At 40.4% G+C, this 288,358-nt stretch overlaps 4 protein-coding genes across 4 annotated transcripts; all 4 read left to right on the top strand.

Annotated features, from left to right (window-relative positions):
- Positions 1 to 49,897: 49,897 nt before the first annotated feature.
- Positions 49,898 to 206,090, top strand: RPS6KA2 (ribosomal protein S6 kinase A2). The gene is made up of 21 exons (XM_030946317.1): positions 49,898 to 50,394; positions 112,622 to 112,738; positions 116,787 to 116,868; positions 137,259 to 137,339; positions 138,136 to 138,215; positions 141,191 to 141,297; positions 149,010 to 149,047; positions 149,763 to 149,905; positions 156,431 to 156,501; positions 157,316 to 157,404; positions 164,288 to 164,352; positions 172,086 to 172,188; positions 176,829 to 176,959; positions 178,657 to 178,782; positions 193,149 to 193,238; positions 194,704 to 194,862; positions 196,028 to 196,189; positions 200,141 to 200,217; positions 202,663 to 202,780; positions 203,725 to 203,862; positions 204,239 to 206,090. Exons 1-21 carry the CDS (start codon positions 50,296 to 50,298, stop codon positions 204,362 to 204,364), a joined length of 2,202 nt encoding a protein of 733 aa, XP_030802177.1. The 5' UTR covers positions 49,898 to 50,295; the 3' UTR covers positions 204,365 to 206,090.
- An 18,307-nt stretch (positions 206,091 to 224,397) lies between these two features.
- Positions 224,398 to 235,251, top strand: MPC1 (mitochondrial pyruvate carrier 1). The gene is made up of 5 exons (XM_030945898.1): positions 224,398 to 224,581; positions 229,512 to 229,515; positions 231,712 to 231,808; positions 233,370 to 233,502; positions 234,246 to 235,251. Exons 1-5 carry the CDS (start codon positions 224,511 to 224,513, stop codon positions 234,262 to 234,264), a joined length of 324 nt encoding a protein of 107 aa, XP_030801758.1. The 5' UTR covers positions 224,398 to 224,510; the 3' UTR covers positions 234,265 to 235,251.
- Positions 235,252 to 243,515: 8,264 nt separating this feature from the next.
- On the top strand, positions 243,516 to 262,511 carry SFT2D1 (SFT2 domain containing 1). Its single transcript, XM_030946047.1, has 8 exons — positions 243,516 to 243,656; positions 249,735 to 249,821; positions 251,582 to 251,664; positions 255,060 to 255,141; positions 257,512 to 257,547; positions 258,303 to 258,361; positions 259,725 to 259,754; positions 261,904 to 262,511. Exons 1-8 carry the CDS (start codon positions 243,594 to 243,596, stop codon positions 261,941 to 261,943), a joined length of 480 nt encoding a protein of 159 aa, XP_030801907.1. The 5' UTR covers positions 243,516 to 243,593; the 3' UTR covers positions 261,944 to 262,511.
- Positions 262,512 to 264,545: 2,034 nt separating this feature from the next.
- PRR18 (proline rich 18) lies at positions 264,546 to 266,198 on the top strand. Its single transcript, XM_030945700.1, is given in 3 exon segments — positions 264,546 to 265,182; positions 265,185 to 265,278; positions 265,280 to 266,198. Coding segments are annotated over 3 exon segments (807 nt in total). The 5' UTR covers positions 264,546 to 264,980; the 3' UTR covers positions 265,791 to 266,198.
- The last annotated feature ends 22,160 nt before the right edge of the window (positions 266,199 to 288,358 follow it).

Genomic DNA, 288,358 nt, shown 5'->3' with positions numbered 1-288,358 from the left:
ACTCTGTGGAAAGCTGTTGATTTATTCCAGAATTATGCTAGTGTGACGGAGTAGAAGTTCCTTCATCAGTTTTGTCCAAAAGCAAAGGCTGAGTGCCCAGGTAACTGAGTTGTTGTACTTGAAGAAGTGAATGATTTTCTATATTGTATTCTCCTTCCAAGAAAACCTTTGTAAGGGGTTGTTTTGCTTGTTTAAGATTTGGAACGATTTGCATCCAGCCTCTCTGTGTCAGCTGTGTGCCCTGCTACTGGCTTATGCTGTGGAGCTGATGGCCGGGGGGGGTGATTTGGATGTCTGCACATTGGCCCAGTTCCATCTTTGTTCTTGCTGTCACTTTTTCCCTTTGCTTATGCCAGAATTATGCTGGGTATTGGCTCTCGTGTCTCAGGGAAGGGTCACCCTGAGGCCCCTCTTTGCAAGCTGGTACCAAGTGTGGTGTGTGAAATACTGGAACAAGGCACAGAGAGATTTGGGTGCGAGGAGTGAGGCAAGTCTGCAGCTCCTCTGCCCCTTTGCCCTTTCCTTTCTCTCTGATCACTTACAAGCTCAGAAGAGCTTGACTTTTGCATTTCATTTTATCCAAGGGAAGCGGATCCTTGCAGTACATTTGTATTACCTGTTTATAATATCTCATCTCTTGTTACCCAGGATTTTTGGAATGGTTTATCTGTATAAATGTGTTCAAGCATTGTAGGCAGTGATTTTCCTCCTAATTGTATAATAATATTTATTTGTTTAAACATTTTTGGTCCTTAGTGAAAACCCTTTAAATTAACCACTTTAATACTAATAATTGAAATAATGTCATTATGACTCAGTGTAAAGCACCTGTTATGCTCCTTTCTGGCACAATGGGAAATGAAGGAAGTGAACCTCAGCTTTTCCTTGGAAGGGTAAGAAAAATATTGCAAATAAAATCAAATTAATAAGATTTGAAAGTAAGCATTGACAACATTCCTGTAAGTGATGCCTGTAAACTAATGCAATTACCTCCCAAGTGCTACCTTTCATGCTATTTGTTTCCTTTCAAAGCAAGCAACAGGGAAGACAGATCTTCACTCCAGGAAATAAATTGCAGTTTAAATACGTGGCTTCTTACATTCATCATTTTCTTTTAAGGCCTGTCAGTGTACCTGAACTGTTTATGATACAGCATGAATTTGACAGCAGAAAGAGATGACAAGATTTAGAAAATATGTTATTTTCACCAAGCTATGAGGTTTTTATTACCTTCAGGAGGGTAACTTGTTTTCTTCAGCATAATTCTGTTTGTATCTTTGACACATCTGTTCCTCTTGGTGTTGAGGTGCTTTTACAAGATGATTTATATAATTGCAGAGGTTAGATGCTGCCACCAGCTGGGTGTAAATGGTGACAAGGACAAGCAATCTGTATGATTGGCTGCTGTCTTGCCTTTTAGCCTGGTGCACACATCCTGGGGAGTCAGAATGGAAAATGAGATCTCCCTGCCTGATAAATCTTTAATTCTCTTGGCATGGAAGGATTGGTGTTGCATCTTTCACTTTGTGATCAGTCCAGTAAAATTGTAGCTTAAACTAGAGATCATTAAATGAACCTCTTTGGCTGGGAGAGCAGTTCTGCCTAACAATCCTAACTAGTTCCTACTTACCAGGATAAGGAGGGGAGCTTCATTTTCACTAAAAGGAGTATTCATGAAATAGTATTTCCTTTTGTGAGAATTCAAGTTATTTTCTATCTGTATGCTCTTCTATGGCTGGTAAAAAAGCCCTTACTTGTAAAGACGTAGCAAATATATTTCAATAATCTTTTTCGCCTGCAGAAGAGAAAATGAGGGTAGCTACAGTGAGCAGAAAAATTGGTGTTGAGGAGTGTATAAGCTAGTTGTGCTTCCCATGAGTGAGAGCTAGGTAGTTGACTGAAGGACTTTTCAGGAAAAAATGTTTGAAATACAAAGATATCTTTTTTCCTCCTGTAAAGAAGAGAATAAAAGCAGCTCTTTAAAGATTTTTTTAAGCTTAAAGCTCCTGCTTTATATTGGAGGAATTTAGATGTAGATTACCTTAGTATATGCTCTTGTCACTGGAAGGACGTCAGTAGGAAAATATCAGCATTTTTAATTAAAAATTGTTTTACTAATGATGGTCATTTATCAATAAGCTGTACTGTAAATGAATAATTGAGGAACACAGAAATAAATGTATCTTGTTGAATGTATCTTGTTGATTTAAGTGAGGAGCTCTACAACATTGAGCGTGTTTTAGTTCATGTGATTTTATAAGCTGAAGCATAACTTAAGATATCTTACATTGGGAAAAGATACTCATCTGTTTCTTAGCTTGGACTGAAGGAAGTGCAGTTTTTCCAAAACCCTGACTAAACATCTGTCCTGAGTATGAAAGTATTTGATGAAGCAAAGCCACATAAGATGTGTATAACAATGCCTCATTAGCTATCATTTGTTTCAGTTGAATTTTGTCACTGCAGTCTGTTTCAGTTCACAAATTAGCATGCCAGTGGCCTTTTACTGCATTCATTTCAGTTTTTTCAGGGAGCAATAGCCAACTGATTGGGAGGTCTCAGACCAGATGGCAAGAAAGTTGGAACCAGATTCTGATTCTGCTTACATAAGTAGAAACAAGAAATAGTGTTTATACAAGTGAAACTTCATGTAGAATAAAATCATTTCACAGGCAGCAGTAGGAAAACCAAGTGTTTTCCCTACTCTCCAGAAAGTCTCACAAAGTCAGGCTTCCAAATATATTCAATTTGAAATACATTAACATGCATTTTAAATTTTGAAGTGAGCTCAATCCTTCAGTTAATGTTTTGAGACAAATCTTACCCTGGTGCAACTCCATTGAAATTGATAGACTTAAACTCAGAATTAAATTGGCTCCTAAATTTTAATTTGTTTTAGTCTTTCTAGCTCAGTGTAAAACAAGTCTCAACAGAACTCATATGTTACATGTATTTATATTTTCTTTTAAAATGAGCTTAAGTTGTAATGTAATCTGGATTTTAAGCGTACTGGTTTTGTTTTGTCTTCTGGTTTTTATTCTATTCCTTTTTCTAGTGATATTTGTCCTAATGATAGTTAGGTTTTATGTGATTTCTTGGAAGGCAAAACATTTCAAAAGCCATAATTAAGCTGTGCAACATTTTTTCTTCATAATGATGAAAGTGCTGTCAAAACCTTTGGGAGCGATCAATGTATCTGCTCAAAACAAAGATGGATTTTTTTTTCTGTATTTTAAGATCTGGGAAGTTCAAGCATTATCTCAAAGTAGTAGCTGCTAATCCAGATATTAATTAAAAGGAACCGCGCTTCAATACATGCATCAAAAATTGTTCTATGAAGTACTTTAGCAACATTGTAATTTGTATATTTTATACCTTTTAAGTGTGTAAACTGGTGAGAGATTAACCAGTTAATTGTGTTTCCAGCATCTTATGCTGATTCCTGTGAAGTGCAGAGCAGCTGAGATGAGGGCAGCTCCTGCAATATCCTGATATTGATTGAGATGCCCAACCATAGAGACAGGCAAAACTTGTGTACCCCACCTGAGTTACAGCCAGTGCACTGCATATGGGTGATATCAGGTTTTTGGGAATGCTCAGTAAATCCCTCTGTTTGTTGATAAGAGTACTGAGAAAAAAAAAAAAAAGACCTGAGATGTTTCATTCCACTGAGAGCTTTGCTATGATCCCTTCTCTTGAAGGGTTTTGTTGACCTGAACTTGCCTACCCAACGTGTGCTTTTGTCTTCCTTCTACTTTTAGTCTGTAAAATGAACTGCCTGGCCAATAATGTTGCTATTTAAGAGTGACTTGGAGGATCAGGGATGTGTTGTGTTGACACTGAGTCAGCAGTTGTCTCTCTGTACATATGTCAGAATGACTGAGGCGTCGGCAGGCAGCCAAAAGCCGTTTGTAACGTATTTCTTCACAGAACTCTGATGTGGTAGGAAAGAGTTGGTAGACTTTAATGGCCAGACTCCCAGTTTGTGAAATATGTCTTCAATGTCTTTTAACTCTGGCCTTTCATAGTAATTTTTGTTCAGCTTTGTCTACAAAATCCAATTATTGGTGATTTAATTAAATAATAAAGAGATAAACCAACACTGAGTAACTTAGTGAGAATGAAATCTTGAGTAGATTTGCCCTGAGCAGATATTTAAAGAGAGCTTGTGCATGCCATAGCCACCTCTCCATGAGGGCACCTGGCTGTGGGAGAACAGGCAGACAGGTCTCACCAGGAGACAAGTATTCTGCTCATGCAGGCACAGATAGGTTTTAGCAGCTTGTTTTGATCTGCACTGGAAGGCACAAATGTACAGAAATGTTTGTCAAAAGTACCTGGATGGAGAAGCACTTGATGCAGAGCAGACATCAAGTAAGAACCTGGCTCCTCCCATAGTCCAGGTAAGTAGGAGTCACAGGCTTCCATCTATTCTGGAAGAATTCACCTTAAAAAAATAATAGTTGGTAAAATTGTCCCAAATTTAAATGGTGCCAGAAAAACTGGAGATATTCTGGCCCTGCTCTCAAACTGCAGTGGGATTAACTTTGAATGAACTCATAGATAAAAAAAGACAAATTAAAATGTTGTCAAATTCCATTTGAATTACAAAAAGGCTCCAGAAGGAAGTAATTTTATTGTTCTAAGCCAAAACTTTCAAAAGGTTAGGGTTAAAAAGACAAACTTGTGATTTTTTGAATACTTGTGACTATGTGGTCTGATACTGCATTTAATTACACAGCCACTAAACACTTCTTTTGGAAGTGTGACATTGAATGGAATTTAGAGTGCTCAGTTAATTGGTGTATGTTGTTTTCTTCATCTTCTTCCAACATATTTGAGGGGTTGAACATACTACATGTTACTGTTATATGCTATGAAGACAATGTCCATTTCTTTCAGGTGCATTTACATATTGTGAAGTTAGAATCTGGAATGCTTTAGCAAAAACACAGTTATGAGATAAATGGGGCTGCTTTGCAGCTTGAAGAAAGGGAGACTATGGTATAGATATGAAAACAAAAGTATTCTAGGAAAAATAAATGAGCTGAAATGTTTCAATTAAAACATGTACAGAAATCCTGTGGCAGGAAAATGACTCTTTGGAGGGGATCATCACATGGCAGTGTTTGCTAGTTAAAATGGGCTGAAATAAACTCACGTAGAAGAAGCATCACTCCCAAATCTAGAAAATGCTGTAGCCCTACCTTATAACAGCAGCAGACCTGCTTGTTGATGCTTTTAGCATACACAGTTTTTCATTCAGCATTTCCTTCCCTTTTTTGTTTGTATATTTTGTCTAAGAAAAAGTTAGAGTAATATAGGAATTATATTTAAGGAAAAAAAAACCAAAACACCCAAATATCTGTGGGGGTATGGCACAGATGATTCAGAAATCATATGCCAGTTTATGCAGTACATACTGGAGACACTTTGAGGCCCTATTGAGTAGCGTATTTTTACAAGAGAATTCTAGTGAGTGACCAGTGTTGTAAGCTGTGTTGTACTAAGCTTTTAGCATGGAGCTGGGACACAAGTTGATAACATGGTTATGCTATGCTGTTTGCAGTACTGGTTGTATTTTGCCTTGAATCACAGCAGACCTGTTTCTGTGGTGCTTTTTATGCTTTTTCAGCTTTTAAGAGAAGGGATACCAAAAATGTATTGGTTCATTTGGCTGAATTAAAAATGTAATATGCACAAGACCTGAACTAGTCCTAGCAACTGCATCAAAACCTCTAATTTTTCTAGTCCTTTAAGCTGGTGAAGGGTCTAAGCAGTTACCATTTGGTCTGGGATCCTATTGGTTGAACTCTGACAAATCTGTTCACAAGAAATGCAAGAAGGCTGGTACTGAAAAAGATGTCTTAGTGTTGTTACATGTTCTAGAATACTTTTAGATGTTGATGGAGGTGTTACTCTCAAAGGTTTTTGTCATAGCAGAACTCAAGACAAAATGCTTCAGTTCTTCCCCCCTAGAACAGAGGCTGTTGACAGTGGTGCCACAGTTGAGCCCTCTTTGGGCAAACCATTAGGACTGAAGTTCATTTTCTTTTAATTAACAAAGACTTGCAGTGGTTTGTTTCCTTAAGATCTGTAGGAAGAAGGATGTTTGGATTGGCCCACCTAAGCATATGCAAGTATCTGTCGTGGTTCAGAGGGGAGACTGTGGTGGAGCAGCAAGTTGAATTTGGGCTTTCTGAGGAAGTCTAGAGTCCTTTCCATAGAAACAGCCTAGGTTTACTCAGAATCATCTGTAGAACTAGAGGAGACCTCCTCCTAAATGTTTTTTTTTTTTATTATCAGTAGTAGAAAAACGCTAAAACTTAGAGCACAGCCTTTAAAAGAATCTCTTGGCATCTCCATGGCACGTGTCGTTTCTGACTTACCAGTATCATTAAGAAAATTCATTATCACAAAGTAGCTAAGCCTTTTTCCTGAGCAGCTGAATAAACTGCTTTCTTGAGGCAAATATTGTTGTACCGTGAATGGAAATCTTTATCACAGTTTAGTCTGGGGCTTAAAGATTTCTTGCCTTCCTTTCCTCTTCCCCTCACCCAATCTGCTCCAATTCAGCCTCTTACCAAAAGGTTTTAGTGTAACAAAATATGTGAGATAAGCAGTCTTTGGAAGCTGGTGTGTGTATCATAGCAAAGGCAATGTTTTCAGTTGGTCAGCATAGAGCAGACCACTTCTGAAAATCTATAATGAAAGGGCAAGCGTGTTTCAAACACCCTGACACTCATTTTCCTGACAATAACCTATTTTTCCCCCTGTTTAGAAGAGATACTAGTTAATGGCCATTCTTCCTTTTTGGCACAAAAACTTATTGATTGTTTCTTCATGAAGCCCATCTGTGGATTTGATGAATGAAGAAAGGAGTGAGGGAGACCATAATTTACCAACTGTTAGTGTGAGAGAATACAGGGTTGCCAGAAAGGCTGGGGAATTACTAAGAGCAGGATCAAATACATTTGGCAGTCCTTGACACCCTGTGTGCTCTGATTATACCATTTAGCCTGTCTCCAGCCAGCTTATGTGTCTCAGCAACTTACCCTGACAACCAAAGCTGGTGCCTTGCACACATCATGATTCTGTGGAAGGGGACAGAGCAAGCACCCTACTAGATTTGGTGCTTTTACTCACAGTGAACTTTACTTTCACTGGTTCAGTTTGCTCCCTTGAAGTTGAAGATGGGTCTGGGTCTTCAGAGTTGGAAATAAATATCAACTTGCTTTACTGGAACAGTTGGAACATCATTCAATAGGCTGTCTCTTATTTTTTGAGAGACAATTAACCCACAACCCCTCTCTTTTTCAATTTCCTCTGATTGGTGAGAGGTGATTTTTTGGGGGGGGTATTTGCTAGCTTTTTTTTTGTTTTGTTGTCTTCCTTTCTTTGTAATTATCTGTATTCTTTGTTGAATTTGACTGTGTTAACTTGTTTGCAGGTATCTGGATAAGGTTGGAAGGTTGATTATTTTTAAATCATTGCAAATTAACTGTGTTCCAGTTCATTTGTTGACTGGGATTGTAATTGAGAGGAAAAAAGAAAAATCTAGAATGCAGTAGTATGAAAGTGGGGAAGACTCCCACACCTGCTTTTTTTAGCTACCACCAAAGTAACACCTATGAACACCTGGATCTCCTTTACTCAGAAAAGAGACAGTACAAAATTGTTAGTAAAAGAGGCTCTAGGCCTGGAACTGCTTAAAGAAAATCTCTTCTGCAAGGAAGATACTTTTGTCCCTTGGGTATCACATCTCAACAGCCTTCAATAGCACAATGTGGGTTTGTGTTCTTTCCACTCTTTTTATTGGGCTTTTCCTGGGCTTTTTGCAGAAAAATACTGATTTTTAAAATCCTATTTTTGTTTAGTCTTTCTTGTTTATTTTTAATTTAACAAGTTTTGATTAGATTTCTTTTTTCCTTGAGCATATAATTCTTTAGCTGAAAAACCCCAAAATGGCTACAGTGTGGAGTCCCTGCTCATCACTCACCCCAAACCAGGTTCTTCAAGGTGGGTGGCGTCTGCTCATTTTGCTCAAAAGCCAGTCTCATATGTCTCCTCTGTACTCACCCACTTGTCTGCGTTGGTGTGCCAGGGAGGAGATGTTTTATTTGGCAGGCTGTATTTGAGGGTTTTCCCTGCAGAGGTCTTTGCAGCTCCCTCCCCCAAAGAGTCTTTTGCAAAGGTGCTGCTGATGTTCCAGTAAAACTGTTTTCCTTGTGGTCCTTCACAGGGATGTAGGAGTGGGTGCCGAGGAGCTGAGCAGAACTAATTTGATTGCAAATGACAGCAAATCTGTGGTCACAGAGAAACTGAGACAGGAATGGGAATTGCTCTGTAACTGCTGAGAGGGCTTGACAGGAAGGAGGGACCTGATAAAAGTCTGAGAACTGTTTACCACAGTTCAATATTTCTGGAACCCAAATAATGATGGTTGTGTCTTTCTTTCTTACTCTGGGTTAAATACAGACATCTGTAGCTTCAACTGCAGAATGAGGAACTACTCAGGCAAATAATTAAAAATGCACACCAGATAAAACTAAATTCAAAACAGCTGTCTGAGGAACTTTGAATGAGTCTCACTTGTCCAGGATTACTTCCCATGAATAAGGGACAGGTAATGCAGAATAGCAAAAAATATTGATGAAGCTACTTGTTTGATGTGTTATTAGAAAAGAGAGGGTGAAGTGGAGAACCAGAAATGAAATCAAAAAGGAGGGCATCAAATTCTACATTAAATATTTTTTTATTTAATAAAATAGTATTTGGAAAATGCCATTAGAGGAATGTAAAACTTTGAGTTGTTGAAAGGATAAGACAAGTAGTTTCTGAATTTGTATTGTGGCTATCAATCCAACAAAGTCAAGACAACACCAGATAACTCAAAACTTCATGGACTAGGAGTAGGGGAAATGTTTCTTATTATGTCTACAGAGTTTCTGTAAAGATAAAGTATTAATAATCTCTATGTATCAAATCTGTGTTATTTGAATCCTTTTTACTTTCATTTCTTTATTTTGTTGTGAGACAAGATGAAAATATTAGTTTTATAGAGCAGGAGATGAGTTGAAGTGAAAGCAGGTTCCAGCCAGGTAGATCAGCCTTGGGATGGGAACACAGTGTGCTGAATTGCCCACACAGTGCTGCCAACGTATGTGAGTCATGAGCACCAATGCCACTTCCATTTATAGATTCCTTAGGAACAGAGGCAGCTATAAATGCCATGGAGTGGCAATTTTTTAAAAAAAGGTTTGGACTCAAAATGTTGAGCTCCACAGAACTAATTAAATCAACACAAGATGTCCAAAGTAATTCCCCTTTGAGAAATTACTGAAGTTGCCAAATACAGCTCCCATCCTCTAGGGAAGTGCCAAGGCTTCAATAAATGTTTTCATCCCCGGAACACTCAAGCCATCAGAAATGTTCACATAAAACATTAACAGTGAAATATGAAGTTCAGAATATCAATATTTTGGAGTACAAACTTGAAATAAAATGTTTGATTCTTATGTTTCTAAGGGAAAATTCCAAAATTTCAAAAGCAAGTTGTATCAGATTCACATTCTGAAAATTTTCAGCCTGAAAGGTTGCTCATTTAAAGCTATTTCACCTGTTAAGGTGGTCATAGATTGAAAGAGTAGGGTACCTTGAATTATAGGCATGTACTATATGTGGAGTATAAGCTTGAGTAACCATGTAGTGTAACACACTTCCACAGGCTGAGAACACAATATATAATGTGCATATGTTAACTTATTATTTATGCACATACTTCATATATATGCATATGTTTTGGGTAAATTAATTTACATTTCCACACACCAAGTATTTACTGAGAAACCAAGGAACTAATGAGGGTCCCAGATTCCTCTTCCATTACCTTATGAAAAAAATGGTCTTCATGGCCTGTATAATTTAAGCTGTGAAATATCCACTGTAGATGAGACATTTGTGCCTGAAATAATTGTCAGGCACTCCAATGGGATATTTGTTGTTTCTATTGTTTCCATTTAGATGAATATTCTTCTTTTTCCTTCCAGAATAAAAAAGAATTTAGGGCATGCTACTGTTCATACGCATATACATGTGTGTATATCCATATGTATATTTTTATAGTTATATCTGCATCTAGGATTGTTTCTCAACATCAAAATTTATCACTTCTCAACAGAGAAAGTTTCTGGCATCCACATGGGAACACCTGTCCTGGCAGAGCATACACACAATGTCACGTATTTGAGTCCTGTGGATGTAGTTCAGGTTGAGAACTTGAAATTGCCACTTGTGTCCTATAGGAATGTCTTAACCTTGAGGCAATTTTTGGGATGTTACAATTTCCGTCTCTCCTGTGAAAATAGCTCTGCTTTATGTAAGTAATTAAAATACTAATTGAATCTGGATCTTTCACAACTTGAGATAAGTCCCATAACCAGTGGGCTTGGAAAAACAGCCTAGTTAGCCCTGTGAATGTGTAATTAGTTACACAAGATGAGGTTACTCCAGTAGAATAATTGAGAGCAGCTCACTTGAGAGTAGGAGAGAAGCTGGTACTTAGTGCACTCACCTAGTCTATAGGAGAGCCACTCATTCCTGGTAGGACTTAGCCTGTGCTGGGATTTGAAGTATGGCATCTTGGATTTCCAGTGAGGCTGTAACTGGTGAAATTGTGGGAGAATGCTTGTCTAGATTTTGATAAGAATTTTCAAACGGTTTGGGGGTTTCTCTGGATGAAGTGAAAAAGAGATCCCTAAATTTTTTTGTAGCAGAAGAGTTTCTTCTTGCATAGCTCTATTAAGATTAACAGCACAAGAAATTCAAGAACTTTAAAAAAAGTATCAGTAATGACTCCTGAAATATTCATTTGTTAATATTATAATTTATGATGATGCAAAATGAAAATCATTCCTGTTGCTGATAGGAAAAGTAGACAATGGGAAGCATGATGTTTGCATTGGCCTGTATTTGTGTCTTGACTTCTCATATTGTTTACATGTTTTTCTTTCTCCTGAGCTATGGAAAAGCCTTAGCACTCTGTTTATAACAGATTCTGCATACAGCAGTTCCTTTGGGAAAACAAAACTCAAATACCTAGGAAATGTTTCAACCTATCTTGCCTTTCAAAGGATGTGACAAACTTCCTCTTCACGCAGTACATGGTGTCTGCCTGCAGTCCTGCTGGCAGCTCCCTGCAGTCAGGTCCCAGACTCTTCTGGTATGGGCTCTTCCCTTCCACATGTTCTTTACCCACCAGGATGGATCAGTGGGGAGTATTGGCAAAACATTGTGGAATAGCTTGTGCTGCCCAAATTCTTAACTGCATTTGTTCCTTGGAACGAAGGGAAAGCTCCTCTCCAAAACAGACTGGGGCTGTGTACAACATATGCAGTGACAACCTGAGTTCCAAAGTAGATTAGCTCCTTACAGTACTTTGACAGAACACAATCTCACAGAAAGTCTTTTGGCCCTCTCTAAAGGTGCACTATTTGCACAAAATCTATTCTGCCTTACAAAAAAAGAGGGTAAGTGCTCCTGCAGTTAATTGGTGGCTTGGGAATTTAGTTGATAATATAATCCTACTTATGCAAAATTGTGCTTTAGTAGTCCAATACTTTAAAATGCTGAATCCGTCTATAAAGCTGATCTGTTCTATTACCTGCTTTGCTTGTCTGAGAGTAGTTTGGCTCCATAATTTATTCAAAGGAATGGATTCATTGAGGCTGATTTAAATTTCTGTTATCATGTGTTGCATATTAAATCGACAAATGGTCCCTGTCCTTAACTGCAAAGTCTCTTGGGTCTGTAGTCTCATCTCTTTAATTTTTTTTAATTGAAAATTCCATTGTGTTGCCTGGTGCCCTGAATCATCCCAATATATGCTCTGTTTCTCTCACCTAAGCAAAATTCTGATGCTGTGCCAGACTTGACTGGAGCAACCTTCTGACTACGACAGAGAAATTGTAGATGGCTCCTTCTGCAACAGCACCTTAATACTATTTGGCAGTTCTTTTTGGCACTGAGAGGCAAACATTACTGAAGAATTCTTATTCTGCTCAACTGCTCTATCTTATGTTCAGTTATGGAAGCACTGAAGGGAAGGCTAGATCCACTACAGTGGGTAGGTAGATTGATGTTCAGTGGTAAGATAAACTATGATTTTTATTGTAACTCCAAGCTGTCTGATGCCTGTGTGTCAATATCCTCATTTGAGATATTTTGAAGATTTGGATACAAGTTGTTTCTACTTTTGCACCTGTGGGCCAGTCAGGAGACCAAACAGATTCTCCAATATCACAATTCCATAATTTTCTCTTTGTCAATTAACTGAAGAGGCACCTTTCATTCTGTTATTGTTCTAGCTCTCCTTTGCACTTGCATTCATACTTCAGGCTATTGCTTGACATTCTTAAAGCATGTACAAATGTCATCTGTCACTTCCTCCTTGTTAGGCTTTAACATTTTATGTTCATGTGCTCAGCCTATGATACCTGACACCTTTTCTATCCAAGGGACTCTGGACTTCTCCCATGAGGTTGTTAAGTTCATCTTTTATCAAATGTAGTTGTAGAGTTCCGTGACTTTGCATTGGCAGGGAGAACAGATCTAACAACATGACAAAAAATTTTTTATTTAGTATCAATTTTGATTTATGCTTCTACTTTTATCCCCCTCCCTAAATTTTTAAAAGTTTATCAAAGCCTCTTTCTGACCTTGGTTTGCATTGCTTGAATTGCAGGAGAGTTTATTCATCATCATATGGTCTGCTTCCTTAAAGATAAGATGATACAAATTTAAAAATATTTCTTTATCTGTTGTGGAGCTGATTTGAAAAAAATTAATAGGCATGGGTTTGGCTTCACTCTCAATAAAGTGACCAACATGTATTTCTCTGTCTGCTAAAAACTGATCTGTTTGTTCTACTTGGGAAATGAACTGAAAGTCACCCAAATGTGCCTTTTGTCTGTGAAACTTCTCAGTTGCTCACTGGGCTAATTTTGTTGCACCCCAATGATGACCAGTATTAATAATAACAGGGATATTACACATTCTGGTCTTGTTCCAGTTATGGTAGCAAACAACTGGACTGTTTGACAGCACAATTGCTGTCACAGGCTTTTGAAAATCTCTAATATTTTTCATGAATGTTGCTTGTCACTTTACATTAGCTGTATAAAATGAGAACAGCCACTTGACACTTGGCTTAAAATCTGCTTGGTTCTTTCTGGCCTGGAAACATACTTGCTTCTGAACAGGTTGTAGAAGGAAATTGCTCTTGATTTTTATTTTTCCCGTTCCCTGGTGTGGACAATAATACAGGGTTTTGTTAGATGTTGAGGCTGACAGTGCTGCCATCATCTGAAATGCCTTCTCTGTGTCTTTCTTCAGTTCCATTGGTGTCTTCTGTTTTTGCCATGTCTCATGCTTAAAAGCATGAGATGACTAAAGGTTTATTTGCCCCTTGTTTAGCAAATGCTCTCTATTTTTACTTTTTGTATTTGCTCAGTTTTATAATTTCTGACACTCTGAAGTTTTTTAATTTATCTGTCAGAAGATCTATATTACTGAATCTAGTCCATAATTTAGGCTTGATTAGTTTACAATAACATAAGCATATTCTGATTGTTAATTTTCATTTGAGCTTGTTATTTGTTGACAATTTTTCTGCTCATCTGTTGGACAGGCATGTTGATTTAAAAAGCACCCATTGGCTGTTTGGTCTCTTTTTGGAATCATTTGCCCTTTCAAGTTATATTTCTCTAGAGTTTTTGTCACTTGCTTTTGGCTTGGGGTTGTCTTTTTTATTTTTTCCTCCTATATTCTTGTTATCTAGACTTGGATGGTTTTTTTTCTTGCTGCTACTAAACAAACATTAGAAATGTATTCCTTCCTTTTTCATTTAATTCTCTTTGGAAAAATATTTTTACTTTTCTGCTTGTACTATGAATAATTGTGATTAGCACAATAGGCATAAATCTTCAAGGTAATTTTTACCTTTCAGGCTTACAGCTATGAACTGTAAACTTGAATTAGTTTTTTGAGATTATTGTCTTTGATTTTCACTTTAGCCATACAGTGATTATTGTTGCATACTGTATTTGCTTGTTTATGTGTGTAAATATTTGCTGAAGGATTGTGAAGTTTACTTTAAATAAAGTAATTTATATCTAAAGTTGTACATGAATTACAGCATTGCTTTCTATTTTCCTGCAAGAAAATAGAAATAGACTTGTGAAAGGACTTCCTCCTTTCCTTGAGGAAGCTACATATTTTTTTGTGAGAAAAATATTTTCATAACCAAATTATCCAGAAAGGTAATATAATTATCCAATACCAATAAAGACAGCTTGAACCAAGAATATCTGCACCACCTTGGAGATACCAGCTCTTTTGTCATGAGGGAAATAGACTTCAGTGTTGATGATGGATAAATGCATTTCAACTTTTTTGTAAAGTGAATTCTTTAAGTATTCCAGTGATAAGCGTTAGGAAACAAAATCTCTTTCTTCACTGGTGTGCTGGAAAGGTTTTGTTCCTGCTGTATAACTGAATGTTAGTTTAAGCTGTTGTGCCAGGGTGTGTTCATATTGATGTTCTCAAATGCCATTATAATATCCAGCAAGTTCCTTGCTTTTTCTGGCAATATTTCTAGTTATTTAAGATGCTTAATTTCACATTAAGGCAACTGACTTCTGTTCCTCCCTCATACCTGGTATTCAATTTCTCTGCAGAGAATTTGCAAGTATATGTGCGCCGGCAGTTTTATATACAGACACGAACAGGATGGGGTTGCTTGGAACGCGTCTTGAGCTGTTTATTCTCAGCATCAGTCTCATTACATGATTTTTTCCATGCAAGATGCGAGCAGCTCGCATGAGCTTAACCTTGCTTATAGAAACTTTTTGCAACTTAGAAAGCTATTCCAAATCGCTAATGCCTAGCTCTATTGTTCTATTCCTCACGTCTTCCCTACAGCTTACATACTTTTCTGCTGTTTCAGCACTATTCTCAAATCTGCTGCAACTGAGGCCTGTCTTTTTTCCCACCTTCCTAAAAACCCTCTATATAGATTCCCACAGTATAGACACTCCTGTTCTAACAAGGCAAGGTCAAAGATTTTTTGTGCTCCAGCACCAATTAAAGTTTATGCAAGGGTGCTTTGTTATTTTAGAGAGAGACCTATTTTGAAAATCAATTAACTGCTGTCACCTCAACTCACCAACCTACCAGTCCTCCCTTTAGTTCACTGCCTGAGAGAAAAATAGTAAAAAGGAGCATGATGTTTCTACTGGGAAATATAGTAGTTTCACCCTTTCACATGTGCCTCTTCATCGTGCCTGGGCCTTGCTGCATTATGATTTTTTAAATTTTTATTTTTTAAATATAAGAGGTGCGCCACTCTTACTAGGAATTCACCCACAGTGGCAGTGACAATGCACAGGCCTCCAGTTCTACAGCCGCTTGCAGTGAGAGATCACCTTAAGCCAGCTCAGAGCAATTCACTGGATTATGGGCACAGCTGCCAGAGCTAACAAGCCTCAAGTGCTCATTCTGACAGTCTGCATACATACAGTGCCGAGCTGCTGTTAGCTGTGGTGAGGATGCCTTTCTATGGATAATGCTAGATGTGGGTCAGTTGCAAATACTCAAAATCCAATTAAGACTGAGGGCTTTCAATTTGCCCTTCAGCTACCATGAGGGCAAAAGGTAATCTAATTTTTGCAAAGAAAACTGTCATTATAAATGTTTCTTGGCGTTGTCTGGGAAAGACATTTTTTATAGCAAACTGTACCTTCCTTATTCTGTGTATAAGCAAAGATGAATGTCAGTGCAACACTGGGGTTTGCGTACTTAGAGAAAACTTGGCACTTACTTGGCAAAATAATTTAAAAACACCAAAGACAAACAGAAAATTTGATAGTAAATGTTTTAGTGTGGATTTTATCTATCTAGAGTGCTCAGGTGATCACATACAAATTTAGTACACACATAGATGGGAACATGCAAATTCAATGTTTTGTTGTTGCTTTTATTATTGCAATCCCTAACCACATAATCCTTAGCCCACTCAGCTTTTGTGTTTTCCCATTAGGTATGCACCCACAATGTGGTGAAGGCAAATGCTGAGTGAATGGCTACAGTAATGCAGTGTACTCCAGCAGTAATGTCCTTTTTGGTCTCTTGAAAGCCTCTTGATGCAGTTGGTACTCATGTAACAAGAATTTCTCTATCAGAGACAAATTGAAGCATCCAAGCCACATGAAAGCTTTCCCCTTGTCTGTGGGTGAATATTGACACAATCCAGCAAGGTTAAGATCGAATTTGCTCACATAAAAAAAAAATCAACACATAAGAATTTCTCTAGCTATTAGAATAGCTCATAAATGGATTCAGAAACCTGATTTATCTAAAAAGTCAATATAGAAGAGAGGACTTATATTTCCATTTGTCTTTGTCTATAATAATTGTCTACTATGGCCAGTTGAAATGTTTTACATTCAATAAAATGAGTATGAGAGTGTCAGCATTTGCAGCACTTCCTACACTTCACATTAGGTGAATGGAACACCAACTGTTACAGTAATTTGGCCGAGTTGTCTGAAGTATTGACTGATCCATGGTTAGGACTTCCAGATGCTGTGTGATACAGTTAGTAATAAGCCAGTTTCAGGCAAGGTTAGATCCCAGCTGTACAGAAGACTTTCCATGCTGGATATTAATAGTAATCCAGTTCAATTTACGGTTATCTGACAACTAAAACAAGGGAAAAAACTCAGATGAAATAACACTGGAAACAACTGAAAAATTAGGCAGACTGTTGATTCATTAGTTAATTCTTTTTTTATGCAGTTGTCAGCATTATCTTGTTATCTCCTTTAATAGCATGAACTTAAGATATGAAGCTAATGCAGTTATGCCTTCAGGGATAAGTGATATGAAAATCTTGCAAGTGGCTCCTAATGCTTCAGACAATATGACTAGAGGTTTTCCCTTGGGGTAGTTATGGTTTAAAATGGTGCATTTGGTGCAAGTTCTGCAGTGAGAGACTCTTGTTTGAGCTAGTGTATGGATAACAGAAGAGCCATGGAGTTTTTAGAACTTGAAATTGATTGGTATTACTTGAAATCTGTGACTGTCTCTCAGAGGCTTCTTATAAAATTAATAGACAGAATAGGAGTAAGAGGATCCTTTCAATAAGGAAGAAATGTTTGGAAAATGAGGAAAAGCAGTGAATTAAATAGTAAACTTTCTCAGTATAGGGAACTCAGAGCTGAGACCTGTGCTATTTATAAATATACAAAAAAGAGAGACAAGGAAAAAAATTGTTGGTAATGAAGAAGTGGCAGGACCCTCATGTACAATAAAATGGCAGATGACGTTGAGTACAGATAAATGTAACCTGCTACATGTGTGAAAAAAATAATACCAGTTTTATTTGCACAGTGATTTGCCCTGTGATGACTATTGCCACTCAGGGAAGAAAAGGTGCTGGTGTTACTGCCTCAGTTCCATGAAAATGTCAGCACAGCACATGGTAGCTGTGCAAAACACCACACACTACTTGAAATTATCAGAGAAAAGCAGAGAACAAAATGTCTTTTTGCCATTGTAGGATTGTATGGTGCACCTGTGGATCAAATTATGTGTGGATCTCTGGTCCTCCTGCATTTCAGGAAAGAATGGTACAGAAATGCGAACAGCACACAGACAGGCCGTTAGCGTAATTAAAGATGTTCCCTGTGATAAACAACTAAATAACGCAAAACTCTTGGCTTAAAAAGGAGACAGCTGAGGGAAAGGAGAGAGAAACTACAAATTCATGGTACTGGACAAGATTAACAGAGGCTGGCCAACTTCTCTCCTACTGCAAGGGCAGGGGGCTGCTGGGCGAGGGTTTCCGTAGAGCAGTGAAATAAACCACTGATTTACTGTTTCGCGTAATTAAGCTGTGAAACTCCTTGCTACTAGAAACTAATAGTGCATATGGGTTCAAATGGGGCTGTACAAACTAAAGGCATAAGAAGTTGTAGCTAACTGTTGAATGTAGACTAATTTTGGCTCAGGAGTTCCCTGACCCATAGAAAAGTACAAGAAGGATATTGAGGAAATATCAGAACACTCGTGCCCTGTTCTTGCTTTTGTGACTACTGTTACAGCCTGCTGTTGGAGAAGAAATACTTGTCTCTGTGGGTCTTTGGTCTGAGCCAGTGTGTTTTGTTCCAAGGCTGAAAAATCCCTTGCTTCCATCTTCATTGACTCTTGCTCCAGATGTAGCAGGCATCTCAAGAGTCCTAACCCATTTCTATATCTATACATTTACCAGGGGCATTTAATACCTGTCATCATAGAACAGATTACCAAGGGCTCCTATTTTGACTGCAGAAAAAGCTTTGAAAACCTAAGATGTTTCTGAGAAAACATTAGGGGCTAAAAAAATGGGTGTCTCAGGATGCTCAGCTCTAGTCTCTAGCAGTTTTTAAAGCTCAGCAGCTTGTATCCTGATAAAGGGCAGAGAGGTAAGGTGGATGGTAACACTGCCACGTGTGCCTGTGGGCTGTGCTGGAGCTGAGGCAGGGCAGCAGTGCCATGTAGCCAGCAGTTCTGTTCTCTGCCCTGTGGGGTGAACACCTGCATCTCTGCTTCATCCTGTGAGTGAATGGTACTATATTTTAGGCAGTTTACTTTCATAACAATGCCCTTTAGTACAGCTGTTAAAAATCCCTGAAGCAGTAAACCTACCTGTTCTATATTGCTCAGAGTTACCTGGTGGTAACTGTTCCATCCACTGTTTCTTTTTACTGTGAAAATCTGGGCATAATGTTTAAAGCATAGACTAAGTGGAGGTCTAGTCAAAAGAGACTGTGGGGTTTACAGGTAAAGGAGAAAAAACCATTTTTCTACTTCACCAATTCTGGCCAGTCAAATTATTGGCACACAGTGTATCTGAACCTGAAAGCCCTGACTGGGAGTATGTGACTGGCTGCACAACTATTCAGGTTGCTCTCTCTGGAGACTGATGGCATATTCCTTGTGACCTGAAGCAGCTGTCTGCATCCAGTTACTATTACTACTGAAAATCCCTTGTTATTGATTAAAGCAATGGATTCATCTTGGTGTATCTTCTTGAGCAACTTTTACAGTGCTGTCTTTGGTAGAGTTACTCCTGATTTGCTGGAAGGAGAACCAAATCATGCCCAAAATACTTTTGTTTATGTGACAACATCACAGAACTGTTCCCTTGAAGACCTTTGCCTATCTTACGCATCTACAACCAGACTTGAAACTGTAAACACTGTACAACTCTTTTGTGGTGTAATTCTCTTCCATTTTTTTATCTCTTCCTTCATTTTTCTGTGAATGTCAGTTTTGCTCGGGGTATTTCGAAGCCTGATCAGACAGAACAGCTAGGGTGGAAAATTACTTCAAATAATGTGCTGGTATTTATTCTTTCCCCTGTCTGTTCTTTACTACTGAGGCATTGCATTGCTGCTGAATTCCCTACATTTTGTGTGCAAATACCAACCCAGCATCTGACCCATTTGTTTCTACAAAAGTAACTGTGTTAACTCAGTATCCTGGCCAGATTTCAACCTGGGTAATTACATACTTCTCTCTGTAAGTTACCTTCTGACTTTCATTTCAATAGATGACTAGGTTCAGCCTGTTGTATTTCAAGCCCTTGTAGATTCCATTTTTGGTATTCAGTTGTCCTCTGTGTCTTGAAAGTACCTTCATTTTGAATTCTGTGGCAATCCATTAAAATATTTTCTCTTGACACACAGTGCATATTGAAACCTTCAGGGAAGGAACATACTTCTATGTGTCACTTTATTATTATCTCAATTACAATTATATAAGAGAAAATATGAGCATATTTTCAAGTTAAAACCAAGGTGAAACAGCAGAGGGCAAACACCAAGAAAAGCTTTTGTAATAAAAAAAAACCAAGGCTATATTAATTGAATATTAAATATTTTTAGAATTTCATAATACACAGAGCAAAAGAATAGCACTTTCTTAAACAAAAAATTTAACTTGTATTCATTTTTTTATTTTTGTTTTTATACTATTCCACTCACATCCTTGTACTGTTGGCCCTGAGGGAAAGAGTAGATTCCAGGGAGATTTTTGCTAATTTCCAGTTAGATAATTTCCTTTTTTCAGGAAGTCATATCTTTCCTTTAGTTTGTGCAATTAGAGAAATAGGAAATGGTCTCTACTTCCAAAATCCTTGTCATTGTTCATCATTAAATTTGCAATTTGTCTGCTTCCAAAGTGGATACACTTCCTATCAGGCAATAGTCATCATGGAAAGTCTGATGTGTTCAAGGGCTGTTATCTGTTATTTGGAATTAATTACACTTATTCTCTCATATTTTTAGCAGATTTTGTTGTCTGTGTAGCAAAATATTGGTCTACGATAGGATGTGTATATATAAAAATAAACAACTGAAAAGATGAACAGGTAACAATGAGAAATCAGTATCTGTTTTTATCTCGTCTTTAATTACCAACCTAAGGTGCCCTAGGATATTGTGTACCTGCACTTTGTCTAAAGTGTATTGCTCCACTTCTTCATCTGCTGTTATGATTTCTTCTTCTTCAATTTGTTCTAGTCTTATGTTGATTCACTTATGCACCTCAGATGTTGATGGGCTAGACCTATTTGTTTTCTGGTGTATATAAGGACTAAGCTTTTGTTCTAGGCACAAACAGCTGGCATCAATCTCTTTTGGAGGAAACATCACCTGTCTGCAAAAATCTTTGAGTTATCTGCCTATATCTAAAAATCACCAGATAGCTGTTTCTTTCTCTACCAGGAGATCATAGAATGATTTGGGTTGGAAGGACCTTTATAGGTCATCTAGTTCCAGACCCCTGCAAAACACAGGGACATCTCCAACTAGATCATGTTGCTCAGAGCCACATTCAACTTGACCTTGGATGTTTCCAGGGATGGGGCATCCACCCTCTCTGGGTGTTTTACCACCCTCATTTTAAAAAAATCCTTTCTTATATGTAGTCTGAATCTACCCTCTTCTGGTTTAAAACAATTACCCCTTGTCCTATTGCAACCAGCCCAGATAGAAAGTTTGTCCCTTATTAGCCTCCTTGAGGTTTTGAAAGGGCAGAATGAGGTCTCAGAGCCTTCTATTTCCAGGCTGAACACCCCCAGATCTCTTAGCCTGTCTTCATAAGAAAGATGTTCCATCCATCGTTTTTCTGGCCTTCCTCTGGACCCACTCCGATGGGCCCATGTTGTTCCTATGCTGATGACTCCACAGCTGGTTGCAGTACTCCAGGTGGAGCCTCACAAAAGCCAAGTAGAGGGGGAGAATCAGTTCCCTCCTGCTGCTGGTTAAGCCTCTTTTTGATGCTGCCCAGGATGAGGCTTTCTGAGTCACAAGCTCACAATGCCAACTCAAGCTCAGCTTTTCATTCACCAGTACCCAAAAGTTCTACTCAGCAGGGCTGCTCTCAAACCATCCCTTCTTTCCCCAAGCTGTATTGATTCTGGAAGTTAACTTCACCCAGGTGCAGGATTCTGCACTTGGCCTTGCTGAACCTCAGGAGGTTCCCATGGGCCCTTGAGCTTGTCCAGATCCATCTGGATGGCATCTGATTCCCCAGACATGTCAACTCCACCGCTCAGCTTCATGTTATGCAAGCTTGCTGAGGGTGCTCTTGACGCCATTATTGATGATTGATGGAGATATCAAAACAGTCCCAGTATGGAACCCTGAGGGGACACCATTTGTCATCTGGATATGTAGTTATTGTCTACTACCTTCTGATCATCCAGCAAATTCCTCATCCACTTAACAGTCTGCCCATCAAATTTGTATCTCTCCAGTTTAGAGAGGAGGAAGGGGGACCATTTCAAAGAGCTTATAGAAGCTGGGATAGACAACATCCATAGCTTTTCCCTTACCCACTGATTTAGTCACTCCATCATAGATTGGTCAGTCAGGACTTGTCCTTGCTGATGCCATGCTGGCTGTCTTGTATCATCTCCTTGTCCTCCATGCACCTTAGCACAGCTTCTAAGGGGTTCTGTTCCATGACCTTCTCAGGCACAGAGGTTGGGTCAGTAGTTCCTGGGGTCCTTCTTTCTACCTTTTTTTTTTCCAAATAGGTGCAGTGATGCCCTTTGAAGTCTAGGTAAGATGGGTCAATATTCATTTGCGACTATTTTATGTCTCCTTAAAATACTATGCAGTGGTAGTATTGGGGCTGTTATTGCTAAGAGATATGATACTGAGAAGGAAATGTTGGCATCTGAGGCCTTGTAACCTGCAGAGGCAGATTTCATGATTTAGAGCAACAACCATTGAAAGTGCATGTGGAGCAACCAGTGCGTGATGGGAAGAGAGAACACATGAGGTCCTGTTGTGCTATGCAGAATTTGTAATCCCCTACATACTTCTCTACTTAGGAGCTGCTTTCAGTCCTGTTAATATGACCACTAAGCTTTAGCATTTCATGCCACTGTTCTCCAGGCTGTTCTTTAGTAGAACCAAGTGCATCAATACTGGCCCTCAACCACAGCTTTTTGCTGAGTGTTGTGCTGGGAGCATTCAGTCTGTCACCAAGCTTGGCGAGTATTTTATGGTTCCCCTGAGGAACTGTTGATTATGTAGAACAAAAGAGTAAGGCAATCATTCATGTTCCTTTTGGCAGATTAATTTACATTAAATGAACACTGGATGGTACCTGCTGGGCACATTTGATGTGACTTGGTGGTAGTTCAAATTCACTGCCTTAAGGCACCCATCATGACCTAGCATAAGCAAGGGTGTATGACTCAAGGAATGTGCTGGCTGCCATCTGTCCTGGCTGGTGCATGCTTTCAGATGTGTCCCCTAAGGCTAAGCAAAGGAATAAAGCATCTGGAAGGTTTTGCCCAGTTTTAAAAGCCCTCCTATTATCTAGGCATGACTTAATCTTTTGACCATTAATTTATTATGCCAAAACAGTAAAACATCTGTGGTTAAAATTCACTGGAATTCACATGTTGTCTATAAACTTGTTTGAAATAGTAGCGGTGTAGTTTGAAGCAGTTATTCTTAGTAATTTTCTGTGAAGAAGGAATTGACCAATCCACTTTGTTTACAGTTTCATGAATGTTAGGATATCTGTACAGTTTTACCACCACACTCTTTAAGCAAACCATCTGTCAGTGTGATTTACATGAGAAAACTGCTTCCCCTCTGAGCCACTTGTGTAAGGAGAGAGAGAGCAGCACCATTGCTGCAGTGAGCTTTGTACTGCGTCCCAGAGTCTGACAACAGCTCACAGAAACTCACTGTCATGTGTAGCTGGGCATGCCTGTCCCTCATCAGAGCATTCTTCCTAACTCCCAGCAATTTCCACTGCCTGTCTTCCCTTTCACTTACCTGTGATACCATGTACTCAGGCTGTAGAGAATGTGGATGCAAAAATAAAAGCAGTGTATGTGCTGAGTTGAGTGAAAACTGAGCTCCTTAGCCTTTCTGGGAAGACATATATTTAGAATTGTAGTCATTTGTCAGCTTTGACACTTAAGCAGCACTGGCAGTTACAGTCTGAGGTACCAAATTATAGAGTTACATTTACAGTTTTCCTGTTGCAGGTAATTTCCCTCAGTTTGTGAGGTGAAAGGGAGCCTGTTTGAGGATTTGTAAAAAGAGACTTCACTAGCCTTAGGGTACTGTGGACCTGGTTGTTTCTGTCCCTTTGTCTTTCCATGTGTGCTCTTCTACAAATTACTTTTCTGTTCAGGGAATAATTCATGTAGCAGTAGGTGTGATTAAAGGAGCTAAGCAGACCAAGCTTAGGGTGATCTTGTCTGGCCCTGAAAATGATTTAGGTGCTTTCAGGTGCTTGACGGAAATTCTGAACTGTCTCCAGAGTTATTCTTAAAATAGCTGCTCTTGTTGAATGGACATCTAGACATCAATGAGCACTGCTGCTATTTCAGTGCTCTTCCTCAGACAGATTTTTCTTACCACAGAGTATCTTTTTATTTTCTTCTTCTCTACATATGCATTTCATATGCTTCCACACATTGTGTTGCAGACTCCAAGGGCAGGAAAACTGTTTAGCAAGAGGCAAATTCAGCTGTTACTTGTTTTGTGCTGTAACAAGTATTGTAAAATATGTTTCTAGGTTTTACAAAAAGTCTTCAATTTACCAACCACTTGTATAAATATGGATTACTTTCCCAACATATCTTTCTTTTTTTAATTCTGATTTGAGTTTTGCTTTTCTGAATAGTGAAGACAGTGGAATGACAGAATTAATACCGGAAGAGCCATGAACAAATACTGCAGTCCATGAATATTGCATTGACTCTGAGATGCAAGTTTAAAGAGTCCCTGAAGATGTTATTTTGTAAACTGTGCTAGTGTAAACCAGGTTTAGGAAATGGCTACTGTTGCTTAATGGCTTTCCTGCAACATTAAGTGCTCTTTTACCCAGAAAAACAAATGCATAGCAACTGGAAATTTAAAGTGGCTTTAATTTATATGGTTTGTATCGTTGTCAAAGCAGAATTTTTTAAACATTTAATGATCCAAGCAGTTATAATTTGATGTAAAATATTCAAACCTCATGTTATTGACATAATTGGCAAAATATTTGAAAAAAGTCTTACTCTTGAAAAGTCTCTTCTTTTATGCCTAAGTACTCCCCATTAATTTAACTATATTTACCAGTTCTGATACACATGTTCTTCCCTAATATCTCCCTATTACCATACCAATGAGTTTTGCCTTGTTTTTGTACATCTTAATTCTCTGTCACCTATTTCTTAGTTGTTTACACATAAAGAGAAAAGTAAAATAGAATTGCTGTCATCTTATTTAATTCTTTGTGCTAACCTTTGCTTTTGGAATAGCAAATAAGGGCTGCCTGGCCCAGAGAAAAGGTGTGTTCAGGAGCTTGCTACCCTGTGCATTTCTCCAGGGCTTCTTGGGAGCTGCAGGGCTGTGGCAGTGTTGGTGGGTAACAGCCAGAGGATGGTCAGCAGTGAGTAGGTTTATAGCTTTGCCCTGAGAATTTAACCCATAGCAGCAGCAGCAGCAGCTTTTGTCAGAGATGCTTTTTCAAGGACTTGGGAGAGGGTGATATGTGCTCTCCTCAGATGCTGCCTAGAGGCTGCTTAGCTCTTTTTTCCAGTTAAAAGTTGGAGTTACTCTCCAAGAGATGGTACCCCAGCCCTCCTTAGATTGTATGATCTTACTATGTCACCAATGCATCGTAAAAAAATTGCAGAAAAAGTCCTGAACTAAATAATTCTGTCTCTTGGGCCTGGATTTTTTTTTTTTTTTAGTTCTCACCAGCATAGAATAATAATTGCAGTTATAGGAAAAGAAGTGTGCTACAGATGTGCCATGCTGAACCTGTATTGCAGACTCTGGTAGCTATGCCTGTGCCACCATCCCTGTGTGGGACTTCATCAGCCACCTTGCTTCTGAGGAAGCAATGATCAGGAGGTAGTTGGTTCTTTATATGGTATCTCTGATACCATCCTAACTGCAGAAACCTCCCTAATAGAAACACCCCTTACCTGCCAAAATAATTGAGAAATGCCTATAGCTCAGTATCTGGTAAATTGTGTGTGTCTAGGTACCTGGCATTTCTTTTGAAGAAATCAGCAATGGCAGAACCATTTTGTCTCTTTAACAGCTGAATTCCTTCTGCAGCTTGTGTGATAGCTGTGACTCTGCACACCAAAAGAAGCAATCTGCTGCTCCTTCTAATCCTTTCAGCCTCTCCTGAGTAATTCTGGAGCTACACAGCCTGAATTCATCAATGTTAACATGAAATCAAACATTTTTCAGAGAGTATTAAAAACGTTGTTTATAATAAAAGTCCCGTAATTCCCTTCTTAGTCTGGTTTGAATGTGCTAGCAGACGGAAAGCTCTCCATGCAGGCTGTGCTGGGAGAACACCATCTGCTTCACCAGGCCACCATCTCTGTGCCTCTCTTTCCAATCTGGTTCTGAAGTGTGGTCTGAAAACACATATCTTTTTGTCTCCTTTTTGTGGATCCTATTCCAGCTGTTATGTTTGGGTCTCTTCCTTCTGGATCTCTGTGATTCTACTTCTCCTGCATCTGCAGATCACAGCTCTCTGTGCTCTCTGTGTCATATGTCCTTAGCAGTGATGACAGTCTTGACTCTCTGGTAGTTTTCAGGATATCCTCTCCTAGGACACATAATACTCCTGGTAAAGCAAAGCAGTTTTGAGACTTCAAGCTAGTATAGCCTGCATGAAGTTGAAAAATTATGATAGTCCTACTTTGGCTATTTGGTTTTCTAACCTGGAAATGTGATGGAGGTAGAGAGTGTTAGCAGCAAAATCTGAAGTACAAATGCAAACAATTAGGTGTGTTAATTCTAAAATGTCAAACTATAAATTGAACTGGCATTATATTACCCTGCTGGTGGCACAAGAAAATATGATAATGGATGCCTGCTTAGAACAATTCCCTTAGAGGTCTTAGAGGTATCATGCTGTGTCTTAAGAAGATCTTTACTGATATGTTACTTTACTCATCACATCTACCAAATAGGGCATGAACATTAGTTTCCTTTTCCAAGACATTCATTCAACAGCATAAATATTAAAATGTATCAACAAACTGAGTCACTCAGTTACACCCATGGCATTGCATGTTTTCATTTCTCTGCTCTAGAGAAGAGCAGGGCAGAAGTAAAATTGCAGCAAACTGCTGAGATTCAGTTTCTGGCAAATGACCTTGCAGGGATGCATATTCATTAATTTTCTAGTATTATGACCTATATCCCTTCTTCTCCTGTGTTGATTGGGCTCACCTAATTACATCAGCTGTCACCCGATTCCTAGTGCCATCACAGGTTGATCTGACCTAAGCCCTGTTCTTGAAACAGGTAAGTAAAATGAGCAGAAAAGAGCAGCAACTTGAAAAAGACAAGCCGGCAGAGATCCTTCAGCTTCTGTCTCTTTTCAGGAGTGTAGTTTCAGAATGTTTTAAGGAAGAGGCACAGCTCAAGGAATAGCTCTGTGGGTTTTCTTCCCCTCTTTAAATGGTCTTGTATCTACATGGTCTTTGAGTATCTCCAGCCTCCTTCTTAGTGTGCCTGCCTAGCTTCCCTCAGTACCACCAGATGCAGTGCATATGACTTGGGCAGTGCTCTCTGGTGTAGCAGGGTGGCCTAGATAGCACCCTAAAGGCCTGGAGACTTCCATCATGTGTTCTTGATGCTTTGCCCCAGGTGTGTTGCACAGGGTCTGCTGGAAAGGCTGCATCCTCAGGAAAGCCTATACTTACTTTCTCAGGTGTAGTGTTCAACAAACATGTGCCAGTGGTTAAATTGAAAAATTCTCATTTTATTCAAGGGAAAAGGCAGCCTGCACCTTCAGAAGTAGTCAAGGGAGTAGTAATTTTGACCTGAATTCAAAGTGTACTATTTTATTTTCCACAGTGCAGATGGGCTCTCTGAAAGGTTTCTTCCTTTCTGTGAAAAGTATGGAAAAAATTATTCTACTGCTATTCAACCAGTCCTGGTTCCTTTCCTGCTCACGTATGCTGGGGCAGAATGGCAACACCCACTACCAGCTTCTCTCTACCTTGAATGGAACCAGCCTGTAAGAAGCACATGCCACATGCCAGAGTAAAGGGATACCTGGAAAGCTCTGGTTTGTTCTCTGTCTGCTTATGGGCAGAAGAAGCCAACAAGGTGGTTTTTGCAGTGTGTGAATTCCTATTTGTCACTCTTACAGTTTGTTTCCATGCTCAGAAACAAATAGGAATTTATAAATGAAGCTTAAAAATTCCTATTAGAATAAAACTTGTAGCCACAAATGCACATTTATATTCAAGCAAAATTCTACCTGAAAAATTATTGTCCATAATTTTATAGTCTTGCCTTTTTCTAGGTTATTGATTGGTTTTTAATTACATAACTTTATAGTTTGTATCTTTTAGTATAGTTGGTATCTTAAATGAATAGTCAAAGCTTTAGTTATTTGTACTGCTACACTTAGCTATTTTAATTGTTTCAGTGGAAAGATGCATAACTGAATAGCAAATATTCCAGTAGGAAAGCAAATCTTTTAATACAGAGATTCCAAGTAGCCAGAGATTTGCTGGTTCAGAATGGGATTTTTTTTATGCTATCTTTGTTTCTTTTGAAGAAACCTACTTTCTCCTGAAAATTGTCTAAATTTCTGCACCCCCACCCCACCAACTTTACAAACCTTACTCGGCTGGAGAATGGGGTCTTGACTGTCTTTTCAACTCCCCTTTTCTTTATGAATTTTGTGGTGTTTATTTCTGAAAATTGTTGCTCTTGTTCTCATCTGTCTATATTTAGAGTATAAATTCTTGAAAATTAGTTTTCTAACTAAAGTCAGGAAGAACTATTCAAAATTTATTCAATCTATACAGTGGATTTATAAGTTGATTTTGGGTACATAGAGTATAGAAGGAAGACAGTTAAATGTGTGTATGTATATGTTACTAGCTATGCAAAATCCATTTCGTGCTGCTTAAAATTGAAAAGTAAGTCTTGGAAACATTGATTTAATCTTTTCAGTCTGAAAAGAACATGACTGTTCTGTGTCCAAAAAATCCAACTGAAATTGCTAATATGTTCATAAATAATGCATATGTAGTAGAGTGTTTATTGCACGAGGGCCTGTCTTCATTTACAGTTTCACGAACAAACTAGTTGGCAGAGGGGAGAGGTCTGTAATGCAGGCACCACTTTTCCTTTTGTATTTAGCCACGAGAGTGTGCATTTCCTTCTAAGCTCCATAAATTGTGCTGGGACTCTGCCAGTGGATGGCAATTCCAGCGAGCCCAGCTGGGTCAGCCACTTCGAGCAGTGCCCGTTCCACGCACTGCGCTCTCATCTGCGCCTCACCACTGCTGGCCATGGCGTGACCCACATGGATAGTGATTCTTTCCACTTCCCAAGCAGGAAATCCTCTTTTTGGCTGCATCTTTTGGCTGCAATGCCACAATGTCGTTCATGACCTCCAGACTGAATTTTATGTTTTATAATTTGACTCTGAGTCAGTGAAGAAAAAACATGGTGTAATTGCTTCATGCCATGATGTGCAGTAGGGAAGTCACTTGAAGCTCTCTAGACAGATGATTTTTAAATGCCTTTTCAGTGTGTATTAAATAGTAATTCAGTATTTATTTAACTTAATTCCTTCATTGATTGTTTTACTTTTGACTAAGAGGTCAGAGTCCTTGAAGCAAATATTGGTTTAAGCTATTCTTTTCATCATGTAAGAAACAATAAGGAATGGTCAGGCCTAAAATTGTCAAATTGTAGCTTGTTCTCAAATTTCCTCCTGCTTTGGATTGGAGTTGATTTGATTATATATCAAAATAAAATTTAAAGATATTGCATGCTGTCTGCTAGTTCACACTTTTTTCCAGTTTGACCAGCTAAAAAGATCTTATTATAACTTCTGGCTGCACGTTAAGTGTTTTAGTGTGATACATCTACAGCATTTTACAACATCTTGGTTACTTGTTACACAGTCTACTCTTTGTAGTCTCTGACCCCTGGACTTCTTCATACAGATTGAAAATATTTCTAGTAATAGTGTAAGGTCAGCGTGTTACTACCGGGGCTGTGCTGGGTTTGCTGAACAAGCTGAATCCCACAGTGAGGAGAAATTGCACAAAACAAGTGATCACTGATTCCCTGTTACAAACTGTAGCTATTCCTGCCATGAACAAGGTTGTGGAGTCCTGAGGAGCCTGTAAAATATTCCTGTAGCTCTGCCAGATATGTAATAGGTGCTGTCTGGACTTTGACCATCTGCAGATTTTCTTTTTACAAGTTATTAGGTCATATATAGTGCCTGACCCAGCCATGTTCTGTAATAACTGTTTCTAGCAGTAGAAACTTTTATGTTTTGAAGTTGGGAGGATATTACTCTCTTTAAGCTGCGTTGAGAAGAAAAGGGGATAGTGAGCAAACTGAAGCAATATCTCCAGTTTCAGGTTCTGCCTCCTGATTTGCAGAGGGGGTTGCTGTTGTCACCCTCATGAGGTCATAAGTGTTTCCCAGCTGCTGGCGTTTGGGCAATTTATTTTCACTTCTGATCATTGTTTCTGTGGGGGTCATCACAAATTCCTTTCTCCCTCTCCTCATCCAGTGGCTCTGCAATGCTGCCACTGCCGATTGAATTCACTGCTCCATTTTTTTAATCTGACAAAATATGCAAACTGCTGTACTTTTTATTAACTGACTGGTACTAAAGGAACACGTCTGAGTTGGGGTACAAATGACAAATTTGAAGTTAGCATATTGTATACCACATGTTGATGGATGTTAATGAGCTCCCTGTTTTCCTAGCCTTGTCACCTCTGATTCATTCATTAAATGACAAGACTCCAAAAAATAAAATAAATCCAGAGTACCAGCAATTTGTTTTCTGCCATCAGAGAGGATTAATCCCTATCCATCTTTGGAAGAAAATCAACTCAAATTAAATTTAGTATTTGAATTATAGGGGATGAAATTATAGCAAGCCGGTGGTATTTTCAGGACAAGGAGGGCCATATCCTCTGGCCTGGAGCTGATGTCTGGGAATAGAGCTTGTGTGGGACCCAGTGCTCTCTGGGGGTCCATGGCCATTGTGGTACTTGCCCTTGTCCTGTGTATTTGCTGCCTCCTGCCTTTGTAGCCCTTCAGAGAGGGGGAGTAGGCTGTGTGGTTTGCTCTTTGAAGTTGAGGTGATACAGATAAGTCATGCTAAATGGCTGGAGTGATCCAAGCCTTTTTTCTTTGTCTCATGTGCTCTGGGTCTGTCTCGGCTTCAACACAGTTTGCTGAAGTTCCTTGTGCCCAGCCAGGACCTGGAAGCAGGAGGTGGCAGTGAGGAGCACGTCTGTCAGCAGCCTCAGCAGCTGTGAGCATGGTTTAAAAAGAGAGAAGCCCCTTCCATGCCCTGGTGCCCCTGTTGGGGACTGGCCTTTATATCTCATCATCTGCAACAACACAGGCAAGCATGTGCAGAGTCAAACACAGACAGAATCCCACTAAACTTTTTGTTTTCCAGTCACTGTTGACCTTGTACTACACTGAGGCCAAGGCTTTGTGTGCTTTGCCTTAGCCCAAAACTCAGTGTTTTCTGGAAAGCTTGAGCTCTGTCACACAGCTGGTCAAAAGTATTGTTTTTCTCTCTTTAGTTTGGTTTTGACTGTGAGTCTGTTTGAATAGAAGCTGCATTATTAGCAGCTCATATTGACACTATTTGGGACTAATCTATTATTTAAGATGAAGTTAAGAGTAAATGATCATGCATTCCCTATACAAATTAGCGTTCAAGTGTATTAGATTATTTCCTTGTTTTAGGAGTTTTGATTACTGTGAGATAATGACGTCTTAACACTATGAATAAAACCCTAAGTAATACACAAAATAAGTTATATTTATTTTATATCACTCCGATAGATACTTGGCATAATGTAGAACATAGCCCAAAGCAACAATTCTCATTCAGTGGTGGGAATTTAATTTCAAAAAATTTTTCAAGGTCACACTAGCTCTTTCACTTGGGATTTAAAAAAAAATAAATGAGGGTGAGATCATAAAATCCTATAGAATTCATATATACAGGTTTTATACATATGTTAGATGACTATATAAAGTAATTGTAGTGTTTTAGAGATGCTATCGTTCTTTACTAGTATTCATAAGCAAAACGGGGAGTATCTTCAAAATGTTGTGTTCAAATTCAAAATTCAGCCTTTATGGTGCGCCTGTTTTGGATTTGAATCTATTGATGCATAGTATCCACATATCTCTTTACTTTGTTGCATGTCTGCAACTAATCAATAACTTAAAATTTGGCTCTTGCATTTTTTATACTTCCTCTTTGATACAATGAAACTTTTGAGAAACACATTATACAGTCTCTCATACTCCTCAGAAAGGCTTTTCCACTAGATTTCTGAATAATTAGGGAAGATATTAAAATTAAGACACTTTGGTAAAAGACAAATTCTCTCTTAAAATTGTGAACCATTGCTGTTGATGTTGAGCAGCTTCTGCATTCAAAGTGGGGTGTGCTCATGTGCCCACATACGTGAGTGTCCCGAAAAAAGACACGGCTGTTTTCAAAGGCACAGATGGCAGCAAAGCTGTTCAGTCTTTCTTGGCCCAACCTAGGACCAAATGTTCTGTCACAGCTGTGGGAATCAATAACGTAGCAGGAAAACTGATCAAATGTTATAAATGAGTCAGTTTTCATTTCTAAGACTCAAATAGAAAAGAGAAATGTCTTTGTGAGTACTAGAACTTCATCTATTTGAATTGGCTTTTTACCTTCCTTCTGGTGATTTGGAGGAGGTATAGGTTGGTGCAAACTGTAGTTCCATTCACTTTTAGGTATCCTTTTGCTGATGGGGCAGGTCAAGGGAGGTTTTAGTTAAAGGGTAATGGTTCTATTAATTATAATGTTCTGCCCCGTGTTATTTTAATGGAGAGAAATTTCACATGGGAGTGCAAATTTGCTCAGCTGTAGGGGATGTCATCTCTATTGCCCTTTCTTGAAGAATAACCATGGCTAATGCATGTAAAGTGCTTTGATTAAGGAAGGGGCTAAACTTGGAAGGTGATAAAAAGCACTCTTTGATGGATGTGGCAAGTGAGTTTTATGAAGGCACTTACAGACCAACTTCCCTGAACATCGCACACCTCATTGCCTTTGCGTGCAAATTTTTTCTTCGTGAAAATTGAGGTGCAAGGGGGAGTAAGTGCAATTCAGGATCACTTCCTAAATCTGCAAGCAGGGAAGCACAGAAATGTGGAGATCTGGTGACAGGGGACTGAGTACTAACCCTGTTTTGATTCTGAACATCTCTGTAATTGTATAGCTGTCTTTTCAGATGATGTGTGTATAATTCTGCTATGTCATCTGCATAATGGTTCAGGGAATTAGAAATAGAGTACAGTATTACAGGACTCAGTCCAGCAAAGATTTATGTGGAACATCTTGCTCTCTTTCATTATGGGGTCATCTATGTCATTCCGTAGGAACAAAATTTACATTTGTTTTCTTTACTAGGAGTCTGTTGCAGGAACAATAGTGAAGAGTATCATAAGAAAGATACTTAGAAACTGGTCCTCAAGTTTTGTTTCCAAGACAAACAGGCTTAAGTGGCTTAAGTACTATATTCTGAAATGAAGTTTTATATTCTGATATTTTCTGTAAATGTGTTTGTACTCCTCAGTCTTTTTAAAATTTGTTTTAATTTTTTTTAATGAAAAGTAAAATCTGTAGTTTCATTCGGGAGCAGAAATCAGTAACCCAAAATTTTAATAACCTAGAAGTTATCCACACATCTCATCCAGTTAATTCTTCTCTGCAACCCTTTCTAATCTTCACTGTTCTGCCCCCTCTCTGAGGTGCCTGGAGAAAAACAAAAAGCAATACTTTCTCGGGGGCTAATAGGAAACCTGCTCTTCTCAACATTTCTCTAGCAGAAAGTCCAAATGAATTTGCTGCTGGGCACTCCTGAAAGCTGTGGCACTGAGAAGAAATCAGTCTGACCTCCTGAGTGGGTGCTAATACTTGTTGGGTTTAGCAATCTAGTAAAATGAAACTAATATTTGAAGGTGCCTGTATTGCTTATAATTACCTCACTGACAAGAAGTACATAAATCACATGGGAAATCTTTAAGCTATTTTCTCTCTGTGATCTGTTTTGATTGTTTTGGGTTTTTTTCCATGAAAATGCTTAAAACTGTAAGGAAGCCTCAACCTGTGCATAGAGACTTGCTGGTTGCATTGTCTTCCAGGAGGACTCTTAGCTTCTGAACCCAAGCATAATTTACCCTGCATGCCATACCTTTTCTGACCTTGCAAATTTATGCTATTTTCTGAGCTGGGAATATGCCTTCCCCCATGGTTATCTATCAATTAGGTGCAGTGATTAGCATATGTCAAACTTCTGTGACTTATAAGGGAGACAGAAAAATGCTCCAAATGGAAATTGTCATTCCAATGGAGGGAATTTTAGGGGACACTTTGGTACAGAATTGGTACAGAATTAAAGCATTGCTTTATCTGAAAGTCTCACTGAGCTTGAGAACAATGGAAACCTGAAGCAGAAGTGACATTACTTTCACTCACTTTCTGTCTGCAGCAGACCTTTGGGGATTGCAGGGGAAAGAGGAATATTTGTGCATAGCTTTCCATGAAGTGACAATAACGTGGAATTTAGATGTCTTGGTCACTCAGAAACAAAATTAGTAACATTACTGCTCCCCTGCTCCCCTTGCTGGTTTGTTGATTCATGTTCTGTGGACATGAACAATGCCCTCCACTGCGCTAGCTGACTTTGATTTCAAGCGGACTGTTCACAAAGTTATCTACTTAACATAACTCTGCCCAGCTGGCAGTGTACTCAGACTGAAGAATATAAAGCTAATTCTTCTTGTGTGTGCTTTTGAGTCATTTAGCCTGATAGATTCCAGTGAGCTCTTTATAGAGCCAATTAGTGTTAGTGAAAAGGGAAAGCTGCAAAACTTAGGAATTTGTCTTTGAAAAATTGTTGACATTATGTGAATGCTTAGCAGTATCACCCAAGTAGCAAGTGTGACAGCTGTACATTGGTCTAATTAAGTTCTTCAGGCCAGGTGTACAAAAACAAGCTACCAAAAGCTCATATATTTTAATGAGTAAATCATCTTCTAATTTTGTGTTTACCAGTCCTGTGGGCTGAAATTAAAGGGTTACCTTTCTTTATTCTGGACTCTCTCTGATCCCCTTCTTGTTTAATTTGGACATGTCTATTTTACACATTCAGCTGTTGCCATTGGACTACATGTGGCTGCACATACTCAGTGTCTGTCATATCTATATCACTGGGCAGAAATTCCTGTTAAAGGAAGATTCCCTAATTCATGGATCCTTCACAACAAAGCGGAGACTTCTGTGGGGACAGTAGCAGTAAAGTCTTTGATACGACAGAGAATGAGGACTCCACTCAAATCCAGCTTTCCCTTTGGAAAAACAGTTATACAAGGGGAAAGGGTGATGGTGATGATTTTGAAAAATTGTCCTTAGAGAAAAAGCAAGTAGTAACTGCTAAATGTGTGATGTCATGTGTTGTTTAATTATAGCTATGGAAAGACTCATTACAGAGTAAGTGTGCAGCATCTTACTTAGACCCAGGAAAGAGTCTGGAACAGATAATATGGACAAAAGTAAGACAGGGTTTCTCCAAAAGGAATTTTAAACAAAAGGCTAATCAAACTAAGCTTTAAAATTAAGTTTTACCATTCCATCTCATTCTCTAGGTATGAGAGATACTATTTATCACTTAGAGTATTTTGTCTTGCTTTTTCTGATTTTTTTCAAACCTAAATCCTTCTGAGCATTGAATCTTTAGTGCCTGGATTGTTAAGGAAGTCCCACAGGAGCTGTCATGAGCTGAATTCTGTGATGACATGAGTCGGGCATAGCAGCTATAGAGTGACCCTGCATCTACTCAAATGCCTTGGTGGAGGTCATATGTATGTATCTTGTTATATGAGGAGGGCATATGCTAAAAATACAAGAAAATACCAGTCCTGCAAAAGCGAATTCTTTCAGGAATTTATGTTAGGGTCTTTTTAGTGTGTCCTGACAAACCTCTGTTAGATGACATAAGCAGTGACGTAGGAAATCTTTACTACCATGTCAAATGCTAGAAGTACTAATGTATAATGATTTCTTGTGGTAGATTTAGTATTTTTTGGTGTGGTTTTTTTTTTTTTTTTTTTTTTTTTTTTTTTTTTTTTTTTTTTTTTTTTTGGTTTTTTTTTTTGTTTGTTTTTTTTTTTTTTGTTGTTGTTGTCATCTCATGAAGAGATTAGGAAACTAAAAATATTATTTTGGAACTCCATGTTTACTCAAAATTTTTATAGACTGAAATGTAAGGGTACTTACTACCGCTTTTCTCACATGCAAGCTTAATGCATCTGCAACAAATTTTGGAAAATGGTTTATAATGAAGATGAATCATCAGTTGCTTATACAAACCTTTTTTTAATATAAAATGCATCTATTGGAAAAATTTTTAGGTGGCAGCGCATAAAGACATAATGATTTTTGAGATTTGAGGAATTTTTCAGCCACTTAAAATTTTCACTGAAAAAGGGAAGTCTTCAGTTGAAGCTGTAACAAACTTCCAGTGATAAGTTAAAAATACAGTGATGATTATGCTGGTTATTGAGCATTAGGTGCGCTTGAGAGCTGAGTAGAGCTTACAGTCAAGCATGCTTTCATTATCCTAGACTTCCCTGAATTATATTCAGTTGGCTGTCAACCTAGGTTAAAGAGAGATTTTCTTTAGTTTGGGATCTGGTAAAACTCAGATCAATGAATAAGACAAAAAAACATTTGAAAGCATAATCAACCACTATTCTAGTGAGTGAAAAAAAGAGATAAGCTCATACTGTTATATATAACACGATATTATTAGATATACAGTGAAATCAGCTATATGAAATGAAAATTGTTGAAACATGCAGTTATTAAATAATCTGTAACTGTTTTCCCATATTTGAAATAATTAAAGGTTCTGATTTCCTTATCTGTGCTTTTCTGCATTAGTGGTAATCTTTGATTAGTTGCTTCTGTGTTTTATGAAATGTTATAGTTTCTCAAATTAGGTTGCAGTAATTATTGATTTTTGCACTGTTATTTGTGCATTACTTGAGCACCTAATATGTGCTTAATGCTGATGCAGAAAACATGTGTCCTCTCTGAAGAGCTGCCTGTAAAAAGGCCCTGGATCCTGGGAACACTGAATGATGTAGGTAGCTTTTGGCAGATGAGTAATCCCTTCCTGACCAAAGTTCTACTTGCTTATATTTCACTCTGTTGAATTAATTGAAAAAATGCAAATGTGTCTTGCTGTGAGTCCTAAATGAGAAGTAAAAAGGGTAAATATTTGCATTTATGTTATGTGTACTCTCTTTTCTGTCCACCTAATTTATTCCAAGATTTAAATCTGCATGTGTTTTGCGGGGAGGGGAGGTGGTGGTGTTTGATGTTGGTTGGTTTGGTTTGAGGTTTTCTTTTGTTTGGTTTGTTGGTTTGTTTGTTTGTTTGGCTTTTTCTGGATGCATTACTGGATGTGGAGACTGAGAGGGATTTGGCTTGGAGGTTTAATTGTTCAAGTTTTTAATCAATTAGTGCCTTACTTTTACCCCAGTAATTCACAATATTGAATCCTACAAATCTATATAATGGTAAGAAATCTTAGGGAATTTTGCAGTGAACTTTCAGAAGGCAAAATAGGAGTGCAGTTAAGCCCACCCCATGGGCAGCTGTTCTGGAAGGGCACAGACTTGGCCTTCTGCTCCTGCATGCTCCCAGGATCTCCTTTTGCTCAGGCGCTGAAGCTCATCCAGATCCTCGGGGGTCACTTCCGGGGAGCTAAAGCAGCAGAAAATATGTGTACGTAGAGTATCTCTGGTCCTTGGACCAATTTATTGTAAGGTCTCCAGCAAAAGGCAAGAAAAGGTGTTAAGGGAAAGGAAGAGGGAAGGTGACAGAGCATGGGAGTCCCTTTATCAGTAGCATTGGGTCATTATAGTGTCAAACTGTGCCACTGTAATGATCACAACTAAAGCAGCGAATGCCCATCAGTGTAGCAGATGGTGTTCTGTGATGAGGCATGGAGATGTAAGGCGATAATCCTGTATTTAAAATGAACTTGATTCTGTTCATAACTCTATCACAGACTTGCTGAGAGAGCAAGCAGCTTCTCTCCTCATTGTATGTTTCTCCAATTACAGAGACAATAGTATTGCCTTCTTATCGACAGCTGCTATTCAGGTGCTTAGCTGTCCTCTGGTAGAGAACACTGTGAAAGTAAAACTATAAAGTGCAGAGCTCTAAATATGGAATATCAGTAAAAGATGCTAATTTTCTGTACTTCAGTATTGCTTGGACCTACAGGCTTAAAAAAAAAAAAGCTTTCTTTTAATTAAAATTAAAGCTTCATTACTCCTGAGTACATAACAGCTCAATATGAAAATATCATTGCTATTCAGAACTACCATAATCTATTGCAAGTCATCTGTGAATCATCTCTAATTAACAAGGTGCTCTATTACAAGGCTTTCTGAATAATGGCAGGCTATTCTTTGCAACCCTCTAAGCTAAAGCCTATTAGCTTTTCATTATCTAAATTACTTATAATATTCTGGAAAAAATGTTTGTGGGGTTTGCCTGATGAAAAACTCCAAAAAGCAAAGTTGCCACTGGAAAATAAGGGCATGAAACTTGTCTCCCAACTCTCCAAGAAGGATATACATGTTCTCTTACATGCAGGTCCCCAAAGTTGATGTGAAGTTGACGTGAAGTTTTTGTGAAATCTTGATGTACGAGCTCAGACCCACTGTTTATTTTCAGATGGTATCATCAGAAGGTGGGCTTTGGTCACTGAAGGCTTAAGTCAGCTGCATACCCACTGTGACCCATTTGGTAGCTGTCAGATATACCTATCTATGTTGTTCTTGTACTTTCCAAACTATGTTTGCCCAATCCTCATGCTGTTGTTCACAGATGTTCTCAGAGTTTCTGAAACTTTACAGGAAATTTTGCAAACATCTCTTTTGACTGCCATGTTGTGCATTTTTTTAAGAAATACCATCTTAACCAGCTCTGACTCAGACTGTTCTACTGAGCCACTGGCTTTGAAACTTCAAAGTTTTAAGAGTGATTTAAGAATTGTGCATTTATCTAAGAAATATTAGATGGTATTATTTATACTGTAATTGCTTAACTTCATTCTATTTCAAATAAAAATCCCCAGGACGTATCCAAACAAAACTCAAATCAGGGTTAGGGGAAATTCAGATTATGCATTAGTGGTTGAGCGGGGGAGTTTTCTCACAGCTATGTTGGAGTTGTCACCAAAACAAGCACTGCTATGTTCCAAGTTAACAGTATGCTGAAAAGATCTGGTTATTTATCAAGGGAAGAGAATGGAATCATAGAATGGTTTGGGTTGGAAGGCACCTTAAAAATCACATAGTTCCAACCCTCTGCCATCTCTAGAAGTGCCACCCACTAGATCAGGTGCCCAGGGACCCATCCAACCCAGCATTGGACACTTGTAGGGATGAGGGAACCACAACTCTGGGCAAGCTCTTCCTGTGTCTCATCCCCCTCTGAGTAAAGTATTTCTTCCTAACATCTAACTTAAATAGTCCTTCTTTTAATTTAAAAGTGTTTTGCTTTCTCCTATCTCTATCTGCTTATGTAAGAAGTCACTCTCCATCTATTTTTATCAGCCCTCTTCAAGTACTAAAAGGCTGCTGTAAGGTCTCCCCAGAGCCTTCTATTGTCCAGGCTGAACAGCCCCAGCTCTCTCAGCCTTTGTAGGAGAGGTGCTTCAGACCTCTGATCCACTTAGTGGCCCTCCTCTGGACTTAGTCCAAGAAGTCCATTTCCTTCTAATGTTGGAGGATCCAGAGAGGGGATCAGAGAGCTTTCTGTCTTATTCCATTGAGTACACAACAGGTTTAGAAGTCCCAGTTAGCCAGTCTTCCTTGGTGATATACTCTAAGTTTCCTGATTATTTTGCAGGGCAACAGTGAACTACAATTTTGAAACAGTAATGGAAAAATTGAAGAAAATCCTGAAGTATTTCTTGTGTTGAAGAGTTACTAATTATTGTTACTACTGAGGCTCCAATAAAAATTCTTCTCTTCATGATGTCTACAAAGAAAAACATAGACATCATGAAGTCTAGGACAGGACTGTGTATCAATACCACATACCTACAGAAATTTGTAAGAGGCGCATACTTGTGTGTGCACACTTGTGTGTGCAGTTAAATGGTTCTGGGAGAACACGTTACCTGACAGAGAAGGTATTAGCACCCACAGGAGATTAAATCAGAGAAGTGCCAGAAAATACTATTCAGAAAATCAATTGAAGTGGTGCCAGTTAACACCACTGAAACTTGCAGTCTTAGTTCTAGGAGTGTCACGACACTCCCAGTGTAGTGAGACTTCAACACTAGTGGGCTGCAGCACTTAAGGGGAGCCCAGTCAGTTCTAGAAGGGTTCTTGGCTTTAGACACCCCTCTGAATTTCTGCAGTGCAGCTATAGGTTACTCTCTCACCCATTCTGGGATATTTTTCCTTTTAAACAATCCAAGAACCTTTTACAGATTCAACTTTTTGGAAAGCACATTATCTCAATGCATAATTCCAACTTTGCATGTTTTTAGCCAGTTCACTTTGGCTAGTTTTATAGTAATAATTAAAAAAAATACTTCAGGACATTTTAAAATGTCCTTTCTATACTAGAGCTGTTATTTTAACTTTGACTGTCATTGAAAGGATAGTTTGACGTGGCCTGCTCGGTGATTCCAGTTGTGCCAGGCCAGGCAGCTGTGCATGCCAGCTCTGTGTCTGGGAAGCCAGCAGTCAGTATCGGCATTGGCCATCCCTGCCAATGGAGGAGGCAGAGCCGCCTCACAAGCACACGCATTCCTGTTTCCTCCACTGGAAAAAATATTGAGTAGGCACAGATATTTGTTTAGTGATTCAGATCAGGGAACTGGACTGGTTTAAAATTAGCATTCTGGTGTGGTATTTGGACCAGTTGTCCAGTTTGGTTCCTTCTGTGGCTGTGGGAATACTTGTGCCAGTAGAGAAGATGTAGGAAATGATGGCCTGGAGATGGCAGAGTGAGGCCACAAGCGAGGGCTTATGCCAGGACTAATGATATTCCTTTAATGAGTCAAGATATTTTTTTCTAAAATACAACAAGCCTCTACACAGCCTCCAAACCCATGTTTATCTCTGTGAGTAGCAGGTGGCTTTAGCTCCACTCCTCTTCCCATGAAGAACTTGTTTCAATTCCTGTTTCCCAGCATCTCTTACAGCTGCACCTATCTTCCAACAGGTTAGCTGGGCCAGGGCTGTTGTATTTCCTTTTTCAGTGAATTCATAGAATCATTTAGGTTGGAAAAGACCTCTAAAATCATTGAGCCTAATCATTAACCTGGTACTGCCAAGCCCACAGCTAAACCATGTCCCTAAGTGCCACACGTATCTTCTAAATACTTTGAGGGATGGTGACTCAACCACGTCTCTTGGCAACTTGTTCCTGTGCTTGACAACAATTTTTTTGAGGAAATTTTTCCTAATAGACAATCTGAGTCTCCCCTGGCAGAGTTTGAGGCCATTTCCTATTGTCCTATTGCTAGTTGCCTGGGAGAAGAGACCATACAACCTCCGTTCTTCAGGTACTCGTAGCGAGCAGTGAAGTCTCCCCTGAAGCTCCTTTTCTCCAGGCTGAACATCTCCAGCTCCCTCAACCAATCCTCACAGGAGTTGTGTTCCTAGCCCTTTTCCAGCTCTGCTGCCCTTCTTTAGACTCACTGCAGCACCTCAATGTCCTTTTTGCCCAAAACCTGAACACAGGGTTTGAGGTGCAGCCTCGCCAGGGCTGAGTACAAAGCACTGCCCTCATCGTGCTGGTCACTCTGTTCTTGATATGAGCCTGGATGCCCTTGCCCTTCCTGCCCACCTGGGCACATGCTGGCTCATGTCCAGCTGGCTGCCCACCTGCACCCCCAGGTCCTTTTCCACCGAGCATCTTTCCAACAACTTGTCCCAAAGCCTTTAGCAGTGCAACAGGTCAACACTCCCCCCTGACTTGGTGTCATTTGATGCAAACTTGATGGGGGTGCACTCAGTTTCCTCATCCCGATCATCAATAAAGATATTAAACAGGATTAGCCCCAATACTGAGCCATAGGAGACACCACTGGTGACACAGCTGGATGTGTCAACTCTGATGTTTACCCTGTAACACTATGACTCCAGAAGCCAATAGATTTTAAACCTTTGTGTTCTCAAAGACACACAGTAATACTTCAAAATTCAGTCATGCTGCTAAAATGATTTCTTTCCATCTATTACCATTTTAAGTGTTACTACATAACAGGTACAGGCCCTTGAATAGCCGTTTCTGATTTGTTCTGTCTCATGTTTCTTCTTGCATGTTTTTGGATCTTCTGAAGTCCAGAGACATGCCATAATATAGTGCCTAAAATTCAAGTATCAGGAAGTAATCCTCTTTTCAAGCTCAAGTTTTGCTTTTAAATTTTTTTTAAATTGTTATTTTTATTATTTAAACTTTCTCGAGTTAAGAGGAGTGAGTCATGCATTTGAAGAGAAGATCTGGGGAGTAGGAAGTAAGAAGAGATGAGGAGAGGACTCTGGAATCAAGGAAGCGACTAAATATGTAAATATTAAGAACATAATAAAATCACGGTGGAAAAAAAGTGAAGCATTTTTCAGTCCCCAAGGCATACAATAGCAAGGTTCTGCTGTGCCTTTTTGAAATGCTCCTTGATGTCCTTGCTTGCAGTTCCTAGGCAGCCCAGCTAGACCAAGATGCCCTTGAAAAGCTTTTGGGAAGCTGTACAAATTCTCTTTTTTCTGTGATGATGGGAGGGAGAACCTTATTACAAGTCTGTGTAGTAGTTGCATTATTTGTTCCTTCTATCTGACATATACATCTACTTTCTCTTTTGGGAGTTGAAGCAAAAGAACAATCTCAGTCTCCTAATTGGTAGATCTTTTGCCCTACATCACAGTAAGATTTCAAGTGTTTCAGATGTTAAAGGAAGTATCAGAATATGAAATCAGATCCCAGTAGCATATTAGGGCAAAGGTGTCCCATTCCAGTGAATGTATATCATGTGAATCACACAGTATACACTGCAAACTTTATGCATTTGAGATGACTGCTTTGTGACATTAATAGAAGTTTATGGTTCAAAGGAAAGTGATTCTTACAGGATTTTTGACGGGTTAAAGAAAAAATCTTGGGGTCAAACATCAGCATTACTAGTGAAATAACGAATTCAATATTTTTGTTGTATGTCTAAAGATGTTTCATTTTGTTTGAAGAAGGTCGCTGTATTTAGGCAGACAATTTCACTTGGGAAGCGTTTTATATCATCTTGGCCACAACTGTACGTCTTCCCTGTATATTGAAGCGTATGAATAAGTATTTGAACCTTTGTCAAGTAGCATGGCTTACTTTAAATTTGCATGTTCCATTGGTTTATTCTTTTACATTACTCACAGTTAATCTCTTTCTGTAAATAAATCTAGCAAATGTGTGACAGCCTTCAACTAAAATTTCAGCTGTGAAACCCATAATATCAATCATTGTGTTTTCTCTGAAAGAGCTGTCATGCAGTGGCAAAATATTCCAGCCCCATTTTATGGAAGGAGATTTGAAGCAGGGCTTTTTTCTCTGTGTTGCAGTTCAGGTGCAAACCTTTAGGGTCCTGAGTTTACATACCCACTTGTCAGAGTGCAGTCTGTCTCTTTTCTGGCTGAAAATACCAGGAGGTATTTTCTTCACTGGGGACGGGAGATGCCAATTGGGAAGAATAAGAGGAAAATTCTGATAAAGCATCCAGGATGTGGCTGGATTTTGTATGAGCCCTGGAGCTAGGCATAGCTAGAGAGTTTAAGGTTCTTCAAGGTCATACAAATAGTTTCAGATATAAAAGAAGGACATTAATTCAGGTCACTCAGTTCAAGTAAACATGATGCTTTTATATACCTTGTTAACTTTTGTACCTTACATGTGTGGTTTTATTAAATAACTAAAGGGAAAAATTTTACCTAAAATTGGTACTTTGCTGAATAAAATTTGCAAGCCCCATTATACACTTTTCTGTTTTCTCAGAGTTTCAATGGCAAACAGTGGTCTGGTTTTTCTGCTCACTTTAGTGTAAGCTTGCTCTGTCAATGAGTATTAGAAGTAGAAATGGGTGCTCCAGTAAATGTTCCATGCACTATTTCTCCTGTTAGGTGTAGATATCTTTCAGAGTCTATTAAGGGAAAATTGCCTATTAGAAGATTTTTAACAAATGCCTGTCTTTTTAATATTGTTCACAGCTAGTCTGAATAAACAGTAAACATATGCTGTGCATAATGAAGTTCTTCCATCCAATTTTCTATTGTATAACGTTCGCTCAAAGTGATATTCATAAATATTCATGTGATAAGACCGTTCATACTTCAGTTATCATGCTTCCTTCCAGAAAACTTCCAGTCCTTTATAGAACAGTGTGGCTGTTTGATTGTCCAAAGAAAAGAAAGCAGAACTGTATCTTCAGCAATCTCCTTCATGTTGGAGTAGAAGCTTACGTAATATCAAGGAAATTAGATTTTAGGGTTCTTTGTCTTACATTTCTATCTAAGCCACCAGAATCCAGCAAGACCAGTATATATTATCAGCCAAGAAAGTAAAATGCTCAGTGACACCACTAAAAAGCAGAAAAAAGATAATTGAGGCTGATACTCTTCCATGCAGATTGCTAGACATCGTAATCTCCATCCTAAAAGCATCCCACAGCTGAGTGACGTGTGTGTGGCCAGTGAAGCTGCTGCACGTTCCCCTGAGTCTGTGAGAAGCCAAGCACATATGGGAGCAGTCAATACAGCAGCTGTGACACTTGCCAATCTGACGCTCCAGCACTAACACAAGATGCTTTTGTGACAGTTAAAATGTCTGTCATCTGGTGAAAACCCAATCAAATATTGTTTTCTTATTTCTGGAACTGTTATTTCTGCAGCACTCCTGGGTCTCCCTGCACGAATAAGAATGAGCCGCATGCCCTCACAGGGTAGCTCATTTGGTAGTCTGAAAGTAAGACTATAACCATGTGAGTGGTGGATGCTTAGGAGGGATTGAGGAAGATCTTTGGGCAACTGAACCAAGGAGACCTCAATGGTAGGAAGCTGTGTCAAGGGAGATTTAGCTTGTTTATTAGGAAAAGGTTTGTCACCCAGAGGGTGGCTGGGCGCTGGAACAGGCTCCTCAGAGAAGGGGTCACAGCACCAGCCTGACAGAATACATACAATAAGTGTTTGGACAATGCTCTCAGGCACATGGTGGAATTCTTGGGGCTGTCATATGCGAGACCAGGGGTTGGACTCAATAATCTTTTTGGGTCCCTTCCAACTCAAGATATTATAAGATTGTTCTGCTCCAGCATGGCACAAGGATGGTTCACCTTTTTAATGCCACTGTGAATTTTTTTCCTTAAATCTTGCTGTTGATGTAGTCTATTGAAAACTCTTCAGGACTTTTGTCTCCATCTAAGCTATTTGCATCTCTGCAAAATACTGATTTCAAATCTGTCAAGAACGTATTTTGATGCCCATTTTTAGGAGTGTTTAAAAATGTTGAGTGGAATCCACTAAGTGGAATATCACCATATCAAGAAAACAGGTCTTTTTAAAGTCCCTCTCCTGTGGTTGATGCACTTCTATTTATACTAGTTACTCTTCATACAATTGCCAGTGTGTTGGTGCTTTTAGCAACAAGGGAATTACATGGATGCAGGTATAAGAGATATTCTGCTTTTGCCTTGAGGTTACAAGTGCAAGATTAAACAGGCAGTGTAGGGCTGTTATGTTTCTCTTGGGATTAGAGAAGACTGTGTCCAGGGAGCCTGTGTCTTGCCGGTTTGTCAGACCCAATTAGACAAGGTGACTTTACTTTCTTCTTCCTTCTGAGCCATGACTTTAATTTGCAAGATGCCTGAAAGAGCCTGCCCCTCCACTGGAATAATGCGTATACAGAAAAGGATCAAAATTACTGAAGCTTGTGATACACAGCCAGGAGGTGAGAGAAAGGGGAAAAAGCACCTTCTTTCCTGCTTCTTCCCTTGTGTCCCCATCCAGACAACACGGTTGATCACTTGTCAGTGTTGGTGAGAGATGGTAAGTCACTGCCTGTGTTCTGCAGTGCTGGCAGGGCAGCATGCCTTTTTGAGAGAGAAAACTCCAGTGAAGTGTGTGCTAAGCAAGACCAGGTACTTAGCTATGTACAGCAGCTGGAAAGGCTGAACCCACATTGATGCAATGAGAGCAAAGCCCAAGCACTTCTTTGGGCAAAGCCCATCCATATTGTTGAAAGGAACATCAGTAAGAAAAATAGCCACCTTATGTATTCATGGAGGAAACAAAAGCCATATGGCAATTTGTCCAGCATTCAAGATGAGGAAACAGCAGTCACTGAAAGAGTCATGTACAATATAACCACCGGGGGGAAAGTCTTGTTCCTCATTCAGCTGATTGGTGTCCCTTGGAAACATCTGCTCTTGCTCCTGAGTTTCTTTGATGAGAGCATAAATGGTGCTGTGTAATTCACCTTTTCTGTAGCAGTGTCTCTTGGGCCTCTGTTGTGGGAGTCTCATTTTCCTTTTCTCTGCATGTTGTGTTCTGATAATCTTATTTGTTCTGTCTCTGGTGTCTCTGCTTCTGATGCTTTCTTATTTCTCTCTGGTTTTTTTTCTGGCTTTCTGATGGACTTATTGAGGAAGTATTGGTAATACTGATTGCATTTGCAAGGAAGATACTATCAATTCATAGCTTTTTACTTTTACAGTGATGGCTAAATTTACTCAAGTAGCAGAGTCATTCTGGGTTTGCTCATAAATTGTTGATTCACATAAAAAAATAGAAGGCCTAATTTCAACATGGGGCCTGATGTTCTGTGTAATACAGTAATACAAAATTTCTCTTGGTAATTATATCTTCCAGTTTGTGGTAGATATCTTGGACTTGCATGTTCTATCATTTAGAAATTGATGACTCATCTGGCATTGGCTACTGGCATCCTTCTCACTGGGTTGCTGTTCTGGCTGTTGTGCTGCCCCCTGTTAGTTTTCTAAGCCTGGGTCCTTCAGTCTGTTCCTGCTCTTGGTATGGTCTGTCTGTACACATGAGGAAAGGACCTTTGGCTTTCATTACATATTAATTGGGAATTCTCCATTTATCTTCTAAAAATCAAACCTGGGCTATGTAATATCTTATTTTGGTGATTCCTGTTGGAGAGTTTGTCTTGAATCCTGGCTATGAGCTTTTTGGTTTGGGTTTTTTTTAGCCTTTTTCCAGCTGAAGTAAACTTTATTTTGCTATAACCTCACTGGGAGAGGGGCAGCCATGATATTGTATTTATTTATTTAGTGTTGCAGCATATATTATTCTAGTTTTAAAAAGCATATTTCAGAATATAGATGAGTATTACTGGTTGATGCCAATGTGCTATATGTCCCCTCCACCATTTTTGTTGTTTATTGTTTTCTTAAATTGAGACATTTTGAGATTTTTTCCTCCATCAAGTTCCTCAGCAGTTAAAATTGCTCAAAGAAGATAAATAATTTAAAAACATGAATTTCTAAGTCCAGTTAATATTTCATGCTGTAGATTGATCTGACAGTAGTGTGTTTATAAATGTTATGTTGAATGTTCCAATTAATCAAACTTATCTTTTGGCTTGCATCTTTATCAGAATCTAGTTTATTAGAACTGTGAAAAGTGGTTATTGTCTGACTTACATGAAAGTTTCAGATAATGTTTTTGATGTCTCTTATTTGTTTTTCTGAGGAAAAGTTAAGTTCAATGTCTTGAAGCATGCCACATGGAACAGTAGTAGAATTTGCTTTTCACATATCTATCCGTATGCTTTAATTTTACACACATGTGTATTTTGTTTAGTTACTGGATTTGTATTTTTTATGTAAATTGTGCATCTCAGTTGCTTTTGCTTTTTTGTAAAAGTTGGAATATATTCTGCAATATCTCTGCTGCCCAGTAGAGTGAAGGTGGTTGGTTGTCCTTCTGCATTTAATCCCTGATTACCTGTCTGAAAGCAAAATAAGAAGAGTATGCCTATTTCCATGCCTGTATCATGTCAGGGATGTAAGAGAGTTACTTCCTATCCCTGGGCATGGTGTTCAGTGGTATAGTCTAACCTTTAGCATGCAAGGCTAGTTTCTGCTCTGATGTGGACAATAACTTGCCAATACATTGTGATGAATTAAAAAAAATATTTATTTTTGTGGCAAAGAACAAAATTCTGAATGTAATAAGTGTACCTGATAGTCAGGTATTAAGTCATGGCCTGTGTAATTTTACTGGAAGTTTATTAGAGTGCAGGCACATTTAATGGTGAATGCATGTCCCTGTATGTGAAATCACCACTGATGTAATGAGAAGGGAGGGTTGTGATAAATCTGACAGTGCAATAGTAACAGGCACTCCTATACTTCATGTTGCTACACACAGCCTGTGTATTCAAAGCTGGGAAATTATCACCTGCTCTGCATTACCAAAGATGTCAGTGACCAGGGATGTATCTGTGACAGGAAGGGTTCAGGGACCTCACCCTGGACTTGTCTGTTTGCTCTTTAAGGCTCAAGTGGCTTACACAGGTGGGAATGTGTGAGGCTGCCAAAAGCCATTGCCAGCACAAAGCCTGGTCCAGCTTGTGCCAGGACACCTCTTTGCCAGGGAAAAGGCAGCACAGAAGTAGCAGCAGCAGCTGTGTGGTGTGTCAGGACAGGTGAGGGGCAGGTCAAGCAATCAGCTGAGTGCCTGAGGCCTTTGTGACCCTGCAGATTTTACTGCAGCAAGGTTGTGAGGAGACACAAAACTTGACTAGAGAGGCTGCATCAGCAAATAATTTTGGCATTGACCAACTAAATTGCCTTTTAGCCTCTTTGTTGTTACTCCTGTGTATAGGGTTACCTATATGTTCCTGAGCTTTTCTTCTTGGACACTTGCCTCTGCTCCAGGATCTTTAGTAGGGTAAACAAGGGAACTGTAATGGCAAAAGGCTCCTAGTCCTGACATGGCACAGCACTCGGGCAGCACACTGATAGCATCCCCCAAAGGTGTTTTTGTTGCAAACCAAGAGAATCAGAGAAGCAATCAGAAGGTGTGCCGAGAAGGGATAAGGAAGAAGCAGCCTGTCCAGACTGTCACTGTGAAACAGTCACCTTAGGCTGGGGTAGCACCGGGGTCCAGGCATAGCAGAGTCAGGCTCTATCAGATTATAGAGCCCAGCACTAATGGCAGCCTTTCCAGTCTAGCCTCCTTTTTAATTAAACCATAAATGCCAAAATATTATTTTCTTTTTTCTTGTTAATACTTCTTTGGGTGCATATAGACTATGGTGAGCTTTAGGCAGAAGACCAGGACAGGGAACCTCAGAAAAAGCAGATATTGACTGGCATTGCTAGCCAAGATAGTTCACAGCCCAGATATGCAAGTAAAGCAAAATACACCTCTCTTTTAGAGCAGATGGACTTGAGAGGTGTTGTCATTTAACCTCCAAGTCTTCTCAGGCTGTAGTGATGTCTCAGGTTATGGGAGAAAGGCATGTCTAGGTGCTCCTTGGTAGCCAGAGAGGAAAGGCTGCCATGGGAAAAGAGCCTGAAGTGTGTGCAATAGGCAGAGAAATCTCTTTGGTCTCTGGAACACAGTGAGATTCATTTGTTTTTGAAGAGCAGCTGAAAAATGTGATTTTGTTGCGGGGAGGTGGGGTGCAGCTGTAAGTCTGCATGCTTGCCGTGCAGCTCAAAATTACAGCCCGTAAATAGATGTACATACTCAAGCTCCTAGAAGGGCTGTAGCTCCCTGTTGTAGTACAATAAGAATAGTAATACTTACCATTTAGATTGTGCTTTCTATTTCCAGAGCTGTGCCCGTGTTAGGTATTTCAATGTAAAGCGGGCGGGTGATTGTGAACAGGATATGGTGAGCTTTTCAATTTCGGGGGTGGAGGGGGGACAGTGCTATTTTGCATACTCCCTGGAATAAAAGGAGATTCAAACCCTTCTATTCTGGCACTGGGGGCACGACATCTTTCAGCTTTCTTCCAGGAGCGGCTCTCACAGGGGAGCCGATTTCTTCTCGGATCTGACCACCACAGCCCTCAGTAATTATAGCAGCGTCTGAATTCTGAGCTAAAAACAGAAGTGCAGCATGTGCCTATTCCCCATGTGATTCAGAAGGCAGGAAATTGAAAGAGCCTGACTGAGAGAGGAGAGGGAGCGCAAAGCAATAGACACATCCAATATTTGTCTGGAACCTGCTCCGCCCGGGACGCAGGAGCTGTCATCCGCCGGCGCTGATTCTGCGTGCAGCCTCAGCCCGGCCTCATTGGGCGTAGCGGGACCGAAGGCAGGCGGGAGCGGCGGCGGCGGGGACGGAGTTGGGCTCGCCGCACCGAAATGTAAACAGAGCGGAGCGGGAGGCTGCATGCTCCGAGGGGCTGGCTCCGGGCTGCCCCGGCTCCGGCAGGGACCGCGCTGAGTCCGGCTCCATGAACAGAACCAGGCACTTCGGAGGATCTGCTGCCTGTGGATATAAATAGGGGGCAATCGGGATGCGGTAGCTTTCCCCGGCGGCGCCGCAGCTGCTTCGTGCTCCGCGCCGCGGCTGGGACAGGGCGATGGACATGAACATGAAGAAGTTCACGGTGCGCCGCTTCTTCTCCGTCTATCTCCGCAAGAAGTCTCGGTCGAAGAGCTCGAGCCTGAGTAGATTTGAGGTAAAATTCCCCTTAACTTTGTTAAATGTAGCAAATACTGTTAGGTGCAGGTAGCGGAGGTGCAGGAGAGTGCTTGCATTTAGTGATGTGGTAAGTAGTTAAAGGTGTTCTTTCCCTGGAGGTGGTGATACTCGCACCTAATGTTCTTTGTTTCAGTGTAATTCAGTGCTTTTTCTCGGTAGTATTCAATACATTGCATAATATATTTAGTGTGTTGCCAAGAGCCTTTTTATCAGCCTTGCAGGGGAGGAGGAAGCTGGTTCAGGACATCATGAAGTTGTAGGAAATAATTACAGATCCACTTAAATTAGCACAAATGACACCATAGTTTGAAATAGCCTCGTGTTTTAGTCTTCCCCTGCACACGTAGCATTCTTTCTTAGTGCTAGGTTTCCACATAATAAATCAGTTTGATAGTGCCTTTCATATATATGTGGTATGTGAGACAGGGATTCTCTTGATTATTTCTCCATAGATTCTCATGTTTGCACATATTTTTTCCATTTATCTTCTCTCCCATACATCTCTCCTGGTATCTTTTCATTTACTTTGTTTTAGGAGAAGTTGTTCTTTAGGAGCTGGGGGGACAATGTCAAACCCTTCATGATTTAGCAGTGTGGGGAGATGAAGGCAGTTCAAGTAGGGGGTATTAGCAAATTGGAATGTGTGAATGGGTTAGAACCCGGATTTCTGCCTGCCTTCCTCAAACCATTGTTCTTCAGCCCTGTATTTGGAGCTGTGAATAGTCGGCAGGATGTGAGATCAATTGAATAGATGTCAGTGATATTTGTGTTGTTCACTTTACCATTGCAGATGATCTGCAACCTCTGCATTAATATAGAGGTAGATGGGGCCTGATTCCCTTCTGTCTCACGTTTATTTTGTGCTGGTGTACTTCAACTGACCTCTGAGGAGTTACTCTGATTTGCACTGGTACTCCCAGGAGGAGGATTTGTCTTATGCTGTGTGAATACATTTTGAAACGTTATTCCCTTAGTGTCCTATTTAAAGCACCAGGTAATTGTTTGAACATAAAGTTCTTCATGTGTCATTGCTTAAACAGGGCATGCTGAAAAGCCACGTTTTTCACCTGTGTGTTTTGTTGGTTGTTATTTTCTTAACTAACTATTTTAAATCAACTTTCTTGAAAAATGATCATGTAAATTTTTATTTTCACCATCAAACAGACATGCTATGCATTTAAAGTAAACTAATAACTCCCTCCTTAGAACAGTCGCATCCCACTAGGACTGAGGGGAGAGATGAGGATACCTTCCCTTTCCTGATTATGTAGTCAGAGAGTTTAAGCTAGAATAGATGTCCCTTGTAACACATTGTAAATTCTCTAAGTTCGTGCTCCAACAGACACAAGTAGACCTGGAGTTACTTGAAGGAGTTCTGAGACAAATGAGTGTCTTCACAGGCCACCAGTGTCAGGATGGGATGTTATGGGGGGAGTTGGTTTGGGAAGAACAGAGCCCCAGCAAACCTCATGGGGAGAAACAGATTCCACCATACTAATTATTTAACTTTCTGGATAATCCAGCCTGAATGACCAGTACGACTCAGCACTTGTATCAGGCTAGACTCTCGCTTCACTTACAAAAAAGAAAAAGTCTTTGCAATCCCTTTGACAACCAGTGTTAGATTTACTGGACTTTCTCAATAATTATGAAATAGTTTTCCTTTATGTGAGTTGTATTGTAATGATTTTTTCTGATTTTAAATAATTTGCTTCAGGAAGCAACTTGATACTTACCCGGTCGCACATGTAGCTTCAGAGCACTTCATCCACTTCCCTCCTTCTTCCCTGGCTCGTCAGTAATGACCAACTTGATGCAAAGTGACTCAGTATTATAATGGAGTGGAGAATAGGGGCTGTTCCAGCTATGAAGAAAAAAATATTCATAAAATCTGTTCTGCTATTTAAGTGTGAAAATCATCGAAATGTTACTTCTTTGGGCAGGGGGTGACGGCCCAACAGGAACATCAAATCTCCTCTGTGGTTCTCATCCCTGAGTACTTCTATGTATAAATTTGTAATTGCAGGCTAACAAGTGCTTATCAGACAAACAGAAAGTGTGAGGAAGCCTGTTAGATGGTTTTTTAGAAGTGAGAATTTTCTTCATCCTAGTCGGTAGATATTTTTAAAGATTCATTAAAATACAGGTTGTTGCATCATGGAATGAATGAGTAAAAGTAAAATAAAGAAATTTGGAAAAACACATGGGGCATTGCTTTGCTTAGTGTGCATTAGCTAATGTACCTGGCAGAAATTGTGTTGCACAATGTCATTTAAAATTTGGAAGGGAATTGATTTTACTAGGTTGTCTGGGATTTTTGTTATGTTGCTCTTTTGGCAAATTGTGAAGGAGGGTTGAAGGCTTTAAGATAGACGCTTGGAGGCTCAAGCATTTAATAGGCTTAAAATACAACTATTAGTGTAGATTAAAAAATAATACAGTATTAATATCAGGATTAATTACTTTTTCTACTATGGTATTCTTCAGATATACTTCAAATTCACTTGTAATGAGAGTGGTAGTTTACAGGGCCAGAATACAGCTGCAGAAAAGGACTAAGCAAATCACAGCTTGCAACCTGACCTTTACTTGATTGTTTCAGATGCCAATGTCATTGCTATACCTGAAACAACAAGATGACCACCTTGTGTAAACAGATGAGTTTCTCACTTTGTCCTCCTAAAGGAGGCAGAGTGCACTCTGGTAAATGAGATGGTATTAGGGTTTCATTTAATCTTGCCTAAAATTCACGCCCTTTTTATTATTCTGGAAAAATCTGGCTGAAATTTGAATTTATTTGGCTACAGCTTAGGGGTTTCAGTTTATATTATTTTTCAGTATGGCCTGCATTGCCCTTAATTTAAAAGGTATCTAGTGGTGTAGTTTTATTGAATGTGCAGAGCCAAGTTTTGCCCTTCTACATGCACAGAGTTCTGATTGAAGTCAGCTGAAAATCCAGCAAAGTCAATGGGAACTGCATGTGTGCATCTGAGAAAGGGCTTTGTTTATGGTTCTTGCTGAGTGTTGATGAACATGAATGTGAAACCATCAGGATAAAGTACACACAGTGGGGATCTGCTAAAGACTTTGAGACCCAGTGGAATGCATCTTATGGCAGTGAGCAATATCTCTTAATTTATAAATCAAAATTTAAATATGCCACTGGAATAAGCTAGGAAATACCTAAGCTTATAAAGAATTTGATAATATTTATTCCAATTATGCAGGACCATCTTTTTTTTTTTCTTTTGCAAAAACAATCAATTAAGACATTGCCTTTTATTCTTTTTGGAGATGCTTCTGACTTCTGTGTTCCTAATGTATTTTTAATTCATTATTCTTCCACTTTAATTCTTCTAATTCGTTTTTTGTCTTACTGGTAATGATGAATACAAATTATGTTTAATCTATGTATGGGGCTTAGAGCCTAGCAGAGTTCTTGGAAATTAATTCAGAATTAATTTGGAGCCTGGTGTGCCTTGGCATGGTCAGTTTTAGAGGCAGGATCTCCTGTGGATGATTCAAGCGTGGGTCTTCCTTTGGTTCCAGCACTGGAGGTGAGCCTATGCAGGCCTGTAAGTAGTAGTGCAGAAGGACTGGCACTGGCTTTGTAATACTTTGTTATGAGAGATTTTTGGTGGCTCTGATTCTGATTTCCTGCAAGCTAAAGTTACAGCAGCCTTAGGAAAGAGCCCACAAAATGCTGAACTAGACTGCTCCTTTTCCACAGTGGGCTGGAGCAACAGCGCTCCGCTTGCGAACGCTTGTGAATTCTTCTGCATTTGTATAAAGAGCAATTCTGTTCCTTATCAGCAGTATGTCCTTTATTCTTTTTTATTACTTTTATAGTTACTCACTTGGTAGAGGAATAGAGTCTTTCTGTCAAATGTTAGCCAGAATAAAGGCAAATTAAAGAAAGGAAATGGGGATTATCAGCCCAAGAACATCTCTGCAAGGTATAAGTCCTGAGGCAGCTTTAGTTTTCACTTTTTTTCCTGCTGGTAATGATCATCTTTTTGATGTGTGTTCTTGTTACAGCAGAAGGCACAGACACTGTTGTAGTGTCTGATTTCCCCAGCTGCAGGCAAGACTTTTACAAGAAAATGCTGCAGCTCTGGTAGTCTTGCACAGCTTGCTTGGGGGGAAGGGAGGCAGGGAGGGGAGAGAGAGCAAGAGCAGGAGGAGCATGTAGTCCCTCAGATAGGTCGCTTGAGGAGCCAGAAAATCCATTTTTCAGGCTCATTTTGGCAACTTGCTGTATCATTACAGACGGTTCATACCTTTGTACTTTGCATTTCCTGTTTGAAAAAAGGAAAATGATGATAAATATTCAAGTCCTTTGTTACTATTCTACCTATTTACCCTGAGTTTGGGGACAATACCCATATGTGTACATTTTCTTAATAAAGGAATTGCTTCCAATTCCCCAACTGCTTCTGACTTTATCCCAAATAAAGTCTCATGTGCCTCAGTCTTGATATGCGCTCCTTCCAACAAGCCTCAAATTAACTCCTGAGGTACAGAAAAGGAAAATTAAGCAGGTAGATGTAAGGATAACTTGTATACAGGAAAGTCACAGAAAACTGGGACTGGAAAGCATCTAAAAACCCTTGGTCTGGACTCCTCTTCCTCCTTAGGCAGCATCAACTATATCTAAACTCTTCCAACAAAGACATTTTTCTAACCTCTTATTGAAAGCCTCCAGTGGTAAATGCCCATGATGTCTGTATGTGGTATATTCTGCATCATTATCCTTAGCATCTAAGGGTTTTCCTAATATCTAACACAAGTTTCCTTAAAGCAGTTCAAGCCTGTGTCTTCTTGTTCTCGCCGCTGTAACTGTGAAAAGGAGTTTCCTTTTCTTTGCAGCATGATTTTTATGTGTTTGGAAACTGTTCAGGTCCCTTTTCTCAGTCTTTTCAGAAGGGTGGGAAAAATGTCTTTTCTCCTTTCTGAAAGTTAGGGATTTCCAGGAACAAGACCCTGGGCCAGTTACAGAGACATTGTTAGGGAGTATCTCTTCCTTTTTTGCATGCTAGTTGTCCTTTGTAAAAATCAATTATATCTCAAAGGCCCCTACCCTGCCAAAGACCCATCCAAATTGTCATTTTATGCTCCATTTCCACCATCTCAGTGTCTGCGTGATTCCTTGATCTGATGGTATTTGGCATCCAAGTCAGTGCTGGCAGAGCTGATCCATGGGCTCTGGTGTCAGATGAATTCTGACATGGATCACACAACTAAGCACAGGCTCTGGTCACATAGCCAGGGTACACCAATGTTTGGGCATACAGCAGGGGCATGGCATTGTCATATAACAGAAGAGGTCTTTATTTCTTCATCTGGTTGTGGGATGAGTCCTGATGATGTCTGATCCACAGATGGGACCCACACATGCCTACAAACCAGTGATGGAATGACTGAAAGGGCGAGGGCAGTGCCCTTCCATGCTCTGAGCCAGGTAGTGCCCTGGTTCCCTGTGCCTGGAGCATCTGTGTGTGGGTGTACAGGAGGTGAGGAACTGAACCTCAGGGACTGGCTGGAACCTGTGGGCAGCTGAGCACTTATTTGCAGTAATGTAACTTTATGCAAGTGTAATTTTATTTGAAGTTTTAGCTCATAGTGTGATGACCTGTCTGACCCTGTGGCACAAAAAGTCCATTCTCAGAGGGTTTAACTCTCCTACATCTATTTTTATTATTAGTAGCATTTGCTTCATGCATTTTTCTGCTAGTCTCAGGCGGAGACTCCTTTTGTCTGTGCTTTCTGCATTTCTAAAGTAAGACAGAAATCAGAACAAAAGCCCTCCTTATGTTGATTTACCAATTACTCAAGTGCAAATACTTTTCATCTAAATATTTTCCAGTCATTTCCTTTTGTTCACTTAACAAGATCTACTGTCCCAGTTCAGCAAGGATTCCATAAAAGTGTTTGCTGTTAATGAAGTCTCCAAGTACTGCAGAGAAGCAGCAGTTGGTTCTGCAGACAGGACACATTCTGTGCGTGTATGTTACTATCAGCTCTTACATGGAGCTTTCTGTTTTGCTTCCTGGAGAACAAAGTTTCAGGGAATGAAAAAGAGCGATGGGATTACTGAATCTGCCTTGAAAATAGCTTTCTGACTGAGGATTTGTAAGGAAGCAAGTGATCCATCCATTCAAGGCCCTTGCAGGACAACTACGATTCACATGTAGGGAAGTGCCTTCCGGGCAAACAGTTTGGGGTGCACATTTCCTCAGTGAGTACATGGATGGTGATGGGGTGGCCACAGCTTGGCTTTGGAAGGCTTGGAAGGGAGCAGTTGTCCTTTGCTGTTCAATGTCTCTCACTACTTTGAAGCGTACTGTATTTGAAATGTATCAGTATTTCAGCAGAGCTGCTTTTACTGTGAGATGTGGGAGAACTACAGCTCTCTTCTAGCTGAGAGCCAGGAGTTCAAGGGTGCTGGAAATGCAAAGCTTTTAGAGCACAGAAGACAAACCCTCAAAGTTTCTAATGAAAAGAACCTTTTCCTCAGATTGCAGTGCATTATTAGACATGGTGTAGCAGTGCACAGGCAAGAAGGCAAGATACAGTTTGCCAGTGTGCCTTCAGGTGGTAGGTAATGATATTAATTGGCAAAATGACAGTTGACTCATTAAACCTCAGCATGTGAATTCATATAAAGTCCAGATGTAATTCAAGAGTGTCACGCCTCTTTCCTGCAGGGCCAAATCTGATCCTGTGTATGACTGGCAGAAAGCAGTAAATAGTTTTACTTTAAAGAGTTGTTGTGAGTAAACTGGGGGGTGAGCCAGGTGTGTTGGTTTATCTGTAACATTCACCTTTCTTTTCTTTTCTTTTGGTAGAAATTTCTCTTCCTTTTTTCTAGTGAGTAACAAAGAAAACCTACATTCCATCGACTTTGTTTTCTCTACTTTCACATTGCCAGCCACTAGTGGACAGGTTCTGTGACTCTGAAAGATACCTTAGTCTGAAACTTCTGCATCAGTGGACCTCCATGGCAATCGTTCCTGTATTATGCAATCTCTGTGCCTAGAACATGTCTGGGACAGCAATTAAGCATTGTAATTGCGTTAACTGAAAAGCCATCTCTAAGTATCTGAAACCCTGCTGGATCGGCTGCTAGTCTGCACAGTCCCTACTTTATCCCTGTATGGTTATGCATTGCAATTATTACTAAAGAGTAATCAGACAGCAAGCCTTTATGTTAGATTATTTCTGTGCAATTCAAGACCAATTCATATCACTAGATTTGAGTTTTTTTAGTATTTAGTGTGTGCAGATGTTAAATAAAACATACTTCAGAAGTTTTTTTATACTTTCATTATGTCGTAAAAACTTGAAGCTCTTTTCTGGCAAGTAGAATCACTTATTTTTGTTCCAAAACAAACTCCTTAATAGTCAGTTAAATCAACACTATTAGGATAGCTAAACCAAGATGTTTTCAAAATGCAAATGATTTTCACGTGTTGGCATTGTATGGCTGGTTTCAAACACATTGCAGTGCCTAAATTTGAAAGAATAGAGAAGATGATGTATCTGTTCTTGTTTTCCAGATTCTTGTACCCTCGAGAGTTCCCTTCTTTGTATGTGGCAACCAGTGAAATAGGCATAAAAGGAGGGAAGGAAAGTGTGCTAGTTAATCTTAGATCTTACTTCTGCATTCTGTCAACTTCTCTTCAAATTCTACTTCCAAAGGAAGACCACATGGTTGGGCTTACTTAAGAAATGGGTGAAAGTGTGTTATATGAGTCCACACAGAAAAGTGCTGTATGTTGTAAAGGCAAGTCCCCATTGAAGTAGGCATAAATTAATCCCTCTCAGTCTCTTCAGCCCTGTGAACTTGTCCAGGTTTATGATGATAATGCTGTTCTATTTTTGTTATTTAATCCTCTTTTGTTCATGGTGAAGTTTTAGCAATTGTAAGGCAAAAAATGCATAAAGCTAATAAAGCAGGAGTTGGGTCAAACTAAACTGAGGGGGATTGAGGGGAGGCTTTGCCTTCTCTGTTAGAAAGTTTTAATGTGCATTATCCTTAGCTTTAGGGCTAAATCAAGCCATTATGTCATAAGGATAAGCGCTTTTTGGGCATTTTCTCTGGTCTGAAAAAAGATGGCTGTGTGTATCATGTTAACTACAAACCGATCCAAGACAAAAAATCACCCATGTTGGCAGAGCTGGAGACAAACCACTTTCCCAAAATCAGTTGTTGAGATTTGTTTTTTCCCCCATGATTTCAAGTTTTTATGCATTTGTGGAATTGAAGAATCCATACTAAAAACATACTTCAAGTGCACCTACTTTTTCTTTTCATAATTTTGCAGAAAACTTCATGTCACAGCATAATATACCAAGCAGCACAGAACTTACTCTGTCTGCAAAGTGGAAACTATTTATTCACCTGCTTTCCCCTGTTCCACCAGTACAATTATGGCAGCATCCAGATGCCTTCTTTTCTCTTTCCATGGCTGTTAATGCCATTGGTGCTAGAGCACCCCTTCTCACCTGCAGAGGAACTCCACCTGTATTTGCTTTTCTCTGAATGACCATGTGCTGAAAAAAAAAAGCCTAATAGCATCTTTTGCCTGATGGTGTGAAATTAATTTCTGAAAGTCTTCTCTGCAACAGGGTTTGTTTTTATTCTAGCAAACAAATTTTTCATTTTTCCCAGACAGGAAAACCCATATGGGCCATTAGAAGGAATACCGTTAATGATTCTGAGGATTGTCACTTCCAAAGCACAGACTACCTCTTGTGATTATCTGCCAAAAGATACATGTGTTATCCCAACTGCCTCTTTGAAAATCTTTCCCCACATCAGGATAAAGCTTACATACCAATTTGCTCTTGGAGATGGGTATTCTGCTGTGAAAGGGTGTAAGTTACCCATAACAAAGATAATTATGTGAATGGTGCCAGTTGTAGTTTTTTCCCTTGCTTGGTTTAAAAGCATTTTTTCTCTCTCTAACAGGTTGTAAAAGAAGCCATAAAATTAATTTGAGTAACATTTGTATTGAAAGAAATGCTATAGTAGGCAGATATTTGTGATGTTATGGGAGCAGTTGTTTCCCTGGAGTTGTAAGAAAAGTTTTAAGGTTTTCACGTAGTGTCATAACATGTGTAAAATGAGTGAATTAAAACTGTAATATTTTCCAATGCAGATGATCTGGGTCATTTCAAAAATATAACTTTTATGAAGAGTCTTATTTATGAAAAACAGATCAGTCCCTTGCTTCTGCTCTTGACCACTTTTTCTTCTATTGATCAGTTTAGGGTTTGTTTTTATCCTCCTTTTTTGTGTTCATCTCTTCCTCCTCCTTGTCATTAACCACAGGCACGACCAAGGTAAATATAACTTATCCTCAGGGAAGTGGGGACTTACAAAACATTTAACGGGCTGTATGCACCACAGCCAAGAGAAAGTTTGCCCCTTTACCCTGGCTTTTAAAATCCTTCTGCTGGTGTGAAATTCGTGGGACTGAGAGAAAAATAAGAGTAGAGCTCTCTCCATGGAGTACCACTATGGTCTGCAAGCTCTCATTTATCTTTCTGGTCGTCAGAGCTGTTGTTGTCTAGGATTTTGTATCGTCTCTTCAGGGAGGCACATCAACTCCCCGTTTTTCAGTTACTGAAGAGAAGAAATTAAGTTGTTTTGCCCTCCTGGGATATGAGTCTTTACTCTTGTCTGCAGGCTTTTCTTCCCTCTTGTAAATAAAGGTTGAAGATTTGAATGTGCTCTGCTCTGGTGTAGAATCGCATAGCTGAACTGCGGAAATGCTGAGCTCCATGCTCATGGAAACTGTACCCTTGAGACCAGGCTCTTGCCTCCTGGTGTCTACTGAAATTCACTTTGCCTTCTCAGATGTTTCTCTTATAAGGTAACAGTTCTGCTTTTCTGTCCTCCCTCACCCTATCATTCATCTGATTCAGCTTTTTTGTTTTATGCTTTTGACTCAAACAATGCAATCACGTGTTTTTGCTTTTCTGGTACTGCCTCTGTTTTTGTACTTTCCACCCTCACTTTACTGAGGTAACTGGGCAGTCATCAGTAAAAACAAAGCTTTGTTTGAGGAAGTGCTGATTCAGAGATGATACTCACCTCTGAGGCGGGGCAGTGGTCAGATGGCTCTAGAGCAAATCCCCGAAGCAGTGCTTAGTGCACATCTCAGAAATGTCCCCATCTCATATACTTCAGTCTTTGCCTGTTTCTCTTCAAATGTCTCTGCATTCTGGCTTTCTGTAGTTTAAATGTCTTGTGATCATTTCTCCTTCAGGGAGAGCAGCAGAAGAAACTCTTAGGGAGTCCCCTTGACTCGCAGCTCCTGAGTGTGTAGCTGAGGGTTTCATGCCTCTGACTCAGCTCTGCTCCCAGTTGGGCATGAGCGTCTGTCTGTCTGGGATTTTAGCTTTATATAGTACAACTTTCACAGCACTTCTACTCTGACTTTGAAGCATGGTTACTATGGCATCCTCAATATCTTAGAAAATAGTGAAAGATATCAATGTTAACATTTTGTGTTGCATGACAGCTTTTGTGCCTGTTTTGCCTCTATGTTTTTTACCCTCTGCGTTTTCTTTTTGATGAAAAAACTCATCGTGAAAATGAGATGATGATTTGATCCCTTCTCATTCTAGATATGCAAAGTCTCATGACTTTGAAATCATGCAAAGTCTCATGGTTTCTGCTCAGTCATCATCCATTTTAACTTCCTGAAAGGAGTAAACTTGTGTAGTTGTTCATCTTGGAATTTCTGTGAAGAAGTTAAAACTAGCATGCATTAATTTATTCATTTATGATAAAAAGATTTTTCATTGAAAGCACCTTACCCTTGCAGTTAAGGGCTACTTCTGTTAAATTTGCAGTGCCATAAAGCCTAAACCAGCACAAACCTACATGATTAAAAGGAAAAGCAAATCAAATTGCTCTTTTTCCCTCCCTGGAACTGTAATGAGATCTGAATCAGAAGAAAACTTATATTGCTTTTGTTGGGACACTTGACACCCCAGCAGATTGGCATTGTTGTTCATCGTACAGCATTCCTTCCTCACTTCCAAGACTTGAGATGTAGCAGAATGCTTTAACAACCTACTCTAGGTATTCTTCCTTGGCTTCTCTGTCTTCTGGCTGGTGGCTTCAAGTTGCCAACAAGGACTATAAAAAGGGGAAAAAAACCAAAAAAAAACAAAAAACAAAAACCAACCAAAAAACCCCATGTAGTTTAATGTTTAAGCGCATCTTGTATTATTACCAACTTTTGGGCTAGCACAAAATAAGTGTCCTCATAATTGAATGTGTAAGAGAGGGATATCCCCTGGCTAAGCCTGTGAACCTAGAAGGCTAAATTTGATAGTGTTGCAGGGTGAAGTGCCCATAGCAATACATCTGGATCTGAAATCACATTATTTTATCTGTGTGGCCTCTAAAATATATTGAGACTGTGAAATCAGGAATCTCTCATTTTCTCAGTCTAATTCAAACTCTTGTCTTGGATCTTGGAGAGTGTCTTTTTCTTTCCTCCTAAACTAAAAACTCTTCAAGGCATATTTATTAAATAAAACCAGCAAATGAATCTTGAACTGCTGATGTTCCCAGTTAGTAGTGGGTGAACACGTTATTCTGTTACTCCTGCAGGGATGCAAACCAAACTGTCAGAGTATTACCCTGATTTTCCTTTACTTTTCCGAAATGGTGATGTGTCAGTGTTTTGTGTGTCTGTCATGAAGTCATCTGTGTGAAAAAAGGAAATTGACTGAAAAACTGAATTGTTGATTTGGATTCATTTTTAGCCTAGGTTCCTAAAAATATGAGGCTTTATACATGCCCCCACACCCCTTTCTGGCCCTTTGCTTTGAAAGCACTGTCAAATTTAATAGAGAAAGGGAGAAAAAATAGTGTTCTTGAGGACATAATGTTCCTGTAAGATTGTTGAAAGTAGGGGCCTAGAGAAAGGACAACACTGCTATCCCAAAATGAAGGAACAGGGAGTGGGAGCAAATTTCTTTGCCACTAAAGAAACTAAACAGAGGGAGATGGTGGGAGAGAAGGGGACAGCTTGTTAAGAAATGGGGATTTCTTGCTATCCTCTTTTCAGAACGTTACTAGACTTTGATGCCAGGAAGCAAAGTAGGATTTTTTTCATGAGAAGTGTGTTTGGATTTGCTGCAGAAACAAGTGGATTTGTCTATTTACCTGTGTAAATATTTGGCCTTTGAAATACTATAGTCCCCAGCAATGATGTCATTTATTGTAATAGTGCATCTTTTACTGATGTTTTTCCCTTACAATGAAGTAAGCAAGCTCTTCTGTTTTAGTTATTCCTGCTTCTAATGTAATGGGTGAGGCAGAAGAAGTCACTAGGAGTGCTATTTTATCAAGGTTACTGAAATGCTTTTGCTATAAGGGGCAGACAATGTAGTATGATACTGAGGTTTCTGTTCCCTTTGGAATCCAGTGATCATCTTTGTGTGGAAATGTATTGAAGATATTTGTTTGAAGTCACTTAAAATGTGATGTACCAAGTGGGAAAAAGAGGCATTTGACTATAATTTATGGAGTAAAAAACTCACAGAACATTAAAAAAAAGACTAATTTATCAGTAGAATTATTTAAAAAATCCTATAGAAGTTAGTAGAAAGTATAGGCTGGCAATGAATTAATCAGCAAAAATATCATAGTATAATAACTTACAAGGTTTTAGAAACCTTGTTACATAATTATAGTAGAATATCAGTGTTTGCTTGAAATATCCTGTCTTGCTAGCTCATTGTTGTTTGATGACATGAATAATTAATTTCTTTAGATAAAAGTGGATATTTAGACTGGCAAGAGAGGCTTTGCAGGTGCAATGATGTGTCCTCAGGCAGGAATATTTGAAGTACGGGAGTCTGAAAAGAATATTGGTGTTTACTGATGCTGTAATTGAAATAGTACATTATAACAATTGCTTTTAAAATCTGCTGTATATAACTAACCAACTAACTAACTATCAAATTACTTAGTTTGGTGTCTCATATTTGCACACTGAACAGTCAGGTGGGTCAATCTACAAAATGTTGACATTTTCTGATGTTTGCAGGATGTGTAACTAGCAAAGCAAGATTTCTGCTTGGTGACACTTCACATGGTGAAGCTGCTAATTTTTTTAGCCAAGACCTGACTACATACCTGTATCCCACAAAGTGGAGTTAAAACTGATCACTTTTGCACAGCCTCCTTACAATTTGCCTCTGAATTGTAAATGAGACATCAATGCATACAGGAGAGAAGGGGACTTGTGTGGGCGCGTATAACAAATGTTTTAAACTAACCAGATTATGCACATCTTTTTAACAGACAGTCTGTTGTTGTTTGCTATAAAGGGAAGATAAGCAAATAATGTCTAGTGGTCTTTGCTCTTTTTCAGGACAGTTTCTGAACAGGATTCAGATGATACACTTTCTAAGGAATGTGTTGTAATTACAGCTGTATTTTGTATGTGTATATATATATGAATAATGCATTTAGTGGTGTAAATACATATAGTATGGCAGATTTTCCATGGAAAATGCTGCTAAGAGGATTAGAGTTTGATCTCATAATACCATACACAGCCTCTCATTGACTCAGAGCAGAGGATTGTTTAGTTCTGGTGGTCACCACACAGATCAGCAGCTCACACTCTTGCTACTGGCATTCTGTTTGAACTGAAATTGCTAAAAAGATAACTTCTTTTTTTTTAAAACTTGTGAAAATCACTCCCCAAAATGATATTGTACAACTTATTTTTAAAATGTTTTCTCCATTCAGGGTTTAAATTCCTCTGAAAATGATTTTTAGTGCATAAATGAACAATTTCTGACCTTTTTCCTTCCCTTTTGTTCTCAGGGTTGAGCCATTTTTCTATATTGTCTCCTGTCCCCACAGGTGTAGATTTTTCCCTTTTAGTCGGTAAGAGGCTCTTCCTGTCCCTGAAAAGCGCTGCTAATGAAATCATCTTTTTCCCAGCTACTTCAGATACATCTTCTGTTCCACTGCTGAGGCCCATCCTGTAGACTAAGCCACTTACCTCCCCTTGTTTAAATATCTTATAAACAACCATTCTTGCCACTAACTGAAGCAAACAAGCTCGGCAGATCATTTCATGCTGCAAGCATACTTTCTTTGAAACGTCTGAGGTTTTTCTGCTGCCCTCACTTCCACTCTGCAGCCCTTTCCTTTCTCACAGAATGTTAGAATGGCTTGGGTTGGAAGGGTCCTTAAACATCATCTTGTTCCAAGTTCCCTGCCATGGCCAGAACACTTTTCATTAGACCAGACTGCTCAGAGCTGTATCCAGTCTGATCTTCAACATGTCCAGGGATGGGGCATCCATAACTTCTCTGGGCAGGCTGTTCCAGCCTCAGCACCCTCACAATAAAGAATTTCTTCCTAATATCTTACCTAAATCTAGCCTCTTTCAGTTTAAAGTAATTATCCCTTGCTCTATCACCACATATTCTCCCTTCTGGTGTTGTACCAAAGGCTGAGGACCCCTTTTGGCCAGGATTGTCTGCAGGTCATGGAGGGCATGATCTCATTTCATCGTTCATATTTAAGTCCTAACCACTGAGAGATGTTTTTGCTTTTGCACTGAAATTTTCTAATACGCTCTGTGCACCATCTACTAGTGACACACATGGCTTAAATATGAAATCATCAGTTGCACACCTCTTTGGTTTTGCAAATATTTGGGCTGCTTTACAAAGCCTTCCAGCTTTTCCTTTCACAGTTCATCACTCTGGGGAAGTGAATGGCTTGCACCCAAAACTCTCTCTGGGTTGCCAGTGCATTTATTAGCATAATGTTAAGGACTATGAGTTTTTGATTCTGTATGATAATCAAAACTATCTGAATTATTATAATGGTAAAACTCCAAAACACAATTCAGACATTCTTTTGGTTCAAATAATAGATGTGTGTGTTCTCCACTGGGCTCCATTTCTTGCTGATAAATAGCTCTCACTTGAAGACAATACCCACACTATCAAGCTTCCCCAGTGTTAGTACACCAGTGTTTTATTTCACAACCGGTCCGTTCACAAGCTACTTATTTTTCTTAGAAGCTTGAAGATGGGAAACACTCCATTTATTTGTTGTGCAAGTGTGCCTCACACCAGACAGACACTCCCTGGTCACTGCACTGGAGTTCTTTACTGTGCCACCATGGTGAACTCTTGTGCTCTTCTCTGTCCTGATTCCAGTGGCACTGCAGCCACCTTCTAGAGAACCAGGCTTGTGCTTACTACTCCTACGCTAAAAGCCCTTTGGGTCTGGACCAACTGACGCTGAACTCCCCAGCAGTCTTTAAGTACACTTTCCTAGAGCTTACTTCATGTATGTGCTCTGGATTAATACTCAGGGGTTCCTGGTAGTTTGAGCAAAGAGGCACAAGTACTGTAAGGTTTCCCAACCCAAAGAATTTTGTCTTATGTAGAAAAAAAGGAAAAAGTGCAGTGTCAGAATAAATTCTGCATGTATTTCCTTGCCTTTGTTTCTTCCCCTGCCTCTAGGTATTGTTGGGTTTTGATCAGGGTGCTCTAAGGGGTCTTAGGGATTTATATACAGATCTCTGCATCTGATTAATCTTAAAAAGTTTTTTATCCTACCAAGGTCCTGCACAGCTTCCCATCCCAGATACTCCTCTGAAAGGATTTGTGCTCTGACCACATTGTTTCTCTTCCTGACTAGTCACATTCAACAATACCCCTCTCTGGAGGGGTGTATAAACAGGAAAACAACTAAATATAGATCACAGAGAGAGAAGGAATAGAATGCAACAGTGTGCATAAAGAAAAGGACTGCTTGCACAGATGGTGTAGGGCCTAGAGGAAATGTGGAGGGGGAGAGAGAGAGAGGCATGAGAATGAACAGAGATGGGGGAAAAAAAATACCAGTGGCATAAACTGTTTATGGGAGAAAGGAGGCAGGCAGAACATCCCTCTGTTGCCTGGAGCAATCTGTGATGAACTGGGTTAGCATGATCAGAGAACAGAGGCCAAACTAGACTTGAGATCTTGTTTCCTTCATGATTATCTGCTACTTTGATTAGAAGCTGGTCAGCAGAACAATCTTGAGTACTGCAGCCACCTCCTTGGAGGCAGCCTGCTTTGGTGGCGCAGAAGGCTGGGGAGGTCAGCCTTCCTATGAAACAGAACGTAAATATAATCTCATGGAGTGGCACACCGTGAGAAATTTAGGGAGGTACTATTTCAGGCAGCTTCCTGCCTTGGTCTGTTACATTTTTTAGTTTTATTCTCTTATGTATTAACACAAGTTGCTGACCCAGAGCAGTCTAGCAGCCTCTGATCAACAGACTGGCTTACAGGAGGAAGAGGAACCTTACATCTCTCCTTCTCCTTCCTGCAGCCCTTACCCAGCTCTTACCCTTCCTGTCCAAGCAGGGTGAGATGTGACTGTGGCACATTGCTGTGCCCTTACGCACGTGCAACAGGGCCCATCTGCATTCCCAGTTTCCACTTTCTCAGCAGGCATGCATTGCTTTGGGTGCCTCTGTAAATTGGGAGGATGAAGTGCTTCTGTGGTAAATTACCCACCGTGCAGCAGTGGCGGCAGGAGGGAATGGGTGGCCGTGCTTTGCAGACAGTGCCCTGGTGTCTCGGCTCAAACCATGGACAAAGCAGGGCTGACACTGATACCCCGGGCTGTGGACTAGGGCAGTGAGGGGCAGATCTCTGTCTCTACTGCCTCTGACACGGGAGCAGTAATTCTCAAGGGAGATGGAGGAACATATTTGATTGGGAAGCAGAAACGTATTAGATTGCCATTGCTAAGTCTGCAAAACCATGATGATTGGAGCCTTGGTTCATTTTTGGAAGGATACACAGAAATCTGTGTAAATTAAGGCTGGATTTAAAACCTTCTGCTGCTTCTTTCTGTGCACAAATAGCTTCTCTAGAAATAATATGTTGTCTGTCTTTCTCTTCCCCAGCATCCTTCCAACAGTTCTGCACAGGCTAGACTGTTAGTTGCTGATGACTTCTTTTTGGAATTGATGGTTATGTGGGGCTTTTTATATTGCCAAGCAATTTTATACTGTTTTGTTTTCTGGTCTATGTATAAGTCTGCAATTACCCATATTTTTTTGTTTAGAAATACATTTGGAAAAGAATTATAGTGACAAAAAGTAGCCATCCAAAAATCCCATTTCAATGTTAAGCCATTCTTCATTCTACCTTTTATTTGTGAAATGAGATACATGTTCATTTGAGGAAATTTGTTCTTGTTTGAGCAAGAATGAGGAAAAAGAAGACAGATGTAGAAAAAGTGTAAGAGGTCTATTTTTCTGGAGATTAAACAAACAGCACATTTTATAATGTTTCAAAATGGGGAATAAGTTATGGGGGTTTTTGTTTTTTGGTTGTTTTGTTTTTATTTAACCAACACATTTAGAAGAATATTATTTGACAAGTAATTTATTTTTACAAATCAAATATATGTGTATTAGTATTGTTGGATTTAAAGCACCAGAGAGCTAAGTCTGATATTAATCTGTTTGTGGAAAGATCATGTTTGAAGAGATTATACTGCTAGTATTTTGATGAGAAATACTACTTATTATTGAGAAAGAGCTAGTAATTGCATTTATATTACAACAGAAAATTATGGGGAATAAAATCAATATATACCAGCTGTTCAGTTGTCTTCAAAATACTGCAGACTGACCCCATTCTGCATTCTCCTGCATGATAAGATCTATTGTACAGTGTACCTGCAAGGTTTTGGTTTTATTTTGTTTCTTTTTCTGACTGTCAGGAAAGGTACCTTACTGTTTGAAAAGATTAGACTGATTATGGCACAGTAATGAAAGATGACACATCTCACCTCTTCTGTTCCCAGTAAGACCAAGGTGGCCCAGCAGTAGAAGCAGTGCAGAGAAGGCTGTACAGAGAGTGCTGTACCCATCCACTGTCCAATGAAATATCCTATTGGTTATTTAGACATGGAGGTCTGCTGCAGACTCCAAATTGTTCTGTGAATTTTGTTCTTTTTCCTCTAACAAGGAGGTTCTCTAAGGCAGAATTGGGATTGTTTTTTAACATGGTATTAACTGGCATTACTTCTCAGGTTGAAACTCTTTAACAGCAATACTTGCCACATAGGTCTAACCTAATGTTGGTTAGACAAGTAACTGTGAATTAACAATAAGATAAATGGTTAAGAATCTGTTTTGTATATGCCAAATAAAGGCTATTGTCAGTTATTGTTAATGGAAATCTGCATTTTCGTTGCTCTGTATATTATCTGTTATTCTAAAAGTATGTAATGTATTATGCAGCTTTGAATGTGGTACATTTATGAGAAATCCCAATTCAAACGGACAGTTGGATGGTGATGAGTTGAAGCCTTCAGTTTCTTTTTTTAGCACATACAGAGAGCTGTAGATTCTCCATGGCCCCTGCCTCCTTTCCCCAGTTCTGGCCCCTGATGCCGTCAGCAGTCCTGCTGCAGTCCCTGGATGTGCACAGGTGTGTGCACACAAATTAACACGCACATATACACACACGTGTGCCTGTCCTGCCTTGTCCGTGCTCCAGACAGCTCATTTCACAGATTTCAATCTTGTCCCCACCTCGGGATTACAGCCACCACAGCCTGAGCCCTTTGGTCCATACCCTGACCCTTGTGGGTGTCTGAGAAGAGGCTGTGATGCTTTTCTTTTTGGGATGTTTTGCCACACCAGAAATGCAAGAGTAGCGGTGGCCTTTCAGTTCATTTGAGGAACTATTTCTATAGCTGTGGCTGCTCTGTGTTGGTGCTCACCAACAGAACGTGGCTGTGCCACATGCCTTGATTGTGAAGATGGAAACTGCCTTGTGGACTTTGTAAGTCTTACAGATGTAGCACATGATGGCAGGGCTGGCAGTGAGGGGCTATAGCAGAAAGGGGGGAAGTTCAGCAAAACTCAGAGCAAAGATGCAGTGCTTCAGAAGGGAGGAAGGCTCCCTTTGAGCTCTTACTTAAAATGAGAGGAGAAGGGAGGAGAGAGGAATGTGGCAGAGGGAGGAAAGGAGGCACGCTGAAATAGAGGACAGAGCAAAAAGGGTGTGGAGATGATTGGAGTGAGCACTCAACACAAGGCTGAGAAGTTTGTCAGAAGCTTACAGAATGCTGGATGTCTGGAAAAGGCAAAAACCTGTTTTGACTGTTTCAGCAGCTGTTCCTGCCAGCTGGTTTTGTACTCTGCAAGTCTTGCCCCCCTCCCCCTACGCCTTCCCCAAAGCGCACTGTGGTGAATCACAGCTGGTAACTCCTCCAGCTGTAGATGCAGTTTGAACAGAGGAAAGCTAATATCCTCTGGTGTTCCCAGTCTTTGGCTGGAAATCCTGTGAATGATAGACAATCTACAGGCTCCTGGTTTTTCTAGCATAGCAAGGTCCAGCACAGAGCATGCAGATTGTGCCTGCAAGATTACAGGGGAATGCAGCAAAAATCTCCCTGGAAAAGGGAAGCAAACCCAACAGGAGGACTGTGGTTGGTCAAAGTTACATCTCTGTACCAGACAACATTTCTTTTTCATGTTCACAAATAACAAAGCTAGCCCAGCAAAAGCTTGGTGTTGCAGATGAGACTTAAATAATAGTGACATAAGCCCAGTAAACTCAATTTCCCCTTTTCAGTGATATCTTTTCCCAGTTAGATACTGCTGTTCTGTAACACTTCAGGAGAGCATCACAGGCAATCTGCCATTTGAAATTTTGTTTAAGGGCTTTGCTGGAAGAATAACCTGTCTTTTATAGCATTCACTGCATGTGCATGGGACTACAGTCACAATGTGGAAAATATCACTATCATGATGTTACTAGGTTACTGTCCACCTGTGTTTTTCTAGATTATGTTGTTATCCTTGTGTAATACAAAAATGCTAATAATACTTACAATCTCACTTGAGTTATTCTTTTTGCATGGTTCATGTACTTTGCATTCCTCAGAACTTGTATGATGAACCTAAATTGACAGATCTGGGGTTGGTTTTGGTTTGTTTTGGTTTTCTTCAGAGTCAAAAGTTAATTTTCTGGGGAAAAACTGAGCCCACAGACTGAAGGGCTCATTTGTCAGTATGTGGTCTATCCCAGTTTTTTAAAAGATGCTGGGTTAATTTCTGTAGAGTATATGGGACTAGAGAGAAAAAATATTTATGTACCTCCATTGCTATAAAGTGTTAAAGATATGCACACATACAGAAAAGGTCCCTTATTTAACTCTTCAATAATTATTTCATTTATTAAAATTACCACCAAAACTCTGAAAAGCAATGCTACTCTTTTCAAAGCCACTTCTACTAACTTTAAAAATCTATTTTAATATAACTTCAATTTATTATATGTTTAAGCGAGGCCTTCAACCTATAATTTTAAATTCAAGGTGTAAATTCTAACATGCATTTTCAATACCTAAGCCAAAATTACTTGATGAGACCAGGCTGCATTTAACATGGGATATAAAAGTAATATTTTAGAGCACAATGAAAGCTGAAGCTCAAGCTCAGCTATTACAAATTCACTGTGAGGCCCTGAATGAGGCTTGGACCAATATGATGGCCTTTGAGATCAAGTTTTCATCTGAAGGGAACTTTTTTCCTACTTTTGTGTAGCACTGCAAACTGTGTAAAACAGCAACAGTAAATTACAAATGCATGCTCCCAGTCCTGCATTTCCAGTGACATGCAAGGCAGTAAGCAGCTGATCACAAGTTGGAGTGTGTACTGAGTAATGTTTGCAATTTCAAGTGGGAAGAATGAGTTACTTTCAGTGTGCATGAGGTGTGTGCAAATGATCAGTTTTCTGCTGGTTTGGCAGGTTAAGGTGCAGTTGTTCACTCTGCTTCCCAGGGAAGAGATCTGGGGCTGCTGACATGTGAGTTCAATGCCGTAGGCAGCATGGGTTGGGTTTTTCTAAACCTTCCCCAGTACTTCAAGCAAAATATGATTCTCTTCCTTTAAGCTCTATGTCTGTAAGATCACGAGGTCTATAGTGTCATGTGAACTAAGAATTAATGTGGAAAAACAAATCAGTAACACACAGCACACTTGTGTAAGCAAACGACTGCCCAGTTCTTAGGCTGTCCTTTGCATTAGTTTTACCACCGGTTAATGTAGAAGCCTAATGCATCCTCTTCCTGGTAGTTTTCTCCCTTCATTGTTGACAGGATGTGCTAAAAATAGTCTCTAGTCTATAGATATCTAAACAATGAAACTACAAATACAATTTTGGGAGTGGGGATGTTGCCACAAACTATTTATTCACACTAAGCGGTAGCAGCAGGAGGCAAGACTAGTTTCTGTAGATGTAGCTTAGTAGTAATGTCTCCTGAGGTTAGAATATAATTTCTTCCTCATTTTGTTTTCAGAGAATAGTTGAGATAGGGTAGAAATATACTTTCCCCCTGAGGAGTAGAGCAATTTGTTTTAAATTTCCATGGTAATCTGTACACAACTCAGAAATTTATCTGGAAGACCTGATGGGCAACTCAGCTCCAGCATGCAGAAATTAACGGAGTTTTAAGTTATGCTTTGGACAACTATGGCTTTTCCAGTTATGGTGCCTGATTAAAAGGCTGTAAGTCTTAAGGGGTATGAATAAGTTTACCCTAGAATTAGGTGAGTTGTTCCTGGTTCATATTCATATTCTAAAATTAAATAAGGTAGGGATCAGTACCTGCACGCACCTCGAGACAGAGAGCGAGATTCTGCCTTCTTAAATATGTTTCCTGTACCAGTCTCTGTCGAAGTTCATATTCATTCCACTTGTATTCCTACTGCTTGCAGTGAGCGTGATTAAGGCTTGCAAGCTCTATGCCAATGCCCCAAAAATGGCTAAAACTGAAGTCTTTGGCCATTTCTTACCACTGCAGGTCAGTGCTGTGGTATGTCAAGCCATTATTATTCAAGGATGGGGGGGAGGACATGGGAATGGAAGCTGTTACCTGCTAACCCTCTGGAGTGATGCTTGGAGTCCAGACAGAATAGCGAAGTTACCAAGCTGTGGCCATAGGACAAATGCAACCCATATTGAACAGTTTATGAGAGAAGCAAATTGGTTTTTTCCCCATCATATTATAAAAGTGGATATTATGTATGTTGGAATGTATAATCTGAACTGTATTTATGATGGTGAATGGGAGATGGGAAAAATGTTTTACTAGGAAAAGCAGTCTGTGATCGTGTAGGGCTATTTTCATGCTTATTATTAATGACATCACCTGTTGCATACTAGGAAAAGAATGCAGATTTTACACCACTGCATTTGTCATACAAATCATAATCCCTAGACAAGTCCAGGCAAAGATTGCTAATATTTTTATGAATAATGCAGAACTATGTTTTATTTGTGTCTGTCTCTCTACAAAAATTTTTACTAGTTCAGGAAAGTGAATGAGCTTCCTCTTAAATAACACTTGCTGACTCTCAGAAGGAAAAGGATTTGTTGGTCTGCACATCCTGTAGCTCTTCTTGCTACCACCCACTACTCTGTCCAAGGGCTACTTTATTTTATTGTTGGTGGGGTTTTTTTTGGTTTTGGCCTTTTTTGGTTGGTTTTGTTTGGTTGGTTTTTCGTTGAACCCAGGCTGTCTTTTCTGCTCCGTTTTCTTCTTCTGTTACCTTCTGTTACCCTGTGCATTCAGCACTGATGATTTTTCTGTTTTTCCAGTAGGTCAAAAACATTTTTCCTCTTGCATGGAGGCACATGGTGTTAAAGCAATGAGACTGCCTCTGTGGCATCCAAGTTTCTTAATATCTGTACCTGTGAATACCAGTGCTAGGCATGAGAGGAAGAAGGATGCCTGAGCATTTGTTTTAGACACACAAGCAATTGCAAACCAGAAGCCTCCTGTCATCATTTATGTCATGAGGCTGAAGAGATGCAGTGTCACCCTGTGCCCCAAATCCTGTCTCTAGCCATGACTGTGCACAGCTTGATGCCATGTCCTGAGACAGAGGCAGGAAATTTCAGGAACCCTCCTTGCCCCGGTGCAGTGGGCATACAGACTGACCTTAAAAATTCTGAGCTTTTTTTCAGGCAAGATAATAGAAAACTAAAACCAAAGAGTTTATTTTAGCAATAAAACAGTAATCTGTATGTAAATGAGACTGAATTTTGGAAGCAGCCTAAAAAAGGGAATTTTACAAGAAGGGATTTACGTCTTGATGTTAGATCCCAGTGTTCTCTCTCTTTCTTCTCTAGTTGTTTAAGGGATTTCCTGCAGCATGTGTCAAAAATGTGCTTCTAAGTACTTGGCTGGTGAATTGTTCCTTCATGATGAAGTGTGCCTGGAGTGTTTTACTCTTCTGCTGTGCTTTGGTAGAATGGTGATTCTGGGGAGTGGGTACAAATTGTGACAAAAAGCCAACTTGAGAGTGTCTTTTAGTGTGTCTTAGAGTTGGTCTCATTTCATTTGACCTCATCCCCCCTGGCAATGGCTTTTACAGCTCAGGCTTTTCATTCAGGAATACTTTACCTCTGGTTCTCACATGCTTTGCTGTGCTCCCTGTATGGATTCTGTATGCTGTGGTGGAGTTCCCTTAGGGGATCATGAGGAAGGAATCCAAGTTATGGGCTACTTCACGCCTTCCACCCTGAGGCAAAGTACTCAATTCCTAGATCAAGTGACAAAAATCACAATGAAAAGAAGGACAGTAATTCCTATTGACAGGTTCCCAGGGTAGATGAAATGATTTGCCTCTTTATTATCTAAAGCTGTGTACAGGACTGCGACTGTTAAAAAAAATCACATGAACTAACTTTAAGAATATGTTTGGGGACATCTTAATTCTGAAATGGTCAGCTATTACTTGCAATCCTCATCTTTTTTCTGTATTACTGAAAACAGAACTTTCTTCAGTAATAATTGTCATGAATCATTGAATACAGGGCTTTGCCTGACAAATAAATATTTATAGTATTTTCATCAATAATAAGGCCCATTGTTTTCTACTGTGGTTTTTTTTCTTTTTTTCCTCTTGTCCCTTGTGAGAACTGCAAGCAAGAAGAAACATTTTAATTGAATTTTTTGAGTGCTGTGTCACATCTGACTGCCTTGCAGCATGTTGGTTCCAGTCGGCATATGAGTAGTAGCACAGTCCAAAACTGCCAAAACAGAATGACACATTTTAATACATCGTTTGGGAAGTGTGAAAAGGGCAGCAGTCTGTGGAGCAGACAATCCAAGAACTTGGGGTTTCAAAGAAAGAATGATCTTTAGGCAGCCATGCCTATTCTTCTTGGAACCAGTTGGAGCGGGGAATTCAAGTAAGTTGGAAAGTGCAGGGGATTTTTACTCTTGCAATTTCTTTTCCGTTCTTCGTCCCTTTCTTGGCATTTTTGCTCACCCCCATCTTTGTGATGCCTTTTACAATTGGAGTTACCATCTGTTTAGAAGAAACCCAAGCTAAAATGGTGACCTCAAACAAGCAATTGCTGTGTGCATAGATATTGGGTCCACAAAAGCAGCACCTTCAGTAAGTCCAGGGCGCAGGAGACCTAGCACAAATGTGCAAACTGACTTGCATGTTCCTGGATTAACAGACTGAATCTTGTGTACCGACCAAAAAATCAGCATGGCCGAGTGACAAATGGAGAGGAGGCACCTGTGTGTCACTGTTAAAGCTCACACATGTCAGTGCAAGTTGCCTGCACAGGGGCTCTTGTACTTCCTGAGTACACATGTGTCGTTTGTTTAGAAAGTAAGCTGGAGATGTTGGGGGCTTTTTCTCCACCTTATAAAATATGCAAAAGGCACCGAAGAACTTTGCCAGCTACATCAGTGAGGTGGAATTGCCACTCAAGCTGTCCTACATTTCTGGAAGTGATGGATGAACGTCAGGACGTTTTGAATTGATCTGAATGTCCAGCAGAACACAAGGAGGATGTTCTAAGGTGCTTTAAGTTGCCTCAGCTCACATCACTTCCCAGAGGTTTACCCAAGCCTTATGAACAGTGACTGTTTTCTTCTCTCCTTGTAGGACTTTAGTGTGGGAAGGAAAATTCATGGGTTCACAGCTTTAGAAACCAACAAATAATTTTCTTTACGAAGAGCTGAAAAAATCATGTCTTTGCTATGTTACTGTTGGCTTCTAATAGAAACAAGACAAGATAGTAATTCATTTTTTATACCCAGTCGTATACCTGCTGATCATATATGCCATGTGGTAGTAGTGTTTAACAGACACAAAAATTTACAAGGAATTCATTGCAGTCCATAAAAGTCATCTCCACAGATCAGTTTGTTTCTGATAACTATAATCTGTCAGCATTTTAATGAGTGATAAAATTATTATCATCAGTCAGTTTTGTAGACTTGGCCTCTTAAGGTAGCAGTCTTGCTTCATGTGTTATATTTCTATATTCAGTAAGGGGGAGCTGGTTCTGAGTCTCAAAAATAGTCAGCAGGTGCAGCAGAAAAAAATCGAAGTATTGAAACTGTTTCAGAGGATTTTATTCTCAATTGCTTTTTTTCTTCTGTTTCCCTGCATGTTATTACTGTCCTCCCTCACTATGGTCTAGGGAAAAAACAGCTGCTTATAGTAAGCTGCGTACAAACTACAAACAGGACCTGAGGCAGCTGCTCATAAACATCTGGGAGGGGTTATTTTTAAATTTTCCTTTTATTTTCCTTCCTTTTTTTTTCTTAATCTTCCTGGCAGCTTGAAGGTTCCACAATTTAATTTCAGAGGGTCCAGGATAGATAGCAGCTCATTAACAGTCTTCTTTTGAAGCAAGTCATATGCTGCTGGTGACCTCTGTCACAACACTTTCGTTCTTTGTGACTACTGTCTGGGCTTGCTAATGAAATAAGGCCTTTGAAGGTTCATACTGCGCTGCTAGCAGTGCTTCTAAGGTGGCAGCAATTACAATCAGAGCAACAGCAGCCAGGTGCCAAATTTGGGGTTTTTTTTAATCTTTTGTTAGTGCCTCTTTAATGAAGTAGTCAAGAGAGATTCACAATTATGAATAAGATTGTTGTATTTGGCATCAGGAGCCAAATTACCAAAAAAAAAAAAAAAAAAAAAAAAAAAAGAAACATGGAAATACAGATCTTTAATGTGGGCAAGGGCAGTATGAAGGAATAACAGAAGCCAATTGTGAGCCATTGGACGAGCACAGTCATAAAACTGGAGAGAGAAGGGCCCTCAGTTTCCTCTTGCGTCGCTGGAATTCTTTATCTGCTTCATGGCACTGAAAAATAGTGAAAGGTCATGGAAAAAATGTATCCCAGCTCTCTGTTTCTCTGTTCCATAGATGAGAAGGATGAATGGGAGGTGCCCCCTCGGAACTGATGACTGAATTTGACTCATTGTATTTACTTAATTTTTTCAAATGTTGGTTTAGTGGTGATTTTAACAGTTTACTTGAAGCATGCAGGAACTAGGGATATTCTGTCAGAATTGCTGAGCTGTGCCTCACCCTCTTGATTCCCATGAGATTTTGGTGTGCTGAACATTTCTGCCTCTCAAATATACCAAATTAGGCAGAATTGTGGTGCTGTTTCTCAGTACATTTTCTTTATGTAAATTTTACAATTCAAATTTATCAAATTTGTAATAAAATCTTGCTTCAACACTGTATCTGCCATTTCCTTTTATGGGACAATATTCCATCACACTCTTTCCCACCAATTGATTTGCAATTGATCGCTTTCTTTCCATGAGCTGGAAAATGAGCATACACATGAAAGTGACATTTAAAATATAATACATTTGTGCTTCAGTGGATGGGAAAAAGGCTTTTGTTGAAATTACATAGAGTATCCTCTGAACATATCTTTTAGTAAATGCAAGGCCTTTGTTTTGTTGCAACAAAGATGCAAATTTTACAAATGTTTTGCTCCCTTGTTAAGGCTACAGATGAGGAGGTGGAAGTTAGGCATTCTATTGCAAGACTGTGATAAATATTTCCAGGCATATATAGCAGAAAGCACAGTTTGTTACCATGTTCTTGTAGTGGCTAGAGTCTCAAGAACACTATAAATCATCAGCCTAGGCCTGCACAGTCTGGTGTAGAGACAGGATTAATGACTCTGGCAAAGCGTTGGCAATAATGTGATCTGTGCTTTTTGGGTCCCAAGCTGGAGTCTTTGGTTTAGCTCTGTGTTATGTGAGGTACTTGTGCCCCTAATTGTCATGTAATTGTTCATAGAGTGATTTGGCACTCTGGTGTACTGTGAGTGACCGGAGTTATTTATTTTTCTTCCAGAGTATGGATGTGAAATATGAGTGAATTGAAAGGAGACTGGGAATTAGGCCCATATCCTGCAGATATTTCTGCAGATGTAGCAGATGAGTAGGCATGCTTATATTTAATCATGTGCATAAATGTTTACATGAATAGTGCTTCAGTTTCTATTTTTAAAGAGAGGAGGAACTTCTAAATTGTTGCCTTTTCTTAATTCAATACACCTATTACAAAAATTTAATGTCTTTATAGCTTCTTGAAAAATCTGCTTGTTGCCATAAAAAGACAATTCAGTTTTATTACAATATCAAAGGAACTAGAATAGAGCAATGAACATTGTATAGTTCTAAATAAGTAGTGGAGATACCAGAATTATCCAATATAGTAATTTTGGTGAAATCAAAGTCAGAATTCAGATGCATTTCAATTAAGAAGAGTGTATAGCATATACTTACTGACTTTCTAAATGGAAGTCCTAAATACTTGCAAATGCAGTCATACAAGATGCAGGTAAGTTGCTCCCTTGAACTTCAAATTACTGTAAATTGCTTTGAAGGAGTCCATTTGGCACATCACAAATATGTGAATGTGGCGGACTGACCTGGCTGGGTGCCGGGGCCCCACCAAAGCCGCTCTATCACTCCCTCCTCTGCTGGGCAATTAAGAGAAAATACACTGAAAAAACCTTATGGGTCAAGATAGAACTAGTTTAATAAAAGCCACAGATGCTTGTTGAAGCAAAGGAAAACGGAAGCTGTAGTCTCTATTTCCCATCAGTAAGCAGTGTCCAACCACCTACTTTCCTGGAGGCAGCCCTGCAGTACATGTAGTGATTGGTCTGGAAGATAAATATCATGAAAGTGAATACCCTGGGACCAAAGTCTAGTGTCTTATCTTCTGTGGCTGCCTTTGCTTTGTAAGTAGGATTGCACAAACTAAGTAGCTAGTTCCATGCCTTCTTCCAACAAAAGTGATTCTAAACATCTCTCATTACTTGGGTGGAAGGGGTCAACAGGCAGGTTATTAAATAAACACATCAGTTTTTTCATCAGACTGCATAAACTCAGAAAGTTGTTGTCTAAGCCTTTATATCACAACTGGCCATGGGGATTCACTTACTCTGCTGGCTTAAATCAAATATATATGTATGAAACAGTCTCTAAAGTTCATTTGTGGGTTGGTGGGCAGGCAAATATTTGTAGAATTTACTTGGTTTTAAACATTAGGTTTTAAATAGAGGAAGTTGACAGCATGATTTATTTTCCTACAAATCATTTTTCAAAGATACGAAAGATAAGGGAAAGCAGCAGATTTGAAGCAGTAAAAGTATGAGTTATGATAAGTAGACACATTGCCTGGAATTTACAGAGGACCCCCAGGAATTAGTTAACTCCATTGAAAATCCTGGCCATTGTATTTATATAAGCTGCTGTACATTATATCAGCTTTTTTTTTTTCCAAATGTGTCTTCTATGACTCATCATTCTTAAAATAGCTCATCTTGTAATTCAGCCAAGACAATACATCACAGAGATTTTTTTTTCCTGCAGGTCTGCAGGACAATAATGACAATATAGGGTTTTTTGGGGAAAATTTGTGAATTTACTGATCTGTCTACAGAAGAGAGGAAAGCTGAGACTGGCTACAGGGAACAGTAAAAGATATGTGTCCTGGATAAAACTCACATAGAAAAAATTGTCTGTTTCAGTATTTAAAAGAAGAAAATGGAAGTATTTAGCTAATCAGGAGACTGCCAGACAAGTGAATCAATATTTACTTCTGGTATCAGTCCATCTAAAGGAAGAATATGTGGCCAGAAAAAAGAAAGAGGACTTGGGCTGTTTTGTGATTTTAATTATCAAAATACCACAGAAGAACAAGCCCAAATCCTGCTGTACTCTAGTGAACTGCAGAGGACAGCAGAAGCAGTAGGCGAGAGAAAGCAAACAAGGGCAGAGAAGCAAGTTACAGGAATGAAAACAATTTTCAGAATCACATACCCAGTGAATGAGTTCAACTCATACAGGGACAGGGGAAAACCAAAGGATAAAAAATCTCTGGTTTTTGTTGTTGATACTGTGCAGGATATTTAAATTTCTAGCTTGCAATAGGACCACAGTCTTGACATTTAAAGCATGCAATATAACACATGTCTATCAGCATGTATAACTTTTACATTCTGTTTTCATGTTCTGACTTTACTTGGAAGGACTTCTTTTTGATGAAATCTTTATGAGGAAGTAAAATCCGGATTAGAAATTACTGTCAGGCAAATGCAGGGAGTTAACCAGATGTCCAGCTACTGCAAGAGGCTTAGAGAAAACTACCTAGTGTGCCAACTTGGAGTTGAGGGGTTGGCCTTTTGTTTGTCTGCAAGTTTAAAAGCTCAGGAATTTATTGAAGTAACCTACTATAAATTAAAATAGTGAAGCTACTGTCAAATGTTATCTTTCCAATATCAAATTAAAATTACTACAGCCTGTAAATCATAAAATATATTAAATATCATAATTGCCACTCTTTTCCCCCTTTCCCTAAGATGTTGAATCTGTCAAAAAAAAGCTTTGCTTGGAACTCAGATGCATGGCTGTGTTTAAATTATGGTCTACAGTTTCCTATGTTTTGAGGGGTTTTTAAACAGTATTATTTCTGCTGGATTAAAGTGTGTAGAGTCTTCTGAAAATCTTCAGGGCAGCAGAAATCTAGGTAGTAGTCACAGTCAGTCAGTTTGAACATCACTTCTGAAGCCACAGTTTAAAAACCTATCCCCCCTCACTTTTTTTCTAGCTGCAGGTTTCCACCTGGCCACATTTTGAGATACAGTGAGTAACTTTAACGTAACAGAAGGCATATGTTATTTGAAGCAAATTGAACTGTGGAAGTTACGACATTCAAGGCTTGAACTGCCCTGGTCTACACTGTCTGTTGGACTTATTGAAAAGGGCTATGAGAATGTGCTTGTGTGTCATCCACGTTTTGCTATTCTCTGGAAAACAGTGTTGGTGCAGTGAGCAGGTGTTTTTAAGGACCAGCTTATAGTGGTGTGCTGTAACGGAGTGCAGTGCACCTGCTTCTAGTTCTTGTGAGCTTGAGCACTCCTAGCAGGAAATAATAGAGAGTCCTATGGACTTCAGCAAGCACTTGACTCAGAATCTAAATCCCTTTTTAGGCACATGTTTAAAGACAGATTTGACAGCAGCAGTAAGTTATCTCCATGTAGTTAGTTGTCAAATGTGTTTTATATTTGCTTGGCTACAAGTACAGTGTTGCACTGCATATTGCTTCCTCCTTCCCCACCTCCCCACACTCAAGAGAAGTGGCAAGCTAAGTTATCTGTCAGACTGTAAACAGTTATGACATTTTTGTGAAAAGATCTTGCTTAGAGGATGAAGCTGCTACTTCACAAAACAAAGTATTTGAGTTCTTTATCATCAAAATGCTGGATCATTTTGTGGATTGACTTGCCAAATGCATTTGCAAGTGTGTATCTCTCACTAATAATTCAAGATAGCCTGCTGTTGTTGCTCTATTCACCTGTGCTTCCAAATGTACAGGACAGGAAGTATATGCACATCTCTGCTGAGGAAGTGTTAGGTCTGAATCCTAACACACAAAAGACAACATGATTGTCTTTTCTTTGACTCTGTAGAAATTTGTTGGTGGACAGTATATGCATAAGTGGTTTATTCACTCTACATTAACAGTATATTTGCATATGCACAGGGTGTAAATGAAAGTTGCCTGACAACATTGTATGATTCTGTAGTTTCCCATTCCAAGGTAGAAACCTTGGAACAAAGTCGGAGCTGGAGCTTGTAAATTCAGGAGCTCTATATGACCCCCAATACAGATTAGGTTTTGTTTGAATACTGTGGGATTTCTTTATAACAGAGGACTAAAAGAGAATTTAAGAGGTCAGTAGCATGTGTCTTCCACGGAAGCCAAAAGAAGTACACAGTGGAGACTTCCAATGTATTATTATACATTGGAAGTCTCCACTGTTGGGAGGGTTTGGGGCTTTTTTTACCTCACTGTGGAATGCAGTGCTTTACTTGGGTGCTAGTACATACAAGTCATAGGGCTTGTTTGGCTTTTGGATCCAAGTACAATATTGCCACCTTTAAATATATGCAAAGTGGTTCATGTACTAACTTCTTTAGCATCATTCAGAAGTGCAAATAAAACTAATACTTTGTCAACTGATTGTACTCTCTCTAGGATTACCTTGAAGTAATGTAAAGCACCGAGATGTTACTATGTATGACTATTCTAAGTTTTTTTAATCACTGGAGAAAAAGAATCTTTAATGTTTTAGCCTCTGAGAGCTACTTTTAAAGAAAAGGAGAAAATCTCATTGATGTGGGTGCATAATGACTCTAGTTTTCTATTTAAATATTGATATTTTGTCCCCATTAAATCAAGACCAAGAGCCATGCTTGGATTGTGATTTAGATCTGTATGTGGTTTGGGAGAAAGCAAACAAAATAAAAGATATTTAAGTGACATAAAGTTTGATGATGGCCATTTGGGTTTTGGGCCATGAGATTTTTATTTAAGAAAGGAGATGCATAATATTGTGGGAGAAGGAATAAATAGTAGTTGACTCAGCAATGACTGAAAATAAGCTTCATGGTGTCAGGTTAACTAAGTATGTTAGTAACAGCTGCTTTTCGTGTATGCCAAAGAGGATCCCTGACTATCAGCTATCGACTTTTCTAACAGGCATCTGGACTTCCAAATGTGATATGCAGCATCCCATTACTATTTTGAACAAGACCTCATATTTCTTCTTCTGGTGATATATGAGAAACTGCAGTTCTGGTGACCTCTAGGAGACCTGTATGACTTAAGCACCCAGGATCTCATTTCTTCCTTGATAATTGTTTTTCTGCTCCATATCTCCCTTGAAAATTGAAGGTATTAGCTTGTTTCAATCATGTGTGACAGTGGTACTCTCTATGCTCTGCATTAGAAGTCAGTGATCTGAAGCCAGCCTGGCCTGTCACATAAGAGGAGGCTCTAGGGGATAGAAAGTGGAGGGGTCTTGGCTCAGAGTCCCTCCTTAGTAATCCCATTTTGTAACGAAGAACTTGCTGAAGTGGTATTTATGTATAAATTAGCTAAGTTTTTAGCATAGAGCATGTGCAGCAGAGCAATACCAGAATACTTCTAAAAAGTGCCTTACAGCAACTACTTGTATAAGTACCTTTCTTATTCTGTGCTGAAGTAATGAGAGAAGATGAGGGACTTGCAGCAAAACAGGGAAACATGAGTTGCTTTCTAATGGTTGACTCTCTTGAGGCAGCCAGTGAGCTCTGTTCTTGGGCCCAGACCCTACTCAGATAAAAACATTATGTTGATTCTGGCACAGATGTGTGTCTGTAGCTCTGGGAATAACCTGTCCTGACTGGCATAGAGGATTTGCATTCAATTTTTATGAACCCTCATAAGGCCACTGTTCTCCAATTTCTGATTGATTTTCTTTATGTAATAAGGACAACTATTATAGACTTGTCAGAGTGACTGAGGAAGGTCAGCTGTCACTGGTTCAGTTTAACAATATGTTTTGTTGCCTGCTGCAAAAAGCACATTATTTGTTGGGTTTTTTTTTACTGATGCCTGATTACTTGTGTTTTCTCCCTCTAAATCTTATTCTATCGTACAATAGTCCTAATCACAGTTTAATTTATGTTCATGGAAGTCCTCTGGCCACAGTCTCTCTGTCAGTTATGGAAAGCTGATGTGGAGTAAATGTTTTCAAAAGTCCCTGATCGGGGGTTGTCATGAGGAGGGTGTCAATTTTCAGAGCAGGTAATCAGTCACAGCTTTGAATGAACATGATCTGTAAGTATTCAGCATCTCAGAAAGCTGAGTCCAAGTTTTTTCTTGTGGACACCTGATATTATTTACTGTTTGTTCTGCCAGAGTGCAGGGGTGGGAAGGTTGAGAGACCATAGACTCTGCAGCAAAGTCATTGTAAGGCCAACAACTGGACTTTGTACAATCCCCAGTTCTGCTGCATTGTATTAATTAGAGGGTAATTCCAAAGGGTGTTTTGATGTGGGTGTGGCAGTGGTGTCTGAATCACCTGTCTGGACTTCTGCGATCAAAAAATTCCTCACCTCTGCCAGAGTGTCTTGGTCACAGACCCGGAGCCCATTGCATCAGTCCTCCACAAAACCTAAACACGAAATAAAAAGTTCTGCAGGAAGTAAAATAGTCTTGGGTGCACCCTTGTTCGCAGGCTGGAGTTGCAGAAGGAGGTACTAGCTGCAGTTTAGCTCTGACAAGATTCCCACGTGTCCTCTCATAGAGTCTTTTCTGTTCCTTCCGCTGCACAGATCAGTGAAGGCCCCCACACCAGCCCCAGAGCCTCCCAAAACTTCCACCTGTTCTGAGCTTCCCCACTGATCCTAACATAAACCTATTCATAGTCCTTGAGCCACCAACCTCAGCCACTGTAGGTCCCTCCCAGCTGTTTCTATCCACTATTTCCTCTTCCAGTCCCAAATCCTTGTCCACCTACACCATCTTCCCAGTGTCAGCCTTCCTGTTGCATTCCTCTCCATCCTCATCTCTAGGTCCCTGGGGTGCTACACCCATCTTACCCCTCTGCTTCTTTGCTTCTGCTGCTACTATACTTCTGGTGGCCCCTGCTGCACTGATGTGGCCACTGTGAACTCTCTCTTGGCCACCCCCATTCTGGGCTTCTCTGTCGGAAGAAAACCCTCTCTCCTGCTGTGAGGCTGTAGGAAGCCCAGCTGCACCCACCAAAATTATACAAGACAGAATGCAGATTACGTGGGGGTTTGCTTTTCTTTCCATTTGCTCTGCTTTCTGTTCATTATCTGCCTCAGAGAAGTTTGTTTGGTGGGCCTGTGACCAGTTGTGACTGTGGAACAGGTAATTCAATTATTGAGGCTCTACAGCCATCCCATAGGTCTCCCCAGTTGGTGAGTGTTCTTTATAGCCTGAGCCTTTCCACTTGGGCCTTAGTCTGCCTGTCCACTGAATAAAACTGCCCCTTGGACAGGATAAGAGCCACATGTCCTAATGTCTTAATGGTCCTAATGTCTTAAAGGGAAGGGACTCTTCCTCACTGGAACTCTTTTTCTTTCCCTTGAGAAAAGGACTCTTGAAGACAACTTTGCCTAGCTGTTCTTCACACCAGCAGTGAAAACAGCAGGTCTTCATGACTGGAGCACAGACAGAAAATTGTTTGGTTTTTTTTTTTTTCCTCTTCTGATTATGACTATAAATGTCATAGTTTTGTGGGCACCACTCAGCTGTTTTTAGCAGAAAATTACTCTTGATGTGGCAAAAAGTACTGCCCGTTGCAAGCAGTTCCTCTTTTTCAGGAGTGGCCAGATAATTTGCCTCTCACAGTGCATGGGAAGGATTGCATTAGAATTGGAATGGATTGTATTGCCTTCTCTGGCGATAGGCTGCTAGCCTTGCGTAAAGCAAAAAAACCTTTGTCTTTCCACACTTAAATATATAATTCTGAGGCTATTTTTGGTGATTTGATTGAGTTTCCAACCATCACAGTAGAGAAACTGGAAAACCTTTAATGGAAATCTTGTCAGGGAAGGAGGCTTTTTTACATGGATGAAGAGAGAGTTCCTTATGAAAGGCATGTTATTGTCTCATTTTTACAGCTGACTGAATCTTGATTCTGTTGTAATGCGAATTACTGTTATAATCTAAAATCTGCTATCAGAGATGGGTGCATATTTTGGGGTAAGGTAGCATTCAAGTTGGCTGTTCCTCTAGGTCTGTTGCAAGGAGGATTTGGATTTATTGCAGTGGTGGGTAGTGACTGGTATTCCAGGGTTTGGTGGAAAAAGGTTCAGGAACCTTCTTGGACCCTGCCTGTACAGCATGGCTGCATTTTTTTGACACCTAGTGACCACAACTATTCTGTCTGGACTACTTGTCTGTCGCTGTAGAAACCTTTGGTGGCAGACGTGTTCACACAGGTGAACAAGAAGCTTAATTGCATAAACATGAAGCATGAAATAGGTGTTGCCTATAAATGAAATCGCTGTTAAAACAGCAGCATTGATAAATCCATGGATTGCTGCTTGCAAATGAAGCTCTGAAAAAACTGCCTGGATTAAAGTACTGTTGCATAATCCATGGGTGTGTTGTGATAATTTTAGAATGAGGTGATGTGTTCTGTACTGTCCTCCTTTACTCTGTAAATAATGTATGAAATTGTGAAGATATATGTGAAGGGCAAAACATTTCTAGCAGTAAGGAAGAGGTTATTGTGTGGTTTAGATGGTGGATCTGGATTCCTGTGCTTGTTGTTGGGACCCATACTGAGAAAAAAAAATAAATATATATGTTCCTGCTACAAGGCCTTTTCACATTTCCATGTAAATGATGAGGAACATGATTAAACAGTGTATTACTATGAACTTTGAAGGAAAAGCTTTCTTGTAGAGATTAATTTTCATTTATATCCATAACCCCAGAGAAATAAAACCAAAAACAACATGCAATTGAATTTAGTAGAGTAGTTGAGAAGCTGAGACTGGGAAAGGGAGAATTTATTTTAAAAAATCCCTTTGCCTTACAACACTGCTGTCAGCATCATGTCCATTCCAGCCTGTGACCCTGTCTGGTCACAGAGACTGCTTCAGTGGAAACAACTGTACTTTCAGCAATATTTCACACCAGGTAGCCTTTTGTTTTCTGTTATTTTATATTTCTTCTGCCTAAAAGGAAATTTAGTTGTAATTCAGTTGATAAACTTATTTTTAAGTTTTCTTTGAAAATGAATGTTACTATTTGGTATTTTGCACTCTTCTGTTCTGCCATCTGTAGCTTTTCTATGCTGGCAGGATAGAGGCTGGCTAGAAAATCTGATTTAGGATTAGGGTCAGTTTCTAGCTAAATTTGACCTGGATGGCACTGAACACTTTAGGACTCATTGTTCATAAAAAAATTATCTATTTTCTTTGCAGAATCATGATGAATTGTCCATCAGAGGATTAATTAATTATTTTAGCCAAAGAAACTTGTAATAGAAACTTTGAAACAAAAATTCAAGTATATTTTATCCATCCTCTATTTTCTACAGAAATTTAAGTTTTTTTTAACCAGAAATTTTATCATTCAAAAAGAAAAGAAAATATTTTATATTGGCAAATTGCTATGAAGTGATTACTTTTACTGCTTAGCAAACCTAGCTATAAAAAATATTTAAAAGGTAAAAAACACTGTAAATGCAAGGTATATCAAGTACCCTCTCTAATATTGTGTTGTCTCCTTGAATAAAATCCATGCATTTCAGAAAAGTGTTTTGTCATTTGATGTGATTGTTGCTTTGTGGCCAGAAATGCAGTTTCTGCAGCATAGGACCTGTTCTGCCCATGTGACTGTGTAGTGTTTGTAGGTGTATGTACTGTTCTCAGTTTTATCTCTGATGGAGTTAAGTGCCTTTGAAGCACAAGAGGAGTTTTTCAATGGGACTTAATCTCATTATTTGCTTTTATCTGATCCTCTCATTGCCTGTTGCCTGCATAGTAGGAGAAGAAAAGCTCTCTGGAAATCTTGTTCTCAAGTGTAGAATTGGTGTGAAATCAGTCTTTCTTTTTAACAGGAGGCTGGCAGGGAGGGAAGGGAGTGGATAACAGATCAGAAGCAGAGTGCACCAACATTTGGCTTTGGTTTGGGGTTTGTTTGTTTACTTTGTTTGCTTTTCCCAAAGCTGCATGGGTAGAGGATTTCAGTTTTGTTGTAATTCTCGTTAATTGCGTTGTTAATCTCTCCACTGTAATTTAAAGCTCTGGTTCCCCTAAAGTTACAAACCAATTTTTGATGTATCCATCGTGCCTGCTAAGGATCTAACTATAGCAATTTTAGTGTGTTATTACTTGCTTTAGTTGTGCTGAAGCCTACAGTGGAACAGATATATTACTCAGCAAATGTCTGAGGCAACAGTGGGTTGTAACTTCTTAATTAGGCAAATGTACAGTAATTTAGCCAGTGAAATATTTTAGCCATCCTTGATTTAATTCTATGCTGTATGAGTTTGAATAGCACATGAAGAACTGGGGGGGGAAAGTGCATCACAAATTGATCAGAATGCTTCATTAAACTAAGTTTAGATTTTCCTGAGGATACAGCTGTAATAAACCAGTTCAAGTAGACTATTTCCTCTAGGATTCAAGCATAAGACACTGTCAAAAAATGTCATTAATTATTCACTGCAGGTCTCAGTCATTGCTGCACTTTGGTCCCTGTTTAACAGGGTACTCTCTTTCCATGTGTTTGCATTGCTAGAATTCCTGCATTTATTTTTCAGTAGGCAGGGAGCACTGCAGATTTGCTGAATTTATTTATTGTTATTTCCTCCTTTCCTGTATAACCTGTGAAATACCTATACTCTCTTTAAGTAGTGGGTGTATTCTTTTCTTCCAAAATAGAATTCTTTCTTCCATGGTGCGTGGGGGAACAGGAGGAGGAAGAGGTGAAAAATAGCATGATCCGTTTTAATTTAGCGACATTTTTGAATATAGTGAGCTGGGTACTCCAAGTTTCTTTGCATGACACAACATGGTGTGTCATGAATGTGGACGACAAGTGGAAATCCGCATAGAAAACTTCCTTATGAGGGGCATGTCCATCTATGTGGAGTCTCTTCTATGGCACATTTCCTTCCTTCCCCCTGTGGCAATAGACGAGGCAGACCACATGATACAAGGATATGGTTTCTGTAGTGGGGCTGCTCTCATATTTTGCCAAAAATGGTTTTTAGAGCTCAGGAACCTGCAAGCAAACCTTTCTGCTTCTGAGGCTGCTGCTTGCTGGGTTGGAGCACAGCTTGGGCAAAGCAGAATTGAGTGTGTTGTTAACTTCAAGGTATTTTAGAGGGTTTGAATGTTTTCTAGCCATGACGTGGCATGCAGAGATGATGGAGCTGCACCTGCCAACACAGCTGCATTAGGGCTTCTCACATCACAGCAAAGTCCTACTCTCCCACAGAATAGTATTGCTACTTGGATCTCGTGGATAAAGCTTTTATTTTTGTCACTTTTGCTGGGAAGCCAGAGCAGAACAGAGACAGCTCACTGTCTCACACTCAGTGCCCCACACTTCAGGTGCCCTTTAGGGAGATCCAAAGCACTGGGTTAAAGCATGGAGTCTGAACTCAGGGCAGGAAAGAGGAAATTGAGAACAGATTTTTGATCTTAAGTTTCCAGAAGGTAACAATATATCATGCTACTAGCTTTATGTTCCATGAAACATATGTCCTGTAAAAATTTGTTATAAATTATTTATTGCAGAAATCTGTTTTCCCAGAGTTGTATTCTCTTCCCCTTTCAGAGAGTATCCACCTTTCTCTGCCTGATCTTTCATTCTTATTCATGAGCTGCATTAATGAAGCAGGTGTATAATGTAATTTTGTTTGCACAAGAAATACCTGTCTGTAGTACTCATAGTTCATTCTAGTGAGGAAGAGGTAGAGGCATTGAGGTAGGCTGTTGAAAATGAAACCTGTTCTCTCTGCTTCTGGGAGGTGTAAATACGTTTAAGCATTAAACAGAAGAACCTGATTTCATCAGGTTCTAGCAGCAAATAGTGGCTCCAATCAACCATGAGAAGCAAATTTATTTATACAATAATTAGGAATCACTTTCCCTTATATGGAAATCAAAGGTTAACAGACTTTCTCAAACACTCAGTGATTTGAATCTTGGTTTGAAAGACAACTTCCATGTCCCAGCTTCAGCCAGCTAAAGTTTTCTGTAGCAGGTTTGCTACCAGACACTGAGGCTGAGTGACAGCTTCTTATTGGCAGCAGGGCTGCAGATCTGCGTTTTCTCTTTCTCAGTGTTTTCTTTTGTTTACTTTCTCAGTCATACTTTTGTTTATGCTTCAACTTTCTGCCATCTGTTTATTCCTGCCTGACAGCATTTGTTTGTCTTGCTGGCAGGTCACAGGTAGATGGCTAGGGATTACTTAAGTGCATTCAGCAGGCCATTTTAGTGGTACAATTTTAGGATTTTGAAAGGTGTTTCAGTACTTGGAGCTTGGTGTGGTATTTTTGGGGTCCTCCGTGTCAGGAAGAAAAGATGAATCTGACTCCATGTTCTTAGAAGGCTAATTTATTATTTTATGATATTATATTATAATAAGGAATGCTATATTAAAACTATACTAAAGAATAGAGAAAGGATACTTACAGAAGGTTTGACAAGATACTAATGAAAAACTCGTGACTGCTTCCCGAGTCCCAACACAGCTGGACTGTGATTGGTTATTAAGTAAAAACAATTCACATGTTGGATAAACAATCTCCAACCACATTCCAAAGCAGCAAAACACAGGAGAAGCAATCAGATAATTATTGTTTTCATTTCTCTCTGAGGCTTCTCAGCTTCCCAGGAGAAGAAGTCCTGGCGAAGGGATTTTTCCAGAAAATATGACAGTGGCAGCATGGGAACAGAACTTTTTCAAATATCGATGCACATCTGTGAAATATGACACATAAAATCCTGATTAATGATTTGTAATTGCCAGGAGGTTGTGACATTAAGATATAGACATCTATATATTGTTAAATGTGTGTAATTTTTCTAGGGAAAAAGCCCCAACTAGGTGCCTAGTAACAACGTTTCATTCAACCTGTACTGGATAAATTCAGGTCATATTTATTTTAGATTGACTTCCAGAATGATGTCTCTTGGAGTGTTTCCAAAAGATAATCGATACACATGATGTGATAGACTGTTTTTAAAATGTCCATGACCATTTTCCAGTTTTAGATTAGTCATGATAGGCAGATTATCAGCTCTCAGTGAACTCCTAAGCAAACTAAATAATGTAGCACAATAATGGGGGCAAATTCCTATGACTGGGGGCTGGCAAAACACAAAGGGGTTGCCCAGAATGTTTGATGGGAATAAGCAGAAGTTTTCCAACCTGCCAGGTTCCTTGTAGGGACCTTCTCCCTTCCTGCTCCTCTCAGCTGTACTCTGGATGGGAGTTTGGGCAGGATTTTGCCTGGGGACAGAAGGCAAATATAAACACAGAGGAGTAACAGTCACTGGCTCCACTGGATGGAGTGGAATTTTCCATCATTGTTATTGCTTGCTGCACGTACTGCCAGGATGAGCAGCATCCCTGGCCAGCAGCCATGGTCCTCCACTCTGGTGCTCCCAGGGGACATGAGATGACCCTACCCAGGGAACTTGTCAGGCACCCACAGCACAGTGGAAAACAAGGCAAGACAGACAGACAGACACTGCAGCAGACGGGAGCAGAAAGAAGCCATGAGAGAAAACTGAGCAAACTGAAAAACAGCCACTAGCCCTAATGATGGGCAGTTTTGATTTCCTTTCTTCTCCTTTTTTTACTTTTTTTTTTTTTTTTAACCATAAAGTAGGTGTTTGATAATGCTTCTTATTTTTCACTAGTGAAATGTCAATCCTGTCAGTAAATCTTCCTCTTTGTCAGTTCCTACTAAGTAAATTTTGACATTTTTCCAGAGCACAATGCCTGTGATGGAAAAATGAAAATATTAGTCCGGATGTGGGAAAAACTTGCATACTTGACATTAAGAAAATGAATAAGAAGATGAAAACCTCAGTAAAAGAAGGATATCTGGCATGTTTTGGTAGTTTTCTCAGGAAAGGGTGGATAGTCAAGAATAGGCAAACAAATGTTTTCACCCTCTGCATCTTAACATTTTCTCAGTGATTTGCTTGAATATTTCTCAACATGTGTCTGATGCTGTTAAGAGCTGCCACAGTTGCAGAAGAGCTTGAGGGCTGTTCTGTTTTGCAAATTATCTTTCAGTTTTGACAACTTTTGAAAGTCACACAGAATTTATGATGGCACGTAAGGAATGTCAATAGTAAATATTAAGAACAAATTTGGGGATATTTGAGGAATTTCCTCTGAGAAGGGTAGCTGCCTGCTGTGGAATGTTTTATGCCAACATTTGTGGGCAAAAAAATAAGTCCAAGGACAGTTAAATGGTTAAGAGGCATCATAAAGGTGTAAAAGGCAAAGATTTCCCATTCTCTTAATTTGATCCTTGATGAAAATTGCAGATTCAAATATTAAAATATTTATTCTTAACCATGGGGAGTGTCATAGATCCTTAAATTTCTTTAAGATGTTTCTGTAAGGTGCAGTAGAAATTTTCAATGGTGAATTTTTATTTCATGTTCAAAATGATAGTGACCTATGTGAATGATCCAAAAATGTAACATTGTGGATCTTTTCTGCCAGATTCTATTTCAGTTTCAATTAGAAATTCTTACTCAATATATATTTGAATATGCATTTATTATTAAATAAAGAGACTTTCCAAGATGCTAAGGGCACTTGATAGTGAGCTAATAGATTTTGTTAGAAAAAGCTCTAAAGTCTGAGGGAGTGATCTGAAAAGATTATCATTTTCTAAAAATGAGAAATAAAACTTGCTCATAGCTTTCAGCTTCTAACTCTGATGGGTACTCAGTGTGTAGGTGTGATTATCAGCATAATAAAAGTCCATTTTCTATGTAAAATGAAAAAGAAAGTTACTTTGCCCTTGATGATAATGCTGCTAGACATGAGTAATCTTTAGGGTTTTATTGAATTTATGAGCAATCATCTGAAGTAGCTGTACAGAGCTTTTAAAATTCAATAGAAGTTTTTAATTAGCTTTTTTTAAAAATTTTGGTCTTAAATTCAATTCCCTGTGGAGAAAGCTAATATGAAATTGGCATTTGTGTGTTATTGAAATGTTACTTTACTGAGAAGTTAACCAAATATTTAATTCTGCCAGAAGTTAAGACAGATCAGTTTGATACAGGTTGACCGGAACAGATAAAGCCAAAACATTACAGCATTGTGAACATTGTGCAACTACACTTCTAGTAAAATTTAGACAACGGTATTTTTCAGATGTGTGTTAGGCTTTGCTTTCTGCTTGTTTATTATTTTCTGCATACTGTATAACTCTTAGGAAAAATTGAAATTTTGATTGATTCTTCAGGAGCTCTACTGAGTAGAAACTAGTGTTGTGCCAGATTCTTTCCTATAACTCCAGTTCAGACGTTAATTCTCTGACAGTGCTGGACTTTCCTTGTTGTGGTGAGCCTCTGCTGTGAGCTGGCCATGGAGCACCTGCCTCTCTAGGTCTGCCTGGAGGGGATGGGGATGAGGATGGGGATGGGGACGGGAGGGCTGTGTGTATCTGACACAGCCTGGGGCTCCTGCAGCCGAGGCAGCCCCTGCTCGTCTCCCACTCATCCCAGTTTGCCATGGCAGTGGGGAGGAGCTCAGGGGCTGTGCCCAGCAACACAAGCTGGCCTGGTTCACGTTGCTGTCAAAGTGCATGTCCTGACTTTATTTACTTTGGGCCTAATGTGAGGCATTGCATAACTTTAATTTTGTTCTTTTTGCAGTGCTCGGCCAGTGGCACTTTAGGCTGGGCGAGACAGTGTCCTTAGCTGCCTTTATATGTAGGTTTTAGGGCACTGGTTTATGTAACCCACTTAAAGGTTTTTTTCCTTATATTGTTGCCAGATGGCACCCCTTGTACGTATTTGCCCTTTCCAGCTCATTTAGCTTTGCTAGACTGGGGCTCTGCCTCTCTGCTGTGCCAGCAGGGCTTGCCCCCACTTGACAGAGGGCAAACAGCTCAGAAAGGGAAAAGGGATGGTGTGCTGCACTAGAGAAAGGGCAGTGAGGCAGGGTCCCACCAGTCCTGGCAGTCATTCCACAGCTCTGGCCAATTTGTCCAGCTGGGAACGAGGAGGCTCTGAATCTCCTCCACACTGTGATGTTCAGACTTGAGGAGGAAAGAACTCCCGTGCTTTCCACAGTAGCTATTGACCCACATCAGTTCTGGGGGAAAACAAGCTCCTGCATATGAGTTTCTGAGTGCAATGACTCCTATAAAAAGTCTGTCAGTTGTGATCAGTGCATTTTGTTTATTTTAAACAGGTGTGTTGTCATGTCCAAGATGCTGTCACAAAATTTTCCAAGAATTTGAACTTGATGGAGGGCTTTAAGATTGTCCCTTTAGAAGTCCATGCCAGGTGCCTGTCTCCCTGTCCTCAGCTGGTAGGGTGGCTGTGTGCAGGGTTGCCAAGTGAACATCCACTTTCCTGGGAGAAGTGTTCAGTAACTGGCACAATTCAAGTGACTCCATCGGACCCCAGGTGTGTCCAGCAGCATGACCAGTCTGGTCTCCACCAGGGTGGCTTGGTCCAGTCTTATTTTTCTTATTTGGGAGTGAATTGGTACTGTGCTTGTATTGTGCTGTTTCCCATGTACAGAGAGGTGCTGTGAAATGATGTGATTTGAGGTAACAGGCCTGGCAGATTTGTTTATGTGTGGCTTCCATCTCAGCCATCCCCATGTCTCCTTATCTTTACTGATACGATACCAAATTTAAATTGCAACTACCCAACCAACATGATTTTCTGTTCAGACATGTTTTCATTTAACTAGGAGAGTCACCAAGTTAAAGTTTTTAAAGTCACCAAGTCAATGTATTTCTAACAGTTCAAAGTTATTTTAATTTTGCAAACACTTCCTCAGAATTTTTGCTTCAAAAATGCATCATGCTTTTTGTACATAATTCTTCAGTTTTTGTCTTAGGATGTTTTTGAAAAACAACATGATGAAAATAGAATTTGAAAACAGGAATGAAACAAGTTTTTACAGCATCTTTAAAAGATTTTTTATAAAGCTGCAGCTCAGAAACTGTTCTCAAAACATGCTTGATAACAAAAATCTAGTTCTAGTTTTATATATCTATATCAGTGTATCTCAAGCAACTTTTGTAATTAAATCCAAGACAGTTAAATAAAATTTCCATCAGATTCTTAGTTGAATACAACATTCTTTCCAATAAGTAGATGCTTCAAATTAAAAATGAAACAGGAATAAGTCTAGTAGCTGTGAAAGAGTGATCTAACATTAAAGTTGAGCTGGAGTTCCTCAAAAAGGAATGTCTTTATTTTGGCATTATCCAAGTAACTGGGATAACTGGATGCCTGTAGCTCCAGTATTAAACACATGCATGCTATTTGACATGCAGGTAGTCTGAGACATTCATGGAGAGGTGATTGTCATTAAAAGCATAAGCTGTTATTTTCTAGATGTCTTTTGGTTTTCTTTCACTCATCCTAAATGGTCTCTTATTCTGGTTGATCCCTAGAAGTATGACATAATTTACATTTAGTGGCATTGCAAGCACTAATTTCACTGTTTATTTCCTGAAATACTGGGCCTGACATTTTTGGACCTAGAGAAACCAGTTTCACTGTGTGTTCTACTTATAAGATTAAAGTACTTTTTCTAGGCAAATACTGCCTTCCTCTAGGATTACTGTAATTGATGGCTGTGTCCACTGGATTTGTGGAGATGGCTATTTTCAGAATGTTTGCAGGTAATGACTGTTCTCTGACTTGTTAATCTCTTCTCTTCTGATTATCTGAGCAGATGTTGCTTAACCCCCAAAATAGGTAGGACCACTAAAAGCAACAAACCATGCAAGTCAGGGAAAAAATCTGCATCAAAATGTGGGGAAGCTGCTGTCAGTTAGCAAGGGAAAGGAAGCCACAATGAAGACAGGGAAGGTAAAAAGAAATGTTGAAACTGTATTTTTTATGAAACTGTATTTTTTTTGGAATGGCAGACTTTGGTTTTGAGTGAATACTCAAAAGGTAGTTTGGTAGTACTCAAAAGGTAGGAGGCACTTTCTGGACACAGGAAGGGATTATCTACTTGTGTGGTGGTCTGAGGCATGTGCTTCTCCGTGCTTCTGCCAGTGGTGTAAATGATGAGTTTCCAAAGTGTGGGTACCTACAGCTTGTCTTAGCTCTCCACATCTGGGTGCTCTTGCATCCACCAGAAAGAAACAATTTGGAGTTCTTCCAGAGATGTGTTGAGCATACAATTGTGCCAGCAGAAATGGGACTGGAGAATTGAGGCAGCTGAGTCCTCTGACAGTTCTAATGAGCCACTGTTTGACCTATTGGAGCCAGAACATCCTATGCCTGCAGGTAGCTCCCTGCCAAACCCACTGGAGACCCTCCCACCTAGTTAGGGTATGCTGAATCTAGTGGGAATGACCTCTCTTGGTGGCATTTCAGGCTGAGCCAGCAAGGGTTGAGTCAAGATTAAACAGAGAGGAGCTGTGTGGAAATGTCCCAGGGCAAAGCTGGCCTGGGCATTGCATTGCCAGCTCTGATGATGGAACCCATCAGCATTCCCATACAGTTCTGTAAGCATCAGCAAGCTCTAAACAGCTCGGTGGTTAGAAATGGGCCAGTTCATTTCCATTAACCTAAAAACAGCTTTTAGTGTTTGTTGTACTTTTGAACCTGAAGTAAAGCATTAATACCTGCTGGTACAAGCTCTGGAGATTTAGAAACATAAATTGTACAGACCATTAAATTAAAATAAAGCAATTACATCAGTGTTGCCTTATGATAGGTATGGGAAATGAGGAAATTTGGCCTCTGTTTCTGGTCCTGTCAAATTGACTGTGTGACCATAGGCAAGCAGCTTAACCTCACAGCATCTGAGGTTAATACTTACCCAACTTGCAGGGTTTTCTGAGGCTAGATTAATGTTTCTGTTGTTTCTTTGGCATCCTGAAATGGATGGTGTTTGCAGTGCATATGCTGTTGATAATAGCATGAAACAAATGAATTGTAAATTACTTTTTCATTTGTTATAGGTGAGAAAGGCAGAACTCCTGGCCCGTGTTTTAACATTTTGAAGAACTCTGCAATGATTTGATAAAAATAATTGCAGACAGTCAAGCAAGTAAATTTATATAACAATTTTTTGTTTGTTTGTTTTTAGGCATGTGATTAATCCCAGGTTTTTGATGACCCAGATTAGGTCATCATTGCATTTACTTCAGCAATGCAGTAATACAGAAACTTTCCAATGGAAAATTATAGCAATGGATTCCCTGAGGAAAGAAATTTACAAAGCAGCCATTTCTATGGCAGTCAAAAGGAAACCATCAATTTTTCATTGCTTAATAGATGCAGCTCCAAATTGCAAAACTCATCTTCTTTCAGTGTAAGTGGTTTTGGGGCCTTTGGCATTAGTGGTCAGTGGAGTAAATCCTGTATGTGGATTGTTGAAATGTTTTTTCAGTGGCAACAGAAACTCTCAAGGGAATTTAATTTCTCTTTCACAAAGAGAGAAAGGAAGATGAGGGGACATTGCAGGACTAATGCACTGCTGGGCTGTTCCTCAGGCAGATACCTTATGCATTATAAACAAAGGTTTTATATTCACCCTCTATAGTCAAGCGGTTCTATTTGGCAAATCATTTTGCACTGAATTACTGAAGGTTCTGAGTCTGTCATAAACCAGGTGAACCATGCAGCTTCTCATTCAGCTTTCAGCTGAATTACTGGATTTTATAGAGCTCTATATTATTGAAAGATTTTTGTATAGTTTGCCATGTCTACTGGCATCTTTCACAAGGACTTTTCAAATCTGGATGAAAACCTAGATTTTCTTAGTCATTTCCTTTATAAATATAGTTTTTTTGTTGTTGTTTAAGTAATCATATGTTCAGACCTGTATCACTTAAAGGAAAGTTTCTTTAAATACCTAGGCCATTTTTAATCCAGTTTGTTTTGTTGTTTTGTTTTGTTTTCTTAATGGCCATTCTTTGCAAAGCATTCTATTCTATTACTGAGGTTTTTCACACTGAGGAGTGCCAAAATATAAATGGATATGGTTCTGGAGGTCTTCTGAGGGGGCTGGTGTATCAGGAGCTGTGGGAATTCTCCCTTGCAGATTTTCATGTCAGGGATACTTTGTCCAAGCAAGGTGACACCTTTTAAATACCAAAGAGTTAGCATTTAGTTCAGAGATGATTTGCATTCAGAAGGAAGATAAGCTGGTACAATTCTAGGTTTTCATTCTGCTCCTTTTTACAACAAGAGGTGAAATAACACAACATTATCTGGTTGTTTAGTCAAGCAACGAGTTAAGTAAAAACCTAGTTCCTCAAACTTTTATTTCTTCATCAATACAGTGAAGTCACACTGTTGAAAAGCCACAATTAGGATCTGATAATTTACTATTTCTCAAATAGCTTTTAAACACCAAGTGATGAATCTGCTCTTCATTCCTGACTTTTCTTCATGGAGTGATGCTATTTATGTGTTTTGATGATGCTCTGAAGTCTGTAGGAAGTCCTTTGATGGTCGAGCCAGTATTTTGTTAACAGGATGTTTCCATCTTCTTTTACTGCTTTAAACTTACCAAAAACAAATTTAGAAACTCTCCCTGTTTATAAAGGAGATGACAGTGCTAGCTGATTAAAAGGGGCATAATTTGTTGCCCCACTTATCTCGTGGTGTTGATTAACTGCAACAGATATTGATGCCAAATTCACTTTTTATATGAGTTAGTTTGGCACATATGCATGACAGTTCTTCCTCTTGTACCATCATTAGCAGACTCTAACTGGCATTTTGCCACTGGGGAAAAGGAGAATTGTTTTCACTTAGTGTGCATCTTGTGTTCACCATCTGTATCCTCTGTTTTTAGGGTCTGATCCTGCAAAAGTATTACAAGAACAGTTAGTTCTCCAACATTTCCTAATGTTGCTGGCAATTAATTATGCCTTTTTATAAAGAGAGGGGTTTTTAAGAGCTGGGGCTTATATTTGTAAGGTGGATTCTGAATATCTCTTAAAAATCTTGTAATGGTCACCATTTGTTAATAGGATTTGTTGTATTTACAGCCACGTGGAGATCATTGTGGGTTCTTGAAAAAAACACAACAAAAGAGTGTAATATCATATGGGACAGAATAAAAAAGAGGCAGCTGAAGGGTGCTAGGACACAGGTTAGTAACACATAAGTGGCATCTTTTCTGGTGTTTTTCTGCCCTTCCCAGGGAAGGATATTCCCCGTGTCTAACCTGAATTTTTCATGCTGTAGTTAGGTTTATTGCCCCTGTGTCCACAGTATAATTTAGGTTTGATACAGGTCTCCAGTCTTGCACAATGGACAAAATACTGCAGGTTGACATTATAACAGACTTGGTTTAGGGCTTGGGTTTCCATGCACACATTAGATGGTGGAAAACAGCTTTTGTTTAGGCCAGCAGTGTTATCCCCAAGTCCCAGGGTGGCCTGGGAGGGAGTTGCAAGACCAAGTCTGAGAGCCACCCAAGTACCTGTCTGCAATGTTCATGTGGGTTACTAACTTGTTTCTTACCTTTGCTCAGAATTTCTGTGGCCTTTACCCTGCAGTGTTGAGCAGTTGTGTGGCTGTGACAGGCTGGGAGATTGCCAGCTCTGCTCAGTGTGACTTGCCACAACCCAAACCCTTCTGCCCTCACTTTGGGGGCTCACTGCTGGAATGTGCCCTGAGTGTTTTGCCTTACCTGTCCCAGAGCTGGCCACAAGTATGAAACATCCTGGCTCCTTCCATTACATCTTGTGTGAGCTGCCGCCTCGCTCACCCATGGCTCACTTTCAAATTGGGATTTAAAAGACTCCGTATAATTTCCCAAGAGCAGAGCAGCTGGAGACCTTCCTGAGGCAATGCCTCTCTGGGTGTGAGGAGCTGAGGATGGGCTGAAGGGCAGCAGCTCTGCTCATGTCCCCATCATGCCCTTCGTGATGCTGGTGTGGATCCCAGGAATCTGCAGCTGCGTCCCCCCCCTGTTCCTGCCCAGCCCAACCCTGCGCTCCTCTTGGCACTCTCCCAGACTTAGCTTACCACCCAAAGATTTATGACTGGGTGACTGGAAGGCAGGCAGGAGGTTTCCATCTGGGGTGGGTAGTAACTTGGTTTGCTTCATGATGGAGAAGAAAATACTGAAAGGGATTATCCTTTCATGAGTGACTTCTGAGGGAGAGAGATTCAGTAGCTAACTTGGCTGATAGGTGCTGTTTAGTGTGCAATGGACTCCTTAGGTCTTCAGATGAACTTCTGCAAAAAAAAAAAAAAAGGGAAAAAAATTCTTCTGATTTTGCTCCAGATAAAGTCCAGCATATTCATATGGATATACATCATATACTTTTTTCCTTGTTAATAATGGGAATAATGTTGTGCACTTTCTATAATATTTATTTGTATTTGTTATACATTACCCTGGGTCAATTTGCAGCATGTGTGTTAAAGACTGTTAGATTCTTCTGCTCTCTGCAGTTCCAGGAATCTTAGTTATAGCTGCACCTAATCAACCTTCAGTGTCCTTAAAACATACAGTTACAGCTTGTTGGCATAGCAGTTGGTACAAAGATGAGAAGCTGATATGAATTTTTTGTTTCTCTTTACTCTTAACCTCCAGATGAAGGCTATTTACACAGCAGTGTTATATGTCACCCAGCTTCACTTGCTACTTCATAGACCTGGAAGTTCAGATATTGCAGCTATGCAGAACTATAATTCTAATGTTACTTGACTTTTTAGATGGTTTCAGTGACATAGTTTAGTTCAGACTCACTGATGACATTCATGTGTATCTCACAAGCATAAGGAGTTCTATGAAGACGAAAGATTTTGGTATTGACCTGTACAAAAAAGTTTCAGTTGTAAATTCTGGATAAAATTCAAAGACAGCAGATGACAATTTACTCAGCCTTTGTGGGTAAAGAAACATTCTGAACGTTGAAAACAAATCAGAAAAAGCACAGTCCAAAAATAATGTTTTTTGGACAACTGAGCTTTTAACAAAGTGAGCTGGAACTATGCTTTGGCATAGCTGGACCCTGCAGTGTAGTCAGCAAGAAAAAAAGATTGCTTTTAAATGCAAATAAATTTGAGAATACAGAGCAAAATTTATGGCAAATTCATAATCAGCTTTTCACTGTGTTTTACATTAAAGAGTTTTTTCCTTACCATATTGTCTTAAATTGCAGAAACTTTACCTCCCATGATGTCTTTGAAACACTTTGGAATTACTCTCCTTTTATGACAAAATGGAGAAAACAAATGAGGATTGGACTTGTGTGTTTGATTAAACACTTCTTTAAAGTAACACTTTTGTGTGGTTTCAGCTTTCCTCTTTGGCTTTCACTTGTCATCTTCTGGTTGTGTTCTCTATTTTTCCTTTGTCCATAATATTAATTTCAGCTTCCTGTCATTACTGGTTGATTGAATTACTTCACTTACCACTCAGTTGTCTTCTTGCTGTTGTTTATAAAACATCACTATGGTTACATGTGATACAGGTATGGTTGGCTGGCAAGGGTTGTAAGTCTCACTATAAAGGCTATAATATACTGTGGCCACAATTTTCTAGGACTCCCTGAGAAGCCTAATAAATGCCTTATCTGTAAAGGAACAGGAGTAGTTGTTGCTTGGTGTCCTGTGTTTCATACACAATTACTGAATTCAAGTGGTTTTCAAATTTTTTATGTAGCAAAAAAATTACTGGGGATTATAATGTGTCATCAGATTCTTCTTCAGAATTCTGTCTCCCAGCTTCATTAATGATTTTACTGATATTGCAGCCCAGTGGAGCCAGCTGGTGATTCTGAGTTTCAATGGGATAGCATCCACCATATGGAGCACCAAAAATAATTTTTATTTTATTAGCCTTATATTTAAAAAAAATGAGTAACACCTGTGTAAAGTGTGGCACTGTATTTTGATGTTCATTTTTCTTTTTTCAGGTTACTAATAGAAGCTGTATCCAAAATGAATGTTTTAAAGTCGAATAGGAAGAACTCATTTAACCTGTTCAGTTTTCTCTGAATGGCAGGTTAGTCTCTTCCAGGACTCCCAGACAGCTCTGTGGCTGCTCTGAGCATAGAAACCATCTCACAGTTTACTGTATAGTAACCTTTAACTTCTGCAGCTCGCTGGGGATAAACTTGTGAGAGAGGTCGTGATGTTGCACTGCAAAGATCTTTTTCTGTGCTCTGGACTTTTTGTAGGTACAGTTCTGTAATCACTTGAGAGCAAACATGTAATTTCAGTAAGACACCAGATATAAGTTTGTCTTCTCTTTCCACCTTCTCCCTTTACAGTGTGCAGCAAACTGATTATCAGTAAAGCCATTTGGATTATCTTTTATTAAAAAAAATCACAAAACAAAACAACAAAGCCTTTACCAGTTAAGATGCCATGTAAATTTGTTTTTACAGTTTTGAACGAGAACAGAAAAATATTGAAATAGCTGCAGATCAGTGAAAACTATCTAGCAGGAACTTGGTAATCTCCATTTGACCTTTTTCTTTCTTGTGTATATGTTAAAAAAAATACTTGTAGAATGGAGGCTAAAGCAATAAATTTGATATATTCAATATTTTAAAACCCCAGAAGCTTCTGCATAGAAATGGATTAAACAGAAAGAGCTCCTTTCCACTGCCTTCCTTCATCATCATCATCATCATATACCTTTGTTTTTAGTAGGGTTTGTGAATTAGGTGGCTGAAGATAAGAACCAGGACCACTTGATGTAAATGTCCCTTTACACAGCTGGGCGAGTAAAAGAGCTGCAGGGCAGGTGAAAGCCAAGCCTCATAGTCTGCAGGAACGTGGTGATGAGCACTGCAGCTGGGCTCAGCTTTCAGTTGGCTTGGCAGTTTTCTAAGTGATGCCAGGTGATCTAAAGGGTCAAATGGGACAAGGACTGAGCAAGTAAGTAAAATTTATTTTGAATTAAGAGAGTGAAGGCACTGGTTTTTCCCACACCTGTTGAAGTTTCTCCCTGTGTAAAAGTTTGGCATGATATCTGACACAGGATTATTGTAGGTTTGCTTCCAGTTTCATAGCCAAGAGCCCTGATTTCCCTGACTTGTGGTGGCAGATCATGACAGTAGCCACAGAGGGTAAGAATGTCTCTGCAGAAGGATATTGCAGTAGTTTGCACAAATATACATCAGGCCAGAAAAATGAAACTATGAGAGCATCATGCATTGCCTGCTGGAGACTGTAGAAAATCCATGGTTAAAATAATGGGTTGATCAAAAGCTGGCCTAGAAATATCCAGTATAATGCAGAGTATGTCTTTTGCAAAGTGCACATGCTCCATCTAATGCTAAAGTAGTCATTGAGGAATGAGGGAAGGAAGAATTAATATAAATCTGAGCTAATTAGCATAGACTTCCTTTACAGTCAGCAGAAAGAGGCAAGCTTAATAAAAGAAAAGCCTAAAAGCACCCATTCTTTTGTCAGCTGCACAGAAGTTTAGACAGCTAACTCAGAGTTTGGCTGTTGAACAGAGTTCAGATATATGTTCGGATTAATCCTGCTCTGGTAATCATTTTCAGTAGACTGTGGATCAGCTTTGACTAAAGTTTTGCTGCTGTGACACTGCCATGATAAGTTTGTCAAGATCCTGGTCAGCTGACAACCAACTAACTTACCCCCCCTTCCCCCCCGTTTTGTTATACAAAATCACCTTATCCATTGTCAATCTCTGCAAAACAGATTGGTGCAGCAGTTTGACCTCTTTGAAATAAGAGAGTCTTCTAAACAGTGCTACAAAGGTGTTCTTTGCATCCAGATGGATTTTTTGTGTTTTGTTTGTTCTTTTTCTCAAAATACATATCTTTTCAGTCAGTGTGTGTACATAATGTATGCTTCTGTTTAGTACAGTAATTGTAAACAATTATTCCCTTCACAGAAAAGAGGATGTGTGATAACTATTTAGCAGCTTCTTCCTTGGAGATTGACTGTGTGAATCTTTGAGGGGCATGACCTAAACTAGAGGTTTCTTAGTAGTTAAAAAAAACCCACGAAATGTTACGGGCCTTTTCCTAGGCCAAATTTTCAGTAGACTGCTGAAACTCTGTTTAAGAAGTGCTTGTGCATGGTAATAGTCCTTAGTCCCTGAAATATGAATGTCTGCAAATAATGACCTAACAGCTCTTAGCTGTGGTTATAATAAAAGTATACAGCTGAAGAGATAAGTTTTAGCATCCCTTGCTAAATATTTGTCCATGAAACTGGAGCCAGCATGAGATGAAGTATTTTCAGGTACTTTGTGTAACTTTTTTTTTTATTTTATCTGTGTGTTTTTGTATAACTTAAAAATTTGAAGCTGGAATCTACATAAATAAGCAGAGTCTGGATCGACTGCATTCATACTGTGTTTTGGAGGCCCACTTGAGTTACTGGAGGAGGCTGTATGGCCAAGGCCATTAACCAACTGTGCAGCAAAGCACCTCTGGTCCCCATCAAGTTCTCACCCTTTGGTTTGGGAGCAGTTTTGAGTGTGCCAGGACTGCTTACCAGCTTCCCCATCACATCACTCCAGTACATACATGCATGCCTGTACTTTCTCCTCATCCCAGGAAGACCGTTAGGTATTTAAATTGGATTAAGGGTAAAATTTGTATTTCTAGTCATTTAATATTGCAGCTCTTCTCTTGTTTTAATTCTCTGTTGGCATAGGCACAAGCCGATTGCCCTTGTCTAATGTCCTTTTTGATACCTCCTTTTCTCTCTGGCCTCCAAATCTTATTCCTCTGTCCATGTTGCTAAATTTGTCATATCATCTTGTAAAATTTCCTTTTTGCCATCTTCTCTCTGCCTCATTCAGCTGCTTCAGCCTCTCTCCTTCAATGCCTTCACTGATCCTCGATGTTGTGAACAGCAGCATTAAAACTAATTTGTATTTGCTTTGATTCCATAATGACCTCACATTAGTCCATTTCCCTGTTAATACTCTGCCTGCAAAATGCCACTGGGATAATGAACGTCATTACGACTCGTTTTTCCCTAACATAATGCCAGCAGGACTCCAGTTTGTGAAGAGCAAGCTGGTTGAACCCTTGGCGGATGCTTGATTTAATTAATGGGAGGACACAAAATGTGCAAGCAGGTCAATATTCCTCTTGGAGAAAAATGATAATTACCAAACCCTATGAGTGATTTGTAAACAGCAGATGGGTATATTTCCTAAACTGACTAATTCAACACTTCAGTAATGCGATTATCTCTTATTACAGCCTTTTGTCGACTCTGCCTCACATTTCAAGATGAAACCTGGTATTTTTCCTTTAGTATGCATATTAAAGATGATTCAGTTCTTTAAAATCACCATCCAAATGCCCAAGGGCTTTGTATTTTCTACTTACTGTGTTGTGGTGCCGTTTACACTGCTGTGGTGGGCAGTGTTTTATTTGGATAATGAAACAGTGAGGAAGTGGTTCAAAATATGTTTTGCTTAAGCAGTTTATCTTCCTAGTGCAGCTGGAGTTTTTATTTCACACTCAAATGCACTAGTAAAACATCAGGCACCTTTTTTTTTTTCTAGTCTGTGAAGCAGCTGAGTATAGCAATAAGAGAATTGGAGTAATTTAGCAAGTATTTATATTTCTTGAATAGTACACACCTTTTTACCATACAGACCTTTAACATACAGACCATTTTTTCTGTCTTCCTTCTTTTTCAAGCCCAGTATCATAGTACCTGAACATTTGGTGTCTTTCCAGTGCCTAAGCACACGAAAGAGGAAGATGGCCTTATCTGCATTTCACAGATGGGAAGGTGGGACACAGGGGTGTGGGGGCTACCTGTGTTCTGGAAGTGCACGGGGCAGAGGTTGCCATCACATGAGGACTGTCCCCTTAGGGCTTTCCTGTGAGTGCTGATGCACTGCAGCAGGGCCAGGAGCTCTGGTGAGTGGCTGCACTGGTTGTGGGTGGGGGCATCCGTGGGGGGGTCTCTGGCAGGAGTCACCCAAGCGACTCACTGTTTGTTCAGACCAGAGTGCACAGGGAACAACACTGACCTGGGAACCAGCCCTCAGCTATGTTATAACGTAATTATTTTTCAATGCAGTCGTGTATATTGGCCCCTACCACTGCATGTAGCCCTGTTCAGGTTCCTGTTCATAACCCTGTTCAGAGGGGACGTAGAATCATCATAAGGAAACCAGAATACTTACCCTTCTAAGAGGCATGTTTTCTGCATGGAAGAGTAGCAGTTCTTCTTTTGCCTATTCACCAGCAGAAACAATCAACAATGGACCTTACAGCTCTTTGGAGTTGTAGAGACTAATGGCGCACTTGGCAGCCATGCCAAGAGGGATGTTGGTGAAAATGTTCCTGCTCTTATTTACTGTAGAAAGAGCAATATTGCTGAGTTCTTTGTCCTTTAATGGTGTGACTCATTTTGAGATGGTTTTTGGTAAAGTTCACAGATGTATTTGAGTATTTGTAGAGAGCTGCCGTATGAGTAAGGCTGGCCAACTGTTTGTATTTTTTTTTGGGACCAGATGGTTCTGCTTTTTAACCCCTTGCTTTAACATTTTTTTAGGCACTCTTTCTACTCACCACTCCTCAAAAACTATTTCAGTTTGTGTAAGAAATAACATAATAATTAGAGTTACTCTGGCTAATGATTTGTGTCCAGGGTTAAAAGTTAGACCAAGAGTTGGTGTCTCCCTCCCTCCTCTACTCAGTGCATATCTGCACTTGGAATAGGCCACAAGTTACAGGAGTTCTCCTCATGTAACTTCACAGTCACAGTGTTCTATGTATTTGTCCTAGTCAGGGACTGGGTCTGTGAAGATGCTACAGTCATTAGATAAAGAGCACCAGACTTCAAAACGGTTCAATCTGAGCTGAAGAAGAATTCAATTGGAGGCTGCCTGGTATCTCGTGTATACTGGATACATTGGAGATAATTTGTCTGTCCATTACTGCAGTATGAGAATGCCAGTTTTTTTCTGTGTCAATTCTCATGGCGTTCTCACAAGACAGCAAAAAGCAACTATCCTTATTTTTCGAGTTAGAGAGGAAGTAGAAAAAGTGCCTAATTTCCTGAGCTGCAAAATCCTGATCAGTGGACTATTTCCAGCACTTTAGAGTATTTTTTAATTGTCTAGAAGTTTCAAGAGTATAAATTCTTTTGAAAAAGTCTTCCATTTCAATAGAAGTTTCATAGCATTTTTCAGCAAACATCTCTCTTGAAAAGGTACTAAAAATCTGGCCACAATACTTCTCTATTTAAGTGTGTTTCAAAATCAAATGATAAACAGGAATTCATCTCATGCAACTGCAGAAGCCCCCAACTCAGCAAGCTATCTTAGGCTTCCTTCATAGTCATCAGACAGAAGTGTGCACTTTTTAGGATGTGATTTCTTTTAAGGATGTGATCTCTTTTAATCATGGATTCCCAGCTTCTCTCTATTGACTGCAAAGTAAACCTAGTTCAAAATGTTGTCTCCTGTGCTATAAATGCTTGCATTTATTTAGCTGAATTCAGCCTTAAGTGATTCATCAAAGACACACAGGATGCTTTATAGCACAAAAGATTTTACCCAAATCTCCCGAATACTCAAGCCTCCACCTCATGGACTTCACTAATCTATCCAGGAGATTGTATTCACTGCCTTTGCTGTCTGTTAGTCATCTCTTTCCATTTAGTTTGTTGGACTTCAGCTGAACCCCAGCTGTACAGTCATGTAGTAGGGAGAAGAAACTAAAAATGTAGGATAAAAAAATTGAGCTGGAGAGTAGTGCTAAAGCATTTTAAAGACAGCTTAGTAGTTACCCCCTCTAGAAAAAGGTCTGCTGAATTTAACAGCTGATTTCCACAGAAATTTCTCTTAAAGTTTGTGTTTTCCACAGTAATGACATGCTTGTTGGAATTCCAAATTGAAGATAACACATTCTATTCCCCTTTATGAAAGATCTGGGAAAGAAATCCCAATCTCTCTTAAAATTTAAATGTATTATTTAACTCCATATTACCTTTTGAGAAGATAGGTAAGCATAAGCTGGAAAGCCAAATACAGACCTGGCACAATGTCCAGCGAATTCAGTGTGAGTTCCACATGCTTCTTTAAGGGCTCAGTAATTTCAATTCATTGTTGTTAAAGCAAATGTTTATTTGTCAGTAGAGAACAAAGCAATGAGGCCCATTTATGGCATTATTGCTGTTTACATCTTTCCAGGTGACAGTAGAGGCCAGAATTTGGATTATAACCCATTTAAAATAGACAGTTGCTTTTTCAATTTTTACTCCAGCTGCTGGGGCCTGGCTTGGGAAGAGGATAATGAAAATGCTCCTATACTTTTTTCTTTAATGTAGATACTTGTCCTCAAAGAACTAAATGCAGGCCAGCAATTCATTTCCTGCCCTGGGCAGCATTTGAATAGCCTATTATGTCTGTGACACAAATTACTCTCCTGTTGGCCGAGCTAGATTAGAAACTGTGAAACAGAGGTAGAAACCTGGCCTCATCTTTATCAGACACATCCTGTCCTAACTATTCTCATATCACGGTTTTAAAACATGCGTTCTTAATGAATCGTATTGTTTTGAGATGTTGTGTTGCCCCTGATACTTGGTAGTTAAATGATTGTGATTTGGGTTTATAGTAGGTGGTAACCTGCCAAACTGGAAGATTGGTAACAAAATAAAGTCTGTATCCTGAGCATATGGTGTAGACAAATAATGATTACCTTGAGCAACAGTAAAATGTTTTCTGAGTTATCATTATTTCTTATGTCCTCCTGCCGCATTTTTGTTGATTTCTTCATTGACCTCAGATCCTAAAGCACACAAGCCTAAAGGGTGTAAAACTTGCACATCAAAAGTGCACATATTTTTGTTGGAAAATGAAGCTTACACCAGCCTTGGTCCTCTGCAACTGAGGAGATCACCAGACAAGGAATAAAACTGGGACTCCTCTCTTGCTGATTTTTCAAAACAATAATCATATAAAATTAGCACCATTGCTTTTTTGCATATGATATGGTAGCATGCATTTTTCCGTTGGTAAAATTAGCTGATTCTTGGATAATCTCCCCCTCCTGATATTTCAGGAAGTTTTGGTGAGGAAAGTTTTTTTGTGTGTGGGTGAAATATATCTGGCAGTTAAGGTGGTCTCTTTGTTTGGTGACCTTAGCTCTGCTTGTTCAGAAACTAGTTGGGGAGTAGCCAGACAAGATTCCAGAAGCTGTTAAACCTGTCCATTTTCTAGGGGGTGTTTTTCCCATAATGTTTGCTGAGAGGCTGTGTAAGAAGCAAGATAGTAAATTGAAGAGTTGCTCTCCAGGAAGGCCTGCCATTTTGAGTGATGTTTTGTACTCCACTGCCAAATGCCAACCCCTACACTTCTTGATCCTATTCTGACATGAGACAACGGGTTGGGAAGTGTTGTTGCAGTTAGAAGAGTTTTCTGTGGTTGCTCTTAAGCAGCCACTGAGCATTAGTGCCTCTCTTTCTTCAAGGTTGCATGAAGAAGTCTTGGAGCTGAGACCAATGCTACAGGGACCTGTTGCCTTCCAGAAGCACCAAAGCAGATGTGTCTGTGCTATCCACAGTCACAGGGCAAGAAGAGAGACTCTCTTCTCCTATGTCCGAGAGAAAAAGAGATCAAAATTGTCTTTCCATTTTAATAGTGAGTTATTTTATGTCCAAACCTTGTGCCAGCTTTGGAGGAAGCCTTTAAGTGAGTAATGCAGTATAGAACCAGACACAGAATTAGGTCTTTCTTGTATTAACATAGAGAAGCACTCTCCATGCTTCCAGTTTATTGCCCTCCCTTCTCTAGTCTGTCCTGCCTAACCATGTGGTTTCTTCAAGCCACCAAGAACACCCATCTGACTTTTGTCACAGGATGATGTTTTTTGTGTGAACATAAATATTTAGAGAAGTTTACAAAAGATTGAGCTTCATCAAGTCAAGCATTCCTGCTAATGCAGTGTGGGACAAGTCAGCAGGGAGCAGGAGCCTGGGCTGGTGTGCACAGCTGTTGCAAGATCAGACTGTGGAACATTCCCTTTTGATTCTCCCGACTTCACTGATCAAAACCAGTTTTGAAGTTGGCTGGTTGTTTTTTTCCAGAGTGAAATCTTTTCCATCAAAACAGCTTCTTCAGTGTGCAGGCTTTATCTGTATTGTGATTCTCTTGTCTCAGTTTTATGGTTGGTATGCAAATTTCTGATGCAGATAAGGTGCACTTGCTGGATTAGTGAAAAATGAAACTGTATTAGAGAAGTTTCTAGCATGCAACCCAGACCAAAATAGTTGGGAGACCTGCCCAAATATACTTGTGCTTTGACAGTTTGGGTTTCACTCTGATCATCAATACCTGAGAAAAATTATGCCAGATCCTATATTAGCATAATACAGGAGGACTTCAAATGAGAAAATCCCATGTAAGTAAGAATGTTAATAGAGACTATAAGACTGTTTGGTTTGTGCTGAGTTTTTTAGCTGGAAAGGTAAAACAAACAAATAGAAGTTATTCTGTGATTTATGCAGCCAGTAGTTAATAAGATTATAGAAATACATTCAAGACAAATGGGTGCATTTGTGCAAACACACCAGCATGTATTTCCTTTAAAGATCTATGTCCGTCTTCACTCTCAAGCACTGCCAGTTTGGCTTTCTGCTCCAGGGGGAAGTGTATTTACCATACCAGCTAAAATACTATCTACCTCTTGGACAGCTCACAAGTGACACCACTGTGGTGGTGATGGGTGAAAAAACAGCTGTCTGGCATGCTTTTTCTTCAGTGCTGCCTGGCTGCCCCTTTCTAGCAAGGCAACCACAGGAAATCCGCAGGAAATCCTACCTTCCTAGAAAAATATCCTGCTTCCTCCGAAGGGCGCGTGCAACAGCCAGCTCAACTGGACTGTGGGCAAATTGAAGGAGAATAATCTTTGGTAGGAAGTGGCTCAAGCTTCAGCGTTTGAGACACTGAAAACCACAGTGGACAAAAACCAGCTGGTTGGTCTGATCAAGCGTCAGTGATATTTTGGGCAGGACTGTTGAACTAGATGACCCCTAGAAGCCCCTAATATAAAAACCAACGTTTTTATATTTTGATAATCACACAAAAAATCATCAAAAATCCAGCATTTTTCTTCTGTCTTTAAAATCTGTGCTTCTCTGATAAACGTTGCTAGGCCTTGTATTTGGTTCCGTTTTTGGTAAATACTCTTTTTTTCCCCTGAGCTTTTAATTAAAGATGCATATAATTAAAGTACTGTTTTTATTGCATGTTATAAATTATTTATGCTATTCTATGGGAGTGCAAGAAATTTTTAAGCATTCTCCCAGCAAGCTGATTTTTCATCATTGTAATACTTTCAATATATTCCTGTAAATGAACATGTTTCATGAACCTAAAGAGGTTATATTAAATTTAGTAATAGAATGAGAAATATGCTTGGGGTTGTAGGTCTTTGACTTTGATGAGTAGTAAGAATGGGCGAATTGAAACTCACTCATAATTTAAATTGCAAATGTAGCTGCAAGTGACTTCATGGTTCATGCTGGAGTACAAAATATTTGAAAAATTTTATATATAATATCAGAAAGTTATGCTATCTCACACAGCAATTAAAGTAAGAAAAATGCACAGAGAGATCTTGGCAGTTCTGTACTTGGAAATCCTTTAAATCTGCCTGTGAAAGCTGTTCATTGGTTTCACGCATTTCCTTTCAGGCAAACCTTAAACTGTAGGAATTAGGATCAGAAAAAGGAGTTGCTCTGAGATTTTCCATGATTGTTGGTAGCACGCATGAGCTACAGGAAACATTCCAAACCAAGAAGAGGATATAGTCCACTGTTCCAAAGTATGTGAGTGTTAAGAGGCAGGATAGGGAAGAGGAGGGTTGAAACTACAATATAGAAAGTAATCTGGGCAATGCAAACCATGTATCTGGCAAATTACAGCTAGTAGGAAGTGATAGCAATTTTTCTGGAGGAGAAGAAAATCAAAATTATTCTTATTTAGCACAGAATGTGTTTTGTCCAAATGTTTTGGAGGTTTTATGCATTTTTATTTTGAGGATGTTATTTCTGTTTTCTCAACATTAATTTTTGAGAGTGAGAAATAAATGTTATATTTCTAGGTCTTTTAAGGATTTTTTAGGGGGAGAAAGGAAAATTGTAGGAAAAGTCCACATAAAAATGTTTGTGAAATTGCAATTATTTTTGCTGGATGGAGAAATATTCAAACTTATTCCTAAATAAGTAAGTCCCTTCAAACTGGGAAATGATAAAAAAAAGGTTTGTACTGCAAATCCATATTTTTGTTGTGGAGAAGTTAGAACAAGTAGTTTGGGGGAAAAAAAAATATCCAAACAAACCAAAAAGCTCAAATGTAGGTGTACAAAACACTACAGAAATAAAAAGGTGTGTAAGTATTATCTTTCCTTATCTTTGTGTCCTTGAGGAGCAGGTTCTTTCTTCCAGGTTTCTTTTCAGATCAGTGACTTTCTGGGTTGCTGCAAACTCTGTGCAGCCCCCCTGGGTCTCGCGTGACCCAGCTGCTCTCTTTTTAGAGGAGCATGCCAAAATAACATGGAACAAAAACCTGAAGCTAATGCCATATGTCACAGCTTGCCGGATGAAAGTCCTAGTTCCACTGATGTCTTTGAGGAATGTGCATCTAGTGACAGAGGAAAGATTTTCACAAAAGAACCTGGACAAACCCAAAGCATAAAAAACTAATTCTTGAAAGCAACAAAGTGTGTGTCAGTCTTCTCCCACCACCACCTCATTTTATATCTAATCATTAATTTGTTTTCTGTTTAAATGGTTACCAGTAGTAACTTTCCAATTTTTGAGATAAATAGGATCTTTTAGCAATGTCTTTCCTTGTTGCCTACTCATTAGAAGAATTACTGCTTTAAGACTAAGGAAGCTTTTTAAGATTGACTTAAATGATGATTTGAGGGGAAGCTGAGAATGTATGTGGAGAGAAGTGTGATGGAGCCTCTCTAGTGCAGATTTGAGTACATGTCGCTCTGCTGTCAAGGTCTCTGATGGGCACACCAAGCTTTGCAGTATATTTTTGGTTTCAGCTTGTGTAATCTGTCTTTATCTAGTCATATCTTGAGGCTTAATAAACAGAAGTGCCAGGTCTGGATGTCCTGACAATTACCCTCCCCAGCTGGTAACAGGCGCATGGAATATTTAGACAAGCATTTGTTTCTATTTTCAAAATTTGCTACATGATTGTAGCATTACAGAAGACAAGATTTTAATAAACAATATGTTTCCTTAAGATAATGGCTCTGATTTGAGGGTTTTGTGTATTTGTTTATTTTTCCTTTGCAGGAAGAAGGTATTGTGAAGGAAATAGACATCAGTCATCATGTCAAGGAAGGTTTTGAAAAAGCAGATCCTTCTCAGTTTGAACTGCTGAAAGTATTAGGACAAGGTTCATATGGAAAGGTAATTTTTATTGTCATCTAATCACCCAGAGCAACACTGAAAATATTGTGTCCTTTCTCTGAGTTCATGTACACTGCTGACATTGTCCATATATAAATTATATTGTAAAGACAGATAAGGAAAGCCCTTTTCTCTTCATTTTAGTAATGCTTCAGCCTTTTAGCTGGGTTTCTGCATATGAACCAGTTTAGAAAATAGCAGCTATGGCTCTGGACCTGGACTAATGAGCACAATGATTAGTTAGTCAAGCATCAGTGTTTGCAAACAATGACAAATGATATTTATGGATTATCTATCCACCAGGGAGGTGAGTGTGCCACTGCTGCTTGGTTGGAGCGTGTAAATAGGAACATTCAAAGACTTGACAAAGTTAGCTGCACAGTTCCCACTGAGGGCAACCTCAAGAACATTTCTGAGTCCCAGACTTCAGTTTAGTTCACACTCAGAGGCCTTGAAAGGTCCTGGAGATAAACCCCAGTGCAGAATACAGTAATCATTATAGCAAGAGCATGGGGGAAAACCCTGCCTGTATGACCACAAGCTAATTAGTGGAGAAGTAACTTTTGCCACATATCTTAAGACTAATGATTTTCTTAATTCCAAAGACAGTTCTTTAGCAGAGCATGTTGATTGGAAATGAGAACAGGAAGGAAATATGGTAAGAAAGAAAGAAGGGTCAATTCAGCCTTAAAGTCTTTCTGTGGTTTAAATAAGACATTGAAACCTTTGGAACCGTGAACCTAGCTGAAACTAGGCATCAAAGTCCTTATAATATTCTGTGGAGTTTTAAGGACATATTTTCTAATCAGAACCTTTATTTTTATTCCTAAAGGAAGCTATATTAACAGTGTTTATCAACTTTCGTGTTATTCTGGTTATTATTAATTTATAATTAAATTGGTAATCAAACATATTAAAATTCCCTGAGATGGGAGATAACAAGAAAGTTAACATTCAATACCAAGTCCTGAATTCAATAATTTCTTCAGAGCGCAGTATATTTAAGTTTTAAATACTAACTGAATATGAAAAAGCAAACAGATCAAAATTAGGTTTACTGTAGGACTCAGTGTAAGAAGATGAAGAACAACAGAAAGAAACATCTTTGATAAAAGTAACAGAGTCAGAATAGTTGGTTTTCATACATAGGCAGTAAAGATTTTAGAAATGGTTTGCTGGTTATCTTAGATTGTATCGATGTATTTTCAGTACTGCTCGAGTTGGCCTTCTAGCCTTAGGCATTTTATAAGCAAAATGCCTGGTCTGTGCAACCACTTCCCAAAAGGAAGTCTGATTTCTTGGGCATCAGAGTGGGAGTGTGGACAATGTACCTGTCTGGAGCTGCATGTAATTACAAATCACTTTCCATACCTTATGTGAGAAACATTGATAAACTCCCTGGAGCAGCAAAGATGCGGGGAAGAGAGGTTTGCTCTGTGTTTCTGCATACAGTCCCCAACCACCTACATTTTCATCACCTTGGTATTTGAGCTAATGGTTCAAATCTATGTCTCTGAGGATGCAAACCATTAAGTTTTCAAATTATTCACTCAAGAACTAAATAATTGGAGAAGATGTCTTTGGTGTCAGAGGGAGCGCCCCAAACACTCTTGAGATGCAGAGCACTTGCTTAGCTTTTTATATCAGATTTTTGGTGATGTACCAATTGCACCAGCAAAGGGACTTTTGCTAGTTCAAGTTAACCTTACAAACATATCAAACTGGAAAACTGAAAGTCGTGCTCAGCCACATGCACATGCTATTCTGGCAAACTCACAGAGTTCAGTTAATATAATTTGTCAGTTTAGCACTTCAGGGTTACTTGGTGGTTTCAAGAACAATATGTAGCATTACATTTAAGAATAATCAGAAAGGTGACATCATTTTGCAATACAAAATATTTTCACTTATTCTGTTGCTTTCTGGTTTGGTGGTTATTTTGATGTCCTCTGAAATAGGACACAGTGTTCTTGACTCATCCCTTTTGGAGGGAATGCAGACAAGTGCTCTGTCCCATGCTACAGTGAACAGCTGACTAGTGACTGGTAATGGAAATTGATAATTTTGCTTATTACAGCAATGTGGGTATTACAAGCTTTGCAAGATCATAGGGCAGACAAGATATTTCTAGAACTGCAGCCTAATATTTCTGCAGATGCTGTGCTGTTTTATGTGCAGTGCTGATGAAAACCATTGTCTTAAGGGTTTGGTTTTTTGGGGTAAAGAGCCCATAAATGTTTTTAAAAAATAATAATACAGCTGAAAATCTAGTGTCTGGAAGAGCTTGCTTTTGACTCTCTCATCCTTTTCAATGTAATACAAAAATTAAATCTTTTACTTGACCTGGACAGAAAAACATCCCAACTTTCCTCTGTAAACTTCTAAATGAATTGACTTCCTGTTAATGCTGGAGCAGCTGAGCTTAATTTATCATTAATAACAACAAAAACCTCTTCAGAAAGTCTTATGTGTGCCTGTCGCATCCAGATTTCATCATTTTTCCCTACAGTTGTGAGCACTGGAGGTGTTTGTGTGTTCATCAGGAGCTGGGAGCGAGCAGCGTGTGCCCAGGCTGGGCTGGTCAGGGCAGCTGGGCTGAGGAGCTGTGCATATCTGCTGTGCACAGGAAACACCTTGACAAGGAGAGGCTCACCAAAACCCTATCAGATCATGTGGTAGAAGTGTTGCAGCTCTGGTGCTGTCAGATGTCAGAGTCCTGATGAAGTTGTTCAGAGAGAATTGAGAATTTACCTTCTTTTCTTTTTTTTTTTTTTTTTTTTTTTTTTTTTCCTTCCCAGCTTCTGTACCTAGTTGATAACAGTTGCTCTCCCTTCCCACAGACCTTTACTCAAATGGGTTTGAGAAAATCTAATCTGTTTACAGATTGAAGTTTTTTAGGAGGAAGAGTTTTTCAACATGCAAAACTTGTGCTAGAAACATACTCCTTCCTTATTTTTTGGCTTTTTATATTTTGGGTGGAGACAGTTAACAAAGCTTCATGGTTCCTGGATAGTCAATTAAAAAATAATTGGAATTTTTAATCCAAATAGACATTTATTAGTTAGATAATTTCAGCTAGCCTCTGTTAATTTGTATATTAATGAGTATATGGGGTATGGAGTATGTATGTGGGACTATGTTTTCATTTCTGCATTTGGCTTTACTTCAGCTTCTGTCCAGTAACACAAGTGCTGAAATTTAAAAAAAAAAAAAGAGACACTGTTGCCTGACTTCTGAAGATCTGAGAATTTCTAAGGTCACACTTCTGACCTCAGCAGACAGAGTGTGTCCTGAGAAGCAGCTAAAAGAGTTTTTTATTTCATTTCCAATTATTTTATTTTCCAATCATTAAAAAGTCTTATAAAGACCAAACTGAACCATTGATCCTATTGTTCACTACCCCTTCAGTGCTCAGATGCACTGAGGAGGAGATAAGAAATATTTGTCTGTAGCACAATAAAAAGAGTACAAGTTTAACTACAAATTGTAATTTATTTTAATTAAAATTTTACACTGTCAGAGGACAAAGCATAGGAGACTGAAACAGGAAGAACTGTCTTATTTTGTAATAACAACAGATTTTCAGCTGTATGAACTTTCTTCTTCATCTGCATCTTAGGCAAATTGTTATTCATGACTTAGGTCATGAATGGCACCAAATTGATTTTTTTCTTAAATTTAATTGATGGCAACAATTTTAAGACACTGCACATTCCTAGACACGAGCGAAACTTTTTTTCATGTAAAACTGGTCAGAATATGAAGAGATATGTGCTCACTGATTCTAACTTTTCACCCATCTTTAACTGAATACATGAGGTCAGTTAATAATTTTGAAAATGGCTTTTTTGTGAGGTGGTAAAGCCTTAAAAACTGAAAATTTCCAAAGCTAGCTCAAACAATTGCAGGTGAAATAGATATGAAATGCTTTCAGCTAGTAATTTTTATTAGATTTCCTGAACCATAGTATTTATTCTCCTGTCAAATGCAGTAAGTCTTGTAAGTAGAAATTCAGTACTCATCTATACAAAGCATTTGATTTTTACAGGTATTTCTCGTCAGGAAGATAAAAGGATCTGATGCAGGCCAGCTTTATGCCATGAAGGTACTTAAGAAGGCAACACTAAAAGGTAAGAATTGGGACAGTGGCTGCAATCTCTGTTTCTGTGCTATGTAGTAATTTATTTTTCTTGCTATTTTCTACATTGTTGCTGCCTTGCAGTATATAAATGGATAAATATGTCTGCCATCCTCCAAAATTCTGTCTCACTGTAGGTGAATATTCAAAAAAGAACTTAAAAATATGTTACCTATACAGTGTGAGAGGAGGAAAATGGAGGTTTGGAGCTTCCCAGCTGCATGCTTGCTTTATTTTCTTGGTGTTATTTTTAGGACTTCTATTTGGTATATATTCATTTGTATTTAAGTGTCACTATCTTTCTGTTGCTGAAGTAAATAAAGATATTGCTAAAGTAAAACCTGGCTCCTACTGGGCAGAATGGCCTTCCCAGCTGGTGCTTCTCTCTATGTGCCTGAAAAACCATGGGAACAGGTTCCCAAGTGTGAGGAGGCATTCTGAGACCATTTAGATCGTGCTGTTTCTTAGCTCATGGGCTGTAGGAGGCCAGGGCCAAATCACTCGTGTTTAAAGCTGGTTCTTCTCTTCTGGGGCCGCTACCTGCTACAGACAAAAAAAGAAATTGGTAGTCAAGCCCAGGACTGAAAAGCAAAGAGTAAGTTCAGTCTCAGCTGAAGTCCTTACTGGTTGTTCCTGCACAGACTGAGGAGGATGCAGTCATCTTTTTGTTTCCCTGACCTAGCACTGTTCTGATCTTTCCCTCAAAAGCCTGACACTTCTTGCAGGTAAAGAGGAGAGCATTCATTTTGTCTGGAGCAGATATTTTGCTTTGTCTTGGTGAGTGTGGTTTTGCGCAATGCAGTGTAGCGTCTAAATTTCTGTCTTAATCCAAAGAATAATCATTGTGTGACCAGATGGTTCCGATCACTTAAAAATCCAGATTTCTTTAGCATGCCTTGCTTTGGGGAACTAAAATACAGGTAAAGCCAGCAGTTAAGCAAGCTAGAGCTACTGCAGGTGGTGTCAGGCAGAGCCAGCCCCTTTTCTGAGTACTGGTTTAAAATGGGGAATGGGCACACCAGCCCTTTAGACAGTCCTTTCCTCTCAGAAAGCCTTTTCAGGGAAACACCAGTTTGAAGCAATGCTGGCGTGCTTATCTTGTTGTTTGGAATCCAGAGGGGAATGTTTATTCCAGCAGAACAGTCCAGGGTAAATAAACAAACAGTGCTGGACACAAGACATGCAAAGGAGTAGGTCAGGCCTGTGTACATCATGTGTATGGCAGAGTGGTTCTCTGACTTCTCCACCAAGAACAGGACCCTGAAATGCCCAAACTCAGCTGAACTCACCTGTCAAGAGTCTTCCCCACTGGGGAATGTCATCTTCTGATGGTGTCTGAGCAAGGTCTGTGTAACCCCTCAGACATCAGGATGTACCAGAAACTTATTCCTGTTTCTTTTGACAATACAGTTTTTTTTACCAAAAGGGAAAACTGTGTATTCACTCTTTTTCTGTATAACTCTAAGGAGTGTTTAGCAGGAAGAGCTTTGGCACTGGGGACGGGGTTTTTTTGCATCCCCAAACACTTTATTGTTACTTAATATTTGATGGTGAAATATGTAACATTAGATTCCACTGTAAAAGAAAAGACCTTTATTGTGGCAGTATTTCAGGAAATGCCAAAATTTAGGTTTTAAAGTACCCAGTGTGTTCCATCAAGTTTCTTTTCTGTCAAGAACAAGAACAAGAACCTCTTTGCAGTTCTGTGGTTCTTTATAGCACAGAAAGGCTATTTATTGTCTTCTCAAGTATGGATCACAAGATCCAAAAATTGAGGCTACTTTGTGATTTTGGTGGATTGCATTTCTCTCCCATTCAGACTACTTACCCCTCTGACTGTTAGCTCTGGATTTTCCATTAATCTCAAGATAACCAGCACAGGGCTAGGAACTAATTACTCCACACCAATTTCTACAAATAAGTTAAAACTGACAACTGTTTAACTCAAAGTGCAAAAATAAAGATAGAACCCCATTGGCAACCGGGTGAGTGAAATGAGCAACAATGAGGATTGCTGTCAGTAAGCTTCCATGTAAACTTTTAGCACAGAGATAATATTTCTGACAGCTTAATTGCATCTTTTAAGTGAGAGTGCTGTGTTATTGCTGACTACCTACACTCAAAAAGGCTGGAAGTCACTCCAATTTGAAGTATTTATTACCCTGTCTAGCAGTGGGAGCAAAGCTACAGGTGTGTTAGCACTGCATTCAGCATTTGCTGGCACAAGGCATACTGCCAGGCAAATTTCTGAATGATTTTGTTTCCTGATTTCTGAATGATTTTGCAATCTGCACAAGTACCACATGGAGCAGGAAATTCAGAGCTCTCCAAGCTAATTCCATTGGCAATGGCCAGACAGCCCTAAATGTTACAGCAGTTATTTTCTATCGTGAAACAAATTTGCAAAGCATGTAAATGGAGGAGTCGGAAAGAAAATAAAGAGGATGGGATAGCAAAGTTGATTTCTTTCCTGGATTAGTCTGAAGAAATAAAACCTGGATAAGTAAGAGACTTTCAGGAGTGATGGTACTTGCTCTGAAGAACAACCATAGTATGTCCTGTTGGGGGATTTCCTGCCCCAGGAGCCTGACTGTGGCCATGGCTGGCTGGTAATGTTTAGGAAGAAGCAGAAGTGCAAAATGTGCAAAGTGGTGCTTTCTCCAGTGAGCCTGTTGCCTCCTACCCCTTTCCAGGGTAGTTGCCCCTTGTTAGCATGAGCCCAACTTCAGCAACAGCAAAGGTTAGTATAAGAAGGGCACAGCAAGCAGCAGCAGAATTCTTCAAGCGTTTACAGTTCAAAAATGGCTTTTTATACAAAAGAGACTTTGTAGATCAATCACATGTGTAGATTTGAGCTTGAAAAAGATCTGGTAATCAGCAGGACCACTCCTGCTGTGAAGGGAAAATTAGGCTCCAGAATATTACAGTTTAGATTGTAAAAGTTTGCAGAGGCACATGCTGTACACATGAATATTTGTGAAAATTAAATTATTCTAAAATTAATGAAGGTTTATTTTAAACATAGGATATATCTGAATAAGCACCTGTAACAGCATGGATCCTTGAAAGAAAAAAAGGCACTGTTACTTTTTGTTGTAAATGAGAGCATCACACAATTTCCTTTCCTTTCTCCCTCATTTCCATTTTCAGGAGCTTGTGGATATCTGTTTTTAAAGCAGAAAGCTTTCTGAAGAAACTAGATAAGCGTTTCATTCTAATTATTATCTTTAGGAAAAGCTTGTTCAAAATGTTTGAGGATGTTATGTGTGTTAGGTGCCAGATATGGAATACATCAGATTTAGGGCTGCATGTATGTGTAACTCTAACTTGTCTCTCTGTCAAATACTGTGTATTACATTACATTACCTTAATAGCTTCCTTTGCAAATATAAGCCCTTTTGGAGGCATCTAGGTGCTCAAGGATATTTAGGCATTTAAATACCTTCCAGGAGTGAGACTTTTGCCCTTCAGCATGTCATTAAATAGTAATCTTAAAATACCATATTAAAATGTTGCTTTCAAGTCTTTTTATGCTCTGCTTTTTCATTAAAATCAGAGTTTTAGATAAAAAGTTGACAGAAAATAAAGTTGATCTATATGTTTAAATGCTTATAGAGATGTATCTGTGAGTCTCTATTGCCCATCCTGAATATCTTGTAAATCAGAGGGAACCAGAAATCAACCAGGGAGTGTTTATTCTGTGTATATGTGTGTCTGGTATTCACCAGCAAAGCTGGAACAGGGGGACAGGGCAAGCTGACTGTTCTGATTCATTCAGTATTTCTCTCAAGGTGTCTCAGGCTCCATCAGCTTTACTGAATGTGCTTCAGAATTCCATGATCAAGAGTTGTTTAGATTGGTTACTGTGTAAGCCTCATCAAACACCCATGAAATGCCCATAAATCCCCAGCAGGTTGCTGTGCTGGAATGTGAGGGAGCTTGAAAATCAAAGACCCATTCCTCCAGTAGACATGCAATCTAAGAGAAAGTGGCTTGAAACCATAATTCACTGACATAATGCTCATGAACTTTATGAATATTGCAGTGGTGATGTAGGGAAGGTTATGTGATGGATCATGAGGATGCACTTTGCACCTGCCCATCTGGTCGGCAATGGGGTGTGTAAGTCTTGGCACTGGAAGCTGTTTGACCCTGAGAATGCAGTCTACCTTTTTGTGATTGTAGGGTTTAGAAATGATAATCTCTTTTGTCAAAACCTCTAAAGTGCTTTGCAGCTTATGATACCCTGAGTTTAAGCCAGCAGGCTTAGGGGGTTGCTGGTGTGTGGTGGTTATAGGTGCAGTGAGCTGTGAGAGCAGCTTTAGTGGCTCACAGGGAGCTTGAGTGTTCTCAGGGATATAGAATGGAAAATATCACTTATACCCAAAATCCAACAACTAACTTAGATGTTACCAGGGAAAGTGGGATTTCTGTCTGAACCACTGGTAAAATTGTAGTGGTGATTTCCCTGGTTGGACACCAACCAAAGTGGCTTCTTCAGTTTTCCTCTGGATGTGACTTAGTTTCCCTGAACAGATGTGGTGATCAGATATCAGATACAGAATCTAGTGGTTTCCCTCTGGTTTGAAAGAAAGAAAACATCAAGAAAATGAGAAACTGTAGACAATTTTACCCTATAAAGCAGGACTCAGAAAGAGTCTTCACCTCAGGTAGAACATGATCCGTTGTGCTTAGGTTTTCAAAGTTATTTGTTCTATTTTTTTACAGTCCTTCTGTTTGGTGAGAGGCCCTGGTACTTACCCAGGTTCACTATTTAAATTTTGGTTTATTATTTTTTCTTAAAGTATTCTGCTATATTTTTTATATCTTCTTGGGCCTCTTATTACCTGCTTCTGAAAAATTCATCAGGGAAGTCATGTCCACTGGACAGTTCAGACGCCACAGCAGAGATACCCTTGCCCTGAAGTTTGGAGGAAAGTTTAAGTGCACTGCATCCTTGCAGCTGCTGCTTATGCATGGGTTCTTTAGTCTGAGAATTGTAACCCTCCAAATGACAGGGCTCTGAGCTCAGAAAAACGTAAACACTGCTGGACCTGGAAGTGCCCTTAAAGATCCAGCTGAGACATAGACTCGCCCCTCTCCACAAATAGCCATACACTGATTTTTCAGTCTTAGAAAGAAATAGCAACTTCTGTGCGCACAAACACAAAAATATTTGATTTCTCTGAATATTTCCCAGCAGCTCTAAAATGTAAAGATCAGCCTAGTGAGTATGTATCTTTTTGTGTGGGCTAGGAGTCAAAGAGTGCTGTGGAACATGCCAACCTTCCTCACAGTTTAGGAGTAAATTGGATTTAGTAGCTGTCATCTGAAAGCAGAGCTTTCTTTCCTCTCTGGGAGTTTTGAAAATAAAACCAAGAAGTTCTTCAACAGCCAGTGCTTAGGGGTCACTTTTGGGCTGTGTTTTTACAGTGCCTTTGCAAATTTACTTGCAGACCACCTATTCCTTCCTCCCCTAAAAAGTCAGCTGGGCTAGGGGTTGCTTTCTGAAGGGAGGGCTCACTTAGGCTGATCCTAATGGGCTGTGGAGAAGAACCTGTATTTGTGTATTATAAGGAAAATTAACTGTGGTTAGGCAACTCATTATGTGTCAGTACATATTATAGCAAGTCCTAGCCTGAATATACAGCAGACTGGACAGGTCAAAAGCCACAAAAAGCATTGCTGGAAGTTTGTTTTCATAGCATTTGCTGAAGTGTTCATTGAGCTTCTATCTTCTGGGTTAGGTACTTAATACTCTTTAATGCTCTGTACAGTGTTTGGATTCAGATTTGGATGAGAAGGGAAAACTTTTGCCTATAAATATAAACTGAACACGCATCACTTAAAGATTTTATTATCTGTTTTATTCAAACCATGTGGGAGTTTGCATTGTATGAAGTTCTGATTAAATTATAGTGTCTTCACAATGCCAAGTGCATTGTGAAGATCCTTTTCAGAGGCAAAAAAATTCCCACTGCTATGACATTAAAGAAATTAACACTGGATGTTAAAAATGCTCTCTATTTTGTAGGAAGGGAACATTTTGGCTCATTTGTTTTTACAAAAAACCTGTTGTTACTTTTGGGGTTTTCCAAAGAAAATTGAACTTTCTCCTTGTGAAAATACTGGCTCTTGAGTTCTGTATAGAATCCAGAGAAGGGCAGCAAAGCTGGTGAGGGGTCTGAAGCAGAAGTCCTAGGAGAAGCTTCTGAAGGAGCTGGGAATGTTTAGCCTGGAGAAAAGGAAGTCCAGGGGTGAACTTATCACTCTCTACAACCACTTTAAAGGTAGTGAGGGGTTGGCCTCTTCTTCCTGGCAGCTACTGATAGGATGAGAGGACATGGTCTTAATCTGCACTTGGGAAGGTTTAGGTTGGACATTAGGAAGCATTTCTTCACAGGAAAATGCTGGATGTGGCACTGAATGCCATGGTCTAATTGACAAAGGGGTGTTCAGTCATAGGCTGGACTCTGTGATCCCAGAGGTCTTTTCCAACCTACTTGGTTCTGTGATTCTTTTAAAACTGTTGCTCACATTGCTGAATAGCAGGTTCTTCCTGTTGTCTGAAGCCGGGCAGAATTATTAAGTCTTTGCCTAAATATTGGTAAAAAATTAAAATCAAACTCCCCTTCTCCCTGTCAATCAAACAGACTGATTCATATAGGAGCACACACTTCCGTGCTTGTGATTTCTGCTGTAGGTAGATGCAGCAATATTGCCCAGTCCTTTCCTGTTCACACTTCTCTTCCAGTGTAACTCTGCTGTTACAATAATATCAAATTATAGCTCCATGCACAGTTGTGTGTTCACTTGGAAAGCAGCTTCATCCGCTTGGTATGCTGCTGCCTGAAACAGCTTTGTTTTATTCTCCCCAAAGTGCACACAGGACAGGAGTCAGAAGCAAACTCCTGCTTTCTTCATGAGCAGTTCAGCAGCAGAAAGTGTGGTGTGGTGGGTGTCCTAGCATCCAACAGCATTGGTGCTTGGGTTTGAGCTTTTGAAGGAATTGTTCCAGTCATCTCCCTTTGCTGTGCCGTGGTTTGCCAAGCACAGCAGTTTGGGAGCACACAGACAGAATTCCCTCCAGATGAAACTCACCCAGGAGCCCCGCCAGTGCCCTCCTGCCTCTCCTGGCCATTGAGGTCATGGCCCCAAAGTGCCACAGAAAGGGTGGGGCAACCTCAGGTCCCACCACACACTGTTTTCCCTAGATTGGAATCACACTGCTTATTAGTGCACCCAGAGGTTTAAGTCAAAGTTTCAGACTTTGCTGTCAAGACATTGAGTGCAGCCGTGTTTGTGTTTTTCACAAGGTATAGCACAGAGCTGTCTTAAATTTTTCCATCTTTTTGCTAGGTTAAGGTGCCCATGCCCTTAACTTCTAATCCTTGAGCAGTTCCATGCCTTAGCAGTATCTGAGGGTTGCATTATTCAGGTTTTCCTGTGAAGATTCTCTAGAGAGGACAAAGGCGATTCAAGTCCGAAGTCGGAGGAAGAAAACACTGAAAAAACCTGCTGATTTCTCTGGCAGAAAATATATGTTCTTTACCTGTGATCACATTATAAAAGATTGTTCTAAATGTTTGTTGAGTCACTCTTCTGTCAGTGAAGTACAGAAAGAATGACATTTTTAAATATAAGAACCCGCAACCGCTCATGCAGGTTGCATTTGAATTTGCTCCCTGGCTACTTCGGACAGTAAAGGAATGGTTTTTTAGGTTTTTTTTCAGGAATGAGTAGTTCATCACACTTATGGCTTTTCTGATGGTAGAAAGCAGTTTTTCAAATCATCTTATAATTTTCAGTCAATTTGCCATCTGCCTCTTTCAAGTTTGAATTGATCTGTGTACTTGCCATGGTGAATAAGCAGCAGTGGAGACACTTGAAACTGCAGCTCTGGTAGGTACCACTGTTAAAAGGTTTTCAGACCCAAATTCATTCTTCAAACTCTCCACCACAGACTTGATCAAGAGTTTCACTCTGGCTTGTCTTCCATTGGATTACTCTTTTTATTGTATTCATTGCATTGTATATCTAATGACAGATATTTGCAGTTACTCCCAAATTAGTTATTGTTTTCCAGAAAAGATCACAATTGATTTTTTTTATTGTCGAGTAGCAAATTACTGTTAATTGCTTTTGCTGTGGATTCAGGAATGGAGAGACTACACAGGCAGTTGCTCTGAAGCCACAAGTGAAATGTTTATCTTGTTTGAAAATGAGATGCAATTCCATTTTATCTGTAGAAAAAATCCTTTTACCAGGAAAGGAGTGGGAGGTGCAATGGCCTTTGTGAGCCCTCACAACCCTCGTCAATACTAGCTGGAAAGCAGAAAGAGGAGAGAAACACTCAGCTTAGTTTAATTGGAACAAATCTATGAAGACTGACATGAAGCTTCAGCTAAAAGAATGAGCCTGTCACTGCTGGCCATGTACAGTGTTCTGCCTGAGCCAAGAACCTGGGAATGAGGACTAGATGACCTTCAGGACAATCATAGAGGCTCAGTGGTTCTGCTTTGGAAGCAGGCCTCATGTCCTTGCCTGGATCTGTGCCAGGTGACCCCACTGGTGTGGTACTCTGGGAGGGTACCCTGTGCGTCGCACGGCTACTGAGGCATCATCTGCAAGGCACCTGAAGAAGTCCCATGGCCCACCCCTGACCCAGGGTGATGCTTTTGTGTCATTCCTCACAAATGTTTGCCTAACTCATTCTTAGACTGTCTCTAGCACTATATTATTACAAAATGCTTCCTAGCACATCTGTCCAATGTCTGCCTTGCCACAGCTGAAGCTGTTAATTCATCTCCTCTCTCTCAAGAACAGTTTCCTCTGCAGTTTTCTTCTGCATCTTGAAGTTTGCTATGTTCAGCTTCCATCTTCTGTAGGCTGAGAATTTTTAATGTTCCTTTCCTTTCTTAGTGTTCGTTTTTCCTAGATGCTCATCTTAGAAGATTTAGTTATATACTAAGTAAGTCAGGGGTGACATTATCTTCTCTGGCTGCATGTCCTACCTTTCAGGTCCTCTGTGAGTGCTTTGTTATTTCAGAGGTGAGGTACTCCTGCTCTACCACAAAGATTATTGAAAATTCAGGGGGTGTAATTAAACTGGTAGAAATGTCTTGCTGCCAGGACAGCAGAGTGGTCAGATTGTCGAGATGTTTGTTCCTCTGGGGAGTCCTATTCAGAGAAAGTTCCTAGAAGAAGCCCTTGGGTGGATGGATTTGTAAAATGGTGTGATTCTTGGGGTGTCCTGTGCAAGGCCAGGAATTGGTCTCGATGATCCTGATGGGTTCCTTCTGACTCAGCATATTCCGTGTGTCCACGGTGCTGTGAGGATTTCTGGAGCATGGTTGCCTGCAGCTGTCAACCTCCACAATCCTTCTCCCATGTGTTTAGTTAAAGAATTAAGCACATTATCAGTGGACAGGGTGTTCCCAGGCCAGCTGGGCTTTACCAGTGACAACAAAACACTGGTCACTGTTTTACCTTCCCTGCTGCCCTTTTTCTTCTGCGTTTCTAGCTGGTGTTCTGTAAGCCAAATGGAAATCCTGTGAAAGTCTACTTTTCTGGTTTTCTTTTGTCTTGTCTTGAGGCTTGAAATTTTTTGCATCTTATTTGTCTTGCACTGTCTTAAAGGAGCTTTGTAAGCTTTGTGCTTGCTTGCAATGCTTCTAATTTTAAGAGACCCACTGCCAAAAGAGAGAAGCTATTGCTGGCAACCCATCATGTCAGCTGTGCAGCACGTGCATGAACCTCTGGAAGTCTTTTAATCCTGCCTGATGTCCAAGAGCTTGCTGTTGGTACCACAAGGCTGTAAATTACAGGAAGAGAAAAATTGCTCTTTTGGCAAATACAGACTCAGATGTCCTTAGTCTTCATCTCCTTTGAATTATGTCGTGTAGTCTGTTCTTTCATGGCAGGCTCTGTCTAGCATGGGAGCTAGTACCTCAGTTTAGGAATTACAAGACTTTGGCTGTGCTCACATTTCTGCTGCCAGCCTGCTTCATGAACACCACCCAGCTACCCTTACTGCTGCTCCTCTGCTCCATCTTCATATCTGTAATGCTAACTCAATTATGCCAGCCTGCTCTTCACAGTGCTCACTGCTCTTTGGAGGAGCAATACTTGGATATTAATGGATATGTTATTAACACCCCTCCTCACTGAAGTGCAGTCTGTTGCATTATGGAATTTAATGGCTAAAGATTCCAAACAAAGAAAGTGTTAGGAAATGTGTCTTGTGTGTAATGCATTGATTATTTGGAATAATCAGAACTATGAATCAGCTCTGCTTTTGAATAAATTTACAGCTGTAGCAGAAAGCTAAACTGAAAATACAATAGCTAAATATCCCTGGGATTTTTAACCTCCCTGATGGACTCTGCAAGTCTTTGGCTGCGGTACAAATCCATTATCTATATGACAAGCATTTGTTTGTTCTCTTCATTGAATAAGTTGCGCCATTTGTAACAGCCAGGAGAATTGCTATTTAACCAAGTTCAGCTGCCTGCAACTGCAGTGCATTTGTAGTTGGTTGGAAACCAAGTTTGTAAGCGTCATCTGGGAGTTGCATCCCACTGCTTTTATTGGTTCCCATAACACAGCAGAAAAACCTTATTTCCTTTCAAGCATGAGGGCAGATTAATAGTGAGGTCAACGCTGTCACTTGATGCCATTTTAAGACAGAGTGACAGCAGAGGAGGGGTCAGTTGCACTGGTGATGGTTTTCCTCACAGGGCTGCTGTTGGATCACTTGTAAACCGAACAGCTGGGCAGGCATTCTATTCACAACTGCTCCTGGAGGTGTGCTAGCACTTTGCTGGCTCTCCATGAAAGTTAGATGGCACAATGTGGGAGACTACCAGCTGGGATTTGTTTCTGCAGAAGCACAATTATTCTCTGTTTTCACATTCTCCATGTAGGTCACACATGTCAGTGTCAGCTTCCATGTGGCTGTGGCGTTTGCTCCAAGATGAAGGTTTTGATGGTTGAGGAGAGACCAGCAATCAGCATCAATGACAGCCTCTTCTTTCTGTTTTCTCTACAGCATTTTCTGTCTGCATGTGATAGTAATTGACACACTCAAAAGGTTTCATGGCACATTAATTTAACTGACATTTTCTCAGCAGCAGTAGATTAATTTTGTAAATTCAGGCAAAGCCTGAGTTGTTCAGACGATTGTAGTGTGTCCCTGGTCATCTTTCAGATCTTTATATGGGCTATGACATAGTTGCCTTTGAGAGGGAATTGTCTTCATCAACATGGTAAATTCAGAATTGACTTTTCTGCTGAAAGAGAGCCTACATTTCCTCTTTTTCTGTTTCACATCTCCTTCTATTTATATTCCTTTCTTTCCTTTTATTTTGATAAATAAGTCTTCATCCTACATTTTGATATCCTTTAAATATTTATCTTCTATATAGATTTTGTCAATGCTTATCTGTTCAAATTTGGTTTCATTATGGATATAATAAGCTCTGCAATGTAAAATGTCAATGTCATACAGCTAGGTACTATCCTGTAAGTTGTAATAAGAAAGAAATATTTGCAAGTGTACATTTAGAAGTACTGTTTTGTAGTTTTGTTTTCACATGGCGTTCCCGGCACACAGCAAGCAACTTCCAAAGCAAAGTTTTGAGGAAGCCTGGAAGTTTGCAGTGTGTGTGTGAGGGGTATGGTTTGCTAGCAGTCACTGGAAGGACTGGTGGTCGTAGGGCTGGGTGGCCCCAGAGGGACTGCATTACCCCTCTGCCTTACCCACAGCTATCACCCATGGGGTAACAGCCTTATAGATCAAAGATTCTTGATAAGGTTCTCTGAGACCTCAGAATTAAAAGCACTGTGTGGAAACTAAACTGCTTGTGGTTATTCAGAAGGTTTTCAAGTTCATTTCCAGTACGAATTTTTGGTTTCTGATATTTTTGTCACTTTGGTGGAATGTTCTGATGTAATACTATGGGCATTAATCCTGCTATAAATGCTGTGTTTCAGACAGTCTTCCAAACAGTTGTGCATAATAATGAAATCTAGATTGTTCTGTTTTTTTAAGATGTCCTTTATTGAGGTGGAGTCACTGCAGCACAGTAGCACATAGTGAAAAGTGCAGTCTCATTCCCCTGCAGTCATGGCAGGCTGGTTTCTTACTAAATAGTTACTTAACTTTTCCTGTTCAGTTTTGTTTTAAAATGTGTCAGTAAGGAGGTTCCAGTCCCAAGCCATTGCTCTGCTCTGTAGGGGTTCATGCAGTTACAGTTTGCCCAATATAGCCTATATTTCCTCTTTTTCTGTTTCCCTTACCTCCTCCTATTTATATTAATTTTTCATTTTATTTTGATAAATAAGTATTTTTTGTCCATGTTTATATCCTTTAAATATTTATCTGCTCTCCTCCTGTCTCCCTGTAGTCATTGCTCAGTACTGTTTATGTTTAGCTTTTGGCAGTTTCTCAGTAACATAGGAGAAAAAACCCAAGATTTCCTTTTCTGTTAGGTATTCTTTCAGAGCTCAAGCAGCTACATATATTTTTAGAGCTGTATATAGGGCCTGAGATGTAGCTGGTGAGATCCTATTAATGTCAACAGTGGTTTTACTATTGACTGTTTTAGGGCCATGATTTCACCCAGAAACTCTCTGAACTTGGTCATATCTTCCACAACAATCCCTATGCAGTAGTGCAGTCCAGGCTGAAAACCAAGTCACAATTGTTTGAGGACTGTGTTTCTCTTGTCAGAGGAGAAAACAACAAATCAGCCTTTTTTGTTGTTGTTGTCTGTGTGACCAAGGCGTGCTGATTGCAAAGCTTTAATGAGTATGTTGATAACAGCAGAAGAGCAGGCTTTTTCTTATGCTCTAATTTAGGAAATGACCTTGCCTTGACTTCACACCCTGCTTGCTAGTGGGACTGGAGGCTTCTTCAGTGATAGACAGCCGTCTCACAGATGCTTTTTCATTTTTATGAGGCAAACATATCAGCAGAGCTATATTAAGTATGTCTGCATCACATCAGGTCCTGGGCAAAGCAGAGGTTTGTTTTGTCTGAATGTTAACATTAAATGGCACAATTTAACAGAACTATTTAAATTCTAAATTCCTGTCTGTTTGTGCGCAGGTAGCATGGAGGGCTGGGTTATGAGTAACCTGGTAAACCTCATCCTGTGTGGTTTACAAATAGAATCTGTCTCAGGGCTTCATATCTCCTAAATGAAGTGTGCCTTCAGTGTTGGATGATAAGCCATTATCCCAGCTTCCTCAGTGATGCCTTAAATATAGTAATTATTTGTTTTGGAAACCAAAATTTCTGCAATTCAGTAACTGAAACACTCATCCAAAAAATTTTCTTAGAACAAGTCAGATTGGACTGGCTCTGTGTTTACCACATCCAAGAAGCCTAATGGAAGGAGTGTTTAGAGTGAGAAGTCAGCATAGTGCAGTTGTGGTCTGGACAGCTTAGGGAGAATGTTAATATTTGCCTCCTGTCCTTTGACCAAATCCCTCCAAACCCTCCCTTCTGAGACAGGAACCTCTCACTGTCCAGCCACTGCCTCATGTTACCCCTATTAGAGCTAAGCTGGTAAACAATTGCAAAAACCTCACTTCAAAACTTTGCATGTTTACCCTAAACCTGGAAGACATAGGGAATCTGTTTTAAAACTTCCTGGTGGGTTTTTTTATTAACTGTCTTCTGAATTTATGTTACAACTGATAAAGAAGAGATGAGTTTCTGACAGAATGTCTATCCATAGGAACAGGACAGTTGAGGGAAATTTTACTTGACCAAATATCTGTATTAAGCATTTCAGCAGAATTCTTTGGTTTGATTGTATACGTTTTCAAACAATATTTTATAGCTGTACATTACAATTAGAGTTAAGAAAGAGGAGATAAAAAGATAAAATAAAACCCTTAACAAAGAGTACTTTGATGCAGCCAAAACAATTTTTCTCAATTTAATTTTGGCAAAACTTGCCAAATTTAGGCTTTCTGTTCCAGTTAGAGAACAAAAACAGACAGCAAAATCATCTTCGAAAATATTAAAAATTACAAGTTTTAAACAGGCCTACAGAAAACATTTACTGGGATTACTTCAGCCTATGACTAAAACTGCCCTGGTGGCAAATGACAGCATCCCAGTACATACATTCTACACAGAAAGGAGGTATCACATTTCCTCTCCTTCCAGGAATTCTCACTTAATATTTTATAAAAGATTATTGGTCTCATCCTTAAACATCTGAAGTGGACCAGGCAGGTGGTTTCATACCATGCCATTGAACAAAGTAGTAGGGGGTCATATAACAAAAGAGAAGGAACTTGGGTGGGCTTTAAATCTCTCTCACACAGGGACACTTTGCCCTGAATTGGTGTGCCAAGAGTTTTTGGGGAGGTCCTGTGCCACCCTCACCCCCTTTCACCTCTGCCAGGCCTTGCAAGTGAATTAGTAGTTGTTCAAAGGTTCTGATGGAGAGGAAATGCCCCTTTCAATACAAATGGCTTTTTAGACCTGGTGGGACTGAATAAAGGGGACAATTTTTTTTCCTGTAGAAGGCTGGCGTAAGAAGGAATATCTTGGCATTTTCATCCCTGAGCCAGTGTTCCCTCCTCATACTTTTCAATCATAAAAGCTGTATTTTTGCCTTTGATGATTTGCTGCAGAAAGTATTTGTGGTGAATGCCAAAGCACAGACAGCTTTCACACTTCCAGACTAAGGTGATGCAGAGACTTTACTCAGCTCTCCCTGTAAAACCCACCAAACAGGTGTGTTTTCAGAGCAAAAAGCAGCAGGGCTTGATTAAACCATGCTGGGCTTCAAGCTTAAAAGGCAAGCAGCAGAACTCATTGCCCTGAGAGACCCTGCAGTTCCTGGACATCTGGATCATCTTCATCTCAAGATAAAAAACAACTTCTTCATTGCTTCTCTTGGCTTAGCAACTTCTCCATAGCAAAACACAAGGCATGCACTCATTTGATACTGGAATGTCCCATGGATAGGAAATACGAATCTTGGTGCTGCCTCTTCTTTGCAGCTGCATGTGAGTTAGCCAGCACTGCAGGGCAGGAGCTGCAAGGGACAAAGAGTCTCCCAGAAGATATGAGAGAAGTTCGATGGAAAAAAAAATTCATCCCTCTTTAGACTGTATTTAGGAGTAGGACTGAGGACTATATGTCCTGGTCATCTTGGTGTTACTGGTTTCTTGTATGCTGGAACTAAATCTGAAATACCTGTTATGTCTGGGGATAAAAGGCCAACTGTCTCATACATGTTTTAAACAAATTTTCTTTATTGCAAAACTATGTGAAACCAGTTTCTTCCTTCGGCTCATCGTAATTTCCAGAGCTGCTGATAAATAGTGTTTACTGGGACATGTGAAGGCCAGCCTTCCTATTAATTTGTCATTTTGAAATTATGCCTATTCTTAGAGTATAGGTAATTATTGCCTGTCAGTAAGACTTAGCACTGAAATTATTATTTCCTGCAATAGTAGTAATAATAATACAAAATAGTTCTAAGTCCCACTTCATACAACTGAAGCAAATGAAGCATAGGAGCATGTTACACTTAAATTCAAGAAACAAATACTTTATTGATGATTTCACAGGATATCGCATACACTAAGGTAAATAAATTTAAATCAAACATATGATTTCCATAAAAAGAAAAAAAGGTTCCTGGTGCAACTCTGCAGAGGTGTTGAAGATTTTCAGTTTTGCACAAGTTGTGAACAGATGTATTTCCAGCTGTAGGTTTTGGATCTTTAGAGGAAATTCCCTTGTAGCAGATGGCAGCTTTCTTTTCTCTTCATCAAGCTGCTTATTGAGTCTGGTTTTAATGAATTTAGTTAGAACTGGTTTATGCAGTTGTGAGGGGTGTAATTCTGACTTTACTGGTGATGTACATCACCACAGGATTTGACTTATTGGATACCATTTCACATCTGCTGCTCCCAGGCTCTGGTGAGAAACAGTTTCACCTGGGAGCTATGCATAAGCAAATCTGTGGATATTCAGTGGTCCACTTCTGATTAAAAAATACACAAATATTGAAGTTTCACCTCTGCATAAGGACATGAGATTTATGTGATTGTCTGACTGTCAGTCAGTATTTCTCTAATGATGGGGTTGAGCCCAACAGCTAATTTCAGCCAAAAATCTAAGACACACTTAATCTCCTGCAGCATCTGTGGATTTTTTTGGTCAAGAAGAAAGATCCAAGTTGGTGTCCCAGTGAGGAAACAGCAGGAGGTTGCAGCTGCCAGAGGCTCCATGGGATAGGAAGGAGGCAACGTGTGCTGCGCCCTCAGCTCACCAAGTCACTCCTTGCTGGTCAAGGCTATGAGGAAAACATGACAAAGGCTCAGGTTGCTGCTCTGAGGATTTATTTTCAGCAGAGTTTGTATGTCCCAGAAGCCGTGTTTGCTCCTGACAAGTCCCATGTGATTTTTTTTTTTTTTCCTGTAGCATCAAACTTCATCAATCTGTTCTTTAATTCTCTGTTGGAAAATTGAGCAGAGGTACTTCAGAGGGATAGTGAAAGATTTAATTAACTTTTACAAACAGAGAGGATAATGAATAGGTGATAAAGACTAGAAATGGAAGTTCAATACTAAAGTGTAGTATTGATTTAGAGACATCTGTCATTCCGAATCTCAACAGCAGAGCATCAAAGCTACTTTAAAATACAACAAACAGAGGCAACTCTTTGATTTCTTTAAAGCCAAATGCGTTGTTTCATGTAAAAGGAGGAAAAAAAAAAAAAAGGAAGAATGGAGGGGGGGAGAGAAAATGACCTCCCCCAGACTCTGGACTCCTAAAACACAGTCTGCATTCTTACTGATTTCTCAGTGCCCTTCTACAAAGGAGGGTCTCCTGCTCTGTAGATCTGTTTTTCTACCTTTGCTGCAGAAGCACAGGGCTGAGTGTAAAGCTGTGCTATAATGGCTCTTTCTCCAGCTCTAAAAGGTTCCATGTTTCGTGCCACAGAGGAACTTTTCTTCCAGAAAAATCACCTTCACAGAATGATACGCATTTCAAAAGAAAAGCACATGAAGTGCCTGGGTGACATTATTGGTATGCTTCTGCATCCAGTGTGTCAACAGGATGCTTTTCTGGTTTTTCTTTGTGTTGTAATAATGCTCCGCTGATGAAGGTGCAACATGAAAGGCTGCTCTTTGGAGGATTTCAGTTTAGTACTGGGTAGAACAAGAACACAGTAAAGCAAATAATATTTCCAAGCAGAAGCATTGAAGAGAGACTATGGTCACTTTTAGAAAGCTTCTATTTCTCCATATCTCCGGTAATTAGGCACCACATGTACTTTGTCTTGTGGACATAGGCAGTGTGGACTTGAATTTAGAATTTAGCTCTCTACTTTTGCCTACAACAGACAGTATTAAAAACATATTAAAATAACAGCAATAGAATTGAAAAGGATGTTGTAGAGAGTTTTATGTATATATTCTATTTGCATTATCTTTTTGGTGTTCCTGTGCTATGTGAAGAATTTGAAATTGAGTTGCAAGTTCCTAAGCCTAAGTCCTCTTTTGCTTTTGCTGCATTTGAGGCAAAGTGCTGAGGTTTAAAGAAGTGGGGAGGGTAATGGATGAAATTTAAGCCATCGTTTTGTTCACTGATTTATTTCTTCTGCTGCAATACTTTTTGATGCTGATTTAATTAACTTAGTTTGTAGCTCCCCTTATTCTTGCTTTATCAATTAATTAATTAATTCTTCACTCCTGGTTAAGCAGTGACATTTCTTACTGAAAGGTAGGGATGAGCAAATAATTTGTAACTAATAATCCTTTTTGCCAAACATCTCTGGGCAGATTGTGAAATTTTTTACCTTATTTGTGCATTTTCTGCATATATCTTCCTGCAGAAATAGCTTTCTGTAAGTGGCAGATGCTTTTGTCACACATGCAGGGGGATTTATCTCCCTGATATTTCAGGTCAGGGGATTCAGCAGCACTTTGGTTAAAATTGTCAAAAAGGACAAAAAACCATTGAGGAAAAAGTCACTAAGACAGCAGACCTATTATCTGACAACCCATTCCTAGTTAAAAAAAAAAATTAACTTTCAAACGGCAGTTCTAGCCTGGTGACATCAAGAAGACAGCTTCCAAAATTACTGGAGAGAGACTGACCTGCTCAGAGAGGCAACCAAATCACCAGGTGCTGTCCTGAGCCACCTCCAGAGGACTCTGGGGAGGGTCCAGGCTGCTGCACCTCAATGCAGTCAGCAGATATTCACACCGGCACTGTGCTGTTTGTCACATTTGCTTTGCAGCCCAGTGCCCGTGGCCAAGGCAGTCCAGTAAGATGTCTGTAATTTGCACTTTCTTGCTGGATCTTTCTCTACATAAGGTTTTAAAGAGGAAAATGGTATCTGCCGTGGGAGCACTAATTTGGAGCATCCATACCCTGGCAGGACCCGGCTGGCCCCGAGGGAATCAGAGTGGGGCACCAGGGGGGTCTCTCAGCCCAGGGAGCAGAGCAGAGCCCATCCCACTGCCCCACACCCTCACTAGTGCTCTTGCCACCAAATGGTGCCTGAGGGGTCCTGGGCTGGCCCAGGCTGGCAGTGCCCAGGTGGGGACAGTCTGGGCTGCTGCTGAGCCTCCAGCTTCACAAGCCTCATTTCTGCTCCCGAAAAACAGGTTTGCAAAGGGAAATGTAGCCCCATAATGCAGCAGCTTCTGGTTCAGAGTGGTTACAGGGCCATGACTGGAAACTGAGATGTGTGTTGTGGTGATATCACCTCCTTTTTAAGTCTGGCGTGCCTCTTGTGTGCACGTGGGGAGAAGGGTGCTCTGTGTGGTTACAGATCCACACCCAGTAACCACCACAGCAGAAAGCAGGGCACGGGGCTTTGGCAAAGCCTGGGCTGCACAGCTGGGCCTTTGCCTGTGGAGAGCTTAAAATGATGGGTGGAGGAGGGTGTGCTGCTGCTCTGACAGCCTGCTCTCAGCTGTACGCTGCAAATGCAGGGAGGCACTTCCTTAGGCTATCCAAAGAAGCTTAATGGAAAATGTACTATGTAGAGTGTCCAGCAATGCTCAACTATCCAATACAAATTCTCACCTGGGATCATCCCTGATGGACAGCACAAGAAACAGTCTCTCTTCACATCGGTTAAGCATTTTGTGAGTGTAGGATGTGTGATTTTTACTTGTGGGATGAGATTACAATTCCGCAATTCCCTCTGTTTTGAATTTATCTACAAGGTAGCTTGAATGAGCTAGTAAAGCTTGTGTCACTATTGGCGTAAGTAAAGCATCAAAATAGGAAGAAACCCAAGTATGTCACCTGTGCTATTTAAGGTTTTCAGATCAGCTATTTCTGAGCATCGATTTTTGAAGTAGAGCAATAGACAGGGGTTTTGTTATGTATGTTCCTTACTTGGGTGGTGAGACTACTCAGCTTTTGAGCAGCTCCACAACACATGCCTGCAATGACAGAGTCTGACAGATCTCAGGCTTTGCTACCTAAAATAGTTTTATAATATGTCTTGTAGATGCTTTCATCTGAAAAGCATATCGGCATTGTGAAGAGAACAAAGAAAATGTCAATATTTTTCAATAAAGTAGTGATTGACTGAAAAATGCAAATGCATCTTTAGGATCAAGATTTGGTAATGTGGGGACTTGAATCCTCCTCAGTGTCTGAATAGTCTGCTAAATGGCTTTGGTATGAAATCTTCAGCATTAGTTTTCTTTAGCTTGAACTCAGCTCACCTCTGAAATTATGATTTCCCTTACTCTATTCATCTCAACCACAAAAAGCATTTTTCTCTCTGCTATCGCCCGATAAAGTTATCTCTACACATAAAAATAATTAGTTACTGGTTTTATTTGGAATTTTTCTTTGTTACTGATTGTTTGGGTGGTGGTTTATTGGAAGTTTTGAATATTGTATATAGATCATTTGCAGAAAGTGCTATTCAGTGATACGTCATAAATGCTGCTAGCACTAGCAAAATACAATAACTTAATTTGAGCAAGATTAATCTGACTTGCTCTGGGACTGGTACATTCTGTTTCATCTTAAATGAAGTAAAGTAATTAATTTTGTGTAGTTTTCATTTTCACATTAACATTCTCTTCTGTGAAGTGTAATTGCCTTCTTGTTGTTTGCTATACTGTAGTCATTTTAGTTAGGGCAGCTCTCTGTAGGGAAAGACACCAGTTCTTCTTCCTGGAGAACTTGCTACACAGACCAGACAGTCAGAAATAGAGGACACTTGAGTGGTCTGATTGGCCTAAGGTCATACAAGCCATCAGCAGAGCAAGAATCACAATCCAGACTGCCAGAACCTTATTCCAGTATTGTATCCAGTGACCATGCTGCTTCTTAATGTCACTGTTCTTATTGTTCTTTCTTTATAGTTCGGGATCGGGTACGATCTAAAATGGAGAGAGATATTTTGGCAGAAGTGAACCATCCTTTCATAGTCAAGCTTCATTATGGTAACTATATTAAAATATAATTCATGTTTGTTCTTAAATTGGTTGGGGAGTTGTGACTAGATGCGATACACTTTTGTGCAGATGCCCCCTGCCTACTTATGACTCTGTTGCTAACAAAGTCATAGAGGCTACGTGTGTGAAATTCTTCATTTATGCTGAAGGAGACATCCAGTACTTGTAAGTTTCAGCCAGTCCTCCATTGAAATAAATTTGTCATAAAGTCTGACCTGGTAGGTAGTGCTGGTGGGGTAGCTGCTGAGTTTACATCTGCCAAACCCTCACCTGCTGTCAGGTATTGTTTAGAAAGAGAAATTAAATAAAAGTAGGGTATAATAATCAGTACCAGTCTAAATTTGTATAGGTGTGTACGTGAATGTGCTGTCTTGCTGGAGTTGCCTCCTGCCACGCCAGCCCCATTACTACTGTGACAGATATTCTGAGGGTGTTTGGGTATGTGGGCTCCTCTCTCACACAGACATGGAAACCTCTCTCTATGCCTCGCTCTCAGTGAGTCCTGATACCCTGTGGAGTGGGAAACACTGTTAATTCATAGGTGCTTAACACAGAAATGAATATATCAGTAATGCACTGTTGTCTCTCAACTGACACTATTTTTTCCCGTAGCCGAAGCTCAATTGCTAAGTTCTGTACAAAAATGGGGTTTTTTTGGTTCTCAAAGTTTTGAAGTGACAGTGAAGCAATGGCATGAATGATACACTGCTAGTCAATAGGACTTACTCTCTGGGGACTTTATCTTGGTTCAAACTTCCAACATCTTCATCCTTTTCTAATGCAGCATTTCAAACAGAGGGAAAGTTGTACCTAATACTAGATTTCCTGCGGGGAGGGGACCTTTTCACCAGACTCTCCAAAGAGGTAAGCTGATAGATCTTTAACTCAGAAATTAAAGACTGTCTTGGATTTTCAGAACTCAAATTGAGTTCATGGGAATGAAAAATGGCCTTGGGAATAGTCATCTATATATGTAATGGAGCTATCTCATCTTGCATGGTTAAGTGGGTTCTTAATAATTGTATTTGAATCATGCCAGAGGTAATGCAGCAGATACCATGTAGGCATCACTGCCAGAGAAAACTGCTCCACTGCTAAGCCATTCCCATAGCAAAATAGTCCCAGACTTGATGTTTTCAGAATAAGTCTTGGATGTGATGAGAAACCGCCTGAGAAATCAATCCCCAATACATTTTGCCCTAGGGATGAGCACAGAACCACTGGAAAAACACACACTGCCAGCAGAGGGAAGAGATGGCCGTGGGTCAGGGCCAGCCCTGCAGCTGCTGGGAGCAGGTTAAGGGCCACACGCCAGCCCAGACATGGGAGATTGACTCTCAGAGCCCTCACCTGCCCTCCTTCTGCCTACCATGAGCAGCTGCTGCTTCCATGCCCTCCCCAGGCTCTCGTCCCTCCCCTGTCCTCTGCATACCATGCTCCTGGAGAGGGACTGCTGCAGGCAGGGAATGTCCCAAACCCGAGTCTCGCTCGCACAGAGCAGTCACAGTAGGTTCTCTAGGTTCATTTAGCTCTTTCCTGAATCTCCAAACCTCTGTGAGCCAGCAGTCCCAGAAGGGTCCCTGCAGGAATGCAGGAGGCTCCAGTGAGGCAGGATGGCTGCCCTGCAGTTGTCTGTGCCCAAAATGATGTCCCCAGCCCTTGGTACTTCTAAGGGCATGGGGTCAGGGATGCAGGCAGCCACTTATCACAGTATTTAATGACAGGAACCTTTCAAATGCCATCTTGAGGGGAAGCTCTGTAGTTCTTCTTGGGTTTGGGGAGCTACTGATGGACTAAAAAAGCTGTGAAAACAGTCTTTCCAGTCAAAAGTTCCCCAGCTCTCCCCCACCCCCATTCAATTCCTGATTCAGTGACATGCTGCAGGATGCTGTGTGCACTGCAACTTGGGACCCCGAGCTTTTGCTGTTTAGGCTTGTTTGCTAATGCAAGAAGACATTGGTAACAAGTTAATTACGCTGCTGAGTAATGATCCTTATATAAATAATCAGTCCCTGGCAGCAGTTATTTTTAATATAAGGAAAAATATTTAAAAGATTTTAATTTCAAATGTCCTTCTGCAATTGTCATGAGACCAGGCTTTATTAGTGAGGCAGCGCTGCTGTCTCAGCAAGGGCCTCTCTGGTTTCATGGAAGAAGACAGAAAATGTGGCGCTTGCCTAAGAGGGCAGGTCCCTGTTCTGCACGGCCAGGGAACTCAAAAGTGGAAGATAACAGCTCAGGCTCTGTACTTCTCTAAAGCTTCATGTTTTCCCCAAAGCTTGTCCAGGGCAATTCACCAACTCCTGTGCTGTACACCAGCATTAATGACTCATTAAGCTGACAGTAAAAACATCTCTTTTTCCAGTGTTTGCAGCTCAACCTTGCCTGCCTATTGCAGCTGTTTAGGGGCAAGGTATTGCAAGGAAAGAAGTTCTGGGAAAGCTTGAAATGTTTGCAATTTGTAGTTACGGATTTGGTTGAAAGGTATTGATTTCAGTGGACTTCAAGTCAGATCCCATAGACATATATTGCATGCATGCATGCAGAGCTTGCCTATTTCTTGCTCTGTCTTTTTGAGACATCTGACTTTAACTAGGTGTATATGTATAGATTAGATTTTTCCCGGATTCTATTGATTTAATTTCTTGCCTACATTATTTATTTTAAATCTTATAAATAATTTAAATTTCTTTTTAAATTAATATCATTTTTACATTTAATCCAATTAAATTTGAGAGCTTTTACTTGTGTGTTTATTTATTATTTTCCTTGTGTTTTTGTTTCTAGCCGTGGCAGTAAAATTGTTAATTAAATTATGTGGCATCTGTACTCTGAATCATCGCTTTTTTCTCTCAGCTGTCTGGAACTTCTCAAAGCACTCAGATATTTTGGTTACCCCTTTTTGAAAGCAGAGACTTAATTTTAAAATAAAGCTCTACCACTTCTACAGTAGAATTTACATTTACATATGACAAGTAAATCTGTATTCAGCTGACTCATTTTACTTCTGTCATGCATAATCACACTTGTGTATCCAATATATCAGCTTCTTTTTCTGCATTATTATCTCTGTGCATATTGAAATTTAATTCAAGAGAACATCTCAGATATAATGGAAGTTGAACCAAAGGGGTTTCTTGCCATCTGAGTTTTTCAGAGCTTATTGGTTTTTTGATTACAGAACTTTCTTCTCACCTAAAACACAGCCTTCAGTGTTAGCAGTGTCCATGTCAGCTGCAGAAAACACTGTCTTCATTTGGCACCTCCTCAGGCCTTGGGTGTTAGAGGCCACATCATTGCTTAGGGCATCTGCACAGATATTCCTTGGACCTCCAAAGCATGAGGTTTTAAATCCACCTCTGATTCTCTTCATGCTGTGTATTCTGCTCAGGCTTGGAAGTATCCCACTTCCCCAAAAAGATTTCCCAGGATTTTTCATGGGAATTTGGTAACCAAATGCCAAGACTGTAGCAAGTTAAGGGCTATGAAAGCAATATGGGCTACGCTGAATGTGTTTAATTTTGCTGTTCATTTCCAAAGCCTAAGGAGTTATAATTTATTCCTAGTATTGTGGCATAATGTAATCTAAACAGATCAAACAGATGAATGAGAGCAGCATATTTTATGAATAGAGGTGCTTAACAGATCAAGTTTTGTTTTATAGGGAGAATCTGGTAAGAATTGTTAATGTCAGTTCAGACAAATTATGGAAAATTGAACCTGATATGATGTTCTTTCCAGCATTCCAGGTTAGACAATTCCTTCCCTGTGTCTGTTTAAGGCAAGCCAGCCTACCACCATCCAATAAATAGATGTGGTCTTCTCTTCCTTCTCTCTAGGTGATGTTTACAGAAGAGGATGTCAAGTTCTACTTAGCTGAGCTGGCCTTGGCATTAGACCACCTCCATGGTCTTGGAATTATTTACAGGGATCTAAAACCAGAAAAGTAAGTTAACAAGGAAAAGAGAACTGCAACATAAATACTTGAACTTTTAGGTTGCTTCTGCTCCTTGTCATGCTACTAAATGAGAAGGTGCCAGGGGCTCTGCCTTCCTTCTTGTTTGTGAGACTCTACACGAGACTGTCACTAGCAGCAGCAGGGTTTTCCTATCATACCATCTTAGCAGGAGGCCAAATCTTTTGACTGTGCTCCAGTATGATGGGACCTCTCTGTGCCTGGCCTTCAGTTTTGTGAATGATTTCAGTAAAGAATTCAGATCCCTGTGCCCTTTAACTCAGTGGCACTGTTCTCTGTTTGCAGCATTTGATCTGGCCTTCCCCCTGATGCAGTGAAACCTCTCAAAGCAACTCCACTTCCAGCTCACACAGAATATGGAGTGACACTGTTCAGTTTTATTGGAGCCATTCCTTAAAGTAAATGAGCATGTCTGAGAACCTGTGTGCCACACGTGGTTAGTGTGTTTATAACTCATGAGAGACGTGATAATCAGGACTTTTAAAACATTTGTATTAACTGTGCAAAATATTTTCAAAAATATTTGTTCTCGCTTGTATTTGCAGCTATTTTTCACTCATAATGTGGTCCTAATTTTCCTTTCTCTTTTTTATTTGTAACACATCAGTAGAGCAAATGACACCCTTAGTGCCATCACTGGGAGTGACGTGATACTGCTTTTATTCTATGCCCTTTGCTTGGTGCTTGGCTGGATTCTGCTGTGACAACTCAAATAAATCAGGCTGGAACATTCCAAAGTTCCTTTTTAATGGTCATCAGCATTTATAAAAGATAACCACTGAGAGCAGTCTTTTTGGTAATTGCTTACACTTTCAAAGTCTAACAGCACAGCAGCATTTTCCTTCTGTGCCATCAAACTGAAAAATATGCAGCTCTTTCTTTAAAATGGAGTGTTATTGCTCTCACTCTCATGGGCAAAACATAAGACCAAAAGTGATGGAAGGTGGACTTTGCAGGTGAGAAGTTGAAGGGAAGGAGACTGTTTATCTCTGTTGCAGTTCTCTGTGATTTAAATTTTAAATTCAGTTTTATGTTTTGGTTAGAAAAATAGTAGTAGCAGTAGTAGTACTATGAATTCAACAGATGTACATAGCAAGAGCTCTCAGGCTTTTGGGCTAGAGGACTTTTTGTAGTTGACTAAATTTTCTAGTCTTGCCCGTTACGCACCCAAAATTGGAAACCAGTCTTTGCCAAATATGGGAAGTCAGTCATCCTATAATTAAACAACTGGAGGGAGAAAAGTATCAGTTTGTTCCTGATATGAAATGCTGGTAGGCAGTGGTAACCCCCCAGCAGCCACAGGCTCTTGCATCGTCTGCCAGCAGCTCCTGGGTTTCATTTTCATTCTGAATTGCTCTTTTATCCATTCTGCATCAACAAACATGTACACAATAGAATAACTCCAGTGATATGTTTTCTGTTTTAAACTTTGATTCTACTGAGCATTGGTATGGATCATGCACGGCTTTTCTCTCTGATGTTAGGCAAGGCTGATTTTTGAGATAACACATGATGTGTGAATCTGCTGTTAGAAGGTATCCAGACATGAGCTTGTATATTCAGATGTGTCACAATGCCATTACAGTTTTAGGCATGTGCTATAATTTTTTCCTTTAGAAGAAGTTAGAAACTAAGGGGAAAATTAAGTATACGTCAAAACTGTTCATTGTATTTGAGATACTGAGACCTGGATTCTTCTGAGTTCTCAGCAGGAAGTGTCACTTAGCATCTCAAAAAGCATCTCTCAATGACTCCAGTTGCAAGTGAGAGCACTTTATATTACTGCAGAACAAGCTGAAGTGCTTCCAGTCAGGGATCAGTGAATTGAGAAATTGGAGCTCATCTAAGGAAGGAAGGTGTCACTGATTTGTCATTGTCACATAGAAGCATGTTGAAAAGGTACAGACGGAATCCAGTTTTTCTATATTTTTGTCTGAGCTGAGACCAGCCATCCCCTTCACTGTACTGCTCTGCTAAAATCCCTCCCTGAGTGTTACCAGTCTGCCAACTGAGACAAGATTTCTTTGGAAGGAAATAAAAAGTATCCTTGCATAACTGGAGACCTATACTCAGAGAGATCCCTGTGTAAAGTTAATTTGGCAGCCCTCACTCTTGCATTTTCTCGCTGTTATATATACAGTTTATGGCCTTTGATCTATAGTTAAATGGATTAACTGTGATACAGTTTAATTTGGATGCAATTGATGTAGTGCAAACTTAGCTTGCATGAATATAACTGTTGTATAGGAAAGGGAATGACCCAGGAATTCATATCTGGAGATAAATCAAGGCCTCTGATTGAAAACCATATCCTCTAAGAAAAGCTCTGTAAGTGCAAAGCCTGGGAGAGCAGAGCATGACAGCCTATGATTTCTCTGGAACTTTAGGTTTACATTAAAGAAACAGATACAGCAGAATAAAACAATTACTCTCCATGGGAAAAAATGCTAATTTTTTTTTTAGTTACATCTGGGACAGAATATCTTCCTAAATAAGATGATAAAATAAAATTAGGATCATCTCAGGATGTCCTCATCCTCCCCTTGCCCCCTGGCTGGATCAAGAGTATAACAGGTGTGTTGCTAACCCAGGCTTAAAGCAGCTGATGAAGACTCTGTGCTTTCCACAGGAAGCCTCTTGGCAGTGTTCCAGCAGTTGTTCATCTAAAATGTTGCTTTTAATACCTTGTTTGAAATTTCTCCACTGCCCCTGCAGGCCAGTGCTCCTTAGCCTGTCCTCCTGGAAGCCCCAGCCTGCTTGTTCTGCTCTCAGCAGCAGCCTCCGGGTGTTGTGAGAACATCTTTTTCCTTAGACCCTCTTCTGTACCCTAAACAATCCAGGTGCTGAACTCTTCTCCACTAGTCAGTCTTTTACAGGGGTTCAGTCCTTCTCATTACTCCCCTTTGATCTCCCTTGATTCCTCTCTCCTTTGAAGTGCAACGTGCAGAATCACACACACATCTGCAGCAGAGGCATTACCAGCATGATTACACCACAAGGTTTGCTCTGTCAGATTTCCAGAACTGGACATAAATTAATTAATCCATAATTACCCAATTCTCTCTCTCTCTTTCTTCCCCTCTCTCCCCTTTATTAAAGATAGGCACAGCATTAGACCTTCCATTGTTCAATGCTTTTGCTGTTCTTCAGATGCTCCCAAAATAGCTGCTGATAGGTTTGAGTTTGCTTGTCAGCTCTGTAAGTATGCTAAAATAAAGCTCATTGGAGTTTTTATGTTAAAACAAACAAGCAAACAAAAAACCCAGCACTGTTAAAACCACTTGGAACAACCCTCAGTACATTAAAATTTAAGGTTCAGCTTTTTTTTTTGTTAAGATTCCCTGAGCAAAAATCCATGTTAACAATTGAAAGCTATGAGTTAATTTCAAGTGCATCTGGGAGTTGTTCTCAAGTCAGCTGTACTTACTTCAAAAAGACAAGTAATTGAGCTTTCTGGTTAGAGTCTTGTTTAGAACAAGCAGATGCTTCTCTTGAATTGTTGCAGACAAATTCTTCTCCTTGAGTTGTCTTGGTGATTTCAGTGGCATCCCTTGTGGGACAAGATATTGTTCAGTCACACTGGAAGCCACTGAGTTCCTTAAATGGTGAGGCATGCTTTTATTTAAGAACTGCACAATCAAGCTATAAAGTATGGAATATGGTAAATACCAAGACAGAAAAATGGGAACTTATCATAAGGTAGTATATGATGCATATTTTATTTCTTATGCTGTGGTTTAAGGACATGGGTGACTTAGAAATAACTACCATCTGAAAATGGACAGACTACTATTAATCTTTATCATTTCTCTTTTCAGGAACCTAGATGCACTTTGGGTTCTGGAACAGGGGCTTAGGTTAACAAGGAGTGATGTACATTTTAAGGCCCTCGGTTGTTTACATAAGGGACAGTGTAGACTCTATACTCTAAAAAACCAACCACTTTTTAATGCAGTGTGTTGCCAACCATGACTACTGATTTATGAATGTAACTGCCCTGTGGAGAGAGGGGAGGTCTGAGAATTAGTAAGAGACAAAGGTGGTGGAAAGCCTCCATTCATGTAAGCTGTCCGTTTTTGGCTTCATGGTGTCAACAAAGCGACAACAGAGAGGAATTTGCATTCAGCAGGGTGAGATAGCATGGGGTCATGTGAACACTTAAATGTCACAAAACACAATTTGTGAGAATCTTCATGTCTTTAGTAGGTATTTGACTGCTTCATCTGGTACTTTCATAACAAAATGAAATAAAACACTCTTGATAGTATCAGGTTTTATCTCCCACCTGAAAATTTAGCTACAGTTTCTGATTAACATAAAGTGTGGGTTGAATCTTCTGCAAAACTGCTCTCACTTAGAAAGAAAATTATATCATCCAAAAAAATTCCAAAACCAAACCAAAAAAAAAAAAAAAAAAAGAAATGACAACCAAACAAAAAAAAAGAAAGGGGGGGAAACCAGAACCAAACCAACCCCAGAGTTCCAGCTTTATTAGGTTTGGCAGAACATCACATTGATCTGAGGATGTTGGAGCTCAAAGTAAAGCCTGGAAGACATGACTCAAAACCAAAAATAAAGAGAGCGAGAGAAAAATGGGAGAGAATTGTTCAGGCCTTGATTTAAGACATGATATAAAACAATGCCAACAGCCCATAACAAAAGCTTTTTTCCCCTGTGATAAAGCTGCAGCAGAGAAGTTGATAAGGTGTTTGCAGTCCTAGCTCTGCTATGGGACTTCTCCTGTAACTCGGGCTGTGTCATTCCTCTACTACAAATTTAGCTGCCCCAGCCTCTAGCATGGAGATTTCCAACCTTTATCTTCTCAAGGCATACTTTTAAACCAAGTTCAGTGAAAGTAGTTTGAATGTTTTTGGGATGGTCCTGGTGCTAAAATGTTCAATCGTAGAATAGAATATCCCCAGGACAATCCCAAGGATCACACCCCTCTGTCTGAGAGCATTGTCCAAACACTCCTTGAACTCTGTCATGCTGGTGCTGTGACCACTTCCCTGGGGAGCTGTTCCAGTGCCCAGCCACCCTCTGGGTGAGGAACCTTTCCTAATACCCAACCTAAACCTCCCTGACACAACTTCAGGCCATTCCCTCATGTCCTGTCTCTGGCCACCACAGAGATCAGTGCCTGCCCTTCCTCTTCCCATTTTGAGAAACCTGTGGACTGTGATGAGGTCTCCCCTCAGTCTCCTCCTGTCTAAGAGACACCCTTATTTTGTGGCATTTTTTGTTCCAAGCCTATGTGTGGTTCACTTATTTATGGTGTTGGCATATTTTTCACCTAATAACTGTTATTACTGCTTTGAAGAGAAGGTTTACAATGACAGCATCCGGTAAAAGCATTCAAATATTAGACTGAAAGAATAAAATGAAAAAAACCTCCTAGCTGAAGTTTATCATTCAGTATGATTGTAACCTAGCTTAGCATTTAAAAGTAGTCTATTTTTTTATGGTTTTTATAATTTCAAAATATTAATTTAGATGAAAGATAATTCTCAAGCCTGAATCGTATAAAGAACTTCTGGTTGTTTTTCCCCTTCCATAGAATAATACTATCTTATTTCAGATTAGTTTGTTCTGCAAACCATAGCTAAAGTAATTGTGATTGTCACAATAGAATGTCTGCTATTGTGGGATAATAAGGAATTGTAAGGTGACAAAGATAAAAAGAGTACAGAGTATGATCAGATAATTAGTTTGCTTCTACTGTCACAAGAAAACTATTTGTCTGTTGTTGCAATTTGCACTCTCAGAAGCAGGTACTTTGTTCTTTTCTTCTTAATTTCACTCTACGATAATTCAGTACAACAGTTGCCCTTTTTTTCCCTCACTATTAGCATATAGTTTTCTTTTTACATGAAATATAATCTTCGGCTAGTAGCTGTAGCATTATTTGTGCTGCCAGATGGCAAATGTGGAGGCACCCAGATGTCCAGAGGGTGCTGCCAGAGGCCACAGAGGAAGCTGCCAGCAGCCAAGGCCATGGTAGAAGAGTGATTAGGGAACATGAGATGGAGGAAGGAACTGTAGATCACATTTTAGGGGATATGGGATACACATCCATTGGAAGCCAGGATCTATTAGTTTTGATCTATTTGCATTTTGCATGCAAACAGTGTGAGAAAGAGTTGCTGTATGTCTCTCACTCAACCTCAGGCAGCATTATCAGTCTGAAAGCTCTGTTGGTGTTGCCTCTATCCCTTTAACGAGGGTAAGGCGTGAGCCATTTAACCAGGGCAAAGTATGGGGAACACCCATCGTGTGCATACTTAAAGCAGCGTGGATTTTCAATAGGAAATCATGAAATTTAAAACCCATTAAGTGTAAAATCAGTGCTTCTGGGGAAATTTCATTTGAATTGCATAGTTATTCACAAGGGCTTCCTGGGCATGGGGCAAAATTTTTGGTGATTTCTGTGAGCTCTATTCCCCCTGCTATTTTTCCAGATCCAGGTCTGGGGAGTTCACACATTCATGCTCACTTCCACACTGGCAGGTGTTTTATTCTGTTCTCTTACAAAGCACAAGTTTAGGGGTTGCAGTCACAAAAGTACATTTAAACATGCCCGGTATAGACTAGTACTTGAAAATTACGTGTTCAAGGAAAATGTGAAGAAAGAATAAAGGTAAGATGCTTTTATTGAGAAGAAAAGACTTTAATTATTGGACTCATGGTACTGACTTAGTTGCTGGCCTTTGATGTCTTGCACAACAGCTTTTTGTAAACACATGAATGACAGAAGAGCATCTTTTTTTCAATTATGTTTCAGTTCAGACACAACTTTTCACAAAAAGTATAGCCCATTATATTTCGTTCACTTCTATCATATTTTCTTCCTGAATAATTATATCAAAGTGATTCTCTAAGAGAAGAGGAATATAAAAATAGCTGGTACCATGGTAGATCAGTTTAAAAAGAGAAATATACTGAGTCTAACCAGGACTGGAGAAAGACCACCTTCATTAGTATATCAGTTTTTATTTACCAAAATCATTATTTTTCAAATTCTGTGTCCCTTCTTGTTTCCACAAAAACTGGCACTGCTTTTTGTGAACTACAGAAATGTTGGAGTGCCTTTGTTAAGAAAAAATATGTCGGCAGGTGGCAAATGTGAGAACACTTGAATTTGGCTTCCAGGCTGAATTTTCATCTGTGCTCTGGACTGAAAAGCAGAGGCTGAGATCCATGCAGTTAGGCTGTGACTAGTCACTGTGCTCTACGAAGACTTCTATTACTTCAGCATGAACCTTTGGACTTAGTTTTAGGTCCAGTGAGTCCAAGCCTTGATTATTGGTGTGATTGCCTTTTCCTGTGACAAGAACAGGAAATGTATAGCTCCTTCTCCTGCTGGAAGCATAAACCCTGCAGCTGCTGGCTTTGAGCACCCTGTTCTTCCTGAGCTCTGTCTGCATGCCCACCTTGAACAGCCTGTGGGGGACAGAGGCTCCTCATGGAACTGCCTCAGGCTGTACATGCTTCAGACATAAGATTAAAAAAACCTTTGAGGTTCATTTTTCTTTCTGGAGCCACAGAATCCACTAAGGTTTTGTGTACATAAGTATTTGAATCTTGCAATGTTTCCTTACCTGACTTAAACATCTTTTATTCATGTTTTTTAACTGCTCTTTGTGCCTGGCTAATGAATGAATGTTTCTTTTTTTGCTTTATAGCATTCTTCTTGATGAAGAGGGTCACATTAAGATAACAGGTATGTGAGAAATTCATGCCTATGAGCTGATTTTTTTTTTCCTGCAGTATATTGCATGCATCCTGATCTTTGGTTGGAAGGAGTTTGCTTACAAAAACTAGAAGCCAGAAGAGTTTGAGTGTTGAGCTTCTCTGTTGATTTGTCAGCCCCCCTGCTGCACAGCACACGGAGAACATAGCATTTTCTTGGTAAAATTGTGCTCTTGACTTATGTGAAGCAGGCAGGTTTGGCTGCTTGCCACTGTGGATGGAAGGATGCTTCCAATATGACTATTTGATCCAGGCAGAGGATGGCTGGAAAGAGATCCCTTTCCCACTCTAGAGGCACTGTCTAGCCAACCTTTTCACTGCTGTAATCTGGGATTAATTTTCCTAATACTTTGGAATATAGCTGCACAGGAATCCTTGCTAACATTGCCTTCACCAAACCTGATCTGTATATCTCTGCTTGTTTAAACTCCCTTCTGCCTTGAGCCAGAGCCTCATTCTGCACAGGGAAAATGATATGTGTGTTTTCAGGGTGTATTAACAAGTGCCAGGCACTCCACCTAGGCAGGGCTCCAGCACCCTTGTGCCTGTGGCCTCTTTCTGCACACGGACAGGAGGGCACTTCACCAGCTGGTTGGCGTGTTTTGTTCAAACAATTTAAGCCAGCAAAAGCATAAATAATAACTTTTAGAGAGCTGACGAGCCCTGTTCTGCTTCAATTTGTGTAGATTTTGGTCTGAGCAAAGAAGCCATTGACCACGACAAGAGAGCGTACTCGTTCTGCGGGACGATCGAGTACATGGCCCCCGAGGTGGTGAACCGGCGTGGGCACACGCAGAGTGCCGACTGGTGGTCCTTTGGCGTGCTCATGGTGAGGCACAAGCTCTGCTCATCTGCTGCAGGGGTGGCTGGGGGAGGCATCAGATCCCTCTGATAAAAATTGCGGTGTCAGGGAGGTTTTTCAGAGAGGTATTTGTGTCACTGTAGGACGCGAAACAGCATGATGTGGACTCGCTGCTCTTCCCAAGGTAACAAGGGACCTTTATTTTTCTGGCTCCAGCATTTATAGATTTCCAAAAGTGACAGGGGATTGGAAGGTGAAAGTGCCACCTCTCCAATGACACTGGACAGACCACCATTCTCTTCTATAAAAGAATGCAAAATAAGTTATTTACATAAAGTGTGTGAGAAAGTTCATTACAAGAATATAAACATCAGAAGGCTTAGAAAATGTTTAAAAATCAGGGTGGCAGTACTGCACTCTCATCAAACCAGCCTTTTAAAATGACGTGTTCCGATGCTAACCTCCCACCCTGCACCCCTCCAGCCTCTTCAGTCTGTGTGCTATTGTTGCAGAGGCAGATGAAAAGATCAAGAAGTTGGTTTGTGACATTGATTTTTTTTCAAAGCTGTACAGTATATGAACACTGTAAGTTTTTGGAAGGATTGTTTTATCAAGCATGGTGCTGTCCCTTGAGCCCAGACACCAGGCACCTGCTGCTCTCATAGGGCTATGTTTGGATAAAACAGAGCTGGTGCTGCTGTCTCCTGAGGCGTGCAGGCTGCAGATCCACCCTGTGCTCCGGGCATGGCCATCCCCAGGCAGCTGTGGCTCACAGGGCACCTCACCATGTTTGTCACAGCAGAACCAGAATCAGAAATTAGCATAGCAGTGTGCTCTTTCAATACAGCCCCATTTCCTGTGGTATGGGGGCTGGTTTTGGTAGCTATGTATTGCACTGCATGCCAAAATCCATAGAATATGTTAAAATTTTGTTCACCTGAAATGGACTACTGATGCCACCAGAGGAAGCGTAGTAAGCAGTGTGAAAAAATGTGAAAATTTGGATTGGTGAGGGCCTACATCACTGATCTAGCAGGTTGGCAGCAGTAAATCTACATAAATATTGTAATTTATTGCCTGCATTATAAGAGGAGTGGAATATCCTTATCTCCTATGGCCACAAATCCATTTGGGAATACTCAGCACTCTTAAACCATGTACATTTATTCACATAAATCAATAGGGTATGTCTCCCAGAATAAATCTATCCCTACCCTTTTACTTTTTTTATTATATATTTATTTTTGGTGAATAGCTGAGTCTTCTCACTCTTTGTCTCCCATTAAAAGATGGTTCATATGGTGTATAGATTGTTCTTCTTTCACCAGCTAATAAACTCTTAATAAACTGGACTATTCCTCCCTGGGTTTCGCTAGGCTTTCTTTTTTTTTTTTTTTTCCATTTCCATTCCTCTTTTCAACTCTCCCCTAAGGATTCAGCAGATTAGAATCTCTATAAAAGGAGATGAATTAAAGAAAGTAAAACCCTTTTAACTCCAAGCTAATGTTTTAAGCCTTTAAGTGTTACCAGACATCTTAGAGAAAAATATATCAATCAGTTCAACCTTTTTTCCTTTTCAACGTTTATCTGTTTGGGACCAAAAAATGTTTGTTTCCACACACTGAACCGCTGGGAGAATTTTCTGATGCTGTCTTTGCCTCTGCTCTTTTCTCCTTGTTTTCCTTGTTCTGTCAAGTGTATGTTCTATTATGGAAGCTTTTTTTTGGTCAGTCTGAAAAACAGAAGATAATTAAATTGTATTCAAATTATTTATTAGCATTTCTTCCTAAGTACTTTGGAGTAGGATGTAAAATAGATGAAGAAAATACCAGTTGATGAAATATGCATAGATTCAAAAGAAGTGTATGTGATTGTGTAATTTTCTTGTCTAAAATTCTTACCAAAAAAGGGAACATACTATGCCTATAGTTGTAGCATGGCCTGTATCTTCCTCATCATCAGAGCCACCAAACACTCTCTTTTCTGTTCTGCTCTGTGAAGAGGAATTCCTGCTTCTCTTGCCACCCCCCACTGACCAGGGCACAGACTAGAATCAAACTGAATGATCCTTGCACACTCCTTAAATGTGGCATGTAGTGGTTAGTAATAGCAAAACAAACTTGTCTGAAAATATCGAAGTTCTGGTCTTGTTTATTAATTTTGTTATTAATTATTTTGTGAATTACTATTCACCAGGATTTTTACCGTCACCACAGTACAACTTCATTTACTGCCAGCTGGGCCTTTGACACAGGCCACACAACTGAACCTGCTACCTGCTCTGTTTGTTTGCTGCTCAGTTTATTTGAATTGTTTTATGGTAGCTTACTGTATGTCAGCAGGTGCAGTTACACAAATCTTAAAATTTGCCCCTTCCAGCATTCCCAAGGACAGTCCCTGCTTCTCATTAAGTATGTGGTGATGACTGCTGAAACACTTCTGTAATTTTTGCTGATGAATTTATGTGATTTATCATGACCAAACAGTTTTTCTTTTTTGCCTTTCTGTGTCTTGCTCAGTGCATTGAAGGTTTTGGATAAGATATACTCTGCAAATGCTTTGCATCAAGGGATCTTCATGTACAAGGGTTTGGCCTACATTGTTAAAAAGTTGGATATGTAACTAATACCTTTTAAGCTCCACTGCAAGAGTCTTGATGCCCACACTGCCATCTCTGAAGCCCAGATAAACTGGTCAACCTGATCTTAGATGTTCAAACCTCTTGGAAAGCCTCACAAAGCAGTGCTTTTGTAGTTCATCTACCAGCTGATTTACAAGGTCACAGACCTTATGAAAGTTGTATCTCTTGTACTTCATGAAAAAAACCACTCTACACCTTTGAGAGTCATGTGGGCAGAGAGGGGAATATAATTAGGGAAATGGCTGTGATGACTTGGTAGCAGTCCCAAACCAGAAAAAAATGTGTTCATATGTATCAGCAAGTAATTAAGTCTTCACAAGAAAAGAAAATGTCCCTTTGGTATCCAAAGTATTCAGTTCTGTACTAATTTTGTAGTAACTATACAGTTACATTGGACAAATCAATGTAAGACATCAAAGAATTAATCTTCTTTTACAAAATCCCATTATTACACTTTTTTTATTTCCAGTGCAAGGGATGGTCTTCATGAACATTATTTTGAATGTTTATGCTTGTTGTTATGTTAAGGTGTTCAACCCTTTGTGAGCACTAATTCATTATGTTTCACACACACAGATAATGAAAAATACTCAATGCATTTTGCAAGTATTAAACTGTGTGCTTGAGCAGTTCTCAGATACCTGGAAAATGACTGGAAGTGTTGAGAGGACAACCTGACCATTCTGATGAGAGTGTCGCTCTCTGCTTGCCAAAACAGAATGGTTTCAAGTTTCTTTGTAACTCTGGGTTTTATCCTGTGCTCACAAACTTCAGAAGACTTGGGCTGAAGTAGTTTGCACAACCTGCTCTCTTTCCATCCATTAGGAAGATTCTTGTGGTCATTACCCAGGCTGAGGATTTTTTTCTCACACATTATCTTCTCCAGTAACCTTCCTGGGTCACTTCTTGAATCCTGAATTTCCTGAGGAAATGTGGCAGTCTTTTCCAGGGTCTTCCCACATGCATATCATCTGGGAGGTGCTCATGCTTTGCCTATTGAAATTGGAGACTGCCCTGAAAACTAGAGAAAGGGAGCACCGCATAGTGAGTATATTGAGGCCTCAGCAGGGATTATGTGACTCCAGAGGCCCATTAAGCCTAGTTCTGTGGTTCTCTAAATAGGCAGCTGAACTCGAACCAAGAATATTTGCCTTTCTTGCACTTGCTTTGGTACAAAAAGGAAGTCAAGGTTGGAGGGAGGTGCAGCCTTCAGAAGTCTAACAGAAGATGGCCCTCCAAAAACTGGGAAGTGAATTGGTGGGAAGGAAGGAGCAAACAGATGGTTTCTGCAGGTGGGGAAGTAGAGAAAATGAAAATTTAGTCCTCCAGCAAAACTATAGGGACTGCTTTAATAGACAGAAATACTGCAGAGTTCATTCACCCCTAGTCTCAGCTTCTTGTCAACCTTCTGTGACCCCCTCTGTATTTGTGTGCATGAGTGTGAGCAGCATGGTCTCACTTCTGTTTTCATTTTCAGGTTTAGCAAGATTTTTTACTTTTTGGAAAAATCATCAGGAAGACAGGTCACTGTGCAGTGAAATGATAGCTTTAACTGATGAAATGAACAATTTCAATTTTTTTCAGTCTCGTTCTTTCATTTTGTACCTTCAACAGATTTTGTCAGGACTGCAATTGAGAAACTAATGCTTTCTTCCAGATGCTGCTTAGCTAAGATCATTAAAGTAAAAAGCTCTGGTACACTTCACTTACGTGGCTGCCTTTCACTTTAAATATTGATGTTAACTGCATTTCTTCTGAGCCTGAATTAATCTGAGCATTAGGCCTGCACAACTGGAGATGTGGTAACAAAGTGCTTGCCATTACAGCAGCACAGTAAATGTTTCTTGCAGCCTCCAGAGCAGTCATTCCCCCTGCTCCCTCCTGCACCTTAAGTTTCTTCCAAATTCCTTCCTTCTTGTTTCCATCCCTTGCAGCCATGGTGCACTTGCAGGTATCCCTGGGATATTGGGGTGCTTGGGAACTACAGTCCTTTCCCACGTAGTCACTGACCAAGCAGTTGCTTATGTCTGTATCACCTGCATCAGCAGCATCAAGCTCATTTATGCCAGCATAAATGAGGCATAGCAGCCATTGTTGGTGCCACTGAATTAGATCTATTATAATGAGCAAGTGTAAGTGAGCATGAGGTACTTTCCGTGAGCATAAACGCTCTAGAAATCATGAGGAGGGTTTGGTACAATCTGTACCATTTCTGCTGCTGCCCTGGGAAGCAATGTTCTCTGCCCTTCATTCCCAGTCCCATTTTATCAGGACTAGGCTGTAATAGGTCAGAATTACTTTGAAAATGGTATTTAAGCTCCAGTGTCATCTAGGCAGGTTTAAACATTCTCCCCCATTATATTTCTTTGTAGAAAACGAGCTGCTTTCCTCCAGGTCTACCAGGAAGGTCTTTTCTTGCCTCTCGTAACCCAAACAGAAGTTAATGTATTTGTTTTTTCCAAGTCTTGTTTATATTTGGCAGCCATATAAATTTGTTTAAAGTGGTTTTATTTATGTTTCTACTATGCATTTTAGTGCCTTGAGGTAATTTGTTACTAATGAAGATTAATCCTTCAATTAACTATATTCAGTTAGTTATCTGGCTTCTAAATATCTCCTCTGCCCTTCTCCCAAAATTAACATAGCAGGTTCACCATTAGTTTTCTTCTTTTTTCTATATTTTTCTTCTGGTATAGCTGTATTTAATCTGGGCAGGAGGAAGGGTCAGGCTGTGGGGCAGTCTGACCCAAGTTTTTGGTAATGAAAGAATCTTTCTTAGCACAAATGTGCTTTCTGGGAGCACTGTGGTTTCTTGTAAGATAAGGTACAAAAAGTATGTAAAGCTTGAAGAATCTTTCCTGCCTTAGCAGGTATTTACTTATAGCAATGAGTATTAATTATTAGATTAATTAATTACACTAATTAATTAGCTTTCTATAGTAGAAGAGATCCAAAACCTGAATAACAGGCACAAACAAGTAACAGTTTACCTTACCCTCAATACAGTTTTCCTTTGTGTCCAAGCTGAATTATGTTCTTGGTGTCTTTGTGTTTGGTGATGCACAGCCTTCAGCCTCCCTTAGTCAGAGCAAGCAGCTGCCACTCCATAAAACACCATGGTGAGAGCTGTGTGAAAGACCTGGTGTTGAATCCAAGTTAGGCAAGCTTCTTCAGCTGGGGTTCATTCTTTTTTTTCTCTTTTTACACATGTGAAATTCCTGTCAAATTTACTGAAAGCACTAATGTGTCTCCAAGGAACCATAACTGATTGATGTTTCAACACTTGACTTAGGAAATTGATGATGATGACTGTTGATTTTTGCTTTGAGATTTGGGTTCAGTTAAATGTGACACTTTTGAGATTCATCACTGAGTACCGCCAGAGGAACCAAAGCAGGAGAGAAAAGTCACACTCAAAAGCCTTGAGAATGTGGGGTTTAGTCTTGTTTCTCCTGCAAAATATTGGAGAGGCATCTCTGAGTGTTGCAAATAGACAATCAAAGAGGTGGTTTGACTCAACCTAAAAAGGTGGGGAGTGGCATATCAAGTCCATTTTCTTTGCATGGTAGACCATGCCAAACACCTAAGAGCCATATCCATGCAGGATAAAGGTCCCTCCAAGCCAAATACCTCATTGGTCATAAAACAGATGCTGGAGGAAGCACCAAATGTGACACTTCTTCCCAAACATACCAAAACTTGACAACAGCTATCAGTGTAAACAGTTTGTAACACATCTCTGGAATGGAACAGTCCTCCACACTTGCTGTGCCATTTTTTGTGTGCGCAGGTCGTTGTATCATTTCTTTTCCTCTAGTTTTCAGTTGTGTTGGGAATAGAAGATGGATGTGGTCAGCTATGCAGACCATCCCCATGCACATTTGATTTACTGTTTTGTTGCTACTCCACAGTTTGAGATGCTGACGGGATCATTACCCTTCCAGGGAAAAGACAGAAAGGAGACAATGGCACTCATTCTCAAGTGAGTATCAAAACTGCTTTCATTCTTCTAACTGTGAGATAGCTCTACCCTCTGGAGACTCCATAGGGCCTAAGTATTTGATGAGTAGAGAATAATGATGGGTGTAATGAACTTTCCAAAGCCTTGCAAGGTGTGAATTTAGTAAGACACGCAAAGCTGATGCCTGTGTAAGTTGCCTTCAGAATAAACAGTAGGAAGTGAATTACTGAGAGGGCCTACAAAAGAAATTTATCTTACTTTTTGTGACAATCTCAGTATCCACGAAATGTGGCAAAGTCAGATTTCTGCAGGACATCTTATATTTTGATGTTGCCAAGTTTCAAGTCTTTTCCTTTGCGATGTCCTATTCATTTAATGTTAATTGCAGACAAAAGTATCTGAAGCTCAGCTTTGATCACTAGTGCATTTTTTCAATGTAGTGGTGAATGGCCAAGACAAAAGTTTTGTTCTCTTTAAACAGTACGCAGTTTAGTATACATTTTTTCATTAAGTTTGATTGTTTAAATTCCTCTTTATTCCTTAGTTTATTCTAGAAAACAAAAAAGTGAAAAAATTCTGTAGGAAAATTACCAATTTAGGTTGCAAAAGTTTTATGGGATTCATTAGAGCTGCTCTACCTCTAGTGAAATCAGTATTAAAACCTTCCTTAAGATCACCATCTCACTCTGCACTGCACTATTCTTAGGTAGCCTTTGGTCACAGATTTCATGTGTCTGCCCATCCTGACTGCTACAGTTCAGCTATTTCTGCCACAGTGGGATAGAAAAAAAAGCTTGAAAAATCTATTTTCTTTTCAAGTGTTGTGTTCTTTCAGAGCCAAGCTGGGAATGCCACAGTTTTTGAGCATAGAAGCCCAGAGCCTGCTGCGAGCCCTCTTCAAAAGGAACCCCTCCAACAGATTAGGTACGTGTGGTTTGGTCAGCACATTTGTTATATGCTCCCTGCCTTGTCTTGGGGTGAGCTGTACCTCTCAGCTCATCTTTTCCAGTGGTTGTCCTCTTCATTAGGTGGCATTTTGGCATTCCTTCCCAGAGCACAGGGAGCCTTCAGCATCACTAGAGAAATTTATAAGAAGTACAGGCAAAGCATTGAAATCTAAGACATGATATTAACTTGTGTTTCATTTTTTGGGTAAAAAGAGTGAGTGAACTGACAGCTTTTATGAATGATTTAAGATACCTGCTGTGTATGATAATATAGGGAACTGAGACATAAGTGTGGTTTAAAATCTGGATAATTTAGCTGCAAATCTCAGGTTTCATCTCTCCCATTCCCAAATGCATTTCAATCCTGTCTTGTTCTTTTAGCTCTTGCAGTAGACTTTATTCTTTGTTACCTAAATACATCATCTCCTTTTTACTGATGCTGATGCCTTGGAGTGGCTACCTAGAACAGAGGCTAGAGAGAGTTAAGAGAATAAAGTGGCTATTTATTAAAGGCCTTCAACAGATACACCTTGGGCATTGCAAAAGCCTCACAGAGGCTACACCCAAGATGGACAATGGTCACGAGTTTTTCAAACCATATAAGTTTGGTCTATTTGCATATCAGGGCTAATTCTCCAATTACAGATTCAGGTAATGAAGCCATATTCCCCCAGCTCACTCCCCACAATTCACTTTTGTTTATACTTTTTGGGGCGTGAGGTTGTGGTGTGTCCTTGGATCTCAGGCCTACGGGGGTCGTTTTGGTTAACAAAAAGTAAAGACAGTTAACAACACTTTATATGGAGTTTAGACCTATGCACTAATGCAGTATAGGATTTGAAAGCTATAAAAGCTAAACTCTTAAGGCATCAGTGTGTCTTCACCCTTTGTTAATAATCCTGTTTAGATTGTGATAAACTAAATGTATGTATTGGATAATGTATCTTATGTCATCTGTACTTGTTTATGGGTTTCATTAAGAAATTAATTGCATTTGATGAGGTCATGGACAATGCCTATGGCATGACTGCCTCTGCAGATTTTGTCCTTGTTCCCCACAGGCATGGGGAACAAGGGCTGGGTGGCAGTGGGGAGCCAGTCCTGCAGCGTGTCACTGTGGCCCCTCTCCTGCCAGGGGGATCCCATGTGGCCCAAGAGGGAATGCCTTCCCATTTGTTTTACCTCTTGATCTAAATGGTAGCCTTGCATTGTGATGTACTGCGAACACGAAAGTAGAAATACACGTTTTCTCAGCAGGTTTCAATTGCTCTCAAGAAATTGGTTTTACACTGAAAAATAAGAAAGAGTATTGGGATTTCTCTCTTCAGAAGAATTAGGTGCTGCACCAAATATGAACTTTTTCCCACTCCCTACCTCTGTTTCTTTCTGCTGTTTCCTTCCTGTCTCCATCTCTTGGTTTTATGCTGCTCTGCATGTTTTGTGGCTTCTTACAAGTTGCTATCCATCCAAATGGAGCTCCAGTGAAGTCAGTGGGAGTTTCTGGATACTAGTCCTTAAAAAACTGCTCACTAAAAATTAGTTTTAGCCAAAACAATTCTAGCCCTCATATGTTAATAATGGGGAATTGCTAGGGGTCAGGTTTTTAAAACCTGAGGTGTACTGAAATACTGGGAAGGCTTGGAGGAAAAAAAAGAGAGAAAGAAAGAGAGAGAACGAGAAAGAAAGAGAGAGAGAGAAAGAGAGAAAGAAAGTAAGAGAGAGAGAGAAAGAAAGAAAGAGAGAAAGAAAGAGAGAAAAGAAAGAAAAGAAAAGAAAAGAAAAATTGTAATACAAATGTCCAAGGAAATAAAATCTTAAAGGGTAACAGAAAAATAGATCTTAATATTTCAGGGATAACAGTGGAAAGCTCCTGAGGGCATTCTCTGTTTTAACTGATTGAGAATCTGCACAAAGGAAGATGGAAAGGAACCTGTTGATAACAAAAGAAGAAAAGCTTGAATAGTTGGCCTAAATACTGAACAGAAGTCAGTAGATAAAAGGACTGCTTCAACCTTGTGGATTTTAGCTTTTTCTGGGAAAGGAATAATAATATTTAAAGAAAAGTAGACCTAGACATCCTAGACAATTTGAAAAATCCTAGGAAAATTAATGAAGCATGCTAAAATAAATTATATTCTGGATCAAACACTTGATTTTAGACATTGTTTCATAAATTTGCAAATATGGAAAGTGCATTTAGTTCCAAAATCCAATTTTAAACATTTGCAAGATAAAAGATGCTCTTTTTGCCATTTGATTTTGATATCTTAACAAACAGAAGTAAAGATTGATGATTTATTCTGAAATTTTGCTTTGAAATTGTGTTTTGAAGCTTTGAATTATTAATGGAAGAAATATCAGGGTTGAAGTGAGTTAGACAAGACTGAAAGGAAACTTAGTAATCTGATTTACCTGCTTCTATTTTTAAGTCTGATACCCATATTAATATTTGTGAGAAATTTTTAAGAAATAGAAAATCTTCCTTTAGTATCCTTGGTTTTGGGCACTGTCTGTTGTTTTCTGAGCCTATTTGCTGTACAAATAGTCTGCATAGCACTGCTTTAGTAGAATTGCTCTAACACATTTCAGATTATGGATACGCATAATTTTAAATTCTTAAACTAACTGAATACCCAGACAGATAAGGAGTAAGCACTCAGAAATAAAACTTTAGCATGAATGTGTTAGTTTGTTACATTTCCAGGAACTAGGTAAGAGACTGGCTCTAAGGCCTGGATCTCTCAGGTGGGTGAATAAATTATTGATTATTTAGCAAATACAAATTAAAAATTTATTTTATATGAAAAACATATTATCTAACAAACTCCCTACACTGCTGAGCAGTATGAAAGTGTCCAGGGTCCTTATAATTGAGAAGCTCGGCCAAGAAAGTTTAAGATAAAAGCAAATGCCCATAGGCTCAGAGTAAAAGCCAAGAAAATCATTACTATTTTCTTAATCCCATGTTCTCAGGTAGGATGTATTCTGCTTTGGCAATAGAAAACTTCAGGCTTTAACTTTTTAAAATTATGAGTTCAAACAGAAAACAGCTTTCACCTTAGAGTGACTGTAAAGCTTTCTTGTAAACCTCAGAAAAATACCTCAAAAATTCTAGCTCACAAAAAAGATTCTGAAGCTGTAGAGACACTTAAATTTTATTATCTGAAACTAAAAAGCTAGAAACTCTTTCTGATGAATTTGAATATCCAAGTAGTCAACCTTTAGGTTTCTTAGGTCTTCTTTTTCCCCCTTAGTATTTCAAGGCTCGTGTTGGCCATAGTGATTCAATAATCAAAACCAATTAAAAATAAAACATTCTACTCTTACTGTTTGCAGGCACTTTTATTGCAGGCATAAAACTTAGATAATTAAGTTCTCACTTAGCAATGTGATGCTGCTTTTATATAAATGCACTCTATAATGTGTTTAAACTGGCAATTTGATCTGAAAGAATTATTTATCTTCTCAGACCCTCGTGGGACTGGATGGCACATAAGAATATTTGCAGGCAATAGTTTGATTGTGCTGATTATTCTTGACTGCTAGGTCTTATTACCAAACTGAAGTTAAAAAACCCAAATTCAGTGGAAACCTTGAGGAAGGTGAAAGGTCTGTGGTCATGCAGTGTGCTGGTGCATGCTGTGCTTCAGATGTTTGCTGAATGCCCATCTCTGTACCAGGAAATGTCCATCTCCATGCAGGAGGTCTTTCCAGTCATGACCTCTGCAGTGCTTTTCTTTTCTCCATGAAAGCACATCTCTTCTCAGTACCCCTGTAGATTTGCAGGTGGTAGATGAGTGGCTGAAACACACTGAGCAAATCCAGAGAGACTCCACTATAAGCACTGATGCCCAGTGTCTCCCAAGGACTTTTGCAGCGGGATCAGGCTGTCCTCCTGGCTCCCAGAGCTGTTCCTGAATGCACCCTTGGGCCACTTCCCTCCTTCAGCTGAGGAGAGGGCCAGGCCACATGCTGCTGCCAGCAGCCACAGCACACAATCCAGGAAGGGGCTGTGGGCTACAACAGCAATTCTCATGGCAGGGAACGTCAGGGAATAAAAACTGCAGGAAGTGCTGAACCTTCTCCATAGCATAAAATTGGTTGCTAAGAATTGGAAGTGAGCCACACCTTGCATAATGAGGCTATTACCATCCTAAATCTCTTTAATATATTAAGCCCTTGCACTTTACAACATATTCCTTCTGTGCCAGAGCTGAGGTGGCCCCAACTGGGAAATTAAACGTTTTCAAACAAATGCCTGCCTCAACTGCATGCTTGCATTTCTTACCAAACACTGCAGCCCCCACTAAAAGAAGTAGCTGAGGGTGGCCTTTTTTCTCTTAGTCCTTGTTTCTGTAGGTTTGTGGGAAAAGGAAGGACAACAGTAGCAAAAATTGTGTCTTGCAAATAGATGATCTGAAAAAAAGCATGTCATTCTCAACACACAATGACATTTCCATTAGGCTAAGCAAGAGAGAAAACAGAAGCAGTGGGGAAGGGGCAGAACAGAGAAAATGGAATGCACTAGCAATTATCCTCAGTCTAGTTTATGCTACGAGTGTCTCACAGTGTCTGAGCATTTATCCCAGCCCTGCAAAATCAGTCTGGCACTTGGGTTTCATCCTTATGTGGTAAAGGACATTTACTGCACGTTGCAGTTTCCAATTGCCACCGCTGAACTCAAAGCACTTTTCACAGATAATTCTTTTCTGAAGATCTGCTTAATGTAATTCTCTTCAGAGTAACTCTGTTGGTTTTGTCTTTCTGTTGGCATTGATAAAATCAAAATGAATCTGCCAAGGGAATCTTGCAGACTTCAGACTGTGCATTGAACAAAAATATGCTAGGGAAGTAACTGAACAAGTCCTATTCTAAGACGACTTCTTTTCTTGTTCAGTACCCATGGACCATAAACAGCTGCCTAGGGGCATGTATGACCAGGATAAACATATGTTGCTTCATCCAAATTTTCTTCTACCCGATTCCTGCTTTAAGGTCCAGCAAGGGGTTTTCTGAGCCTCTTGTGGTTTGTTGATGAAGTAATCTTCAACAGATTTCTTTTCAACAGACTTTACTGGCCTCCCCGTGAACCCATATAAGTATTTTGCACCACACCATCTTTTCCAAGTAATTCCACATCACATAACACTCTGTTTCCTGAGGAAACCTCATTCCTGTTGGCATCATTTAGTGATCTATTTTATACTTGCTCGGTCATCTCTTTCCAGGCTGAAAAGTCCTGACTTCCTCAGTCATTCCATAACATTCTTTGTTGGTCTTCTTTGATTTTTCCTAACTTTAATCAGCATACCATTTTACAGGGGAGTGTGTCAGCTATAATCCATACTCCAGTTGCAGAAATGCAACAGACTTACACAGTGACAGTGCAATGATGTTGTCACTTTTGTCCTCTTTTTCTAAGGTTTGATTTCATGTTGTGTTTGCCTAGAAATGTGTTGTCACAACTCACAGACTCTTCACTGGGGCTGATCACCTCTGAGCACATAATTTTGTATTGCAGGCTAGCATTGTTCATCCTCATGTGCCTCACTTGTGTTTGCCTGTACTGAAAGATTACTGGGATGGGGAATCAATCAGGAGATCATCCCTCTTCACTGTTTTCGAGCAGGCCTGACAGGCAATCCTGCATGTTGTGTTTACAAAGTGTTCCCGTATCCACTCATCAGTGAATGTTAAGCAGGTTGTAGGGAGCAGTTCCTGATCATTGCATTTTGACAAACATTGATAACAGTCTTGTACACAAGGAGAGCAGACATCACATTTTACCAAAGCTTCAGTTGACAAGGCCTTTGTAAAGCTGCTTGTTATGTTGATCCTCCCAAAGTACAAATATTGCATGTATAAAAAGCTGAGTCCTCTGAGGTGCTGAGTGCCCCTTGCAAGGCGCTTAGGAATCCCAAATCCTTTTGGTAATCAAAGTTGCTCAGCATGCTTGAGAAGAAGTAGGCTGGGTATCCTTCAGGAACTGATTCCACAATTGCAGTGCAAAGCCTTTGCTTCCAGAGTTTAATTCTCCTTGAAATTAAAATAAAATGTGCTAATAATAAGGTCAAATCCCCAAAAATGGCATTCTAAATCCTCTCTGACAGTTCTTTTAATTATTATTGAGTACCGGTTTGGTTCTGTGACACCACTGAAGCAAATAAATTGATCCAAAGAAATAAAAAAGTCAATATTCAGTGAAAACATAAGGCAAAAGTAATGAAGGAATTAGATTCATTACCAGATCTCAGAAGACTTTCCCAAAATTTTCTACAGTAATGTAACAGAAATTTAATAGTGAAGGAAATGTAGCACTGAGAGTGGTGATTTTGGTACTTTTTGGTATTGTGAAGAGGGGGAACCTAAAACCGTGGCTTACCTCAAATAATTTTGGAGCCTTTTGGCATTTTAAGTCTATACTTGCTTGTGGTGCAGCTTTCTGTGCCAGTGGAGAACAGTAGCTAGTAAAGATTTGAAAGTCAGTGTGGATAGAAAAGCTGCCGCTTTAGGTGGAGCCTTGCCAGACTGTCGGAATACCCTGGGGCCTTTCCTGACTGTGCTGATGCAGGCACTCTGCTGTGGCTAAAATCCCATGTCTCACCCAAAGCCTCAATTAGAGAAAAGTAAAAGACCCTTGGAATCAGAGTCTCATTAATGAAGTGCCCTTGTCTGTATCTATGGCACTTTATACTGTGATGGCACTTGCACCATTCAGAGTTTCTTGACTAGAACTGTTTCGATGGAGACTCTCACTTTGTCAGAAGAAAAGTGGGGATGGGGAGGGAGAGTGAAGAAGAGACATCATGCAGCTCTCTTATAAGCATGACTTAATTTTGATTCTTTCATTCTCTTCTCAGGTGCTGGATTTGATGGAGTGGAAGAAATTAAGCGTCACCCTTTCTTTGTTACTATAGACTGGAATGTAAGTGCAGCAGCATTGTTTTATTTTTGGCTACATTTTTTGAAGACAAACTGCCATGCTTAGGAAAAGGATTACTCTCTGTATCATAGAGAGCCTAACACAGAGGAGTTAGAACCATTTCAGTGGGTGCCTCTGTCTCTCTTGCATGCATGTTGGCACCAGTACTCAAAATTGGAAGAGTTGATCAAATTAAACATGATTCAAGTAAGACATGTCAGATATGATTAACAGAAAGGTAAACAAGGATTTATTTTATTGCTATCAGCTACAGCTCATAAAGGTGGTGGCGCAGATTATCTGAGTATTTGATTTAGACTCTTAAGAGGTTAAATCTCACATTTTGAACGTCATAATTGTTCAAATTAACTTATTTTTAGACAAACCTGAAGGCAAACATTTTTCATTCTTGATCTGGACATCTGCCAGTGCACCAGAGCTGCTGTTTGCCACATCCCCTAGCATTTTCTAGTTTAATTCTATCTTACTGTGTTATGGTATTACTGCGTCTCTTCAGTATTTAATGCATTCACTCACAAGTGCTAGTACAACAGGTAGCACTGATGCACTTCTTACCAGAAATTCTGGTAAAACTGTGTGAATCTGTTTGACAGAGCCATTCTCAAACTGCTGCCCAGGACTTTGGGGTAAAGCTAATTTCTCTGTGAGAGAACATTTTGTGGTGCCCAGGTAGCCTTTGAAAGGCCCACAAACCCGTTTATTTTCAAAAAACGCATTAGGAAAAATCTAATTTGGGTTGCATGTTGAAAAGTTGTCATGACTCATAAACATACTAGAACATAATTAATGAAGGTGGGTTTTGAGACTTTCCTCTATAGTCCAGCTGACTTCTAGAGCCATTAAATATGCTGTGAAGTCTGTGTGTCTTTCCTTTTCTGCTTCTTACTAATCATGAGATTCTGTATGAAGACTTTACATTTACAAAAACAGTAAGGGAAAATTTTAAAAATAGAGAGTCCAAAGACTTGGGTTGTTGATGATGATGATAATTATTAAATGCTAATATTAATGTCCATATCAATAATATTATTTTCTATATTCCCCCAATATCTTTGCAGTCCTCAGCTTTGCAATCAAAATACAGGTCAGATAACTACGTCTTGATGTACTAAGAGGCACTGTAACAGTGAGAGGGTTTTTCTTATGTATTTGCTAGGGGAGCAGCTCACTAACTCATCATAAATAAATGAGGCTCTGAATCTTGGAGAGGTTTTCTGAAAAGTCAGCTTTGTCCCATGAGAATACTCAAGACCACCTTCTGTCATGATAATTGGTGATTGTTTCAAGCTCTGTTCTTTAGGGAACAATTTCATGCCTGTCCTAAGGAAACTGTACTGTCCTCCATCATTTGATAAAGGTCTCATGGACAGGAAAATACCTACCACGAAGAAGATAGGTATGCTTGAACATGCCTTGGGGCTAGAGAGGAAGGTGGATTTAATTGCCTTTTGATGTGTTATCCAGGCCTCTAACTCTGCTATGAAATATAGCTGTTAAAATCCATTTTAATCCAACATAATTAGTGCTTATTGCACTCTCTCAGAGACAGATCACTATTACACCGATCAGCTATCATCTTTTTAATATATTTCCTCATTTTATTCTAATTTTGCAATCACTCAAGGAGATCTTGGGAGGCTTATCATGTTCCAGCAGCTGCAGTACTGTATGTATTTCTGAGCAGTGTGAGCCTGGCCCTGCACTGAAGCCAGAACTTTGACTCAGTAATCATCCAACCAGTTGTTAACATGTTCTCCATGAGCAGAAACAGAACAGGATCACAGAATAGAAATGGATCAGACATAGATGTTTCTATCTATAGCACTGATCTCTGTACAGCTGGAGGAGAAGAGTCCTGGTGCCCTCATTTTGTTCTCCCATAATGTATACAGAATCTCCCACATCACTTTGCAGACAGTCAGCAAACAGCATTGTTGAGATGGAACAGAAATGGTGATTTATTTTATGCCTTGGCAATATAAAGACCTCAGAGAACAAGAGGCAAGCTCTTTTGGAGAACTTCTGTGCTACCTTAGCAGCTATGATAGACAGGACTGCTGTGACTGACAGCACAGAAAATTTCAGCAACTGTATTAAAACAATCCTCCACCAAAAGCCCCCTTATCATGAAGGGTAAGAACAGGTCAGTGTCTCCTAGAAATGCAATGTGAAACAGGTTTACTTTTAGGAATGATTTTTCCTACAAGAGCAGCAACATGATAACCAGGAACAAAGCACTAAGTTGCATCATCTAATTTAAAAGAGAAATTCAAAACAGAAGTGAGTTAGCTTTTTCCTTTTAAGTCATATGTGATACTAGTGACTCAGGCTTTCCTTTCACAGTATTTTCAGAGCTGTTCCCTTGGGGTTTGGATTGGAGCTGCTTATTTTCTCTGTCCCTGAAGTGTTTACCTGTTGGGGCAATCATTTCCCATTTTTTACTGTCTTCAAACAGACATAACCAGATACAATGTCTGGTTTGGATGAACACCCAGTGGCAATGGCACACACAGTGCAGGAACAGCCCCTGTCACCATGCTGCACATGCTGCTGGTGCCATGTGACCACTGCATGCACAGGCACCAAGGGCAATCCTGGAAAACATCCATGTGGCCAGGGAACCCTCCTCGTCCTGGCCTTTCCCAGAAGCCATTCCCATGTTCCAGGGTTCCATCCTTCAGCAAAATTGCCAGCCACCTTAGGTTTAACTTCTGGCTAACTTCTGCACTGAATGAGCTGTGGACAATCTGACGCAAGAGTTTTTTTGCCCAGACTTAAATGGTGGCATGAGACTTTCTAAGACTCACATTTTTACAGCTTGTTACCCTGTAACAAAGCCCTAAGTTCCCACTTTCCAGAGTGAAGAATAGCTGGAGGTTTCTGCAAATATCAGTCTTGCTGCTCTGAGGCATTTAGCAGGCACCCTGATGTAAATTCAATAGATGTGTTGTTAAATGAATGGACTGTCTTTCATGATCAAGGCTGGGATGCTCAGGAGAGAGATTAGATGTCCAGCTCCTTGACAGTTTTACCTGCTTATTAACCTTACACCTCATTTTCTTCTTAAGACAAGCAGACCCAAAACAAGTTGACCTCAAATAATTTAAGTCATTGGCTCTGAGAAAGCATAGTCTGCTTACTGATTTTTTTACTACTGTTTCTTCTTTCCAGGTCATGCATAATGAATTTCTGGCTTTTCATTGAAAATGAAAGATGAAATCCCTTTTTGCAGACTCCTGTTGGAGGAGTGGGCTATAAACAGTAGTTTTTGTTTGGATGACAGACTAAATTGGAACTAGAGCAAATGACATGCTTGAAAATGATCTGGCAAATACAAGTGAGGAAAGGAGTGGGAAGAAAGTGGATTCCAGTTCTTGCTCCTTTAATATTAATCAGAGATCAAACTGAACTGAAACTGTGAATTATTTAATTGCCAGTTTTACCAACAGCAAAAATTTAATCCTGGGGTCTGAATTCTGCTAGCTTTTCTGTCATTTGCAGGCAATAACGCTGAGTCATTTATCTAGGAGAGGACAAGAATTTCAGAATGTAGTTCATCCTTTTGTCTGCTTATTGGATTTGCCATGACAGGTATATGTATCAAGGGAGTTTGTTCTCACGCTACAAGTGCACCACTGTGGAGGGTAGCATCTTTCTATTTCTAGAAGGTGTCTAAGGAATAATTCAATTCTTCATCAAAGAAACTCAGCTGAGGAAATGACGAAATAGTTTTTAATGAAATTAAACCGTTTTCTTTTTCTTGATATTTGTCAGGCACATGTACAGAGCATTTACATCTCTGGGGTTTTTAGGAGTGTGTTTTTTTAAAGATGATGAAAAATTAACTACTTATAAATAAGAAGAGAAGGAAACACAGTGTTGCAGCATTTTATTGCTAATCTCTCTTGTGTATTACTTAAGTTCCAGCTGAGGAGGTGTTCAGATGAAAATCATACTGGGCATGTGGCAGCATATTTTTAGAAAAGGTCAGTTGCACCTGGATGAAAATTAGTTATTTCAAATAAAAGCGTTTTTGTCTGAAATCAGAAGGAAAGTCAGTAGAAGCTTGTAGTTTCTTAAACTGCTATAGAAATGGTTTCCAGTTAATTCATAGGTGCTTATTTTGAAAGTCTCAGGAGGACGTTAGGGGTTGCTAAGTAGTCAGGAGCATGGATATGTATCCAGGTGTGAATATCTAAATCAGTGTTTTCATGGAGTCCATCTGCTCTGTTCTGTGGATTATGCACTCCCTCAGCACAGCCTCTGGATTCCACAACTCTCTGTGTTATACAGTGATTCTTCATACCTGTCAGTCACATTTTTCTGTGCTGAGTCAGTGCAGTTCAAACTGTGACCAGTTTAAAAAAAAATTGGTGATGGAATGTGGGACCTTATTCTTTACTGTGAAAGAGAAATAAATAGTATTCTCATTAAAACATTAAGGGCTAAGGAGTGCAATTCTCCTTTATGGATGTGGGAACAATGTGGAAGGAAAAAAAATCCTCAGCTTCTTATACCTGTGCAAGACAACAAACATGTAATGTATAATGTATAATTTCAGCCTGAAATTTAAATGCTCCAGTTATCACTATGATATCCAAAATCTATTTTTAATAGGAACAATAATAATAAGCTGCCCCAAAGAAAAATTGCCTAATAAGATGCCCCAAAAGAAAGATTTGGATATCAAAACTGGAATTTAAATCAGGAAAACTGGGACCCTGTTCCCATTTAAACAGATGATGGAACTTACGTAACTTTTGCACACAGTACTAGGATTACCATGACTTAGAAGGTACATAACTGCCCTAACTTCACCAGAAGTTATGGATAGCCTGAAGAAATGATTGAAGGCAAGATTTGAAATTCAGCTTGCTGTCATTTCCCACTCTGGTTGGTTTCTGCCAGAAGAGATCATGGTCAAGATACATCATCCCTGAATAATTTGGGGACCGTGGTAAGAGATAATATATTCATATATTTCCTAAAATTAGAAATATTCTTGAAACATCCAGAAGGATCTCAAATCCTCCAGGAGATTCTCTCCCTGTGTGTATACAAAGCAATGGCTATGATTCTTACTATTTCTTTAGATCAGCTTGTGCCACATTGAGTTCTGCAGTCTACAGGATGCAGGCTTTTTAAGGAAGAGGTGCTCTGCCTGCAGCAGCCTTTGTGTATAATTGTTTTGGGCTGCTCTGTGGTTTAGGAATTTGGCTTGGGTGGCTCGCTCAGAGAACTGGAGCCAGTGTGGGATGGAGAAGTCCATAGATGATGCTACTCTGTTTTTCCTGGTCCCCAGTGATTTCCTTTAGTTACCCTATGCAAGAGCCTGGGGGAAAAATTGTTTTAGGCAGCTTACCTTTTGCTGTTCTGTTGTCTAATTTTTACCACAAGTGGATAAGAAAATGGAAAAGGGAATCATCAGGGTTGTGCTCAAGGGGAGTGCCTTTCACTCACACAGGCAACTTCTTTGTTCCCATCCCCTCCCAGAAAGCAAATTTGTAATTATAAATCTTTTGATGGTGTGTGACTCACAATGAATCTTAAATCCTTCCCTAGGAGTGGAGGATGTGGGTTAGGGATTCAAAATACAAATGTAGCTCCAGCAGCACTTAAGAAACTACAGATGGGGGAAGGAATTAAGAGGCCAGAGAGAATATGGTTATGATAATGAAAAGAGAGTGCAATTCCTGAATGATGTACAGCTCTGAAACATTTTCCAATTTTTGGACCTCACAGGATGAGCTGTGCAGTTAATTCCGTGAGGAAGCATGTGCATGTGACCATACTGCTTTCTGCAGTTGTGAATTAAGACAAATAAAGGGGAGCTGGGAAGCAAATAGCTTTCTCAAGGTGAAATCCTAGCAACAGAAAAACCTTCAGTAGGTGCTGAGTTCTCTTGTAAAGTTCTGTGCAAGCAGAAAAAAATGTATGTTAATTACTAGGTTGATACTGTTCAGCTGATGAGTGACACTTCCTGCGTAAGATTGCAATTGGCTTTTAATTATTTGGAAGACTGGCTTTCCATTGTGGCTCACAGCAGTTATTCATCTCCTTTCCTCTCCGAAGAGATGGAGAAGTTTTACGCAAGCAGGAACTTTTTATGGTGAAGTGGCCATTAATTATTGCGGAGTCATTTTCAACCTCACTGTTTCACTTTCCCAAGGAATCATAACTCAACCACAAATACATCCTTTATGTTAAGGCTAATACTATGCTACAGAATGTTCTCCTTCAAGAACCTTTATTTATGCAAAATCATGACCCTTTATGCAAAATCAAATTCAAGCTATGGTGATGGGTATATATCTTAGATTTGACCACATGCTTTGTATTAAAGAAGTTAATTCCCCAGAAAACACACAGTTAAAAAGAATCTTCCTGCTCGCAGGGAGCTGGAAAAGCATTTAGAAAAGTCCATTAAACATTTTGAAAAATCAGCTCATTAGGAAGTTGTTTTAAGAGCTAACCTAAAAATGCATATTGCAAACAGTCATAAAGTTGTACTCTCCAGTTCTTATTGAAAGTTTGCTTTAAATGTTGTATTTATGCTCGGACATGTTAACTATGGGGAACTGTCTGTGGCAACTAATTCAGCCCTTTGAAACCTGAGAACAAAAGCATTGCTAGAAAGGAGATGCAGTCTAGGGACTGCAACATGGGGCAGGGAGTCAAGCTGGAGCTCTGTTCCCCATGCTGCCATCAGCATGAGGTTTGGTTTGGGCCATTTCAGACACAGACAATGCAAAGATGGCTCAAATCAATAGGGTTCTTTCCATTAACCTCTACAAGCTTTGGATCAGATCCAGACATCCTCAACTCGGTGTGCATGTCTGTGTGTATATGAATGCTTGCAATGGAGCACGGGGTAGCAATTTCTTAAAGATCTCTGAGAATGAGTAGAAAGGCCACAAAGTCCCCCATAACAAAGGCAGGATGTATTAGGATGAACTTGTGGTGCCTGTTACCTAGGTGATCCCCTACATGATTCCTCAGTCAGCAGCAGAAACTTGAACAACTAGCAGTACTTACTTGTTATATACCTTCCTGTCTTATGTTTTTTGTTTTGTTCCTCGCTTCAAGCCATATGTAGAGCTTCAGTGTGATTGCCCACCCATCCACAGTGCTTTCTCCCTAGCATTTTTGATGAGAATTTCATGTAATCATCAGCTGTAAACCCCCTTCCCTTTTACCAGATATGCTAAAAGAACAAGTCTCTTGTTTAGGTTGTAAGGACCAGGCAGCCAAGCCTGTTGCTCAGCTCAGTCTTGCAGCACTTTAAACACATTGCTGGTTCTTGACAAATAGCAAATTCTATAGCAGTCATGGCTTCCTAGCAATTCTTTGTGCTGGTTGCCATTGCAGCACTGCTGAAGTTACCCTGCGTCCTGGTCTTACCACTGCGCATTCCAGTCCTGCCTTTAGACCAGTGAATTTCCAGATGCCCCAGCTTGAAGTACTGTTCCAGCCTATGGGCTAAATTTTTGCCAGGAACATTTGTGTTTATATTCAGGATTCCAGCAGCTAAAATGTGCAGGGACCATCCGGGGCTCAGATTTTAAGCCGAATGTTAAAGCAAGAGCCAGAACCACAGCTTGGTCATCCTTGTCTGTCAGTCCAGCAAGGATAGCATGGAGCTGGGAGAGGACACCCTAAAGAATGCTGAGAGTGTACACAACGATGCTGATTGTGATCTGTTTTTCTCCTTGTAGAAACTGTACAGAAAAGAAATCAAGCCGCCTTTCAAGCCCGCAGTGGGGCGGCCAGAAGACACCTTTCATTTTGATCCAGAGTTCACATCTCGGACCCCTACAGGTTAGTAAGGTGGCACATGGGTAATATATCTTTTCAGTTAGTAAATTCATTCTTCCTTTCCCCTCTCTAGTCCAACACAGTCTAAAAGTCTGATCACCTGTGGCATTACAGAGTTTTGCCATATCCAGCAGGAAGCAATGACTGGTTTTGCTTTTCCACCAAAAAAAAGCTCATAAGTATTTCACCAGCTTCTTATTAATTTGTCTTCAGGAAGAACAGATTTCACATTTTTAAAGGAAAAAATAACTATTGTTTTGCTATTTTATTACTCATTTTTGCTTACACTAGCTGAATTTAACTGTTTTAAATTACCTTGGCTTCAAAGAACTTTGTATCTCTGCAAGTTAGTATGTAATTATGTATTGCATAGATGTTTTATATAATTATGACATCTCACAGACTGTGGACTATTGGAAGTTAATGTGTGGTTAAAAGAAATGAAGAATCATCAAATTCTCAGGTCAGCAGAGTTATGCCAACAGGAAATTTGGCCCACTATGTTTAGGAAATGCTTGCAGATAGAATGTTGTTCCTGTAACTTCTATTTCCTAACAGAAATACCATGCTTTGTACACTGTATATATGAGGGTGACTGTTGCATAAAATTCAATCTTTCCACTATTTTAAGTGGAAAGCAAGAACATCAATAATGTCAGAGTGGTAATCCCACTTATAATGGTGCCTGCTGCTAGACATGAATAAGTTACGTTACATTTCTGCCTCTGATGTATCTGTGTAAAGAAGTACCTGTTTATACTTTCTAAAGTGTAAAAATTGAATTAGTTGTTGTTTATAAAACACTTTGAAGCTGGTAAGCGCTGTAAATGTCACATAGTATCATGGTAATAAAAAAGTATATCGTCTCAAGCTTCAATCCTCAAATTGCCCCAGAACTGTTGCAGTGAGAGGGAAAGATCTGAGCTTTCATTATGAAAATACCTACATTGTAACATGAGAATCAGAGCTGAGGTTTCCTGCAGTTTTTGTTCAGGCTTATCATGACCTGCACCATTTTTTCTTAAAACTAGCTCAAACTTCTATTCAAAGCCTGGCTCAGATTTCCTTTCATGGGGTTTGAAATAAGGGTATCTACTCCGAATCTTTCCTCAGTCAGTTCCTTTTTTTTTTTTTCCCAAGGATGTGCTGAACTTTTACGAACTATAAAAATATTACATTCTTGTTTTTTCAACTGGAACATCCACCTGTCTCCAGTATATGTTAGTCATGTTCTGATATTCCTATTCCACTGCATAGAAACATGATCTTTGGTTTCCAGACATTTCACACATCTGATTTTAGCTGTAATTTAGATTTCAGAAGCACTAATTTCTCTGAAATATTGGAGACTGCAAGTTAGTCTTTTCTTCAGGGATGTGTGCTTTGGTGCTGCCATGGGAAGTTTCACTGATGTGCAAAGAAGCATTAAAAGTTTGGATTGCTTTGGAAGTTCACACTTCATTGCTTTTACTGATGCCTGGGCTATATTTTACACTCTACATGTTACTACTGTTGCCTAATTAAATTGGTTATTTGTTATTTCCTACAAGACACTGACTTGAAAGGTTTGTTTTGGGGTGGTGGCAGGGGTGGGGAGATGGCTGGCCTCAATTCTGCTTTGGGCTACCATGGATAGTGGCTTGAGAATCAAACATTTCAAAATAGGTGTAATTGGAATTGTGAATCCATTTACACTTTCAGAATGATGGAAATGCCCTGGCAGACTGGCAGAATATTTTGCAGCCCCTGACTGTTGACTGGTTGGGTCAAACAAATTGGGAAGAGTATCACAAATGTGTTTAATACTGGCTCACATTGCCAATGGAATAGAGCAATAACCTTTTTTTTTTATTATTTTGTCTATCAGGACAAAATAAAACTAACAAACTAACCCTGTTACTGAGAACATGCTCAGAGAGAAAGCATTGTAATAATTCCTGCTTCATGATCATGCAGTTGTGTTTTAATGAAGCTGTCAATCACTATTTTACACTGTCTTTATGAATGAGTTCTCCTGTCTGAAAGCAGGTTTATGTCAAAGTTTTGGATACAGTAAATCTTGTCAGTCCAGTGATTTGCTGTACCTTAGAAACTTCCTTTACCCTGGAGGTTGAAACCACATTCTGTGGATTCTTGACTTCAGATCTAAGTGTGCCAAAGGTGTGGTTTCTGGCACAGACAGCTCATTTATGTGGGTATAGTTTCACATCACTTTTTCTCAGAGATTCGTCCAAGTTGGAGTTGCTTTTTTTGGCCATTTGCTTCCGAAATTCACCACGGTGGCCCCACATCTCATTTGTGGTGACTCAGCTCCTTGCAGGCAGCTGGAGGCTGAAGCAGTCTAGGTTAGAAATGGTGATTTGAACAAGGATCAAACCAAGATCATTCTTGTGACCCAACTTAGACTTCAATCCACAAATGTTTATACTGTTGTAATTGATGGGACAGCAGGCTGCAACCAGCAGGGATGTTTTAGACTGGCTTTACTGCTGAAAAAAGTATTTAAAATTTCACCTGAAATATCTAAATACCCTCCTTTGCAAATTAGATGTTTGCTAACCCCAGTATAACATGATGAATGAAATAACTTAGGAGTTATGAAGCCTTCGAAAACCCTTAAACATAGGTGCTATAGTGGAACAAATCATTATTACTTTTCACAGGAAGAAAGATAACCATTAGATAAGATTGGTGCTTTTGAGTGGATCTAATTCAGATATATGAAATTATTGTGATTTATAAGGCCTAGAAAAATGATTTCGGTTTCTGAGCTATCAGTTAATTAACATGATTTATTAATAATTTTGCACTTAGCAGAAATGTTTTAATGGGAAAATCAGTTGTTGGTGATGAATATTTGATAGTGAACAGCAAATCAACAACAGTTCTTCTGCAGTATTTGCTGAAGCAATTGGCAGTGAATTATGAAGAAAGAGTTTTTTTAAACAGAGCTGACCTACCACTTTAGTTTTAGAGCTGGATCACAGCTTTTCTGAGGTTCAGAAGTGTTCAGATGTGAATTATTGTCATTCATTTTTTTAAACAAACATTCTTTCCTCTTAATTAATCCCTTGTGTAAAAATTCCTGTTATAGATTTGCCACGGTAGGAAGTATCCAGTGATGCAAGAGGTCTGGTGTGATTCATGCATGTGTTTGCAAGGAGAGTGCCCATCAAAAACACTGAGATAAACAAAAAACCCACGTCATTTTCCCAAAAGACAATCTTCTCCATCTGAACTCTGCTTGCTGTGCAATAATAGCACACTGACTCCTGACTCCTGTCAAAGCTGAGGCAGCTTTCTGATGAGAAATGGAATTAGCTGAAGTCTCCGTTTTGTTTATTCCCAAATAGATATATATTGCTTTTATCAAATTCTGACTTCAGTTCCTCTATTCATTTGACCAGTAGATTTATACAGGATGTGTGCACGCTAAGAAGTAGACATTCTTACATATTTTCAGGGCGTCAGGCAGGTGAGTCAGATATAAAGCTCAGTGGGGATGTATTTTCTTTAGATAACTGGGTATTTACACACTTTACTACAAGGAAATAGCTTTCTAAAGAAATTTTAACTCTGTCTGTAAATCACATGGTACATTGGAGGAAATGTGAAGGGAGAAAGAGAAAAAAAAAAACTCACAAGCCACCCAAAAAACCAAATAAAATGTTACCAAATTTTAGTAATATAGGTTTTATAATACTCAGCCTGTTGCCAAGGGATGGTTTACAAAGTGATTCTTCTTGCTGAGGAAAATACCCAGGATAAAATATACATTGGGAAGAAACATCTCTTTAAAGCTTTTCAGAATTTTGATTGAAGCACAGCTCTACTTGCTTTGTCATGCTGCTTCTCTCACTGAGCAGTGGCGCAGGTACGAAGAACTGCTCTGAGGTTATTGCCTTCCAAAGGTAGAATTTCTAATTCAGGATTTTTTGAACTTTAGCCATTCCTTACCTCCTTTTGCTATGTCAGGGGAAAGATGGAGATAAAATCTCCATGAAGATTAGTTAAAACAACCCTTTTTGTTTTTTCCACCTGAGGATAAGTCAACTCTGTCTTCCCTGGAGTAGGTCCCAGCTCCTAAAGCTGCTCCAGAAGATTCCTATTAGGCCACTACTGGAGTATTGTGCTTTTCCACTGGTTTCATGCATTCTCTATATTCTCCCGACCCACACAATTTGCCACTTCATTCTTTGTAATTGCTGTAGTAAAGTTGTGCTGCAAAGGACAGATAAAGCAGCCTGTAGCTTTTTTCCACTCCCTGGAGAACCTCTGATAAGCCCTGCAAGGTGCCCTGCCCTGAGTCTCCTGTCTCTCACCAAGCCTCTCTGCCCTGTGCCTTCTCTCTCTCTGTGCACTCTTGGCACAGGCAGTACTTTGCCTAAGAATGCCCTGTGAAAAAATCCTGTATACAAGAGGAGACATCCTTGCAAACAATATCCCTGCACTGTTCAAACCCAGAGGAGAGGAATGGAGTAGGCACACCTAAGCCTCGACATGGAGATGAATTATATTCCCCTGTGTGTGCCAGTTTATCAGATCTGCTATTGACTGTCAGGAGTGACTTTGTTGTACTGCCATGCTATTCCTTTCTGTTCTTCTGTGCAGCTCATGAGGCCATTTTCTTCCTTCTCCTACAGATTCCCCAGGTGTTCCTCCAAGTGCCAATGCTCATCATCTTTTCAGAGGGTTCAGCTTTGTTGCCTCTAACTTGGTGCAGGAGCCTGCACAGCAAGATGTGCACAAAATCACTGTTCACCCAATTGTGCAGGTACTGATGCTGTTTTCATTTCACATCTGATGTGCACATACGTATGTGTGTATTTAAACTGCCTAATGTTCTCACTGGTATTTCACAACTACATGGTGTAGGAAGGAGGTGTTTTACATGCAGCATGTAGGTGTTAGAAAATGAGAATTTTTTTTGCAAAGGCTTTTATGTATAAAACGTTCCTCGCCACCTTTGCAAAGGAAATAGGGACTGCTCTTTGTCACAACTAAAATGAAAAGTACTTCTCAATACCTGAAACAGGATTCCAGTTGTGCATGCAGGGCAGGTAATGAAATACTGGTTTTTCACTGAATGCATTTCCTTCCCAACAGTTTTGTCTTGGATTCTATGATCCAGTCTGTGCTGGCAAAGGGATTTGATGAACTACTGCTGTAGGCTTCCAGAGACACAGAGCCCAAGCTCCTGGGTGTAAGAGGCCACTGTATTCCCGTTGCTATTGCACAAAAGCCTGGATGTACTCAACTAAACCAGGTTGCTTGATGGGGGAACATGCCAGGCACTTAGTTCTTTGCTGCCATTCCCCTTAAAAAAATCTATTAAGTTGTACTTTAAACTAGAAGTAAATTGCTACAAAAGGTTTGATGCATCAGAGAAGAAGGGAACAGGGAGAAAGAACGGGGCTGCTTAAAGATGCAGCCAATCTTCTCACTAGGAAAAGGCTCCCTCTGCTACCCAGAGCCACCAGTGTACATGCCTCAAGGGAGTAGACCCTGCCTGTGGTTTTCATAGGTTTTCATCTCTGTGTTATTATTTACAGTGGAATGTGTCATACTCTTAAAGATGCTCTTATGGCACAGTAAGTGAAATGTTACCCAAGCCATTACATCTCAGAAATGTTATATATATATATGTTGCGCATATATATATATATTTTGCACATATATATATATATATATATATAAAATTCCTGTGATTTGCTTTATAAAAATGTATTGAATATTGACAAATGCACATCTTAAAATTTAACAGGTTCTGTGTGGACTTTGCTGGCAAGGCTATATTTTTAGAGAGAGGATTCTGGAGGATTTTAAGAGGTGCTGGTCATTTCTTGAGTCCTGAGATGGAATTTGCAGCAAAGCCTTAGATTTGGGGTTCATCATTGAACCGGTCTGCCTGCCCAGACATTTTCCAAAGAGCATATGAATGAATGGCTTAAAATATTAACTTCTCTCTCACAAAGAAACTGCAGATAAACATATTCTAGACAAGACCTCCAATGATCTGGAGGCACTCCCCATATATGGAGTATCTCTCTTGAACACAGTGAAACTATGAAACTTAATATTTTAGGTTATCTGCTCCTCAGTAATTAGAAATCAGTTCATATTGTCAAGATATGTGGGTTTGTCAGGAGATTTGGGCCCACCGTTTCCTATGAATTTCTAATATATGGTGATTTTCTGCATTCCTAAAATAGCTTAGAATATCACAGCAGTTTTGCCACTACTTCTACAGACAATTCCATCTTACAGACTGGAAAAAGGTAGAAAGGGAACAGACACATTTACTTGTTTATTTAAAGAGCTTCAGATTTTTTTAACTGGATTTAGAAAAGCTGCTAAGGACAAGAGAGCTCTGTGAAGGAGGGGAGATCAAGGATCTCCTTCAAGAGCAGGCTAGTCCTTGCCTTGACATACCCATGTCCTGATTACCTTGGTTTTTTTGTCTCCCTGTAGCAGTTACATGGGAACAACATTCACTTTACTGATGGATATGAGATCAAGGAGGACATAGGAATTGGCTCCTATTCAGTGTGCAAGAGATGTGTTCATAAAGCTACTGAAACAGAGTTTGCAGTGAAGGTAAGGAAGCCTTTGGCAAATGCCAGAAATGCAGCCGAGGCTGCCCTGCTTCTGGATGTTTTGTTGGCTTATTTCTTGTTGCTGGGTGTTGCTTGGGATTTTTTTCTGTTTCGTAAGATGGCAGGTTTCATAAGTCTTCCATATTTTTCACACTTCTATGCCACCATGTAGAATTCCTCACTGGAAAAAGCCTTTGCTGTCTTGCATGGAAATCCTGTTAATCACTTCAGCCACGCTCCTTGCAAACTGAATACGATTTTTAACATATCCTAGACTGAATCATCATAATTTTAAAAAATTACATATAAAATTATTGCAAATTTGAAACATGATTTATTCTTCTTTCTCAAGTTGCTGAAATCTTGAGTTTATTGTAATTAGAGAGATTTTTCAGTGAAAACCATGATCACCTAGAAAAACTCAGATTTCCCTTTGTCTTCTTCACGTTCAAAATGAATGCTATCAAAATGAACGAAAGTCAGTCTTCAGCAGAGATTTAAAATATTGATTTAGTTGGGCAGTGAGGACAAGTCAGTGAACCTCAGATCTGGTCAAGGAACGGTGCATAGGACACAGTCACTTTGTGGTATTTTTGGGGTCCTGCATTGTAGGAAGGAAAGATGAATCTGACTCCATGTTCTTAGAAGGCTAATTTATTATTTTATTATATTTTATGATATATTATATTATATTATATTATATTATATTATATTATATTATATTATATTATATTATATTATATTATATTATATTATATTATATTATATTATATTATATTATATTATATTATATTATATTATATTATATTATATTATATTATATTATGTTTATTATGCTCTACTAAACTATACTAATGAATAGAGAAAAGATACTTACAGAAGGTTTAACAAGATACTAAAGAAAAACTTGTTACCTCTTCCAGAGTCCTGACACAGCCGGACCGTGATTGGTCATTAAGTAAAAACAATTCACATGTTAGATAAACAATCTCCAACCACATTCTAAAGCAGCAAAACACAGGAGAAGCAAATGAAATAACTTTGTCTTCCTTTTTCTCTGAAGCTTCTCAGCTTCCTAAGAGAAGAATCCTAAGCAAAGAAATTTTTCCAAAAAATATAACAGTGACATCACATCTGCCCCAGAGGCCAGGGATCTACTAGGATGAGGGAAGAACTTCAGCAGAGCTACTTTGGAAGGCCCTGCTCAGAGAATTGTCATCAGTCCCATCCAGTGCTATTGAATAAACAGCATGCAGCCATTGCAGGGGCCAGTACAGACCGGTGGAAAGTGGTGGTGAGACAACAGCTCAGAGGAAGAGTTTCAAACATGCACTTTTCTTTAAGGAAAAGTTTAGCAGTGAAAAGATTCACACATTAGAAAAGTACTTCGTGGTTTTGTTCTTGTACCAGAAGGGGACAAGATTAGATTATAACACAGAATTTGAAAAGACGGGGAAGTTAGGTCAGATCCTTTCACTTCTGTGGCATCTCATGGGAACAGATTGCTGTACATAGAGAAGAGTATTTACCATTTACCAATGCAGTAAATGAGGGGATCCAGCCAACTGCCAGTATACTTTTACTGTTTTAAAATTTTAGAAAAGGAATGTAAATTTTGCTAATAAATGAGATTGTGTCTTTGCTATTAAATGAGATGATGAGAGCTTAAGGAAGTGATCCAAACTGCAGTTCATGAGATAAATGACCTGCAGACAGTCAATAGAATAACATTTTATTCAGTCTTATTTTCCACTACGAGATTGATGGCAACGCAGTATCCATGAAAATCCATGAAACTTTCCATGTTTCCTCATGATGGCCACAAAAATCTGGAAACCACTATTAACCTACAATCTGTTGGTGTCACTGTTCAAACAATGGTTGATTTTTCTAGGCTGCACCCTAATTAGGAGCATGGACTTACCAGCAGATCTGTGGGCTTTCATATGAATGTGCTACTATTTTAATTTCTAATGAATTTAAAAAATCAGAGCTTTTCAGTGCCCAGGTCATTTATCAACAGATGGCATTATATTATAGTAGGTGTGGGTTCTGTATAGCTTAAATATATCCATGATGAACAAAATGCATACTAAATTCAAGTAATAACTTTAATATTTCATTTATATCAAGTATTGTGGACAGATTTATCAGTGTAATATAGCCAGTGTGAAACCAAAATAGAAAAACCTCATCCCTTGAAGATGTCTGAGTGTCCAAATCTGACAGGGTCCAGCATGCTCAGCAGGCTGGGTGTTTGGGGTACCTCAGAGGATCCAGAACAAAGCCAGGGCATGGAGACACTCAAAGCTCCAGCAGAGTTCAGCACTGTGATTGCTAGGTTTATGCTCTTTCCCATTTTTTAAAATATTTCCTCATTTTGCTCCTTTCTTCTTCCACTTCTTACAACTCTTTTCTTGTCATGTAAATATGTCTTGATTTTTACTGCCAGTGTAGGCAACATGTGCAGCATCTCAGTTTCTGACACAGTGTGAGTCAAATGTGTAGCACAGATTTGGGGTTGGAGACAGTTGGTGGGTTTCTGTTTGTTCTATCTTTCCAGCACATTTAGTGCTGCCTCTTTGGTTATTACTCCTACCAATATATTAATTTTACTTTTCTTTCAATTTTATTGTAATTTCATAATACGATTATATCCTTTTGTTGTCAGAGAAGCTCACTTTCAAAAAAACTGCACTATGCCACCCATTTCAAGTAATTAGATAGCACAGGAGTTGCAACTGATATTATCATAATTATATATCAGTCCCTTTTGACATGCATCCTTTAACTCTCTCTTTAAAAATCACTGTAATTAGGCTCTTTTCATTTCTGTTAGTAAGTATAATTTTCTCAGTGTTCTCGAGCATGTAACATTCAGAGGGAGAAGTGTCTGCAGAGATAGTTTGTGTGATAGGCAGCAGCCCCATTTGCTTTGCACCACCTCATTAAAAGCTCTCTCTTTCAGAGGAACTGCCAACACCTCAGAGAACATCATCCTGTCTCCCTCAGGGGAGGCTGGTGATAGGGAAGGAGTTAAGGAAATTACGGCATCACTGCAGGAGGACACACACCATGTCACTGTGTAAATAAATAATCCTTCCATGGAGCCTGCCACTCACCTTGTTTACTATTGTTCCCTGGTGTCTTACTGAGACAGGAGATTACCTGGCCAGAGTAACTTGAGTCAGAGCCACAGCCAGAAAAGCAAAACCTTTCCTAGCCCAGAAGCAGAACATGTTTAATAAAATGCAAAACACTTCATCCCTTTTCCTTTTGCTGGCCATCTGCTGCAAATTGGGGGGGGCATATTGTAGAGGTAATTGGATGTCTAGCAGTGCAAAGATGGTGTTTGCTGGTGTTGTAAAAGCGTTTGAGCAGATCTGGAATTTCACTCTTTTCAGAGCTGATTGAGATTAGGCACGTGTCTCACTGAGGAGCTTTTGGAATTTCCCCCAGACACCTCTCTGCACCTGTAGGCAGCTGTACTGCCTCTGTAAATCCAATCATGGAGCCTGCTGAAGAAGAGCATTTTCTTGCAACCTATTCCCTATTCTTCCATGTCATCTGTAAAAATGAAATGCTAATAATAAACTCTAAAGCTATTTTAGACATGCCCTCGAGCTTCTAAGTGCAATATTTCAGAATTCAGACATAGCTCCACTTCTGAGAGCATTTCAATACCCTGCAAGAGAAAACCCTGTAGACAGTCAGATTTCCTGCAAATTGAGTCTACCCTGAAACTAGTAACCACCTATCTAGGTCAGTACAGGTAGATGTTGGTTTAGCAAGTCCATGTGTCATATTCTACTTGCACGTACATACTCTTGGGAGCTTTTAAAATTTTACTTTTAACTTTTTCCATCTCATTCCCAAGTGAAAAAAAGTAAAAAGCTCTGAAATACAAGTAAGGATTTATTCATTCTTCTGAATCACAGAATATTCTGAGGTGGATGCTTCACAATACTCTGATAGAAAGAAGAGAGATGGGAAAAAAAGAGTCTTTCTCCTTTGACGGACTTCTACTGTGTTGAAGATTCTTCTGCTATAATACTGGATCATCTTGACTGCAGCAGGCCTAATGGTTTTTAACAGCAAAGAGAACTGGCATTTTCAGTTGCAGTTAAAAACTTCACATGGATATAAATGTAATGATGAGGTCAGAAGCAAAGGAAAATAAGATCAAAGTATTAAGTCACCTCTGTAACTATAGAAAATAATTAAGTTAAAGAATTATGCTAGAGGAGCTGGTAGAGGTTTCTGTGGGTGGAAGAAAGTTTAAAATGGAAGCCTAAACAGATTAAGAGCTCTTGTTGGAGTTCAGAATACTTGGTGAATCAGATTTTTCAAAACCTTCCAGAGATGTGATGCAATTAGCATATTCCGAATGTTTTTCTTGTCTTAAAACTATTGCACAGCTTTCAAGCTTGGAGCACTGGTGAAGCTTTCAGGCTGGATTTTTGGATGTGCTTCTTACTGATGCCAGATTAAGTAAATTAGAAAAGGACTTCATTTCATCTCCCTGTTTCTAAAGGTTTGTCTATTCAGATTGACTCCTGACCCCCAGCAGAGATTACTGGTGGATAATAGCCAAGTAAAAATTTCTGCTGCTGAGCCACTTCTACCCCCAATACTGCCCCCAATACTGCAGAGGTAGGTGGTTTAGATGCCAGATTCAACACCTTGATGTCAACTGTCTTTTTCTTCAGAATATTCAGCTGGTTTAAGTCTTGTGGGTTTTCAGTCCCTCCATGCTGTTAGAGGCAAGGTGGAAAACTAGGTTGTATATTCTAAAAAGCAGAATATACATTTTTCCCTCCTTTGAAGAAGAAAAATACAGTAGAGATAGTCCCAGTTGACCAGTCTGATTTTGCAGATGCCAGTATTACAGTGGAATTTGGATCTTTAAACTCATGTGAATCTCATTATTTTTTCCTATTTCTGTAATGTACTAACCAGCTGTTTGGCTCCAGATGTTCCACAGTTGTGAGCAAAGCCAAAGTTTGCAGTCTGTGTCTGCCACTGGGATACAAGTTAGTTTCTGCTAGAGTCCGAGTGAATCCTACAGCTCGTGTATAATTCTGGCAGCTGCAAAGCACTGAAAGCACATCCATCTAGCATGTTTTGGTGTGTGCAGACTGGAGAGAAGGTGCATTTTAATTTGCTACAAAAAATTGATACCAGCAGAGAAGTGGTGTCAGCATGCTACAATATAATAGAAATCAGTAACTCAGGAGAGCTAGTATTAGCAGGCCTATGTAATCAAGCTGGTTGTATATGTCGATTTATTTGCTAATGACAGTGAGTGACATAGTCACCAAAACTCATTTAATTTCCAGAGTTTTTTCATAATTTCCTTAAACTTCATTTTCTGCTCCCATTGATGTTCACAATCTTAATTTGGTTGTTTCTAGGTGGTTGGTGTGAGTAGGTAAAACTGCACACTGATCTGAAGGCAGGAGGTATTTAGTGGCTCTACGTTTTCTCCTTAGCCTGTACTATGGTTAGGTCATTTAGTGCTGAATGCAATAAAGAAAATAGGAATCTTACTTAGTGAAATAAGAGTAGAAAAAAAAAGAGGAAAATCAGTCCAAGCATCATTAAATCTCCTTGAAAGTTAAGGAGTCTGTAGATCTAGAGAGATTTGCTTAAAATTCTCTCCTTAACCATAAAAAGTAACTAAAGTGAAACAGACAGTGGAAATTTCAGGGAAGGCTTTGTATCTATTTTTGTCTGTTTGGGATGTACTTAGTGTCTGGCAGAAAAGGGATAAATATATCAGTATTTAAATAGGAAGGTCAATGGAAAGTTTGCTAGATGACCTCAGATTTCTTGGCCCTGAGTCTGCCAGCTTGTCAAACCAGCAGGTACTCAACCACTGCTTGTCCAACCTTGCCCCCCCAGAACATGGTACAGAGGTCAGGCCCCAGGGTATGTGCACCAATCTCCAGGTGAGAGCCACTGGTAATCCATCCCTTTTCAATTTAGCAGGAGTTACCTGCTGCTGGAGCAGAGCACTGTGAGGACTGGCAGAGAGAGGATGGGCTGCATGGGCATGGATCAGATGCTGAGGTCCTGTCTCAGTTCTTGTTCAGTCCCTAGCAATGCAGACCCCCCTTGACTTTGCTGGCTGGCTGTCACAGTCAGATTTGTATGGATAAGAGTAGGCCTCTATCACATCTCATACTTGGGGGAAAAATGGCACCAGGAAGAGTATAATGTCATGTAAAAAATGTCATGTAAATGTCATTAGTCAGTCAAGTGATGGGAAATAAGAGTGCCAACTTAGCGCTTCCAGAAGCCTCTAACTGTCCTTGCTCTTCCTCAAGATGGCTTATCAAGTTATCTATGAAAAGCACATATTTTTGCCTCTGCAAGATCATACTAATGATACCTAAAGATACTTTCCAATATTTTATTGAGAAAGTGTTTCTGACTGCAGTCTGGCCAAAATTTTTCATTACTATTTGCTTTCCTACCCTGAATATGTAATGCAGCTATTCAGTGTTTCAAATAATTCATAGGATGGAAATACAAATATTTGAATACCAGCATCAGACAAGTATTTCATAAATATGTTGCTAGTGTAGTTACAGTTTTATTAATACAACTCATATGCAGACCTATAGATTTCTATCTTATTAACATGCTTGCATATAGATGAGTTTTTCTTGTAGTACCTGAGTCGGAATACTAATCCCTGTGAGATCCTGTGCTCTTTTGATATCTGTGGTTTAAGACATAATATAAATAAATTAGAGAAAATCTATAGCAGAAAATATGCAAGAATTACAAGGCAAGTTTTATCAAGAGAGCTACAAATACGTGTGATGTAAGACAGACAAGAGCTCAGTGGGATGCGATCAAAATCTATAAATATCTCTAAGGTGATATAAATGATGGATGACAACCATTTGGCTGCTAAAGACAGCAAGGAAGACAGAATGTCTTGGAGCTAAAAAAGGGAGCTTCAGGGAAAAAAAGTCTGATTGTGAGAGTAGTTGGTAAAGCAAACTCTTCAAGAAAATGACCGAGATGTCTTCCCCTTCACATGCCTCGGAGTTGGTTTGTCATATTAGTGGAAATGTAGCCTTACAAAATGCAGGGTCAGAGGTACAAGACCCCTTCTTACCTTGATAGACTACAGAAAACACTTACCAGGTTTTCCCATTAAATTTGGTTTATAAAGCTGGGTGTCAGGAAATAACATGACTCAGACACTCAGGGAAAAGATGGCTTTGGGTGTCTGAAGCATACTTAAGCTTTTTGGCAGTGGGGCACCAAATTCAGTAGCCTATAGGGTGCCATTTAGGAGATACAGGCTTCAGAGCAGATTTAAGCACAAACCTTTATCCTTCTTTGAATTGGCATAGGGAGGGCTGTTTTCTAGAGTGCTCTGCAAAGAAACCAGCATTAATAGCCCTAATAAGGGCTAGTTGCCATACCATGAGTGATTGCAAACAGCATGAAGGGTGTCCTCTAGATTTGATGGAAAATGATTTACAGTAAAATGGATGAAGCAGCAAAGGGTGATAGATTATTGTTGTCTACAGTCTTACATCTGGAGGATCTTACATGTGATCTATGAGAGTATTTTTGAAGGCTTTCTTGGTTTTCCCTTTTAAAAACTTAATTGAAGGACCTGACTTCCACGCTGGACCAGGGTCGTTCCATACACTCACCATTACAGGAGGCATCATAATGGTGTCCTCATTTTTTAAGATTTGGGTTTTCTAGAATACCTGCAAAACTTCATTGGGTCCCACTTCTCTGTTGTTTTGAGTGTGTTCAGATAGGAGTTGGACTCGATGATCCTGATGGGTCCCTTCCAACACAGCATATTCTGTGATTCTATGCTTTCTGCCAGATAATTTCCCCACAGAAGTAAGTCAGTTCTCCAAGGAGACACTGCTTGAATGGCTGCAGCTACAGTGTCAGAAAGGCTAGGCCAGTACAGAGTGCTGGGCTCTGCTAGAAGGACGTGTGAGAAGGCAGGGCAGAGAGGCAGGAGTGGCTTGAGCATTTCTACAAGCAGCCAATTTGTTTCTAGCAGCAAGAGCCCTTGCTAGCTTTTGGGTTAAATGGGGTCAAAACATTGCTTAAATTCTTAACAAAATAATCAGAGAGGGCAGGTAGAAATACAGAAATGTGTGCAGGCCACCTCTTAATCTCAGCTTCAAAGCAAATCTTAAATGTGTAGTGGTTGTACATCTCTGGCTTAAGAATTACTACAGCCTCCTTCCCATTTCATCACAAAGCTCTCAGTGTCTCTTTCCTTGGCATGGCTGAACCTCTGAAGAATGTGAGTATATGGTATTTCTCTCTGCTAACTAGATCTTTTCTGAGACCTAGGATCAGGCAGCAGTTTTTCTACAGCTTAATAATATCATGTTTCTCTTCACTAATTTGCTTGCCAAATACCTAAAGTATTTTGGACCGAATTCAGTCCTTTGTGCCTCTGTTTCTCTTTTGGGGCCATTCAAACTATGTTTCTTGCATTTGTCTTCCATACTGATGTAATAATTTTTCCCCTTTATAAGTTCTGACTATGATTCACTGGTTTCCATCTCTGAAGCTTTCTGTAGAAGGTGAGAGCAGCGTTGCAGTTACTTTATGGACTGAAAACGCATCAGTCTGATCCAAGGCTCTGTGCTGAGCAGAGCAGACTGAGTGCAGAGTCTTCCGTACTAATCTATTCTGCTTCCAGAACTGAAGATTTCTCCCTAAAATGAGCTTTTCTGTTTCATGGCTGCTATTGAAATAAATTTGTTAATGTTTCTGTTCTGCTTAGAAAATGTGTGCTGCCCTATAAGTGCTAATGAACAAGAGCAGTTAATTAACACTTCCAGCTGACAGATTAGGAGTGCTAAGTCAGCAAATGGTGTCAGCAAGTGGGCATGCTCTGTGTGCAGAAGTGTTTAATGTCTCACCTGCACAGCTTGATCAGATGGGCAGTCCTTATTTCAGAATAGGATTGCTAATTAGGCCTGTTTCTTCTTAATAGTAATTTTTCACTATTTTCCTGAAAGATTTAAGCATGGATAGAGGGAATGAATTTCTGAAGCTAATCAAAACTAATAGCACAGCAAATAGTCCCTCAGAAACCATTAGGCTTGGAAAAGTTCTCCTTGGAGACCTCTTAAATTTAAAATTATACCATGTTCTTTTAAATAATATTAGCCTTTCTGCAGTGATTTTCGTCCAACTTGAGTTATTTGACATCAGAAAAGGAACCAAATTAAAACAGATGCTTGGCATGAATAGACCTTATTTTTAGAAGGAAATATTACTGAGATGGAAACCTGTACATTTTCCAGCAGCACAGAACTGCAGAACTCTCTCTCTGTGACACTTCCATTGGAATTAGTATTGTAGATGAAACTGTCAGGTTAAAATCTGTGTGCTGTCACACCTCCTTCTTCAGAAGAGAAGTAAATCCCACCTATAGTCAGTTCCACTAGCGGTGCCCTGAATTTTCAAATACATCAAAATGTAGATAAATTGTGCAAAGGGACACAAATTTAATTCTCCTTTTGCTCATCCCTCCCTTCCCAGAAAAGGAAAGGATTTTTACAGAGACTACCACATCACACTATGTAATGAATCTGTTCTTAAAGGAGATTATTAACCCATGCTTATTCTCCAAACAGACAATAGAAAAAAACTGTAATATAACCAAAAAAGGCAGCTTTAAAAAGCATATAAAACATAAAACTCTCTTCCTCCTCCATGCTTTTTTCACAAAACCATTCAAAGTTCTTTAGTGCTGGTCAAAAGGAGCTTTACATCATCCCACTGCCTAAATGCACTGGCAGCCTCAGGTGTGGCTGTACAAGGTATGAGAATGCCCAGGTGTCTGCCCTGCCTTCTACTGGACTTTTTGGCACTGCAGCTGGAGCAGCAGATTGGGGCTGTACCAGAAGCTCAGCTGCCCCAGCTCACAGTCTGGTATCTCAGTTTCAGCTACCAGGAAAGGTCACTTGGGGCAGTTGAAGACAAGGCAGATTAAAAGATCATTTGATTGTTTGGTCACTAAAGATGCACAAGGTCCTTTGTCCCCAGCACAGACAGACCCAACAGAGCAGTTTCCTTGCTGCTAGCTCGAGCACAGCCTGGCCAGAGCTTCATCCTTTCTCCTCAGGCTCATATCACTGCTCTTCCCATCAGTGCATCTCATGTTTGTTTTCTGTCCTTTTTCTCACTCTCCTGCTTCTCTCTCGCCTTTTCTTTTAGGCTGTTCATTTTCCAGACAGCAAAGGCAGTTACACTGTCTCCTCCCACCTCTTACCTTTTTCCAATCTCACAACGGTAGTGATGGAGAACTCCAGTGAGAAACACAGCCATTCTCCATTCTTCTCATGCACAGTCATTCAGGTGAATTTCAGCGCTGGAAAAGGCAATTTATATTAGCAGGACTGGTTCACTGAAAGTGGATTAGGGAGTGCTCACACGTACTGTTTCTTTGGCAGGGCTGTAAGGGCTGTAAGTCCCAGCTGGTGGGTGGTGTCAAACAGCTGAAGGCTCCAACATCTGCTGATGGCATAACTAGGTACAGAAGAAGAGATTTATCTACACAGTTGGAAGCGTGCAAATACCTTCACAAAAAGGCAGCAAGCAAATATATATACTGTTTATTTAGTTACAGTGCCAATTTCAGCAAGGCTTTACACACACAGAATTTTATTGATACTCCCTTTTATACTCATTAGTCTGCTCTGGAAACCTCAAATCCATTGAAAACCCATTAGTAAAGGAGAATTAGATGATTTTTTTCCGTGCAGAAGACTTGTAAAAGCTGGACAGATGCATTAATTGGGATTTTGAAAATATGCTGTCCTGCTCCTTTCTTCCTTAATAGAGAAAGTGTTCATCGTTGTCCTTTAAAGGAGCTTGACTCATTTTAAAATATCATGGTGTTATTACCCTAAATCCCACTGAGGAGAGAAAATGCACCTTTTCCTTGCAGTTAGTCACACAAAGGATGTGATAGTTAAAGAGCAAACAAATCCCCTGTCAGAAATATTGACTGTGCTGAGCCCATTTTACTCTAAAATTCTCTCATACACTCTTTGACACTGACAAGTTTCTGAGCAATCCCTGGGTGTCCAATGCACAGAAAAAAGTCTGTTTGCTTTATGGCTCAGTTTCTTTCTCTTCTGAAGGGCAATGAATGACCCTTGTGCATCACAGCTCTTCTGGGCCAAGGTACAATAGAGCTCACATCACATTTTCAGTTAAGTTACTTATACATTATGGTGAATTTTTGAGTTGGTGTTCGCCACACCTCTAAAGAGAGAAATGGAAAAGTAGCATCATGACATATTACTCAAATTCTCAGGACTAGTAGCTGAGATCTTCCCTTAATTCTGTAGTAGAGTGTTTATAAGTACATTTTAGTTCAATTCAAATCAAAATGAGTTTCTTAAAGAAAAGACATCATTGCTTGCGCAGGAACAGCTGCAGGAGGTTTATGGGCTCTACCAGAGAGGAACAGAGAAGAGTCTGTATTCATACAAAATACAGTGTCTCAGAGGAGACAGAGACCGGGGTGGCAAATGCTTTTTACCACAGGAAATTCTGGGTGGATTTAACAGCACACCAAAAAACCCTCTGGAAGAGTTGTAAATCACTGCACAGACTGCCCAAGGAAATGGTGAAGTCACCATCCCTGAAGGCATTTAAGAGACATGTAAATAAGGCACTTTGGTTTTCTGATGGACTTGGCAATGCTGGGTTGGGCTTGTTGATCGCAAGAGATCTTTTCCAACCTAAATGATTCTATGACTGTGTGAAAAGGAAGATCAGGAATATCATGGGAGTGGAGCTGTGGGGCATATTTATTTAATGGACTGCTGTGGCCATCGCAACATACAAATAAAGAAACTGTGCATACTGCAGCCAGTCTGAGCTGCAGAGGGATTTTTGGTGAAGTTGCAGCAGACATCCCCTCTGCCTCTTTAGGAGTCATGGGCCAAATGTAAGTCATAGGCACACTGAAGACAGGCACTGGCAGGGTGACAGTCTTTTGCTCTGGAGGAGAAAAATGGTTCTGGTCTGTCCAATTAGACTGCCCAGGGACTGAGAGGAATTTTGCAGGTCCCTTCACAGCTTTGACGATGATTTGTGGTGCAGTTTGGGGCAGTTTGTGCATGTAATCAGTGTACTGCAGGTTGCACTCACATTAAGTCAAAAAACATCCATATTTAGTGGGACTGTCTTGCAATTTGTATTTACATTGCATATTGTGAATTAGAAGCATTAAATGTCATCTGCTGCTGTTGCTACTACATCAGTAGCAGAGTGCTTTGGGTTGTGTTGGTTTTAGTTTTGTCAATAGCTGAGACTATTTTTGGTTTGGATTTTTTTAGGCCATATATATGCATTTATAGTCCTGCATTATTAATAGTCACTTAAAATTTTCCACAGCTCTGGATATTTGCTTTCACAGAGAACTGCAACAGAAAAGGAGTCTGGAATATATAGCTGGCTACAGCAGCACAGAGATAGTGGTCCTTCACACTGGTGATATTACTTGCCACAGTAGGTTCTGCTGCTTGTACAGGGCAGGCAGATGCTAACAGGGGTACATGTGAGTTACTGCAGTAACTTGACAAGAGGTTTATCAGTGTAGCCAAGGAAGCGGCCCTGAGGATCTTCTGTTAGGCTTACTGGTTGAGTGAGACACATTTAGTCACTGTGGTTGTGCTCACATGGAGTGGGTCAATCAAGGCTTCATTGGCTTCTTGATAATGTCTCAACTAAACTGGGGGAACAACAGCAAAAATTTTTATTTCAAACCTATTCTTGATGTTTTTTTTATTCAAATGTGAGCAACAACCATTTACCTGCATCAGCTGCCTGTTGCACTTTCATTTGTCACACTTCTGGTAATTCAGAATCAAATCCCTGATATGGCCTCAGAGGCATACCTGAGCCATGGACAATTTCTGGCCATCATTATCACTACACATACATACCAGTCATGATGACTATGCAACCTCTGATTTATATTCAGTTATGCATTATTATGGCTAATGCATAAGATTCTACTCATGTACTTGAATTTGTATCACCATAAATAAACCATGAAAAATGCATATATTTTATAAAAAAGCAGGCAGGCATTTATCCTCATTAGTAAAAGAGGTTTTCAAAAAGCTGTTTTTTCCCTGCTAACATCATCATTTAAAATTTTTGCTCTGTGCCTAGCTCTTGGAGAGAACTAACCACATTTAAGGTTGGAAGCCTTGAAATCCAAGGCAACATTGGAAATGATTTTCTGAAAATGCCACCCATTCCACTTTGGTAAACCTGTTATTCAAAAGTACTGCTGTTGTTCTCTAGCAATAAGAAATAGAGACAAAACAGTGTATTCTTAATGAATTTCTAGTAGAATGAGTCTTTCACCATCTCCTATGCAGTTACTTTCGAGAGTCCAAAATGCAGAGATTTCCCTTAAAATTATTTTTTATTCCATACCTATGATTTAAATCTGCAAAGTGAGAAACATTAATCAGTGTTCTCACCTGGACAAATGACTAAAGCTCTTTGCTTGACATGGGAAATATAGGTACAAGAATCACTGAGGAGAAGTCAGTGCTCTCCTGATAGCTGGTTTTCCATGCAGTGATGCTCTCTAGGCAACATCTGTCATGTTTTTCTAAGACCTGTTGCTACAGGTTTGCTACATCCAAATCTAAAACTTGTGCATGTCTTGCTATATTGCCTAATAAGGCAAAAGACACTGACTACATAGAAGTGTTCTACAAAGCAGATTTCTTTCCAGTTTAGAAATGGGTAGAGTTCGGTTACGTGGCCAAATACAGTGTCTGGTCACTCTTTTGCTCACTACAACAGCTTGGCCCACAGAGCCAAATGATTACCAATAGTTTCAGTTCAAATCTCCCCTGACAGTAAATGTCCATATATTTTCATTTCTGACAAATACACATGACAATTAATTTCTATTAATTTATCAGCATATATACAAGCATATGCCAATATGATGATTCTATCATTTTTTTATGTCAAAGAGGTAATTTTAAAACTACGATTATTTTAAAACTCTCAATGTTGTTCGATTTCTAAATGACACTTCTTGTTACTGCCATTATTTATGGGTAAACAGAACTGTAGGCATCAAAAAGAGGGCCTACGCCTCCAGAATCTAAACTAATTATTGCTCCATCTGCCTTTGGCAGGCAGTCAGCATGGCTGTCATTTGCACATGGTTTGAACTCTCCTCTTGTAGAATAATGATTAATAGAGGAATTTTGAATAGTAATTTGTTTAAATTGTAGGAATTGGTTGCTTTGTGCTTAGTGCTGCTCACTGATATTTGACTACAGTGTCCTTCATTTATTCCAGATAATCGATAAGAGCAAGAGAGACCCTTCTGAAGAAATTGAGATACTCTTGCGATATGGACAGCATCCAAACATCATTACTCTTAAAGATGTGAGTAGTCTTTGAGCACTTCAGCATTAAATGATTTTCACCTTCTAATCATGCTCACTTATCAATCCATGTCTGGAAAACTCTTCAGTTGAAGGTCCAAGCTAAAACCAGACCCAATGAAATCAAGGAGAAAAACATGACTTAACCAATTACTGGATAGCTTTTGGAAAGACTGGTCAGGTTATGTGTTCTCCAGTTACTGTCAAACAAACCATAAATAAAACCAAAGGGGCACAGTGCTGGAGAATGAAAAAATGGGTTTGGGTTTGCAGCACTCTTTAAAAGGAGATCTCCCTAGCTTGGGGCACTGCTGAATACACACAGCTGTGTGGCTGGGCAGGGGGATGATCTTTCTCGAACGGCAGTCATTCCTGTGCAGCCTGTGCTATCTTCTTTGCTGGGAAGAGGAGAGCTAACAGAGTCACTAGGATTCCTCCAGTAGTGGTTTAATACCAGGAACTATTTGCCTTCTACTCCAGCAGCCATTAAGGTATTTTTCTTCAGCATTACATATGAAAAAAATAATCATTCATTATAGTTAAATGAAGTAATGGCCTTTGGTCAGAGGTGTTTTACTTTAGCTGCCTGAAGTCTCACCTAAAATTGTCCACATCATTTCAGATTCAGAGTTACAGAACAAATCCTGCTTGTGTCAGTGGCTAGTACATTGTGGTTTAGACCTTAGGGAAGTATATAAGAATCTCCTAATCACGTGCCCTCAGGAAAGTCTCACCTAATTCCTAAGGGTTAAAGTGTATCTAAGAAATCTTAATAAAATAAGTTTTTATATTCCTTTCCAAAAACATTTAGCATTGATGACTATAACACTGCCTATTATTGCAGTCCAGATAAAGGATGATGACATGAAAATGGTTATCCTCCAATTTAAATGATAAAAATTCTTTTACCAAGTGCCATTGACATTGAATGTAAATATGTCTTGCAAGCTGATATCAACAATATATTCACCAGAATTGCAAATATAAACTAAATAATATCATTAGATGCAAATGTTGGCTAACAGTATAATACAGCTCTTTAGCTGATCGTGAGTCAAAGGGAAATATTGATATTTGAAATGGCAAATGTTACCCTGTGGAAGTGGAAAGAGAACACTGCTGAGAAGAATGCTTGGGTGAGAGCCAGCAGACATTTGAAGCTGTGTGGAGTGGTGCTGTTTGTAACAGCTGAGCCTGCTCTGTTGACATGATAGAAAACCAGGCAAGCTACATTTCTATTAGGAAAAATCAGCAAGCTGCTACAGACACCAGAAAAGAGTGATGATTTAAGTCATTTTATAAAGTTTTCTTTTTAGTTGTTGAGCGTAAGGAGCCCATTTCCCACACATTTGCTGATATTTTCTTCTTGCAACTTCCCACACAAGCAAGCCAGCACTGTTGTTAAAGGATCAACCTTTACCAAGTTGATGGGTCCGAGACATGTATTTGTTGTGTTCCTGTTGCAGGTCTATGATGATGGGAAGTTTGTGTACCTGGTGATGGAGCTGATGCGGGGCGGCGAGCTGCTGGACCGCATCCTTCGGCAGAAGTGTTTCTCAGAGCGGGAGGCCAGCGCTGTGCTGTGCACCATCACCAAGACTGTGGACTACCTACACTCTCAGGGGGTGAGCCTTGCTCTTTTGGCTTAGCTGCATCCACCTTCTTAAAATTCAACTTCTTGAAATGGCAATTAGTTGTGATTTTGCTTCTCTGAAATGTAAATATGTTTTCCGCCCCCGCCCCCCAAAATTCTACCTCCATATTTATAGTTACATTTGGTTTGTGAAATAGGGTCATTGACTTTTTATCCATTTTCCACTGAACTGAAGCATGTCAAAGTAGTATTTTCTTTCCCCCACAATGCAGGATTTTCAAGTTCATGTACTTTCTTGAGATATTAGTTGTTGACTTTTTATCACAATCATTATTGCAGGATCTGAACTTTCAGCAACACTTCAGATAGCATAGCTGAATCAGCAGACAAGTAGAAAATCAAGTGCTCAGCTCTCCAAATGAAGTGACAGTTTGAGGAGCTGATGGGGAAGACTTCTGACATGCTGTTAAAGTCTGACTTTTAAAGTCTAATCTCTTTTTATACAACAGTTTGAAAATCTCTCCTTTTCTGCATTTCAGGGACAAGCAGTTTGGATAACTAGTCAAATATTTACTGCTTTTCCCGTTTCATGGTTAAAACAAAGTGCATTTTGTGCTTTGGCTTCTATGCTTTCATGGTAATTTTTCAGTCTTGCTATAACAAATAAAGGCTGAAATTGCCACTGAAATTCAGCATGTCTGGTAAAACACACAGTCACATGAAATTGTGTGAAAACATTTTGAAATTAAGAAAAGAAATTAATCCCTCTTTTCAGGTGTGAGCCACTCACATGGACAACCGCAAGAAGACCCTTACACACTTTCCTCCCATGATGTGATTTATTCTTCACCTTTCAGCTGAGTATTCAGGGCCATCAAGCTCCAGGAGATTCTGCCACCAAGATGTTTGTACAACAGTCCACTTTGGCCACCTTCAGGAAGTTGCCTCCTCTTAGAGCAGCAGCTCAGTCTCAATACACCCACAGAGACTGTCAAACATTTTGTCTCTCATTTTAACAGACTTTCATTTTTTCCCCCTTCATTTGTCCAAGCCTTTTAAGTAACTTTTTTTCCAAAACTGAAATATTTTCGGCATGAGCTCTTGACCTACCTCAACCAGCAGACCAGAAATGGCAGCCAAGCCCCAGTGCTCCCTGACCTCCTCTTCTCACTTGTATCTCACTGTTCTTTCTTAAGGTCGTGCACCGAGATCTCAAGCCAAGTAATATCCTCTACATGGATGAGTCAGGAAACCCAGACTCTATCAGGATCTGTGACTTTGGGTTTGCCAAGCAGCTGAGAGCGGAGAACGGGCTGCTCATGACTCCCTGCTACACAGCCAACTTTGTGGCTCCTGAGGTAGGATCACATGTCAAAGCCTGCAGTAGTCCGTGTGTCCTAGGAAGCAGTCCTTCCTCCCTTGCTGCCTTTAGGAGAGGAGCAAGGCAGAAACCAGGCTACTGGCACTTGCACAGCCTCTATTACCATAACTTTCCTATTTCTGCTCCTGTCACAGCACTTGTTTTTCTCCTGACAGAAGCTGGTGTCTGTCTTGGACTGGTGTACACAATGCTTTGGCTCATTACTGAGATAATTTTTTTTTTCTAGCTTCTTCTGATCAGACTGCTTTCCCTCTAGTGCACTGCATCAGAACAGGATTAAGGTTTAAGAGGTAAATCTTGATGTCAGGTCACCCAGAGACCTTCTTCTAGGTGAGTCTCCTTCTCTGGAGATATGCAAAAGCCATCTAGACACAATCCTGAGTGTTCCAGGGGACCCTGCTTGAGCAGGGAGGTTGAACTATATATCCCTTCCAACCTTAACTATTCCAGGAGTCTGTGATAAAACTGAAAAAAAAATCCTTGCACAAAATCCTTACTATGCTGAAATCAGTGAGAGTTTTATTGTTGACCTCACTGAGCTAAAGAAACATCTCTCCTCTTGGACTTTCCTAGTAGCAATTCACCCCTGTTCTGGGGGATGTAGGAAATGCTTTCTCATTTTTACAGACAGGAAAGTGGAGGAAGACCGAACAGCTTGTCCCAAGCACAGGGAGAGTGGCTCTGCCATCACTGGCAAGTGCTGTTCCTTTCATGCAGCCCTGCAGAAGTGGGCATGGCTCAGATAGTGTTTCATGGCTTGGGCTCTTTGCTGTATTTGACCCATGAGATGTTCATATTTGCTTCCTCACAATGAAGAAGCAAGAAGTTAATTTCTTGGGTAGTTATCCATTTCTTGGAGGGATGAAAATAAAAAAATTTAGTATTTGCAATATACTCTTTCAAATGCGTGTCTTCCTTTGCTTGTTTTGGTCCTTATAAGAAAAACAAAAAAATATAGTCTTTCAATACTTCATCTCTTTTCTACTGTCAAATTCCAGTGTCTCTCAGTTGGTATCATCTAGCATTCTTTTTTCTCCCTAAGTTTTCTCTTTCTCCCATGCACTGTTCATTTGTGACTGGGAAAAAAAAAAAGTAGGATGATCTTTCTGTACAGGATCCTTTCATGATACCAAAAGTTACAGGAATCATAGCCTTCCAGCATCAGAATTTGTTATACAGAGACAATTGCCAGGGCAATATAAATTCAAAACAGATTTTCTTCAGCAAAAAAAAAAACAAAAAAACATCCTTTGCCAAGATAGATTGCTTTGGGGTTTTTATTGAGGTTTGGTTAGGCTTCCATTTTAGAAATGGGAATGAGCTGTTGAAAATTGTCAAAGTAGATTGAAAAAGTTGTGTGGCACCACAGCCATTCAATTTCTAAACCACACAAAAAAATCATGTTTGCAAGATTTGAAGCACTCAGATTTCCTCCAAGGTACAAGAGCTTAAAATAGGTGTAGCTATTTTCATGATGGGCTCTTCTCTTTTCATTTTCAGACTCTTCTGATTTGAACTGAAAGCAGAAATCACACTCCCAGACATTTGTGATGAGTAAGACAGGTCCTGCTAATGCAGGAGACATTGGAGATTAATTGAAACATTAGCAGAACTGGCAGAGAGCTTACATAAAGCCTTAAGTGCTTTTATGTTTTACCTGTGATATAATGCTGCCCTCCAGCCTAGATTTGACTTTCAGTTCCCTCTCTGAGTCCGACTGCAACGTCTGCCACGTGCTCATGAAACCAATTAAGGAGGCAGAAAATCAGCTGAGTTGGTGACACAGAGGGCGGTGACCGAAGGAGGAGTACATGTTTGCCCACTTGGATCTCCTTTATTTTGGAAACAGTTAATTTGGGGTTTAGGTGACAGCAAGAGCAAAGATGAAGGCAATCTGGAAGAGGCACGCTGCCACCTAGTGCAAGTCGCGCTGCATGCAAGGAGGAAAGAGCCAGGCTGTTGTACTGCTGATGCAGTAGGGTGCTTCTGGATAAAGTAAAAATATTTTTTCTGAAGGTTTCCTACAGAATGTGTGAAGACTTCCTGCTTTGTGATTTGAAATTATGAGGTTCTTTATTTGCTTTTGTACCCATTTGAATCCCTGCTTGTTACAACTGAGAAAAACCTCTATTTGAAACACTATTAACCCAGTAAGTCAAAGCCTAAAGAAATAAAATGGGTTGGACAAATATCTGAACCATTCTCAGAACTGGATGAACTCAGGGTATCATTATCTCCAGGATACCCATTATCCCCACAATGTCCTGCTATGGTGTGGCACTAAGAACCATTTTCTGCCTTTATTTCAGATCCCGCTAAGTTCTGGAAGTGACCTAATCATTTTGGGGTTGTGTAACCACTTGCTCATTAACCCTCTCCACTAGGTAGCATCGCTGCCCCGTTTTTCTGTCACTCACCTTGGACTTGATTGTCCTTGGTTATTGGAGGAAAACAGAGAAGAAGTGAAATTGTAACTGTTCAAAATGCAATGAGAGTGACCACAGCAAAAGATAAATGTTGGGTATTCAGTCTCACGGGTGAGCTGGGTTTGTCGAATACACAGAAGTTTTTCCCATAAAAACTAACAGTAATAGAGGGGGAAGCAGGAACTAAAGGAATAGAAATAAATAAATCAGCCAGAAAGACTGCATCTTATGTGCAGAAGAGAGAGGCAGAAGCACGATTTTACCAGCTTTGTCAACAGGAGGAACTGCGGCTTTTTCTCTGGTTTTGTTGTTGTGGGAGTCTTTTTGGCTTGTTGGGCTTTTTTTCCAGGTAGCAAATGTTCACTCAGCAGCATACCTGGCAGATGGCTGCTTTGCCACTCATCATTTCTAAAATCTGTTGAGGCAACATTTTCTCAAACTGTTTTTCCTTAGCAGAATTTGATCTTTTCTGTGATAAACTTCAGATATTTAAATCACTCCTGGGTAATAAGGCTGCAGGTCAGAGAAAGACTTGCTGAATTTGTACATTCCTTTTTCATGTGCTTTGCAAAAAAGATGTATCTACTGGTCCATCTAAAGAGGACAAAACTCCTTGTGTGTCAGAACTGAATAAACAGAAGGTAATTTGCTTTTGTGGGAAGATAGGGAGGTGGTCCCTTATCTGTGAATGCCACAGTCCCTGAGCTTAGTTGGTGACTTCACTTTCACTTGGACCTGCACTGACTCAATAGGCATTTCTTCTAGTGTGCACTAGCACAAATGAAATCTGGACTGTACCCTTACTGCTACACCTTGCCATCCTGTATCAGTATTGAACCTACCGGTCAGATCTCTGCTAACATGGGTCTTGTTTACCCCATGGGAAAAGGGGGTCAAGTTTTAGCCCGCTGTTAACTCCAGTCCAAATGTGCCCACTTTTCTTTATACAGAAGTAAGAGAAGCCTTTTAGCATGCATCTTCATTAGCCTGACATTATATATGCTTCAATGTGCATCCATTTGCTGTATCAAATCCAAACTGAGCTCAGCTGGAATACTTATCACTGTCATTTAGCCCTATGAGGCATCCACAGGGTTGTTGGTAACTTTTATGTTAGGAGGATAGGTTTCAAAGTATTAATGAGCTTTTTTTTTTAATGAAATATTTTAAAGCAGTAAAATACTGTTCTGCTTTGCTGCGTGTTGGATGGTCAGAGGAGCTCTCAGACTCCTCAGATCCAACAAACTGCACTCATCTCTCACACTCTGAAGGGAAAAGATGTGCTAAGTTTAACCAGCTCATTTCAGCCTGTGCTTTGCCTTGCTCCATAGCACTACTGGACATTTTGATCCCAAGGCAGCCACCTGTTCAAGGCAGATACACAGCTAAGCCCTGGGAATGTCAGCAGACACAACCTCTAATCAGTGCATTTTGTAGATTGGAAGCTAAAAATTCAGGAATGCAGATTGCCCTGTTTTCATCTCTCTCTTTCCTCCCCACAGGTCCTCAAACGCCAAGGTTATGATGCAGCCTGTGACATTTGGAGCTTGGGGATCCTGCTGTACACCATGCTGGCAGGGTGAGTGATGAGGTTCTCCTAGAGCAGCAGTCTCCAGTGGGCTCAGCGCTGATTAAGCCTGAAAGGAGTCATAGATAGGGATTCTGGCCTCCTTGAGAGGTGTGTTCAGTTGTATAAAGCAAGAAAATCGATGTCAAGACTTAAAATTAGAATAAGTTTTTTCTAGAATACATAAATATCTTTGACACTTGACAAATTGTTCAGGTTTTTAACAGTAAGTGCCTGTATGCACTGAGGCTCATGAAGGGTTCACTCAGGACTTAAGCAGTGGGGAAGTTTTCTATTAGGAGGGGTGCATAGGAGTATGAAGAGCCTCATCGTGTTCACCTTATCCATGGAAGAATGTTAATTTGTTCTATTGATACATGTATTCTCTTCAGCTTCATTATTCTTCATTTGTTTTTGTTATTGAAGTGTCTGAGCACCTTTAAAAGCTAAAAAAAACCTCCCCCAAACATAGCTTTCAGATGCTGCTTGAAAAATAGGATTCAGAAAATAAACTAAGAGATCAGCAAGAATAGCAACAGGCAGCAGAAACTTTTGAGAGGTACTTGGCAAAAATACCCCTACCAATGTGGTGGCTAAAACAAAATACTAACACAAGAAAATCCAGGGAAAGACACAGATTGAAAGCAGTGAAGGATAGGAATAAGATGTGCTGGGATGATTGGGAAACAAAGTGCAAACCCAGTCTAGAGTTACCAGGCTTTGAATTTCATTTCTCAGACTATGGTATCTGCACATTTATCACACCTAAGCACAGCTTGCAGCTTTCAGTGACTTCTCTAAATTGTTTAATCTGCTTCATGATCATTCAGCTGTGACAAGAAGATTGGATTAATTCCTAGGTTTTATACAGAAAACAAAGATTTGGACTCTGACTTTCTGTTATTCAGTTATTTGTGGATTGTAGAAAAGGTGCCAGGAGTCGCTATCTCATCTATTTTATTCTTGACTACACATGTTCAAGGTCAGCTGAAATATATCAAGACTTTGTGGGGAAGTCTCCCAGTCTGCTGGATCTCCAAGAACCTATTTCTATTTGGCTGATGCCCATGGCTGCTACACAGCTGGATTCAGTAAAATAAAATTAACACATTACCTACAGTTACTTTTGTTTGGTTGATTATATTCAAAATGCTTCTTTATTGAATATGAAGAAAAAAAATCAAATACATTTGAATCAGAAATACAAATAGCACAACTTAGTGGATATTCAATTTACTGACAGGTGCTGGTAACTTGCTTTTCTCTTTTTCTGCACACCAGAGAAAATAATAGTAACACAATCAGTTAAGAAATGCTTTTTTAGGGTGCCACCACTGCCTTTATCAGTGGTCTTGTTCTTCCTCACTAGAGGAGATTAGTAAGAACTGATGAGTATTTACATCCAGGACTTCTTTCTCCTCCTATAATCACTATGAGCAGAGAGGGTTCAGACCACCAGGACTAGAGCACCAGCCAGGGATGATGTTAATGGAGCTACTGAGAGACCTCAGAGGTTTTGCCAGTCCATAACTCTTACTGCATCCCTCCTGATAGCTATAGATTGGAATAACATCACGTGTCTCTTTGGGCTGAACTGCTATGAAGACTGAAATGTTTTTGAAAATGAGAAAATACCGCATGAGGAATTGAATTTGCTACCAGAAGCCAGATGGGATAGGAAGCTGTGGCCAAACCAACTGTTTAACAATCTAAAAACTGTTCTGGCAAGTTTGAAGAAAAGACAGATTGAATGAAAAATAATCCAAAATACCTACTTCTTCTAAACCTACACAGCTGTTCAAGATTGCAGAGTGAAATTTGGCCTGGTAGATATTAGTCAGCTGCAAAAACCTTGTCTCTTGTCGCTTTCTGAAGACAAAAAGTGCACCTTCTACCTGTGACACTGATTTTGTCACAATCCTGGGTGCTTGTTAAAAGTCATTTTTTGACTGGCTGGACAAGGAAATAACTTATTGCAGGTAATTTCTTTTGCCCAAGTGACTTGCACATTACATTTAACAAAGCACTGCAAAATACATTAGAAAGCTCTTTTTTCTTTTAGTTTTTTGCTGTTTGAGATTGCATTTCTTTTATAATTTTTGTCCTTTCTTGCTATTGCCAAGGTACTGGTATTGGCAATAAAGGTGTTGGCAATAAAGCAGAGTTAAATCAAGAGGTAAACACCTGACTATTTTTATGAAGAGTACTTCATTCCTAAAAAATTAGAAAAAAAAATTTAAAAAACAATTAAGGAATCTGTCTTTTCCTCTACAGATCAATATAAGGAACCATCAGCCTGTATAGTTTGAATGAAAATGCAGCAGCAGTATCAGTGCTACATTCTGGAACTAAACTCCTGTTGTAATCACTGGCAGTTAGTACTAGAACCTAGAAATCATGTACCTGCAAATTACATAGGTTTTTCTCTCTCTCTTTTTTTTTTTTTTTTTCCCATAGATTCACTCCTTTTGCAAATGGACCAGATGACACCCCAGAGGAGATTCTGGCCAGGATTGGCAGTGGCAAATATGCTCTTACAGGAGGAAACTGGGATTCAGTATCTGATACTGCAAAGGTCAGTGAACTCTTTCTCGGATTCTTTCTCAAGATTTAAATACCACAGAACTCTTTTTTTGGTGCAACTGCCCTTCTAAAAGAAGTGAAGGTTTGTCAATGCCACAGGTGTATAGTCTATACATGAATCACCTTTTTGCTACTCAGCTAACCAGGACAGGCAGTTTTAATCCCTGTACAGATCACAGTTTAGGCTGCCCATCTATCACAAAGCAAGGAAAACCCTGAGAGAAAAAACTCATCGGGTGCTGAGATCTTTAGGCATGAAGCTGTGCACTAGTCTGTGAGACGGGTAAATGGGCAGGAAAGTTGCAAGCTTCCAGTTGCCCAGCATTAATCAGAAGTTTTGACAGGCTTTAAAGATTCTTGAAAGAGATTTCATTTTTATAAGTTGTTAGTATCCAATGGAAGAACATTGATACTTTCCACCACAAAACTGCAAGCAATCCTAGTAACATATTAATCTTGCTACCAGCACCTATGAGCCTCACAGTGGATTTTTGTATTAGCTGTCCAGTTTTGAAATTAAAATATTTAGATGTTGTAGAACTAACTTAATTGAACTTCAGTTACCTGAGTGTTGAGTTTTTCTTCTAAGTTTCTCTTGTAAGCATGCCTTGAGGTCAGTGAGGAGACGCCTCCAGATGGCATCCTCTCCCTAGGTGTTTATCACTCCTGCAAGGTCACCAGTAATTGACAGTTATTCAGTAAGATTAATGTCCTCCACATTATGTTTTGACTGGATTAATAGCTGAGAGTTGAACATTACACTTGAAAATTTTGAAGATAAACCTGACACTTAAAGAACATGAAGCCTGTCTGAAGAGCATCACTCTCTCCACTGGACATGCTAATGATGACACTGCCAACAGAAAGATCTCAGTAAAACCTGCACAGCCATTAATTACTTCCTCCCTTGTACTGCTCTCTTCCTTTTCAACCCAGGACATTGTGTCTAAGATGCTTCATGTAGACCCTCATCAGCGCCTGACAGCAGTCCAAGTCCTGAGACATCCATGGATAGTGAACAGGGAGTACCTGTCTCAAAACCAACTCAGCAGACAGGATGTTCACCTGGTTAAGGTACCTCCTACACCCTTCCCTCATCCTTGCTTGCAGAATGAGCTGTCATTTGTGTAAACAGTCTGAAAAGTGATAGAGGAGTTGGGAAGATTATTTGCCGCAGAGGCTAAATTTAATATGGCACTGTATTAACTGTCTTTTTCACTGTCACCTGCTCAGTATTTTTAACTTTAGGCTGCATTGTAATAACCTGGTGGCACACACTGCTCTTCACCATTTTGAATCTGAGACAACTCTAGCTGTCTGCCAGCCTAAATGGTATCATTTCATGGAAATTGTGCGTGTATGACAATTTTTTAGGATGCTGAATAGGGGAAGGGAAAAGCATCAAAGAGGTTAATTTCAGCTCAGAGTTTTCTCTTTCTCTGTTTCACAGGGTGCAATGGCAGCCACTTACTTCGCTTTAAACCGCGCACCTCAGGCACCAAGGCTGGAGCCTGTGTTGTCCTCCAACCTGGCTCAGCGGCGAGGCATGAAAAGACTAACCTCTACCAGATTGTAGCAGTACCCCCAAAAGGCCTCCTTGAAATCCCTCAGTTTATTATTTGAGAAATTCATCTTTACTTGGCTAGCAGAACCTTTCTGGACAACCTGCACATGAAATTGCCAGAACTAGCAGAAGCCCACGTAAGGCAAAGTTCTCATTTGTTACATCTTTTCTTTTACATTCCAGCCAGGGTCCCGAGTTTAACAACTTCACAAAGATGCGCCAGTTTTGCCAGTAGCTCTGTTTCTTTACTGACATAAAGCCAAAAAATATAAGCGAGCTCCATCCTTTCCACCCTAGGAAAACTATTTTTGAGTCTGTAAGATGTTCCATGGGAACAGTTTTCATTTTGTTTCTCAAGAAAAGCACTTTTTGCTACGAAGAATGCAGTTGGGTTAGAATGCTGTTCCAGCATGCATCATGATGAAGTGACTTGGCACGAGTAGACATCTACTGATCTCCACTCACCCCAGGAAGAGTGAAGGCTGCAGAGATACATGAGTAATACCTTATTTGAAACAAGTGCTTAACAACATGAGGTAGAGAGAGCTGGTGGTGGTGGAAATACCTTCTGTTCTTGAGGAATCTTTTGCACTTTGCCCCTGCCTTCTCTGGAATGAAGCTAGCACCTCTCAAGGAGATTGTGCCACCAGCTCTGACTTGCTCAGAAGTTTCAGAGAGCAAAAAACCTCTGAGGAGCTCGGTCTTCTGAGGAAAATAATGGGCCTTACGAGACTGCGGGGAGGCATTCATGTAGAGCAGTGTGAGCAGGAGCCTGTGGATCAGGCAGGAGAAAGGTGTCTGGTCTTGGCCAGCAAGCAGGTCTGGGAGGATCAGATGAAGGGGCTGGGGAACCGAACAAAGGCAGGGAAAGATGTGAGTAGCTTTGAGGACAGTAAGCAAAATAATGCAAAGGCAACTAGTGTACACGTGGCTGGGGGCACACTGTGACTCCCTCTCAAAGCAGCGGCAGTCCCCCTTCAGTGACTGGTGCAGAAGACAGTGGGTGGCTGGGCTGCCCAGGGGCCAAGTGGGTTGATGCAGCCATCCATCCTCCCAGTCACTACCCAGTCTGCTCATTGGGAGCCATTCTGGCAGCCCAGAGTGCCACACTGGAGCAAGAGAGGCCATTTCCAGTCACTGTTCCCTGCCCTCCCCTGGCTGATCACCCAAATCTGCCTCCATCACCCATGTCCCTGCCTGGGTGTTCTGCTCTAGCAGAGCTAAACTCCCCATGCCATGTGTGTGCAGAGAGTACCCACTTCTGAAGAGTTCAGCCCAACTCTGTTACAAGCTTTAATAATAATAAATTATGAGGAGAAATGGGAGGATGCTCTGCTTTTATATTTATATGAATATGTACATGTGTATTTATATACATATAAAACAAAAATTCTGTGCCCTAATACCTGGATTTTCCAGGTCCAGGGAAAGGAAACTTTTGTTGAAATGGTCTCTGCAAAATGGACTTTTTTCTCATTACCTGGTTTCAAAGAAAGCAAGCAAGGTTTGTGGTGCCAGATGTGAACTATTTTTTTATTCCTTTTCTTACCCATCTTGGCTTATTGGTGGTCACAAGCTGACCAAGATTCTTCTTTGTACTGCTTTTGTTAATTTTTATTTTCTGAGTGAATTTTGTCACCTCAGATGCTTCGTGGGAAAAGCTACTGTGCTGTGTTGGCTTTTTTCTGTTGTGACAGGGGACAAAAGACAAAGAAAAATGTGAACATGGAGCTTCATATGCTAGACATGGTAATTTTTGTTTGCTGGATAGTTTGTGCATCTCGGTGCTGAACTGGAATTACCAGATCACTGCCTCAGATTGTCCAAGGGGTTTCATTTGTTATAGTAATATTCTTCCTAAAACTATCTCTGCTTCAATGTTGACTGAAGTGTGTTTGTTTGCATTAATCTATTTTTAAATTTAAATTTATTCTTAATAATTTAAACTGATATTTAATGTTCAAGTTTATGTGCTGTGCACAGAGGATCACTGCAAAGCAGCTCTCCTTGAAGCCCTTCTCCTTTCTAAAATAAACAATGCTGTGAAACTTCACACAGAGCTGAGTTGGCTGGGACTGATGAGTGCAAACGCACAGGTGGATGTCTGTGCTTGAGTACACAGCAGCCCACATTCTCTCCTCTGGCTAAGCTGTGCTCAGTATCAGCTTTTTGCTGCATTTAGAATGTTCTGCTGGTTAGAAGTTAAGTCTCACTCGTTTCTGCTAACAGCACACCATGAGGATATCCACTGGCAGGGATATCCTGGCTGGTGGAGAGCAGCTCTGGCCAGGCCTTGCTTCTCTTGAAGTGACTTCTGTCCTGGCAGAAGGCAAGGTGGGCATAAGGATGCAAAGGGCAACCTGGGTTTTGTGGAGTCCCAGCTGGTATGTGCTGTTTCAACAAAATGTATTTTTAATGGTCAGAGTAATTGTATTGTATTGTATATGGGCAGAAAGATTGTTGAAAATATTATGTACAGGTTTTGTCTCCCTCTGAGATTTCCTGGTCATCTTGCATTGCTTCAGTTTGCTTTCTCTCACAACCACTGGAAAAGGTCTAATTCCTTCTATACATACCCAGTCTTAATTCCTTGAGTATTTTTTTAACTGAATCTTACTGTAGGCCAAGCTTACAGTATGTTGTTCTTCCCAAACTTTAAGGGTTTTAATCTCTTCCTGACTTTCCTCTTCCTAACCCACCAACTATTAACATAGAGACACATACAGACTCATACATCTTAATGCTCATTAATTACTTTATGAGCCTGTAAATAATTATAACCCCATACTTATAGTGGGCTTTGTTTATTAAGGTTTTGTTGCCAGTGCATCCAGATGTGTGCACCTATGTGTCTGTATGTAAACACCTGCACAAAAAACGTGCTGTCCCAGCTTGTTCAAATAAATGCAAGTGTAGTCAGAGATGGAGGTGATACTCAGAGGGTTTTGTATGCAGTGTTCTTTGAAATCTGTTAGTGATAATGGTAATGATTACTCTGGGTGTAGAAAAAAAGGCTGTGCCAATCCATGGAACAAACTTTTCCATCCAGCCTCTCTTCTGTCCCAGATGTGCATCCCCATGCACTTCCAAGGGCAGATCAGTCTCCCCTCTGCAGTCCTGCCATGGGAGGTGCTCTTCTGAGGCTTTTCTGACCTGTTCCAGTCAAGTGAACCCAATTAAACCTTTTCCACTGTCAGTCTTGCTGATCCAGCTCACTTGGACTGAAATACAAGAGCCTCCATCAGCAAATCCAAGGGAGGCAGAAAGGGAGGGATATGCCACTGGCAGTCATTATTTCAGACTGATAGCAGCCACTGGTTCCCCTGGCCCAGCTGGATCCAGGAGAGGATGCTAGGCTGTGGCCTAATTACTGCAATGGTTGCTTTTACACCAGCATCTCCTTTCTAGACCCCTGGCCATGGTGTAGCTCAGCAATAAGCACTTTTTTTTTTCCCCCTGGGAGAAAACTGAAAAAAGCTTAGCCTCTTTCTTTCTCTCTGTCTCTTTATAAAACCTTAAGAGACTTTCACTAAATGTTATGTTTAACTCCTGAAAGTCTAAAAATCTCTTTGAATTAGAACAGACCATCTTGCAAGTTTTTAGTCCATAAAGTGACCTAGTGCCTTAGGCTATTACTAATATTATAGTTACATTTTTAACCATCAAGCTGCACAATGCAGTGAGTGTCCAAGGCATACCCCAGTGTACCTGTCACAGACATAGTCAACTCATCTGGAGGCCCACTTCAAAATCAGTCACAGAATGGTCCAGGTTGGAAGGGACCTCTGGAGACAATTTAGTCCAACCACCCTGCTAAAGAAGGTTCACTTGAAGCAAGTTGCACAGGACCATATCCACGCAGGTTTTGTTGTTCAGTCCAGGAGAGAAGTGTCTGCCCAGCAAGGAGGAGGCATATCCCCACATTTTGGAGAATTGGACCCCACCTCTGCAGCTCCAGGACTCTGAAGAAACCAAATGGCCCTGGTGCAGGATATCATGGGAAGCATTACCCAGTTCCTACACAGCACCACAATTTGTCTATATGGCAGAGGTGTGGAGATGCTGCTCAAAGGGAGATCTGACTCTGCCCCAGCCCCTCATGAATTTTCCTTTATTTAAAATCTGTTTAAAATTTTCTAAGCAAGTTTTAGAAGCCTAACTATTTCAGCAAATGACAAGTGACGCTCACAGACTTGTTGTTATAAATCTCTACATTTGAAAAAGAAGTCTTATCTGAGAATAGGTTTTGTTTCCTCAGGAAAAAAAATCTTCAAATCCCTGAGAGCCCAGGGTGCTGGGGATAGCCCAAGCACAGAGAGCTGAGTGAAGCACGTCATGTGTGACACGATGCCATGACATCACATGTCATGTACCACTTACAAGGTACAGATAGTGTGTTCCTGTACTAACCCTGGGTGTAATACTGGACTCTCTATTCAGCTAGACCCTTTCAGCTCTCTCCAACAACTTGTACCCAGCTCTGGTACCTCTGAATACATCCAAACCTTAGTCATGTGTGCAATTGCTGTGTGTCTGTGATACAAATCATGACAGGGCTTGGCTAATCCCCTGAGCCATGGATGGCACAAAGGTTTCTTATGCTGCTGCTCCACTGAACTTACACCAGCAAGTGCTGACACTAAAAATGGCACACAGTCACCTTCTCTTACTTCAGCTGCTCATCTGTCATTTCACACCTCCCTTAGCCAGGTCACCACAGGGCAAAGCAAATGTTTGTGCGTCAGAACAAATGGCTGGGGACAGCAGGAAGGCAACAGAATCAGTTTAGCCAACAGTGCTGTCAACACGTTGGAATGGCTACAAGTTCAGTGTCACCTCTGTCCCTCTGTTGCTGCATTATGCTGAGCAGGGCCCAGGTGTGGCTCAGCGTCAGGGCTATAAATGATGTGGTGTTTGTACAGCACCAGGTTCCCAGTGCCAAGCCCAGTGCACAGAGAGGGAGGACAAGTCCAGGCTTCTGAAAAGTGGCCAGAAGTTCATACAAACTCCCTGTAACCAGAAGGTGTAGGGCCACAGATGGCATGCCATGGGGAAATAATGTTGACTGTATGTATTTTTATCACTGCCTTAATAAATGTGATAGAAAAACCCCAGGGTTTGTTTTTAAATCATCCATTTTTGCAGAGGAAATTCTTGCTTTTCAGGCATGCTGCAACTTTCTTGATCCCTAGAAGGAGTAAGGCAGTCAAACACAGAATATGCAGCAGATTACTATAGCAAAAAATATATTGTAGGTTTGACTGGAAAATTATTTTCAGGCAGGTGTTTTGAAGCCCTGTCTTAGGATGTGTGTATCAGAAATGCCAAAGTAAATATTTAGAAGCAAAGTTCCCTTGTTGAACATCCAGAGAGGACACCTTTAAGCAAGAGCCACGTGAGCTCCACGTTCACATATCTGAATCCTAAAAGACAGGCAAGCAGCACAACCCTTCAGATATTCCTTACATTAAAATGATGTTAATAGGATGCTTTAGTATAATACATTAAAAAAGAAAAAAGTAAAATGTGCAAGCCCATTTTTCTTTTCCTCTTTTGAAGTATACATAATTTTCCTTTAGAAGTGTATATTCTTACCTCCTAGCTGACCCTGATCCTGAAATCTTGTGTTGCCAGAAAACACTGCAGCTAAGCTGCTTCTGTTACCTCAGGTCCTGTGTGAACACAGTCCCACACTCCTTTCTCTGGGTCTGTCCACAGCACACACACACAATTGTGCACTCTCTCTTATTCTGAAAGTTAACAAAACCATGAAGATTTAAACTCAGAATATAAAATGAAGTTAAAAGTAAGGTTCTCAGTGGGTACAGAAATCAAACTCATAGTATTCAGGTAAAGGATGGATTGAAGCCTGTGCAGAACAAAAATGTTACAAAGTTATAGTAACTCTTACAGCCAAATTTTATTTAAACTCTCTTCATAGATTTTTGTGAACCCAGACCTTGCATTTTCAAGTGCAACTGGGTGACAACACATGTATGTCAGCCAGCATCTGATCATGCATGTCATCACAAGGCTTACATATGAAAATATTTTGCAACCCAAAATATTTAAAGTCTAAAATCAAGATTTTGGCCCTTTTTGTCATCCTGTATTGTGTAAACCATGATGTTCAGTGTTGAACTGTTCAACCATTACTTCTTGCTTTGGTAATCATAGTTACAGAGTCAACTTGTGCTCTGTTATGTCTCCTAAATGGATGTTATGGACATATTTTTCAGAGATGCTTTAGCCTGAAGGGAAATGAGCAAAATGCATGCCCTGGTTGATGAAGGTGAATTTTGAAAGGAGAGGCTTCATTCCCTTGAAGTGCAGAAAATGAAAAACAGTTGCTAAAAGATTGTTTCTGATTTTCTACTCAGAGCCAAATCCTGCTGCCTTCATTCCTGTGTCGATTCCTTAATGCATATGCACCTTCAGTGACTCTGGTGGGAGAGCTCAGAGTCAAGTCCTCTTTCCTGTTGCAGTAGTGGAGTCTGGCCATTAGGTGATGATGTGTGTAAGGAATTTACTTGGGGAGTACTAAATTGACAAAATATGAACCATGATCTAGCACTTTGTTTACAGGCTCCATATTCATGTTTACAGAATGATGATTTCTGAGGCTCATGCTTTTTACGTTTCCTGGATGAAAAGGGCAGCCAGTGTACAGATATTTGTTATGTTTACCAGCATTTCTGAATAGATTTTTTTTATAGTACATGGTTTTATGAAGTGTAATATTTTTATAGCAGAATGACGATCTTTGGACTTTCTATATTGTTACCTACAATTGTTTGCAAACAAGCTCTTTGCTCCTTTTTTTCTGTGCACTGTATCCCATGTTGCTGCTGCTAATGTTGCTGGCCTCAGCTGCTACTGCCCCACCATGACGTGGGCTGATGGTATTGTGAAACTGTGCAAACTGACTTCAAAGAGCTGTGATTGTGCTGAAGGGCTGGCTGCATGCTGGGTTCCTCCTGGCAGGAGGGATGGGGAGCTGAACCCCCTACCAAGGCAAGAGTTTACTGTGGATGGTCACCAAGGAGAAGCCTCAGTGCTCACCTTTGTCTGTATTCTGCCATTTTGGTTTGGCATGCCCATCCTTTCCTTTCTTTATAAAGAAATAAAAAGAGAAACAAAAAGGATCCTGCTTGGTTTTGCGTAATTCCTTTCCAGTCCCTGAGCACTGGCCATATTTTAATGCCATGTGTTGGTCACAATAAAAGCACACAGTTAGCTGTTCAAATTATACCTGGAACTGTTATCTCTGTGTAGTCTGAATACTCAAACCTGTGTTTTGGGAAGCAACAAGTAAGTCTTTAATGCCCATCATTCACACAGTTCACCCACTAGACAAATTTAGGATTCCAGTGCCAGACAAATGAGTGCTTTCACACAAGTTGCCTCAGCATGAATTTCACTTGCCCCCTTGAGATCTTCCAAGGTACCATTTCCCTGGAAACTGCTGGTCTCTGGCAAGCAGCCTGCATAGCCTTTTCTGTTTGCTGGACTTACTAGTGACCACAAAAGCAAAATCAACCCCTCTGACTCTGAGGGATTGGTTCTGCTTCCCTGGCATTATATCTGAGCCTGCACACAGTTATGCTGGCATTCACATCTGGATTGTCATCAGACCTGGCAGCATCACAAAGGTGGTGAGTCTGGCTGAGGGTCCTTGCAGGAACAGCACGTGGTACCAGAGACGGAGAAACAGCATATGATTTAGGTCCAAGCAAGCATAACTGAGGAAACTTGGACTTCAAGAATGTTGTTCATAGGATTTCTGCTCTGACCATAGGCAGTTTCACGCTTCTTTTCTCCTGCCAGCTGCTCCTGTCCTACTCGCACTTCTGTTCTTGCTGTATTTTCTCTATTCATGAAAGTTCCTGTTCCTTTAGTCCTCATGGTCCTTCAGCTATTCCACCTTTCTCTTACCACGTTTCTTCCCCACAGGCCCATCTTGTGGGTTTATAGCCTCTTCTGGCTGGAAGGCAAATAAATCCAGTACATCTATCTTTATAGGCCCAGCAGTTAAAAAGGAGGCTTTCCTGAAGAACCACAGTAATATACAAGAACATCCAAATAGGAAAACTCAAGAGGCAAAACAAAACAAAACAAAACAAAAAAACCCACAAAAAAAACAAAACCAAAAAAAAAACCAAAACAAACAAACAAACAAAAAAAACTAACCAAAAAAACCCCCAATCTAGGCTTTCTCTTCCATTCCCACTTCTAGTTCCTCTTGTAATATGACCATGACTGGGAATGAGCCAAGTTCATCCATTGCTGGACACATATTAACTTTTCAGAGGACCTGGTTAGGAAGCCATGGGTCATGCCAGGCCCTTGGCAGGCAGATGATAGCGTTTCCCTCCAATACTAGAAAATGAATAAATGAGATATCTGAGAGGAAGGCTTTCTAGAATAAACCCAAGTGCCTAATCAAGGCACAGCCACCCTTTTAGGAAACTTGTATTGGCAACCATCCTAAACCTCTGCACTAAATGAGAAAGTAACCATGTTTTTTTCCCTCTGAGGTACACACTTGTTTAAAATTAAAAAACAAAACAAAACAAAAGAGTAACCAATAACTCCCCTCCCACTTGTAATTTTGCTCTTTAGTCAACATTCATTTCTTTCTTGTATCTTTCCCCTCCTTTATCCCATCCCAGTTCACCCCCTTTTTATGTTCCACAGTGATGTACCATGGGAATTGTCCTGAGGCTCAGAAAGTCCTGTGATATGCCTGAATAGCATCATCTTCAAGGGCAGCACAACTGCTGGCTGAGCACCTTAGGCAATACAGCAGGGCAAACAAGAGGCAGTAACAATAACTAATGTCTGAAGATGACAAGAAGCAAAGATTTTGCAAAGATTAAAAGCTCTGAAGAAGAGCTGAAGACAAGGATTTTAGGCTATGTTCAGCTTGTCAGGTTACTCATAGATAACTTCAGTGCGTTGTCTGTTAAAGGTGCCATACTCCAGCTGTATGAAGACAAGATAGAAAAGAAAAGATTATCTGTCCATTCATCTAGATGGGCGGGAGCACTCTGGTTTTTTTCTAAACAACCAAAGCTGGGTTGGGCCTGAGATCAATTCCATTTTTTGTTGAGGAAATTAGTTAATTAAGAGGCTGGTGACTCACCATCTGTAGTAAGCCTGTGCATTGTTTTGGCTTGGCACACTCCTGCCTAATTGATTCTTCCTGTCCTTCAGGGTCTGTGGTCACTGGTAAAAACAGCTGCAGCTGTAAAGCCTAACTCTCTCCCTACTGTAGAAATTTGCAGCTTCGATTTTAATGATAGTCTCTTTGCTAAGGCATGCAAAGGAAGACTAGTGATTTCCCAGATTTACCCAGATTTTCTAATTGTCACGATCTTGTCTGGGCTATTGTCTCTGTTGTAAATTCTGTTATAATCAGTTATTTACTCATCCATTTATTTATTTCACCTGTTGGTACTAAAAAAAAATTTACCATTTACCCTGTAGGAACATCAGCTGTTACAGTGGAGTCAAACACAGAGAACAGAAACAACTTGCATTTCACTTTAGAGAATCAGCTTTAAGAAACTCTTGGCAGGGCTGATCTTTTGTGATCTGGTCTCACTTCAACCACCAGCCTGCTGCCATCTGAAGAGATTAGGAAGTTTATGTTAAAGGTGAGAAAATTTCATGCAACTCCCACCATTCAGGCCTCATTTTTTAAAATGGCACCAACTAATATAACTTTAGTATATTTAAACGGTCCAGAGTTCAGCCATGGAGATTATTAAAGACCCTGATCTGTTCAGCTTAGCTTGGAGATGGCTGAGAAGTGACTTGATTATTGTGTACAAGAATCTTCACAGGGAGAAAAGTCACATGTTCCAGAAGCAGAGAAAGACAGACCAGAGCAGAAAAGTGGGAAAATTTCTGGGTGCAAAATTCATGCAGCTGCAGAATGGAAATAAGGTAACTGTAGTTTCAAAAGTGAGGCTGTTATTCATTGGAATAAAACATAAAAGGAGAAAAAGCATTTGTCTTTCCCTTTGCATCACATTTAGTAGTGTCCCTTAGCAGACAGAAGGTTAGTGCAGAAGCAAGTGGATGAGTTCAATAGCCTGCAGTAATCTGGAAATCAATTTTAAGTGCTTGTGATGGTCTCTTTGGGCCTCAAATATGACATGCATTCATATCGCCCTACCACAAGCAGTTGGCACTGAATGAGCAGATCAAGAGTGATGGATGAACTCCAAAAATTAATTTAAAGATTTTTAAGCCACAAATAACTGGAACAATCAACTTTCTCTGTTTAAATCTGTATCTTTACTATGGTACATGTGGAGAATATTTGCTGTCTTTTGACAATATAGAATATCACTCTAAAATTTTGGGATGTTTATCACAACCTACAGCATTAATTTAGAACAACCTGTTCCCCACAGTTGGTGCAATATGGTTAAAACCTGTTAACAAGACCAGGCAAATGGTGTTCCCCAAACATAGCAAAAAACTCACTGCCTTAAAATCCAAATAAATTATTATAGTATAATAATAATATTATTAGTGTATTAATAGTGCACTAATCCTATGAACCACAGGAAGGCCTTACAGAAATAGATGTCAAACATGAGTGAAATTTTTGTGAAAAAAAAAGAGATATATAAGACTTTAATTTCAAATGAGATCTCCAATTATAATTTAGCTTTTAAAAAAGAATGACAATTAGACCACAAAAGCTTGAATTTTTACATTACCAAGGCCTGGAGCTGAGTGGCAACTTGTGAACTAACTGGCTTTATACAGCTTCTGAAAATCTATGAGATGTACACTAAGAGATGGTGCAAAAGTTTAATCACAGCAGAAGGAAGGAAAGGAAGGAAGGAAGGAAGGAAGGAAGGAAGGAAGGAAGGAAGGAAGGAAGGAAGGAAGGAAGGAAGGAAGGAAGGAAGGAAGGAAGGAAGGAAGGAAGGAAGGATTTATCAAATAACAACTATAAATGTTGTTCCCAATAATGCATAGTGACTGTTAAAAAAGGTGCTTTTCCAGGGAAAACACTACCCCACTCATCTCCTCAGCTTCAAGATGATGAATATTAGCAATTCCCAGAAGAACTCTTTTTGCTGAACCTAAACACTGTGGATTACGTCTAGAGAGACTTTTTCCAGCTCTGTGACAAACACTGCTGTAGCAGCCTCCTTGAAGAATGATGTGGCAGAAATTTGTGGAGAGCAGCCACTCCATATGGAAGTGCTGCATAGCAACCCCCATCAGGGCACCCTCCTGCAAAGTGACAATCCCTCTTTTAGTCCAAGGAGCATTAAATAAGCCTACACTGCTGGAAGCTTGCATCATGCTCCCAGGAGGTTGTTGTGTGGGTCTGACCAACCCAGCCTAAGGAAGGAGCTGATGGGGTTCCCTACCCTGATCTTAGCAAGTACTGGGATCACAGGGTTTTCATGTGATGCAGAGATGATGCTCCCACTGTCTCCTCCTGAGCTTTTAGAGAAAAGAAAGAACTGATTCAGCAGGCTATAAAAATGAACTTCTGCACAGCCTTCAAGAGGGACAATCTGATCAAGAAATCAGCACCAAAGTCACTGAGGGGGGTCATAGTAAGGGCACAGGTCTATTCCACATATCTTGTTGGCTTGGTTTTGTTGAACTTCCTGCTATATGTGAGAGGTTTGGTGTCCACTCTGCAAGGGCTAAACACTTTTTCTGTGTGCAGGGCCGACACTACTGTACAGCCCACGTGCCAAGGATCAGTAGCATTTGGATAGAGTATTTAATTTATACAGCACTTGGTGTGAAAAAAAGATATCTCTTGTAAAAAACAAGACAGCTGTTGTGAACTGAAGCTGTAGCATCACCAGCTAACATTAATGTTTATTGGAAAGATCAATACCCATATAAGGATGAATTTGGATGTCTGTGGGACACAACATTTCAAATCTTTCTAATAAGAAAACATCCTCTCTACATAGTTTAGAGGTTGTCTATAACCACCCCATGAAATTTGGTACATACATATTTGGGTACATGAGTAAAATGCATCCATTCTTCTATAAGTATACACACTTGAATATTTAATTAATTTTTTTTGTCTGTTAGGCCTTGTGCAAACCTAAATGACTCTGTGCTGAGTTCTGAATGACTTTAGAAGTCCACTATGACCTATTGCTTATTTCACTTTGATCCCAGTAGCTTTGGAAAGGACTTTGGCATGTTTACCTCCAAGTTACTCATCATTCATGTCTGTGGTTTGTTTATACACTGTAGCCTACTGAAATTTCCCCCTTTTCTTTTACTCAAGGAAATAGGCCAAAGGTAATTTCAAGGTCCCTGTTTAGATATGCATCGCCAATTCAGAGACCTTTGGCTTCCTCTAGTAAGTCAGGGACATCTTAGATACTATCTTGCTCTCACATTTTTCCAGTGAGCAAGAGAAATGTCAGTCCATTGAGAGAAAAACTGACCTGAAGTTTAAAACAGCTGAGGATACTGTAATTAGACTGAAGTGAGCCCTGGTGTAATCATGCATTTCTGTCTCAAGCATGATAATCTACATTTTTTTTTTCCTAGAATAAGTCTACCAATATTTTTGTTCAGTTTTCCAGTGGCAGTAGTTTGGGTGGTTGCTCTCTACCTGGGGAAGGGCTTAAAGAGGAGAAAAGCACAAAACTATACTTTTCTGTCAGGGATGATCCCCTGCTCCTGGCCATGCTCCAGCCTTGCATAGGTTGTTTAAACTGAGGAGAGCAAAGGTTTCAGGAAAGAGCATACAGTAAGTTAATTTATTAGTAGCAAACTATGCCAGAAATCTGTATTTTTATAATTTTCTACTAAATTTGTGCTATATGCAGCTCAATAAAGACCCATGAGCCCTGAAGAAAAGATTACATAGCTAAAGTGATTGTCATTATTTACCACTGTCTCCCAGCTTTGACACCTCACCATCAGTCAGAACCCTGACTCTATCGTTTTCCTTATAATCAGTGGGATGTTTGTATTGGTTAAAGCACTTTAAGAAGGACCTACAAATCTTGGGAGAAAATCAGTGACAAAATTTCTTCATAAAGCACAAGTGTTTCAGCACACACATTGCTAAACAGCAAAGGAGGAAGCAAATCTCCTCCCAACCTGAGAAGCCCATGTCACATCACTGGTAGTCCTTCCTCAGAAACTGGAAATAGTTTTTAAAAACAAATTAGAAAAGTATTTTTGTCTTGTTGTTTTTCTTTTTTACTCCTGTTGGATTCATCACCAAGGCAGGTTTTCCAGGATGAGGAAACCAACTCTGCTTTGCAGCCCAGTTCGACACCTGCTAGGAGAAACAGCCTGCTGAGAGAGCATCACCAGCCCTCCCGTTCTGCTCCTCTGGACATTATAATTACAGCAATGAAGTGATTATATGTCATTTAACTCTAACAGAAGTTTCCCCAGCTGAGTGAAGGAGGTGAATTGTCAAGGCAATTTTGCAAGAAAAGGCTCTCTTACCCCAGCTGACCTGATTTAGGAGTATAAAGTACAGAGTGCACCTGACTGAGCAAGCAGCCCTCATCCCTTCCTTCCCAAACACAAGATAATCCTCCACAATTCCTTCAGGGATATCAGTAATGCAGTGGTGTGGTACTAGAAACAACAGTTTGGTGCTTCTTCTCACAGGGAAGTTGGTACGTGACTATTAAAAATGAACATTTATTGTAACAATTTCTTTACTTAAGAGGATTTTGTAAGTTAAAAAAACAAAGACACTTTTAAAGGTCCATTTATTGCATAGTAATCAATATATCAATATACCCATGCAGCCCAGTACCTGTACCCACATTACCAACTGCAAGTATAAACAACTTGTGAATAAGCCCATTAATCAGATTTTCCCTATTTAAAACCTGATTTTAAATTCTTTTCTTCTAAAAAACCCTAGCAATATAGCTTTTTGTTTAAAATTTGAATATAAAATTATCTAATTTGAAGCAATATTATATATAAATAAACAGCAAGATGAACTTCAGCCCAGAAAATGCCTTTAAAACACTTAGTATCAGCCTTCATGACAGTAAAACACACATCAATATAGCCACCACCACTACACATATTTCAGCAGGAAGTTGGCATATACAATTTCAGTTTCAATTTTGTCTGTCTTTTTACCATGCTGACTAACTGAGGACTGAAAGCGGTATCATCATGTAAAGGCCCCATCCTCCAGCTGCCTGAAGGTCCTGCTGCACTGCATCTATGCATTGCTACTCATGCAGGGGGCCTCCTTCATCTACAGCTGGTTGACTTCTAGGAAAAAAAAATTCCCAGGAGAAAACTTGCCCTTAAGAATAGCCGTGCTGTAAGTTTCAGCAGGGGAAGATACTGCGTGGGTTTTTTGTTTCAGGTTGGTTTGGGGTTTCCCCTCCCCTCACACAAGGTTTGGTGCTGGCAGTGAGCCCAGCAGTGGGGAGCTGCCCCACCCTTGAACAGTGGCCTCCAGCCCTCTGGGCTGCTTCTCAGGCACTGAGAAAAAGAACAGCCTCACTACAAACCCAGCTGTTTCTCTGCCAGACTGTTGTACTCTGCTTCCTCTTGTCTATACAATTTTGGACATGAGAGCTTTTCACAGCACAGGACTAGTGGTTTCCTATGCACGAGTGAAATAGACCAGAGTCTAGAACTTGCATGATTTCTACCTACAGAGTTTATAATAACAGGAATAACTATGCTAATAAAAGTTTCAAGTCTTCAGCCCCACCCACCTGTAATCTAATCATGACAAATAGGTCCTTTTCATGTAAGGCAGGGAACAGCAGTGATAATTGCAACAACTGCCTGAAATGCTTGTCTTCTATGCTGACAAAATACTTTCATTTTTCATTGTTATAGGTAGCACCCTTGCTTTAGTTCCTGCTGCCCAACTGTTGCTTGGCTTGCCTACAATCATTGTTAATCACTATAGCTCCGAATTTGCCAATATTTATGTCTTGGCAACCAAAATTTTTTTTCCAGATCCATTCTGCACCTTTTTTTCTTTTTACCTCTTGACTCTGTGCATTGCAATGCCCACATCACAGCGTTCTTTTGGCCATTCATAGAGGAGGGTTTTTTTCTTGGGGTTTTGTAAGACCCATTGTCTTATTTGCTGGGCCTCAGCTGGAAATATATGTTTTATTTTCCTGTTTGATCCTACTCCAGATCCTACCAAAACTGCAGATCATGAAATGCATCTAGCTCCATAATGTGCTAATTTCTCCTAATTGACCCAGTTTTACTCAAAAACTAAGGATCTCTCAAATGAAATATGCTGGTTTTGTGCAATAGTGTGCTCCATGGTCAGTCACAGTGAGAACTGTTACCTCTAGAAGCTGAAACTATATTTTTTAGCACTAAGTACTTCTGAATTTCACAAAGTGTTTTTTAAACAGGTATTGATTCTTCTTGAGTTACTTAGTTTTTAGGCATTTATTTCAGGTTTTTTTGGACTAATACTAAAGTCATATTTCTACTAGGATGCCTTCGCAAATGTGTCAGCACTGAGCATGTATTTTACAGATGTTCTTCATTATTTCTGTAACACAGACTCCCTTCTTAGCATTCTCAGGTGTTCAATCTACTTAGTTACTGCTGTGTGCTCCACATGGAATAAAACTGCTCAAGCATCCTGCCAGCATGTAGGGATAATGTATCCGTAATCAAAGATGCAAAGAGAAATGCACATGTCACATCAAGCTGTGCTCTCACTTGGCTCAGTTTGAGATTGCAGCTGATTAAATGTCATAGTGGCTCCAGTCAATCTTGTGTACCTACCATGGGATTTCTGCCCACTCTAATGAACAGGTATTTCATTACGAGATCAAGGAAGACTGTCCAAGCAGTGTGTCTTTTCTTCATATTTTTCTGCAACCTTGGAGCTACTACAGCAGGGAAATATTAACTCCTTCGATCCTGAAATCACAGTTTCTTCAACAGCTTGTTTGTTTAATTGTTGTGCCCTCGTCTGTCAAGCAACATTCCAAATAACTTTTTATTGCAATTCTTTTCACAGATGAGAAAGGGCACCACTCTTACCCCCCAAAAAGATATTTGTTAATAATTGTATTAGATGCATCCTTTAGCACTGATTTTATTGTCAAGCTTAACTACCGCATTAGCAGCATTAGTAGATTGCTCTGCAATGTCCATTACTGCCAGGCAGGTGGAACACCACCATGCATGTGCCTGCAAAGGCATGTCAACAGGAAGACAGGGGATGCCTGAAAATGAGAAAAATTGCAAGCTGCTTTACTCAGCAGCTGGATATGAATCCACTGAGGGCAAGAAATGCTGATTCCTGAGGTGCATTTCTGGGATGACAGCAGGAAGTACCATATGTCCCCTGCAGCCAGGAGGGTTTTCCCTGCCACGCCCACACCCAGAAATGGGGAATGCGATATGGAGACTCCCTTCTGAGGGAGACACAGCATTCATTTGCTGAACAGACCAATCATCCAACAGCTCACCTCCTCAGAGGGCAAAATTTAGATACTACTAAATATTATTAAAGCTCATCCAGCCCCGGCTACCTTATGTATGTGTCCCTGTGAGCAAAAACACCAGCCCTGGGTGCACTAGCACTGAAGACTTGTGGAGCCAGAAATGGAGGAGTCAGGAATGCTCTCCTGCACCACCCCCAGCTGCAGACAGCAGTTCAGGAGAGTGCAGACATGTGCTTGCGGCAAGGGATGAGGGGCTGCAGAACTGCTATCTACAGAAGCCTCTGTTGTTGAATATCCCATGCAGGGTAACTGCTGCGCAGCTTAGAGTCCATCAGATGAAAACCCAGAGGGGAACTCCGGCACAACGGCTTTCAAATCCAGCCAGGAAAAGTTGTAGCTGAATGACCAACAGTAACAAAAGTCAGTAAGTGAATTAAAAATGTAGCAACCTGGCCAAAGTGTGAGGGAAAATAAGGAGAATAACTGACAGCCAAATAAACTTCCGAAGTATCTCCTTGCAAAGGTCAGAAGTACAAGGCTAACAAGAAACAAAAGAAAGCAATGAGAATGTCAGGAAGAAATTCCAGGAAATGCCAGGCAAGATATTTGCGAAGATAATCTAAGGGATAAAAAATTGCCGGGGTCCTGTCTGTTTGAAAACCAAACCAGCTACAATTACTTGCTCTGATTAGAAGAAACACAGGAGCCATCATCCTTTGACATACATGGCTTGTCTTATTCACAAGCACAAAATGACCTAAAAATTAAAAGGGAACAAGCCAATAGCCAAAAGGACACATGAGGAGATGAAAATAAAGAAATGGTGTCAGCTTGCAGATAACAGAATCGGAAAGGTTGAGCTATGAAATCAGTTTCAACTATCATGGGACATAAAAGACAAGTAAAGGACTTTGATAAAAGCATTAAAAAATAAAATGAGACAAAGGAAGTTGCAGTCATTCAATAATGCAGAAAAAGTCCATGACAGAAAAAAGCAGAATTGTGGTACTAATAACCCACAATACGTATGAATTTAGCATGAAAAAATAGGAAGAAGTTCAGACTAGGGAAAAAACAGGTGGAATATATTATAGGAAAAAATGTGTGGCAAAATCTAATGAAACTTGCTATGAAATCCACCAGGCCCTCACAAAAACAATTCGAAATTATCAATTTGAGATGATCAGTGATTTTCCTCCAGGTCATGGAAGGACAAGGCAGTCCCACACTGGAGAAGAGTACATGTCTGAAAAGAAAAACTCAGCAAATTATAAGTCAAAAAAAAAAAAAAAAAACAACCAAAACCAAAACACAAACACAAACAAACCAAACCAAAACACACCACAAAGAAAAACCTGTTTCAGCAATTTATTAAACTACAAGTTAATGTTCATTCAGGGAACAACATGCTCAAAAGTACACTTAACATGGACTTCTCAAGAGCAACCCATGTCAAATCCAATCTAATTTCTCTATTGAACAGGGTAAAAGGGGTAAAAGAAAAGCTATGGATACATTAAGGGGATCTTTTGTACAGTTTTTGATATCCTTTTAAAAAGCTTTCAAAAGTATGCAAATAAAAGTTCTATAAATATATACAGAACAAAGGCAAACTTCAAATCCTCGCTAGCTGGTTTTGTTGCATAACTGGTAGAGCCTGTCATGTGGGACTGCTTTCTTCTGGACACATTTCAGGTTAATGATTTTTACATTAACTGCTTTGAAAACAAAAAAATAAAGTGACATACTCTCAAAATTGGAGAAGAGTACTGCACTGCTGGTAAGGCTTTGACTGAGACATGGTGACCCTTGGCTATGCTTTAAGAAAGCTAAACCCAAATGGAGTAGGCAAAAGGTTAAAAAATGTAACAGGCACAGCCTGTGAGAAAAGGCTAAAAGAACTTGTTTACTCCAGGAAGAAAAACTAAAAAACAATACCTCCCAATGAAGACAGATTATTGTTTGGCTCCCTACATGGAGTTAAAAAAAAATTACAAATTTTCAGTAAAGCAGAATAAGACTACATTTTTAGCCTTATTATGTAAGGCTAAAAATTAGTACTCCAATTGTAGCTGTAATATCAATGACTGAGCCTGGCCATCTAGGATACCACCTAGATGGAATCATACCACATGAGGATTGTTTTAACATACAGGACTGATTTCCACACAGCTTCCTTGTGTCAGTGCATGCCAAATCAACTGGAATAAATGATTCCTTGAGATCTTGTTCAGATTCACACTGCTGCTTTTAAATAGGAGTCTAAGTAGTCTACAGAAGTATGCTGGGCTCCATTTTGGCTTTTCATAATGCAATATGCCAAGGGGATTAAAATTCTTCCACTCACACAGCAAAGCGAGGCGTTGTTGTGGGGTGTCATGTCATATGCTGAATACATATAGAAGGAGAGGTTACCCAATGCTTTGCCTCAAACCTGCTCCTCTCTAAGCAAGCAATGAGGGAGGAAGTGTGAAGAGAAGCTTTTTGTTGGGACTTTTTGGTACAGTTTTTGAGCATTTTGGGTTTGGTGTGTGTGTTCTGTGGTGGTTTTTTTTGGTTGGTGTTTGGGGTTTTTTTGCTGTTGTTGTTGGGTTTTCGTGTTTGTTCTGTTTTGTTTTGTTTTAACCTGAGATCCTGCAGGGAAGAAGGAAGCAGAAGGAAACAATGCAGCCACGGCACCCAGGGCTTCTTGCAGAGCATAGCTGTGCCCCAGGCTGCACTCTCAGCCCAGCTCTGGACCTTAAAAACTGAGGCTGCAAGTCTTTGGAAAGCACAGGAGATAAACATCCATTTTCACTATCTCTAGTGCACTGAGCAAAGATATAAGAATTTGTTTGTATGGTCCATATTTTCTTGAGATAGTATTAGCAAGGTTAGAGTTTATCTTCCCTTCTACGTAAGTAACCTCTGCTCAGGTATGAAATAGAAAGTGCTGGTCCGAGATGCGATCTTAGACGATTCCAACTAAAATTATCGAAGTACTTGTCACAGAATCACAGGATAGCTGGGGTTAGAAGGGACCTCTGGAGATCATTTAGTCCAGCTCCCCAGCCAAGGCAGGGTCACCCAGAGCAGGTGACACAGGGACGCGTCCAGGTGGGTTTGGAATGTTTCCAGACAGGACAACTCCACGTCCTACCAGCTCAGCCCTCAGTCAGAGCTCTGCCGCCCTCTCCGTGTCACCTGGCCCCTCACGCCCCCATTCCCCCTCCCGCGCCCTATTTTCCCCTCACGCCGCGCTCGCGCAACCGGGGGCGGAGCCCCACGCCCCGCGAGGGGCGGTGCGCGCCAATGGGGAGCCACCTGCCGCTGCCCCGCAGCCAATCGCGGCCCGCGGAGTCGCCGCGCGACGCAGCCCCGCGAGCTGCGGAGGAATGCCGGCGGCTCGGCCCACGGCGACCCCTCCTCGCCGCGCTTTGCGACGCTCTCCCCCTCTCCTCAGGCCGCGTTGCTTTACGGCCCCTGCCTGTCCCCCTGCCCGTGACCGTCTCCGCGGGCCGGGCGCGCGCAGGGGGCGGGGCTGGTGCAGCCAATGGGCGGTGAAAGCGCCGCGGTGACGGGGCGGGGCGGGGTGAGGGGGGGGCGCGCGCAGTGCCGTAAAGCGGGCGGCGGGCGGCGCGCCGGGCAGTTGTCACCGGCGGCGGCGGCGACGCGGCGTGAGGCGGCCGGGCCAGGCGGGCGATCGAGGGATACCGCACTGCCGCCGAGACGCCATGGCGGCGGCGCTGGGCCGTAAGGCCGTGGACTATGTGCGCAGCAAGGAGTTCAGGGACTACCTGATGAGGTGAGCGCGGCGCGGGGGGCGTCATCGCCGAGCCCACCGCCCTGCCCGGGCGGACGGCAGGGACCAGCGTTCGGTCCCCGAACCCCTCAGCTCCCCGCAGCCTCGGGGCGCCCCTACGGGCTCGGACGGTTGGCACCGGTTGACCCCTGGCGAGGTCGCCTCGCCGGCGGCTGGCCAGGAGGAGAAGGCAGCGAGGAGCCGTGGTCCCGTCATTCCCCTTGTCTCGCCCGTCGTCACCTCGGCCCCCGGGGGCGCTCGGGGCTGTCACTGTTCAGCCCCGGCCCGAACAAACCGGCCTTGACCTTGAAGTGACGCGGCGCGCTTCGAAGCTGCCGCGGCAGCTGCGTCCCTCCGTGACCTTCCCGTCCCGGCTGTGACAGCCGCCAGTGCCGCCCCGCCGCGGGCAGGGGCTCGCTGCCGCACGGGGGTGGCTGCGGGCACAGGACCCGGGACCGGGACAGCCTGACCGCTGCCTGACACAAGGGCAGAAAGATGTTCGCTCTGCCTTTGGCGGAAGCGAGCCTGATTATGGATACAGTCTGAAGATCGGTTATTTGAATCTCTGAGTACGTGTAAATAGGTATCTCTTTGCAGAGGCTTGTCAGAAACCCGCTGTCGTGGGAGCGTGGCTTAAGTCGCTTCCTGGACAGCTCAGTGCTTCTGTCAAGCTTTGTCATGCGTGCTGGGGTAAGGGATATGGCAGTCTGGACTGCAACTACAAGACTGCCTTAAAGAACAGTTTTGGCATACTTAAATCTTGTTGAACCTCTGTGCAGAACAGTCTCGGGTAGGCAGGCTGAAGTTTCTCCAGCTGACAGGCTGTTTGACAAACTAAACAAATAAAAATGGTCTCTTCTAATAAAGGTGGTTGAGCAACCTTTTGCTGTAGCTGTTGCTTGCTGTTTTGCCTGCATCTGTTGCACCTGGTGTTTGATGTTGAGCAAGCATGTAGGAGGACATCTGTTTATCTGAGAAATGCAGTCTTGTTTCAAGTGGCAGGAGATGGTAAAAGGCTGCATGGACGAGGGATTATAATGTAAAGCCTTAAACTTCAGGAGGATAGACTTAGATTAGATATTAGGAAGAAGTGCTTTACCATGGGGATGGTGAGGCACTGGGAAGCTTGCTCAATTTGTTTGGTATTCACAAAATCAAAATCCACAGAAACAGTGGGACAAAAATATGAGAAGGACGAGAACCTAGAAGCAAAACAAAAGTCCAGAGCAGGCTTCTGTGATTCCTTTTGAAAGTCTTGAGGATGCCATGTAAGCTTGATAGATGCATATGAGTGTTAACATTTAGTTGATTGTAACAGCATTCATGTGAAGCATGTAAATAGCCATTAAACCAGTAATCTGCTTCATAACTGGAAAAACAAACATCCAGATGAGATAACAGCTGCTTCCTAATGTCATCACAGTTACTGGAAGTATCTCTATCCTCACTGGAGACTGAGAGGGTTTAAAAAAAAAAACTTTCAGATGTATTTCACCTAGTTTTCAAAGAAGCTGTGTATGTGGCTGTATCTCAGTAAAAAGAGCATTCCACAGGGTTCTGCCATTGTGGATGGAATGTGTTTTGCCTTGCTATAACGAAGGTACCCGCTTAATTTGTACTCCTGTTACTGGGTGTGTCATGAAAAGCTAAAGCCAGTTGTTCCATCTGCTCTGGCCTTTCAGCATTGTTTGTTGCTCACTAGGAGATGAGTGTCTAAGTTACTGGCTTTTTGTTGAGTTTAAAATTTAAACAGCTGTCAGTAAAAGACTTGTCTGTCTTCTGCATAAGAAGAAATGGACAGTTATCTCTTTGCATTTCTTCCTGAAGGTGATTTCTTCCCCAAACTACAGGACTCTACCCTTAAAAAAAGGCCTTTCTTTGCTCATGGAGTAAAAATGTCTTTAAATCTCTGAGGCTGTGGTGTCTGTTCTAAAAATCAGCATCTAATCAAGGCTTTAGCAACATGAAACTTGTTTGTCTGAATTAATTAATTAAGGTGCTGTCTGAGATACCAGTGACAGGCTTTAGATTGCTTGACCCTCAATAGAATGACTTAGGTTACCCAAAGTGGTGGATTAAGTGCTCCATTATTATGGGTTGGGACAATCAAAAACTTGAAGACATCTATTGGAATAAGTAACTTTGATTTCAGCTTCATAAGCTGCAAACATGAAAGCAAGCAAAATGATTGCATGCTGCTTTGCTCAGGTGGATATATCTGGCATTGGAATTGCATTATGTCATGGGTTAGCTTTTAGATACTGCACAAAGAAACAGGAGAAGTTGCTTTTAAAACTGTCATTAAAAATTAATTGTTCTGCCAGTTTCACATCTGGCTTTTCTCTAGTGGTGATTAATAGAGATCTGAATAACTGTAAATCATATAAATACAAATCTACCCTGTCTCCTAATGGTTCAAAATGAGCATAGGAAGAACATAAGCTGTAGGTAGACTTTTCCTGCTTCTTGTAAAATGCAGCAGTAATGTTATTTAAAACTAGGTATTGTGAACCCGAAGTTGTGTTTTTTCTCCAGAGTCTAAAAATGACAGCTGTCACTACAGTCATGCTATCTGAGCCAATAACAGTAGGCAAGTGCATCCTCTTATTCCCTGTCCTATTGGTTTAAAACATCTTCTGAAAAACATCTAATAAAACAGCTTCTCTCCTCTTTTAAGACAGAACACATCATTGTAGACAAGCTGTCATCTTCTTGTGGTGGAAGCCTAAATTGCTTTGATCACATAATGAATTGCAAGGAATGCAAAAATCTCCTGGTAACAGGAAAAGGAGCATGGACATTGCAGTGTGCTGGGGCACTTCTGAAATGTCTCTTCCTGATGACTCAGCACTAATGCAAATGTAGGGACTCTTAATATAGAGGGCTTTAAAATAGAGACAGTTCATTGCCTGGAAAGCCTGAGCACTTAAACTGATGTGAGCTGTCTAGGAAGTCTCTTTTAATTAAAAAAAAACTTCAGAGGACTTAGCATTGGTAATAGAACCAAAATTAGCTGTTCTTCAGTTCTCTTTAGTAAATCTTTAAACATGAGGACGTAAAAACTTTAAAATAAAAAGTTCTCTGTGATGCATGCTAGAAACTGAAGGACACACACCTGCTTGTCTTATGTGCTCTGAGAACTGAACAATCTTCCCTTTTGCAGAAGGGTAGTGCCCTTTCCACTTAGGGGATGGCAGTATGGGGAAAACACATGGTGACAGTTCTCCTATACTTGCAGAATGGTCCCTGGCCTACTAATATTCTTATTGCCAGAATGAGGAAAATACATGCAGAAATTTTAGAGAACTAAGTTTTTCCCACTGTAGGCTTTTTGGAATGAACTTAGTACTGATACAAGGTATTGTCTGGGTTCCTCTTGTCTTGTCTAGACATTTATACAGAAAACTGATACTTGGAAACTGAGTAAGTCCAACAGTTGCTGTTCACAGTTCTGAAAGCATTAGTTCAATGTTTTCTTTGTCAAGGGACTGAATTTAGTTCTTGGAAACTACTAATTTGGAATGGAGTCACTTCAGAAATAGATGTGTCCACATGGTGCATGCATTATCCTCACTATTGGATGTGGTGCATGTGTTGCAACTCTCTTGGCTGCAGAGCTTTGGGGCTGGATGCCTGTTTCCTGGGAGAGTCTATGTGCCCTTGGTTTGCCCTCTTCTATGTTTTCCATTCCCATGTGATTGTGAGGATAACCTCATAAGACCTTAGCCAGAGCTGTCTACTCTGTTAAAGTAGTATCAGTTTGATTCTATTTTAGGATTTCACTTCCCTGAACAACTTACACTTTAAGGCTGACTTCTGTTGGCACAAAAATGTGGTGACAGAAGACACATCTGAACTTGTTTAGTTAAGGTTTTATGAAGAAATTTAAGATTACGTTTGTCTTGTGAACTTCAGTCAACTGTTGCTGCAGATCAGTTAAAGAGAAAACAAACAACAAGTGGTTAGACTAGCCAAGGGCATCGAAACGAAGCACCTTGAACCAGCTTGTAGTGAAGCCTCACTGAAACACACATCCTTTGTGATTTCCTAAGTAGAGCTGACTGTGCCCCTACCATAGCTATTTATAAAATGGCCATCTAAGAACATGGAAATCAGTGTGAGGGAAGTGATGGTTACAAAGTGTTCTGCAACTCAGGCTTCCTATTAGCCTACCTATTTCTAATAAGAAATGCCTTCTTGTAAGTCATAATTCAGAACTAAGTCTTGTCAGTACCTTTATTAGAAAGAAGGTGTTTAAAAGTTAGTAAGCATTTGTTACAAAAGCTTTACAGCAAACAATATTAAATGTATGCTGTAGTCTATCTTTTGTGCATAGTTAAGTCATTAAGTTATTACATAAACTGGTACCTAGATTATCACTGAAATTACATACATGACAGAAGTGTAATTGCATTTATCACTGGGAATGTGTTATAGCTCATGTTTGCTACAGCCACAGTTGACCCAAATTTAGTGACAGGAACATATCTGGCAATATTTGGTTTGACCTACTTTCAGAGGTATACAGAGAATTCCAAGCAACTTCAAAGCTTTCACTGAAGAATTTTAGCTGTTCAGCTTTGTCACAACAAAGCTTGATGTCTTTTGGCATCCTTTAAAGTAGTTGGGGCGGGATCTTGGGTGCTCTGACAGGTTGAATGTCTTCCACTGACCATAATGGGATTTTATGTAGCTGGGAAAAAGAGCAGCAAACACTTGTCACAGTGATAGCTCTTGTGGGAAATGGGATTTTTTTAACACCAATGCATTATTCAAAGTTAATGCCGTGACAGCTTCCTGACTTCTGCCTATTTTCTATTTGTGGTATGCTTTTGTCTATGTAGATTACGAAAAAAAACTAATGTGTTGGTTTTTTTTCTTCTTTCTTTCATGTGCTTTTTGAATGGAAAACAATGATGGTGCACTTGAACAGTACGGTAAGAAAAGGGAGGGGATTTCTGGTTTCACATTCTTCCTAACTTCAGTAATTTGCTGTCTTTTTCCCTTAGTACTGTTACGACATTGTCTGCACCTGAAAGGCATAATACAAACCTCCAGGAGTGATGCACTAGGAATATTTAATTGCAAGTCTGAGGCTAAGATGACCAAGTCATCTTCAGAATGTCTTAATTTAAAGGGGCTTTGTCTTTGCCATGATCTTTTGCTAAGATCAGAGCAGTGTGAAGCTCTTTATTCTACGTAACAGCAATACTGTTATGTAACCAAACTACCTGGCTTATCTCTAACAGCCGTCAGGCCAGACAAAAAATGTACAAAATAACTCATCCTGCACTCTTCTTCTGTCCTGGACCCTTTCAGTTTGCCCCTGAAACTGGAAGTGGGAATTTTATGCCTGTTGTACTGTGAATTGTAATGCTATGGAAGAATTGCTCTTCTACCTAGACAAAAGACAAACTTACGGGTGTATTTTAATTTTTGTGAGACTTCAAAGGGCTGCCTGCCTGGAGGCCCTTAAAGCCTGATAGCCATCTCAGGGTTCCAAATAAAAATTCTTGTCAGCAGAGAAAAGCTACTGCTGCACTACTTTTGTTTACTGATGATTCTTCAGCTTTCACAGCCTGGATTTGAATGGTCCATAATCTATGGTGTATTATTTGGTTATGTTCTAATGGCAATTGATTTAATAAAAATACCAAATTGATTTAATTTACTTTTCTAAACAGAAGTTGTCACTCAGATTCTTAAAAGCTGCAAATATTTCAGAGATTCAAGAAAAAAGCTTATTTTTCATAAACTGCAGTTGTTCAAATGAGACCCCTGAAATGACTAGAAAACCATCACCAGGTACAGGTAGTGTCCCTCCATTTGAAGTTTGCTTTGGTGTAGTGGTACATTTTAAATACCATGTAGTCACCCAGCTCTCCTCAGTTGTGCCATGTTTCCTCTGATGCACTTAAGAGGCTTTAACCACTACAGATGTCAATTTTCCTATCACTAGGAATATAGCAAACAAATCCTTTTACTCTGATCTTCGGAATACTGTTATATATCTGAATTCACAGAAATACTATTGCACTGAAATTGAACTATTGTGTGTGTAACTTAAACTCACTTTTTTCTATTGAAGTTTCCTCTATTGCAACTGCAGGAAGCAAGTTTGGCTTTTAGTCTGACTATACTGTTACAAGCAAGATTGGCAAGACTATCTTAGAATGAAAATTGCAAGAAATTTAAATACCCCCGATAATTCCAAATCATTAAACATGTTATAGTTACAGAAAGTGTCAAAAGAATGGATATAGCTGGTATCTGCAAAGCTTTTTCTTGTGAGGTGCATCTCTTTTGTTGTATCTGGCCAAGTTACTTCTGAGAATGAGTTTCTACTTAGAAGAAGCTGAGGCAAATACTGTGTACATCTTGTGTGGAAAGAATTCTGGTGAAGCCTTGTTGCTCATAACAGTAGCAGAAATTGAACTTAAGTCATTATTTTTCTCAGTTTAGAGTCTTTTAGATAATACTCATCAAATTAAACTTGTCAGTTTTTCTGATTTGATCCTTTCCACTTCTTGTCTCTAGTCTGTGTACACACCTGTTGCCTCAGACATTTGTTAAATCACTGAGTTTTAAGTAATCACCAAATAGTTTCAGGGTAAAGTTTGCTTTGCTTGCTGGCCCTGCTCTTTCAAAGAGAGGGTGTAAGCATTCACAAGGAGATGCTTGCTGAGCTTTTCTTCATCCTCAGCATAAAATGAAAACACCTTCAGTTCTTCACTTCATCAAGTCCTTACATTTTCATTATATTTTTGAGGAGCCTTAATTGAAAGAGGGAAATTCTAATTCTCTGCGCAGAAGTGAGCAATAAATCTGAAGTATCTGACACTACCAATCAGATGGTTAATGACTGTTAAACTATAATTACACAGAACTCTATTTCAATGGCTCTAGATAGTTCCTCTCTGATCTGAAAGAAGATCCAGAGTAGGTTCCTTTACCTTTCATTCCGAAGAGTAGACACCACTAAAAGAAAGGTTTAGTTTCTCTCTGACATTAAAAATAGTCTGTGTCTCTTCTTGGAATTTTACCAATAACCCTGTCTTCTAGAAAAAACTGTAAGAATACTGCAGGAGATTTTTGTTTCTGTTTAACTTTATTTTTGTTTTTCCTCTTCACAGCACTTTTGGGGGCCAGTTGCCAACTGGGGTCTTCCTGTTGCTGCTTTTAATGACATGAAGAAATCGCCAGAAATTATTAGTGGCAGAATGACATTTGGTAAGACCTGAGACAAACTTCTTTTTAGGAAACTGATTCTAGAACACAGTTTCTGTCATTTAAGCAGTGATATGTTATTAGTTGTTTGCAAACTTGTGATCAAAGCAGATGTAGTTATCAAATATCTTGTTACATAATTTAGAGGCCATTTAGATTGAGGTACTGAAAAACTGCAGGGCTCTTTTTTGGAAAGCTTTACACTAATTTGGGAGGAGAGAGTGAGGCAGCTCTTGACCCTTAGCAGTTTTCAAGACCAGACTGTCTCCCAAAGTATAACTTCTATTATCTTAAGCTATTGCACACACTTGTTCAAAATGTATCTCTACTCAGTTTTATTCTTTGTATAAAGAACAATGATCCTTTGTGGTTAGTGCGAGATTTAAATATTTATCAGCACTGACAAAGTGGAAATGGTAATGATTGGTCATCAGGGTGCAAGAGGCAGCAAACAAGGCTTTAACTCCTTGCAAAGTAGTTGTCTATGGGAAACTATTGTGACTCTTAATGAGAAACTATTTTTAAATGCAATAATAAGTAATATTTTTCCACCTCTTTTTGGAATATGTGTAGTTTTTGCCTAGATGTCTGCCTCTATATTCAAATTCTTGCAGTTTTAATTTATTAGCTTAATTTTGGCATTATATCTCATCCTTAATTCACTTAATAACTTAATTCTGAGTAATTCTTCTTCCCACAAGCAAAATACTTTTGGCTTAAGAAATTTTATAGTCCCATTATCATTAGGCTCTGCTTAGAGTAATTCAGTCCCTTAATCAGCTTCCTTGAGTCAGAAGAATAGTTTAAATAGTCTCCAGTACAGCAAAACTGTTTTGCAAATAGTGTTTTGGTGGCAGATACCCAGCTCAGCAATGTTGAGACACCTTTTTAAATTTTTACAGGTATATATAGTTTGTGTGTACAGAACCTGGGGGATGAGAAAACAATATTTGTACTTTTTAAATGGCTGTTTTCCTTGAACAATTAATTTACCAATTTTTTCTTTAAGCCCGTCAGAACTTTACAAAACTAGGAAATTCTTGGGTTGTAATTTCCTGTATTTAAATTATAGTAGAATAGTAGACCAAAATCGTTTCTCATCTTTCTGGAAAGCAGATAACAAAGCTTCTTGTTTCTGAATGTTCATGATTCCCCGGACACTGAAAGCTCCTGATCTTAAAATGTACCCAGAAAGAAGTGTATTTAAGTGAATAGTGTCTTTAAAAATACTTTGTCTTAGAAATTGTCAGAATAATAGTATATGACAGACTATGTCATATACTTATGTCTCTTATTTTCTGGCTGAGGTAATTTAGATAATAAGCTAAGGATAGCGTATGAGTAAAATCAATTGTTATGGAAAGCTGCAGCCATGTAGGCTTTCTTGTGTAGTAGTGTTTTCTTGCATTGGATCCTCAAAGTGGACATGTTTGTAGGGTGGTTGGAAAACTCATAAGCAGCAACAAATCTTCTGCTTGTCATTACATTTTACTAGTAGGAAAATTGTGACTCAACAAAATGCAGATATTTGCAGTCTCTTAACAAGATCTATCATCTTTTGCAGCACTGTGTTGTTACTCCTTGACTTTCATGAGATTTGCCTACAAAGTGCAGCCAAGAAACTGGCTTCTTTTTGCATGCCACTTCACTAATGAAATTGCACAACTTATTCAAGGAGGACGACTGATCAAATACAGGCAAGTCACATTTTTAAATGAGGAAGTCATAAACTGATGGCTCCTGGAATACTCTGTTAGTGATTTTTAACTGTGGTGCAAAGCTCTGCATGGTTCCTGAACTTGTTTAACTTCATTACCTTTTGCAAACCTGTTAACAAGCTTGTTGTCAGTAGGCAGAACTTTCTACTTTGCAGCTTCTTTGAACCTTCTGAGGTCTGCACACAGAAAAGGCAGGAAGCCCTTATGGTCATGAGGGAGTGTAGACAGGGCCTTCAGCAGCTGCTGGCTATTTTGGGGGTTTTTTGGTGCAGTCTGTTGGTTCATCTGCATCTCGGTAACTAATTCCTGAGATGGAAAACATCAATAAAACTGCGAAGGAGCTGTATGTCTGGAAGAGAAATCATACAAAACTTATCAGAGCTGACTGTTCCATACATGAGGTGGAGCCAACTGAGTGTGTCTAGGGAACAGACTGTGATCACTCTCACACCCCTGTTGTGTAGCAAGCAGTGCAGACACTGCCCCAAGCAATCCTGATGATCAGGATTATGGGTTTTCCCTCTTCTGCCCCAAGAACTTACTGTGGAGCAATAGAGGATGAAACCTTCTGAAATGTAAATTAGAAAATGAGATTGCAAAACTACAAATGGACTTGTCTCTGTATACAAAGTTACTGATCAATGTCCTTCATTCATAAAGTGTTTTTAATAGCAATTGTATTTCAATATTCACTCTTAAAAAAGCTGTTTTTCTTTTGGCAGGATGGAGAAAAAGAACTAAATATATTACTTGAAATAAGCCAGAGAATGTATTCATCCTGAATGACAACCAAGGAAGACATGCCATCTACAGTTGCTGTGACAATTACGGTGGGGGTGAAACAGAAACATCCATTATGAATATGACCCCACCAAGAATTCTTCTAATAATATTTTTATCTTGCCTTTTAAAAAGTACTATTCAGTGATGTAAACAATTACATTTAAAGTCTTGCTGCCTTACTGATCTTTAATAATTACCCTTTTATTAAAACATTAGCTACCCAAATAACAAGCAATATTTGAAAACCAATTTTTTTAATCTAACAGTGTACAAAAGTGGCCCACGATGGTTTGACAAAACTCATTTTAAAATCAACATGAACAGAGGTCAGTAAACAGAACTGTAGGTGGTATCATTGTTTGTATTAACATATTCTTAAAAGCCATTTAACTTGAGTGCATTCATTCCTATTCTATTTTTTTTAACTTAAGCAGTGGCTTGCTGATCTACAAGAACAAATGTGTAGATAGGCAGCCTGGGGTGAGCAGCCATCCCTCTTCCCTCACTGCATGCCTTTTCTCAGTAAAGAGACTTCATTAACATCCATTTTTATGTCGCACACTATTTAAAGAAGGCTTGGAAAAACAAAAGCATTAGCACTGAATGAAGGAAGGCAACAAAGCCTGATTTTGTTCTTTAAGAAGTTCTCAGTGGCTTTTATTTTTTTCCTAGTGTTTGAGTTATTCTAGATGTATGTAATTCTTACACAGGCAAAAAACTAAACTTGTTTGGAGTCTAAGATCTGAAAGACGCCAAGTGCCTTTCAGTAGTTTTTGACTTCATTGTGAGAGTGGTTTTCCTGCATGATCTGCCTGAAAGTTACATTGCTGTAAAGGTAAAATTGACAAAGAATGTGAGAACGTATGTTCGGATTTTTTTTCAGTGCAGTGTTTTTGAACAATAAACATATTCCAAATGGCAATAAAACTCTTGAATACTTGGAAAGGTTTTGTTTTTCATACTGTGATAACAGACCCAAAAGTGAAATTTTATTATGGAGTGTTGCTTTATTACTGCAACATCATGAAGCAAATCAGGCCGAAAAAGTAAATGGTATGTAGTGAATTTAGGTAAGTGTCCTGTGGATCCCAATACCTAAAACTTCTTCCCCCAGAAGCAAAAAGCGTGTGTGGGTAGTACTTAGTAGTCTGAGTGTGACAGGCAGGGTTGAATTCAGAGCTCTTACTATGCAACTAAGTCAGTATTAGCTATTGCCTTCTAGCAATTAGAGCAAGTCTTAACTGACCATCTACTAATTCTGTTGTGATGGTAATTTTTTTTGATGGACATACAGGAAAGATGCAAATAGGGCAGGTCTGCTGGATGGCTAAAGCTGGTACTGCCTGCTGCTTCGTGCTTTAGAAGAGTTACTGTAGAAAGCTGCCCCTTCAGTACTGCTGTCTTGTCACAAAAGTTGTCATCCCCCTTTCTCCCTATCTCCTGAAATAGAAGCACTGTTAGACTTCTGTATAAATGAGTAGTGAGACATGAGCAGATAAGGACAGCTGGTTATTTTGGCACCTTATAGTTTGTTATATTACTTCTAGAGGGAAAAATAAGCTACAACCGAGTTTGATCTTCATTGGTGTGAAATGTTTTATGCTGCTCTTGCATGAAGCTTGCAGTACAGGCTGTACTCTACCCTCACCTGCTTTCATCACTGTTCATTAGCTCATTGATTGTCTTTGCTCCTTTACCCGGAGGATACCATTTGCAAGAGTCCCTTCCCTCATTTTCCTGGTAGTTGCACCATACTTTATTTCCTTCTACTTTTCTCCTTCTTTCTTCCCCTTAGCCATTCACTGTGATTAGGCTCAGATTCTTTCATACTGGACTCATACTCTTACTCTTAAGAGTGAATTGCAGATAGAAAGTGAGCTTTACCTTGCTTTGATTAGATGTTAAGCCAGGGATGCTTCCTGCAGCCCATGCAGACTTAGAAAAGGGGGAGGGTGGCAACAAACCATTTTTCATGGAACTTGAAAGGACCTGGCCCCGTTTGGGAAGGGAAATCTAGTGTGGGCTGGATTTCCACTGCCTGTCAGTCTGCCTAGTGACAAAAATAGTTTATATGGGCAGAGTGCCACCAAGTGGCTCTGGCCTGTGTCAATCAAAGCATTAATTATCAAGCTGTTTACATACCATTTCTTTGTTTAAAGGTGTTGGGTGTAAGGGGATCAGTGCAATATTATTAAAAGGACTTCTTGCAATAAATAATTCTATGATTAGTCAGCACCCTACTCCTCTGGCACAAAACACTGAAACACACTGGCACAGGGCTGTTTTAGGATGGGGCTGCTTGGGATAATCCAAAGAGGAGAATAATAGCTTAAAGAAGACTGGAGATGGTGTATTCTTGAGTTTGAAAACCTTAATGGTGCTAATGGCTTCCTTTTGTTCTTTTCTTACTCCTCTCAGGTAGCACTGGATGAAAGAATGGGGCTATGTGAGTTTCACTGATTAATTAGAAGTTAGAGCTCAGTATTTGCTTTTGCTTTGTAAGATTATATGGCTTGTCTGTACTTGCTATTGTTCTGAAATACCTGCTCGGTTTTAAGTTCACAGCTTGGTTTAATAACAACTTTCATCTGTAGGATATATCCTGTCACTAGAAACCTGTGCTGCTCTGCTCCCAGGCAGTGCCTTGTGTGTTCTGCTTCTGTTCCACCACAGTAAGACTGGGAACCACGTGGCCTTTCCTCTCCTGCTGCAGTGGTTACTGCTATAGCAACAGCTGCTGTCTTCTTTCATGGCTTCAGACAGCAAAGAATTTCTCACCTTTTTGAGCAAGTCCTGCTACACTGCTGGTAAGGAATGCAACACCCTTAGGAATTCAAGTGGGAGAGAGTACCAGCTAAGCTCTCAGTCTGTCTTTTCCCCCTTTCTCCCCAGTTTGGGCTGGAGATGTCTTGAGTCACTTTTGAAAGGGAAGACTTAAGACTATAAGTGACCATAGCATCAAATTAGCTCACAATCTCTTCTGCTATTGCAAGATTGAGTGTCCTTGATCTGGAAGCTTGATGATTTATGATTCAAATGTGGAAATAATTTGGTAGCATGGTAATTACATGACAGAAAGCAATAACCATAATTGTGTGGTTGGAAGAGAGGGAATTACTTTGCAAAGATTCTTTAATGAATGTAATGATATAATAACACCTACTGATAGTGAATTTTGTTCAACCTCACACAACTGTCTCATGCTTTATAATCATTTTTGCCAATGCTGCTGTATATGGGTGGTGGGGTTGTTTTGGGGGTTTTTGGAGTTTGTTTTTGTTTGGGGGTGTTTTTGTTATTTTTGTTTTGTTTTGGAGGATTTTTACTTCTAAGGCTTCTGTATCAAGTGAATGTTTCCTACTCTAAAACCAGCAGAAAAATCTCTTGGCCCCAGTGCTACCAATACAGCCTGCCAGCTCTCAGAGAAAACCCATTTCTAGTAAAATGTAGTTCTCCACAGCATTAAGGATTACCTTTTATTCGCCATACAAAGCACAATGGTGTCATCTGAGCAAGGACAGCACAACAGAGAATTGGGAGGGGGAAGTCTCAGTAAATTTAGAGACAGAGGAGGCAGTAAAAATGGGAGAGTTTTCTCCTTGGGACCAAGACAGGTTTTGACATGAAAATAAAGTGCTTAGAAAATACAGTCCTAGACTAGGACAGACCAGTCTTATAACTACTCCAGTGTTTTCCCTGAGTTCTTGCATGAATGCTGATACAAACTCTATTATGGTCAAACTAATATGTAGAGCATCAAACTAATTAATGCATTTATTTCAACTGTGTGTGTTTCCACTGTACATGAATCTCTATTACACTGGTATGGGTGCAGACACAAGTTATTTCTTTACCTGCCAGTTCTAAGAATGTGAAGGCACTCAAAAAGAGCAGGAAGAAAAAGATGAGATACAGACAAGTAATAAAATAACCTATTAGAGTGATATGTTTGTATCACTTAGTCCCGAGCCCTTAATAAATACAATCTGTTTCTTCATGCTCACATGACAGACTTCAAAGTTAGCAGTAGAATATAAAACAGTAATACAGGAAATATTCACAAGCACAGTTACCAGCTCTCTTAGGTTTTCAGTCTGCGTCTCACAGGGTGCACTGGTCCTATCTGCATTTGTGGAAGAACAGTGCTCACTGCCTGATGCAATATGACTGCAGTTCTGCAGAGCTGGAGTATTTCTGCTGCCAACTTACACAAAGGCTAAAAAGTTTGTTCTGATTAAGCAAGACATTGCTGCAAGTTTTACAATCTCTATAAAGTAGAAAAGCAATCAGTGTTTAAAATTAGGCAATTTCTTTATTAAATTAATTGTGGAGATGTCTGTCTCTCCCCGCCCAATCCCTTTCTGCCTTTGCAGATCTAATACCTACTAGTGCATTGCATTTAATTACTGTGGCAACCACTTAAAAATAACCAGTGTCCATTGAATCAACTCAATAGCAGCCAGAAGGCAGAAATACTGGTTTTCTGGATAACCTACTCTGAATGTCATCACTGGGGTCCTGCTCCTTCCAGATCATTGCCTCTCTTTATCATATAGCCTAAGCCTGACCATGATACTGCTCTCTTCTTTTCCTACTCTTCATCCTTTCTCTTTTTTCCCACCTTCTTTAACAGCAGGTTTCAAGTAACTATGGCAACAGGGCTAGGAATTTTACGCTTATTCGTTTCGTCTGAAATCTGGGTCATGTCTTTCTCATTAAGTGAAATTTGTATGGAGATAACTGGTCCAAACCCAGCCTCTGGTGCAAGAGAAGACAGTGTCAGTTATGGCAGCACTTATATGGTGGCTGTATTTGGTTCATTGTGTTAGAAAAAGGTAAAGGTACAAAGTAAGCCACTTAAATTTGGAAAGTATTTAATAATTTCGAAAGCATTTAGTACATCACTTACTCAGAGGAGAACCATTGCTGTAACTTGCTGTAATTGATGTTGATTTATAGGCTGATGGGAATAATTTCATAATCGTGTTTCTAATCCTAAGGTATGTGTTAACCGAAGGGGTGCCTTCTCAGAGTGGTATCAAGTGATGTAAATTATATCAGTATCCTCTTTCAAGAGGAAATGTGGTATGAAACCTTAAAGGTGTCTCCTGACAGGACAAGATTATTATCTCCTCTCATCTGTCACTGCAGTCAGACTCTGACTGGATCTGAGATCACAGTTTCAGGACAGAAAGATCTCCAGTTTTTAACTTGTTTCAGTGCCAAGGGAGTAGCAAGATTATCTCAAATGTCCCTATCTTGCAGATTCGGACATACCACATCTCCTTGCACCTAGGATGACTTAAAATCCGAAAACATTGATATATTTGTTCATGGGGAAGCCATGCAAAGCAATGATTACAAGGTATTTTTGTACACAATTCTATGGGTCATCTGCAAGCAAAGCAGAAAGCCAGCAGTGTGATCAGTAACATATTACTTTCTGTGTCTTATACAATAACTTGGTAAACATCAGCATCAGCTCTCCGCCAGATTATTGTTAGTAACAGGAAAGGTTCAAACATTTGGCATGGTATCCAGTACTGTATCAGCTATCCAAGCAGTGTATCTGCTGACCAAGCAGATCGTCTGCACTACCTGATCTGAGTGTATGATACCACACAGAGAGCAGCTCACAAGGCTGTTTGGTACTTCCTTGCATATGTATTGTTTTGGCCACAGTGAGCCAATAAAGGCTTTCACCTTTCCCTCCAAAGCTTTGCTATAGGTCACAGTGTTCCTGTGAATCACACACACACCTGGCTACTACCAGGTGCCTGCCAAGCACACTGGGAAGTAGCTCATATGTACCTGGTTTTTGTATGCCTCAGTTTTCTAGATCAGAGACCTATGAGAGGTTATTTTGTGTCCCTAGAGAAGTGATGGCTGGATCTGGAAAGGTTTGAGTCACAGCAGAAACAATTACCATGAAGCTGGATGAAGCCACCATATGACTTGTGACTTAGGCTGACCTGCAAACAAATTAGAAGAGATGGATTTTCTGAACTGAGGTGTAAGAAAGGAGATACTTTTTTCAGCTTTTGGTTCCTTGTTCCTTGTTTTTGGATCACCACTACCTGTCACTGTCAGCAATGCAGGCTTGCTGGAAGATGTTCACAGTTCAATTTTCAGAAGCACGGGATCTTTTCAAAATATATGAAGGGCATTCATTCCTCACTGTTAAGCTCCCTTCCCTTCAGAGGCGTTCAGAAGCTGCTGCTTTTTGTGAAGTGAGCTGTTTGCACCACACAGCAGGATTGAGGTGGGGTCTCATCAAGTGGAATAGGCAAGTCCCCAAAGCAGCTCTACATTTTGTTTTCTACCATGCTCCCAGTAGGTCTCTGTAGGACCACTTGTTAAAGATTCCTTACAACCCCTGATCTTAACCTTTCAGCAGTATTCATTCAAACATCCCACTTCCAAAGGTAAAGAATGCAAGGGTGGGGAGGAATACAAGACATTAGAGCCCTACATGATGGCCAGAGCAATCACAGAACTGTCGTTTTTGTGGAATATATGTTCACAGGTTTACTGCTGTTAGAGCTACAGGACTGAAGCGTACAGACACTGCATCAATTCAGTAAGTTGGCTGAATTCACACATTTTTCAGGAAGACAACGTTCCCTAGCAGATTTTCTAGTTAGCCTCAAATGTAGATGCAGATACATGCAAACCAGTAAGGTCAAGAATCAATGAAACTTGTAAGCAAACCACACTATCCCTTACGAACAGAGAAACTGAGGCTTGCAAATTCCTAACACTTTTATCACAAAACCAGAAAATATCTGAAGATGTGGTAGATTTGTCATCTAAAGGCATAATAATACTTTGTACTGGCTATTTTGACTTGTGCTAGCAAAAGAATTTTACCTTTTTAGAAAAGCAGAGTAATTTTTTGATCCTGCTACCTTATCAGCCAAAGCTCATCAGCACAGAAACACTGAACAACACAGGCCTTCCAAACTGCCTCTTTTTCATGGCAAGGTAATAACTGTCTCATGGTATTTCATGACAGTACAGAGAATTAAGAATTTCTGTCGAGCAGAGAAATAGGAAAAATACATTTGGGGTTACTATGACAACCTTCTGCTCAAGAAAATAGCAAGGAAACAAAAAACACCCTTTGCCTCATTCAGGAGGGAAACAGCTGTGGGTTCCAGGCAGGCTGCACAGCCCAGGCAGTTGCAGGTGGGAAGAGGGGAGAGCAGTAGGATGCAAGCTGTACGCCCCACACTGCTCAGGTGTGCACTGCTCTTCTCTGTGGACTTGTTCACACAGAAACAAAAGAACAGCTTCAGCTGGATCTCTGCCAGGTACTTACCTGCCTGTACTTCCTGTACTACCAGAAAGTCATTAGTAATCCAAGGCACTGCCAACCACTCCTGCTTAAAGTCATGCAGACCAGAAGGCTAGACTCAGATTTAAATTTGCTGCACCTATCCATATCTATCTATAAAATGGGAGGGAGGAAAAAAACCAAAGAGAACCTTCTTGTTTTTATATTTTGCTCTCACATATGCTTTGGAATTAAAACACTTCTGCAACAAATAATTTTGTACAATCTTGGGGGCTACTGAGAAAGATGATTTGTGCACACTCAGACACACCCTTATATATCCTCTCCATTCTTTCTCCCATTTCTCCTCCCCTTCTTGTAGGGTCATAGTTATATTGTTCCCTTACACACTGTCCTCCCTATGCAGGTCCTCACAAGCTATGGGCAATGTTGCCTAGCTCAGGAGACATCCTGCATTTCTTTGGTTACTTCCACACAGCCATGTCTGCAAGTGTTCCTTCCATTATTAATTTCAGCCTTGACTTAAAGCTTCCTGAGATGCTAATGGCTTGTTATCAGGCTGGAAAGGTACAGTTTGTTCCAAGTGTTTCACCTAAAAGCTAAGGTAGGAGGCACGTAGGAAACTTCCCAAGTGTGTGTGGGAAGCTGAGGAGGGTGGGAAGGGAAGGTTTCTGTCCTAAGGGTCTCACTGGGGGCTGTGCTGCCCTGGCTTTTATAAAGTTCCATTCACACAGCAGCATGTTACACAGCTCTTATCACCCATCTCCCTCTCCTGTGCCAGCCCACACTGCTGCCTGCTGTCACTTTGCATGTGACACCTCGATCCTTCCCTCCAGTCACCAGCCTCATTCCCCCTGCAAACGACCCAGGCCAGTGGTGACGTATGAAGGACATCACAGGGTCCACAGGACACACAGGGTCAGCGTCTGAACAGAGCAGGACAGGGAAGACTTAGACGGAATGACCAGGCTTGAAGAGGGCAGACGGAGGACGGAGTGATGCTGGAACGCGCAGGCAAAGCTAAGACACAGAGTGACGGCCTCTGCCCCACCCCTTCCTACAGGGGCAGAGTTTAACGGGGCCACACTGGGAATCTCTGAAGAAAGGTGTTTACACCTAATCCCATTTCTCCCTACCGCACCCATTCTAGCTGAAAAAACAGCTAGAAAAAACAGCTGGCTTGCTCGCAAGTGGGCGCTAGACGCCCCAGGCACCCCCAATTCAGGGAGTGCCGAAGGTGCTGGCGCTGCGGTTCGCAGCGTGCCTGCCGGCCGCCACTGACTGACCAAAGGCCCGCCCTGCCTGCACCAGCCCCTGAACAGCCAGAGGAAGCCGGACACCGCCGGCTGCTCGGAACCACTCTGCTCCAGGGCCATCCTAGAGCACACGGCACACGATCGCATCCAGATGGCTCTTGGACACATCCACTGAGGGAGAGTACACAACCTCTCGGACAATCTGTTCCAGTGCTAGGTACCTGCATAATAAAGACGTTCTCGCCCGTACTCAACTGGAACTTCCTGTGCATCACTTGAAGAACCAGGCTCTGCTCGGTGGTGCCAAGGAGTAGGACCACAGGCAACGGGCAGAAACCGATGCCAAGGAAGTTCCACCTGTACGAGGTACCCCAGCATCAGCGCGTCCTAACGCAGTTCTACTGGGGCCCTGCGCAGCCGCTGTGTACTGCATTCTATGTCCTGTGCTCATTGGGCACGTGCAAATCACGCTGCCGTGCGAAGGCCGATTCCGCGGGCGGCGATGAAGGCGGGGTCAGGCTGAAGAAGGCCTTCTTCCTGCCCGGCGCCTCCAGCCGGGGCTGCACCGCCTCTCCCCGCCGCACCGCGCACACGGCCGGGACTGCGCAGCCGCGGCCCCGCCGCCGCCTCGTGGTGCGCGTCACTTCCCGGCTGGGCCGGCGGAGCGCGGCCCCGTCCGGCCCTGTCCCGCCCCATCCCGGCCCCCGGCGCGGCCCTGCCCAGGGAGGGCCGGCATGGAGAAGCTGCGACGGGTGCTGGCCGGGCAGGACGATGAGGAGCAGGGACTGACGGCGCAGGTACGGCCCGGCGAGAGCCCGCTCTCCCTTCCCCTGCCCTCCCCGGCGCTGGAGCCGCGCCGGGCCGGGCCCGGGGTCCGTGGCTCGGGCGCTGCCGCGCTCCCCCCGCCGCCTTCCCCCGTCCCCGGCCTGCGCACACGCACACCCCGCTTCCCGGTGCCTGGCAGAGCGGGGCAGGCAAAGGGCAGACCGAAGTTTGCGGCGTGCGCCGAGGGACGGGCGGTATGGGCAGCAGGCTCTGCCCGGAGGATGAGTTTTGGCCAGTTACTCATGTGTGAAGCTTTTGGCTGTATTGGTGGCTTGGGGTCCTTCGGTTTCTACAAGTTTTTCTTGTGCTTAAGCGGGGAGCAGATAACATACTATGCTCCTTTCCAGCCCGACTGAGTCTGCGATTCAATGTAAATTTCTTCTTCATTCCCTTACGCCCTTAAATTTGCAGAAACAAAGGTTTTGTTTAGACAAACATCGTTTTGTGTACATTCTGCTGAAGATACTTTTTGCTCCTTACTCCTTAAGTATAGCTTAATTGTCCTATTTCCTTCCCACTATGTTCCTCATCGTCAGCAGGTTTTTTTTGTTTCGTTTTTACTGTGTTTGAAGACCATGCATTCCTGAGAACTAATCTCTAGGTTGAAGCAAAGCTGAGCATGCTTACAAAGAACCATTTATTCCTTTTGCTCGCTCTTAACTCATGTGACTGCAGGTCAAAGTGCCCCGCATCAAGGAATGTCTTGCTTGCTACTTGCAGCGTGCTGGAGCATGGAGGAGGAGGCTGGAATGTAGCTGGGATCTGAGCTGCGGCTGACAGACCTTGGGGAACCAGCACCAACTGAGCATGGCTGGGGTGATATTAGTTCTGGCAGCTTGCTGCTGGCATGCTTCACTTGGTTTTGCACCGAGTTGCCGTTGGTCTTCAAGGTTCATGAATTTGGCCTCTCTGCCACAGCAAAGCACCTAAATTGTGTGCACTGATTCTGGAAGCAGTGTAGAATCTTTGCCCTTTCACCCCAGAACTGGCTGCCAGCATTTGGGAGGGATGAACTGGCTGCCAGCATTTGGGAGGGATGCTTCACCTTCTGCTCTTCTCAGGATTATCAGAGAAATACTTACATCTCTGTTAATCTCAGTTCAGTTCCAAGAGAATTGATTATTCTGCCATCACCAGGCACATTTCACACAAGGCACATGATAGTGGCATAGACTTTTCCTTTACTTGGTGCTGTGATAGTTGTTGTAAAATGGCAATCAGTAGATAAATGCCTACATATTTAATGCTTTTATATTTAACTTTTATATCTTGAGGAGAGAACTCAGCTAAGAATGTGTTTAGTTTTGTAAATGTCAGTAATTAAACTCTATAGGATTTTACTATTGCATGGAATGATACTGTTATAGCTAGAAAATACTTAAAATAAGAAAAATCTGCCTATACTTAAAGCCTGTCCAGTACATGGTAGAAGAAAACTTATAAATGTGTCTTTGGAGTGTCATGCTGAGGTGAACCAGAAAGATCTTTAAAATAAATAAATACCCTTGACTTAAAAAAAAAACCTCATGTGTTTAGTCAGGCAGTTTCTCAGTTGTATTTTTTCTCTCAAGGTAGCAATGTGTTTGTAGAACAGTGGAAATCAAGCCACTTTTTAGAGAGGAAATTCATATGTGACCTTGAGTAAAGCTAGAGCTGAGTGGTGCTGACTATTTTTAAAGTGTGTGTATTAGAGCAAAAAAAGTATGTGCACCCATGCAGAGAGGAACACTTGGTAAGAGGTGGAGCTGTGAAAGAAAGTGTGAGGTTATGCATTGTGCGTGTAAAATCTTCAGCTGTTTCCATGATCTTTCTGGAGACAAGTCATGTGTTTGGCTGAAAACAAAGGCCCTCTCTTTGGAATATCTGATAGTTGTGTAATAGCCATCATATGGTTCATGTCCATAGATATCTCTGGATTCTTTCCCTTGGTTTTTGCAGAACCGTTATCATGAAGTCACAAGCCATTCCTCCTAAGTGGAAGACGAGTCTATAATGAAAGAACTGTGTGATGATTCAGTGAAGTCTTTCTGTACTTTCTAAACTCTTCAGATGACCAGCTGTTGTTTCTTGCTGCAATTAGATCCATTATTCTAAATATATTAAAAAAAAAGGAATTAATTACCAAAAATATCAATAATAAATGTAGCAATGTGATGATGCTTTTTAGGGCAGCATTATGCTGTTTAGTTTTATCAACACCAAAACTAATGTCAAAACAGTCCATGTGACATGTTGGATGTTGTATGAAATCTGACAGTTGCTTAAAGCACTCAATAAGATTTCAACAGAGGAATAGACCAGGTATTTCTTATATTTTTATAAGAAATTGTATATTACGTTTCTTATAATACATTTCTTATATTTCATTTCTTATGTTATGCTTCTTGTGTTTTAATCTCAACTGGTGATAGAAATACATATAAGGAAGCCTGTTAGGGAAAGATGAGAATATTATCACTATATATATTGTTTCACTGTGGATTAGAAACTCAATTCTGCCAATTTACTCAATGTTTCTTTGAATTTTCTCCATTACTTGCATATTTACCATTGAGATAAGATGTAATTGTTAACTTCTAGATTAGTAAAATAAAGTGGTTCTGTTTGCCCATGTGGAAAACTGTTATAAGATCATTAATATATGGGGGCACCTAGGTGGATGTTCAGAGCCACAAGAACTATTTATTTTTGATCAAAAGCAGCCTTGTGGATTATCATTCATACTGTTTATTGTGTGTCTATTGTAAACTCTTCAGCAGTGATGCTGTTATTGCAAACCTGTTCCTTATGTTTCAGAAAGTCTCCATTCCAGATTCGGGTTTCCACTTGATGTTTCCTCTTGATTTTTGGAAGTCTTGGTAATTTCTTTCATATACTATTGGCTTGAAATAGCCTGTGAATAAAAAGCTTCTTGTCCAGAAGATTGGCATTAAAGCTTAGCAATAGGATTCCTTTTGTTGATTTCAGTTTAATTTTGATTTTTTTTCTTAGAAACAAGCTGATAAGCAGTATAGCAAGAAGGGTTGTGTTTTACAGTGTTTTGCCACCACTACTGTTCTCCACACAAACTACAGATGTGGAACGTGCCTGGAAATTTTTTCATCCTCCTAAGTAAAAGTTTTTGCTTATGCAAATACCATAGACTGCAATGACAACTCTTTTTATCTGAAATCTGGGATTAGCTGTATAACTTATGTCAGACACACAAAAAGAATCTTTAGCACCTTTGCATTGTTTCCTGCTTTTGTTGCAAGGGCAGCTTAGACTTCCTTTTCCTTCGGGTTCTTAGTCTGTGTTACCTCAGGGTGTCCCATGGTCCCTGGTGTAGAAATTCCTGCCTGCAGCACAGGGTTCCTGCACTGTCAGGTCCTCAGCTTCTAGAGTGAGCCTGGCATTTGAGCACAAGCTGGTGTCTGGTTTACACAGTTGAACTGTGTATCTGCAACTCAACTTTTGCAGCAAGGTGCTTCTCTGCAGCAGTGAAACAGGCGTCTTGGACAGGCAGTGAGTTCCATTGCTTCTGTGAAACCCAAAAAATTGAAATTGTAGAATATCCTGGCTTGGAAGGGACCCACAAGGACCATTGAGTCCAGCTCCTGGCTCTGCACAACACCATCCCCAAGAGTCACATCCTGTGCTTGAGAGCATTGTTCAAATGCTTCCTGAACTCTCTCAGGCTTGTGCTGTGACCACTTCCCTGGGAGCCTGTTCCAGTGCCCAGCCACCCTCTGGGTGAAAAGCCTTTTTCTAATATCCAGCCTAAACCTCCTTTCACAGCTTCAGCTGTTCCCTCATGTCATGTCACTGGTCACCACAGATAAGTGATCAGTGTCTGCCGCTCTGCTTCCTCTCATGAGGAAGCTGTAGTGAGGCCTCCCCTCAGTTCCCTTAAGTATTAGGGACTAAGAAAATGCATTACCAGATCCCCAGTTTCAGGATTTCAAACTGTATTAAATAGGTTCAGCTTGACAGTATAAATTGTGACATCATTGGCAATGGTTGGAAGGATGAGCCTTCACTTTAATACCATGTAATGTATTTAGTCTTATTATTACACAGAATTCACTGGCAGCCCTAATGCCACAGCTTATCTTCCTGTAGTTCATGTGCATATATTGTCAGTTTTTAAGAATTAAATCCATAAAATGCATCAAACTTTTTGGTGTTTGTGGTAATTTTTGCTCCAAGCCTTTGTGTGGTTCTCTTATTTCTTGTGCTGGATTTTTTTTGTTTGTTTGGTTGGTTTGTTTTGTTTTTTGTTTTGTTTTTATTTTCTCACCTCTTAACTGTTAGGGATTTAACTGGAGATAAAGCTGTTTTCACATTTATTTGAAGAATGAAGTCTCCTGGTAGTCACTTCAGGAGCACTGTCAGATAATAAGATTAGAAATAGAAGAGCAGTAAGTGGCAGCAATGACCTGATGCACCTGAATAAACAATTTCTCTTCATCCTTTCCCTGTTTTCTAGGCAATCTGAAATGTGTGTGCTGGGTTTACTGATATTATTGGCCTATCTACACTTCATTTCTGAACACAGATGGAAAGGATTTTTACTCTTTATTTGCGTGTGTATGTATGCTTGTGATTAGTTGTATGAATAGGTGTAACTAAGGGCATGATTGAAATGAGTGTCTTTAGCTGTTCCTACTCTTCTTAAAAATGCAGGCATTCAGGACTCTGGCTGTCAAATATGATTTAAAATACTAAATGATCATTCAGTTACTGTTTTTGTCTGGTTTTTTAATGCATACATAAGGATAAAGTGTTGGACCTAGCAAGGTAAGCTGCATCTTCCAACCTTTGGGAAGTTCTGTCATCACAGCACCTGTATGTGTGTGTGCATGTTGCAGTTTTTTATTAAACTAGATACAGATTCCTCATTTGTACAAATGTGAAATTATTCTAAGCAATAACCAGATTTCCTTGGTTAGCTTACCACTGCCTGAAAGAGAAATTTCTCAGGAGATAAGGAGGGATATCAGACTCATTGGCTGAGGAAAGTATATAATGTATATTTGGTTAATAAGTCTGATTAAAATACCTGTTGACTAAATAACAGGAGAGCAAGTTTGCCTGTGACAGCTGAACAAGTAGGAAAGTTGTTCATTTAAAGTAATTTTATGTAAGCTGAAGCAACACTTCACTTAATAGGCCAGTTTAGAACAGAAAGTACATTTAATTATAGTGACCTGGAGTAAGATGAAATGCATTGTTCTTACAGCGTGGGTGGAGATGAGCTGAGCATATCTAACAAATCACTTCTGCTGAAAGGGGCCTTTCTGCCAGCTACATGGCCCTGCCTCTTTCCTTACATCAGCCCTGCTGCTTTTCTGACGGTTTGCAGAGCTGGCTTGGCTCATTAGCCAAGTCATCAGAATAGAAGGAACACTAATTCTGTTCTCATGTCAGGAGTTGTGTCAGGTAGCTCAGCTCATTAGGTCCTGGAGTCACTCTGGAGAAGCAGGAAGTGAAATATTCCCTTTCAGCAAGTTAGCTTAGTCTGATGAGACAAACTGTGTTAATTTGCCTACACCTTCAGGACGGTAATTGGAAGAGAAATTGGAGTTGTAATGCTTGCAGTGGATACTGGCATTTGTATGTATGAGGGATCCTCTCTAGTAACAGGAAAAGGTGGTAATGTCTATAGGAACCTACAGTGTTGCACAAATGAATTCATTCCTTTGCAAATTGCTGGAAGGTCCATTCATTCTTTTGCTTTGGTACACCTGTGACTATTTTCAGTTGTGTGGTGATTAAAAAAGTGTGTTTGAAAGTGAAGCAGCGTTGCTTGCATGCCAGGATATACCTTTATGGGTTTTGTCTTTTTTGTTTGTTTGTAAATATGTTTCCATATGTTCCAGATTGATAATATGATTTTGTGATATGAAAGAATTAATACACAAATAACTGTTAAGCAAGGTAAAATAATTCTTTCTGGCTAAAAGTTACTTTGTTTGAAATTAAGGGCTTCAGTGGTAGAGAAAAAATTGTCCTTTAGATTGTTCTAAACTGGGTTTGTAATATCCTCTTTTTCCTCCCTTCTTATTAAGGTCCTTGATGCCTCAACACTCAGCTTTGGAACTCGAGTCAGATGGTTTGCCATATGCTTTGTTGCTGGCATTTTATGTTCTTTTCTTGTAAGTAAAGTTATTTTTTCCTTGGACTTTATTATTGTTCTACAGTTAAACCTCATTAATATTCCTCTTTTATGTGTGATTCTGTGTTTGCTTTATCCTGCATTCTAAATTTTGTGTGCTTTTATTTAACTGGACATTAAATGTATAACTGGCTATTGATCTCTAAATTATGATTTTGGCCATTTTTCTTCCAATTACAGAAGTGGGCATTTTTACTGTAGCCTAATACATTTTCTTACTAAAAGGTTTGAACACTGACAAAATATGCTCTATTTTTGTAACTGGTGTATTAGGAAAGAGGTGTGTACCCATCTTATTTTTTTTCTCTCTAATAAAAGGAAAAGAGACAGGGGAAGATTGAAAGGTTTTTAAAGTCTGAAGAAACCACAAGTGTAGCATGTCACACTCAACAAATCAGTGGGTGTGGTTGTGTGTTGACACTTGAAAAACCTGCTGCACTCCTGGTGGTTTTACAGTCAGCAAATCCTGTGTTAATTCCTGAGCTTTAGAGGCTGGCAGAAGTCTGCAGCCTGCAGTTAAGAGTTGAGATCTATTAATTGCTTGGTTCTGTCAAAATCTGACACAGGTAACTTGCACAAGAAGGCAGTTTTTCAGCTGCATGGAAACTCCCAGAAACAGCTGAAGAAACATTGGGGAAGTCCTTTTCCTCCTCTGTTTTCCTTCCTCCCTACCCCTGCTTCCTCCCTCCCTCTTTCTTCCTCTTTTCCTTTCTCTTCGCCACAGATTTGCACTGAAATTGCAATTGGGTAGAATGCTGTTGCTTTTTGGTTTGGTTGGGTTTTTTCAGGACTCACTGTACAGATCACAGTTTGTTTTGCTTCTAGTGGAGGCTTTCTTTAGGCTCTGACAGGCTGAGAAAGTTGGGTCTGTACAGCCTGAAGAAGAGAATGTTGTGTAGAAACCTCATAGCAGCCTTCCAGTATCTGGAGGGGGTCTGCAGGGAAGCCAGGAAGGGGCTCTTCATTAGGAGCTGTTGTGACAGGACAAGGAGTAATGGGTACAAATTGAGAACAGGGATATTTAGGTTAGATATAAGGAAGAAATTCTTGATTGTGAGGCACTAGAACAGGTTGTCCAGAGAAGCTGTGGATGCCCCATCCCTGGCACTGTTCAAAGCCAGGCTGAATGGGGCTTTGAGCAGCCTGGTCTAGTGGGAGGCTGTATCTAGGTGATCTTTTCAGGTCCCTTTCCTATAGTTCCTTTCTTCCTCATCATAATAGGGAACTGTGATCAGCAGAAGGCTTCAGATTTTTTTAAGTTGAGTGGAGAGAAGAGATTCCTGGAAGTGTTCTAAAATGTTTCTATTCAGCCTCAGTGTGTATTTAAGCTGCAAGTCTAAATGGTTGATTGGAGGAGAAAGGAGATGGTGAATATTAGTGCAGCTTTATGACATTTTATCTGGTGTGCAGAGGTGTAGGATGTACAGTGGGGCATTGTAACAAAAGTGGAAGTGTTGTGAAATAGGATATAATGTGTTCAGTAATAAATGTGTTCAGTAATATAAATAAACTGCCTAGTTGTAAAAATACCCACAAATCCAGTGAACCAACACATTGTTTGCCAGCAGGTGGCAATAGAAGTGTGCTGGGGAGTGATTGCTGCAACTCTGAGAACTGTGTGCTCTGCTAGTGTATGTCAGAATTATGTTCCTAGTAGTATGAAATTGTATTTATGCACTATAAAATCTGAATAAATTGAATTAACTAATTGCAAACGTGCCAATAACCTGTCTTTTATAGGGAACAGCATTGCTATGGCTCCCAAAGGGAATCAAACTTTTTGCAGTGTTTTACACCCTGGGAAATATTGCTGCTCTCGCCAGGTATGATTTCTTAGTTATTGGTTTCAGAAAAGTACTCTCCTTTTCAGCTACGTTTCCATTTGCTTTTACTCTAGAGTGCTGTCTATGTTGTGTGTAAACAACATTGTTTTATATTGAATGCTAATAACAAAAACTTGTTTGTTTTACAGTTTTGTTGTTTATCAGGTACCTTACACACAGTTACCTGTGTGTTTGTGGGCACATCACAACTGATATCTGAAGTATGAATAACAAATTGCTAGCTGAATGTTTTGTACTTTTTACATCTGAGTCCTTCTGCTAGGTACAGAAGTACCTCAGCTTCAGGAGCAAACTGGTAATGTGCGCTCTGTGTGGATACTTTGTTACTGGAAGGAGCTTTTTGCTTTCAACAGAGATATCATCCTGTTTCCAAGAAAACCTTCAAAAAGGAAACATTCAGGAAATCCTTATTTTGACTGTAAGGCTGAAGGCAGAATCTAACATTTGCTCATAGTGTATTTTTAAACTCTCTGATTCTTTGAAATATTCCACATAGCAGTCCTAAAAGATTTGCCTCTAGAAGGGGCCCTCTTAAGATTGAAAACTTTGCTTTCACAGTTTGAGAGACACATAAGAAACATAATGTCCCCAAGGTATTTTTAATTTATGTTTTTCCTCCTTCTCTTATTATCTTAGTGTGACTGAGGCATGGTTATGGGACTCAAACCCCATGGAGTCTGGTCTTGACTTTCATGGACTCTGACTTTAGTCAAGTAACTTAACTTTTGAGTCAAAGCATTATTAATCTGTTTAGAACTCATGTAATGGGGCATTAACATTTGAGAAATGTGAAGGTACTGCTTTTCCTCAACAAATATGCTAGGAGACAACAATGCCTATACTGGCTTTGAGTCTCAGTTGTAGAACTATTCCATCTCTTACCTAAAACAAGACAAAAAGTGAATGCTGGAGATAGGCAAAAACTTAGCCTTGCCTTTCTCTCCCTTATCTTACTCTTTATTCTTTGGTTTTGGCTTGGCGTGAGTTTTTTTGGTTGTGTTGTTTTTACCTGGTATTGGGTGTGTTTTCATTTCTTCAAATTAAATGAGCATTTTAGAAACTTAGTACTAATGAAGTCTAATTGAGTTAAGAGGAAAGTTTTTCCAGACTAGTATTTCTTTCAGGAGAATGCTGAAAATCTTTAGTCTGCACTCCAGCTAAAATTAGAAGAAAGAAGAGGCCCATTTTTCATTCAATACTCCTTTTGGATATAAAAAACAGGCAGCTGTATTCTAAGAACAGTAGGAGATGACAATGAAGTCCCAAATTGACTAGCAGATTTAAACTTTTCCAGGCTTCTTTGCAAGTCTGTATTTAAACCAAAATTCAGTCACCACTCTTACTAGCCTGGTTAGTCCCCTCTAGCTTGTTTTTACTATTGTTTTCTAACCATGCACATGAAAACAATGATACTTACTTGATTGTTCTCAGAGATGATGAATGTGTCTCTACAGAATGGTGTATCTAAAAGAATTCTTCTGTTTAATTGGAGGATGTCTAGAATTTATTTCCAGCCTTTTTTTCTGCTCCACAGGGTATCTCTTCTCATCTCTGGTGCAGCTCTTGTGATGTCGGTCTTCTCAATATGAGTCAGATTACAAACAATGAATTTTACTTTCTATATTTTTTCTGCCTACTTTTATGTGGCCAAAATGTAATTCCTTTTTACTACTTCATTTTCCTCATCACTATCCTTCCACCAGCTAACTAATATTTTCTTCTAGTTCTTCATGTCCTCTTTTTTTTGGTGGACGTAATTTAATTTCATGGCTCAGCAGAGAAGATGAAAAAATACTGAGAAGAAATTAGTTTGGATTGCAGTGAATAAAAAACTTTTCTTTTTCTATTGAATTGTGAAAACCTTTTTTCATTTAATATGGACATTTGAAGTCTGTCTCCATAAGATAAAAAATATGAAGGAGATACCTGTGCAAAGTTGCTGGTAGGAGAACGTTTGGATGTAGAAGATTGAGTTTTATTTGCTGCCTGGAATGTGGATTCCCATATTTCTTCTGTCATAGAAGGCTTATGATTGGTTTCAGGAGGAAGCTCTATCAAATTCTTTCCAGCTTCATTTCATATACAAAAAGAATTACTAGAAAAGGAGTTAGACTAGGTTTTCTGCTCTGTAGTAAAGCATTCAGACCACCACAAGATTACAGACATTAGAACTCTCTCATTAAAATTGTTGTGTTTTCTACAAAGCAGAATGACAAGGAAGAAAGAGGCTCATCTCAAATATTTGAAGAGAAATACTCCTGAGGTTGTGAACTCTTAGTTCAGATGGCATTTCTTTGCATAAAAAGGTGCAGCATGGGGTGTTGCTGATGTTTTTCATTCTCCCTTCTAGTTAACTACAGAGTAGAAAAAAGCAGGAGGATTAATACAAACTACTGAACTTTTTCTGCCTTTTTGCTTGCTGAGTTTGACTAAAAGAGGTAGAATCCCTGTAATCTTGATTGTAGCTACTTGCATTCTGCCTGGGTTAAAATACGTATTATTAAACAAAAAAATTTCTACAGTAGGTTGGTCTTTGTAATCTTGACATTATTTTGGCAAGTCAGTTGTTAAAACAGCTTCAACACAAAATTCACTGGACTTCAACTTGATAACTCTGCTATACGTAAAATGTTTTGTTTTGGTACTGTAAAAAGCTCTAACCACGATATTTTTCCCATTATGTTTCCTGAAATCTTGGATATGATCTCATTTACTTCTGCAATTGAGTTTGCTCATCTTTTTTTTTTCTTGTTTTTTTTTTCTATTATGGTGCTTGCCATCTTAAAATAACAATCAAAACATCTTTGACCACCCACCCATCTCTAAATTCATGTAGAGCTACTTATAGTCATAGTTCAATCTCCCCCCATTTAGTATCTCTTAACATGATTTAAATTTAACTGTAACTGCACTGCTTTCTTAATCGTCTTTATTTATAAATGGCATTCAGCACATCAAGCAGATTATTCATTGAAATGTGTTTTTTCTTATTTGGTGGAAGAGTTCATAAAAACTGATTTGCTTCTATGCTCTTCTGTTATTCCTTAAGTATATCCTTGTCACACTCTGTCCTCTCTTATCTCAACCAATATAAGTGTTCTTGTATTTGCCTGTTACTTTTTTTTTTCACTATGGTAATATTTTGGAAAGAATTTCGTGACCAAGGGTGACTCATAAACTGTTTCCAGGGCTAAATTCATAGAGTATTTCACCTTCTGTTCTAGTTAGTCTCTGTTGCTAAGCACTGAAATATCTTTTTTTAAAACCTTTGTAGTCATCTATCTGTTGGAAAACTGGTTAATTACCTACTGCCTTTTAGAAAGAGTTATTTGAAAATTATTTACAATTTGTTTTGGTCTTTTATCTCCTATTAGCACGTGTTTCCTGATGGGGCCATTGAAGCAACTGAAAGCAATGTTTGATCCAAAACGATTAATAGCTACGATTGTGATGTTGGTAAATATAGTATCTTTCTTTCCTTTTATTAAAAAGTTTTCCTTTAGCCTCAAAGCTAAATCTGATGCTTTTCTAAAGGAAGGTTATTTCTCAGTCTGCCTCTTCCTTCTGCAGAGAAATGACAGTCAAGCTGTTAAGCTCTGTATGTCACAAAGATCATCTAGCTCCTTTCTCTGAACGAACGTGTGTGTTTTTGTTGTTTATGATTTTTTAATTAATCATTTGGAGTAAAATGTTCCTTATGAAATCTTTCTTAGTAAATGCTAATGGCAGGTTAATTATTTTTAATTTATTTTCTATAATATTTTCTTCAAGAACAAGGGGAGAGACTTTTTTAGCTACTATGGCCGCCAAGTGTAGCTTGACAGTTGTTTTTTGGCTGCAGTTGGTCTGTAAAGGTCAGTGGTTCAGCACTTCCAAAGCAAAGGAGAAAATTAATTTATTTCCCCCAAGTCTGGGAGGCCACATGTTCAGCTTTGAGATTCTCCATTGTGACATCCCTGGCTCCTTTACTTTCACGACCATCATTTTTTCTTCCAGAAGGATGGGAAAAACCTTCTCCCCAATATCAGAATTCCCATCCCAAATCTCTATATTAGGTAGTTAAAACAACTTTCTCCCCTTGCTGCTTCTCTGCTTAATACTTTTCTGTCTTACTCCTACTGATTTGTTTCAACTTTGATTTTTGAAATGTAGTTGGCTTTCCTATTCTCTCTATCATATAACTTGTTTCTCTAGTTTAGTGAGCAAGAAAATCTTCTGGATGGCTGTCATTTAGAGGTTGCATGTTCTTCCTCTGGCACACCCACATAAAAAATAGTTATAATCTCTTTTGAGAAGCTTATGTTTGCCCCTGTCTTTTGGGGAAGTCACTTGATCATTGCTTGGACTCTGCTTTGTTCTACAGAGGTTTGTTTTGTTTTGTTTGAGTGTTCTTGTTTTGTTCTGTCACTATTTCCAACTCATACCAGGTTACAAGTCCTAGGAAGGGTACGTTTTGTAGGCATGAATTAAAAATGTTCAAGAATATCTCCAGTTCTGCTAGGGTCTGTATTTGCTGAGCATAAATTCTTTAACACTTTACAGCTGTGGGCTTTTTCCAAAGAAGCTGAGAGCCTAAGCTAGACACTTAAAACAGCAGGCACAAAAATCATTTTGCTCTGATGATCCTGTCATCCACTGTGCTCAGACATGGTGACAAAGAAAATAACTTGCTTTGAAGGCTGTAAAAACAAAACACATCTGGGAAATGGAAGGAGAGCAGAGCACATATCAGAGACATACCTGTGCAGAGAGGCTACTAGCAAAGTTGGGAAAATGAGAATGAAAGGTTTCATCTAATAGTGAACATGAACATAGGATGAGAGCCAAGACTTTTAGTATGGAAATTTCAGTAAAACACAGAAGAACTGGTAAATTTAAAGTTTTGAAAACTGTGGATGAATTTGACTGTTTTAATCCCCATGCTAACACAAAGCTAGAATTGTAGGCAGTTCAGGAGTCACAGATGTGTTTGGAAAATTTCAAGCGTGTATTACTTTTCTTTCTTTCAATAAAATGCCAACAAATTTTTTTTCAAGTGAAAATTGATTTTTGGTTTTGTTCTGTTTTGTACTATGTGTAATGAAAAATGGAGGAAGCCAGATAAGATCTAGTGGAAAAGTTTTAAGTGATGGTTAGGCTTGCACAAATGGAGTGATTATTTGGCATAGTAAACTATATCATTGTAATGTTCCATCCAAAGTGTTTAAGTACCTCAAACAAAGCTTAATGTGAGCTTTTTCACTGTACCTGAGGCAGCTGCTCCCTAGTGGATTCTTCATTGGTGTCAGAAGATGAAAAAGCACTGGCAGATGAGGCATAGCCTGTATTTGCCAGATCCTGTAATTGAGAATGGATGTTTTTAATAAAGGGTTGTTGGTAGCGATGCACACATCTTTCTTGTCAGAGACAGGTGTTATGAATACCAGGTTCAAAATGATAGTATGTAGTGAAATAAGAGAGTAGCAGTTACCAGACTTCTTGATTCCTTTCAGTAAAGCTTTATCTTCTAAGCCCACCTCTTAATAGAACCAACCAACAAATATGGGTGCGCGCACCGGCTTATACTCCTGCTGCTTCCTCAAGTCAGCTCCTGCCATGTCTTCCTTTCAAGACCTGTCCCAGCCCTTCTGGCCATGTGTACCTCATACTATGCTTTGAAAAATACCATGGAGTTCATGATATAGTCACTGTGAGACAGCCTTTATTTCATAAGTCAATTTTAAAGTGCTGATTGCCCATTGAAAACATGGGAGTGGTTACTGTACTTTCTTCATGGTGTATTTGAGTATTCATTTTTTTTTTCTTTGTCTCTCCTTCTCACCCCAGCTTTGCCTAATATTGACTCTGTGTGCTGTATTCTGGGTAAGTGAGAATACTTTTTTTTCTAAAAAGCAATCTGAGTTGGTTAGTTTATTAATTGTATTGTAGCTTTAAGATACAGTTCAGGGGTGAAGGAAAGGTGAACTCGTGTGTGGTGTTTTTGTTGTTGGCTGCAGTGTAGCTCAGGTGGAGTGATGAGCCTGCTGGCTGTAAAAGCAAATGCATCCTTCCACCTGCATGTGATGTAGATGAGAATGCAAAATCTAGAGTATTGGGTTCAGTCTGCAGACCTCTAGAATAAAAGCGAAGAAAACCAAGCTCAAATATTGTTTTGTTTCAGTGATGCATATTTATGTCAGAAAACACCAGAGAGTGTATAGCTGTCTGCAGAAGCCATGGATACAGAATATTAAGCTGGTTAAGACAACAGAAAAAAACCAGAAGTATCTTCAGGCATCTTGGTTGAAAACTAACTGTAGTTGCATTCCATAGAAGTAAATATCTTACTGGAATGAACTTCCATATTTGCAGAAGTACAGTGATGTGAGTGAGTGTTAACACTGATGTTGTTAGGTGTTTCCGAAGCTAGAAAAGGTTTACATAACATGATGCTAATGGAGTGATGGATAAAATGAATGGAGAGTTGTTGGGAAAGAAACAGCAAACTAAGGCAAGGAAATTTAGGCATTGTCAGTCTGCTCTATTCTTGATTGATCAGTCTGTGCCAATTGCTTGCAATATAGACTGGTGTGGTGCAAAATGAACTAATTTGCAGTATTTGGGTTTTTTTTGTTTAGTGGAATAAAAAAGGTTTGGCGCTGTTATTCTGCATATTGCAGTTCTTGGCAATGACCTGGTAAGATTCTTAAAATTCCTTTTAATTTCTTCTCCTTGCCCCTACACCCGCATGATTATAAACCTATATATATATGATTCACATATAAGTGTGCCCAAATGCTAGCCTCAATCTGTTTTTTCTCAGCTGGGTTGTGTAACTCCAGCAAAATCTATATTCAATCGTCTTGCAAAAATGGTAATTTGAAATATATTCTGCAATGTGTGAACTTATCTGAAGCCTTATGAAAGGAATACATATGCAAAAAAAATCGTCGGGCTTTTTCTGTATGTAGAAGTATACTCTCCTCTTTTTTGAATTCTAACGAGTTTTTGATTTTTGAAATGAAGGAAACTTAGAAACATTTTCATAGAGTACGTCCTGCCCCAGGAATATACTGGGTAAAGAGTAGGTGGATGTGAGAGGGTGAATTTAGTGCAGCAGGTGCTGTGATGGTGATGACCAGGAGCTCGGGGGCTGGGTTTGGCAGTGTGTGAGCACAGTCAGGTGAATGCTTGCAAGCCTGGCAGAAGTTCTAGAAGTTACTGCTTTTTCCACAGAGATATATACCCACTTGGTGTCCTTGTCCCAGGTGAATTACTTGGTGTCCTTATCCCAAGTGCTCACTCTCAGGCAGCCCAAGGTGACCACAGTTCTTGCTTGAACTTGTCCTGAGTACACAGAGTCTGTGCTGAACGTGTGTCTGAGGACAAGGAACCATTTGTTCAGGACAGGGACTGCTGGGCATGGTGCTAGATAGAGGGAAGGCTCCTAGCTCAGACTGTGCTCTGTGTGTTTGCAGCAGACAGTTCACATTTGTTAAGTGTCCTGGGGTTTGATCAGGCTGAGCATGAGAACACAACACTGCCTGGAGGCTTGTGAGAAACAAGTTTCAGAGAATAATAGAATTGTCAGCTGAGTGTCACAGTTGTGGAGTATTATTCATCCTACAGCATGTATCTGTATTTAGTTACATAAATAATATGATTAGATGTATATTTGCATAGTAATTTAGATTGTCTTCTAAACTGGAAGAAGTTGTCTCTATCATCTGGAGTACCATTTTCACACAAATTTTCTATTCCTTTCGGATTTGGCAATAGTAAATCTGTTTTTTAAGTTCATGTGCAATGGAAGTTATGAACTACGTTAAAATAAAAAAAACTCAACCAAACAAAGAAAAAGTTAACCACCAAATCCATGTCACTGTTTATTTCTTGTCCAAACATGTCCTCTTTTCTCAGGTAAGCATTAAATTGAATAGGTAATCTTGTTTAAAATTTTGTTACAGTTGCTTTTATTAATCCTGGCCTAAAGTGAAATAATTTGGTTCTAGGAGAGACATGAACACTTTGCAAATATACTTTTTTCCTCTTTTTTTTAGGTATAGTCTGTCTTATATTCCTTTTGCAAGGTGAGTCTGCATAATAATTTCCGTCTTAACAAAAGTCAGTTACCTTTATGCTGGGGAAGGGCAAAAAGTACTTTATGTGTGTGGAAAAATATAACATGCTCCTTTTAATTTTTAGAAAATGGCATAGCTGAACTTAAAAGTCATGCTTAATATAAGCTTTAAATAGAAGTACAATACATAGTAATTCTCTTTAATGAATTTCTCTCTAGTTTCCACCACTGAAAATGAATCAAGGTGTTGTTTAAATAATGTCTCTAATGATTTAACAATACAGTGATGCAATAGTGACTTTTCTGGTACTAAAATTAAAGGTAACTTATGGAGCTGAGATCAAGTGGCAACTTCTGTTTCTATTTCTGAATTCTTCCATAATTTTTAGGAGGGGCAAAGGCAATGCTTTATTTTCATTTTGGCAAGCTCCTCTCTTTTCTTCCATTCTTGTGTGTACAAAAAGGGAATGAAAGCAGACCAAACACATAGTGAAAACACATGCAAGTAATCAAATGTAAGAAACTGTTTTTTCTATGATTCATGTAAAATGCAGTTTGGTCTTCCTGACAGTGGGGTTTTTTTAAAAAATTAAGCACTTCCATGTCCTTTAAGGAGGCTTGCTGTGGCAGAGGTGTGTCTAGCCCTTTCATCTGGTATTTTCCAGTAGCATTGCCAAAAAATCTGTTGTTTTTTTAAAGCTTCAGATATCATCTAGGAAGGACTTTTTAAAGATAGTTGTTGATAATTACAGTGAATAAAATAACAGCTCAAACTGTCGTTTTACTATTTCTGACAATTCAGATTAACCCAGACAAAAGTAGTATTCTGAGTTCTTATAGGTCCACTGGCCATGAGACACTCTGAGTAGATTCATTCCTTTTTTTTTTTTTTTTTTTTTTTCTTTTTTATGGCTTTCTCTGTAGAGGAAGCAAGTTGAGCTTCTGGTCTCTATGACTTTTTCTTCCCTATCAACAGTACTTCTAAGTTCTGGGCAGAAAAACATTAGGTTATATGCATCAGTTAATTTCTTTGGGTTTATTTATCTATTAGATTTTATGAGCCAAAAAACTGAATTTTATAGAGACTGCTTTTAGTAATACTGTGATTTCTTTAGGGATTGCTGAGTTATTTGCTTATGTGGAGTGATATGATAAATTTGTTATATAGACTGCCTTTCTTATGGGAACAATTATCTAAACCATGCTAAGTGCCAGGGAATAGTATTATGTCATTTGTTTAAAGTATGCATTTCTCTTGATTTCATGAAATTATCATTCCTTGGTTTAACTCTTTTCATGGTTTGCTCTTCAGAACATTTTACTTGTTCACAGGTTTGTTGGGGTGGGGGTTGTTGGTTTCTGTTTGTTTCTTCTTTAATTAATGGTAGCTCTCCTACTGGCCTGGCAACAAAAAGCCCCACTAAACCAGACCCAAATGAAAACAACAACAAATGCAACAAAACCAAAACCCATACAGCTAAGAGACTTTAAGGAGTGATGATAGTATGTTTGTTTGTTTTTGAAACTGACTAGCAACAGAATACAAATTCCACTCCATAGTAAGTTGGTTACTTTTCTGGGAAAAGGAAAAATAATGGAGACTAAAGCAAATGATCTGAGTGTAACAGTCAGAAAACAGTTTATTGTTGATTGAAAAAATGGAACCCTCCAGAACTTCCAAACCATAAGGCTGAACCAGCTCTCTCCATCCTGCACTGTGAGTGCACACTTCCAGCCCTTCAGCCTGTGCTTTATTTCCTGCACTGTGATGGTCCAGCCCCAGTGTGGCTTGGAGCCCTGGCAGTTGTGCCCTGCTGGGGACTGGGCGCTCCTCAGCTGAACCCTTGCTGGCAGCCTTATGTGAAATCGGGCTCTGCCTTTGCTCAGCCTCCCAGAGTGCTGCAGAGCACCTCCCAATGCTGTGTCTACATTTCAGCATGGCCTGCAATGCAAACAGCATGGAAACCTTGGCACTGACCTGGCCTGAGCCTGGCCTTTAGCTGGGGCAGTGGAGGCACTCGCACACTGATCCTGCATTTGATCAGCTCTTGATATGTCTTTAGTTTCTGCCATATTTGTAATTTTAAATAGGTAATGGTTTAGATGTTTATAAGCAAAATAACAAATCTTAACTGACTTTTTTTTTTTCTTCTTTAAAGGGATGCTGTGATTAAATGCTTCTCATCCTGTCTGGGGTAAATTAAAACCAGGAACCACTGTCCACTTTAAAAGGCAACTTTTTTCCTCTGTAAATTTTGTTCAAAAAACTCTACTTTGCCGCTTCTGAAATACCCAGTAGCAGTTTAGTATTTTCCTTGCCTTTTGCACTTGGGAGATTAAATAATTTTTACTAGAAACAGTTTTTAAATAAATTTGGAGAATTATTTGTGTTTACCCTGGAACTTCCAGGCTTTTTTCTAACAAGAAAGTACATTGAAGTACTTCATACAGAGTAGTTTTAGCACTACTTTGTATCCAGTAACAGTTTGTTCCCCAGTGGAGGCAAGTCACTAAGGCCTGGGTAGTATGCCTAAAGGTTTCATTTACAGTTCTGTCTAAAACTTGCAATGCGCCATTTATGTTTGTATATTATCCATTGTATGCTTTTCCAAAGACAGAGTTTTATAAACATTGTAAAGATTTGGAAGGTTGTAATTAACTGCTCCTTTGAAATGTCTATACATGTGCCTTATGGAAAAAACTTAATGAGAATGTGAAAGGAATGTTTAAAACCTGTTGGATTTTTTTAAAAAAGTTGTATTTTAAATGTTTGGTTTTTTTTTAAACTTTCATACCTAAATACTTTTTACTACAAGAACTTATGACTAATGTATAAATGGGACTTGTGAAATAAATTCATTTTAAAAGTGTCTAATACATTTTTATTTAGGAATCAACTATAGAGGGCTGAAAATTTCAGCATTACTCTTGAATAAAAATGAAAATATAAATGTTTGTATATGACTATATCCAATTTTGTTTGATAGATTTGCAGAAGTGACCTTAAAGGTTCTTTTAGTATTTAGACAAACTTTTCATTCTGACTTAATCTGGTACTCGATTTAAGTACTCTAACACTTTGCCTGGCTCCAGTAAGAGATTCTCATTTCTGATTTTTTCAGCTAAGGACTGTCCAGTTATTCTGGAGCAAAGTTAAATCTTTAATGTTTGGTGAATATTATATTGCAGGAGGTTCTTTTTTGCACAGGATGGATGTGCTTACATATGTGTGTTCAAAACTGAGTTGGTTGGGATTTTTTCTTCTGTTGATCCACAAATCTAGAAGAAGGAATGGCTTTGGAAAGATGTGATCTGCAGTGTCAGGAAGGAGAAAACCTCAGTGTTTTTAGTATTCAGAGTTCACGCTAAAGAGACAAATTGAGGTACAGTATGTTCCTGTTGAATATCAGTGCATGTTGCAAAACATAGCAACAACTTTTGGGGAAGCTGTGTACAGGGTGATTGCATTGTTTTGCAGCTAAACTTCCAACTAAGCCACGCCTTTTAACTGGTTAGTAACAATAAATTGCTCGGGAGGCATCCTCCCTGCTGGTGATAGCAGGGGGCAGGTAGTCCTGGCCTCACAGCAGGCCCTTGGGCTCACTAGTGCTGTGTGATGTAGGGACAGCTATTCCAACTCTGCCCACGGCCCTTGGGTGCTGAGGCACCCAAGGGTGAATTTTGGGTTCCTTTTAGTTTTCAGCTTGCATTGAAGAGGAAGCAGGATGTGTGTAGGCAGTGATGGGCATCATCCTGGAAGTGACTGCCCCTTCCCCAGTCGCTGCTGCTGACCTCAGCTGACTGGAAAGATCCCGTCCCATCCTGTGCCATCCCATCTCTTGTGCGCCAGGGCCAGGCTTTCATTTGCTCCAGAGCTGGTTTTGCCCATCACCCACCAGTTCTGGTGGTACACAACCACCTTCACTGTAGTCTTTAATTAGAGTTACATTGGATATTCAAAATTTATTTATTTACTTATCCACTATGGTGGATTCACCATTCATCTGTTAACATTTAGATCACTGGGAGAGAATGGGTTCAAGAACCAACAGTTCCATGTACTGGTATGCTTCCATATGCACTTTGATCTGTTAGTTACATCATGTGCCTTCCTTGTTCTTTTTCTCTCCTGAACATTTAAGGGTTTACTGCCTCCATCTGAATACAGAGCACACACACTGTGTTGTTTTGCCTGTATCTTTTGCTCCTTTGCATCCTGTCTTTGTTTACTGTGTATGAGTATTCCAAGAGCTCGCAGTTGGGGAATCTTCACAGTGTAGTAATACCCATTGTGATAGTGTGGAACCATAGGTGTGAAGATCTGTCCCTGTGGATTGCATACATGCTATCCATTTTTTGATAAAGATTTGGTACCCTAATTAAAACAGCACTTTGAAATAAATTCTGTAGAAATTATATGCCATGACTTACAAGGCTAAATTTTGGAGTGGTGGTAATCATCTTGGATCCATAGGAAATGTATGTTTACTTATTACTGCATCATGAAACTTCTCCAAACCTCTGTTGTTGCCTAGGGTACTTGAAAAGATAGGAAATTGCTGTCTTGGATATCACAAAAACCCAAACCAAGCCCCAAACAACCAGCAAACCTCCAACGGGGGGATGAACATTAGCTCTGTCACAGAAGGCATTGACACTAGAAGAAGGATCTCTGGACTGTACTCTTCATTATCAAACCAGGCAGCGCTTGTCCACTAAGTCCGAGGCAGCTAGCCCCTAGGTCTGAATGTGTATGTCTCTTGGCCTGTCTGCCTGCCCTTATTCATGATACTTCAAGTAATCAAGGAAATCAAAGTATCATTCTTGGCTTTAAGACGGCAAGAGACTAACATGATTTTAAAATACTGCCTTTTCACGTTTGGACGCTTGAGGACTTGGGGACAAATTCACAGCGTTTTTGCTCTCGGGGCGTGAGCTCTGCCATCCTCTTCGTGAGTTCGGCTTTGCTGTAGGGCGGGCGGGAGAGGACCGGGAAAAGGCGCCGGAGTAGCGCCGCACCGAGCCCGACCAGTGCGGCTCGTTCGGGAGCGCGGCCAGTGCTGGCACGACCCCCGTCCCCGCCCGCACGCCCACCCCGCGCTGGGGAAGGGTGTTCCCGGGGCGGGCGAAGGGCGGGAAGGGGGACGGGTTATCGAGAGGGAAAATCGGCGGCTGTCGGCGCAGAGCGAGCTCGCATTCCGCGCCGGCATCTCGGGCTCCTCGTCCGCCCGTGGCCATGGGGCTGCAGCCCCGGCGCGCCGCGGGGCCCTGCCCGCCCGCGGGAAGGAGCGCCGCCCTGCCCGGAGCGCGCTCCGCTCCTCCCTGGGCCCGCAGCGACGAGCCGGAGGGAACTCCCGGGCGCCCCGCCACGCTGCCGCCCCTGCTGCCGGCCATCCTGCCGACCCCCTCCGCTTCCCCCGCTGCCGCCCGGGCGCAGCCCGAGAGCCGCCGGCGGCCGCCTCGGCCCCCAAGAAAGCAGCGCCTCGGCCCGCAGAGGAGAAGGTGGCGAGGAAGGCGCGGGGGCGCCCCCGGAGCGGCCGGGCCCCTCTCCAGCTCCTGGCCCTGCTCGTCCCTGCAGCGGCCGCCTCCGCGGAGACCGCCGGCCGAGCGGGCGGCGCGGCCCCAGCCCACCCCGCCGCAGCCGCGGGGCCGCCCGGGGGCGCCGGGGGCGAGCAGCCGCTCCTGCGAGAGCCTCGGCGGGGCGCCGGGGGAGGCGGCGGGGCGCTTCTCGCTGAGCCTGCCCCCGGAGGCCATCCGGGTGCTGCAGCGCCGCAGCCTGGAGCGGCAGCGGGGGCAGCCCGCTCCCTCTCCCGCCGGCAGAGCCGCCCCGGCCCGGCGCGGCGACCTGCGCGCTCTGCTGAAGGTTTCGCTGCTCAACGACCGGCACCGCTACGACGACGAGGAGTACGAGGAGGAGGAGGCGGGGGCCGCGGCGGACGAGGGGCTGGTGCGGAAATGCACCGAGTGGCTGCGCGGCGTGGAGAGCGCGGCCGGGCGCGACCACCCCGAGCGGCTGGAGACGCTGCCGCACCTGGGCACCCTCTGAGCCCCGCCGGGACCGGGGAGCGGCGCGGCGGGGGCCGCCGGAGCGGTCGGACCGGGGGGAGGTGGGGCCGCCATCCCCGATGTCGTGTTCCGTGTTGTGTTGTCGGCGCCCTGGCAGCCCGGGCGGGTGGCGGCAGGGCCGGGCAGCGCAGCCCCTGGCCCGGAGTCGATCCTCGGGGCGCCGCCGCCGCCGCCGGGGCGAGGGACAAAGGAGCGGCGCCGGCCTCCGCCCGCCGGTGCCCGGGTGCTGGGAGGGAGGGAGGGCACCGGCTGTGGGCGTCCTGCCTCCACCCTCGCGGTTTTTTTAAAGATTTCCGACTACTTTATAAAATGTGCGTAATGGTTTTGTATATTTGTACATAAAAGTTCATTTTTATTTATTTGAATAAAGGACTCTTGTGTTGCGGTAGCCTTCGCGCCTTGGTGGCTTGGCGTTGGGCTGTCCCAGCCTGGCGGTATCCGCTGTCTCGGTGTCCATAAGGTAAGGATGGCGGGCTGGTCGCCGTGAGGAGAGCCTGTGCCGTTCACACGTTTGCTCCTCGGAAGAGCCGCCGGCAGCTCGGCTCCAGGGATAACGCAGAGCCGCGGATTCGGCGAAGCGGCGGAGGCAGGGGACCGAGCAGGCGGGGGCGAGCCCGTCCTGCTGGGGCAGATGGCAGCAGCGCCGGCGGGGAGCGGTGCTCCCGGGGAGAGGCAGGGACGGCGGGAGGAGGATGGGGAGGTGCGGGCGGCCGCGGCGTGGGCAGAGCTCCGGTTTCCTGCGCCGGAGAACCGGAGAGGAGCGGCTGGGCTTGTGCATGGACTTGGCGATTTCATCCCCTCCCAGACAGTAATTCAGACACATCCGACCTTCGAGCCACTGCCAATGTACGAGGTGGAATAGGAAGGAAGGAGGGAGGGAGGGAGCACAGAGGCAGCATCCTTTGTCAGCGTCCCCCGGCTTCCCATCCCTGGGGCCCACTGCAGCCTTCCCCCCTCCGGGCTATGGCCATGCCTGGTGCTCTTCCGAGCTCTGTGTGTTGGGAGAGGCGAGGAGGGGGGTGGGAGGCCAAGTGTACAGAAATTACGGGCGGAAAGGGAAGGGTAAGCCTTTACCAGGCTTACAGTGTCTCGGCCACCTACTGTTGCTCTTTTATTGTTGTTCTTCAGCTTCCCAGAACAACAGTCAGACCTGAGCATTTACTGTGGTTCTATAAGTATTTTGCAAATTCATGTTTGAACATGTTCACGTTCAGCTGAATTTACGTAGTGGAGTAAAACAAAGTTTAGTGCCACAATTTGGATATTACAAATTTCACTAAGACATCAGTTGTTTATACCAAATGATGTCTGTGCTGGCTTCCATTAAATCATGTGAGATAAACCTTTCTGTATACTAGTTGCACGATGTAGCCCTGTGCTGCATTTTGTTTTGCTCCATGTTTGCTCAAGTACCTTTTTCTTTTTTTCCACCTAAAACTTAAGAAATTACTGGGGAGATGGTATGAGAAAATAAATATTTATTAAATGCATTGATACTGCCATTGAAAAAAAATTAAAAATGAACCAATGTAAGGCAATTGTCAAATAGCTATGTTCAAAGGCCAGAGACAAAAGCATGGGGCATGGGAAAATTTATGGAGACTAATTCTATTTCATTTAAGCAAATGTAGAGTCATTTGTAGTGATAGCTATGAAACACATGCATTTTCATATCATTTTAGCTGAGTTTGCATGTAGTTCTGTCATATTACCAGTCTTCATTAACATCTTCAAGTCAATCTGCCTCAACAATTGCAAATTTCATGTCAAATTTTATACATGCTGGATTGATGTCAGAACCACTTTTTGTTGTTGCTTTTCCCTCTTCTAACAATGATGGAAATGCTAGTAGTTGAGCTGTTAGCTGAGTTTTCCCTTTGTTTCACTTTTGGGAATGCGAGTTTATTAATGAGCATCCTGGACTCTTAATATTGTTCCTTAAACTGCTCCATGGTTTCATATTAACTACAATCAATATCTCCAGTTACAATGAAACGTGATTCACTCATTAAGGGCTGAAGTATGTTAAAGCTTACTTGTGAGGCTGAAAGCTGCTTTGTTCAGAGTCTGAAGTGTGGTAAAAAATTCAATAAATTTGAATGCACAGCTGCAGCAAATGCAGTGTGAACTGGGGGTAAGAGGGGCTGGAATTGAAGAGCTGGCAGCTCTGAAAAAGAAAGAACCTGCTCCTAGAATGAAGAATTTGAGAACTTGGGAATTGCCTGGATAGATTTTATTTGTGTATTTATTTATTTCCCCTAAAGAATTTATTTAAACAAAGCTGATCATGCAGCTAAGATCTTTTATGTAAGGTAAGTCATTGTGCATGGTAACTGGAAGCAGGCCTGAGATGAGCTCATCCCAAAATGAGGTTATGCAGTCCTGATTTTGGGCTGGATGCTAAGAGCCACTGGACTCTCAGGAGTCACATAACTGCTTGGAATAGTATCTCTTTCACTAAATGGTAACATCAAGATTTTTTGTTTTCAGTATTGCCACCTTTCTGCTCTCTTTGAATGAGAAATTAGTGTTCTGAATACTTTCAGCTGAAATGCCCAGAAATCTTACAAGTGGTACTAGAATAGACAGAGGAAGTTAATTCCTACAAACCAGCAGTGACTTCTGTTCCTTTTGCATGTGGCTTACCTCTTGGTATTTTTTCAGTTTGAAAGAAAACTCTTGGATTCCAGTATCTAAAAATTGTAGTTAAACATAATAAAACCACTTATTTAATTCATTAAGATGTGTTGTAATAGACAATTGAGCCCAGTAGCAGGTTCCACAAGAAAAAAATGCCTGTGGAAATTCAGAAAGTGGTGGAAACCCTCAAATAAGTCATTGCATTTTCTTAGTGCAGAATAGCTACTGCTGTCTAAGATCCCTTATTTAATTGTATGTCAGTAGGCATCCTATAATGAACTAATCACTCTTCCTTTCCTTGATGAGAGGGCAAAAGCCTTATGAAGTGTTGAGAACCAAAACTCCCTATCCCACTGATCCCCAGTCAGCCTCTCACACATATGGGCTCAGGACAGGCTGTGGTTGGCATGACTGGAAAATTCAAGTGGGATGTTGTGAAACAACACCTTTTCTGCCCCTCTGCTGCACTGTGCTCAGCCAAGTGAGAGAGCTCTCCCTGGACAGATAAGGACACTGCCAGCTCCCCCCAGTTCTCAGCCCATGGAGCTGCAGCCCAGTGTAAGTATTGCTGTAAGAACCCTTCTGCGTCTGCACTGGTGAACAGATCAGGTGTCTTCAGGAGCACTGTTCAGGTGGCATAGGTCTGATTTTGCCATAAGGACTAACAAGCAGCCTGGAACTCACTACATCTGCTTTTTAGCATTTGTATATTAGCCATCTTCAAATTGCCTCAGCCTAAGCCTCCCACTCATAACCCTTTTAGCTGCTGAGAGTTAGGAGCAGCTGGTGCTGTGAATGCTTAAAATAATCAATAATTCCTTTGGGGTAGATAGCTTCTTCCTCCAAACATATCAGCATGATTTACAGTGGAAAAACACCCCAAAGCAACACATATTCTGGGGTTTGGTGGGGGTTTTTTTGGTGGGTTTTTTTTTTTTGGTTTGTTGGTTTTTTTTGGTTTTTTTTTTTGTTAAGGTAGTTAATAAATAGTATTGCCCTCCTGCTGCTCCTGAGCAAGGCTGAGAGGCCAGACACAGGTGAAGCCCTTTTTCCCCTAACTCAACAACCTCAGCCCTGTGCATTGCTGAGTTTGCTCTTGGGTTCTAGCCCAACTCTCAGCTTCCTCACTTCACTGATACAGTTGGTACCTTTTTTTTTTTTTTTATTTCAAAGCTAAGGGGGAGCATGCCCAGCTTTTATTTTCTTTTGTGATCTTCCTCATCAGCATGCTTGTAAAGCCCTGACAAGCAGTATTCCCTGAGCTGTTGCCAAACATCTCCATTATCTCACACCATTTCCAGCTGTGCCTAAGGGATCTGACACACGGCTGAGTGGGGGCATTAGTTTGGGGGCTGCTGTCCTGAGAGGACCAGTGGGTAGTGTCTGTCTAGACCACAACTGTCCTTTCAGTTGCGGGGGGCTCTTTCTTTGGTTTTGTAGGTGTTTTTTGTGAGGTAAAGGTACATTTTGTTTTCTTTCTTAAGAAAAGCCTCTTCCCATTGGTGGTTTTGTGAAAAGAGGAAGAGATTTTTGAGAAGGTTTGGCTTTGGCGCTTCATGGAAGAGTAGTCACCATCATTTTGCAATGACCAGGTGTGGCAGTGTGTGAGCTCCTGGCTGACACTGCTGCAAGGAAGGGAGCCCAAAGCAGTGCCAAGTCACTGCCAGAACCAAAAGTTACTACAGTTCGTTGCCTTCAAGAAAGATGTGAATGTTTCTTTTCCCTTCCCAGGGAGGAAAATCTCCAGCAACAGTCTCTGGAAATAGTGCTGGTAATTTGTTATTCACAGGTGCTCTTGCTTCTTCTGAGAGCATGGGGGAAAAGCTGTGAGCCTCAGAGAATGAATGCCTGCAGCTGATGGGCCCAGCCTGGATCTCACCCTGCTGCAGGACCAAGCCAGCACATGGATGTGCTAGGAGTTAGGAGCCACTTCCAGAGAGAGAGCTGGCACCCAGTGATAACAGTAAGTTGAGGATATAGGATATTGATGATGCAATGAGGTCTTTTAGTCCCTTTTAATTTTATTTAAGGAGCTGTTACAGGTTATGTTTGAATGACATTATTTTAGAGCAATGGTTTTTTTCCCTTTTTACAATATAAAATGAGGGATTGAGAGTTCTAGAATGGCTTACAGATTTCTTGGTTTGTTTTTATTTTTTATAAAACTGGAAATATAAAAAAGCCATGAAGACTGTGTTTTGCAGTCAGCTGTCTTGAGTTAATGACTGTCCTGGTTTTGGTTGAGATAGAGTTATTTTCTTCTTAGCACAGCACGGTGTTTTGATTCAGCATGAGAATAATGTTGATAACACACTGAAAGCTTTTGTTTTTTGCTATGTTGTGTTCATCCTAAGTCAAGGACTTTTTTTTGTGTCTTGTGCTCTGCCAGTGAGCACACAAAAGGAAAACTGGGAAAGAACGTTTCTGGGAGTGGTGACCCAAACTGGCCAAAGGGATGTTTTCATACCCTAAAACATCATGCCTATTATATAAACTGGGGGAGTTACCTGGAAGGAGAGTGGATCCAGCTTTGGGGATGGAGTCTGGCATCAATCAGTGGGTGTGAGCAGTTGCATGATGCATCACTTATTTGGTTTCGTTTTGTTACCATTATTACTATATTTTTTAAATTAAAAAAAGAATTAGTTATTTAACTCTTCCTATATCAACCTGCAAGTTCTACTGTTGATTGTCTTCCCCACTGCACTGGTGGGGGCGGGGAGGGTGGTGAGTGAGTGGCTGCTGTGGTGCTTAATTGCCAGCTGCAGGACAGTGACAATAGGCCATTCTTATTGTGAGGGCTCACGTTTGGGGTAGAAGTGCTAGGTGTGATTAAAAACTCTAAGAATTATTTCTACACCATAAATTCATTTTGCTTTTTGGATAAATGAACTCTTCAGGGATGGTCAACTGATGTTCAGCTCTCAGCACTCTGACGAACAGGAATGTAATGCTTCCATTGTTTTTCATGTTGCCATCACAGTTCTAAGTGCTGGTAAAAGCTGAGTTCTGAACGAAAAGGGAAAAAAGGTTCCCAATTAAACATAAAAATAAATTAGCACTGAAGCTGTTGCCTTCTTATCAATTAGCACCAGAGAGAGCAAATTATAGTAAATTCTGGTATTCCAATTTTTTTTTTTACCATTCTCTTGGCTGCCAGAGTTCCACCCGCCAGCATGGTGCCAGCAGCCGGGCAGGTGCATCACACAGTGAGGGGCTGGGGAATGAATCACAGCACTCGCTTTGCCAGGGAGTCTTCCAAATAGCAAAACCCGAGTGGGAACAGCGCTAAGCGACCGAACTTTAAATGCTTTAAATTAAAACGAGCAGAGGCTGTTTAGGACTAGGACAGAAATAGGAGCAAATAAAAGCAAAATTCTGCCGAAAAGGCTCTGGGGGCGTGAAGCACCTGAGAGCAGTTGTCGAGGGAAAAGCTGGTGGGCGGGGGTCGGCTCCGGGGTGGGGCTGTGCCGCTCCCCTGGCACGGAGAGCCCCCGACCCTCCCGGGGCTGCCCCGAGCGGCGCTCGGATGTCCCTGCTCCGCCCTGGGGCCACCTCCCCGCTCCCCCCGCTGCCTCCAGGTCCGGCGAACAGGTAACAGTCTCAGTAAGAACCTGTGACTTGAATTTTCTCCCTCGTTTTCCTGTTGTGAGTAGTTTCTGTTTGTTTGAGCACAATCCATGTAGTAATTACGGCTCTGTTCTCTGAAAGAGTTTTATTTGCTTAGTGCTTAGTATGTGAAGATCTTAGCAGAGATCCAGCCATTTTAATAGATGCTCATATAATACAGTCCTCCCTGTGTTTTTTCCTGCAGCAACCACTATTATAACTTCTCTTATAGTTCCTGAGAGTGAGCTAAACCTCCCTCCCCTTCTCACCCTCACCCCCGAAGTGCAAAGTTTCAAGGCAAACAGAAAAAGAGGAAAAAGAGCCACCAGTTAAATAAATGTTCTGGTGAGGCTGTTGTGTGGGGCCAGGTGTCACTGGGATTTATTCTTTTACCATCATGTGAAGTGCTAAACAGATCTTGAGAGTGAATTTAAAGCCTCTGACCAAGTGGTCTGTCTTACACATCCACGTGCCTTCCCCATATCAGTTTGCAATGCTTGAAATCTCTTCTTGGGACAGGCACAAACACTCTGCACAACCACAATTAAACAGGAGCACTGATGCCCTGGTGTGAAGTGCTTGTTAGGAGGATATTTTGTACTGCTCACTCCATTCAACCATGTGGTCTCTGGAAAATGGATATTTTTCAATTCACAGTGGTCACTGAGCTTCTTTAGCTTCGAGGAAAATGTGTGTAGACTTCACTCAGGTCATTTTAGGGTAGAAATAATTTGGCTTGGCAATTGTATCTGAAGGACAATGCACAAGATGTCCTTAGCAAGTGATTCCTTTAAATTACAAGTACATGGAAAACATTAATCTATTTTTTCCATCTCATGGCTTTTTATTCTTTTCCCAGCGAGGCTACAAAAAGATGTCAAAATGGAAGATAGTCTGACCCAGATACCCTTAATGACCACCATGATATCTTAATTTAAACTGGCAATATTGCAGGGTGCAATTACTGTGAAGCAGCAAATATTGAATTTGTATTGATGCTTACAATACCTTTTGGACCGGTTTTTGGTTCCTGGCATGTTGGGAAAGTTTAGTGTGCAGTATAACTTATATGTTATTCACATGCCTATTGGTAACCTTGTTATGGGTCATACTGACAGTTTACTGATGGGTTGTCTTCTTTTTTCTTTTTCTGGAGTTCTTGTGGAATGTGTGCTGCTGTATTGCTTCTCTCAGGTGGCTGAGACAAAAATCTTGCAATTTGTTGGTTGTTTGGAATATGCAGGTTATGTCCAAGAGTTTAATGAAATTTCTGAAAGATTAAACCAATGGCCTATAGGCTTAAGTGTGGTAATCAGAAATATCTACCTCCACTGGCAAGATATTTTTAAAATGCTGAAAGCCAGAGGAACATACATTGAAAATGTGTGGCTGTCAAAACTATAGGCTGGGACAGTGAAAAAAGAAAAATGAGTTGTCTAGGGCAGTACTGAAGTGTCAGTAGAGCCATGGATTACAAAAGGTTATCTGCCAAGCGGTGCTATCACTGGAATGGTTTACTGGAGTGTATCATGTTAGAAATCCTAAACATACATTTTTTGAGTTTGAAGAGCTGATTTTTTTAGGGAAAATTGTTCCATGATTTTCTTTTTTTTTTTTCTTTTTGATGAATCTGAAAAGAAATTTGAAGGCAATAGCTGCATCTCTAACCTCTGGTGGATGAATACAGATGGCAAGCAGAACAAAAGGAGCTGAACGAGCTGGTTGTAGCCCCCCTGTGCCACCACTGGCTGATCCCCAGCTGTGGCAAAGCTCCTGCCTTGGCTCAGCTGACTGAGCTGCTTAACATGCCTGCCTCCCAAACCATCACAGCTCGGGAGCTGCAAACCTTCCCTCATCCGGTTTGCTTCGGCTGGAACAGCCGGGGAGAGCTCCCACAAGGGGCGGGGTCAAGAGATGCAAATGAGATGTTTTGCTATAAGCCTTGAGGGGATTTAGGGAGGACGGCTTAAACCATTGCTGGTTAGAGACAAATGAATAGAGATGAGGTGGTGTTAGCAGTCATGCAGGAGCCTGTTTCTGTTACCTCTTGGATGGGGTCACATGGAGAATGGGATTTCCTTGCAGCTCACACAGACAAATGTGTCTGCATTGACTGGTTTTGTTGTTTTCAGGGGAAACAGCCAGTTGTGTGAGTGATCCTTGCTTGCACCCTTGCCTGGGTACAGCTAAAGAGCAAAGGGGTTCAACTTTGCTTGAGAAGCAAGCAGAGTGGGTCACTAAGGCTTCTTTTTTTTTAATTTTTTTTTCAAGATAAAAAAGGAAACACTTCATTTACAAGAACATATCTGAAGGTCTTTGGTGTTTATATCTCATTCATCGACCTGTAATTTAGCCTCAGTTAATGTAACAACAAAGTTAATAAAATAAACCTCTGTTTTGATTCTCTGAATGGTTCACCACCCCTCTTTGTGGCTGTTTTGTTCAAAAATAAAGGAGGGGAGGGGGGAAGTGAGCATATTGTAGGTACAAAGGGAGAAGATAAAAGCATCAGCCTGTTTCTGTACCTCCTATGTAATATTGCCATAGTAACGAGGAGCTGACTGTGGCTGTTCATCACTGAAAGCTGAGGTAAAGCAGACACTCTTCTTATTCAAAGGAATATTAGTAAAATACAGATTTTTGAGGTGTCAATAAAGAATCAGGAAAAAATGATCTGCCTTACATAGCACACTCCGAAAGCTAATAATAAAGTGCCACTTTGAAAGAAGACAGGGCAATTAAGGCATTTAGCAAACATCTATAATGCTGTAAATCAGAGCCTTTTATCTTCCACACAAAGCCATGCTGAGGTGTGATGTGCAGTCACAGATGATATATTTTGACATGAAATGTGCATGAGATGAGCAGCTCTCTTCTCTTCTGCCTAATACATTTCTGTCATGGCAGCTGGCTGTGGCCATTGCCAAATATTTGTACTGCAGCATTGACTGGCCATGCTCTAATCCAGATTAAAGTGGTAAAGTGATTTATGTATTTAGAGCTGTATGATGTCTCCTAGATCCTGGTACTATTTTTTAACTGTTAAGCCACTTCAAGAGAGAATTAAATTCTGTTCCAGGTGTGTGCATCAAAAATATCTCTATTTTTGAAATTCCAGTGAAAAGCAGAATAGTTCAATTGCTCTTGAGAAAAATTTGTGAGGGATAAAAATGTGCAGGGATTTTGGTGCACAATTGCTAACACAACTTACTGTTGCTACTGTAACTTCTCTGTGCTTTACAGCAAGAATTTGACATTTAAGTTGTTGCGGTTTTGTGTCCAATATCAGCCTTTTTTCCCCCCTAAGTCTTTTGTATTTGATCAAATGATAGATTTAACAGGATGTTTTACTCTGCACCACACTCTCAAAGGTCTTCTTAAATTGAAAGTTGCAGGTTTTGGTTTTCTTTTCTGAAGGCTTTTTCAGTCTGAAGCGTGTTTAAAATGAGGACTTGAAGCATGGAGCAGAGCTTTGCTAGCAGCCACGACTGCCTTCTGGGATCAGGAGGCCAGAAGGGGCTGCAGGAACAGATATTCCTACACCACCAGTGTTCCCTGCCAGCCTCTCATGCCTCTGGTCAGGGTTACAACAGGGACAAGAGCTCGAGGCAACAGCTCTGGGGAAAGTGATCTGTGCTCAGATGCCTGGGAAAATGATACAGATTCAGGTCAGAGCCAGGCTGAAGGGATGGAAAGACTCAGCCAGGAGGAGCAATAGCTGGAGGCTGTCACTGCAGGAGCTTGCAGGAGAGGAGACTGAGCTGAGAATGCTGGCAAACCCCTGTGAAATGCCAAAGGAAATGGATCTTCCAACTCTTCCCATTATTGACTCAGGTAGCAGGTGACAAACTGGCTCCACAGACAGAGCCACTGTATTCACTCAGCTCTGTACTGGCAGGAGGAAGGCTGGCATTCACTATTTCCTCTTTGGAAAAAGCACATGGGAATGTCACACACACCTGCGCACCATGGCTGTGAGGCCATTCACACTGAAGCTAAGTATGAGCTAGTTCATCCATCCCCCTTATTTATATGCTCATACAGCCTTTTAAAAAGTGATTTCAACATCACTTACTGCTCAGGCTTTGCTCTTCCTTGTGCAGCCTGGTTGTATTTCTAGAAGTTTGTCAGGCTGTACTGTGATGGGTTTTATGACAGCTCCCTTCAGTGGCCACTGGAAAATGCCAGAACCTGCCTAATTACGCAGCCTGTTGGGCTGCACATTGACATGTTCTGGTTGATATTGCCTGGTAAAAGGCTGGCAAACCTGAGCTTTCACCTCCTGAGCATACCAATGGGGTCTTTTTTGTGTTTCATCTGCTAGGGAGCCTGTGTGTGGGAAGGGAGCAAATAGAGATCATGTAACTTGGTCTCTTTCCACAGTTTGAACAGTTGCCTGAATGGTGTTTTTATTGCTTGGCCATGGGTAGTAAACACATTTTTGTTTTCTGTGAAAATCTGTCCTATCTGACTTGAGGAGCTCCAGGCTCAAAAACAATTCTTAGGTTTTCAAGGGCAGCTTTGTGTGTGTGAGAAACAGTGTATTCATAAAGGAGGTAGGAAACAAGGATTTGGAAGAGGGAAAATTTGTTTGTAGACTACTGTTTCTTGACAGACTACTGTAGTTAAAATAAAAAGCTGATAGTTTTAGGAATAAATAAAGTGCAGGATTCTTCTTTACGGGGTTAATTTCCTCAGATTAGGGAAGAATTATTGCATCGTGGGCATCCCCTTTGCCTTGTCTAGTAGGCTCAGAAGAGAAGTTTAAATTTTCCCTCAGTGTCATCAACAGCCTGGTTATGTTGCTCTCCTGGAAGGTGAGGGGATGTGAGTGTGAACTCATCATGCAGAGGGTGTGAGGGCAGTGACCACCACTAGCATGTTACACAAAGTTTGCCACTTGGTAGGAGAGTTGACCCTCAGAGAGATGGCAGTGAAATGTTTCTGCTTGTAAAAGAACCCAGCTCTTATATAAAGCTAGTAACAAATGAATAGCTAATTCACTACAAAAATGTTGAATCCAACATCTGAGCGCAGATTTGAGAAACATTTTTCTTGGGTACTTCTTTGTTGCTTTAGGGGTTTTTAAATTGTTTCCTCCCCACCTCTGCAGCCAGGGTGTGAAAAAAGTCAGTGCTTCTGTGAGAAAGCAGATCTTAGCCCTTAAGCCCCAGGCTCTGTGGGATTTTGGTGTCTGGCTTGGACTTGTGAATGCTGTTCTGTGAGCTGAATACCTCAGCAGGATGGGGCAGTGCCAAGTGTTGCCTCCCTCAGCTACATCCCTCTTCTGACTGCTGTGGATTCAGGCCCTTGTTTTAATTCATATGTGTTGTGATGCAGGTGCTTTTGCACAACAAAAACCTTTTTGTGGGGGGGGGGAAGAATAAAGGGCTGAGGTTGGGACTATAATGTGTGCTCTCTGTGGGCCTTTTTAAAAATTCTTTAGATAAAGTTGACAATGCATAACCCAACAGAAGGATGAAGCAATGTTGACACAAGGAAGTGTGGGTTCAACACAGTGTCTCATGTACAGCCAGCAATTAATCCAACAAGTGAGTGGCTGGTTGAGACCATTAGCAGACAAACAGGCAGATTTAACTTGGATTTCGTAGTACATTTACTGTGACTTCTCAGCAATTGTATTCACTTGGAGTGAGATTTGGGTCACACATAAAGGAACACAGGTATGCCAACCTGGATCCTTGTGGGTCCCTTCCAACTCAGCATATTCTGTGATTCTGTGATATGTCTTTGATTATTCTTCTGCTGAATACTTTTTTTGCTTTTCTTTGCGTACATGCCAGGATGCTGCACACTGTAACTCACCCTTGTGTGAAGCCAGCCTTGTATTACTCATGTCCTTTCCTCTTCTTTCAACAACCACCTGTTGATTTATTCCTCTCCTTTCTCAAGGCTGAATTACCCTTGACAGGTGCTGCAGGAGGGATGGAAACTCATGGCACAAGATATACTGCATACAAAGTCTTAAGCTGTGCAAGTGGAGAGTTGCATGAGCTTAAATAGAGTCTTAGACTGTCTTGTATCAGAAAGTTTTCCCATGCTAGTTTAATTACTTCTTTGTTTCTTGCACTTTTGCTGTGCTATCTTCAAGCCCATTTGAGTTTGGATCAGAAATAAACTTCAGACCTGTGCTGCAGGGAAGAGATGAACAGCCACTGACCCACAACAATGTCTCTTGACCTTGGCTTATTTATCTTTATTTATCTGTCTGTTCTGTGTGTTCACTGTAGCCAGAGCTGTGAGCTCAGCTCCAGAGAGCTCACTGAATTCTCTCAGAGTGGTGCTGCTCTCTGTGGGAAAAGGCAAATGGGATGTCACCAGGGAGCTGCTGAAAGATGGAGAGGGGGAGGGGGAGATAGGAGAATAAGGTTGATGTGAAGAGGAGTAGACAGGAGCTTAGGGACATGGCACAACAACAAAATACCTCAGTCTGCAGCATGGTTCCATTTCTCTCTTATAAATCTTGCAGTGCAGACACAATTCTCAGTAGCATCATCTTGCCTCTAGAGAACAGGAGCACCTGCACCATCTGTCAGCCTGGTCCTTTCTGAGGCAGGAGATCCCTGTGCTGTTTGCTGGTACCTCGGCTGTACATTCATCTCAAACCACTGCATAATCAGTGCTTTCCCCCTGCTGCTTTTGACAGAACTGGAAAGGTTTGATTCACTGCTCTGCTCAGGATCATTCAAAGGTTGGATTTGAAATTTAGAGACTGGCATAGGTGGAATTACTGCTGCTGATTTAAAGTTTCTCTCTTTAGCCCTCTCACTTACAAAACACTGTCAGCGCCATAAGGCAGTATTGCTGTGGCTCTTTGCCCCAGGCAGTGCTGCTGCCTCATACTTGCAGGGTGAGGGCTGTGAGGTGGTGCCAAGGCTGCCTTCCACCCTTCTCCACACTATGAGTGCCTGCAAGCCTTTCTGCAGGGTGGGAACCACCAGGATTATGGGTGCTTGCTCCTGTCCTTGGTAGCAAAGGATTACCTGCAAAAAAAGTGGGATTCTTCCCACTGTGAGCAATGTGCCTCCTAAGCAGTGCTTTGCTGTTTAACCAGAGAGATGGATTTTACAAATAAGCTGGAGGAGGAAGTAGTGGCACTTTATGCTTATGTTTTTGTGGTTTGTTTTTGTTGTTTTTCTTTAACAAAACTGAGCTTCTTTTTATATGTCAGTCATTTTTATTGTGCTGTCATTTTGTTTGTTGTCACATCTGCCTCATTTTGCTGCTTATTAGACACACATTAGATATTCAAAATCAATCACTGGCATTCTTGAGATTTCATAGCAACAAATTGTACTACAGAGAGAGAAAGAGGGAGAAGCAATGTTGTGCAGGAATAATGTCAGTAATGCCAGGTATTTCTGTGAGATAGCAACTATTTTCTTTGTAGTTGTCATTCTCCTGCAAACAGGAAAGGTGTGCTCAGACTTCACCTCAAACAGCACTTGGTAGTGCTTGGTAGGGGTGAGTGAATGTTTGTGTTACCTGTTCTGTGCTGCCTCTTGACCTCTGGTGAGGGAGCTTGTGCCACCTCAGAAGCATTGCCACAAGCTTCTATGATTTGGACTGAGGGGATGCTTTCTGTATGGTCGATTTCTTGGAATGGCACTTAGAAACTCTGTGAGCCCAGAAAGGTATCAGGCTTAGTCAGGACTGGATGCTGAGCAATTTATAATTAGAATAAACAAAAAACCCCCAACATGCCACAGGTAGAATATGCTAAATAACATAAGATTTTTCTGTACCTGGTATATGAATACTTTAGTTCCTCAAGCCAGATCTGAGGTCACAGATCAGTGAAGGACAAAGAGCTGATCTATTTTATGCTCCTGCTTGCCTGGAATTCTTGCTATTTCCTAAGGCTTAGAGGGGGTCTGACAGATACCCTCTTCTCTCAGGTAGTACAGCTCTTCTAGAGTAGTCTTATTTTAGTGAGACATAAATAAAACACTCTTAAAGACTGTGTGGTTTGTTTGTTTGTTTGTTTGTGGGTTTTTTTGGTCCATTCTGATAAGAATTGCTTTGATTCTTTGATGTCCTAATAAAATCCTATGTGTTTTTAAACGTGAGACAGACAACCAATTGACATAGTTTACTTGTTTGTATCAAAATTTTGAGCAAGTCCTTCATACCTGTGAGCCACCAGAGCTGTTGTTCTGCCACAGGCCATCCCTCCAGGCGTCCAGCTGTTGCCCATGACCTGCAGGTCATGAGTTACAGCTGCCTACCTGGTATGGATGTCCCTGACACACTAATTGCATCACACATGGAGCAAGAAACCTTGCATCTCAGCAGGATTTGTAGGTTGTTTATAGCATCTTTGTGGTTTGCTGGTGCAGCCTGTGGGATTTTGGCTGTCCAATTCTGTTCTGTGCAGCAGAAGGTTGTGTCTGCTGAGTGTTAACATGTCAGTAAGGAAGCACAGCTTCCACTCCAGTTTACAGGAGATGACTGAGAACCAGATGTTCTTGGTATTTAGGTATGTGTAGTGTGGATAAGTGTGTTATTGCCAGCTATATTCTAGCTTCATCCATGGTTTGAGTTATAGTTGGCAATGACAACCCGAAGGTATCCATTGCCACAATTGCACAGCTTCTCCTTTTGGCACCAATTTATCTTAGTACAGAATAACCACAGAAGATGACTACCAAAGATGGCAAACAGAGAGGATAAATGTGAAATCAGCATTTAATGAGGAAAGATGAAAGATGAAGAAGGTGTGATGAAACAAACCCTAATGGATCAGGTAATGCCACTCTGGAAGGCTACCTGGTAACTGCACTGAATTTCAGGACTTCTCATCAAGTAACAAGGAAATCATTCAGTTGCCCAAGGGCTGATACTCCCTTTTTAGTGCCAGACACCCAGGTGCCAAGACAGTTTCTATATTGGTGGAGCACCTTGGTTTAACTGGTAAGAGAATGGAATCTGACATCAGTTGTGGTTACTCTACCAGCATCTTTAATGAATTTATTTTTATTCTTTGTTTATGTCTGTGTGGGCAAGAGCCAAAATTGAATATATAGCCTAAAATGCTCAAGGCAGTCTTCAAGTAACCTCCCATGTACTAAAGGAAACGAGATTTTTAGATGTGGTGTTTGGCTGTTTCCATGCTGCAGTGCCCATTGTTTTCATCAGCTAGCAGGGGACAGTCTGCAGAGCAAGCCTGGAAATGAGCTCTTAGGTAATTTTTGGTATAGAGTATTCCCTTGTGCATCATGAGAGTCCACCCTGGTTAACCTAGACATTAGAGGGGTGGTATGGATGGTATTCAACAGTATTTATTTGCATGATGGTGTATGAAAATACATGCTATGTCAGAAGACCCTTTTCAAAGAAGCTTTTGTAGTGACTGTTGTGAGATCCTCTCAATATTTTCTTACAGCTTTAGTGTTTGCTCCATCCGGGTGCAGTTTGACACAGTTATCATGCCTTGCTGATAACTGAAGGAGATTTGGTTTCCCTTCAGGAACCATCTTGTCCCTTGCAGGACAGTGCATGCAGCAGTGTGTCAGCTGTACTTCTCTAGTGCCAGAGACTGTGCTTGTACACAGCTGAAAAGACACCTTGTTTTACAACTTGTTAGCAGGGCCTGTCGAGATAGACAAGGGGTAATGGTTGCAAACTGGAGGAGAGTCAGTTTAAGTTGGATATAGAAGGATTTTTTTTACATAGAGGGTGGTGAAACACTGGAACATGTTGCCCAGAGAAGTGGTGGATGTCCCATCCCTGGGCACATTCCAGATCAGGCTGGACAGGGCTCTGAGCGATCCGGGCTAGTTGAAGATGTCCCTCCTTGCAGTGGGGTTGGATGAAGGGACCTTTACAGGTCCCGCCCAGCCCTGACCAGTCTATGATTCCACAATCCCGTCGCTAGTTTGAATGCACTTTTCTCTCAGCAAGCCGGCTCCTGTGGCTTTCCTTTTCCTCCTTTCCCCGTGTCTCTGACCATACCTCGCTGTCTGGCACATTCTGCAGCCGAAACCGCTTCTCTGCGCCGTAAGGCAGCTGCTGATGCCGGCTCCGGGAGGCTCGGGCAGCGCACGGGAACGAACATCTCCCAAAGGCCCCGCGTGGACTGCGCTGCCCAGGGACACTCGGGTCAACGATGCCATCTACCGGGGCTCTGCCGGAGCTGCCAGCAGCTGGAAAGTGCCGCCTCCTGCAGCTGGGAGTGCTCCCTCCTGCAGCTGGGAATGCCGTCTCCTGCAGCTGGGAGTGCTCCCTTCTGCTGCTCCTGGTCTGTGGAGAATGAACAGTGTGTGTGTGCCAGTACCTGAGCTGCACAAGCCTCCCGCCAAGGCTGTTTTAAGACGAGCTTAGAGAAAAGAGGCTTCCAGAAACTGGGGAAGTAAAAGGATTCTTGGACTAAATCTGCTGTTGCCTTCTCTTTTCCCCAGGGAAAAAGCCACCACTGCTATGGACATTTGCTTCAAGCAGATACTGCTGACCTGTGCTTTACAATAATTGTATTCTGTAAAAGGTGGTTTTGCTCATATTCATTCCTCTGTGCCCTAAATGTCTCAATGTCCAATTTAGCCAACCCGTACTTGCATCAAATAGAAGTGTTATTATGTTCGTGCCCCTAAGAGGTCCATAGCACTCAGGGGAAAGTCAAGCATCCTCTTCTTTGTTGCATTAATTTATTTCCTTTAACTATGTAATGCAGGTAAATTTCTTAGGTGTATATCAAAGACTAGACTGTCTTAAAACAAGTAGGTGAAATGGTGTTTCAAAGGGCTTGTTATTTAAATAGTTTCAACTTGCTAAACAGCTTGAGTTCCTTCAACTTTTCCTTTTATTTTCCATCTATCCAGGATGGATATATGGACATACATATGTGTGTGTGTAAGTGTATAAGATGAAAAATACATTTTTTAACAACAACAACAAAAAAATCTGCCAAGTATAAATTAGTTAGTGAGACTTCTCCTTTCTCCCATCCCCTCAAGTGCAAGCTTAAACTGTAGAAGGATCTCTACAGGCACAGAAATGCTATTTATACTCCCAGGAGTTGCTGAATAGGGAAGTTCAAAAGCAGATAAATCAGATCTCAATGTCTGATTTGAGCCTCAAACAAAATCTTGAACAACAAAAGAAGAAAAAGGTGTGAAGTTGAGGAGCAGGAGGGTGTTGGGAAGAGGGGGTAGCCAATATTTATTTATTATGAAATTCTTTGAATTACAAGCAGAAATATTTTTCAGAAAGATTTTATTTGTATTTTCTCTGAGAGCTTCCTTGGTGCAGGAAAGGATTTTCTTTCCCTGGTTCAGCTAAAATAGACCACTTGGTACTGTGGGTTATTATTAATGTGCAACTTCAGCATAGATGCATTATTGCTATTATAATGCATTAATTGTTTCAACAATTCATTCATTATAATAGTAACTCACAGGTTTGAAAGAGGAAAATAATGACTGTACAAAAATCACAATAAAAGCAAAATAAACCAGGTGTAAGAAAGACTATTTGTAATATAACTATAAAAGTAATTATTTTTTTCCAATGATAGGTGCAAAGAAACCTGAGATATTAAAACCACTTTTGTAGTTATACAATCACTGAAAAAAAACCCTAGTAAGAAGTGTGATTTGTTCTGTTTTCTTGCTTTGCTTTGGTTTAGGGAGAAATTCTGAAATAAATAATATAAATAAGATCTTTTAGTAACAGACAGAATTAAATTGCTGTCCCCAGAAACTGCAGACAACCCAGCCAATCTCCAGTTTTTATAGCTTGCAATTCACCAAATGCCAGTTGTGGAAATCTCCTTCCTGTCTGTCACTCAGGTTGCTAACAGTGACATCCCTTTATGGACTCCTACCCTTCGCAGTTGCTATTCTTTTTTTTTTTTTTTCTTTCTTTCTTTTTTTTTCTTTCTTTTTTTTTTTCCCTCAGAAGAGGAGAAAGCTTCCAAAACCTTCATGGCTGAAGCATGCCATATTTTCAGGAAGGAATAATTCTGCCTGGAGTGAAATAACACATTTATTTTGGTGACTTGCCAATCCCCAAAATCCCTGTGGGTATCAATATCTAAATGTTAGAGGATTTTGTAGAGGTTTTGTAGGTTTGGTCTGTCAGCTTGGCTGTACAACAGCTTTGCCACATGGTAAGAATTCTTCATATTTGAATCAAAGTTTTTGCTCCTGATGGTGTTATTTTGTTTAGCTATGGATTTCCACATGCTGTCTTGGCCTGTTACTGCCCAGCCTGCGATTCTGTTTTTACACAATGTTGCTAAGCTGGCTCTCTGACAGGAATACAGTCAGAGCTGTAGGCTGAATTCTGTTCCTTTCCTGCTAACTAGTCTGCAGAAAGAAAGAGTTCTCATCCTCTCCTCTCTCTGGTGTGCTCTGGCTTCTGTCAGCCCGAGGATTTTGTGATGAGGTGCCCTGTGGCTCCTTAGCAAAGCTTTCCCTGGGGTATGCTCACTTTTTACACTATTTATTCCTCCAGCAGGATCAGTGAAGGCATAAATGTGTTGGTCTCTGGAACCGATGCCACAAATCAGTCTAGCACTTCTTTCTAATTTTAATGGAGATGAGCTACTTGTTGTAATTTCTTGAATCTCTCGTTTAGGATGTAGAGAGACCATAAATCTTAAAGCAACAAACATTCCCAAATCCCACACTTTGAAGTGAATGGGAGCTCCTGGGTCATCAGCACTTTTCGGAAACAAGCGGCTTAACTAGGTGTCCGAAGCCATTACAGTCTTTTCTTTTTTTCTTTCTGAAAACTTTGGTCTCAATATTTGAGGGAATATACAACAAAAAGTTTGCACAGTGTGAGCAGTGCTTCCCTAAACAGCCTCAGACAAAGCTGTGGGATACTCTAGCATCCAAACCCAGCACTCCTGAGTGCCAAGCCAAGAGTTTGGCTTGAAGATTACATTACATTTATTATTAGATTTTGTTTGGTGTTGGGGATTTGTGGTTTTTTGCTTTCAGTGTTGTTATTAAAAAACCCAAAACAAAACCAAGAAAACCTAACCCAAATATCAGGCTTGTTGTGATTTCTTTTTTTAATTGGTTGGGACATTGTTTGTTTGTTTGGGTTTCTTTAAGTTTATTCTATCAGTACTTTTCATTCCCTATCTTACATCTTCTCTTTTGAAAACTTACTATTCCTTGGCTGTGGTGTGGAATAGTCTAAACAACTGCCATAAATATCTGCTAAAATGTTTCTCTGCAGAGTATAGCATAGCTAAATGTATGCAACATATTATTATGTTCTTATTCTTGCTTCTTCATTTTTGCCTTCAGTTGAAAATTCAGTTTAACACCATAGTCTCTATAGATGAATTAGTTAATCAAGCTGTCTGCTGTTACTTGAATTGGAGACTATTTTTAAAGAACAAGTACATTTTTTCATAAACTATGTAGGCAACATACTGAAACATAGATTAAAAACCAGACCAATTTCTGAAGAATGCTTGCAGGTCGGTTAGGAAAGGAGGGGAACAAACAGGAAAGTAGTATTGCTTATCATCTATTAATGGATCATATCTTGGCACAGGTGTTTACATTTCACCTCAGGGTAAACTCTTCAGCCTGTTGGCTGACTTTTGAGGGCTGACTCATCCTGGCAGCAGCCTTCAGCAGCCTGGCTTGTTGGAGCAGCCCATGTGGTATGGGACTCATGTTTAAATGGCACAGGGACACTTCCTGTGACAGCACTTTGTGGTGATCTCATTGTGGGCAGGTGCTCCTGTTTTGTGTTGGGGGTTATTCTGTCTGAATAATCTTGTGTTATTATCTGTGTGCTCACAGTAGCACAGGAGTTTGGGGGGCTCACAGGCGCCCAAGCACTGCAAAGTAGGTAAGAGCTGGATTACCCTAGTGGAGGAGGTGAGGGGTGTTCCTGGGCTGGAATTGCTCTGCTATTGCTCGGAACCCTGCAGCACTATTTGTGTGTTGAGTGTTTGGCAGGCTGCAGCAGGGCCATCAGCAGTCTGAGCTCCCCCTTTGTATCCATACAATCCACACCTTTATAAAGTGGATGCTGGAGCAGCCTGTTCCTGAAGGACTGTGCCAGGGCCCCATGCTGAAGCAGTTCATGAGGAACTGCAGCCCATGAGAAGGATTCACCTTGGAGGAATTCATGGAGGACTCGCTCCTGAGGAGGGGATCCATGCTGGAGCAGGGAAGTGTGAGGAGCTCTCCCACTAAGGAGGAAGAATTGGGAGAAGCAACACGTGATGAACTGACCACAGCCCCCATTCCCCAGCCAGGAGTAAAGTTAAGCACAGGAAGAAAAGGTGGGTGGGGGAAATGTGTTCTTATGATTTGGTTCTCTTTGCCATTATCCTACTCTGATCTGATCTGAAACTAATTTCCCCAAATCAAGCCTGTTTTTCTGTGATAGTCGGAGAATTGAAAAATCAAAGGAAAGACAGCCAATATAGGGCAAGATAGACAAAATTCATCATATCTCACTGGCAGCCTTACAGAGATCAGTAAAACATGGTTAACATCTGTGGGAGGTAGTAAGACAATTAAATAGATTTAAGATTTGGTTTTCTGTTTGAATGTTAGATTGAAATGTGAATGTTTGTCACAGAAAAAAAATTACATTTGTGGGTTTCACTTGACCACTATTCCCACAAGGGAAAAATATACTTCCATGATGCAGGTGAAAGCAAGATTATTGTTGTAAACCTAAATAGCCCAGATCAAATAAGCTGAGCTTTTGCATCTTGGGGTTTTCTTTCTCTCTTCCCTTCTCTCTTCCCTTCTCTCTTCCCTTCTCTCTTCCCTTCTCTCTTCCCTTCTCTCTTCCCTTCTCTCTTCCCTTCTCTCTTCCCTTCTCTCTTCCCTTCTCTCTTCCCTTCTCTCTTCCCTTCTCTTTTCCCTTCTCTCTTCCCTTCTCTCTTCCCTTCTCTCTTCCTTCCTCTCTTCCTTCCTCTCTTCCTTCCTCTCTTCCTTCCTCTCTTCCTTCCTCTCTTCCTTCCTCTCTTCCTTCCTCTCTTCCTTCCTCTCTTCCTTCCTCCCTTCCTTCCTCCCTTCCTTCCTCCCTTCCTTCCTCCCTTCCTTCCTCCCTTCCTCTCTTCCTTCCTCTCTTCCTTCCTCTCTTCTTCTTATTTAGCTTTATCTTAGAACAATACAATTGTCAGTACTGCTTCTACACCCTTTAAGATTCTTCTTCTGGGAAGCTAAACTTTTTCTCCACTGGTGAAAAAAGTGTGGGTTTTTGTCAGGGCAGTCGGCAAACTTGCATTGTCTTAAGACGCTGTGAAGAAGGTTAGTTTCCTTGCTGACCTCATCACGTTGACCTCAGGGTAAATCTCATCTTGCCAAAATGAATGGTTTGTTATTATCTTGGGGTGTTAACCAGTATGTGGTTAACACTGAGAGAGTTCTGAGCTACAAACCAGTCCTGAGTGGGCTGATAGAGGGAGGAAGATGAGGGTGAAGATAGCTTGCTTAGTTGTCAAAACTGTTGAGAGGCAGCAGGGCAGAGGACTCAGGTTGTGGATAGGGATGGTAGGATACACACAGTACCCCAGAGGAACTGTCACAAATTTCCACAATGGTGGAATTGTTGCAACCATTCTGATATTTGGGACCCTGACAGCAGAGATCAAAATTAACTTGTGTTTCCACAGAAACACTATCATTTCAGTTTTGATAGGGTTCAAATCACTTCAGTTTTGCAGGGTTGGCCGTCACCTACAGATCATGTGTGTTTCCTAATAGTTCAAGTATCTTGGACCCCTCCCAAAAGGCATTCAGTGGATTCTGTTACTCCCATGTGATCTTTAACAGCTGCCACACGTCAGAATTTGAACTGAGCCTGTCAAGGTTGATGTGAATGTTTGGTAAGCCACTAGAAGAAAGCTGGCTTGATTTTACATGTGTGGGAAGCTCCTAGGCAGAGGGTCATAAATGCTCTACTGGTTTCAAAGATAGTGCTTGAACCAGGAACACAACATGGCTTTGGAGCATTGTCTGAACAGCACCCAGAGGGCTGCAGGACATCTGCCCAAGGGCTGCAGGCACGCATGCCCTTCACATCTCACAGCCTGCACTACAGAATGTAACCAGCAGAGCATTTCTATGTGTTTTGTATGTTACACCAGCATGTGTATATGCATTTATGTCTGTGGGCAGCCTGCATAACAACACAACAGACCGAGCTCTGGTTTATGGTTTGTCTGCTTTGTGAAGATTTAAATGTTCCTCTTTTGACCCTGCCTTTTTAAGTCCTGCAGCTAGGAAACCAAAGTAGATTTTGCAAGAGGTAATAGCAGTTACTTGACTTGTTGCTATTCTTTCAGTGTCA

Source organism: Camarhynchus parvulus, chromosome 3, assembly GCF_901933205.1.
Source record: "Camarhynchus parvulus chromosome 3, STF_HiC, whole genome shotgun sequence".
Classification (NCBI taxonomy): Eukaryota; Metazoa; Chordata; class Aves; order Passeriformes; family Thraupidae; genus Camarhynchus; species Camarhynchus parvulus.
The sequence above is the reverse complement of the archived record's forward strand: the minus strand, read 5'-3'. Positions and strand labels throughout refer to the sequence as shown.

What these genes read in the sequence shown, in the direction of transcription:
- RPS6KA2 (XM_030946317.1), top strand. Translation starts at nt 50,296, where the DNA reads ATGGACATGAACATGAAGAAGTTCACGGTGCGCCGCTTCTTCTCCGTC. An exon ending in GAACCCCTCCAACAGATTAG is followed by an intron (nt 157,405 to 164,287) that starts GTACGTGTGGTT and finishes TTCTCTTCTCAG; the next exon opens with GTGCTGGATTTGATGGAGTG. An exon ending in AAACAGAGTTTGCAGTGAAG is followed by an intron (nt 178,783 to 193,148) that starts GTAAGGAAGCCT and finishes CATTTATTCCAG; the next exon opens with ATAATCGATAAGAGCAAGAG.
- MPC1 (XM_030945898.1), top strand. Translation starts at nt 224,511, where the DNA reads ATGGCGGCGGCGCTGGGCCGTAAGGCCGTGGACTATGTGCGCAGCAAG. An exon ending in TAGTGGCAGAATGACATTTG is followed by an intron (nt 231,809 to 233,369) that starts GTAAGACCTGAG and finishes CATCTTTTGCAG; the next exon opens with CACTGTGTTGTTACTCCTTG.
- SFT2D1 (XM_030946047.1), top strand. Translation starts at nt 243,594, where the DNA reads ATGGAGAAGCTGCGACGGGTGCTGGCCGGGCAGGACGATGAGGAGCAG. An exon ending in TAGCTACGATTGTGATGTTG is followed by an intron (nt 255,142 to 257,511) that starts GTAAATATAGTA and finishes TTCTCACCCCAG; the next exon opens with CTTTGCCTAATATTGACTCT. An exon ending in TCTTATATTCCTTTTGCAAG is followed by an intron (nt 259,755 to 261,903) that starts GTGAGTCTGCAT and finishes TCTTCTTTAAAG; the next exon opens with GGATGCTGTGATTAAATGCT.